The sequence below is a fragment of the Aythya marila genome, assembly GCF_965140915.1.
Source record: "Aythya marila genome assembly, chromosome: 2".
Classification (NCBI taxonomy): Eukaryota; Metazoa; Chordata; class Aves; order Anseriformes; family Anatidae; genus Aythya; species Aythya marila.
This window is the reverse complement of record NC_139043.1, coordinates 78,804,653-79,093,010: the sequence shown is the minus strand read 5'-3', so window position 1 is coordinate 79,093,010 and position 288,358 is coordinate 78,804,653. Positions and strand designations below refer to the sequence as shown.

General features: G+C 38.6%; 3 protein-coding genes across 3 annotated transcripts; 1 reads left to right on the top strand and 2 right to left on the bottom strand.

Annotated features, from left to right (window-relative positions):
* Positions 1-77,439: 77,439 nt before the first annotated feature.
* MC4R (melanocortin 4 receptor) lies at positions 77,440-78,435 on the bottom strand (the record flags this gene model as incomplete). The annotated part of the gene is made up of 1 exon (XM_082754857.1): positions 77,440-78,435. The coding sequence occupies one exon, from the start codon at positions 78,433-78,435 to the stop codon at positions 77,440-77,442; it is 996 nt and encodes a 331-aa protein (XP_082610983.1).
* Positions 78,436-181,046: 102,611 nt separating this feature from the next.
* Positions 181,047-197,366, bottom strand: LOC309874254 (UPF0489 protein C5orf22 homolog). Its single transcript, XM_082752273.1, has 9 exons — positions 197,245-197,366; positions 195,347-195,492; positions 192,616-192,765; positions 190,679-191,129; positions 188,622-188,684; positions 186,605-186,726; positions 184,590-184,656; positions 183,779-183,918; positions 181,047-182,433 (listed from the first exon to the last, which is right to left on the bottom strand). The coding sequence occupies exons 1-9, from the start codon at positions 197,335-197,337 to the stop codon at positions 182,304-182,306; spliced, it is 1,362 nt and encodes a 453-aa protein (XP_082608399.1). The 5' UTR covers positions 197,338-197,366; the 3' UTR covers positions 181,047-182,303.
* A 93-nt stretch (positions 197,367-197,459) lies between these two features.
* Positions 197,460-268,257, top strand: DROSHA (drosha ribonuclease III). The gene is made up of 32 exons (XM_082752322.1): positions 197,460-197,495; positions 199,292-200,149; positions 202,527-202,619; positions 203,416-203,647; positions 204,496-204,637; positions 207,555-207,709; positions 210,344-210,424; positions 212,444-212,530; positions 212,636-212,722; positions 215,231-215,302; positions 216,815-216,896; positions 218,028-218,102; positions 221,552-221,721; positions 225,629-225,753; positions 227,786-227,885; positions 230,733-230,840; positions 234,719-234,826; positions 237,282-237,420; positions 238,071-238,131; positions 240,096-240,155; positions 242,143-242,242; positions 244,956-245,058; positions 247,432-247,502; positions 248,587-248,631; positions 252,066-252,223; positions 254,690-254,795; positions 258,157-258,298; positions 259,279-259,361; positions 259,473-259,576; positions 261,485-261,577; positions 262,362-262,408; positions 265,382-268,257. Exons 2-32 carry the CDS (start codon positions 199,299-199,301, stop codon positions 265,510-265,512), a joined length of 4,011 nt encoding a protein of 1,336 aa, XP_082608448.1. The 5' UTR covers positions 197,460-197,495; positions 199,292-199,298; the 3' UTR covers positions 265,513-268,257.
* The last annotated feature ends 20,101 nt before the right edge of the window (positions 268,258-288,358 follow it).

The following is a 288,358-nucleotide window of genomic DNA, read 5'->3' as shown; positions in this document are numbered from 1 at the left end:
CCTCAGGATATAGGACAGAGGAATGACTGCAAGTTAGCTAGTCCAGTGGACATTAAAGGAAGAGTTGAAGCACTAACAAGGAGTAATTCCCGACGGACATCGCATTAGCAGTTCATTCTTCATGGACCCAACAAAAGCCTGGACCAGCACCACGCTCTCACAGCCTAGCTCATGGGAACATGTCTTCTTGCTTCCCTGCATGGACGCAAGGTCCTTGAGAGCACAGAACCAGTGCTGCTCTTTGTGCTGGGCAGTGTCAGAACTGCTGTTCATTAATGTGGTAAAAAATCTCATTTATTGATTTTCTTCCCAAGCAATGCAACACAGAAGTGAGTTACAACTCTTTTCATATTCGTGAACAGCGAGTAAACTGGGAGCTGTGCTGAGGGCAGTCTGCTTTGTTGTTCAGATCAAAATTGTCTCTAGCCAGCTTTACTGTATGGCAGTGTCATGAGGCCAGGATGGCTTACATTTGATACCAGGATCCCCTACCAGCCCACGCTTTATCCCTGGCTCAAGTTCTCATCCCTTTCTTGCAGGCTTACTGCCTGTGGCCCTCTACCTTCACACCCCCTGCACAGCCGACAGAACAAGCAGGTATTCTTTTGACAATGAATTGCTGGACAGACTTGTCCAGTAGTAATGTAAACCTCTATTTCCTAGAACCATTAATAATGCAAAGCACCCCCACATATAGGGTGTCAAAGTCAATATGTTTTAAAACACCTTCCTTCTCCAAACGTGCTGAGAATCAAGTCTCTCAGGGTAAGCTTCAAAGACCTACAAAATGAGAAGTATCCAGAGCTATCACTTACTTTGAAATCTGAATGAGATCTAGTTTTATGACCACTTCTGGTATTGAAAAACAGAGGTGTCTCTGTTCATCTGAAGTCATAGCATGTATCCTGCCAATAGCTCAATTTCAACTTTTTTTTTTTTTTTAAACTTGAAATGCCTATTAAGTGAGATGTTCCTAGTTTTACTGTTGAAGTAATTTAACTGAGCAGCAAATCACTGTGTAAACTTAAGGTACTACTGACAATGCAGGCTTTTGAAAAAAATTATATTTGATGCACTGAATTATAGGAGAGCTGAATTAGTCTGCTTACGAGAAACACTAACATTTCATATAAACGGCCCAGAAGAAGAATTATGTTAAGACTCTCAGTGGGTACACAAAACAGGTTTTTAACAGCATGAAACATTCCTCTGAACAGACAATTTCTTAGTCCTACCCTGCTGAAATTAATGAGCCTACTTAGAGGCAAAGAGGAAAAGGAATCTACTTTTTGTTTTCCATTTGGCATTTAGGAACAAATGAAATCTACTTGTATGATAATTCAAGGAATAAAGCAATGATTTGCCAGCTTGTCTCACATCTTAATAATGTACAGTAATTAAATCCGCTATGGTGATGACAGCATTCATTGGGTAGTTTTTTGAATAGTTAATTTTATCTTGCATATTTTGGAGTGCCAAACAATGATAACTAAAATTGTTTATAATAATCTGAGTATGGGGAGGATATAAAAAACATTTTAAAACTTTTTAACAACAGAATACAAATGAGGACAGTAAAATAAATAACCTTTAATATGGCAATCTCCCTCCAGACTATGAGGGTGCCTGAAGGGAGATCGTCTTTTCAAAGCAGTAAGAGACTTTCTGCACTCAGACATGTTACAGGGCAGTCTAGGTCTGCCTCCACTGAGGAGATGGAAAGGGGCACTGGGGTTTAACTGAAACATAAAACAAAGTGATGAGCAAGAGCACTAGGTGGAGCAGGTGTAAAGGATAAAAACAGGAGGCAGAGAGGGATGGAAATAGTGGTGCTGAGGGGCAGATGCAAACTGTTGAAAGAAAAGGAAAAATTAAAACATCCTGACAGAGGTGAAGCTAGGTCAGGATGAGTAACATTTAAAGCCCACACAATTCTCTGTACAAGTCGCATTTAAAATTGCCATAGGGCTATAAAGTGTCTCCTCTTCTCCTTTTACTATTCACTACTGCAGTTTGAACAACTTCAGCGTGAGGGAGAGGCACAGCCTGGCAGGTTTCAGAACAGGACCAGAACTGTCTGCATCAACATCCTGAAAGAGACAGACGGACATTCATACTAAAAGCAAGAAATAAGATTTTTTCACTGCTGCCTAAGAATGACAGATGAAAGCATACTAGAAGACTTTGCTTAATATTACCCTTTGATACAGTTTTCACAAATCATTACGCATTTTTACAAGAGAGTAAGCAGTTCTAAAAGAACCTACATGGTCTTTCATCAGAGTCTTTAACCCACATCATACAAATTGTATTTGCCTTTGTATTCTGAATGTACACATTAACCAGTAAGTGGTCCTGTAGAAATTGAAATGACCCCTGAAACACCCCTTTGCTTCAAAGTACATTTTACTGGGAAATCTATCCAAGTTAAGAGAATCATGGACTTAAATAGCACAGATTAAAAAAGAATAACTTTTATTGGAAACTAGTTTAGAAATGATTTACCGTTTGCACACCTGCAAGAGATGTGATAAGTTTTTTTCCAGACCCTACGTGATCTGTACCCTTGATCTTTTAGGCATCTCCTATTAAGGAATCTAAATTAAATTAGCTTTTAAAACACAGGGTTTGTTTTCTATGTTTATTTCAGTAAATCAAATTTGCTCTCTTGCTGTTAGAGCACAAATAGGTCAATAAAAATAAGGCAGGGGTAGTACTGGGAGTTATACCCATCGCAGGATAAGGGAAAGAGAGCACCTAGTGGATGAGGTCCGTATCATGCTGGTGTCATATCCCAAAGGACATAGTTAAAATTGTATTGACAGAATAAATTAAAGTGAGCTTAGAAAACCTCTTTGAAGTAAATAGTCACAATAGCATTCAGGGGATGGAGTAGGTTATTCCAGGTCACAATTCTGTTGCCATTAGTTTCTATCATTCAGTTCTCCCGTTTGTTTGCAATACAAATTTTGTTATTTAAACGTCTGCATGCTACCTATCTTACACATACCACTGCTTAAGAGAAGGGTAACAACTTTCAAAGAGAAACAACTGGAGCTTTAATAACTTTAATATTAGGAGACTCAACGAAGCAATCCAACAGTTGCATCATTTTACAGTAGAGAGGACTGTACTCTGACACCCATCTGCCAAATGCCAAGGGAAATTGTGATATTTTCCAACTCTTTAATGAAGCAACACGAAATACATGGACTGTCCTACAGGACAGCTGTTATGTTCTCTTCATATGGGCATACAGCAGTAAAATATATGAGTTTGAGGAGAAATATTAGGGTATATATGGCAGAAGGATTTTTTTTTTTTTTCTCTTGCCTTCACTGAATTGCCTCCAGGTGGCGCAGATCTTTCTCAAAAGGTAATGCACAAGAGCTGACATGAAACCATCTGAATCGTTTCTAATACTATGTAAACATAATGGTAATGTTTCTAATACCTGTGCAATTAGTTCCAACCCCCTTAGTAGCTTTAAGTTGGTCTACCTTTGCTTTGGAAAATAAACAATAATTTGAATAACTGTGAAGGGAATCCTTCTTACACTGGAACACAGACATGCAAGACAGCCTACAAGACTCAGCCAGTGCTGCAGACATAAATTGCAGATGAGAGCATGTGAACACATCAGAAAACGTAGCAGAACTGAAGTATTCAAACTAAAGGGATGCAATGATATTTGCTACAAAGACATGACACAGCACAACAGAAAACAGCCAAGAACATAGACAATCAGACTGCCAAGCACACCTTCAAAGCTCCAGTTTGATGGTAAAGAAGAAAGCTGCAAATCAAGGCCTTTTAAGCTCTAACTCTCTATTCTACCTACTTTACTGATGAGAACATGAATGCTCTTTTTATAGTACTCAGTTCCAGCTACTGGACTCAAAACAAGAAACTAGATCTTAGCTGCAAAGGAAAGGTAGTCTTTACATCAATTTACAAGAATTAAAGTTTAAGACACCACCACAAAAATGAGAAACTCAGCTGAAGATGCAGCATACAGTGAATCTGGGGCTTTGCAAAGTAGTAAAAAATCTCACAGGTAAGGCAAGTGCTGAAAAAAACTGTGCTTTTTCTAGCACATACTAAAGACTACAGTGTATTTCTAATCTTAGAAGGAGTGATAACATATTTGGCTAATACAAAGTAGGAAATATCTGTTGTATTTAGGTACCTCAAAGTCAAAAGATTAATTATAACAAATCCTTGCCAAGTCTTTCAGTTTCTTCAAGGAAGAAGCCAACATCTGGTTTCCTGGTTACTGGTTTGGAGAAAACCATTCTGAAAGAGTTAGCTTTGTCACCTTGTGGCCGGTAGCTAACCACTGCCATTCCTTCTTGTATCATCAGTGGTTTGATCTTGGGAGCAATCATAATACAAGGTGGGAATGGATTGTGGTCATTTTACCTTTTCCCAAAAAAAGAAGAAAATTTTCTCCCTCCCCACTACATCGACTTTGCAGTATAATCTAGGATACAGTTCAACCCAGATCAAAACATTTCACAGGGAAGTGTCCAATGTAAGAAAGGATTTGCTGGGAGAAGAATAATGCATTATTTTAACTGCTTAATTACATGTGTCCTATGGTCTTTACTGATGCCAGAAAGATTTCTGTCTGAAGAAGGGGGTGGATGGGTTGGAAGTGAATAATCAAGACAAAGAAATAAAGTCAGCCCCTGCATTTGAAATCATCTGATAAAGGATTAATGCCAATGTTTCATTCTGAGGATTATCTGATGAGTATTTGATGTGACTAATGCTTTCAGTAGTAATATTTCAGTATTACAGCTCTGTGACTACTCAGATTACTGTTTCTTTATTAGTTCCAAACCCCAGTAAGTTTTAGTATTGGTAAAACAAACAAGGGAGGTACCACAGACATGGGCATGCTGTACCCCAATGCAGTAAGAGATCACTTACTCCAACACATCCTTCCTACCTCTCCTTCCTTGCCTCGTCTTACATACTCCTGCTGATCCCATAAATGCAGAGGCTATGCACTTCTTTCCACACTTTCTTGACTCTTCCAAAGCACCACAGACGATGGTCATAAATCATCTTTAGTCCCTCAGTTGCAGACCACTGCAGAGGTGGAGAGCTGGTTCAGGCACCATGATGACTTTGCTGGCTAGGTTATTCAGGCAGCAACACAGGACAAATTACAGCGGACCGGTTGTATCAACAATTTTTTTGTAATGTTAATCTAACACACTCAGACTTGTGCTACTTCTGGGGTATTAAAGCAAACCTTTCTACCATCACAACCACTTTCAGAACAGTTTCGTCATTTTATCTGGAAAATTAACGTATAAGGTTTCATTTCTCTTTGGATTTGTCCAGTTCTACTTCTGACACTGTTGCATACAACCCAAACACACACTGCTCAGTTTTCTCTTAAATTCAGTTCCTTGTAAAGGTACCCAGCAAGTTCAACAAATCTGTTAACAGTCTCTTGAATATCAACACATTTAGAGAAGTAGCTATTCCAATGACAGACATTCACTATATATTACATAAAGGACAGAAAATTACAGGTTACACTGGCCTGAGAACTTTGTGTTACACAGAACATGCCAGTCTAGAGTATGTCAGAAATAGCTTTATGAAAGTAAAAAGCTGTTATGATTTTTTTAATTAAAACAGCACACAATCAATAAGGAGTCTAGCCAGCTAAGATTGCCAGCGATGTGTGTCCACTTCGGTTTTGCCTTTTAACTAATATATTAATCACTAAATGGGAAATTATACTAAATCAGTCCTTTAGCTAATACAGTATTGGTTTAGATTCCAGGGTTTTAGGACTTGGCCTTACACCCTGCCTTAAGTACTCCTTGATTTATTTTTTTTTTTTTAATATATCCAACTTGTTTTCATGGGTTACAAATCAAGAAAATTGGAATATTGAAGTGCATAGATTTTACTATTGATAACAATATAACACAATTACGTCTCTGTTATGTAAAACAAAAGATTAGACTAGAAATGGCTTTTTATTTTTTAAATAAGATGTACTTTTTTCACAACAGTTGTCATTGTGATTAAATTATAAAAAAGCAAGCATGCACATTTTATTCCTCATGTTTAATATGTCAGCTGCTTTATGCAGTGTACGCTACTATGTATGGGAAATGGGCTTATCTAACTCAAATGAGAAGTTACTGTATTCTAGATAAAACTCAAGTTCCACACATACACAGAATTATTTGGAAAATGAAGACTGGCAACATCCTCTCAAGGAAGGGGACAAGATGTTTTAAGCTTTAAAGGCTGGAGAAGTTTGGGAAGCAAAGCTACACAAATAGAAGCATGTACTATTGCTATAATGAAGCTGAGAAAATATAGAAGATTATCATGGAGCTTTACAGCTGCTGATGGGTTCCATACAAACAGTAGGATTTCACTACTGACTTATGGTTTCAAACTGAGTTCACTTACATTTAGTCACAAGTTCCACTCGTCTTCAAAATTACTTTAGGATCTCTGAACAGTTAAAGGAAAGATATTTGCAGAATGTTTAGCTTCACCATTTGGGAAACAGAAAACCTACATTTTTAAATTTAAACAGGACAATTAATTCAATTAACTCTGGAGAGAGAAGATGAAGTTCCTAGCCATATAATTCTAACATGAATGAGACTCAAAATATTTCCTGCAACACCAAAAATTTACTTCTATTTTTAGTTCTAAATATTTAGTATCAGTGATTAAAAAAATAAATCTAGAATAAATCTGTGTTTTCAGAGTCCTTTCCTACCTTTGCTTTCCACAGTAGCCAAAGCTTTAAGACATCAATATGTCAGCCACACTGAATTGTCTCGTCCCATGTCAAAAGCTGTATCACACTATTCATCCTTCCACGCACATCTGGTTACAGGTTTGTAGAAAACCTAATAAACCAATATGATAGTCATTTTTGAAATAATATATGTACAAATAACTAGGAATATTCATTTTTTTCTTTACAGTTTAAAAGAAAAAAAAAAAAGAAAAAAAAAAACATGATTAAGATCTTTCCTTGCTCAAAGTCATACCTTCATAAACTGAAGAGAAATAAACCTTAATGAAGCAGTGAGAGGATCTGGCTTAAAACTATGAAGATTAACATACAAACACATAAGAAGGAATCACATGATGTTAAAAATGATAATTTTCTCATATCTGTGTTTCAGGCATTTGATTTTACCATTAAGGTAATAGGTTTCCCATTGTTCCTGTTGCTAAGAATGACAGCACATATCTTAGTAAACTGAACCACTAAATAAGCAAACCTCTTCTCGTAACAGCTTCTCATAGGCACACTGAATGCATTTGCCATATAATGCCAAGGTTAAAAATATAGAGCTCCAAACCCCCACTGGTAATTAATCAAAACCAACAGAAGCCACATGCCCTGTGTGGGCTTCAAGCATCTCCATGAGAGGTTGGTTGCTGCATTTTGAAAGCTGCCTCATGCTGAGTATTGCAAGAACTATTTGCATAAAGAAATAGTGAAAAGTAACTAACATGCTCTGAATTTACACCTTTCTTTGCTGCCTGTTGACTTCTCCTGTAAATAAAACACACACACATACTCAACTCTGCATACTGTAGTAAAGCACCTAGCAGCACGAGGAATGATTTAATTTTTACTGAGGTATATTCTGCTTGCCAGGCATTCATGTGGCAAGCAAGCTTTGCTGTCAGAAGAACAGCAGCTTCCATAGATATTTTAATGAAGAGACGGGTGCAGTGAATAGTCTATTATTTTAATTTATACAAAGAAAGAATACTTAGAATAACAAGTAGCCCCTGGGATGTGATAGATCCCCTTTAAAATCTCTCCATTCAGTCTACTTCCAAATATTTGCAACAGCTCAGAAAAAGAAGCCTGAGCTTGTTGGAAAAATCCCAAATTCAAATCCTATACCACACAAACTCAGCAATTCTGTCTTTCAGTTCTAAATCTTTAAACTTATAAACGCATATTTAAATCTAAGCTTGGCTAATAGTACTTTGTGGAACTATTTGCTCTTCTTAGGGGGAGAGTTTTCGAAAATACAGAACCAGTCTCAGAAGACATCACCTTATTTTTGGGTGTTTCCTAACAAAATAACAACTTATGTGCCTAAATCATTGAAAGACATGCATCTGTTTTATGCTCTTTTTGAATATTCTCTGTCTTTTTGAAACTGTTGAGATCTGATCAATGTCTTCACACATTTCTCCTCTCTGGAGCACACCCACATGTAAGGATGTCAGGGAGGCTCCCAGGAATGTGGCTCTCTACTCATTTGACCCCAACTGAATATGAAAGCTTCTCCTCTTGACTACATGATGGCTCTGGAGCAGGAAAGAAACCAGAAGATGCATAGAGCTGGCAGCAAGGCCAGCTACACAAGTTATCAGAAAGCTGAAAAAACAAAAAACAAAAAACAAGTAGTTGAACTGGTTTTGCTATGCCCTGATGCTTGTCTGAGCTGCAATCCAGCTTTCATGCTTGTAGCATTTATGGATCTCAAGGCTGCTCACAGGAGCCACCCAAAGCATGGTGTGAGAGAAGGGGTGGCCTGCTTACGTTACCTTTTCACAGACAAAGAAGGCTGAGCATTGAATCAGTGCCCCCATCAGCCTGGGCAGCTTCTAAGTAACAGACTGGGCCCTAAAGATCAAATATAATGCAAAACAGTAACCAGATGTACCCCAAAGACTGAGTACCCCAAATTGTTCCTGTGTAGATAAAAGCTTACTAAGCAGTTATGCCTAACCACCAGTTTGCACAGCATTTAATCTGTGCTATTCATTATGACTATGCTATTTACCACAGTGCAGTATAGATTTCCCAGACACTATTAGGAACCTACCTTCAGCAGCACCCTGGGTTAATTTGCCCTGATTCTGTGATTTAAGCTAGTTGCGTATACCCATATGGCACTGAAGTCCTTAGTGTAATTAGAATTGCAAGCTTTTTCAGAGTGTAAATTGGAGACACAGGATAACAAGTGAGAGTACAGAAATGGGGATGTATCACTCTTATGAGGAAAACACTTCCAGAAATTTGAAGAAAAAAAAAAAGGCCAATGGTCATTAAGGAAATACATTATTGTGAAATATTTTAAGCAGAAGCATCATCTTGATAAGCTATAATGCAGCAGGAAAAGGACATACATGAAAGGTATTCAAGAAAATTAATGCAACTTCGGGCAAAGAAATCAAAGAGACTAGATTTATTCATTTATTCTGAAGGAGAGGCCAGAATAGAACATCACCCCACCTCCACCCCGCCATCCCCCTCCCTCTCTGTCATGGTATAGAGACAGGAAAAAGAGAGATTCAAAGCAGCAGCAACATGGTGAGAATGACAAGAAGAAAACAAAACAAACAAAACAAAACAAAACAACAAAAAAAAAATCAAACATGAACTACTCTGAATGAAAAAGATAAACAGTGCACTTGTGCTCACCTTTCAATGCTGTTGAGTTTAAGAGTGTTTCTTAGACATCTGCAGGCCACCACCCCATGCCGCCTGCATAAAATGATCGACTTATGCTCGTAATAGAAGGGAGAAAGATTTGCAACCATCATTACACTTTTAATTTATTTTTAATAATTTTAGCTTATAATATATAAATAACTAGTTCACTAATAATAAATAATAATAAAATAATTTTAATAATAATAAAATAATTTTAATAATAAAAATAAAATTATATATTATGAATAAATAGATAAATAATAGTTTATTACTTACTAATAAACTTTTAATTTTAGGAATGTAATCTGTTCAATGAATCATTCACATATTACACAGATAGAAACTAAAAAAGGAAGAGGAACTCACAGCTTACCCTCCCTCCAGAACAATGAGTGGGAGGAGGAAAATATATTAAAAGAGAAAATAGATTGATGACATATAGCAAGTATTATAAAAGACTGCACCATGACAATGTTTTCTATACTATTCTAATATTTAACATAGCAGATAATAAAACAGTTGCATTTGACTTGGTTTTAAGTTATATAGAGTGTCCCACTGGCACCAATATGGTTTAATATATCACTAAAATGAGCATTGTGGTACCATCAAAAGAACTGAAAAAGTTTATACTGGTCACCTTCGTGCCAATCCACAGTCCACTGTTTTCAATAGAACTGCAAATTTAATCTGAAATTAAGTTAGGTCTTTAGCTACAACTAGTTGGGTTATGTGGGTACGGGAAAAGAATTTGCCCCTGTATCCATTCTACATTCTTTATTTGCTGTAATCTTCCTTTTCAAATACCCTGACCTTGGAAGTGCTAAATAGCGGCTAACAGAACAAGGCTCCTTTACACCAAAGTTTGGTAATTTTTCTCACATTAGACTGAAATCCTCTTTATAGTTAGTATAAATTCGAGTATATTTACTGGACAGAGCCATTTCAGTTAAGCTTATTATAGTTCTGTTGTAAAAGTAATTGTACTATGGAAGAAGTTAGTGCTACACACATCAGATACAACTGCTTACATGTAACATACATTTCCCTAAAATGACTTCCTAATACTAAACATGCAAGCCTAATTACAAAATCTAGAAGTTTTCAGTAGAGGCTGATAGTCTAAAACTCCTGTAAGCTTCAAAATGTGAAAAAGCTGAGATATTCAGTAACCACAATATGAGAGCTGGCTAAAGATGCAAGCCATAACTATTCATACCACTTCATAACAATAGCAACCCCCTAACAAGAAAGCTAGCTACTTCCCACCACCACCACATTCAAGAATTTGGTTTAGGAAGTATACTCAATCTTATTTTGTTCCAAGCCCTTTGTTTGATGTCAAAGATGCTGAAATACAAGGACAAACTGAATGACAGCTCCAAAGATGACAGACAGTACCTCAGGAGCTCAAGGTACATGCTGTACAGGTGGTGTGCTTAATATTTGGAGCCGGCTGTGCTGATGCAAGAACTGCCTTAGAAATGGTGTGCATTGTATTACTTACTGCACAAGTGCAACTTCCCTTTTTGTAAACAATCACAACCCATACCAAAGGATGACGTTCTCCTGTTTAATTTGCCAACACACACCAACAGCATCCATTCAGGCAAATAAGGCCATTTGTTTCATAATCTCAGGAAAGTGGTTCCTACAGGACTAATTTCAGTCTTTAAGCCTACAAGAATGCCAGGCACTGTTTCCAGAAAGCCTGACATCCACATTCATCCAGAGCTTTGCTTCTCATGTCAGCAACGCCAGAGAGGGGGGTCCAAAGGCTCCATAAATGGCACTGACAAAGTGGGGAAGTGACCCTGAAAGCAATATGGGACTGTACAAGTCCACATCAGCTCAAAACATCTCAGAAACAGTCTGCTCTCCTCACATCTCAAGCAGAACTTACCTCTATAATTAACAGTGAAGTATATTTTTCTTTGCTATGCAATCTCTTCTTATTTCTAGGATTCCTATTTCACTTCAGAGTGAACTGGAAAAAAAGGCTATCTTCCAAAAAAAGATACAAAACAAACATATATTGCATTTTATGTGCAATACTACTTCTACTGCTTGTGAAACAAGCCCACAGTAGCATCCACCATAGGACACAACCCAAGTATTATCATCCATCAGAAAACTTCCATTATTTTTAAAATAGAAGCTATCCAAAGAAACCACAAGTTCAAGTGTTTCTGCAAATGTAGACCCTGCTCCTGCTGTGGTAGTAATGTATCTGAAGAGCATATTCTGAGCTTTCTTGGCTCTCCTCCCAAACACATATGCAGGTTTTTCAGTAATGGAGAAAGAAACTGAACAACAAAAGCCCTCATTTCAAATCTACCTGAAATGATATATTTAAGCAGCAAGTACCATAATAATCTTTAAGTTACTTTTTGAAATAACCTAGCTGTGAGCCAACAGAGTCAACATATTTAGTTTAAAATATTATCAAAGGGAAGTATTTCAGATTTTCCTCCATTTGGAGGAAACTGGCTGAAACAGCAAGCCAGAATTTGACACAAATTAGCAGATAGTTCTCAGTGTCTTCAAAAATAAACTTTCAGCTATTTTATTTCCTGAGGGAATACATATATATCCTGCTCTGTCTTTTATAATCAGCATCAATGACAATTTTATATGAGTTAATGCTGCCAGATTTCATATAGTGTTGTCAGATTCAACTGAATATTAACATTAAAAATAAGTGAAAACAACAACCTGTCTTTTGATTTTCAGTATTTCTGTGTCCAAATCAGATGGAATCATTTTCCCCCTCTATCAAATATTGAGAGAAAAATGTGAACAAAGAGTAATGTTGACATTTATTCGTCTGATTACTCTAAAGATACAGGCGATCGGCTGTCATCGCATCCTGCTTCCAAGTATTTATAGTAACGTGTAACTATGTTCCCTATTATTTACCAGGCCACTAAATTCATATCATATGCAAATTCTATCAGATAATTTCACAGCAAAGCTATTAAGGAAAAAAAACACCACCAGAGGAAGAACCAATTGCCAAGATCATTTTCCTCGGCCCTCTCACCCTAGAACTACCTGAACTATTGTAGAAAGTGATTGCATGCTGCTTCTGGTCAGATAGCCTTGTAACCTTTCTGCAGCCATTTTGTGGCTCGCCTGATGCCCTCGGTCATGCACAGCTTTGGGGGGACCTGAGTATGCCCAGAGCCCAGCCCTCCCTCCCTGGGGCAGAGCAGTGCCTGCAGCAGCTGTCCTCACCTCAGCACCAACCTGAGGTGTGCCAGCAGTACTGAGCAAGCACTGGCTTGCTCATCAATACTGCCTCAGGCTCAAGCCAATTTTTTCTTAATATTTACCTTACAAGCAATTGTGTTTGCTAATAAACCACTCTTAAAACCCACCTACAAGCTAAAGGCATGCTTCCCCCAGTCACGGGGGAGAGAGAAGGCTGAGAAAGCAGTTTTACCATATTTTATGGTATTTTTCAATTGTCACAAATTAAGACCTGTGGGGCTAGGGCATTTACCAACTCACTGATGCCTCTTGCAGAGGGAGTTAAACATTCTGTAACCAAAATTGACTGGTAGGACAGTCAGAAAACCAGTACTGCCCAGTAAGGTCCATTTAGTTCATGGACAATATCATACAGTACAAGCACAGTTCACCATACAGTTCCAAATAAGCTTGAAGACAGACAACTAACAAGTAGTATGGGTATTTATGTGACTGAGAAAGGCTTACAAGCAGTTTTTTGTCCCCTGTAAAGCAGTGGAGAATGCACTGCATTTGGCAAAAGTGAATTACCTAACATGCAAAAACACTGCACCATTTGATGGCTTGCATGTAATTTTCATCATCTTTAAATAGCTCATGCTGCTCTGTCAGATCAGAAAGTGATCCAGATTCTTACCTGAAAAGAGATATGAGGAAGGTTCATTAAGGCATAGCTATGCAGTATTGCTTAGTACTGGAGTCCAAGGGAATATTTTCTGCCTTTTCTTTAACTGACTTTTCCTAGAAGCTTTCTACCTTTCAATTATTTAAAAGTATATGGCTACAACTAGCCCAATATAACAAGTTTAATTAATTCAGACTTACATGACACTGAAGCACTCATCTTTTCTAGTTAAACAAGCAAATCTTTAACACAACATTCCTATATAATAGACTTTGAGCTAAATTTAATCTCACCAGCCTGGATTAATATACTGCACCACCAACTGAGCTGAAAACCAGACCAGAATAGCCTCAACCTTTAGGTAACAAGCAGCAATATGAATTTGCTTTGGAGGACAGAAATCAGAAACTGAGCTTTAATGCATGCAAGAACAAACTTTGAAGCTTCTGGAAGAACTCTGGGTGATAGCATTTACCCCCCATATGGCCAAGTTTGAATAGAGTACAGAAATTTAGGCTAATAAGCAATAAACTATGTTTGCATGCCAGATTGTCCAAATGATGCTCAAATTAATTATAAAGAATGCCTTTGCCATTTTTTGATGAAGCCAAATACATGATTAATTTAATCAAACATCAAAAGTGAAAAATGGTGGCTCACACACTGTATGACACTACTCACATTTTTTCCCCCTGGAAATTATAGCATAGCCTATCAAAGGGGACTAATAGACATTCAGTCCTTTGCAAAATAAAACAAAACATGGTCCTTATACCCAAATTTAAATTATATATTTTGGATACTAGAAAATTATAGGAGACAAGGTAACATGGCTAGATAAAAAATGACCACATCATCATCTTAATAAAAGATGTTATTGCATGTATACTGCACACTTCTTTTTCCACATACCCTTCCTAAATGGAATCAGATATATTGAAGTTGTCCAAACCTCTCTGCTCGGATGTGTTCCATTTTTGTACACATACTAAAAAGCTAAAGGATGTTCTGATTGGGGAACAAGAGTACGAACATTGCTTACTGAAACCTAAAAGCTACCAGCTACTTTCACAAAGATATAACTTAATTCCAGCATCTCAAGAAGTTTTTAAGAACCCTCTCCTCACAAGTAAAAATACACTGCCTTCCCTTCAATACATTACAAACCACTCTTGAGATACATGTCCGAGAACACAGGATATAATTATAGATGGGTCAGAACATCCTGTTGGTACATCAGCTAAGACTAAAGCCATCAAATCTTTCCTCTGTTTCCCATAGCAGCTGTGGAAGCACTTCTCATTAACCCTGTGATTTCTTTAAAATTTGCATCTCATGCTCCTTTTTATTTACACTATTTATTATCACTGTTCCTTTTCTGCAAGTAGAACATTTTTGCTAGTGATCCCAAAGGCCACTCTTGCTACATTCTAGCCCTTTCCCCACTTCTCAAAAGCTGTGTTTTCAGTCCTGGATCCTTTGAAAATATGTTTGACAAAAGTTTTCCTTTTTTTTTTCATAGAAGTGAAAAAAAGGAAGGGAATTTAGTGCAAGCATCTATCAAGTCTCATATTGCAAAAATTCTATTTTTTTTTCTGATAAGCCAGAAGCTAGTATCACAAAGACAAAATATTTTGAGAGACAAAAATGTATTTTTACATATATACTTTCTCTAGCCATGTATATCTGGGGCTTTTACGTGGAATTCATATAAAAATATTTTTTTGGTACACAGAATCATATCAGAATCAGTCAGAAAGCCTGCAGTTCAGATTTCTTAGTAGTCACTGATGCCCTGAGCAGACGTCCTGCAGGAAATGAATGGGGTGCACTTTCGGAAGCTGCTGCTCTTGGCTAAGACTGGCTGCCCTGCATTGGCAAAGGTAAGGACTTGTCTGTACCACTTGCCCATGCCCCTTGCTGAGCAGGGGAGAAGCTGGAATATAGCTGAGAAGGGAATGCTTTAATGATGTTGGACAGCATCTGTTTGAGAAAGAGATGTGTGACCACACCTTGGATTTATATGCACTAACAACATCAAGAAATAGAAGTAATTGATATGATTTCACTTGCTGAAAAAAAAATAAAAAAATAAAAAAATATATCAATTTACAATACATACATGTTAGCATTCATTGTAGCTGTCAGCCATTCCCCAGCTAGACCAGTAACATGAAGGCCAGTACCAAGCTGACTGAAGTAGCCACTGAAAGTAGCCACACTAGTATCGGAAATGATGTGCAAGTGAACCAAACTATGTCATAAATAGTTTTTGTGAAGTGATTAGTTAAAAGGCAAGAAAACCAATATGGGACACAAGGCTACCATTAGGAAAGACAGACATCCCTGTGAGAGAAATATAACAGAGGCTATAAAGCACTAGGCACCATTAAAAATTAAATTAAACAGTTAAGTTTACTATTCATGCCAGGATAACACATAAGTATTTGCTAAGCATTCATCTTGGCAGATGTTCAAAAAAATTGTATTAACTTTAGAGCTAGAACTTCATATGGTCTTGAATATCTTGACAAAAACCATTGGTTTTGTTCTGATGCATTTTGCTACTTCCTGGACAGTGCTCAATTCCACTGAATTCCTCTGTAAGTACAGCAAAGATCAGCTGAAGATAGAGACAAAAAATGGACGTGGGAATTCAGATATGTTCTCAAATGTATCTTATTGAAGGAGGGGTGTGGAAAATGAAATGGAAAAAAATAAAACCAGTCTTGCAACAGCAGTATTATTTTAACAACATTGTCATTAATACAGGAGTAAAAGGGGCGTTTTCTTCCCTCACTTATATGTACATATCAAACTTATCTATATAGGGAAGTAATATTTAAATTATTACTCAAAAAATAGGCTCCCTAAATTGGGAGCCTATTTTTTCCACTGACTAGGCGAAGACCCCCAAACAGGACTGAGGTACTAATTTTTTCCCCACCAATTTTCTTCTATAGCAAAGCCATGAAAGATGAATTGGAAGAAAGATTTATCCCTGGAAGTCTTCAAAAGACGTTTAGATGTAGAGCTTAGGGATATGGTTTAGTGGGGACTGCTAGCGTTAGGTCAGAGGTTGGACTCAGTGATCTTGAGGTCTCTTCCAACCTAGAAATTCTGTGATTCTGTGATTCTGTGAATATTACTGAAAACACAGAATTGCTACAAAATATATATCTCACCTCTTAAAATCCTTCATTCTTCATACAAATCCAGCCCAATCCATGAACTGAGCAGAGTTTCATTTATCTGTGAAACAACTCAATCTTGAAACACATTCTTGCCACTTTACCCATTTTTACTCTGTATTTTAAAGTCTTCCTACCGTCAACAAGTATTTGTTCTGTGGGCTCTGCCTAGAGCTGTTTAAGCCTTCCAGAAGCTGATGGTGGAAGTACAGAGCTTTATTTCCACCATCACATGTTCTCTTTATGTAGCTAAATCTCTGCCTGCTCAAGCAAGAAGCGCTCCATGAAGCCTTTGGCATTCTTAGCAGGTTAGAAGTCCAGGCAGAAGTGAGGAGAAAGTGTTCAGATTTATCATTGCTCAGACAGACTAATTAGAAACTGTTGCAGCAACTGAATATCCTGCTGAGTTTCTCCCTGTATATCCATTTCACAGACAAACAGAAATGGGGTTATAACAAAACAGCAAGGAAAGGCAAAGATAGTTAAGATAGATATTTGAAAAATAATTCACAAAGGTCTCAGTGCAAGTCTCCTTCTCCTCACATTTTTGCCAGAGACTGCAAACATGTTTTCTTTGCGATTCTAGGTTTAGAATGAATTTCTTCATCTGCAGAAATACCATCAGGAGAAGGAAGGAAATCAGAAAAAAATGTTACTAAGAACATAAGAAATTCTGCACCTGTGAGATTAGCTCTCCATGAAGATAGGATCTGTTATTTGGCTATGGAGGTAACTTTTTGGTTTTATACAACAAATGCTGAAAAAAAAGCCTCAGCTAGATTTGAAGATTGATTTTGAAAAAGAAACCAAATGACCCACACCAACAAGGTGAGACTGCTGCACTTGGCAAGGTAGGGTGGCTTGATCCAGAGGATTGTAGTGCTGTGTCTGAGCACCTGCTTTATCTGAAGTCCCTGATCTGATTCTTAGCTGAGAGGGAGAGGAGGGAAGAGTAAGACAGCCTGTGGTTTGAGAAGTCACCGAGCCCCAGGATTCTGGTAGTGTGTGCTGGGGGTGAGGGAGGTGGGAAAGATCGCTGCAGGGTTTTCCTGCATTATATTTATTACTGGGGTAGCCTGTAGAGAAAGGGCAGTCACAAGATAATGGGACAGAGAAACGTAGGTCAGTGAATCATTCTCCTGTTCTTATTAGTACTAAAACTTGTTTTATTAAGAAATTAAGAACAGAAGCTAAGCCATAGCTTCGCTTAAATTTCAGGCTGAACTAAGTCTTAAAATTTACAAAGGAGTAAGCAGGCAGCTATTCTGAAAGCCAATAAAAAAAGAGTGCTTATATTCATTAACATCTCTTATATTCATTAATATCTCTGCTTCCGTAAGGGAAAAGCTACACCGTCATGGGGTTTACAGACAGGACTGAGTTACACAAGCTTTTATTAAATAATTATACTCAGTGGAACCATAGATTCCATTCACTGTGAAGGTAAAGAATACAACTCATGTCCACTTGGCTTTTAAGCTAACGACTGAATCAAGTGTTACTTTTTCCTCCTCTGTCACAATGATACCTCAGTCCTTACCATATAGTTTTATGTCCATTGCTCCTAGAGTTTTGGATGTAAAAACAATGTTATAGTAAGCAACCTTCAAGCACTTCACCAGAATTGGCAGAGTGCTGGCCTACAAAGACCCTGGTAGACCTGAAAGTCCTTGGAAAACCAGACATGCAGTATCAAAAGCAGCTTCTGTAGCAGCTGCTAGAATTTTCTCACCCCTAAATGCAGTAAATTTGCATCCTGTCATTTGGAAATTTCAAGTGGAATTTTAATTTCAGTTTATTTGAATATGTAAATCAGATTATTCAAATTTCTATACAATCTATATTTTAGAGTAGCAGAATATTTTTTCTTAAGACATGTAAGCATCATAAACATCTTGCTTTGGAACTAGGGCTTCAGATTTTGTAGTACTGTTTTCAGGCATGAAACATTGCAACAGCCACAAGTCTAACAACATAACTGTGCCCACAAATCAGTCGTGGATGGAGATAAAAATGAAGTATCAAGTTATTTACACTTATTTCATATACTTTGGAAGAGGGTAGTCTTTATGGATAAAGTTGGAACTGTGCAAGTACTGTTTACCTCAATTATATAGAACTGTGATATTTTGCAATCTGTCCTCCAGCTTTTTGAATAAATCAGTTCTAATTTGTCTCTAGTTCTAATTTTTACTTTGCAAAACAAGGCTTAGAACTAGATTTCTGTAGATATAGGAAAAAGTCTTTTGCATGAACTTACATTTTGGCACACCATTCCTTGCAAGCTGCAAAAATAGTCTTTAATAAATACTTATCTAATTCCTCTGACTACCTAAACAGAAGGGCTTCATTTTCTGTTTCCTTAGGATGATCTTCTGTTTAATCTACTCTCCTTCTCACTCTGACTCCTTGCACAATGCAGCTATCCCGTGTTTTTAGCCTTTGCTTTCTAATTAACTGTGTATTTGCTAACCATGAAAATTTAGCAGCACTACTTTGAAAACTCAACCTTTAGAGAATTAAACCCAGAGAAGATGTTTCAGCATCATGACACAGAACATAGTGGTATCAAAAATCTCTCTCCTAGCAGAGTCCACACTGCTGGGTTTGAAACACAACTGCTCACACTAAGGTTCAAAGAACTAAAAAGTCCCCAAAAGGTCCTGGATGACTCATGCACAGAACTGTTCAGAGTAATCAGGAAAAATGGTCCCACTTAAATCTTACCCCGGCTCAGCTCCATAGATTTGGTAACACTTTCCCTTATGAAAAAATACTCAACCCTGAACTCCATTTTAGAGGAAGGTGCCTATACTTTCTCCCTGAAAAAAAAAAAAAAAAAAAAAAAAAAAAAAAAAAGTGTCAGGCTTGGAGAGCAGAGAGCAATTTGGTATCTTTCCTTTATTTGGTATTTCAGAAAGCAGATGGTAGAAGACCTGTTTTAAAGCTTATCTCTGCCTTGTCACCAAGCAAGGGATGAATAATTTGGGAATGGAAGTAAGAAAAGAATGATCATGCTCTCGCAAGGACTGGTCTTCAAAGGACAGGGAACCAGGGCACTACTCTTACACCATTAACTGTCTGGGCATTTATTATTGAAGCTTAACTTAGCTATGTGCTTTCCCATGTTCATTTTCCATATTTGAAAATATCTTACATGTTTTCTCACTTAAAAATACCTATTTAAGCTGTCAGTAAGAATATCTGTAACATTATATTGACTGTCTTACACAGATAATTGGCAGCAGGCCTATTCCAAAGATAACCTCTGTAGTAGTAGACACCCTAAACTTTCTATTTTAATTTAGGATGGAAATACGCCAATTGTCCTTGTCATATTAATGAAAGGCGGATTTATCAGGCTGGGCTAAAAGAGCTGTAGGCTCCCCATTGCTGACAGACTTGTTTTCTGGGTTCATGTGCCAAGAAGGCAGCTGTACCACTTCATAGCAGCATCCGTGGTCCGCAGAGTGCCTTGCATCCAGCACTGCCATATCTATGCTGTCAGCTTTTCCTGCTTCATCCAGCTATGTGCTGTCCCATGGAGAGGTGTGGTCAGGCATATGAGCGCTGACAGAAGCAGGAAACAGCTAGTTTGGTGGCAGTTCCATCTGGTCCTAAATCTTCTCCTCATATCACAACAGAAATATGCATCGATGATGACCCACACCTGTTTCCCCCACAGGATGGGGAACGGACAGCTTCTGGAGACTGAAATACACCTTGGCAGTGCATCTTGGCATGTGCATGGTTCCATGCTGACAGCAGAGAGCCAAGCCTATCGCTTGCAGGCAGACAAAGGATGCAGGAAGATTTCCATAGTGGGAAAGGTTGGACTACCCTGTTAGACAATGTTGGTAATTAGCTAAGTAAGCAAACTCAGGTTAGAAAACTGCAAATTCTTGCAGCCCATCATGGAAAATATTCTGGTAGGACTGAGGCAGGCTACCACCAAAGAGGCACTTCTGCCCTCCCTTTCCTCAAACCTTGAATGAACATTTCCTGTGAAAATTTCTGTCAGCATTAGATACCACATAGCCTTGCAGCAAGTCACCTCTGATCACTGATGTAGCTAAAAATCTGATTCTTTAGGAGAGTAAAGAAAAAACAAAACAAACAAACAAACAAAAAACAAACAAACAAACAAAGAAACAAACAAAAAAAAACACAAAACAGCCAGGGCTCAGCAGCTGACTCTGCTCCCTCCACTACAAAGCTGCTGAAATACAGGTTGAAGAGAGGGTGAAGGCATGCCAGCCCTTTCAGCAGCACAGGCTTGGATCTGTTTTTGCCAAATACTAAATTGCACTAGCACTGCACCAGGGAGAAACACAGATATGGCTCACAAGATTAAAGATATCAATACATTTCACCTCAATTCCATATTATTTCCGACAGTTATTTTTGTTTCTATTGAACTGTCTGCTTAATAACTTAAGTAAAATAATGTCTATAATACTCACTCCAGACTAATTGGGAATAATAAGAGGCTATCAGTACAACTTTAACAGGATTAAACTATTTTCCTACTGTGAATCAGAAATTGTTAAATGGAATTCCTTTTGCTGTAAATTACTCAATGGAAGTCACACAAAACCACTCTAGGCAGGTTGCTGCATGTGCCAGCTTTCAGCAGGTTTTCTCTTCATAGCTTACCCTGGTGGCAAAGCCCAAAGGGTCTGGTTTTCTCTCTTTGTACATCAGTCAGGGGGCTTGGTCCACAAGCAGGATCCCTAGGATGCATGTCACACCAGAGTTTATGTGTAAACTTGGCTTTTGTACAAAACACTAGTGCTTTGATCGTGAAGTATTTACCTCTCACCTGCACTCCTAGAAAATCCAGAAAGGGGAAAAGGGTACCATTTTACACAATCTAAACCTAATTCAGTTTATTTCAGTGGCTGTATAAGTGAAGTGCCTAGAAGCAGTGGAATCCTCACAAGGCAACTCAAACCACCCAAGACACTTATAATTAGGCGGCATCTGTACACTCCAAAGCAAGGTAGAGTCGTGCTCCATATATTATTTATCAGTATGCCAATTATACGAATGCCTTCTGTTCCAAATTACTTCAGTGCAACTGCAATGACCTTGTGGGAGTTATTACTGAATTTGCTGGGGAGCCACCAGTTGGGCCACTGTCCCTTCAATGATTCAGCAGTTCTGTCCAGGCATATGGCATATTTCTTATATTGATGTCCATTGGAATGACATCATGGTGTTTAATAAAGTTAATAAAGGGTCCCTTTTTTTTTTTTTCTTTCTGAGAATTTCACCAATAAAGATACATTTAATGGCCTTAAAAACTGAAGGGCAAGTCTTGAGTACAATAAAGATGCAGAGTTTTAGGAAGAGACTGGGTGCATAACTGAACTTGTCCACAATAAGCATTCAAGTTTATCATCCAAACAGAAGTACAACTCAGTGAACACAGGGTATTATTTAGCTTTCCAGAGTTTAGCTTCAAACAGTAACTGAGCAGGACTTTCAGAAATGCATTCTACTTAAGTGATTTATGACTTTCTGCAATAAACAGAATTATATTTGTTATCATTTGGCTGTTTTTTGTTTGTTTGTTTTTTTTGACGAGAGTAAGCAATATGTCAAAGAAAACAACCACCTGACCACCTACTTGCTTTTGCTGTTTTCTTCATCTATATTGTTTCACTGTTTCAGAATGCAAAGAAAAGAGTTGTTAGAATCTGTTTAAGAAATTGAGGGAATGAAATAAACCTCTGCTTTTACTCACATAAACAGATGATGCAAAAATAACCCATATTATCTGTACACAATTTAAGTCATTTTAAGAAATAATAATATGCCTCATTACTTTCCTACTTGACTCTAAGTGCTACAGATGACAGTGATTATTTAAGAGTGTTAAATACTAAATAGATTGTAGAAAGATATAGAAAGATTATTTAATGACATTTTAAAACTTGCTTTTATTTGTAGCTAGCTGCCTTGTGATCCATGCCTGTGCTTCTCTGGATAACAGTGAAGAGCAGGGAATGGTAGGAGCCCTGTGCACACAGTTTTGGAGAAGGGACAAGGAGGCAATGTTAGCTTCAGACTTGTCTGCATCTGCACAGCTATCTCATTTAAAATTTATATTCTCCTGATCTAATGGAAGCTCTGAGTCATGGATGATAGCTAAATGGATAGCTGGATCTCTTATTTTTACTGTGGCCAGACTCAGTCAGTCTTCAGAGTGAGCTCTCACCCGTAGAAAATCTTCCTTAGGACAGCTCTTTCCCTCAGTGCCTCTACCTTGTTGTGTTTAGGCAAACATGAGATGGTACTTCTCAGGCCTGATGTTAAACAAATACGTGAAAAAGTAAGTGCTCATCTGTGGCTGAAACTTAATAAACATTGAGTGCTTTCTACTCTCCATGTGTTCAATGGGAGCTGATAATATTCAAGAATTTATGTGAACTAGCCCTGAAAAGAACATTCCATGTTTATGAAACTACCAATAGTCTCCTTTCCCAACAGCACAGCTCCCACAGTCTCTTTTGTGATTGGACTAAGGCACTTCACATGGCATTGCCTCACTTTTGGTCTGACTCCCCAAAACAATCCTGGGTCCTGACTTAGCTGCCAAATATTAAATAAGCAAGAGAGAAGCTTTATGCTTCAGACAGCATTCACAAAGGCTCAAACGAGATGTGGACAACCAAATAAAGTAGCTGGAGGGGGGGTGAGGTATCTGAAATATCTCGCTTCACAAACAGACCTGTCTAGGTAATGGATGGTACTTTTTAAACTTTTTTTTTTTTTTTTTTTTTTTTTTTTTTTTTTTTTTTTTTGTGTTGTGAGGATAAAGACTGAATGAATAGATGAGACTGAGCTTTATATAAGCAGAAAAGATAAAACGTTCTGGAATCCTTAAAATTCTTTCTGTCCTTAGGGCTTTGATCAATGATCTAATGCCTAAGAAATTCTCTTTGGCTAGTTCTGTATGCAAGAGCAGTGCCTTTCTCAAGGTGCTAGATTTTCAATATACATATGGAATTAATAGATCCATTATCAGGTAGGTATTAATAGAGCCAGATGATTTACTCCTGAATCATAGAAAAAGGATGCCAAGTACAAGGCACATCAATTCAGTAAAATCGCCTTTTACAGCCATTACTTTTAATTTTGAGAAAGGACATCTTATGCTCTGACATCAATGAGGCATAGAATCAAATACAGTCCTATCAAAAGCAACATATTGCACTTTGAGGGGTACAATTAGTATTTCACAAATTCAAAATAACACTATTTTGGCTCCCTTAGTTCTGTTTCATTCATGAAAAATAAGAATAGAGGAGACTCTGAAAAGGGCTTTACTTGCTTTCCTTTTTTTTTAGTCTTTCAGTGAGAAATATTTCCCCACTGAAAAAATGGAAAACACTTGTCATTTACATCTCACTGGTTTCTAGATATTTTATAGATGTTCTGTTTACTTTCCTCACCAATTTGTCAAATATTATCAACTTGTACAGTGTTTTTTTTGTTCTTCCCTCTTTCTGGCATGAGTGTTTTTCCTCACTGCAGGGAATAAGGCAGAAAAAAGTTTGCAGACTTCTACTTCAGCTGTGCAATTTCCAACATATGCACAGACATGACTGTAGCTATTAGATAGTAACTGTTCCTACCTTGTGGAGATGTCTGTGTGTCAGGATCATAATACTTCTAACGTATGCTTGGGCTTTTCAGTGGAATATAAATTCTCACATACAGGTTTTCTTGCTCTCTTCTCCATTATAAGCAAGGAAGACAGAAGCCACCCCTACCCCTCCTCAGTTACTGAAAGTTTCAAAGAAAATATGTTATTTTAAAATCAATCAACCCAAAACATTTCTGTCTTTTGCTGAAGTACATCACTGGAGAGTTTGCTTAAGCTCCCACTCTTTCATGAGCATGCTGTTAGACTAAGCCACAGCCCTCAGAAGATAATTCTTTCTTGCCACATCTTTCCCTACTTGCATTAAGAGTAGTGTATTTATGACACTGTCCTATCAAAGGATTTAAGGTAGATGAGAAAGGCAAGGGTTTCAGAAACAACTCTGAACCTTACGTATAGCTTTCAATCTTCCTGTTTTAGAATTTGACAGAACTTCAAGAGGGCAGGCCACAACCTCCTAAACGAGTTAATTTTCCTTTTTAAAATTTCCACTGCATTTGTGTTCGTTCTGCCAGCCAGTATATTTGCCAGCCTAGAGATGTGACAGCACAATCAGGAGCCCACATAGTCCTACAATGTTGTGTTGTGTGCTGCACACCCCTTTTATCACACATCTGAGTCAAACCTAAGCAAATAGGTGCTTTGAATTCTCCTAAACACAGGAAGTTTGCCAAATTAGCACTGCTGGTCACAGAAAAAGAACAAGAAAGGCAAACATAAAAAAATATGTACCGGCTTTTTTTTTTTTTTTTTTAAGTAGGATGAAGCATCTTTTATCCAGCCCCACCCCAACATAAGATCCTTTCTTCATGGTTTAGTAGATCCTGCTAACTTTTGCAACTGGAGTAATGTATCAGTAGTGCACCTGCAAGCATGAAAGATAGATGCGGAATGAGAAGCTTGCTTTCCTTCTGAATTCATTTGTACAGAAAGGTTAGAGAGGCAACAGAGAAAAGCAGTTGAAATCTCATCATTCTTGAGGCACGGGCTAGAACCCCATTTAGCATGTTGAAGGGAGGCTGAGAGGGCTGAAGAAGTTTTTAAAGCATCTCCTCAGTTTCAATTTCCTCAGAAAAAGGAAAGACAAGAACCACAGTAAAGCCTGTTACAACTGTTTTGGAAGCTAAAAAAACTACATTTGCCTTTTAAACAACTCCTTTGAGCACACCATGTTTTCAACAAGGGTAATTGAAAGAAAGCTTTCACAGCTTCTGAAATGCTTGTTCCTGTTCCCTCTTTACACAGATCAAGAGTGTAAGAGGGCAATTACTGACTCCCTGAAAATATACAGCCCAACAAAAGCTTGAAAATGAGTATGAAAGAGTAAAAGACACACAAAGGTGCCCTTTTCCTATCCTTACCCTGTTCCTTAATTTGCTAAAATAAATCGGCTGAATAGCGCTTACGAAGACATCGGCTCTTCACCTTTGTCAATCATTTATTTTGCAAGAGTTAATTTTCCCCCTTAATCCTCCTCTGCTACTTACATTGCCTTGTAGTGACTTAAACTTGGCCTACTTGACCACAGGAGGATCCTCCTCACTTGGATACCTCTTCTGTTTCTACAGAAGGTGTTGTGATTGCATCCACATTATCTTTTCTCTGGGCACCAAGGAGCAGACTCCTCTAGCCCTCACATCTACACTGCTTCAGGCTTCTGCCTCACCAGATCTTCAGTTCTCCATCTGACAAGGACAAATGGTGCCCACACTTTAAATGGGTGGATTTGACCCCATCCACAAGCACAGGGTTACCTACCCTGCAATGTCCACAGCATCTAATTTCTTCTTTACACCACTACCCCAGTATTCTCTGTAGAAGGCTATATGAGATGCTGGACCTAAATTACTGCCAAAATCCTGCCCATTCCTCTCACTCTCCCTTTGGCCAACAGGGAGGTTATAACACCATGAATGTGTTCCTTTTAGGGAAAATATATAGGACAGAGACAAGACTGCTTCATCAGCTCCAGCAACAATTTCTGTTGGTTTAAAATGACCATGCGACAATGACCCAAGGTTATTAAAGGTTTGTGTATAAGACGAGTGTCCCATTCATGCACACACACACAAGTACCTAGAGTGCACATGGTTATAAGCAATACGAGCTGGTGCAGGTCTCCCTATGTGGTGATGCCTTCGCTGTTTATGACAGCAACCCACAGGTTAATAGGAACAATGGAAAACCCAGGCCTAACTTCCCCCCTTCAACATCTCATTTCTTTGGCATGCGCTAAGGTTGGTGAGCACAGTTTCTTCATCAGCAGGGCACAGTGAGCTGAAGAGGCTTTGGCAAGCTCTTTCACTATGTGTTGCATTACCCAGTTCTTATCCTCAGACTAGGAATTATCTGCAGAACAGGGCTCCGTCTTCCAGCTGGTTAGTTAGCTTCATTTGTTAAACTGCCTCATTTTGAAGGTGTGATGACATTTGCAAAGCCATCGCTTGTTGCATTTGTCATTGTGTATGCAATGCCCACATAAATAGATACAATCAAGCATTGTGTACCATACTGCTTTCTTTGCCCTCTCAACTGATGGTCTCTTATATTTGTGTGCATATTTATAAATATAATATATATTAATATATATATATATATATACATATATTTCCTCTTGTATATAATCTGTGGCTAGGACTACTGATAGATAACTCAAAGCTAAAGGCCTGGTTTGCAAAAACAGTTCCTGATTTCCTGTAAATTCCAGAAGTGGAAATCTTTAGAAGGTTTTTGAAGGGCACACATATAGGCTTCATCTGTACATGTTAATTATAACTGAACCTGTATGGGATATCTTGCTATATTGCCTTTTATGCTAATATCCAGAAAACAGTGCCATTAACAGGAAAGTGCAAAAAAAAAAAAAAAAAAAAAAATACAGATGATAGAGAGGTTCCTTTCATTACTTAAATATGGCCCTCAAGCTTTGATGAAATAATCAAACCTCTTCACACAATTATGTCCTTGATTAAAAGCATGCATGAGTCATTTCTGAACACTTTACCCTGATATTGGGAATGCTATTTCTATAAATCACAAAAGGGGAGCTCTCATTTCTGCATTACAACAAGCTACTTCAAAAACAACCCAAACCAAACAATAAGCATTCAGTGAAAGGCTGAAATATGGAAAACAAAAAGGAAGCTACAATTAGTGATGTCCCTAGCATATGACTTGTAGGCAATGTCTCAAAGCCACAGAAAAATATCTCTGGAGAATGTCGAACTGTCAAACTTAATGCCTTTCTGTTGAGGGCAAGCATTTGTCTCATCTGTGTGATAGATCAGTCCCATGTAGGCTGATAACTATTTGCTTCAGCAAGAAATAAAATAGCTTTTGTTATAAAATTTGGGAAATGTTCCAGAAATAACATATCTTCAGTTGGAAGAAGAGGAAAATCTGAGAGAAATCCAGACAAAACTATACACCCAAATAATCAAAGAGTAAAGTAGAGATTTGGCTGGCTAAGTGAATGTGAAGAGGCAAGACAAAACAGTGTGCATAGACTGGAAAAATGGAAGAGTAGTGTGTACAACTGATAAAGAAAACCCAACTTTTATAAATGCAGAAGGGTCACATCTCGAGTTAAATGCATGCCAACCATTTCAAAACACCCGTGGGTTGTTAATAACAAGACAGCTATGAAAGAATTCTGAAGGACAATAATTATAGGTTGTGGACTAGGAACCAAATGAAGCTCTGGCTTCAGCAGTCAAGGCTTATACCTCAGGGACTTACACCCACAGATTTCATTTTGTGCCTACTTCTCCAACAGGAAAGCAGCTGTCCCTGACTCCATGCTGGTGCAGCAGGGGCAGAGAGACAGGCATGGGGATTGTATCTCTGGGCAAGGACATCTTCCCCCCTTTATCCCCAGGGGAGTGTCCTGGGGCACAGCCTGGCTCCCCCACAGCCAGTTGCCCAGCTGATGCAATGGATCATACAGAGAAGTGAAACACTACAGAGCTGCTCTCACTGATGCACTAAGCTATTTATTCACACACTTCTGAAGCTTTAAATGATGCAAATCAGTAGTTTACCTATAATTGAGTTAGGTGTGACAGAGGCAGTATGTTTTCTGAAAGTCCAATGGAGAGTGATGCTACTAATCTGGCGAAACAGTGCTGCTTAGAAAAACAGCACACACACTAGATTACACTGCACAGCATTTTTCTCTTTGGTGTATGAATTCATCCCATTTCAATCAGCACACATGTAAAAGCAGCTGGAAACAGCAAATCAAAACCGCTAATCATGCATTAACAGAAGCTAAACAAAAATATTGTGTGCGTGATGGTAATACAAACTTAGCAGTGACCTCAGCCAGAGAGAAATTAAACAGATAACAAATAAAGCATTTCTCCAAGAGAAAACTGCACGTTTCCTTGTAGGGCTCAGTTCTCAAACATTTAGGAAAACTTATACTATTATTTTTTTTTAAGTCACTTATGCCCCCCAAAGTCTTATAATTGCAATATTTTATATAATTTTAATCACTGGGTTAAAAAAAATAATAAAAACTAATAATCTTTTGAAGCCTAAGTAATTTTTCTCCTTTTTTTTTGGGAAGATGTGGGTTCCTGGACTTGAAACTTGCTGGGAAAGTTTCTCAGAGCTAGGCTTGCATTTCTCATCAGAACAAGGGACCAAAGCATGGCAGCCCACAGGTGAGTACATTCTTCAGCAGTGACTGTGAACTATGCTAGGGAACCTGTTAGAAATAAAGAACTTAACCTAACGTGTCCCATGGACACTTTTGTGCCTATTGCTCCCTTGTTGGACAGGTTGTTTTTCCTAAGAGTTAGGCATGACTGTTGGAGAGCACAGATGCTGTCATCAGCACAACATGCTGAGCACAAGTTGCTGAACAATCTGGCATAAAATGACATAATGCTGTCTTCCACGCACATCCCCAATCTCCATAAGCCACTGCACGTAGTAATGTAAAAGATGCCACCCAAGCCTAGGTACCACACAGCTGTAAAGATGATCCTTCAGAAAGCAAAAATAGACCTTGATTAATGATCCTGATCTTGAAATAAACCACAGAACTTACTTGTGAAAAGCCTCAAGTATATTCACAACTTTTTATAAGCATTCCCTCCTACATGTAAATAAGGATCCACTCTGATCTGAGTCAATATCAACACAGAACTGCATACATAGATGGAAGAGGTTTTGTTGTTCTTATGAAAAATGCAGAAAAAAATCACAAGTTGTTTTTCCCTTTTGTTTTCTTGGGAAGTTCACACTTTCTGCACAGAAAGAGTTCCAGAGGAAGCTATAATTTAAAACAAAGCATTCAGTTAAAGCTAAATTAAAATTAAGGCCACACCTCACAAGGAACATGCTGCACAGCATCTCCAGGCTGGAAGGGCTTTTTTCAGTCACTGCTGCTTTAGTAATCACGGAGTACTCAACATTTATTTACATTCTTAAATAGGAATGAACCTAGAGGCTTTTCTGTGCTCATTTTCCTCCTTTTCTGAAGAGTTTGCAAAGCACAATTTTCCTCTATCATACGGCTTGGCTACTGTAACTATAACCTCATAACATCAAAATGCAAGATATAAGATGCAGTAGAACTATATCTACATTAATACAATACTAATGATAGATGTATTTTAGTCTTCCATACCTGAAAGCATGAACAGCCTCTTCACTTTTTTGATGAGCAAGAGATGTCCCTAACTCCCTGACTCTCATAATACTTAAATTACCCATTTCAAAGCAGCTGTTAGCACATAAATCAGCTGAGCTAGAGGACACGGGGGTAGTGGTGAGAAAATGTTGAAAGAAGTTAAGTATACTGAAATTAATTGGGAAGAAACCCATGGAGAGAAACACTTTAAAGTTACCTAAGGAGAAAAATGAAAGTTCTCAAAATATGAATGTGTTGCAAGGAATTAAATACTGTCTTTGCTTTGCCTGTGACACAGGTGTTCAGATCTTCCAGATTCTGTGCTTCCTCACTTCAAAATGTATTAGACTGATCCCAGTGTTTTCTTCAGTTTTAACCTAAGTCTGTCCACATCTCCCCCCCCCCCCCCCCCCCCCCAGTCCCTCTCCCTAAAATTTCAATCCTAAAGCCATCTAAGTGTACATAGTAATTTGTTTGGCTAGACTGTAGCTTTCTGTTGTGCAGTTATTAAAAACAGTTTTTTCCCTTCTTCTGAGCAATTCTAAGAAGCACCTACTAAACAAATATTTAGGAAAATGCCTAGAGAGGAAAAGTCAAAGTAGCTTTCTGAGTGCATCCCAGGCACAACCTGATTTAGTCTCTTATACGCCAGCACTAAAGAGGTCATCAAAAAGAATTACCACATTTCCTCAGAGCTGTACTAACAGTCAATTCCCAGAGGTTTCTGCTCCAAGAAAAAAAAAAATAAATCTAACAAGCACTGAAAAAGCAGATAGGCAGAAAACAGCTTCGGGGGCATAAACTGTTCTACTAAAGTTTAGGACATTGTGGAGTAGTTTTCCCAATTCGGACATGGAAGACTATACAGCACCACCTTGTGAGCTTCCTCGAAAAGTACTCTTGAAGAGACTAGAGATACCATCAGAAGCACACTAATCAGATTTAGAGCTTGGCTAACAAAACAGGCAAAGGCTCTGAAGATTGGCTTCAACACACATGGCTGACGTATCAAGTCAGCTAAAAAATCAGATGTCATGCAAAAAGAATATAATTCAAAGGAACAGAAAAAGACCAGAAAAATTACCCCCGTGTGTATTAAATAGGCTATTATTGGGAATGTTACTGATGTCCTTTACAACAGGGTCTGTCAGCGCTTCTCAATAGTGGCCAGATCTTCATAACTGCTATCTTCCTGACCTCACTGTGAATGGATGAAGCTTGCGCCATTGGTGGCACCAACATCCAGCTTGGAATGAAGTGACAGAAACCTTTGATGTCTTCTGCTACTTTAGTCCTAGCACAAATACTCTCTTTTGGAAACTGGCAAGCAAAAAGTGCAGCCACTGCATTCCTCACACAGTGCACCATCAGGAAAATGCAGTCTGTACAGTGACTTCTTTGTATGTTGAAATAATTGGGAGAAACCCTGATGTGACTACAAACATATATGCGTAAGAGTGCCTTGGAATGATACAGCTTACTCTTCTCTTGAATAAAAGTAAGCCAACACAAGCTCAGTGAAATCGTATCAAGGCTAGAGCTACAGAACTTTAACTTAGCACCTCATTTGTGACTACTAAGATGAAAATAGAGGCAGCTGATTCTTGCAGAGTTGGGTCACTTAGAATATGGCTGGTCCCAGAATACTGCTTTACAGAAGAGGAAGCCCTGCTACGTGTCCTTCAGTGAAAAATTTTGCTTATCACAAAGATATCCAAGAAGAAATGCTAGCAATAGCTTTAGCTGATGTTTGAAGGGTGGTTCTCCTATCTATAAGACAAATCAGTGGGTAAAAAAATTGTTGACAACATTCATGCCTTCTGTCCTTTCTATAGCTCTGAGGTTTTGTCCTTCAGTCTCCACATCAAAAACAGAGTGAGAGAAGCACTACTAAAGCAGAATAATGGTGATGTTTATTTCTCCAAGTTAACTTAATAGTTAGCTTTGAAGGTTTTTTATTCAGAGTAAAGTCAAGAGAAAGTGTCTTCTGATTTATATATACATACACACTTAATAAATTCTCAAGTAGCTCATATTAAGTTAAATATGAAGACCCACATTTTACAGTCTAATAAAAACAGTCTAGCAAGTCTTTGTTTCCTTCAGAAAACAAATTTTCTTTTCCCACTAATCCCTTTTTCTCACATTGTTCCAGTCTAATTTTACTTATTTTAAAAAAGATAAGTGGCCGTAATTAGATTGCATGCCAGACAGTGTTTTAACAGTGTCATGCACTGAGCATAATACAAAGGGAAAGTAATATTCCCTATTTCTGCTGAAATAATGTGTCCAATATAGCCTAGAAGTACATTTGCCATTTTTTCCCCTGGTGCCTCCTGTGTCTTGTGAATGAGTACTATACTCAGGTAATTTTCCAAGCAACTTTCCTCCAGCACCCTATTAGCATTTCAATAAAACATACCTCTGTTGTGTCCCCTTTGACTCTTCTTCCTAGTGCCTGTACTAATTCCTATCTTCTGTAAGTTGCTGATAACTTTTCACAAGACATCATACCAAATCTTCTACTGAACTTAACATGAATTTTACTCTTTCACTTCCTTTGCCTGGACTGTTTGTTTGTTTGTTTGTTTTTGTTACAGAGGAAAGAAGAAGAAGCTTGCCTTCACCACCTGTTATTCTTGTTCTCCATGATTTTAATTACTCTTGCTTGATATTTGCTTTTAACATCTATGTGCCATTGAGGTCACACAAAAAGCTGCCCAGAAAATACATCATAAATAGCATTACCACCTGACCCAGCTCACCTCAGAGAGAGGGATGTATTCAGATGTGCTTAAATTCATAGGATGTAGAGGGTGCTATTGCACCAAGCATCTAACATTCATTTTAGTATAACTCTGGGAAGATCAGGGCTTGTATGCTTTTACTAGCTCTTATATAGCTGAAACTCAGGAAATTTACTGTCATTTGCTGAAAGCAAATACTATTAAAAATCATAACTTAATTTTAGTATTGTAAAAATAAAGATGAGCTGATGGCAGTGTCATTGTTTTAACAGCAATCCAATTTCTATTTTATAAGTCCAATGGTGAAACATTGATTTCACTGCCTGATATCAACTGTAAATTTTAAGCATCATGGGAATTATAAGATCAACTCATGTTACAGAGAGCCTAGCATGGAAACTTTGTTCAGTCTCGTTTTTTAAACCACAAATCAAATGAAGTTTGGCCTTTTCCATTTATCTTCCAGGTGTCAATAGCACCCTTAAAGTGGCAGAAGAAAGTAATAAGGCTGCTAGATGGATAGCTGAAAATGAATAAGCACTTCTGAAATATTTTCTACTACATATATCATCTCATTTTTCTAGAGAGACTAGTTTTAGTTTGTCTTGTAATAAGCAAGTTAAAACTTTCACCCTGTCTTCCTCATGTTTCCAGTACATGTATATTTCTTCCACATCAGTATATATCACTGCAGAGGTACAAATGAAGCCAGATTACTTCCAATGGATTCACATTTTTGTTTAAGAAAAATCCCATCTTTTCCTAATATGTTCATAACACCTTCTATTGAATGAGAACAGTTATTTAAGACTTTAGTTTAGGTAATCTAAATAGCAGACCTTGGCTTATTTTACTAAAATAGAATTAAGCCAAGTAGCATATTAGTAGTAGTAGTAAGTCTTTATTCATCTCACCTAAATATTAGTAAGCCAAGTTTGTAAGCCATTGAAATGGCAAAAGAAAGCTGGCAGAAATTGCCTCAAGAGAGCTGGGAGCATCTCTCTACATAAAATGGAGTCTATAACTTTTTAATCATTTCTTGCATGCAAATCTCATGGTAAGGCCAAGTTTTTTGTCCATGTGGTTCTTACCAAGAAGAGGACCAAACCACTCTGGGAGTCAGACTGGAGAGCTGACTTATCATAGACAAGCTTTCTTCACTTGCAGGACAAAAGGAAAAAGAAAAAAAAAAAAAGAAAAAAAAATCAATACTTGTAACACTATGCTGTTTTAAGAGGTCAGAAAATCCAGGACCCTGTGACCAAATCCTTTCATCAGCTGTGATTAAATCAGTTTTCCCTCAGAGAGGATTCCTGAGAGAAATAACCATATCACTGGTGACAAGCTTCTATTGCTGCACTCATCAATACCTTTTAACTAAATGCCATGACAAAAAAAAAAAAAAAAACAGGGGGAAAGATTGTTTCTTATACATGCCTAGAAGTGTATCTACACATTTACGTAGTTAATATGAACATATGAGGGGGGAGAAAAAAAACAGTACTGAGAGATACTATTGAATACTAGAACAGCAGAATTGTTATTTGTGTGTCAATGCATATAACATACCCAGTCGAAATAACAATAAATACCCAATTTTGTTTTGCAGGCATTTGAAGAGAAGCTAAGATGACTCACCCATGCCTACCACTTTTTTTCAGTGCCTGAATTTTAAGATGTGTTGGATGGACAACGAACTACTCTAAGTTGATTTGGCAGAGAGAAAAAAAATCTTGCATATATACACAATATGCATATTTCTTCAATACAGCATGTGTGAAACATGAGGGAAAGCATGTGAAGACATAGAAAGACATTCATTCAAATATGTAAAAATCATTGTTTGTGTACCGGAAGATGCAGATTTAAAGACTCCACAGGTTTATGTCCCAACTGAAAATATCAGAGAATGCTTCCTCAGGGTAGTTTCTTTACTAGATGTACTGCCAATTCCTGTTTCTCTGATCAGCTAAGGTAGCAACTTGTCCTGTTGGCTTGGTGCAGCAGGTCAGCACCTCCTGGGCTCCCGTGGCAAGCAGCAGCTTCCGCTTCCTTCTCCTACCCCCCAAATATCCAAACGTACATATACACTCACACCCCTCACCTCCAGGAAGATGCACACCATTGCCTACATGCACTTCTGTAAGCTTTTTCTTTCTTCAGTATCTCAGAGTCCCTCAGTGCCTCATGAGAGGGTCTGCAAAAAGCCAAAAATTTTCCCACTGTAGGAAGCTAAAGACACTTAAGGAAGCAGACATAGATGAATGCTTTCAACTGCGCATTAATACCTGTTCTCAGATCTTCCTGCTGGGAAAACTGAATCCTGAATGCTTCAGCCATGAGCCATCTATTCACAATTTTGGTGTTTAAGTAGCGCTTACGTTTACCCAGGAAATCTGTGCAGCAGTCTGATATTCCTTCACCTCCCACTGTCTTTGTCAGTAGTTGCAGCTGAGGTTGTTGTTGGTGCCTAAAACTGCACTGAAGGTAGAGGGCCAAAAGCTGAAGATGGACAAGAAAATAGCAAAATTCAGAGAATAAGTGTAAAGGAATGGTGTTCCCGTTCTCTAAGATAATATGGCTTACGCTGACTTTACATGACGTTTTACAAGTTTAATCTTTCCTGGTTTTCAATATTTTCAGCACACAAGAATTCAGAAAAGAAAGGTGAAGACTGTGCTATAGTGCTTACAACTCTTCTTTTAGGAACTGATAGCAGTGAGAGCACAGAGAAAATCTTGGCTGGATAAACAGTCATACAAGTGTGCCGTGTTGAATTGTTTCCAGGGTAATACTTTTTGTCCTCAAGACATGTTAGCTTTTATTATTACTTTTAAAGTAGGAGACAAATACTAGATTAAAAACAGGAAAAAACAAAACAAAACATTTTTTAGTGGCAGTTTCATACTCTTTTCTGTACTGGCATAGATATAAAGGAGCAGCAAAGAGCCCTGACTGACGATAAGAAGGCTGAAATACATGAATCTGCTACAGCAGTCACTAAGAGACTTTAGTAACCATTATCTCCACATTTTTCTGAAAGAAAACTGGAAGAGGTTTGCCTGCTAGCTGCCTAGCATGACCCGAGAAGAACAGAAAATTATGCTTTTTACACACTTCTCAGTAGTGTCATACATCAAAGACAGAGCATTTTACGCTTGTTTATTTGCACTCTCTGTCAAATCTAGTTATTAAGATCATAAGCTTTCTGGGACATGAACTTCACCGGTTTTTGTGTCTAGCCCCCCACAACACATACCTCAGTGATGACGGAAATCCTTTGACAAACCATGCTGCAAAAATAAATACAAAAGATTCAGTTCAATGGTTTCAGGGTCAGCATAATCATAGCATGAATGCAATGCCTAAATTTTAAATCAAATATTTAATAAAGCAAAAAGGATGAAAAACGTCATTATTTTATTGTCTCCAACAACATGCTCTGCTCATTAAAAGAAAAAGCAAAGGACGTGTTGGCAACTCCGTTCAGCACTACAATGCAGCCACTTCCATTATGACTTTTTGAAGTATACATTTTGATGTCTGTTTGCTAGGAATAAGGGAAGGTGAAAGATGACTCAACTCTAGAAAACGAGATGCTTATTAGTTCTTATGGGGATAGGTGGAGGGATGAGCCATGAGATCAGAAAACTGCTATTTGTCCATCAGGGCAAGGGACCAATTTTCAGTGTAACAGAAGAACACAAATGACTGTGCAGATGATAACTCACCAACAGTTTGTTACTGAGGAACAGCAGTTCAATACACTGATACTAACACTTACGGGCTTGCAAATACTATAATTGCAATAAGCAGATTCACTGGCACCTACAAATTATCATCTAAAACAAATGAGAAAACAAAGGTCAGGCTGACATAAGGTGCTCTGAAGTTCAGCCAATTCATGATTTTGATTCATGGCAGAGCTATGTCTCCATGCAGTCCTTCCTTTGAGGGTGCTGTCGGTTCCAGGATGCCTCCATTTATAGCCACCTCTTTTTGCTGATGCACAGCTTAACTACAGGCAGGTCTGAGTGCAAGTCAACCCAACCAGTACACGCTTCTGGAGCTCCACCTGACCTGCACCAGAGAGCTGAACCAGCACAGCAGCTTGTCTTGCAGAGAAGCACTCAGCCCTCTAACATCAGAGCAGCTCATGGGAGAGATGGATTTGCAGCCCCCTTGCTCAGTCTCTCCAGGTACATCCTGAGAGAAATGCAACTTGAAACTTTCTCCTACGCATACATGTGAATGTTATAGTTTCATTCACACTTGTGACAAGTCTGGGTTTTCCTGACCTTTCTTGTGGCAGGAGGCACAGGTGGAGGGCCTCTTTGGAAACTGAGGATGCAGAACTTTAATTGGAAGTGCAGCATCATACACTCATTTCACTTGGAGATGCAGAGCATTCAGTGCCAAGTTCTGAACGTGGGTGGTCTCTCTCTCCGTGGTGAGCATAGCTTTGCTTTACTCATCTGAGCCCTAACAGCAGCCAGACTTGCTTGCAGTTCTCTCCCCCTTTGAAGAGGTCCTGCCATAATGTCAGCCTCTCCCTAATCTTTCAGCTGATTGTCTTTTGATCTTCACTTTGGCTAATAACCAGGTTTGTGCTGGTGTGTCTGAAGTCCTATTTTGTTTGAAGCAACGGACCTTGACAACACTTTAGCTTTCTACTGAGTTTCTGTAACACCTTCTGACTGGCCTCAGTGTGTCTCACATAGTCTATAGCCACATCCCAGCTTCCTGGAGCTTCTCTTTGATATAAGCAATTTCCACTCACAGTTTTAACCCTTTCTACCTGACACGTACAGTAGGTTCGTGCATACTTTTAGCCAGCTATACTTGTACAAAGAAATACAAACATGCATATAGCTATGACCTGGGATAAAGTGTTTTAAGCTACTAAGCACAGAGACCTATGTGGAAGAAACATCAAAAGATAACATAGAAATGTAAGTTTCCCTTCTCCCTAAGCCTCACACTCCAGGATTTGACAAGAGGAAACAGCAGTCCATGAGACACCATACAGGTCGGATAGCTGGAACAACACCTCTGCTGTGTTCTGCTGTGGTAGTGCACTGTTGTAGCAACCTGAAACAAGAACAGACTGAACAGGAGGCACAGCTTTTATCTGGGAGAACTTTCCTGTCTTCTACTTTTCTCTCGAGTGCCCTGAAATTCAGTATACAGTGCATCTGACCAAACAGCTCCAAAAACTTAAAGAAACCTCTACAAGGTAGCGTATGAGATTGAAACAGGGAGTTAATATTTAGTCTTCAAGACTGAGGCACAAAGTAAAACAATGACTTCAGTACAGAAGGTACAGACACAGCACTAGAGCGGGCTTCTGACAGCACACAACGCAATTGCCACAATGTTGAAGATAGAAGATTTGCTACTGTAAAAGACAAGTATTTCCAACAACTGACGTAGATAAACACAATTATGGCAAGAACTTTACTGCTACTTGAAATCTTTTTATTGAAACGGGATTGTAAGACATATATTGTGACACAGTGACAGCGTAGTGAGCTCAGACTCAGAAGAAATTTGTTGCTGGCTCTGCTGAGGTAGGAGAATAAGGTTTACTAGCTTTCTCATGTTATGAAACATTTCATATTTTGCCACCTGTAACAGGTAAGTATTTGCCACATCTGTACAGCCTACTTCTTTTCCCACCACAGAAACAGAAGGAAAATTTGATGTCAAAGTCCTACCTAAATGGAAGTTAGCACATTTTCCTCTTCTATCCTTTCCTGAGGGAGAAAAAAAAAAGCTGTACCTCCTCTACCTCCTTGCTTACAGTAGGGAAACTGAACAGAGACAGGCTGCTTTTCTGAAATAGCATCACTCTGAGTTTGTGCTGCAAAAGCACATCAGACCCCACCTGAATAGCTTGCTTCCCAATACGATGCCTACATATGCTGCTGCTTCTCCTAACAGTCACAGCTCATTTGCCAGAGCATACAGATTTCATAAACCAGTAACCCCAGGAGCATTCCTAGCCTGTGGATGGTGTGAATTTTCACAGCTGTAAAATGAGATATTTTTGTTTCCCCTCACTTAAAGACAGCTCAGCAAAGGCACCTGGAAATAATCCTTTGTGTTAAGCACCTTCCAGTGGCTCTAAGCATTATTTAGCTGCATATAACTTATCTGAACAGGCAAGCAAAGGAAATACAATTCCCCGGATTAAACCCTCCAGTAATTTTTATTTTGAGTACAGAAGTTGGTTTGGATAAAAAGAAGGGAGGAAAGATATCAAGGGGAAAAAAATAGAACAGGAAGGCAGGGATAAGAGAAGAGCAGAAACTATGCAGAAAAAAAAAAAAAACAACAAAACAGACTGTCCATACTTCAAAACAAGTATTAATGTTGTTATATCACTAGCTACAGACACCAGTTCATGCAAGGATGGCTCTGCCACTCCAAACTCCTCATCTTTCTTTCTAGCAATCCTATGCTAGGAAGAGGCAGCTTGCTGGGGGCAGTGATGTGATACATACAGCCTTCTTGAACAGCTCATGAGCCACAGTTTCTACACAATTAACAGAAGTAACCCAGGCAGGGGCCCAGCGATAGTCCAGGTCCCTACCTAGGGGGAAAAGCAAGTCAGCAGAAGCTGCTGTGGCCACATCACCCCAGGACCACATACTTGTCCCAGCCTAGTCTCCTCCAGCAGTGGGAGGAAGGGTGGTGGAAGCTGCTTCCTCAATGAAAGCTTCTCTGAAAGACCCTCTCCTCAGGATACTTGAGATATATAACAGTGTTGGTCAGGGATGGCAGCTTATGGAGAGCTAATTCAAGCACAGGCAGAAGTAAGAGATGATTTGACATTTATAAGAAAATAATTGGACAAGCAAAGCAGACTCACTCCCTCTCCCAATGTGTACATGCCAATCTGCCCACTTTATATAACATCTTTCTGCTGCTTAGAGCTGCATTCATGGCTTTCACATTTTTTTCTGGGTGTCAGCAAAACTTCAAGATTTAGAAGTTTGAAGAAGGGGTCCTGTTACCTATGGACTTCTACAAGACAACCAAAAAATAATAGCTTTCTGAGAAAAAAAATGTTACTGGTATTTCCTAAAAATCCACATAAGCTTACTTACCTCCTGCTGATTCTTCTCAGAATTATGGCTCCAAAGAAGGATAAAAGCCACATTAACTCATTGAAGCTCCCTCTTCATAACTTTGTGTCAGCTAGTCTTGGCATGTATAAGCAGCACTACGCTATCTATCTTTGATGACCCAGGAGATACAGCCTTCAGCTTGGTAAGAGCAGATCTGCTGAGAAGGAAGAAGAAAGCACAAGAAGTACAATAAGCCTCACGGTGCAGTCAGAGAGCTTCTCTCCCCACACGTGTCAGAGTAGCTTTTACCACCATTTTTCAATCCAGTACTAAAGTAGGGTTAAAAGTTATTAAATTTATAAGCAGGCTAAATCTGTAAATTTGTTGTCATTGCCACACAACTACAGAGCATCCTGCAATCACCTGAACAGCTGGGCATTCAGGAGGCACCCACCTCCATTCTCAGGTTGCACCTGCTTTTCTGATTAAGATTGAAAGCAAACATCAAAATGATGAGGAAATACACCTTTGCTGAATTATACATTCTTTGGGGCTATCTTCTTATCACAAACAGGTCATTTTGAGAAAATTCAGCCTCCCGTTCCCCAAGAGTAGTGCCTAAGGAAACCCATTGATAGCAAATGGCAACCTGCAGTTTTTCTGCTGTAAAAAGTTTATTTTCCCATTTACATTACTGCACCATGTGCTAGCATAAACACACAACTAGAAGTCTTCTCACAAAATCGCTCTTTGCATCATCTTGACTCTAGTCCTGCCCCTTTCTTAAAAATAATGTTGATAAATTTGATCTAATTCAATCCAGTTATGTTTTCTGTGTTTCCGCACTCAAAAGCACTTCTCTCTCTCTCTCTCTCTCTCTCTCTCTTTCCCTTTCCCTTTCTCTCTTCCTCTTTTTTTTTTTTTTTCTTTTGTTTCTTTTGTTTCTGCTGTATCAAGTGATACACTAAAGAAGTTACTTCCCCCCCTACAAATTTTATTTTCTGGCTGCAAGAAAACCCCTGCTGCATTTATATGCACAAACAAGCGGAAAGTGAGTTTTGCCATATACATGGCTGTTTATTTCACTGGTGGAGATCACAGAAGACAGTGAAGGCACCTCAGTCGGTCACTCTCATTATAGTCATCAGACACACAGGTACTGTGTGTGCTCAGCAGGAAAAACACAGCAGTGTGAAGATAGTTACGGAAATGAAACACTCTGCCAAAAGCTTCAACCTGCTGTCAGCTCTGGTAAGATAAAGCACAAGCATAATTAGATTTTCAGTGGCACAGGCTAGTTAGCTCTCAAGCTACCGTACACCTTCTCAAGTAGAAAGGGCATCTGATTGTAACTGTGTCAGGGCCCAGCAGGGTGTGAAGTGCAGAACTGCATTTTAAGGATCATTCAGAGTTGGGAATGGATGTGCCTTTCATGTGTGGTATCAAATGCTCACGTAACTTTCCAATGTGATGATAAGTTATTTACAACAGAATTAATTCCTATGGTTTATGAAGTGAAATCGGCCATTAAACAAGGAAAAATATTCATCCTCCTCCAAATTAAACAACTGTGGTAAGGTCAAAGACACTGGGGGCACATGCTTTCCTCAGCTGCAGATTCCCAGGATTGCTCCATCATTCCCTGCAGACTTTATGTCCCTGCTATGTTCCCCTCCGGGCACTGCCAGGGTGCAGGCTGCTTTGCTTAGGTGCACATCACACCTAGATGCGTCTGGCTCATCCTTAAGCTCATAGCAGGAGATGCAGACTGTGAAGCCAACTATAGCTCCAGATATAGTTCACCTATGTCTGAAATGCTCTTTGCTCATCAGCACAGAGGCTTTGCCCCTGCCCCAGGCCTCCCTTCCTACAGCCAAGCTTTGTTCAACTTTCAGAGGAGAGCATATGATGCCTCTCTTTTTGGTTTTCAGTTTTCAGCTCCATAAAGCTATGCTGTCCAGTATATTTCATTAGAGTACTCGTTTGACAAGCGAAACTTTTATTTTTGTACCTGACATGAAGCAGACACTACAGTCTTCATATGAATGGAACAGGATGCCAATTTCCTTTCTTTGGAAATACTACAAAAACTTCTATTACTTTCCCATCATGAATAGATCATTATTGAATTTTAAGCCATTTTCAGAGGATTCTGCATCATTAAAACCAAGACATTGAAAAAACATTTTGTTCCAAAGTATTTGAACAGCTAGTTTTGATTCAGATAAGGAAATGGAACACAATAGTGCATTCTTGCCATTTACATCTGAGCACACTTAAATAAGAAGCAAGACTAATTGTATTTCCTGAAAATGTAGAAGTGCATGGAAAAAGAATGACTTTGTCGTCTGAGATTTACTTACTTTGCATTATACTATTTGGGTCTCAACATGTTTTAAAGCAAGCATACTTTTAGTGCTTTAACTGTTTCTCTTCAAAAGCTTTTTAAAATTTTGTGTAAATGCAATACCCTTATTACATGCTTTCTTATTGCTATTTTTAACTATCTAGGCAACTGAAAAAGGTGCAAAAAATGCTGAGCGTTGGTAAAGAAGTCTTACAGAGGAAGCTGAATAGATTGCAATCCTTAGGTTTTGCACAGAGAACTCAAGGACTAATTTTAAGTACTAGGTGTCTAATTCTACAGTAAGAAAATGCTAAAGAATTTAGAATACTAAAAATATTAAAGAATTATTCAGTCTAGTGTTAAAGACATACAACCAATAAATGGATTTCAGTAGCACCTATTGAAGTGAAATTTCAGTGAAACTGACTGAATAATTTCCTTACATGACTAACCATGCAGTATAGTAAGGGCAGCAGCAAATCTGGCATCTCTAGCTATTTTAACATCAGATGAGATGCTTTTTTCTTGGAAACTATTTAGTTAAGCAAGTTGTGCTGAACCCAAGAGTAGCCAAGTTATAGTTTTAGTTGTTCAGAAGCTAAGTACCCATTGTCTCTTTCTGGGGAAAAATAATAATTAAAAAATCAGGTAAGCAGGTGATCAAATAAGTATTATAATACTAGCATACCATCCATTCATGCAAAACAAATAGGGCAGATGGTCATTAGTTTCCCCAGACTTCAAACTCTTAGATTCTACACTAGAATCTACACTAGAAACTAATTTTGAGCTAGTAAATTCTTATAAGTATAAACACGGAAAACAAATACTCAGAAAAAGATGGATCTGGCAACAGTACTTATTCTCTTGTTTGTAAGAAACCAATTGTGTTCTCCAACAGATGAAGGAAGGCTTATTGCCTGCCCTCCTCTGAGTTTTCTCCAATGGAGATATTATTAAGGTTGGTCTGGGACAGAAGTACACTTTAAAATACATCAGAAAAATACCACAGATTTAAACTCCTCTTACACAGTATTAGAAGGTTTGTTTCTTAATTAAATAAAATAAAAATATATATATTTTGAAATAATTTACCTCAAAATCAGACCAGGCTGCTCATCAGCTATGGTTATACAAAACTGTATGGTTATATGAAGCTATGGTTCATATGAGAAAAACTATTTTTTTACATTCATGGTTACACTGATTTCAGCAAGACGATGAAAACTCAGAAAATCTTCTTTAAATTATTATACACACAGCTTTTTTATTTGCTATTTAACACTGATTAGCATAGGTACCTGAAAACTTTTCTGACAAAGAGAGGAAAACCACATGTCCCACTGAAGCTAAGGCTCAGCCAGGAGGGATGATCCCATCCCCTGTCCCAATCTCAGGCCCTTCAACCTTGGTTCCCCCATAGATCTGCCAAGTGGATCATTTTACTTAATGTTTTGGGTCAGCTCAGTTGTATTTCCTGTTTCTTCTGAGTCTAATAGCTGAGCAGTGAAGGCTCCCTATCCAGCAGGATGTGCTTGTTATCGCTGGTCCTGCCTATGGTGAGGCAAGGGCAGAGCTCTTTACTGCTTGATATTAAACTCCAACATATCTGGAAATATTTAATATGTTACTATGTTACTAAGGCTCACCAAGAATTTTTATTCAGTGCAAATGAAGTAATCTGGCTGGTAGACACAATTTGGAAATGTGCAAGTGGCCTAAAGTACAGGAATTATGGCTCTTAGGTAGGCATCCAGGACAGGTTTTGGACAGTTAGGGCACATCCTGCCAAACCCAGGAAGAAGGATGAACCTTCTGTTACTTCAGTAAACCCAGGTGAGACATTTTGGTGCCAGCTTTGGCACCAAACGTATGGCACATTTTGAGTCATACGTCTCCCAGAAGTTGTCAGGTACCCCATTGTTCTCATTTCTCCTACCTCAGTTTGGAGAAAAATAACCATCTCTGAAAACACTTTGGGGATGGAAGTTCTAGATATTCAAATTACTCCCACAGATGCAATTATTTTTCTCAGTGCTGCGTGGTACAATTTCATGGTTGAAAGGGTATTTATTCTGAGTGCCACTCAAGCGCCACCCAAATGAAAGAAAAAAGCAGAACACAGAATCGAACACAATCATAGCTTGAAAAAAACAGGAATATTTAACCTACAGAAAAGACAGGCACAGTATTAGTACACAAATAAATAATAAGGAGGTTAGCCACAGATTATGGCCACTGCAATCAGTCGCTGCAGGCAGAACAAGGCTGGGAAGTGAAGTTATTGCAGGGAGTACTGAAGCTAAATGGTAGGGAGGGAACTTGACTCACTGTAAACAAATGGAGCTGCCAGGTAAAATGGTAGACCCACCATAATTGAAGATATTTTGGGCTGAGCCAGACATCCAAAGGTGAATGAGAAATGATTAAATTAACATCCTCCCCTCCTGCAACTAGAAAGAAAGAATAGATCAGCTAATTGTAAATTCAGAAAGGCAGTTAAAAACAAAACAAAACAAAACAAATAAACAAACAAACAAAAAAACACAAGTCCACTCAAAACCACTTATATAAGTAAATAACTTTCCCAGAGCAGCAAGGATAACAGAGAAAACATGAAAAAAGCATCACTTGCACTGTTCGTTTACTTAACACCTTGGTAGTGAAAGATGCTTAGATAATTCCCCGATGAAATAGAAGTCTGACTTCTGGCATGTGAAGGAAGTTTTCTCAGTTATGGTTTACTTTAAACTAAAACATCACACAGCAAGTGATTTATGCCACTTTTAAAGTGGACACGTATATCTCTAATTCTAATATGGCAAAACGTGATATGCACATATTTAAGATTCATGTAAAAAAAGAAAAAGAAAACAAAGAAGAAAGGAAGGAAGGAAGGAAGGAAGGAAGGAAGGAAGGAAGGAAGGAAGGAAGGAAGGAAGGAAGGAAGGAAGGGAGGGAGGGAGGAAGAGAAAAGAGAGAGAGAGAGAGAAAGAGAAAGAAAGAAAGAAAGAAGGAAAGAAAGAAAGAAAGAAAGAAAGAAAGAAAGAAAGAAAGAAAGAAAGAAAGAAAGAAAGAAAGAAAGAAAGAAAGAAAGAAAGAAAGAAAGAAAGAAAGAAAGAAAGAAAGGGAGAAAGAGAGAAAAAAGAGCCCCAAAGCACATTCTCTCCAGAACAGTCTTTCTAGCTATCAAAATATTATGGATCTTGCAGAATTTAAGAAATAGTAGTTCCTATGAAATATTACGATTTCATCAATTTAGTATTTCTTGACTGAAACTTTCCACTGAAAATTGTAGCTTCATTCTAGTAGCACCAGAATCCACAGATACAGAATCATAGAATCATAGAATATCCCGAGCTGGAAGGGACCCATAAGGATCATCAAGTCTAACTCCTGGCACTGCACAGGTCTGCCCAAAATTTTAGACCATGTGACTAAGTGCACAGTCCAATCACTTTTTAAATTCAGACAGGCTTGGTGCAGTGACTACTTCACTGGGGAGCCTGTTCCAGTGTGCAACCACCCTCTCAGTGAAGAACCTCTTCCTGATGTCCAGCCTAAACTTCCCCTGCCTCAGCTTAACACCATTCCCACGAGTCCTATCACTGGTGTTTACAGAGAATAGGTCACCTGCCTCTCCAGTCCCCCTCATGAGGAAGTTGTAGACCGCAATGAGGTCCCCCCTCAGCCTCCTCTTCTCCAGGCTGAACAGGCCCAGTGCCCTCAGCCGCTCCTCATATGTCTTCCCCTCTAGGCCCTTCACCATCTTTGTCGCCCTCCTCTGGGCACTCTCCAACAATTTAATGTCCTTCTTGTACTGTGGTGCCCAGAACTGCACACAGTATTCAAGGTGAGGCTGCACCAGCGCAGAGTAAAGCGGGACAATAGAGCGTCTCATTGCCCAGTCTGTACGTATAGCCAGGGTTGCCCCATCCCTGGTGCAGGACCCGGCACTTGCTCTTGTTAAACTTGTGGTTGGTGATCGCACAGCTCTCCAATCTGTCCAGATCTCTCTGCAAGGTCTTTCCACCCTCAGCCAAGTCCACAACTCCTCCAAGTTTGGTGTCATTGGCAAATTTGCTCAAAACATCTTCTAGTCCTATATCCAAATCATTTATAGACACTGAAGAGGACTGGCCCTAAAATGGAGCCTTGAGGGACCCCACTAGTGACCATCTGCCAGTCAAATGTGGCCTCATTAATCACAACCCTTTGAGCCATGCCTGTCAGCCAATTGCTCACCCATCGTATGGTATGTCCAGCATAAGTTGTATGCTGGACATTTTGTCCAGTAGGATCCTATGGGAAACATGTAAAAAGCCTTGCTGAAGTCCAAAAAGATCACATCAGCTAGTTTCCCTTGGTCAGCGAGATGGGTGATCTTATCATAAAAGGAAATCAAATTTGTTAGGCAGCACCTACCCCTCATGGCTGGGACCAAAGACTGCATTGTTCCCCAGGTGCACTTCAGTAACTTCAAGAATCATCTTCTCCATAACTTTACCAGACACTGACCTGAGACTGACAGGCCTGTAATTGCTGGGGTCTTCTTTCTTACCCTTCTTGAAAATTGGCACAACATTTGCCACCTTCCAGTCTACTGGGACCTCTCCAGATTCCCAAGATCATTGAAGAATAATTGAGGGAGGTCCCGCAATGATGTCAACCATCTCTTTAAGCACCCTGGGATGGATCCCATCCGGACCCATGGACTTGTATGGGTCCAGGTGGAGCAGCAAATCCTGCACACATTCAGGGTCAGTTGGGAGATTGTAATTCCCACCGTCATGGTCCTCACACTCAGGGCACCCAGGGTCCCGAAGGGTTCAAGAACAGCTCAGAACTGCCAGCATTAGTGACTGTCAGAGTGTGAGGTGGGCAGTGGCAGAAAAGAAATGATTTCAAAGGGATGATAGAAGCTAAATTTTAGGTTGACTGCTCTGATGCAACATTGGATATATTGCTTATAGCAAGAGGTTCTATAGTGTGGGGAACATCCCAAATTAAAAAGATCAATGTGAGGAATGACTTGCAGACCTTGATAAAGAAAGGAAACGGGAGCTGAAGGTGGCCTAGCCACATACTGAAGTACTACCAGTGTTCAAACTTTCAATAGAAGCAGTGTTAATTTACTTGCAAGTATTTTTGCTTTGTATTTTGAGACAGATATCATTTCAGTGACAGCAATAGAGCTTTATTATTTACATCAACACAACTCTTGAACCTTTAGTTTAATAAATGAGAGAATTATATGTAAGCATAGCAGTTATGCATATATAAAATAAGGAATGTATGCACAGGATGGTTACAGTATTGTTCCATAGAATTTCAATGCTTACAGTGTGCATCAAATTCTTTTTTTTTTTTTTTTTTTTTTTTCCTGTACACTTTTTGTAATGATAATACATGGTTAAATTTTTGTTTTATTTAATATGTAGCAGTAAGCCCTGGTATTGTACTGACAGTTCTCTGATAGTTCTTTTGTGAACTTTCAAAGTCAATATAATAATTTGTAGATTTTAGGGGGGGGGAGGTTAAATAAGTAAATAAATATGTATTCAACTAAAGTACACTGAATATGTTTGATACAGTGAACTTTTGGGGAATTATTTTTCTTCTGAGTCACAGTAGCTGTAAAAGATTCAAGCATAGGTGTAGGGTTCTTCAGGGTTCTAGATCATGATAGATTTTTACATGCTGATGGCCTGAAAATGGAGGTGGAATTTTCTTGTGGGGATTTCACCTAGCAAAAAGCAATTCTGAAATTCTAAAAATTCTATATGTTGAAATAAAAACACAGTTAAAAAATAATACAACAACAACAAAACAGATGTGAGCAATGAATGTTTTCATGTACATTGTCACTACTTCATAATCTGTTCTCCTGACCACTCTACCAGCTTTGCAGCAGGAACTTGATCTTCATAATTTATCTTAGAATTAAGTGGAAACTAATGTAATCATTCTAAATTCAAACCTGCATTCTCAGGATACATTGCTCCAAGTCTCCCTTTTTGTTGCTTAACAAGATGTTTAAAAATATTCATTAGTAAAACCAGCAATGCTCTCTTAAATCTGAACTACTGTTTGCCAAAAATATTTGCAAGTACCAGACAGATAATATATTTCAAGTGTGCAGGGTGCTGGAAATCTGAGATCCTGACATTTATCTTTCACAGACTTAGATAAGACTTTTAATTTTTTACAAGTCTTGCAGTTAACTTAATACACATGGCTGACCATCCATCAAGAGTATATTTCAATTAATAAATTGGATTCAAGGTAAAAGTAAAATTAAGTGCAGATTAACATGCTATGATTAAAGACAGCATAAGAAGGAAAGGCGACACATTCACAGCCTGTAGACAAACCTTACTGCTCTTTATTTTATAAACAGCATGACGGTTTTGAAATAATCCATGGGAACTGCTCTTTGGTATTGCTTGACTCTCCACAATTCAGTCAGCCTCAGGTGCTTTACCTAATTTTGCTTAGGACCACAGACAGGATTTCTTAGAAAATATCAGTTATGTCAAGTGAAAGAAAGCTTACGATTACATAAACTGGTCTCCACAATAAAGGTAAATGTTTCCAGGAAATGTTAATGTGCATTTTTACCTGCAGCAGCAGACCATGACTGTAGTCCTTGGAACATGAGTTCTGCACAGAAAGTCGTTCCTGAACAGCAGCATGATACACTGAAGGATGAGCACACATCTGTAGGGCAGATGGGCAGTTCCTGGAACTTGAGAGACAAGAAGCAGTCAATAAAAGACTGGGCAAATCAAAGAAAAAGAGTCAGGCAACACATTATGTTGAGGACTGCTGCATTGCATGACACAGCCAAAAGAACAGAAAGTTGTGGTCTGAAGAGGACCTCCCCAGCACGGGTACTGTGCTGTCCCAGCCAGGTGAACGGGCTGGAGGACGCACGGCCAGGGCAGGGCTGCAGGCAGCCTGGAGAGCTGAGGGGCACACGGCACAGCATCTGTGCCTCTGCCCTAAACTCTGTGGCTGTGGCAAGGTCCCATCTGCTAGGGCTCGCTGTGAGTCAGAGAGTTCCCATCAGCTGTAAGAGCTTCCTGGAACTGCTGGGTCAATCTCAGCTTAGACCCAGACCTACACAGCCTGCTTTTAGCCTCTCTGTGTTTTGTTCAGGCTGCTGAGAGCAACATCTCATCCTCAGGACTTGATAGCAATGTGCGTTAGGTCTAGTGTCCATTAGCACCAGGTAAAATGTCTTTCATTATGTTTAGGAGCACAGGAACTGAAGGACATCTGAGTCACTGAACGATAGATATCCTGTAACATCTTTGCACTGCTTTATGTCCTCCTTTTTCATCAACTAATCTTGTTGAATGCTTAACAGTTTTGTTTCTTATGATTTTTATTTTTTTTTAATCAAGGAGGTTAACATTTTTTTTTCCTTTTCTCTCTCAAACAGACTGTTTAAATCATGATGCTTCTGATTTCTGGTCTAAATCTATAGATGGCCTGTTCATAGCCATTTGTTCCTGGGGTGACAGTGTTCTTTACTTCAGTTAAAGCCTGATGTTTAATCCATATACAGACAACAGTTATTTCCTTTCACAGAGCTGTTTATGATGAGGTCAGTAACTCCTCTTCTATCAGAAACACTTCTTTCCACACATTTCAGGCCTCTAATAGCATTTTTCATGTCCGTACTTGTCAGCCAATGTGTCATTAAGGCCATACACCTGGGTCTTTTCCACCTCAGGTGTTTCCTGCTGAGATTCTCACATCTTATAAAGAGTTTTAGCTCACAAACATAAAATCTTCTGTTTGTATACTGCTGATCTGAGTTCTGCTGTCATAAGCCAATCCTCAGCCCAGGCTACTGCTTCCTCTTCAATGCCTCAGTGCTCTCACATATTGACCAGCGCATGCCAAGTTCACCACTTCTGACCAAAGCAACACTTAACCATTTGTGTCCTATGTTTGACAGACTGATAATACTGATACACTTTCTCTCTACAAAACTGAATAAAGTGCTTTACCCCAGTAGTCCAGATTCCTCCATTTTTTTGTCTATTCTCCTGACATCTGTACAGTTCATTCTTGCTGACCACACCTATGTTCTAACCTGGTGAGGAACTGTCACTAGTACTGTAAGTTCAAAAAAATAAAGTCTAGTAAAACCACACTTGCATCTTCATTTGCACAGCTTTAATCCTTCTGTATACTAAAACCAAATGCAGAAGTTGCATTCTCTCTACTTCTTTAAAACTTATTTTACTGCTCATCATAGCTTCAGCCAGAGCATTTCCCCTGTAACTCACCCCTTCAGCAGACTCTTTCTTCACTCTGCAGCTGGGCATTTTAGCTCTATCCCCTAATCTTTAACCTTTCTATAGATCTTAATCAGCATCCTCTTCCTCCACCTCTGGGCACTGGAAAAAGTGTGCCAAAGCCTACCTCTTTCAATGTGTGCCTACCTCATAGGACTACATGACTCACTTGAGTGGAAATCTTTCACCTTCCCATGAGAAAAGGTCACTGGATTCTTCTTTCAGCTCTTTCAGGTTCCTTTCCAACCACACTTCATGCCCTTGTCACTGTTAGAAAACAGCTACTTTGTTTCCAGATCTGTTTTGGTCACAAATTTTTAGCATGCTATTCTTGCTCCTATATACTGTAACTGACCTCTGGACCTCCTGTGGTCTTGCTGTCAAATTAAATTCAGGATGATTAGAGAGGGTTTCTTTTCAAATACTGCAAGCTGAATGTTAATTTACCCTCAACCACAAACAGCAGATCTATACATGCAGACAGACATTTTCACCAGATTTCAGGGCTGGTCGGTCCTTGACATAATAACTCTCTTGACAGCAACTTTGCCAGAGAGAGATTTTGTGAGAAGAGCTATAGCAAGGACAGGGAAGGAGGAACTCACCTTTGCAGAGAGAGCATGAAATGAGAGCAAATACACCAAGTCCAGAGAAAAGAGTGGTGGGAGTGAACTTCAGGAAGTCATGTCAAATGTATTCTAAACACATAAAACATACCTGGCAGAGCAACATTCACCCATCAGCCACAGTTTAGCGTGCAGGAGTCACAGTGCAGTGAATTTAGATATCTCATATCTGGTACCCTGATAAAAACGAGGTGGTGGAAATGTCAAAGTCAGTATTGCATTAAACCATTCCATGTCACCACACATACAAGAAAATGAAGGTCTGTGATTAGAACTACTACATTACAGAACAGAACCAATGAAGTACAGTTGTCATTGTCTGGTATTTATTGAATCAAAAGCCAAAAATCAAAATGCTTCCAGGGCTAACAAATGATGAAGGAGTTGGGAACTAGTGGATCTATTAAAAAGCAATATAATCAAAAAATTAGCAAACAAAACAAAACCTCCTTTGGCATCTCAGGATCCATAAGGAATCTGCCCTACTTTTCTAGGGGTGTGGGGAGGGTGTTGAAACAAGAAAAACTAGACACTTGGATTTGTTACTCAGCAGACAAACAGATAAATGAATCCAGGCAAGGTGACCCATGTCCTCCCCATCCTTTTTTTTTTTTTTTTTAATCTGCTTAGCCTTACCTGGAACTTGTGTAGTTAAAAATGGGGGATAGGGATACACTTTTTAATTTTTTAACACTCTGTATTTAAAAGCTACTTTATGAAGGTGTGCTGATTCATAGATAGCTACCTGTCTGAGCCATTCCTAATAGAGACAATATTTGGAGGCAAGACATTGTGTAGATTACTGATCGGCACCCATTCAATTCACTTTCCCAGTCACACTGACACCGGAAGAAAATTAAATTCAGGTAGGTGGGTAATGACTCAAGATTACCCTTTCTGAATTTCTGAGTTCTCCAAGTGCCAGCTCACTACAATGTAATCACACTTGATTTGATTCTGGGTGTGTTCAACTGGGCTGTGCAATAACCTTTGGGTTCATTTATAAAATGATATTTCTATTGCAGTTTATTACAGTACTGAGACAAACTCTTGGGTAGAAAACAATCAAAGTCTGCCAAGAAGTTCCTCGAATCTGACAGGGATGAAATACACCTTCTTCTTCAGTAGAGATAATTCAATCAGACCAAAGAATCATGATGAACAGTTATTTCCATGGAGACATTCAAGGTATAAGATGGTTTTGATGGGAGATGGTAGTGAAAACAACCACAGCTTCAATCAAAACATGCTCCTATCCTTGGGGAACTCTTATCCAAATAAACTGATACAACATAAGGTGGACTCTGTAAGTTCTCTAGCTGTGATCATGCCACGTGGTAAAACTGTTGAGCTGGTGTGGAGCTAGGGCCTCTTGCCCTGTAAGCTGACTACAGAATTCCTGCAAAGCTTAAATATGAAACACGATGCTGAAAACTCATAGAGTTGCATCAGCCAGTGTTTCACAAAGGATCCAAATAGCAGAGAACAAAAAAGGCTAATTTTCTTGGAAATATGTTCTGTAATAAAATTAATGTCTGAGATCATGGGAGATACAGAAAACAAATTCAGAGCAAATGGAAATGACAAAGTACTGTTTGGAGAAGAAACACGGGATGACAGTTGTTTGAAAATGAGAACAAATCCTAGAGTCAATAGGGCTGGATTTGTGTACCCTCTCACAGGGACCAACGGCAAAGAGAAACATGCTTTACTTTCATATGCTGTATCTGGTACTTAAAGACTCACTACAGAAATATACAATATCTGAAACTTCAGTGCCTGTTCAAATTGAGAAGCCAGACATTATTGGTAGCCGTTAGACCTTTTTTTAAAAAGCCTGGAGTTCAGTTCTCCTGAAAACCTACCCTTCAGTGTATGACATGCTCTAGCAATTCTTAGAATATAGACCTGTCTGCTAAGACCTGGCTATCTCACTCCAAAATCTTATCTGAGAGATGCAGAGCGAGGAGTCTTTGGCAGGAGATCAGTTGTACTGATATCAGCTAAATGACATTAAAGTTTTCTCAATACAAATAGCTGAACATAGTTTGACTTTTATGACATCTGTGTTGAATGTCCTGCAGAAAGCACAGTCTGTTCTTTTGCTCTGTTCTTAGCACGGTCACCTAAACACAAAGGAAAAAAAATAAATCTACTAGGAAGTGATACTTGAACAGGCATCTAGGATGCAGGTAGAAACCCTGCTAGAAGAGTGGCAAGTCTATGTGAACTTTCAGTTAACCTGAAACAAAGCAGAGTTTGTTCAGGCAGGCAGAAGTAAAAACCAATCAAGTTACAATCAGCACCAAACATGTGCGGTGTCAGAAGGTCACAAAGTGAATCACAAGTTCTTGGTAGACATTAAGCCAACACAGCAAGATACATGACTGGATGAAGGAAATGAGGGGACTGAAGGTGATGGGACCACTCCTGACTTTACATGAAAACCATCTCTAAAACAAACATACATCGAGGCACTGAGGATGACATAAAACTGTTATGCCAAGCTTTATCAAGTGCCAGAAACTGTCCTGGCAGTTCCAACAGCACAGATGAGGGCTGAAAGAATATCAGGGCTCAGTTTGACTGTTTAATCACAGAGCTCCACTATGACAAAAAGATCATTAAGAACTGTGATTTAATTTATCCAAAAAAGTTGTCCATTGTAAAACTTTTTTTTGGGAATATTCATTGGGAACAAATAAACTAAAATGTCAAGAGCTGAAATCTGAAATACAGAAACAATCAAAGCAGAAGGTGATCTGAGTATTTTCTAAACAGCAACCTTATCGTGTCCATGTGAGGTGGGAAGGGGGTGAGTCCTGGACTGAGCAATCTAAAACACACTAAATAAAGAAAAAATGACTACATAAAAATCAAACTAAATTGGGCCAAAATACACATCAAATCAATTTTTTTGTGTACTACAGGAAACATTTTTAAAGCTGGGCAGATAGGTATTACAGAAGAACAAGACATCGCCTTCTCCAAGTTCAAGAAGAGGTGAAAGCAATAAGGAGTGAGTCAGCCATTTTGCCTATCAAAGTTTGAGACAGAAATTGCAGCCAGAACATGCTGGAAAAGGGAAGCCCCTGGGCATGAGATGATCTCCTGGATATCACTCTGGTTTTATACATCTTGAGAAATTCTGTGTTGTACTGACTATTAGCCATTCCTGCAAGAAATCTGGAGGGCACCACACCTTTACTACCCATTTCTATGTTGCGCAGAGGTTCACTCTTCACCACTGCGGTCAGGTACAGCCGAGGCAGGGGGCACCGTGTGGCTCTCCAGCCCCACGCAGTGCCTACTGCAGCCGCAGCAGTAATAGCAGACATGAAGAACAATTTTGTGGGTGCCATTTGGTTTGTGACATTAATTTATTGCTAGTCTGATCTTTCAATTACCTGCTTTAAAATACAAATTCAGGTTGTAACTGGCAGGCTTCTGAAATGATTCCTTCTTGTTTCTCCCTTAATTTCATGATCCCACAATTGCCTTTCCCTCTTAAGACAATGACAGTGTGGTTTTGCAGTGACAAATTTCTCCAAAATATTTTCAAAACCTCCACAAGATTGCCTGACATATAGATTAATTCCTTCATTCCTGTCCCAAATTAAATAAACCACAGTGGCTTAACCACAAAGAAGGAAATCCTTGCATTTTCTTCTCCAGAGTATCCCCATTATTTCTCCAGGTTTGCTCCGTTCATTGCACCTGCCTTCCCTAACAGCACCTCCTCCTACTCTCAGTGAGATACCCCTTAAGTGGTAGGGATCACTGAAGCAACAGAAGACTGGGAGAAGTTTGCATGGCAGCAGGCTGAATGGGCATCATGCTATCTAGGTCCTAGGTTTCTTCTCCCCCTGTCTGTGTTTGAAATCCCACTTCATAAAGTCTCCTAGGAAGAAGTTATAAAAGGACTACCCACAATATAAAGCATTTGTTTGTCTTCTGTGTGTGCTAAACACAGGAAAAGGCCGTACCATAACTTCAGGTATTAAGCAGCTATACTCATCCTATTGGCTGATGACAGGACAAGATGTTGCAGGCCTACAAAATGGGCATGATGAAGAATAAAAGATGTTGTTAAAAGGTTTTGCTATATATATTTAATATCTAGGTAGGCTTGTGAATGTAGAGGGAGAAAACAACTATTTACTGCTGTTTATTTGAAAGTAAATTGCAGGAGACAATGATAGTTTTTTTCTCAACATCAAATCTAATCAGGTTTGTATCATAGGAAACAAAAGCCTGTGGAAGCAACATAAGTGCATAGAAGGACCTCAGATGAGATGGCAGTAAACTCTTCATTGGGGTAAGCAGAAAGAGACACAAACAGTGCTCTTTGAGTCACAGCCACAAACATTTCCCAGAAATAGCAATTAGATTCTGACCTTCCACTAGGACAAGCCAGCACGTGATCCTGAGCTCAGAGGACCATAAGGCAATCAGACGAAACAGCAGAGGAAGGTCAGGCTTTTCAAAAAAGCCACACTGGTACCTAATAACCCACCCACGTCCAGAAGCCAGGCCAGGCTGCCTGCAGAGTACCTGGTGGTGTGTGTGTGCAGCCAGCATGGCCCAAGGGCTGCAACCAGCGCTCTGCGAGCAAGTGGCAAGGAAAACCAAGCCCTCGGTGACTCGTCTGCCCTTGTCTGATGATCCCTGGGAATAGACAGGTTTCTAAGCTGGTTCAAACTTGGCTTTATTTTCCTTTTAAATTAAAAAAGAAAGCCTCCAAAAATAATTTCAAATACCTTTCATTTTGAATTCTCATTATGGTGAGAGAAATCTTTTTTTTGTGTGTGTTAAACTAAAATGAAAAACATTTCTGTATTGGTGTTCAGTTTGGCAGGCTTTGAGCTTCATCTGAGAAAATGCAGAAGCAGACTGACCAAAACACATAAAAGAGATATAAATTCAAATCACTGAAGCCTATGCTAAATTCACAGGCAGTCCTATACTTTTAGAAATACTTCAGTTTAAACATGCTTTTAACTGTCTAATTTCTCATATAACCTGTTTAATTTTCAAATTTTAACTTTAAAAAAATGTTATATTTTTACTTCTAAAATGTTATTTTTTTATTCAAATATATATATGTATATATACATTACTATTTTGAAGACATTATTTTATCAAAACCTATCATTCTTTTACACCAGAACACTTACAGAATTTATTGTAGGTTGGAGTTATTCTTTGCATCTGTCTGGAGCTCTTATATCTGATCAACTTTAATGAACTTCCAACACACGCTTCCCAACTTCAGATGTATTTGATGTAATTCAGGGATCTAAGCATACCTTTAAATGGAAAAAGAGCTGTTTAAACATGCAAATGAAAAATTGCTGTGTTTTTAACTGACATGGCAAGAGAAATGATGCCAGGATTATTTTTTTTTAATTTACTTTTCTTTTTTTGCAAGCAGTCTTATGAAATGTAATATTATACAACTATTTCGCCACATTAATTGAAATGAGGTAATATCAAGATAAATTAACATTAAATTAGGCCCGTAGGGTTGCAGTGAACTTAACAATCAAAGTAGCATGTCTCATTTTCTGATGGCTTTTGCAATCTCTCAGACTACACTGAGTTTATTAGGGAAGAAAGTCTGATTGCTATATCAAGTGTATCTGGATGAAGATGCAGTGTCTTATTTATATTTAAGTAGCTATGTAATGTCTCTATATCCATCATTTTCATTCTTTAAATTACCTACTATGTTCCTGGCAAGGAATTCTTTCACTCCTATTTTAAAAAAGAAATACAATAGATATCTAAAAGAGAGCCTAATAAAAAGGCAAGGCTGGCCTTAAGAGATCTGCACAAGTCTGACTGAGGTTTAGCTACCAGCCAAAAATGAAGGTGACAGGTTGGAGTTTACCTTCTTGCTGAAGATAAGCTGTGTGCATCAGCAAAAGTGCCACTCCAAACACCCGTATTCCACGCAGGCAATTAGATGCTGGAGAGGGAAACTTGCTTTTTGTGATTGAGCAGCTCAGCCAGCTGGGAGGCACAAGTGAGATGCTGGTTATAGAGAGTCAAGAGCCTTAACGTAACACCACGCAACCCACAAGAGCCCATTTAACACATTCACAGATGGCCAGAGCTCATAGTCACTGGACCAGCTGCTGCACCGCTGGCCCCACTTTGTCCTTCACAGTCACCTGTGCCCATTATCACACTTCACATGTGCCATGGGGCCCAAAGAAAGGAAATGAACTGTCTTGTCTCACGGTGAGGCGAACTCTGCAGGCAGGCAAGCCCGCGGCAGGAGAGCGGTGCTGGGCAGGGTGGGAGCACTGATCTGCGGTCTGAAATTACTCCACAATTTCCTCTACAAGAAAAAATGAGTTGGAAGGACACAATGTACTCAGAATGGTAATAACTGCAATACGGGGGAAATGGAAGCTCTAGAGAGGGAAAGGATTTTTTTTCTTCTTTTTTTTTATTGTGTCCAGAACCAGCCAGACAACAAGCCTCTTCCAGAGAATGGCAACACAACATGTTTTCATCACAATTTCTCTGAGTTCCTTTTACTAACTATCTCTGCTTGTTGTTCACTTTGAAAAACATCAGCCTATCATTGTACCAGGCAATCCAGGCCAGTTGCCATAGCCTGTCACATCTACTTGCAGTGAGGATCAATGGCTCTTCCACAACCAGCAGATTATAGCACGATATTTCTTTGACCCCTTGTCCCTTGTATTTAGCTAGGACATGATGCAAGTTCATAATTCCAACACATATTCCTAAGAGAATAAGTAAAGCAAATTAACCTCTTTTCAATCACGTGAAAGCATCTATTCAGAAGTCCCATGTGTTTTATTTTACATATTTTATTTTATCTAAATGAGAGGTGATGAGAACAAAAACTTATCTAATTACTCAGTAAAATCCCCATTTTTCACAAAATCATCTCTGAAGGTCTTACTTCATTCTAGAGAATTAATACGCTAATATTTGAAAGCTGATAAAAAAGTACTAAACTATCATCTTTCAACTTGTCTTTCATGAGAGTTCTGAGATCATGTCATCAGTATCTGAAGCTGTAACATGGCCTTTTAAAGTACAATTTATTTTCAAATTCTGTTGCACATATTCCAAAAGTAGCCTTTCCTCCCTTCCTCCCTTCCTTCCTTCCTTCTTCTTTCTTTCTTTCTTTCTTTCTTTCTTTCTTTCTTTCTTTCTTTCTTTCTTTCTTTCTTTCTTTCTTTCTTTCTTTCTTTCTTTCTTTCTTTCTTTCTTTCTTTCTTTCTTTCTTTCTTTCTTTCTTTCTTTCTTTCTTTCTTTCTTTCTTTCTTTCTTTCTTTCTTTCTTTCTTTCTTTCTTTCTTTCTTTCTTTCTTTCTTTCTTTCTTTCTTTCTTTCTTTCTTTCTTTCTTTCTTTCTTTCTTCCTCCTGGCTTTTGTGTGTAATTCTCTGAAGATTCCAAGTAAAATTGGGAGGAATCCAGCTCTATAGTGTTTCCTTCTCGTAGTTCTCTTTTGTGTGAGGGGAGGTCTACTGGAGCTGCTGTCACTCAGGAAAATGATTAAAAAATTAAGATTTTTGTTTAAAGATTTTCTACAGTGAATGGAGCCATTTATTAGTATTTAAAAAATACATATTTACTAAAAACTGTAGCTCATTAATCCCATGGAAAGACTATATTCCAGCCCTTGTTCTACCAGATACAAAAAGATTTGCAATATGGAGGTGGAGGAGGTATATGGTGTATTGAAAAAACATCAGTGTAAAGTCTATCATTTCTCTCACTTTTTATTTACATTCCTTAAAAAAAAAAAATAGGTTCCTTTAAATAAATGCTGTATCCAATTAAAACATTTGTGCATTTTCATTAAGCAGAACGTACCAAAGCAGATAAACAGCAGGATAAACATAACTGGCCTACAGAGAATTAGCAGAGAGATAATTCCTGCTATCACCTCAGAAGCATTAGAAAGTTAGGGAGAGTCAGTGATGTAAAGTATTAATGTTATGATAAGGATTCATTCCTAAAGGTATAATTCATCATGTATGATTTCCAAAATTATCTTGACTGTGAAATGTCATCACCCTACCTAGATTTTTTCTGTTTTTAGTTTTCACTCTTTCCATTCTAGATCAATTCTATTGCTGATGCTGAAAAAGGGGGAGAGAGAAACGACTATTTTTGCTCAGAATGATTGGATAGAAAAGATACTTTAGAGATTCAGCATGAAGTGAGATGATCTAGGGAAAAACTATGGCTCCCTGATATTTTTGTCTGTGCAGATTCCTGGTGGCTCTATCCAGCAGAAGCTCTACCTACTGATAAACCTTAGTGGTCCAAACGAACCCTGAGCATTCTGATCACATCTCTGCTTCTGTGCAGTGCTAGTAGGTGTGTGGCAAATCTGCCTGTAAAAACTCTTTATCCACCTTTTAGGGACAGTACTGTCTTTTGGAAACAGTCAGGGAAGCAGTGTGGGTTAATTATTATCCCCTCTAATTACTAGCAGAAAAAAAATAAAAAGGGAACACAGGACAGAATCAGAGCCTTCATCTATGGATAAATTAGAGACAAGAATTATCCCCAAATTAATTTCTAAATCTACAGCTACAAAATTGTTTTACTGCAATGCAGAGGATATTAGCCATTAACCATAATGACTTTATATATCAGGCTGAGTCTCATCCCTGTTCCCCCTCTAGATGAGAGAGGAGCTCTAGACTCTGCCAAGTTGTTTCACCCGCCCACAGCAATTTTGCATCTCAGGCCTCAGGTGGAAGCTGGCACATGTGGCAACAGAATATCCAAAGTACTCTTGTGAACCACCATGATGTATCTCTTCTTGGCTTTTTTTTTTTTTTTAATCCTTACACTTTTTTTTTTTTTTTTCTCCACACATTCATGCAAGAGAGCAAGTTTTATTGGAATAAAATAAAACATTAAAAATAATAATTAAAAAAAAACAAAAACAAACAAAACAACAACAACAACAAAAAACAGAAACAACAAGTGTTATATTAGTATAAAGTCTTTTTATACAGCATGCCATCAATACAAAGTAAGGAACAGTAAACTTGTTGACCTGGTGCAGAAAAGGGAATATCAGTCCATGGGCAAAAAGCTGGAGCACTAGGGACAGAAAAATCCCTAGCAGGGGACACAGGAAAGGCCTTGCAAGAACAGGCAAAATTCAAACCCACAGTCCCTCCTACCAGAATATCTCCCAAAAAGTAAGTGTATGGCTAAGATATGATGAGACAGTGATTGCAAGTACATGTAAGAGGGAAGCCATCTGAAGGTTTTAACATAATAGTCACTTCATACCAAAGTTGAAGAGAGACATGCACCTCACTGCCAGAAGTACCATCAGCAAGCCTAAAATAAACAGCTGCAGCACTCCAGTAAAGCAGGAAGCACAAGCGTACAAAAGTATCAGTATAGAAACTGAAGGCAAACTTCCAATTAATTTCTTTTCTGGCTCCACTCTCAGCTTTGCTATTTTGGAAGCTCACGGCCTACACAAATAATTCAATGTAATGCTTTCAAGTAAAAGAGGAAAAAACAAAACAAAACAAAAATGTTATTTTTTAAGGGTGCTCATGATCTTCTTTTTCCCATTTGTCTCCATAAAGTATTATCAAGCTTTATCTTCAGAGTCCCTCCACAGCCATTTGCCCATCTGCTTGTTTCTCTCCTATGGTCTGTACCCCTAGCATTTCAGATCTCCTCATGTTCATAAAAAAAACAAACTGTGCTTTCAACAGCTGCTGGATGTGTTTCTTGCTTTCTAGCCAGCAGGAAGTGCAGCTTGATTAGTTTAGAGATCTCTTTTCAGGAAAGTAGAAGCCAGCAGGAAAATTAAGTTACCTTCATTTTAATTTTAGGTCTGTAAGTACTTAGCTCAATGATTATTCTTAATCTTTCACTGGAAGATGTTCTGGAGTCTAGGTAAACTTTGTCTGCCATTGCAGTCTACCGCACTGAGTGTATCCTTACCTCAGCTTATTGCAATAAGTTGGTGCCTCCAGAAGTCCTGGTCCTTTTTGCCCATGCTCTTTGGGCACATTAGCACGTTCACTGGAACACAGACTACAGTTTTCAGTGATACAAACATTTGTTTATCTGGCAATGATGTTCAGAAGACATTAAGATCTGCTCTTGGTTTCCTGTGACATAATATGTCTCAATTCAAAAGCTGTTGAAAAAAAAAAAAAAAAAAAAAGAGAGAGAAAAAAAGAGAGATAATAATTCTAGCATCTTTTCCCTACTAGTAATCACATTTAGAGGCTTTGCTGTGTACAGAGTATCCAGTCTGATTCTTCTGCTCCTTTACTGCAGAGGGAACATTTTCAATTAAATTTCACTCATTTGAAAGCTCAGATGAAGCTCAGTCTGTGCTCTGCAGATAATTAAATTCTTTGACTTCCAGACTGCAGCAGGGTCTTAGAGGACTGACACAGTAGAGGACTGTAGCACCTTACTTTAAGGTACCCAGTCACTAATGCAAAATCCTAAACCCCAAAGCCAAATTTTTTGGCTCTGTACATAGCTTGCGAGGACATGTGGGCCATGTAAAAAGCAGCCCCGGTATCCCTCTGGTTGAGCAGAGCAACATGTAGACTCCAGCTAGACAAAACAGTAAGTATACCTAAATTCCTGCTCCTTTCCTAGACCCTCTGACAGAATTTATCATTTTTTGTTTCATAATACAGCCAGAGACCCTAGCTTTAGTAACCCATTTTTTAGAGCTTTCCTGCATTTCAGATAACTTTCAGATAAATACTTCTAAATGGAGAAAAACAGTGGGCATTGAACATGTGAATTGTGCCCTCTTGCTGTAATACCCGTGCAGCTGACTGGAGCTAAGCCAGCCAGGATCTTCTCAGCTTTCAGGCAGATTGACTATAGAGGGAGCCTGACACTAGGTAATGAAGTGAGACTGGATTTTCTAGACAACACCTGCAGAAATCTCTGAAAATGATATCAGTTCACCTTCAGAGGCACCTGTATCTTTCTTCTGCCTTACGATGGAATCTTGGATGAATAATTTAGTCCACAGAGCTAGGACAGCTGAATCTCCACTATTAGTCATTAGCTTGCACACCATGAAACTGTTTTCTGGTTTATATTTTCTTGTTCCTATGTTATAAAGAGTGGAGCAGACACCCAAGAAGTCAGCAGATTGATATGCTTCTTTTAATGCCAAATATAATTTGAACACATGAAGACAGATCATTATTAAGATAGTGAAGGACAAATATTTATTTGTCCTGATCTGGGTCCTTTCCCTAGGAATTTAATATTTATTAATTGTCTATGGTCTTTTGCTCTCTAAAATGCTTCCCATTATATTCAGCAGATGATTCATTTTCTTCTTCAAACATCTTTTCCTCTCCAAGCCCCTCCAGCCAGATCTCTGCTTAACACCCTAGTCACCAGACTGCCAGCCCCTTTCCTACATCCCATTCCACTTTTCTGAAGTACTAGGTCTCCTCAGAGTACAAAAAAGTGCAATTTCTTATGCAGAAAGGCTTCAGAGAGCATGCTTGAAACTTAGAGCAGCTGTCCTCTCAGTCTGGAAATTCAAGAACCAGGAGCGAGAGCCACTTGAAAGATAACATGCAAAGACAGTTGGAAGGCACAGCCAGGAAAAACTTTGGTGAAAGAGGGAAATCAGGAAAATAACATGTAGGATCAGTTTGTATAGAAGGGTCTTACTAGATTGCAAGGCAAAATGGCAAAATGGCAAAAAAAAAAAAAAAAAAAAAAAACAACTAAGAAAGCTTCGATGAAATTCATAGGCTGGATGAGGAAGACTGAAACAAACTTGAGGTCACCCAGAAGCACTTACAAAGTCATTACTTCGTCCCAATTCTTTCTTTGTGCAATACGAACAATACCCAATTCCTACATCTGTGAATTTTGTTCTGAATACACAATTACTAAATCTCTACAGTACATTAGAAAACCTGTAGCAAGCTAGAAGATGAATTTGCTCCCAAAGCAAACGGATCTCCAACATCCCACTTACACAGAGACAGACTTCACTATCCAGCCTTCATGTCTAGTAACACGGGTCAGGTTTCCTACTGAGACTGATGAAGTTAAAGAATTGTTGGCATAGGGAAAATCAAATCATCCTTGGTGCTGTATTTCACAGCCCTAGACCTATAGGCATTTTTAGGGTAATATAGTATTATATGTAAAAAAAGGAAAGCTTTTTTTTTTTTTTTTTTTTTTCATTATGGAGATACAAAGTGAAATCTCTAGTAAAATCAGCATATTCAAATCAACTGGAATTTAGCCCATTCATGAAAAATCCAGATATTTTCAGAAGAAGTGGTTCTAAATTATACAGTAAGGTAATGTATATGTAATTTAAGACTTAATCTCCAGACAGTGCCTAAGATTATTACAAATTATTATTAAGTATCATAAATGCAAACCCTGCTTGGCCAGCTGGGAGGTCCTTTCAAACAGTTTAAATAATATTATTTCAAACATGCAAATTATTAAAATTTGAACACATTTTATATTAAGCAAATCCTGTGTTACATTGCCTTAATGTATAATTTAGAACCACTTCTTCTAAAAGTATCTGTAATTCTCATGAATGGACTAAATTATTGTGATACCTAATAATTGTGATACTTAATAATAGCATGTAATAATCATTGGCACTGTCTAAGATTAAGTTTTAAATTCCAAACCATTGCTTAATGTGTTTTTTGTTTGTTTGTTTGTTTGTTTTTTCCTAATCTCAAAAGAAACTCTGCTTTGAAATATATATATATATATATATTTTTTTTTTTTTTTTTTTTTTTTTTTTAATTTGCCAAGTATGGGAAAACCTTTCTTCCAGAAAACTCAGGGTTGCCTCTTCCAGGAAAACCTCAGATCATAAGAGACTGTGAAATTAAAACAATGTAAATGTACTTACAGAAGTTGACAGAGAAAAAAAAAATAACTGAAAAACAAGAATTCGTTAAAAAAAAAAAATAATACCTAAAACTGTGCAAATTTCTTCCCACACTTGAGCTCATGCAGCTTGGTGGGCAGCTTTGCTTGGAGAGTTAGCCAGAGCTTTGACGTGATCCTACCCACACCTTGCTTTATGGGAAAGACATGGAAACACTAAAGAAGCTTTCAGTGTCTGAGGGTGGTGTCCCCTTCATTGCACTTTCAAACAATGAACTTTTGGCATAGAAAAGATAGAGCTCTTGCAAGACAAGAGGCATTGAACTGAAAGAAGTTGCAAGGAAGTACTACCTATTTTTTTACATGCTTGCTTTCATTTCCAGAACTTCTCAGTACCTTCCCATGCAAACACAGTTTGCAATTTTTTCAATTAGAAAAACAAACAAATGAACACAAATGCAAGCTGAACTTCTTTCTCTGTCACATCTGACCTGTAACAAGTTCCTCTTCCTGTGACACTCCAAAGCCTTAGGTCCCCCTGGCCACAATGTTTCCCTCCTGCCCATTCCACCATGCTAAACATGCTCATCTCCTCCCAGGTGAGGAAGCCTCTGAGGGAATGCACAGGAAAATGGGAGGAAATTTTAGAGGAAGGATTTTTGAGGAAAGAGCAATCGACAGCCTAACTTATTGAGGAGGGATTAAATCATGTGAAGAGATAAAAGACTAAAGCAAGCCTCTCTGATGAGCATCTGGAATCTGACTTTTATGAACATGTAGAAACTTGTGCAAATAGCACCTGAACCTTTGGGGTCTTTCAAGTGGTCACTCTGATATTAAAAAATAATAATAGTAAAAATAAAAATTGTGATAGAATCAGATAGTATTGCAAGTGGGATAAAAAACCTTCGTCCAAAGTTTATTTTCATTTCATTGTATGCCTTCTGTAATCCCAGTAACTTTATATTTGAACAACAATGGCATTTAAATGTCAGAGGTGAAATCCAAAGTTTACTGAAGTCAGCTCAGGTTTGCTATCCTTTTCAGAGAGACCAGAACTCGACCAGAGAGTTTCACAAGGAGGGTTATAACCTCTAAATATATATTGACATTCCTACCACTGCTCCGCTATTAACGTTACATAAATGTCCCTCAAAAAATAAGCAGAGATCAGTATTTCTTCTAGTCAGTTTCCACAATGCTTTGGAATGAAAAGATAAGGCTTTTAACATTTAAAACAAAAAAAAAGTCTTCTTATGCTTTCTTTCCTTACCAACACTTCAAAGAACCACTCCCACCCCCAAAGCCCCAGAGACTTCTGATTCTGAAACAGGGAGAGGAAGGGCTGAGAGGGAGATATTCACCTACAAAAGAAATTACTTTCATTTCCTGGAAAATGATTGCAATAACATATCACATACAAAAGAAACTCAACTTTCACTGTTCCAGCAACTGTAATAATAACTGCTTTGCATTTATATAGAATCTTTCACCAAATGATCTAGGTATTATTTAGTCTAGAAACTCTTTGAGGTAGTGTCTGTCAGTCACACATTTGTAAAGCACTTAATACAGTGGGATCCAATACAGTTGCAGGATTTAGGGGCTAATGTAACATAAATGTTTCCTCTTTAAATGAAATCAAATAACATGAAATTCTCACCACACATTCGCAGCAGTTAATCTTTTTTAATTTTGTTTTCCAGACAAGGACACAAGGAGTGCCAAGTTGCTTGACAAAGATCATCATGATTCAGTGAGAGCATTTAAGGAATTTGCTGTATTACTAGGAAAGTTTTTGCAGAGCTCTCACTCCTCTGGGGCTGGGCAGAGAAGGAAAAGTTTGTGTTAAACCAAAATGAACACAAATGTGCTTGAAAATTGTCAAAGACTTTAGCATCCCAAAATGGCTGACAACAGATTTAAATTGCTGAAGCTCTGGAAAAATTCAGGCTTCATGCAATACACTCAGAATAATCTATTGCAGAATTGTTCCAGTTAACAATGCAGTTCTATAGAGATATTGTAGCAAAAGGCTCAAATTGCACTGTTTTTCTGGCCCCAAATCCAAAAAATAAAGCACCTGTCTAAGAGAAGAAATGTATTTCCTACTTTTGCACTTTTTGCTCTATTGCTATTTTTATGGTTAGCACCTGGGAGTATGTTGGGAAGACTTTACATTAAAATGGATATGCAAGGTCCCTACGCTGAAATACTGCAGATCTAGTAATAAAGAAAATATGGACGCTAGTGACAGCCAAATTGATTAATCAGTAGAAGCAGTGCAAATGACATCCTAAAAAATGTGGATACTGCTTCCTGATTCAAATGACTTTAAAATATTTCTCTTAAAATTCCTTTCAAGGGCAGACCTCAGTGAAGAATATTTTTTATTGTAACTAGAAGCCAGGTTCTGATTAGAAGCAATTATTAAAGTGTCTATTGGTAGAAATGTTGCTGCTTTTCTGCTTATTGCTAGTGTTCTATTATTCTGTACCTATCAAAGCTAGCACCTGTTAAATATCAGTACTTCTTTTAACAAGAAACTCTAAGCAAATTCCTTTAAATTGAATCTGTGGAGTTAGCACCAGAGATTAAATTCTCCCTGTGCATACTCTCTTAATTGTTCAATGTAATTCATCTTCTATCATCCTTTTCAGAAGTTGAAATTCTTACTAACTTCAGGGCATTTATTCTCAGAATCCACTTGGGAAGTAAAATTTCTCTGCATTTCCTATTATAAAGCAACAATAAATGGAAGCTCAGAAGCTCGTATTAAGCTATTCAGATGGGTAATACCAAAGCATTATGTGACCTCTGAAGCATAGCAATTGCCTAGATGAACCACTGAAAGGTCCCTCAAGAGCTGATAAACCTACCCAATTTCAGAGACAAATGCTCTGTGTATTATACTTCAAGGGACGGGAAGCTGTGAAAATAGTTCGTCGCCCAGACCGCCATTCCATTCTGTCACATAGAGCTGCCTGTTGAGACTGCCAAAAGGAGCACATTTTCAAGAGGAATTGCACAGTCTCTTCTGGAAGGATTGCTCTAAGGACAGCCTGCTCCTTTGGCTACTGGGATATGCAAGAGGAAGCATCCTCACATATTTTCTTAACTGGTCTTAAAAATCAGCTGCTTTGATATAAAATGCTGCCAGTTCTCATCATTTCTTTTGAACTGCAGAATTATAATCGAAGGAGGAATTAACCCACGACCTAAGCTGCAAACTCAATAAACTACTGCTATGTGTGTGGCATATAAAACAGTATCTACAGCTGTGTCAAGTTGCATCAAGGGTCATGCTTGAGTATTTTTCCGCTGTGAGTCAGGAAACACAGCAGAAACACTCACTCTTTGCAGTGCTACCTACTGAGGAAGAAGATGCTGTTCCTTCCCTGAAAGATGTAGAGTTGGAGAGGGGAACACAAGCTCAATAATGGAAGAGTCTGGAGATGTCACTCAAGAAATTAAGCATATGAACCAAAGGACACACTGTCTTTGCAATGAGACCTTTTGGAAATGCAGCTGTTTGGTATAACCAGAATTAAATTATTTACCTAGTACAAAATGTAGGAACTGCTTTCCTTACGCTGGCATCAGCACCCCTTATTTCAAACACCGAACCTGCATGGTAAAAAATTGTCATGGAAATGCATGTGTTACAGATAAGATTTGTTTTGTTTCTTATGTCTTAGTAGATGTTATGTGTCAGTCTGTTAGATGGCAGGGATTTATAAGTTATAGAGCTTTATAATTGTATTGTCAAAGAACTGCTCCACTCCTGTTTGTCAGGTACTGAGCTGAAGACCCTCGACACTTCAGTAACCACAACACTTCACATTCAGCTACCTCAAAGGTGCAGAGCATGTTGCAGTTAACATCCAACATAACGATTTAGATCTAGGAAATGATTTAGAAATGCCAACATACGGCATTTTTAAATCATTTCCTTCCCTGAGATTGAAGGAAAAAGAGAGGGAAAACCAAAAACAAACAAAAAACCACAAGCATAGCAGTGCAGAATATGCATTCTGCAGTCTCAGTGTCTAATATGGGAAAAAAAAGTTTCTCTGCTTTGAAAGGTATACCAGATATACCTTGCCTCCTTCAAGCTTTCCTTTATCAAACTACCACAGAATGCCCTCTCCTCAAAACACTCACAGGTAGGGGTGGGAGCCCTCTGGACACTACCCACTATGCAGTTAGCACTTCACTTTAAGCCTAAGTAGCTGTCAAATATAAAAGGACAATGTTATGTTGAGTTGGGCTTTAGTTCATTTTTCCCTAAATTGCATCCAACCTTCTTGAGGGTAGCCTTTAGTTAAAAAAGAGGCTCTAAAACCTAGATGACAAGAAGATGCATGATGTCTATAAACTAGAAAATGAATGAAAAAGCATATACAAATGAGTCTTTTCTTGTCCCTGTTGTCATCATTAGGAAATAAATGTTTACAATTGAGATTTCCCTGCCATCAATAAAGGCACTGCAACAGAACAAAGGGATGCCAAAGACATATCATACTTTCTGTCTGCACTTTTAATTCCTGCCTTAGATTGCAGATACAGCAAATCAGGAAGTTAACTGATACTCTTTAGGGGAATGGGAATAAGTAAGAAAGAATCATGAGTACAATATTCAAGTTAAGAAAGCTAAATCTCAGAAGAAAAGAAATACAGCCCAAAGAGGAGCTCAAAGCTACTCTGCCTTAAATATGGTCTTAATGATTTTGTAGTTAATTATGTTTTTCCATAGGAAAATTAATTCCTTATTTGTTAGGACCACAGAGAAAGACAAGAAAGGATGTGAATGTGTTTCACCTCTTTTTTTCTGTGGCCTGCAGAAAAGCTGAGACCCTCTGAAGCCATGATCTCACAGTGTTTCGCAAAACACTCACTGGCAACACTGCTGTAGCTGCAACATTGTGAGGGAGGGGAAGGCTGTAACTCAGGAGACAAACTCAAAACGTTGCTTTTCTTTGTATACTCAGATGCACAGAAAAGCACTCATCTCCCTGAGTGTTTCTGTTTGGGATTTCCTGAGCTCAGACCATCCTTCTAAATGACAGCTAAAAAACAAGCTGAGTTCGGAATAAGCTAAACTTCTTCACTCCAGCATTTAAATGTTTCTCCAGCATTTAAATAGCAATTTCAAGGTTAAAGCAAAAGATGCATGGAGATGGGAGATGAGCTGATGTTTCCACTTTTAAGATCAAGCTTCATGATGATTGATGAAACATCAAAATTATTCATCAAATGTAAGTCATTCAGTGATGGCCGGCTATCCTGGCAGTGTTCAAATATAAAAATTTAGATGGGTAACTCTTCTCAGTGTATCCCTGTTGGCTGCAAACTCCAGTGGCAATACAGATAAAAGAAAGTGCTACAAACTGCTCTAAGTATTTCCAGCATGTAAAACAGGACCACCACAGTTCTGCACGATTGCTTGAGAAATGACAGCTCATTTGGATCAGATGTCAACCTAAGAAAGAAGAGACATGCATACACCCTGGTCAGGAATAAGATAAGCCTGGCATTTGGGAGGCCTAACAGGAAGACAGAAGGCAGTTAGGCAGCCCAGGAGACATGAGCTCGCTCTTGCTGGAGCAGAGATGTCCAGGGAGAAGGGCAGAAGCACCAGTGAGTCTGAATGCTCCTGGGGTGAAGGCAGCAATGGCAGAAACCAACAGCAATGCTTTGGACATCTGCTTACTTCCAGGCAGCATCGTGTCCTCCAGAAGCTGGTGATGGTGGGGAGATTAACAAAAACAACAAACAAAACCCAAACCAAAACAAAACAAAAAGAGAGAGAGAGAGAGAGAGAGAGAGAGAGAGAAGGACAGAAGGAAAAAGAGTTTGTTCTTTATCTGTTCTTTCCCTGACATACGCTTTCACCTTAAATTAATTCACTAGTCATGTTATCAGAAAAGAGGAAAAAACAGAACTCTTGTCCAGGACTGAAGTAAAAGATTCAGTAGGTACTTATATCTTTTAATTTATAGTAAGACAGTACAAGCATATAATTTCTCTGTGGCCTACTTTTGTATTTTTCTGTCTGAGAAATTGGATATTCTTCAGAAATCAATATTTGGCTTATTATAGATAAAACAACAATCCCACACCTTGTCTAAAAAAAGACTCTTTCTAACAAAATTTCATTTAATAAGACAGCTTCTTATTCACCTCATTGACTTTACTCCCACAGACAAATCAAAACAAAAAATGCAATTATTTGAGGGACAAAAAATGAAATCTTCATCCTCTTGATGTCCATGGTCTATTTTTTCAGTATCTACATACAGCAAATTCATATGATCTAAAGCATCATGACCATTTCTGTTTGATGCAGTCAATCACAACATTTCTTTCAGAGCTGAAATAGCTGAGATCAAGGGAATCTTCAAAGCAGGAAATGTATCGGGTGATGCACCATTTATAATCCTGGATTTAACAATTAAGGCACTACATATGACAGAAGTGACTGAGATTTCATAAAGTGACCACAACATTTGGAAACCCATATTGGATATTTGAATATTCAGGATCTTTGGATATGCAAAGGATCCTAACTTTGCAGTATCCAAAACCTGAATACTTCTGGCTGGTATTCAGAAGTAGTTAACACCTTCTGAAAACTTAGCTGAAATTTGGTTAAAAATATGTGTTACATGGTGTATAAAATTCCATACTCATGCATATTTTAGTGCAGATATTTTACTCTTGACCAAACTCTTGAAGGGACAACAGCCCTGCCAGTATCAGTATAAAGATGTATAAAGATTTGAAACCTGGCCCATAATAATGCCTGTGAGAGAATTAAGTCATCTCTGGCATATAACTTGAATTAATTAATGTCATACTAGGTTATTCACATTACCTCTTTATTTTTTTATCAGTGTCCCATTCTCTTGAGCCAGCCAAGTGTTATCTGATGCTTTCAAGGAAGGGAACAGCCTGGGTCACCTGCAGCTTCTCCACAGAGGTAGTGAGAAATAAAGGGTTTCTTGCAGGAATGATGGAAGCACCACAAATATGGCCTCCTCCATCCATGCAGCCAGAACCAAACTGGCTTAGACAGTTGGTACGAACAGGTGATAAACAGTCCCAGACTGAAAGATGATGATGTGACCAGTTCACAAACAAGGATACCTTTAAAATTGCATGTGCAATTTTAAATACCAATTAAAATACAATTAAAATACCATCCTTTTTGGCCTGGAGGCAATCTGTACTGGGAACCAGCATCCTTGTCTTAGAGGGGAAAATTAGGCTACCTATGTTGCTTACGAGACTTACATTTCCATGAGTGAAGCAGAAGGTAATAATCATAAGAAAGCAAATAAATAACCATTATTTTCTACCAACCATCTTTTATTTTTGTTTGTCTTCATGCAGAGCCAGGCTTTTTTTTTTTTTTTTTTTTTTTTTCTTCCCAGTTTTGCTGCCTGTGTATCCAGATAATGAGAAGCATCAGTGACAATGTACATGTTATACACTGTAGGATGACTTTCAATGCCTTAATGCAAAAAGCCACTCATCAGCCAGAACTTGGCAGGCTTATGCACAGGCAGTTAAATCTATGGACACATAACTGCACAATTTCTGCTTTCCAGAAAGCTTTCAGGCTTCCTTGGCCCAGCCAAAGAAAGCAATTACCTCAATAATAGCAATTTAGTTTTGCTTGCTTTCTTGCTTTGTTTCATTTTTTATTATTATTCTTAATTCAGACCCCTTTATTTTAGTTCCCATTTCAAGGGAAAAGCAAGGGGGCTTGTTTGTTTGTTTTTCAATATATCAGCCTTCAGGAGGTACTGAATATAAGAACTTTAGAAGGCCTGCTGTATTTGTTTGTTTGTTTGTTTGTTTGTTTATGATGCTTTGAGGGGTGTATGTTGAACTCTGCATGACCTGTGTAGCAAGAGAAGAAATCTGAGGAGAACTGCACGGAGATGTTATCTCAAGAGAAGGCACTGTTATAGAAGATGTCGTCTTTATAACGCATTTTAATTTCTCTACACTTCAAAAAGCTTGTTGCAGATTGTTGCATAAATAAAGTGTTTTGTTTATGCTCCACTGATAACCGCTTCCAAATGTATTTGGCTTCTGTTTCTTTGCTCACCCACTGCCTTTTACAAAGAAAAAAGCTCTAATGAGCTATAATGTGTTTGTTTCAAAAACAGTTAAGTATGGCATATTACACACATGTACAAATTTCAGTTTTATTTACAACACCTGCAAACCTAGATAAATTACATTTTATTGACACTTGGCACAACATATGCAAGGTTTACAATGAGTCCCTGTTTATTAGAGCCCAGAGCCTGTCCTGAGGGTCCCACAGGGCTGTGTCAAGAGGGTTGTGGTAGGGTCACAGCTTGGTGGTAAAAAGCTGGCTGCAATTTCCACAGAAAGGCCTCTCTGAAAATCAGTTAGGGAAAGTGGATTGTTCAGAGGATTGAAATAATAGAAATAGGATGGGATTCAGCTGTACGATGTTCAAAGTCATTAATTCAGAGGCTAATAACAGGATCTGAAGATCTACAGTGAGAGCTCTTCAGCAGGAAAGAGCCTAACAGGGGGACGTTTCATTATTTCATCACAAGGAAAAAAAAAAAAAAAAAAGAGCCACAGAACCTGTGGTCATGAAAGAGGTAAATAATGTAGGCAAAGGCTTCTCTGTGGAAATGAAGCAACATCTCAGTGTACAGAGCAATTGGACTTGAAGTGGGGGTGACCGTGGGTGCCGTGACGGTAGTTGGTTAGTGATCTCCCTGTTTTCACCTCCACCACAAGATCTTCCTGCTTCCAGCCCTCAGCCCACTGAGCTGGGAGAGAGTGAGCAGCTGGGTGGCAGCTTGGGGAGTTTTGCTGCTGGCCAAGGCCAGCTCAACATGCAGGCAGAGGATGGCTGGGAGAGCTTACAATGGTGGCATTCCAGCTACATACAAACACAGAAGGACACCACGCAGGAAGGAGAACAACTGAAGCAAATGAACAATGTTTGCAAGAGAACAAATAGGTGAAAGCAGAATTAATGAGTATTACTGGCTTAAAGGGGATGACTATTAATCCTCAGATCTGAAAATCTCTTCTAGAAATACAGTGGGCAACAACATGAAAAAGAAGCTAAGACAAAACCATTCAAAACAGATAAAACAAACCTGGTCAATTCATACCCTGGTTTATACGACAATAAGTATCTGTGGTAGTAGCAGAGTCCTGTGACATTATGCAGTTTTTATTTTATTTATTTATTTATTTATTTATTTAATAAGCAAGAGAAGCTCTTAACCTAAAGAGAAAGACATAGAATATTTGAAAAGTGATTGGAATCATAGAATCATAGAATATCCTGAGTTGGAAGGGACCCTTAAGGATCATCAAGTCCAACTCTTGACACCGCACAGGTCTACCCAAAAGTTCAGACCATGTGACTAAGTGCACAGTCCAATCTCTTCTTAAATTCAGACAGGCTCGGTGCAGTGACCACTTCCCTGGGGAGCCTGTTCCAGTGTGCAACCACCCTCTCTGTGAAGAACCCCCTCCTGACGTCAAGCCTAAATTTCCCCTGCCTCAGCTTAACCCCGTTCCCGCGGGTCCTGTCACTAGTGTTAATAGAGAAAAGGTCTCCTGCCTCTCGAGCAGGTATTGGAATATTAATTTAAAATCTGAGGTAATTTCTGAACCAGCAATGAAAAGTTCACCCCTAAAGGTACACTTTCTGAGAGTTCCTTCAGGTGGGATTGAGATTGCAGTTCTTGTTCAAGACATAAAAGCAATGCAGTGTACTAGAAATGAAATCGGGACCAAAATTCTTATTCACCAGAATTTCATCCTGAGAATGAAGGATCTCCAAATGAACATATTATGAAATAGGATCAGTGTTAACAACAACAAAGTCATTTTATAATTACATTAAAAAAAAAAAAAAAAGTATGCTGCACATCTGCTAAGGCCATAACTGAGGATATTGTTGTTGCACATTTGGCAACACGTGAGTCCAACAGTGCACTTCTCCTTGCTTCCAGCTGATAGTATGGTTCACTTGTAAAGGGGACTTTGGAGCACCATTCAAAATCCACAATACTGAGACCAACTACAGCCTCCTAAGTGCTTTTTGGAGTTCTTTGCTTTGTTCAAAAGATACTTCAAAACTAAAGACATGTCCCTCTTAAAGAAAGATATTTGCTTCAATACTCAAAGTTTTGTGTGTTATATTACAGCCATTTATTGGGAAAGGACAAAGAACACAACCATCTATCCCCAGCTCAGCCAAAGGCTGAGTTCTAGGAGGCTGAGCAAATCCATTAGTCCCTTTTCTCCAGGAGAAGTGAAAATGTAAGTCTTTACACTTGTGAAGAGGAGACAAAACCATTACTTGGCCACAGAGGAATATGCCGTGGTTACATAACATGGCTAAAATACGAGCTGCTAAAGTGATTAAGGTCCCAGATATTTAAAGAAAGAAAGCTCATTTTCTTAAAACATTTTGAAAGAGCTCCAGCAAATTGAGTGTGGAAGATAATCCTCCGCAGTCCTCACTCTCCAGCAAGCTAGATGACTTTATCTTTTGCAGCACTAATTTCTGTGACTCCCTGCTGGAAAGCTGCCATGCTATAGGCAAACAGAAACTGATGCAGTTATTTAGAAGGAATGAAGTGTCTGGGAATAGGAAAATTGTCTATATGGGAAGTTTGACATCAGTTTCAATAAATTGCACTCTAGCAATAATACCATGAAATGAAAATGTCTTCTTTAATTAAAAAGTCCATTAAAAAAAGTATCTACATACATTTGTCTTTATAAAATAAAGACAGAAGAACTGCTAAGCAATATGAAAGTTGATAAAACTCTGGAATAAGTTAGTTTTAAAATATATATTTCTAAATGAGATTTAGAGATTAATGGGGTCAAAACTCTTTTGACTAAACTTAGTCCAAATAAGTGTAAAAGAAATGCACACCATTTTTGAAAACTACAAGGAAACTGTTGATGAAAACCTCCAACCAGCATGATGAAAATTAATTGTTATTTCTCTTCCCCTTGGGTTGAAAAAAAAAGAAGTAAAAGTGTTAGTTTTAATAATCGACTGGGAGTTCAGGAAGTAAATTACAGAAGCATAGCCTCTTCAGCATTCACATCTGTTTAGATTAGGTTTCTGTTCCTTGTATAGTCAGAGTAGAGAAAGAAGGACTTTTGAGGTAATATTCTGAGCAGAAGAGATAGTGTCTTCCTCTTGTATCACTTTTTACTGAATCCTCTCTGCATCCAAGCAAAACTCTGGAGCCCAATATCATAACTTAGAGCCCTAAAATAGCTAAAGAAAATGAGGCAGAGGAAAGATCAAATGAGATATTTCAAACTGGCAACAGCAATTTCTTCCATTATTGCCAGAGTATTTCTGCATTGCTATTATCATGTCTTGTGGGAGAAGGAAAGGCTTTTAATAAGTCCAGAAGAATTCCAGCAGATTTTTGGATAGACTATTACTTTTTATACATTCATATGCTCCCTCCACCCCCCAAGCTTTAATCCTGCTTCTTTGCCATCTTTTATTGCCTACCCAATGGAACCAGGTAGGGATAGATTATTGAAAAGTTTATAGTTCCTCCAGAAGAAAGTACATAGTGTTAGTGTGATAGATTATATTTAAACATTTTTCATACTGCAACCATTATGATGCATCAGTATCATTTACTGAAATGAAGAGAAGGCAACAGGGGTGTGTTACAATAAGTATGGTGGATAGAGTGGCAGGAGAACAAGAGCAGAGTGTGGGAGACCTGATTTCTCTGCTGCTGGTCTAGCAAAGAACTCTGATGTACAAACAACTTGCTTACTCTCCCTGTAAGTAAATTGAAGTAAAAGATAATGAGACCCACCTTAAGTCCTCTAGGCTCTTAGGCAGAGGACCAAATGTTATTGCAGATTTATGAGATGCTGACAAGTTACCCACAACTAAAAGATCAGATTCTGTCTGGAGAAGGCAGCAAGCATTGGGCTTTCATGAACTGCATTTCATTGCATCTGTCTTACGTAACATCTTGTCTGAGGTAGCAAGCAGTTTCCGATAAAATTGATAGAACTGCTCATCCCACTAATTTACAATTTATCTTTGTAAAATCAGACATCCAGGATTAAAATCTAAATCCTTCTTTACATTCATTTTTGACTTTTTATATCAAAAATTTCCAAGTGTTTTCCCAGTTGACACTATATTTTTTATACTTACCAAGAATAAATAAGTTATTTTTTAATGCCCTTACATAGAAGCTGATGTTGTCAAGATGTTATGGAATGCCTTCAATGTGTACTCACATTTGTACTTTAAACATTTTCAAGGTGCTAAAATCAGGGACCTGAGGTCCTCATTAAACATCTAAATTAGACATCTGAGAAGGTGAACTGTCCTCAAGCAGCACTAACACAGAGGGCTGCCAGATACAGAGCATGGGTTTACAGACTTGTCAGCCTGCAGACCTTCCATGTGTTAGCATTGCCCCCACAAGCTTATATGGTCCACAGTACTGTCTGAGGTGGTCATGACAATCTGATCCAGACTTTCACTCCTCTGTGAGGACCCAGGCAGTGGATCTCATCTGCTAACACAACAACACTTCAGAACAGAGGGCAGATTTTTTTATTTTTTTTTTAGCAAAGCTGTATTTTCTTCTGACGCACAGAGTCCATGTTCCCCACATATCAGCATAAGGAATGACTGTTCAAACTGAAGTCCCCTCTTCATCTTCATCAGATGAATCTCTCAGCAAAGCTTTAAGCAAGTGCTGGCACTGTCAATGTTAGTACTGTACCTGCTTCATGAGTGAATGGAGGGTGCTAGTGTACCTGGATGCCAGTCTAGTAAACACATCAAGGGCTAACTGATGCTCCAGGGAACAATTTCAGTTTTGCAAAAAGGTACTGTCAGACACACAGCAATCATCATATTGGAAAACAAAACAAAACAAGCTTTCAATTGACTGGCTAGCAAGTGTTTGAAAAATCTTATTGTTGTAGGCAGTGACTGTTACACAGATCTGGATTGCTGCTTTTGGAGTAGGAGGAAAAGTGTATACAATGAATGAACACAGCTCTTTGGTTCCAGTTACCTTTATGAAAAATCTTACTAATTCCAGGGAACCTTTAATCCACTAACAGAGAAGCATATGTTCTATTTTAAGTTGTACATAATGTAATGGATAGTTGTAATTACTTCAACAGAATAAGGAACATCATCAGCCAATATATACTGTAACTCAGGCAAGATTTTTATTTTGTCAGCAGTTGGAACATATAGCTGCTCATATTTCTTAGTATTTCACATTCATCATTACATTTATCTGCTCACTTACAAACTGGTATGAAACACTACTTCTCTTCCCAGCCAAATAAATTACAAAGAGTAGATATCACAAACACTACACAGAAGTATGAATTACACATGAATGGGAAACAAAGATCAGAGGAAAGGGAGAGAGAAAGAGGTGTTTGCTCTTAAAGATGTAACCCACGTTCTGCTGAAAAAGGGGATCTGAAGGCTCGGAAGTCTGCTGCATGTTGAGTACACAGTAACACATCCACCTCAGTCTAGTATTTGCCAGGCAAATCACAAAGCCCTCTCAGACTACAGCAGCATATAATCTCCTTGAATGTTTTCCTGAGCTCCTGACTCCGGAATGCATAGATAAGTGGATCAATGATGGAATTACACATGATGAGGATGAGGTAGAAGTTAAAATGGGACATGAAGCACACACAGTAAGGGTTATAGGGGCAGGAGATGTAGAAGATGAGGTGCAGAAAAAATGGGGCCCAGCACACAACAAAAACTCCAATCAGGATAGTGAGAGTGATGGCCCCTTTCATGTTAGCCCCTTGGCGAATAGGGCCAGTCCCCGGAAGAACTGCAATCTTTTTGATATGCATCCGAGCCATCATGAACATATGGACATAGAGGGATGCCATGAGAATAAGCATGGTGAAGAACATGCTAATAAGGCAGATGATGACAACACTGCTGTCAGAGTAAATGATGAACAAAATGCCTGAGATTGTGCAAGCAGCCCAGATGCATGTGATGATGACCCCTACACGCTTCACCGTCATGATGTTATGGTACTGGAGGGCGTAAAAGATAGTAAAATACCTGTCCACTGCTATTGAGAGGAGACTGCAAATTGATGCAAGCAGGGAACTGCAAATCACTGAGTCAATGACATTGTCAATGTTTATGGTAAAGCTCTGTGCGTCTGTGTCTGTGTTGTTTAGCAGCGTGATGACAATAGTTTCTGATCCATTAGATACACTCACTAGCATGTCAGCCACTGCCAAGCTACAGATGAAGAAGTACATGGGCGAATGGAGGTTCTTGTTCTTGGCTATTGCCACAATGACCAAGACGTTCTCCAGCAAGCTGATGATACCCAGAGTCACAAACACTTCAGGGGATACGAAGAGTTGCTCGTAGCAGCCTCCCGAGGAGTGGCCCTTTGCATTGGGCTCGCTGGCACCCCCATGCAGTCCATTGCTGTGATTCCAGAAATGCAGAGGCTGGAGTGTCCCACGGTGCTGGGTGAAATTCATCTTATGGAGACCCCCTTTCAGCTTCCTGCTTTTAAAACTCCTGTTCTTTTTGCATTCCTCTGAAATCTTCCTTTGTCTTTTCAGTTTGGGAAGAGAAGAAAAATAAGCCAGCACCAAGGCAGGCAGCAGTTCAGAACACTTTGACTGCTGTCACAAAATAAGGTTTCAAACTCACAAATGCTGGTTAATGCTCTCACAGATGCAGTTTCTGATCATCATCACATTCACCTCGGTGATCTGTGTCACAGAGTCCCAACAGTCTGTAAGTTTGTATGAGATTTTCCCCTACGTTCAGTTCTTGTTTAGTTCACTGTTACGATGCAGGGTTGTTTTTTTTTTTGCCCTTCAATTAAAAGAAGTAAACGTAAAATGCTCAAGTGACTCTTGCCGAGCCGAAACTAATTTCAAACTGCAAGCACCAGTCTTGCTGTCAGACAGTGTGTACCGACTGCCTGCTTTATGGTGTGTGGAGGAGAAAAATATTCAGGGCACTCTCCGCCTCTGCTTTGCCTTCCAGCCAATGGGGCTCGGGAGCTGCAGAAAGTCAAGGGGCTGCTGCTTCTGAGCCTCTCTGAAACATCACACAGCACAGCAGATGTGGATGCTGCACGAGCTTCCAGTAGCTACAGAAAAGCAGATGGGCTACCAGAGATCTGGTTCCCTTCTTTAACTTTTCAGCATAGTATTTCAGGACTGATTTTGTTTTAGCAAGCTTATGGCACTGTGGTATCAATCTCTGCAGAATTCCTTGAACTGGACTGATGGCTTTTAGTTTTCCAGGCTGCAATTTACTGTAATTTACTCTTGCCCCTTCCGTGACATAAGGTTGCTCTGTTTTGTATATGTGACAAAATAAGATGGGGACTAGGAAGCAAGAAATACTTATCTCCTCCTGGTTTTCTCTCCCAGTCCCTCTATGCATCGTTAACTTTTCTATGCCTCAGTTGTCCACTTGAAAGATGTGGTATTGCAAGGCTGCATTATAATATCTACTATTGTTGTAATTTTTAAGAAATGGAGACCATCTAAGGATCAGAAATAGGACAAGGTGGCTAAAGTCACAAATGACTCAAAAAAATTGTCCTAAAGAAAATAGTTTTTCCTAGGTAATATCCTTCTTCATCGTCTTATTTCCAGGAAGAAAAATATGATAGTGTTGATTGCAGAAGCCCTGTCACCATCAGGAATTAGGATGCAGGGCAGGAAAAAAACAAAAAAAAACAAAAAAAAAAAACAAAACAAACAAACAAAAAAACCCAGACATTATTTAGCACACATGAAGGAAAGCAATAGGAGACAAAGTTGCAACCTCTAGGAAATATGGCAGAGACAAAGGTAATGACTTCAAGCCATCAATAAATCTTGTAAAAGTCTATCCAAAGGTCTGTCCCTATGCATCCCTGACATGAGCTGAAAGTCAGCTCGTGTGCAGTCTGCCACGGAAAGCCCTTGAGAAGGAGGAGGAAAAGAATGTCAAATGAATACAAAGAGACAGACACAAAAGTTGTTGTACTGTTTCCTCTTCAAGTACTGCAATTAAGGATTGAAAACCAAATAAAACAGACAAAGCCCAAAATGTAGGTGGATTTTAAAAGCTGTGGAAGCTATAGGAGAGCCAGTTGTTACACTGAAGTGTAATGTTTGCAATTAAGTGGTTTGAATGAGCATTTCCAGTCACCTAACAGGAGGGCTGTGGAGGCAGCTAAATTGGGTGCAGGAGTCTATTTTCTTCTCAGACATTTTTCATCTTTCATGCATTAGCTGTTTTTTAAATGAATAGCTTTGAAGAGATATAGGATAAGAGCATGCCTGTGGAAGCACAGCTATCTGTACTCAACATCCCAGCACCAGGGTGAAGCATGATTTTATTTTCACATTTGGATTTGCTATAGATGTATGGTTATAAAGAAAAAGGCTTGGCCAATTATTTCTGTGCCTTCCCCCAGATAGGTTACTTCACAAAAATGAAACAAACACCCAAGACAGACAAAATATCTTGAGGCATAGGAAATCCCACATTTCTCAGTTTGGAAACATCATTCACTAGCAGCATTCTTGCAATGAAAGAATAGCTTGCTGCTGAGAGGGCAAGATTTTCTTTCCTATCAAGACATAATGCAAACCAGGATACAAAAAGATTTATTGTCTATTTGCTGATTCCTGGGACAGTACATACTAACTACTGCTGCAGACAGGACTTGCTTACTTAACCCATAAGGACATAAATACAATGGGAGAGCAGGGAGAAAAAAAAAATATAGAAAGACTGGTATAACAGAGCAGCATCCCTCCAGACAAGGTATTTTTCTACACCTGCAGACAGAAATGTACCATCTGCAAATGACCCTGGGGAAGTGGCTACTCAGCATCCCTTCCTTTACCACTGTACTCCATGCCAACAGGGCCCACAGCACAGGGATTTCTCCTCTCCACTTACTTTGGTGGACCCAGAGCAGCAGAGGCTGGAAAGAGCAGAGAGAAGCTGCCTCCAGAGGATATTGCCCTGTTTGCTCCAGCTGCCTATCTGTGCATCCCTCTTCTGGCTCCTCCCTTTCTCTGCCCATTATCTCTGTTTTCATCCCTGTTCATCTTTCCATTTAATATCTCTTTTCACCCAGAAGCTCTCCAGACAATGCTCCATGCTTGATTTTCCTAAGGACATGGTCATAAAAATACAACATTGGTAATTACAAAATGAAAAAAAGGACACTTCTTTCCTACGCACAACTGTCACTCACCTCAACATTTCTGCTTATGCCCTGCATTCCTGGGGAAGGTTGTTTTGATTTGTTAGCCATTCATATTTGTAGGATGAGGGTAGGTGACTGAAAGCAATAGACTTATGTGGTTTAGCAACTGTAAGAGGTGATGTATCATTAGCTTTCTCTGACTAGTAGATAAAACATTGTAAGAACACTTCTTTAAAGAAGATGTATGTGAATCGAAATACTTCTACAGCAGAAGATGGATACATGCCTCTGGCTCCCACTCTGCAAAACCAATACCATACAATTCTAAAATAGCTCAAAGGCAACCTGCTCTCTCATGCCTTAAAGTATGTTAATATTTTATATTTTCTAGTAATGGATAACAGGAGTAATGTAATAAAACAGTTTCTTAATTTTTAAAAACCAAAGCTGAGATAATATTTCTTGAAAATATTGTATGATTAAGACAATCAGTCCTTCAGATTTGTGTACATGTGCCAGTACTGTGCCAAGGGTGCTGCATTTACACAGATAAAGGTAACTTAATTTTTTGGTACTTGTACTCTGATCCAAATTTTCAGTGCATTCAAAAATTTAAGTCCATAGTATAAGTGAAAACACCAGTGTATTTTAGCATGCTGATTTTGAAACATAAAAGGAGACAGGTAAACTTTGGAAGCTTCTATGGGTTTCTATCATGCAGCATCTGTCTATATTAAAGCAAAGGCAAATTCCACCCAACATTTAAAATACTTGCCAAAAAATGGCTCAAATAATGCAGTGTACCTTTCAGTCTTTTCCACAGATGACACTGGAAGAAGCATTTCTCTGAATCTTTCTAAGTCCAGTAAATTAAAATATGAGTGATATGGAGATATTTGTTTGTTTGCATATTTGGACTGGTAGGTGTTTTAAGTTGGTCCCTAAGCATATTTTATTTTCTGGCAAGTCTGATGCAAGCATGAAGAGACGCATCAATACAGGACTGACTATCACAAACTCTGTATGTTACTGTAGGGCACACAGAGGAGAACCATAGGACATACAGAGGAGAACCAGTACTAGTTTTGGATGAAGTAAAATTGATGCTTGTTGCATACAGCAAAGAAAATCCACATGGTAAGTCACTAGCTGTGTGGCGCAGAACTTGAGAAGTCTATGTGTAATGTTACCTCACAGAAAAAAATAAATAAATGTTGTAGACCAAGTCAAATTATTGTTCTTTGTGTTTGTACAAACAATTTCCAACAACTTAGCCAATTTGGCCACAGAAAGGCACAAAAATGTCTATTCTGCTGGCAAATAAAATACCTACACCCACTTGAATATGTTGTGAATGTGCATAACTCTAATGTTTTCCATTAAAATGCCATGAGAAGTGCTAGGGCTTTGATAACTTAGCTACAAGTCTGATCTTATTTCTATTTTAGGCAATTATTGTTGTGAACACAGAGATCATTTACTTGTAGTCAATACAGTAAACACCATTCTTGTCCTAATCTTTTCTCCCTCACCCCATCTCTCCCAGATAATCAATTTCCTTTTACTTGCTTTTAGACTTAGGTGCTTGTCTGTTCAGATTCATCTGAAGCACTTTGTTCAAATAACTCAAAAATGTCCTTAGTCTTGTTATCCCTCTCCAAATAACTCTCCAAAAGACACAGACCAGCATGCAGGATTAAGTACAAATTAAATACTGCCTTTCATTCGGCTCAACAAACCAAAAAGTAATAATCCTGAATTTGTTATTTCCTCAGTTTGTTTTATCCCCCCCCCCCCAAAAAAAAAAAATGAGCTATTAATTCAGCCTTTTCTTTTGTTTATCCCCTTTGTATAAAAATACAATAGAGGAAACATTTCTAACAGTTATTTACTTTTCTCATTCCCTATACAGTCCTAAACAGACCAACTTTCAACACTGCATTTGCTTCTCTCACTTTAGATCATAACATCATTTTATATTATGAACTTCAGAATGATTTTTGATTTTATAGTTTATCACATTCAGCTTTCTGCGTTAATGATGTTCAGTGTTTTTCAGTGTGAGAGATGCAGTAGCACTTCATGTTAGCAGAAAAATGATTTAGTGAGTCCAGCTGTCTAAGCATCAAAGCTTGACAAACAGTATGTCTCAGAGTTGAATGAGAGGCAGAGAACCAAGCCAGAATAAAATAAATAAATAAATAAATAAAGACAAATTTAGTGATATCACCATTTGGCGATAACCCAAGGTTGCATTGTGGCAAAAAAGCTGTTTTTTTTTTTTTTTTTTTTTTTTCCAGAAAATTCCTCAGAATAGGGGTATGACCTGCAGTTAATGTGAGATGTTACTTACTACTTTCAGTTTTCTATTCCGTTAACTTCAGAGAGTGACAGTACAATATTCCATTCAAAAAGCCATACAGCTACTTCTTAGATTCATATTATAAAGTGGCTGATGAGACATGCAAAAGAGATTAACAGGTTTTAAATCCAGTAATTAAAGCCTCTGTACAAGAGGATTATTTAATGTCTGAATTAAGGAAGATACCAGCAGCTGTGGTTAGGGCCATCCTGTACTGCTGGATAGCTCATGCCCAAAAGGGCATGCTTGCAGAGTTTTGGGGACTAGAACCCTTTGGTGTTGCGAGTGGGGGCAATGACATGCAGTTAGGTCTGGAAATGTCTGATAAAATAGAAGAGAACATTAATTCTGCACAAATGGTTGTTCGTGAGCAACTTGATGCAGAAGAACAATCCATTGTTCATTAATTCAGCATTGTAAATTCACATTCCCATTGGTTTGGAGTTATGGGATGTATGTTTGCATCCAACCGGTTTGCATTTAATCTCTATGGTTATAAGAATGCCAGTCTTTACTTCTGTACCAAATTCCTTGTATTGTTTCCACTTATACCATTCTGATATGCATCTTGTGTATATGACAAGGTCACAAATTACTAGGCTACGGCTGTTACCATGACATCATTTCTTTTGTACTTTTGCAAAGAGAGCTGTGTGCTAGTAGCCACTGCTCAACACACAATTTATGGGCAGGAGGTGGGATGGGGAGAGGGCTATTACACACAGACAGTTACTCAAAAGCAGATTATTTTAACCCTTTCCTTCATGTTCTGCATATGTATGTGTAAAATGCATACTCCTTTCTCAGTTCCATGTTATGCAGTCATATCCTGTATTCCCTTGTGCTGTTCCATGTAATTCCATGGAATTACATACAGGAGGTAGGAGCTACTCCTCAAGAATACTGAAAGTAGCTTGAGCTGTTTTAGCAGAGGTAGGCTCCAATTGTGTAGCTGTATGGTGGACTTCCATGGCTTCCAACCATTCTGGTAGCTCTTCAAATCACTCTGGTTTTTAGCAGAGATACTGGACAAATACTGGACAGTCTGACAGTACAGAAGGGAATTCTTAACCTTCTTGTGGATTGCCTTCCTCCATAGGAATTAAATTGTTTGAAAACAATTAGAAGTATTGGAGTCAATCTGTTATAAGGCACAAAGTAGATGCACCAAGCCATATGACAAACAAGCAAATTAGCCAGCATTAGTGACAGGATAAGACTGCAGATTCAAGAGCAAACCTGTGACCACTGTCCTGATGTAAACACATCTTTACTGACACATAATCCAAATTAGACACAGTCTTATCCAAGAACTGGGAAAAAGAGGGAAAATATTTCAGAACACCTAACAAAATGTCTAGATTCCCTAAGAGCTATAGAGCATCTGCAGTGATGAGATTTCTTGAAAATCTCTTTGCATCAGTCATCAAAATATGGTGACAAGAATACTCTATTTCTTCTTGTGACAACTGCTGCAATTGCTGGTACTCTTTCAAAGATCTCTGGTACTCCAAAGTCTGAATTAGAAGACTATTGATAGTGAACCTGACCCACAGTAAAGCAGAATTTTTTCATTTGTGAAGAACTTGTAGAAAAAAATCTTCTTCAAAATTAAGGGCATGAACTAATTTTTTACACAAATAGTAGAAATGATCTGACCTAGGTCATTACTCTGAAATAGTCCTCACTAAGGTTCAGTTTTATTAAACTCTGGAGGAGTCTCCTTTCTTTTCTTTTCAGGATGAGAAAGCATGCACTATAAATCCTTTTCTTCTCTGCTGCTGAGGTAAAGATTTTATGGCTGCCTGTGACAGAGGATGATAATTTTCTGTCATAGCAGAATTTCATGAAAAGGGTGAATAGGTATATGAGAACAGTGCAGTAAATTATATGGTGTAGCTCTTGCCTTTATAGGGTTCAAAACTCTAAGGCTACTATAAAAAGAACAGGAGGAAGGAGGTAGCAGTGGTAGAACATGTGATTTACCTTATTATGGTATGGTGCAGAGAATGGTATGGTGCTAGAAAATATATTTTGTACACAGAATAGGTAGAACTATTGGTGGTCTAAGTCCTGAAGTTAAATTAACAATTTATAAGGACTCAGAAGCAGAGTCTTTTGTCTAGAAAAACAGCATCTTCTTCAAGAAAAGATCAATAAAATTCCCAAAGGCCTCAAGTTTGAGTTCAAGACCTGAAATACTTTAACATATTAATAATATTTCATCTGCCTTTGTAGTGAAAGGAAAGAAATTTTCTTGAAACTAAATATTTAATTGACAGCTTAGAAGGTTGACTGAGAGCTTTGAGTGTTAAACAGGAATGACCAGAGCAGTGGATACTGTGTCAAAACAAATGCTGCACTGTTTTTTTCCTTGATTTTGCTCTTGGACTCAGAAATCATAGAAAGAGGCCTTGGAGTTTACAGATAGAGAGGACACGAATGAATTTAGGTAATCCAAATGCTTATAGTTTGAATAGATGAGGAAGATCCCTACTTATATAAGCAAAAATATATATATATCAAAGGAAAGGAAAACCAGGGATATCATCTCTTGTCTATGAGATCCAATTTGCATAGCCTTTTCACAGACAGCTATTGTTTGCATGGAAGAAGAGACTAGAAGAGTGGGAAGATTTCTACACTCCTTGCTGGAGCCAGAAGTTTTAATTTTACATGCCATGGGAGAACAAGGGAAAAGAAAGTACCAAAGGATCATGACATCCTGCTTAACAGTCTCCTCAATGAGAAAGGGGGTCTTTGCATCTGTGTAAGGATGTCAAATGACTCGTGAGCAGGCTCATTCAGATAGCCCCATATTCCAGAGTGAATTTTACTCTGATACATACCACTATGTGAGCAGCACAGAAGTGGTTTCTTCCTCGCATAATGATCTGCAAGAACAAGATAGAGAATTGTAAATATGGTAAACAAGGGGGGAAAAAAAAAAAAAATTAAATATATGCTACATTTCCTTTCCAGTGAAACAAAACAGAAAACAACCCCAAATCACTCCAGGAACTGTTAGCCTGAACAAACACATAATGATAAGCTACACCTTAAGATATTGCGAATTGCTGCAGATAACTAAAAAAGTATCAGAAGAAAAAAAAAAAAAATGAAAAGCCTTGGTTTGGTAAAGAACATTGGAGAAAAATGAAAGACTTGTAAAAAAAAAAAAAAAAAAAAAAAAATTTCATCACCATGGTAAACTTTTAAAAGCTTATTCAAAAATTGACATGGTAGATAACTACATCCTGGGGAGAACTGTCTAATCTAGATTTCTTTTTTGAGAAAGGCAACAATTTCCAACAATTATCACTGCTAACACTGAATATAACTTCCTTGGCATCCAATCTATTGCTCATTTGAAGAGCTCTATGAGTGTTTATTTTTTTCTGGCTGTCTTCAAACTCAGTCAACTATACTACATAAGCACACTCCTATCACATATTTGGTGTTTTCCTGACAAAAATGCAGTTTCATCTTTCTTCCTTTTGTAAATGAAATTCAGTACTCGTTTGAAAGAAATCAAACAAGCAAACTAATTTCTCTGCCTACAAGGAGTTTTCTTTGCAATTAAAAAAAAAAAAAAAAATTATCCAAACCAGAGGACAATAGCAAAATACTGTTGCAGGATCAAAGTAGATATTTATGGTATTAAATCTACATGCATTATCACATGCTTAGTGGCAGACTAATTGACAGACTAATTCATTTACTACACATCATGGTAGAAAATACTGACAAAGTTGCAACACCAACCTAAAACACGGTCATAATTTCCTCAAGACAATTTTTCAGCAAAATGGAGTACCACTGCACACTTCAAATTACAAAGAGACTTAGTTGGTAGAGCAGGCAAGATCCACTGCCAAACCCACAGAGAAGCAAGGAGACCCCCACAGGGAAGGAAAGCAACCCAATCTTCAGCTAAGAAGCTACTGCTGGGAAGGGCACAACTTTCCCCCTCAAGTTTTCCAAGTGTAGTTATCTGTGTGTGGCTCCCATGTATTGGGAGAAGCAAGCTCTGAAAAGTCCTGGAAGTATTTTATTTAAAAAATAGCTCTCATAAGTATCCTGTATGTGGATAACTAACTGTGTGAAAAAGAATTCTCTTAAGTGAAGCATAGCAAGCTTTTTATGAGGGCTGTCAGCTTCTTTTCCACCTCACCTAGTACAAAGTCCACACAAAAATGACATTTAGTAAGGTCATTAAAATTCAAGTAAGTGATTTTCTGAAAAAAAAAAAAAAAAAAAAAAAAAAGTTATCTGAACCACTCCAAGCCAGAAGAGGGTATTTTTCTGTGCCAGGGTCATGGAAAACATGTAATTACATTCCAGTTGTTTTAAAGAACAGAAAAGAGAAACAAGGATGAAGTATTATAGATTTATTTTAGCTATCAAATATGTGGACGTGCTCCCACTGTCACATAACATTCATTAATGTCATATAATACTCATTAGTATGTCATCTAATATTCTGTGTTAAGCAAGCAAACAATTTAAACAATTTAAATTAAACAATTTAAATGCCAGATGTTTTAGTTCAGTTCAATAGTAGAAATCCTTTTCTCATTTGAGAAAAGATGTTATTTTCTGTACATTTTCCCTACCTCCCCAATGACTATTTTCCATACATAATGGCACAGCAACAATAAAAGTAGCAAGACAAAGCCTTTCCAATGCTTTTAGAAAGTCAGTGATATGAAAGGCAATTTTGTTTAAAGGTATGTGATTTCCAAACAGTGTATTGTTATCTGCAGAGCAAGTGTCCACAGAACTAGTAGTCCGTCACTTTTAATCACTGAAATTAATATCAGGTGTTTGATAGTAATGTGAAGGGACTAAATGAGCATGGAACCCCATTGTCCTAAACACTGTGCAAAATACAATCTATCCCTTCCTCAGAGAATAACTGGCACTTCAGAGGGGACTGATTTTCCTCAGGAGAATAATCCTTGTCCGGCCTTTGCAGTCTCCACTAAGCCACAAATTTATACTGGGCCAAGCCTCAGAAAATACTCAATACAGTGTAGTTCTCATTATTTCTGTTAAATCAGAGCATTCACCAGGATCAAAGACCAACTTGAGTCAACTTGATACAAGACAAGCCATTTAGAGAAAAGTTGGTTGCACAGGAAGGTTAACTGTACTTTCTCATATTAGCTCTATCATATGGCATTTTCTATCCAAAAGAGGGTTTCTAACAGGGGTAAATAGCATTTTTTAAATTTCTAAACTAACAGGAGTAAATAGCAGATACAATTAATAAACTGCACTTCGGAACAGCAAGTTTCTTAATAAAAACGACATATGTGTTTAGAAAGCTAGCAATGTCTCATAAATATCCTAGTCTGACTCAGGGCTTTTTAGTGATTTCTTTTAATGTTTTCTCACCCAATGGGATATTCCCTTCTGTGGAGTTGCATGGCAAATTTCATGTCTTCAGTGGGGATTATTGTGCAGATTGGTTCTCTTTAGACAGAAAATATACCTTAACTTTTTCATGTCAAATTTTAATAATTATGGTGAACAGACTTAGTACCTTATGGCTAGATATAGACATCAGCATTTCTCACTCTCCCTTTGCTACATTCATGCAAGAGTTGTACATTCCCCTCTTAAGTTATTTCATGCACAGTAGGGTTCATAATTTTGTCTGACACTACCTATATTTCCCATTCAGGCAGAGATGCTTTCTGGAACCATTTGTAAGTTTTACTTTTAAACCTTCATTTAAATCAGTTCATTTTCTGAAATATCAATTGAGTTCCACAAATTCCTCTCAAGCACTTGGCAAGCTTTTTTTAAAAAGGTGTAAATAAAAAAAGACTATAAATGTTTCTTCATATATACTTACCAATAGTAACACTCTGAAAGTCTTTAACAACCTCATATTTAGGAATACAGAGCCTTCTGTTGAGCATATTGCTAAAGCTCACCTCGTATACTGCAAATATATTGTAAACGTATAAACATTCCACCACTCCTCAGCTGTGCAAACTCTCTTGAAATCCATTGCAAAATTCTTATTAATTCATTAAAAGCCTGCCTGCAGAAGTCTGTCTTAGTTACAAATCAATCACCAAGGTCTGCCTTTGACTGCTGCCTTTCATTTAAGCTAGGACATATCAAACAAAAAAAGAGAAAGAGAGAAAAAGTAAGCTCTGATGTACACATTTCTATTCAATTTTCCAAATAGCTGAGAAACCAATAATTCTTGCTAAGTGAAAAAGACAATCATTTTTCCTTTTATTGTAAAATCATTAAGTTACGGTGAACACAACAGATTTTTTACCATATGAAGCACTGCAGTCTTCAGAGCAACACAGAACAAATGTACCGAAATTTCGTGTCCCAAGAAACTGTTCAAGCCTGAGAAAGCCTAGCTTCATATAAATACTCTGTGATTGATGGTTTAACATGAACAGACAAAATTCAACTGATGTGCAAATATTCCCTTCAAACAAGAGATTAAGAGTAGCATGCTTTTACAACACTAAATATCTAGGCGTAAAACTGGAATTATGCACATTAAATTAATTATGCACATTATGGAGCTTGTGTTGGGTTTAGCTTCTGTCTCTCAAGGTAACATTTTTTTTTTGTTTGTTTTTACTAATTCTTAAGCTAATTTAACATCACTCATTATAAACCCTTCCACTGCAAATTCAGATTATAAGGAAAAGTAAATGAAATTATGCAGGACGGGATGAATATTATTTAGTAAAATATTTTATTCACTGAAAAATGATATCTCAAATTGGCCAAAATTAACCACAAAACTAATGAAGTTTAATTAACGTTTCCAGTAAGAAATATTTTGTAGCAAACAAATGCATTTAAATATATTTTCTCATTTTCTATTTCAAAATTTTAATGTTAAAATTTACCAAATTTTATTCTAAAAGACAAATTGAAGAGAAAAGGAAGGGGAGAGGAAGGGGAGGGAAAGATCTAACTTATTTTCCCTGAGCAAACTTAATCGTGTGACTTGGCATTACCATCCCCAAACAACAGTCAATGACTGAATTCCCTCTCTCTTCCCATTCATCTACCCTCCTGTCTTAGCACTTGAAGCTGGTGTGTATAAACACCACTTGCAGGCTTCCCTGCAGAAGAGTTGGACAGCTTATCCATCTAGGAGCACTCAGCAGAAGTTTCTGAAGTAGGCTGTATCATCTAACCCAGATGTCATCTCTGAAAAAAAGAAGGAAACTAAGCTGCTGTGGTTGCTCTTCACCAGTGACAGGAGAACCATCAACCAGGAATTGGCATCTGTAACAGCAACTGAAGCAATAAAACGAACATACAGTGACAGAAAGTTCCCAGGCTTTTCACTTGGTGTACACTTACACACTGAATGCACTGACTGCTCTCTTTTTCTCTTTTAAAGTACATGAATTTCAAAGACAGACAGTACAGCTGCTTATAGCAGTGAAAGAAGGTGAGAAAATGATCTGTTCAGTCTCAAAAATAATTCCTTGCATGAAAGTGAACAAAATCAACAGTATTTTTTTTCCCAGTTTTAAGGTGTTTCTCAGATAAGTGCCACCACAGGCAAATGCATATGCCCATCGCCAGGCTGCATACAGAGTATAGGGGGAAAAAAAGAAAAAAAAAAATAATTAAGAACTAGCCCCACAATAGAAAGATTTTCAAATAAGCAAGCATAGACATTACTGTCAGACTCTGTCTTATACTATAAAGAAGGTGCTGATAATAGGAGAGCACAATGGACCTTTCCTCCTGGGCATAGCCATCTTCCCCGGTAAGATGCCTATCAACTCTGTGGCCCAGATCTTCAGTGTGTTGCCCGTGAATCACAGGACCTAGTACCCTGACAACAGTGATAAAGACCTGAAGAAGAATTTGGTCATCACCTTACTCTCACAATCAGTTTACTTCTCCATCTGGTTCCTATGGCTTCCCTGTTTGCACACACCTATCATGACCTTTTACGATGTGGAAGGAATACCTCTACTGCCTTTTTGCCTGAGGCAGTGCATAAGAACAAGAAGTAGACTTCAGGTATTCTTTTTGTTTACTCTAGGCTGAGTTGCTTTAAAAAGCAGGCTGTACAATTATGTCCCACTGGAAGAGTCTCCTTAAACATCAACAAAGATGTTCAATTTAAACCAAAAAAAAAACCAAAAAACTGCTAGCACAATGTCTCTGAAGAAAAGTATGTTGCATAAAACAGTGACCTAGGCTGGATTTTACAAAAGCTTTCAGTAGAAGCTGATTCTTTAGTGATAATTAACAATAGTCTTATGAAGGATGACTCACCAAGTCCATGTGCAGTTCTCACACAGAAAACACTCCTTTGCGTTCAGTCGTCACTGTGAAGGTGCAGTCATGCAAATTGTCCCAGCTCATCTTGGACTGAGGTAAGTAATTGCAATCAGAACCAAAACAGTTGTTAACATTTTTAACTGCTCAAGGGAAAATTAATCCATGACCAGAAAATTCAAGGTTTCTTGGCCCTTTCTCTGAATATTAAATACAGACTACCATCAATACAGAACAATTGCACTGAACAGCTTTATACAGAGAGATATTCCAATGTTCTTCTGCAGTCACTCTCCTCCCCTGCCAAGATGCTCTCCTGATCTCTCTCAGCTGTATGCAATCTAAAATCCTGGCTATCATTCTTCCTGCATGATTTACTAATTGAGATTTAAGAAGTAAGGTTTCTTCCCATATCATCCTCCCCTGTACCAATAACATTAAACCAAGTATTTAATACCATTGCTTAGATCCTAACTAGCCATTGCATAACCATGCCCTTTTGTCTGCTCAGCAGTCTGTGCTGCAGAAGATTTTGAATGTCAGTCTACAAGACTTTCTTATCAGTAGCCCACATGAGTGAAACAGGTTATAATGGAACATTCCAAACTGAAAGAAAGCTCCTTTCATTCAAAATGTTCCTGAAAAAAAAAAAAAGAAAAAAAAAAAAAAAAGAAGAAGATCTCATTTTCTTCAACTGCCAGCAGAGGACTAAAAACAAGCAGCAACAAACAACTATTCTTGACTGATCATCAGCAAAGAAGTACATACTCCTTTTGACCACTTCCTAATCAGCAGATTTCTCCAGTCATCTATTTTTTCCTCTGCTGCATCCACCTGAAAAAAGTTGTGTCTTAAAAACAATAGTGGATATGAAAATAGCAATTGTAGATCATTTCCTGGAAGTCAATCCACATACAGGAGAATCTTGAGAAAATTTATTCTGATTTTTCCAGAAAGACTTGCAAGTTAAGGTTCAGAAAAGCTTCTAAAATTAAGCTATAAACATTACAAAGTTTGCTGATGATTATAGTCTTGATTTTAGTAAGCTGAAGAGAGGTTACTGATTTTGTAAATGCTGTAGATAATCCTACTGTTCAGGGCAATGTAGTCTGTATGTGGCAGAGAGAAATAGATTGGAGCTAAGATAAACTACAAAATACTGAATGATATCTAGATTAATAATTTATTGAAATGTGATAAAAAAATAAATATCTGTTTTCTTGTTTCCACAGAGATGACCAGAAGTGATATAGATATCAGTGATCAAGCATAAGCAGTGGTATAAATCTGGGTGAAACACATGCCTTGGAACATTCTTCAACTAAGTAACTTCAAAACTATTCTGGTGTGCACAGTCTCTTACACAGTGGAAGTGTGTCGTGCATGAAAAGAACAGCATGATTCTGATGTTTATCTCAACACAATAAATGTACGGCTTTTCATTAGTTTAGCCAGTTAGCAACTTTATAAGTGACTCATACATAGAGAGAAATGTGTATTTTTTTTGTGATGACCCATATCAGTGGTGTTCATCGCAGCACTTGTCAATTTTGTATAGTCCATTGATGGGCACATTTTCAAATCTGGGAAAGATTTTATAGAAATGTGCAAGTGGTACAGGAAGTATGAAACTGACTTCAAAAACTTCAAACTTGTGATTAAACAAAAAAAAAAAAAAAAGCAATGTAGCAAAAGAAAAGGGAGAGAGAGGGAAGGAGAAGCATCAAGAAGTTAAATTTTCTGATCTTCAGTCTCTCAGCATTTTTTTTTTTTAATACAGGCATTAACAAGCATATCAGTCACTTCCTTAAGGTTTTGCATATATTTTGATACTTTAGTGTAGGAGATACTGATACCTTCACGTTTTTTTTGTTGTTGTTGTTGTTGTTTTGTTTTGTTTTTTTTTCCTTTTTTTCTTCTTCTACTTTGGACTTGAAAAACAAGTATTTTTATCTCTCGTAACTGTGCAATATGTATTATGTTTATCTACTGAATTTATATCCCCTATTAACTTTTAATCTTTAGTTAATTCATGCAATCTTTCTTTGTGGGTCCTGTTTTCTAGACCTCTGGTCATTCTCATTGCTGTCCTCTGGACTTTCTCCAACTGGTCTGCATCTTTTCTGAAGTACAAGTCGGTAAGGTTAATGGAATTTGGATTTATGCTATTGCATAAATTGCTCAGTTCTCTGAGCTTATTTCACTAATGCTATTACACTATATTACACTATCCATAATAATATGAAATGTTTGCCTAAGAAGTTTACCTTTCTTTTTTGTTTGTATGGTGAATCCTCTGCACTGTGTTTAGAAATTATCTATAACTATCATAAGCAATGGCCATTCATTAAAAAATAATCGGGAAGCATTTGGATAGCTCTTTCTGCAGCTGCAAAATTCAGTAGTTTGCAAAAGTGGTTAATTACTCACTTTCCTATGCGCTTTTGTTTCAGACAGCCAGGAAACCAGAAACATCATCCTGACTTTTGTACATTTCATCTATGTATGATACATTCCTGCATCCCAACAGAAACAAAATAATTCTCAATATCATATATCTCAATATCATATATCTCATTCTCAATTCTCATATTTTCCCAGGTCTTTCCTTCCAATTCCCACAGAGACAGAAACTGAAAATATTTTTCTGCAAAACCAGCCCCTGGTAGCACTAATTCACATACTATTGAGTTCTATAACTTTAGTAGGTCAGAAACTCTTACATCAGAAAAAAGTGACATTTTTCACAATGGCAACTTTATCTTGTACTGTAGGACTCACATACGCTACAGATGTGTCTGAGTCTCAGTGAAAATGTACAGCTATTTGTTTACATTTGCTAACTCTGTTGGGTTCCAAAGATTTTATATGTAGCAGTAAGTTCTCCTCTGCTACAAGAAAAAATCCTTTTTTTTTTCTTTCTGATAAGACGTTGGACTAATGAAATAAGTTCTTGTATAATATATCAATTCAATAGAGCAGACACTTTTTTCAAGTGTGAAAACAGCAGGAGAGAACCCTTTCCTGGGTCTTTATGTTATTTAAAGAAATCAGATGAATTGTTAACACATTAAACTCTCCATCAGACTAAAATAATGTTTTGTTTTGTTGTTTTTGTTTTTTTTTTTTTTGGTCCAGGCTTTCTCAAAGCTCCTCCATCCCAGTTTTAAACTAGCATGTGCTTGATTTCCCCTAGATTCTTTATAATTTGAAATCTTTTAAAGTCTATCTGCTTGATGGAAGCCAATCTAAAAAGAGGATTAACCCCATCTAGAGGGTCATTAAACCCAAGAATAATTGAAGACAGTTGATTTCTTGTAAACTTTACTAGTATTTTCTTTGGGGAGCTACTTCCAAGTATCCATTAATTGCTGTTAATTGGTCAGGAAGCAGTGCTAGACAGAACTGTTCAAATGATGTTGCACAGTGAGAAGAGGGTACTGCTAGGTCTCCATTGGATGATGGACCCTATGCTATATCTTTTCTTCCTCTTCTGCTCATACTATGGGTAAGCATTGCTTCAAAGTCAAATGCCAGCTGGCTGCATCCCACTGTCATTATGTCTTTAAAGCTGTACTTCCCCAGAGCACGCTGCAGTAAAAGCAAAGGAGAAAAAGTGATAGAATGTGCTGGGGACAGCACAGTGCTACATTATGAGGAAAAAAATGTTATGCTTCTTGCCAGGCTGTTCTTCCAAATCACAGCAACATCATCTCTCACTGCTCTGCTCTGTCTCCAAAAGAAAGGATGTTTCCTATCACTCTGGATATCATGTTCAACCTTCCCAACATACCCTGGCAGCCCACAAACCATTATAGATGTTATCACACAAGCAGACATCTACATTTCCCAAATACAGGCTCTGAGAGGGAAGGCTTTTACGTAAGTAAGAGGAGTGTGAAGTTGTGACCTTCTTATTTGTTTTGCTGATATTTTTTTCTGCTGTTAAGTAACTTCGCCACAATAGATTTCCCATGGTGATTAGCACAGATGAGTCTCCTCTTTCCTCTCTCCCACCACTCTCACAAGGCTGGGTGACGAACTTGCAGCCTTCTTTCTCTTGTATATCCTGGTCTAGTTTTTGAAGTTGGCAGCTTTGAACATCTGAGTAAACAAAGAACAGTGCAACTTTTGTATTCCCACTGACTGGCATGCTACAGAGAGGAACAGACATCCCCATCCTCCTTCAGATCCATATTTACTGCAGAGAGAGTTACTAAGGACAGCAGAGATAGACTATTCAAACGTAAAACAATTTGGGTCTGGATTCTCTTCCTCACAAAATAGACGGTAGTTTTGCCACCAAACTCAGGGAAAGCAATTCTTCTACTCCAAATATACTCTCCTTTTCATTCTTAATTAATGTTGTCCTAAGGAAAAAGCAGAAAGAAAGTCACATTTCCTTCACAAAAGAAACAGATACGGAGAACATAACAAGAACATTTTACAATCTTCAACACTCATGAAGATTTTAAGATTGAGCTATATCTTAATTCCCTTCAAGAGAAAAAATAATAATAATAATAAAAACAAATGATATTCGTGTAATCTTCCAAATTGATTTTTAGCATACTCAAAAAGTGATGCCAGGCTACTTTGTTCCATTGGTTCACACAGAGCATTTTCGGAGCGCTTATTAGATGTGAACCAGAAGCCTTTGGACACATACATAGTTTCAGAAATACTGTGCTTACTCCCTTAATAGTAGCAATTTATGTCCTCTCTGCTCTGTGGAGAATAGTATTACAGAACCAATTCCTTCTTACTTTCACTGTAGTTAATGAAATATTTGTCAAAGTTTATGTTCTCTGAAGTCACTTTAAAAAAATTCAGAACATTTCTGAGGTAAGGTCTAAGGAAGCAAGGTAAGCTGCTGGCCTTACTCACATTCACCTTCTTTGTGCACATGCAGGCACAAATAAACATACAGGCAGATTGGCAAATGGATTCAAGATTTCATATGGAACACTATACTGCAATGCAAAGCACTTTTATTACATAAAAAGACAGAAAAAGCCACTGATACTTGCAATCTATAGCAGCTCGCATAAACTTGAAGCAACTTTTAGTTTACAGACATTGGTGCCCTAAAGGAGAAAGTCAACCACTTAGAAAACTCAAATTCACTTTATACTGCCCATGGCAAAGGTAAAACTATACTAAAACACAGAGTGAATAAGACAGCTCATTCAAACATTTGTTAGGAGTGAGCAAAAAAATCACAGGTGGGCATCAGTAATATCTTACATTTACCAGGCTCAGCACCTGGTAACAGCTGAGATGAACTGTCCACATTCCAATTTCCATCAAAAGCATATTGGTTTGACATCACGAGAGTCACTGGATCACAAACTGCTCTCAGTTGTTCAGTTGTTCCACTACATACTGACAGAAATTGAAGCAACAGCTGAGAATATGCAAAACCATTCCCTGAACAGAACTGGGGCACTAATAAAGGTTATTTTCATTCTGACTGCATCTCAGGTCTATGATAACTTTAGTTTATGATGGATTTTTGTCAGTCAGTGAGAGACAGCCTTTATCAGAGAAAGAGAAGAAAGTAGGAGAGAAAACACCCACTAAAAAAAAAAAAAAAAAAAAGAAAAAGAGCAATATTTGTCCCCTACTGGTTAGCAGCTCAATGGACTGGGCACAAATTTCTCTGTATTTCATATCATTCAGGACAGAATTCTGTTCCAGACTTCTCATCTAAACACTAGCTCAGCTCTATTTATATAAGATGAACCCCACAGCACTATATGCAACACAGAGAACACCATCAGATACCCAGCCTGGTTTGCTTTCCTCTTGAACTTGTGTGCATGCAAAGAAACACACACAACACAATTTTTTAGGAATCTAAACCAGATATAAAAATACATTCTAGCAGTGTTTCAGAGTTGTGTCATGTTTCCATATTATTAATGCATAAACTAAACTCGTTTGATCAACATTTGTCTTGGATTTGTGATTATTGTTCCCATAAAGATCTCCTATCTATTGTTTTGCATACCTATAGCATGAAAATTTACAACGCAGCTATGACCGTCACTTCATGATGTACAAGAAGCACAAATCTTACTCCCAATATCTTATCCAATAATACATAATATCACCATCACAAAAGCTGTCAAGAAAAGAGCGTATTTTCTGATTTGGGGTGGGTAGTCAGAGATAAAAACTTAGTGTTATGGAGTTGTTCAGAGTTAGAAAATTGCAACCAGGATAATTTCCATGGAGATCTAAGAGCTGGCTTCTTGGTACTCCTTACTTCTAAGACCTTAAACCTCTGTAATATGCCAAGCCAAAGAATATGATCTTGCTGAGATTTTCCTTTACTTGAGATGAGTAGGTGCAAACACAAAAGAGTACGCATTCACTTTTACTATAATAGATTAGAACCACTGCAGATCTATTCAAATTGTATATGCATTTTTCATAACTTACAGAATAGCAAACCTCCAAACTCTAGGTACAGAAAAGGTTTCATGAAGAGAGCTCAAATTCTGCTTGTGTTCCTGTGTCTAATATTACCTATCAGCTGGTTGCCAAAAAAAAAAGCCTTCCAGCCAACAGGCAACACAAGACGTGAAGGATGCATGCAGAATTCAAGAAAGTCACTAAAATATAACCATAACTATGCAGGGCCTTGAGAGAGGGCACGCATATTAGAGAAGAGAAAAGCAAATAAAAATGATTTAAATAAACAGCTGGATCCTACTGCTGCATGTTCTGCTTCAGAGTTTGAAGCTAGGAATAGAACGCAGTAGATCAACGGAGGTAACATTTGAGAAGCCTTGCAGAACTGCAGCTTCTGCAGAAGTTCAACAACTGTTTCCTCCAATAACTCAGTAAAGTCTTTTTGTTTTTGCACCTAATTAAAGCACAGAAAAAAAAAAAAGTTCAAAGGGGAGGATTTTCATTCAGTGTAAACGACATTAATTTATAAGAACTTTACAGAGGAAAGATTAATATTATGCATCACCACTGTGCACACAGAGAAATTCATAAAGATAATCACTGGCAGGTATTAACACACACATATTCAAGAACGTGCACTCTTGCTACAAAATTCATGCATCTTCTCCCACTGGGTCCAAATCTTCCTTCTAGAGTCAGAATTCAGAGAGCTAAACAGAAACATAATCTTAATACTCTATGACGTTCAAGCTCCTAAAGAGCAGGTTTATTTTGATCTCAGGAAGCAGCTGCAGATGGAGTTATTAAGATGCAAGTTCAAGGTGTGAAAGAAATTTACTCCTTTATATTAACTCAATTCCCTTGTTTATTATAGGGGAAAAGAAAAAGAAAAAGAAAAAGAAAAAAGAAAGGAAAGGAAAGGAAAGGAAAGGAAAGGAAAGGAAAGGAAAGGAAAGGAAAGGAAAGGAAAGGAAAGGAAAGGAAAGGAAAGGAAAGGAAAGGAAAGGAAAGGAAAGGAAAGGAAAGGAAAGGAAAGGAAAGGAAAGCTATAATGAAGCCTGAATGCTGGGATAAATGTTTTAAGCGCTGTTTATATGAGTATCTCAGTTGGGTATTAAGCAGACCATTAGGTAAATATAAGATGTTGTCTCTCCAGGCTGCAGACTGTGAGGCCCAGCAGTTGTGTATTCTCTGGTCTCTCTATAAAACACCCACCGATCCTTACACAACAAAATCTCTAATTGCAGCTTTTGCCATTTCAACATGGTTGCCTATTTGACAAGCTGTAACAGACTACCAGCTTTTGTAAATCAGACAAGCTCCACAAACTTCACTGGAATTACTCTGGTATCAAAGGTATATGCTTGGCTTTAAGGTCCTAATGAAAAGAAGAAGAATTGAAAAAAAGAGTTGAGCTTGTCAATATCGTTCCCAGGGACAGCATTCACAGGTCTGAGCTGCTTGTGGTGTTTTTTAGGCTAAGAACTGAAGCACCTTCAATTTTAAATGGCAGCTCTGCCAGGAGTTTGAGGAGGGCAGTTTTGCAGGCAGAACTAATACCCTACTGTGAGTGTGGCTAGCTAGTAATGCTCATCCATTTGCCTAAAATTAATAAGTAATGTATTATTCATTAAATGCCTTCATACTTCTTTTTATCAAGCTCCAGTACTGCTTTTAAGCAGTCTTTTTGTTGTTTTCTAATCTTTGCCTAATTTAAGTATACTGAGAAGAAATCCAGTATGTGTATCCTCATAGCATCTATCAGCACTGCAGCTTTAGGGAGAAAAAGATATTGAAGCTCTGCATCTCCGGTACTTTTTAACATGCCATAACTTTCATCAGCCTAAAACTGAGTTTGTTCTTTAGGGACATTACATTAGCCTTCCAGAAACACTAATTAAAATGATCAGAAATCTTCTGTGTACTTTCCAGAGACATCCCATTGGCATCGCTGCAGGTTTTCTTCTCATTCCTCACTCTCTGTAGCAGAGCTCACAGCCTCTCGCTGAGCTGCTTAGGCCTGAGTGCTGCCTCCGCGCTGCCTGATAATAAGCCAGCTACCTGAATATGGCATCCATCTACGCCAGGTGGGGCCTGGGAGCACTGAAGAAATAGAGACAGATCAGTAAACTGGTACAAGAAATATGCCCACTCTGTAAAGAAAAAATTTTGTTTTGTTGAGACACTGAAAGCATTCACAATGTCATGTCTGTAAGTAAGGAAAGCTAAGAGTTTACAGAATTACAGCACATAACTACTGTTATGTGTGAGACATTTACATAACTGTGCAGAAAGCATGTAAATCACACAACTGAACTTGGACGTTATCTTACAAGGTATAACAAGTGGCTGTAACCAGCTGCTCAAATGTTGATGCTGAGAAAGCCCAGATTTAAGCTGTAAAATATTATTGATAATAACACATCCCAACAAAATGATATGGGAAACTATCCACCACTGAGGCATAGCACCAATTCTGAGTATCTTTAGAACAGAGAGAATTTTTTTCTGGAATTAAAGTATTTTCCTCACAAAAGGATTTTTCATATGAGCCATCTGCCACAAAAACAGGAACATCAACATCAGATTTGTCTGGCCATAAGAACTATATCTGAGAGTCTATGAATTAACTTTGGTGTACCCATGACATTCAATTTGATGGGCATATGCCAGCAACACCTACTGAACAGCTTTGAAAACACTAACCTGTTTACTCATGCAAAATTTGATCAGTATACATATAACAAGTACGCACAAATTCAGAAACATACCAAATAATACGTCAGCATAGTGTCCATACCAACCAATGAGACTGCTTCCATTTTTATTATTTTTTAATTAATGCTGAGAAATACCTCCCTCCACATGAGTGAATGTGGACAGCACTCAGCCAATCAATTGCAGAGTACCAGAATATCCCCAGTGAGTTCAGTAGTTATTCCCCAAAGTTATTTCTAGCACAAAAGGACTAACAGAAGGATCCACAAAGACATATGGGCACATTTGAAATAACTGGACCTTTGAAACTGAAGCAGTCATCTAACTCATGATCTATTCCATCACCCTTGGTATCTTCAGCCTCTTACATGTGGATCCTGTCATTAGTCCAATTTTCATGAGCAATTCACTTCAGGATGTGCTTCACAAGGGGGAAATCTATCTCATGGAACTGAGACAATTTACTCTTTCTGATGTCTTTTAGTAACTTCAAGGAATATACATTCATCATTTAGGAATTAGCTTGCTTCATATTTGATCGTGCTTTACATAATTCCCTTTGGATATACATTTTTTTTTTTTTTTCAGAAATTTCAGTGCATAAATAATGTGAAAATAAACCAACCCCATATTGTGGGGCAACATCCCCTAAACTATCTTAGTGTTAACTATAGCTTTAAATAAGCTGAATAGAAATTATAAGATCCAGGTACTATAAACAAAACATATCATACTTCAAATGTCTAGAATACAAAAACAGCATACAGGAATGACCTTGATATGCTAAACACAAAACACATAAATCAGACTTAAAGTTATTCAAGAATATTGTTTGGGATTAGTCAAACAATAAGTGCATTACTTGATTACTAAATTCTGTATTGTTGTTTTTTGTTGTTGTTGTGTGTTTTTTGTCTTTTTTTTTTCCTGAATAAGTCAGAATGTTATAAATATAAAATGTAATTAAAATGGAAACTGACTAAGTAATTTATCATCACTACAGTTTCATCTCTATCTTTAGATGTCATCTAGAAGGACAAGCTTTCAATTTATCACTGATGAAAAATACCTTGTTCTGCTCAATAAAGGTGAAGCGTAAAAGGCCATAGGCTAGCAGCTTGAAATCAAGACAAACATTCTTCCCTATTCAATCAATATTACAAAAGTCTTAAAATTCACAAATGCTTTTATCACAGAACTTTTCTCTGATTATTTGTTAATTCTTGATTTAGTAGGCTTTCTAACTATAGTGCGTAAAATTACATGGCAGTTGCGTAGGTTTCACTATGGGAGGAAAAAAACTAATCCTAAAAGAAAACCTAAAATATTGAGAGACTCTTGTGGGAAGTATATTCTTTCAATCATTTCAGTGTCTGCATCCTTTGTTTTCTGTTCAACAATGCTTAGACAATAATTTTCATGGTTAGTTGAGCATATTTTGGGTGTCTCGTACATTAGCAGAAGAGCCTCTGCTAAAAGCACGCTTAAAATTAAGGTACAAATACATTGTTCCTCATTTGGCTTCCTATGAGTTCCTAAAATAAGGCACCTGTAGAATGAGCACCCATATGATTTAGTTTTTTTAAGTGATAGCACTTCACTCCTGTGAAATATACATTCCAAGAGTGCTTAGTTTTAGAATAATATTATAAAATATCCTTTCCCAAAACAGCCAGTGAATTGAAACACATTGTTTCACCTAGAAAAATTCCTTTGTACAGGACTCCATATACTGTTACTAAACATTCAGCTTACTGTGTTTCCTTTATTACTGCAATGTGCTTGAAAAGAGAGGCCATTTACCTCTTGGTCAATAATGATTATTAGACTTAGATCTCTCTCAGTTTTTCATTCCTCCTCTTCAAATGCTCAAACCAGATATGATATCTTTGAACATCTGATATATTCTCAATCATAAAAAAATGACTTCATAAATGACATGGAGTAAACCTGGTAAAAAAAAGGAAAAAGAAAAAAAAAAAAAAGTGTTATTTCAGTGAGACTACTAAATTCCTAAATAGTAACTTACAAAAAAGAGAATCACAGAAAACATGAATTTTCTTTCATGAATTGCAAAATCACAGAATGGTTGAGGTTTAAAGGGACCTCTGGAGGCCATCTGATCCAACACTCCTGCTCAAGCAGGGACACCCAGAGCTGGCTGCCTGGGGACATCATCTAGATGAAGTTCTGAACAGCTCCAAGAAGGGAGATGCCACAGCCTCTCTGTGCATCCTCTCACAGTGCACTGTCACCCTCAGAGTCAAAAAAAAACAAACAAACAAGCAACAACAACAATAACAAGTGTTTCTTCATGTCCAGGTGGAAAAGAATGTCAGTGGCTTACATTTTCTGATTGACTGTAAAATTACTTTAAAAATGTAATCAATTTTGAGGAAAAATAAGGAAGCATTAGTTACCAGGGTGATTTTTGCTGGCCTTCCTCTTTTCTCTTTCTCCTCCATTTCTCTGTAAGAAGGAAAAAAAATATGCCTTCATTTTGGAAGAAAAAGTATATTTGGATTTATTTTGGTAACATCTCTCCCTAATCACAAGATGGGCATGGCATTTACAGAAATCATAAGTTCATTGGGTCCATCTTGATGCTGTTGAAGTGTTTCAGAGAGATTCATGATCATCTCAAAACTTGTGCTTTGTTTTCTTTACTTCTGATCTTTCTCTGACAAGTTTGGTCATTACTACCTTAGAAATTAGCCAAATGAGGTGTATGAAAAATGTTTTATTTCTTTTTTTCCTGATTAAGGATAGAGTGGTTTGTTATTCTACATCTGACTCAATTTAACCAGATGGTTCACTGTTTGCCTGCCTTACATGAAGTTTGTGTTTATAAACAAGTTAGATGATGCAAGCAAAGTAAATAGCATTAAATTCTCAACCACAAAAATAATCAGGCTACTGATAAATATCATACATTTCAAAAAGATGTAAGCGGTATTGGTTTGCAATTTTTCTGGGCATTAGACTGAACTATTATCATGTTTTTTCCTAGAAGTATTTCTGAACAAATTTTTTGATTCCACTTCATAAATTAATGCAGTCAACACAGAATGTAGGACTGAGAAGGAACATCATTTACTACAAGTTACCATGAAAAAATGTACTTCTTATAAAATTATCAGAATCTATTTTTTTTCACTTCAATTAGTACTGTTCTTCTTCATCCACATCCCTGATTTGTTCCTATTGTACTTGTTGTACAAATCTTCTAGTTCTCATTTGTCACTTAACCCAGTAATCACTTTCCTGAAAAATTCTCATCCTTTCTCACAACTCTAAACTACAGAAAGGAGTTAAAATGTATATCACTTAAAGTTTAAGCAGCTCCGCTATTTTGTTTTTGCTAAAATACAGAAAGAAATAAACTTGTTGTATAACACAAATCAACTTTCCATAGCTTTGTGTGAATGAGATTGACTGGAGAACACATAAGAACTCCCAATGCTATGCAACGTCGTGACATTTTAACAGGCAAAACAAACTGAAAATATAAAACGGAAGTATATTCTGAGAGTACTCACATCAGGCAGAAGGCAACTCAGTTTGCCTCTTTATTAAGCCATTTCACAGATGCTCCAAACACTTCTTATAATGAAGACAGTGCAGTGTAAGGTTTTGTTTTGTTTTGTTTTGCTTTCACCTGAATTGCTTGGAATATGCTAAATCTTCCAGGGAAATCAGTCAGAAAGAACACTCAGTGCGCGACATGCTGCCATAATTCCTTTGGGTCATGCTCATTTCCAGTTCTCATTATGACTAAATAGCTGGTTAAAAAGATACAGACCATTGTGTTTAATAAACTTCTATTTATAAAAGCCAATGTAAAAAAGGAAAACAAAACAAAACAGAAGGAAAACTTAGGAAATTGAAATTCCTAATGCAAACCAAAACTGAAATATTAAAAGCAACAGTATAATGAAGATGGCGTTGTTCAGTTTGTGCATGTTCCCACAATTCTCTTATTTCCTTTTTTCCTTGACTACACTACATTTCATTTTTATCAGAGAATCAAGCTAAATTAGGCATTATCAAAAAGTAACAAAAGAAATGAAACTCCTTGCCTAAAGATCACAGATTAATTCATTTTAAATAAATATGAATTTTAAAAACCATCTGTTCTTTTTATAAAGTTTACATTGTGATAGATGAAACAAAGGAGGAATAATTTGATGATATAAGAATGCAGAATTTCCTGATAGTAATTCAGTGCTTTAGTATTTTTTATGTGTGGCTTTGCTTCATTCTTTTTCTTCTTAAAATATAAAAATGCCTTTTTCCTCTTCTAGAGATTAGTGTTTTCTCTTTATTTAAAATGCAAAATAATTTACGCTCTTCTTGATCTTCAGGATACACACGAGAAAATAATCCAATGCAAATCTCAAGCTTCAGAATAAATAACTACAAATGTAAAGTAGCAAATGTTTACAAAGTGAATATTTCAAAATTCTAAATGACTGTTAGATTTGCCTACAGTTCATATACAAAATGAGTCCAAGGCCCTTCATTACACCAAACAGCAAGAGTAGAGCTTTAATTTTCTTGCATTGCAAGGGCAAGGCTGGAGCTTTTGAGAGATGAACTCTATTCAGAGTTCCTCCCTAGATCAATTTCTTAAGAAAATTATTCAATTTTCACTTCCCTCTGAAATTTACCAGTCCTCCCTGTTTTGACTACACGGGCTTTATGAAGTGAATATCATCACTTAGGTTACACGCATGGCCTAAACCAACTGTTTATTGAACAAGCTCAAGAATATTTATATTATTTGTAATTGAATATTGTATTTGAATATTTGTATTATTATATTATACCGATATTTCTTATTCTGTGCACTGAGCTAATGAAGCTGTCACTCTTTTGTTTGTTCACCTCCCTTCTATGTGCATGTCAGTGTTTGAACTGGACATATCAAGGGTACAGGAACATAAGAGAAGAAAGGCTTTGCCTATAGCATTGCTTTGTACCTACTACAAAAATTAGATTGAAAGGTGCCTTTGCAGTCTGCAACTCTCCCTAAACCTCAGAGCTAATAAAACTACAGTTTTTGCCATCATAGCCATTTTGGGGATTGTCACAAAAGATTTTAACAGTGATGTTACAGTCTGATGTTGTGGGGTGCTCAGACAGTCAGTTATCTTATAAAACATGAGATATTATTGCTCACGCATGGCACCACCATGTTCTCCATAGCCATACAAGTTCAGACCCTTAAAACCTTGCATACAAGATAAAGGATGTGGCAATTCCTGGAGGAGAAACAAGTGCCTCCTGCGCTATTTAGAAAGAGGAGTTGCTTGCCTATCACTGTCTCTGAGGACATAAATGTGAGGTCTGGAAGTCCAGCTGTCCCAGACAAAGGAAGGGCATCCAGCTTGCCTCTTTAAAACAATCCATTCTACCTAAAGGCTGAACCTAATATAATAATTACTAGGGGGAGGGGGATTATCCTAGTCAGATGTACTTTCAGCATCAGGAAATGAGGATGATGCTTTCTGAGTCATTCTCCCAGCTGGATCATGTCTGTATCATGTTGTCAAGAGCAATTTTAAAGTACTACCCACACACACACCCCTGCCACCAACAAAGTGTGTGAGTGTTCAAGCAAAATGCAAATACACAGCTAGCTGATCTGGCTTTGTACATTCTTCTGCCTTCACTTCCAAATCACACAAGAACTAGGACTGCTTGGTGGCTCACTATTTTTTTTTTTACTTTTTTTACAAGGCAAGAAAATAATTTGAAAGAAAGCACTTGAAAGCAAGCAAGAAATCCAAGATGACAGTTGTTCATTGTATTTAAGAAAAGCAACAACAACAACAAAATAAAGAACAACCAAAAAAAAGCCCTTCATACAAATAATGAAAAATAAATAATGCCCACGATAAGACTGTCCTCTTTGGATAGCTTCATAGTGTGCTCTAGCGTTGAGGCTTGGCACAAATTCAGGGCTGTTGCTGTTAAACAGTTGTGTTGGTTCATAGAACCTCTTTTTAGACCTGGGGCAGGAAGCTCAATCACATTTACAACATCCCTGCTGCCATAAGGGAGCACGGTTGTGCTTTTGAGGCTAGTTTGGAGGCACAGAGTCTGTGCAAAAGCAACACACTGTGAATTTATCATCACAGATGCATCACATAAGTTGGTTAACCAACACATCGGATGCTGTTTGCAATTGTAGTTTTACTGCATTCGAATGTTGAACAAGGGCAAGTATTGATGAGAGTTGTAATGGGCCCACATACCTCACATTGAAGTCTCTGTTCCTCAGATGTGCTAATTTGAGGCCTGTGGTGCCAGCAGCAAGTTTAACTACATCACTACCACAACCACATTTGTCTTCCCATCCTCCTTAATGAAGCTGGGAGAGGGAAAAGAACAGAGAGTGTCAATGACCCCCCAAAAAGACCATTTAAACCTTGTGCCTGGCTGTGTAATCCTCTGTTTACTATGACTTTGGGCCTGTGTGACATTAATTTGAGAGGAGCATGGCACAACAAGAGAGGACTCCTTGGCTGACACCACGTTCCCCTTCCTGCCTGGGTGTCCTGAACCTCTTGCCTTGATTCCTCCACTCACAGGGACATAAAACAAATGGCTCAGCTCCCTGAAGTCTTATCTCAGTAGCCCCCTTAAAGCAAACAGAGCCAATCACCCACCATATGGGGTGGTGGTACCTGTGGGTGCAGGTGCCCATGTCTGCGTTGATGCTGTAGTGCGGGGCGATGCTGGGGCTGCCCCATGCCAGGCATGGCTGGGCCCAGCAGCCAAGATGGTGGCGCCTTGCCTCAGGGACAGCAGCCTGGCTGCACTCACATACATGTTCCTATGAACAAGTACTAATGGTGATATCCAAGGAATACATACAAATATATACACAAAAATATATGCATGAATTCTTTGGAGGTAATTGTTCCTTCTTAATAATGATATAAGCGATACATTAAAGAAAAACAGACCAAAAAAAAAAAAAAAAAGCCAACAAAAAAAAACACTAATTATGATTTTAATAAATAAGTGTTTTATATCTCACAAAGCAACTTAGATCCTGATATTGTAAAACATGGATGAGTGACAGAAAATCCATTATTTTCAATGGCAGGTTTTTTTACACTTGAAGCTACATGTTGATTTCCCTGTATTGGTTGAAATGCCAAGTACTGCTGATTGCAGCGGCATTCCTTGACAAACATGGAGTGTAATAATATGAACTATTACATTCTGTGTAATTAAATGACAGGATGGCGTGTCTTTAAAAATAGTTGTGCGTGAGTGCCTGTACTGTAGGGATCTCACAATCTGTGGTGTAGTTTCTTTTAAAGACTTTGTTGTGATTCAGGTCTTTATTACAAAGATACCACAGTGCAGATGATTTAGCAGTATTTTGTGAGCTGGAATTCTAACAGAGGAGTGACTCTGAGAGCATGAAAGGAGCCTGGAAATGAAGCATCAGGGGCTGAAGGAATGCCTTCAGCAAATGCTTGTTCCTTTAATGTCAATTTAACAGAAAGAACAAAAAGACAACAAGTGATTTTGTTTTTTTCTTCATTCTTTCAAGAAAGAACAAGAAATGATGCTCTGTACTTCTAGTCAGAAATCAGCTTGAAGTGCCAATACACTGTGCCATTTTCAGAGCATTAAAGTCTGGTTTTAGTATAATCAGTTTCTCTTACTGAAGTCCTTTCAAAATGTAACATTAGGCAAATTCAGAATATTAGAGTTGTTTGAATATTGAGATTAAAGACAGATCAAAGTTAGTTTATTTTAAACAAGCACTTTTTCATGCATTAGGAACAAGCAGTTCTGCAACCAGAAAATGTAGCTGTGTTTGGGTCTAGTTCGTATTCTTCTGTAGTCAGTTTGGTGGCGTTTGACTTAGAGTCTCTTGGTACATCCCGAAAGCTTTCTGCAGTAACCTCCAACTGTTTTAGCAGCCACTGTCATTAAATTTGACAAAATCAGGAAAGACAGTCACTGGGTAAAACAGTCATATTGCAGTGCTCAGGGCAGCTCATTCATACTCGGCTTGAGAATACCTGCACAGGATTTGCACATTTATGAGCCCTGGAGGACCTAGGAGAAAGTTCTTCCATCTGCAGTATTCAGAATAACCCACTGTAATGGTACACATAGCTCCTGGCACACATCTCCTGTGCAGAGGAGCCTCACGCACCATTTAGAGCTCCTGTAAAACTGCCCTCTATATTGGCAAGCTTTTGCTTCATTTTTTAAGGTGCAATCAGGGCATGAACATCATGGAAGTTAAAGTGAAAACTTCTTAGTCTTTTCAAGGCTAATTCCTGAAGTTTTTAACTGAACTACTCCCACTTGAAAGAAAGATCACTAGAGGATGAAAACACTAAGTACTCAGAGCATTTGATGGAGACTGTATTTTAAGCAGAATTTTATTTTATTTTTTTTCCAATAAAAAATATATTATACCTTATATGTATTCTAGATCTGGACAGACAATTCTGAGCTGTAGCAGTAATGAATCTTTTTCATTAGATATGAACTCATCTTTTCTGCATATAAATGCATTGACTGAAAGATAAGTTTTGTGTAAAACTATGTGATTCTACTGTGATTTGTCCAAGGGCATTACAAGAATTTTTCATATATGGGCCTGGAAAACATTTTTCTCTGAATTGCACTGGTGGATAAACTGTTTCAAATGTTTTCCCCAGCTAAACATACTCACCGGCATGCTAAATTTTAAACATTCAACTTTAAGTCCATTGAGACAGAAGAGTTGTTCCCTACTGAGTTCAGCAGGAAACAGATGGCAAGAATCTATACAAGAATCACTTCATTGTAGATAAATGTAAGGACGTGTGTCTAGGGAGTAATCATTCAGAATAAAGAATTCACAACTTGCAGTTGCATCTGAGCAAGAAGAGCTTTGCATTATTCTTGACAGTTGTCTGAAACCATTGGCTCATTGTGTGTCAGTCACCCAAAAAGCCAGCAAAATATTTGGCATCAATAGGCCCTGAAAGCTAGACACTGGGCACCATTTTGCTGTGGTGTCACAGCATTTTATACCTGTAGTCTGGATGCTCTGCACAGTTCTGGTCTCTGCATTTCAGAAAGGATAAAATGGAGCTACAGAAAGCACTGAGAAGTGTGATAAAAATGATCACAGGGATGGAGCAGCTATCTTGCAAGGATGGATGCTTTGAAGTTTGAAGAGGAGAAAGTGGAGGGTGAATATGATTGACTGGGGTTTACAACAATCATGAAGGTAGTGTGTAAACTGAATGCAAAATAACAAATCCCACAGTGCTGGAACTAGGGGTCACACAGAGAAACTAGCAGGAAATTGGTTCTGAAAACTTTGAGGAAAGTACTGGTTTACACAGTAGATAGATAGTGAGACTCTGGATCTTTCTGCCCTGTGGGGCTGTGGAGGCAGTACTGGTGAATTCAAAAATGAACTAACTAAATCTATGGATATAAGAATAAGGGGAGAGCTGGCATTTCATAAAGGGGATTAATGTATATATTCCCACAGAACTGTCTCTTGTCCTTATAAGATTTCCTTAAATATGTTTTTACAAAACAACACCAGCTTGAATGTTACTAGCTTTTCACTAGCACAGGCTTACATTAGATTTCCAGCATAGACAGCTGCTATGTGTCACATCAGCTATCATAATCTGGAAACAGAATACAAAATAGCTAATATGTTTTTAAATACGACTTTCTGTACTGAGTGTTAAATACCATTTCACTGGTGAGGAACATACAACCCAATTTTTCTGTGTAGGTATGTTCTAAAATTATGGATCTAAAACTGGAATAAAACAAATGATTTAGGACAATTTTCCATTGTTTCTGTTCTGCAGAGATGTTGGGATTACTCCAAGTAATCCGTCTTTCAGAGAAAAAGACATGTTTTCAGAGCAGATTTTCTCATTACAATGAGAAATTTACAAATTCTTTCTAAGACAAAAGCATATTCTGTGTGTTGAGGCAATTGCTATTTTAGACAAAAACCATCCCATTCAAATTGATAGTAAAGAAAAAAATCAGACCTGATATTAATAAAAACACATAATCCATCTTCTACAATGTTCATCTTTCACAAGAGGCCTGCAGATATTACATAAGTGAAGGACAACCAGGTTATGACTTTGCTCAAAGGAAATTTGGAAAGGAAACCATAGATAAGACAGACTATCACAGCATGAGATGCTGTTACTGCAAGTAACTAGCTATGAATACTGAAACAAACTGTCATGACTATAAAATGCTGTGAAAGACCAATTTGCTCTGTAATATACTGCAGCTTTCTGTCTTTTGCAATACATTTTAACTGCTATTCTCTTAGTGGAATTTAATTAAGCAAAGATTTTTTTGAAAACCTCATTGCATGGGTTTGTGAATAAATTAAATATTCCTTTGTATAGTACTGTATTAAAATGAAAATAATTAATTAAACTTTTTCAACAATCAGATACAACATAAAACTTGGTGGTGTGTTCCACAGTGTGAATCATTAACAGTTTGTATCAAGCATAGATTTGAAACTTATCCTTTGGGATTTTTCTTATGTAACCTACAGATTTGATTACATCGGATATAATTAATTGCACAAGAAAACAGAACCATTTAACAAGGTGAGAATATGGATATACACAGCACAAACAGCTCCTCTGAATCCTTAATGACATGGACTTGCAGCTCAGGATTTGAGCCAGAAGTCTTTCCATCAACTTCAGTGGCCAGAACAGATCCAGAAGCTGCAACTTCATTAAGACAAAGAGCAGCGTGGGTGAGTTTTACCAGCTTTCCAGTGATGCAGCAGAACACAGATCCCACTGAATACAGGAGCCTTGCTTATCTCCTGGTCCCAGGACTGCTGGAAGCTGTAGCAATGTTGTCTGCTCATTTTCCTTTAAGGAATGCTACTGGCATGCTCTTTAAGATTAAACAAAATGGCTGTGCCAGTCCTACTGACATGATAACTCCAGACACCATCAGAGAACAGCAGCCCCAAGTACTTAAGTTACTAGGAAAGGCTTCAGAAATACCAGCTAACTAGGTTTTGATGAGCATTCATAGCACAGAACACGGCTCATCTGTATTGTTTAACTTGGCTACTAAGGGCTTGATGTTTTTTAGTGCATCTTCCACAATGGCCAGGCTATTTAATTTTTCTTGATTTTCTTCCTCCTGATGTTCTTGCTTATTCTTTTCCTGGCACTGTGCATGTTCTCAAATGCACTTCTGCCTCTGTCCTGTACACACTACTTCTTAAGTATTAGGACTGTTTCATCTGTTTTATCAAGTTTGGAAAGGTGTTGCTGCTTATTCCCACTTATCATCTTGTACACAAGCAAACTCTAGGGAAACACATTGTTTCTCTTTTAGAGGATTTTTGTTATGGGCTTCCATAGCTGAAAACTGATGAAAAGGTAATTCAGCTGGAACACATGGAAAGATGCCCATGATGTGCAGTCACAGATAGAATTTCAAGTATCGGGCTGCAAAATGCATTCGGTGAAATCATCCAGCATGTGACAACACCTGAAGTCAAGTATTTCTGAAAAGAAAGCAGATAAATAGTCCCATAAGAAGAAAAGATTTGGAGGGATATTCCTCTGAAGACACTTGCTCTCGGTTCATTAGTTTAAAGACCAGTAATCAAGGACCTTTCTGCCTGACCTTGTTGAGTTAAGACAAATGGCTTATGCAGAGCTTATTCCATCTGTGCTTCTGAAAGCCTGAACTACATCTGTGCTGGAAACTGCACGAACAGCTAGGTGAGCCTTATGCTGCTGTGCTCAAGCTAAAAATCCCAGTTTTGAAGCTGAGCTCAGGCAGAGCATGTTGTCGGCACAACTGTGTAATTTCAGCTTGTACCAAACCACTTCGTAGTGTTGGTGGGGAGGGTCAGAGGTGACCACGTATCGTTGTATAGAAATAACTCTCCTCTCCCTTTACCTTCTTTCCCCATGCATTCTGTATGGACAATGTTACAACACACAATAGAACAATACATACTTCTTGTGAAAATTTGTAGTAGTGTTTCCCATCAAGCACTGCTCCTTTTAATCATCTTTGAAGACATATTCCTATATATTATTTAAAAGAGTAGGAAAGTTAGGAGGGCATAGTGCTTTTTTTTTTTTTCAGTTTATTCATTCTCTCTCTGCTTAGCCATATTGATTTAGGTTGCCCTCTTATTTTGCTGGAAGGCATCTTGAACTGTAGCCTCATGAAAAAAAGACATTTTAATTACCTCACATTTTTTTCCATTGTGAGTCCTTCGATAATTATTGACCCCAAGTTGATTTTTATTTGTTCTACACTCCTTCAAATGTTGCTTTTTCAGAAATCAATATTTGATGCCACACCCCTACTTAAACTGTATTGGGTGGGTTCATGGACATTCAAAGTTATGTACTATGAAGGAAGTGTTAACATGAATGCCAGAGCTGATCTCTTTTCATTAAATGAGCACTGGACAAACTTTAAGATGAAGCTTAGGATTTTGACAGGATTACATAAAGATGAAAGGAAATATGCGGTGGACTCAAAACTACATACTAAAGCTACTTTACTTTAATTTGTTGAAACATTGTTAATGCTATAATCCTCTACATTTCTTAATTCATGAATTTTCAGTCCCAGTTTGGACTACTACTACTAATAATAATAATAATAAATTAACCTGAATTCAGTCTAATTGCTGGCCATGTTGAGAGCTTTTTCCTTTACTGCATCGATCTGAAATGGTCTGCATTTTTCCACAACAGATAAACACTCTGCAATTGCTATAACAGATATCTGTTGTTCTTACTTGGCCTGCACAACAAAGCTTTGAGTGCAGAAAGTAACACTACTACTGAGCAGGAAAACACAAAGAAGAAATAAACCTATCCAGTTTTCACTGATGCTTTTAAAGCTTTCTCTACTGCTGCATTTCACCTGCAGTTTGAGCTCTGCAATTAAACATTGTTCTTGAATTATTTTTTGTCTGTGAAAAAGACCATTTTATATTCACATTGTGGCAGTGTCATTTGATAATAGATACATAGGGTAGAGTAAGTCCTCACTGACTATTAAGCATGGATTTGGAGCACAGCAAGTTTGTGAATGACTTGCTGCTGTTGTGCCCAGTGCCAGGCAGGGCTTTTGGTGCCACCAGAGATGTCTGTTCACCAAGTCCTCTTCGTCCTTCCCCCTTTGGACCTCTGGGATCAGTGCTATTGCCTGACTCACAGTCCTGCAGGCAAATGTACCACAGAGAAATAAGAGAAAAAAGAAGAGTCCTCTATCTTCTTGGGTTCCTCTCTGCATCCCAAAGGGACCCAATGACACATGAATGGGGTTATTAGAATAAGTTTTCTTATTAGTGTTCACTTAAATAGTCTGAGACAGAAAAAAAGTCAGACCAATCTTAGCTATCCATGCTAAGGATTTGGTCTCACCTTAACGTAACATGAAACAAACTCTAGAGCTGTTGCCTGAGAACATCTGAGCTGCAATTTTCAGAAAGCAGAAATTTGGACTGCATAAAATTTTGAACATCTACTCTGAAACAAAGCAAAATAAATAATTTCCAGTAAATGCCTCAAAAAGCACAATCTGAAACCAGGCTCCTTTGGAAAATTCTACAAAATTAAAGTACAATTTGAGAATGTAAGCAAGATAATGATTCATTTAATATTTCACCCACCCTGACTTTAACAGTTGTAGCTAAAAATAAACCTTTTGTCTAGACAGACAGAACAAATTCTCAGGAAAAGTGTTTTACTGAATTGCGTACAAATACTATATGAGAAAATGAATAACACACATTTCCGTTGTAATCCTGAATCTTAACAGAAAGGAATTATTGACTACTTTCATGGAGAGTAGCAACAGCATATTTAAGCATCATTTTAAATCCATTTCCAATGTGATAATATATTCCCTTGTTTGTTCACCTCTAAAATGTGTTGATACAGTCAATTCTATGTGTTTTATTTTTTGATGTTTATATAATGTCTTTTTTCATTCCTCTTTCTGCAAAAACGTTTAGTCCTAAAGCTATAAGGATCGGGTCTTTACATGTTAGCACCAGTTTGTTTTCAAAAAGAAATTAGTTATTTTTGTTTGTTTGTTTCTGAAGATGAGAGTTTAAAAAACACTACATCACAAAAGTCAGTGTTTTAAATTAAAAACAGAACAGACATTATTCCCTGTGGGAGCTCCATAAGGCAGAGCTGCTAGACAGGAATCCCATAGCAATGACTGCTAAGCTGCTTTTGGAAACCCCTTGCAATTCCTTGCGGTCAGAAGTATTTAAAGTAAATTGGAACAAACTGTTGGATGTTTCCCAGCAATAAAGAAATATATTGACTACTTCATGTGGAAGAGAAAAGCCCATTACATAAAAACACTTTTTTATAAAAAGTTTCCCACTCTCTTTTCAGTTTCATCACACAATTTGTATTGTAACATTGTCAGCCACTTTTCATTTTGCTAAACAAATTGATATACATGCCTTTCATATTACTCTATTTGTATAAGATCATTCTCTTTTTCTTGCTTCCTCCAAATATTACATATGATTGAGTGAAAAGTTCACTGGAACCATACTTCAGACATTAGGAGCATTTTCTAGAAAAGGCAATCTAAATTTGCAGTGATATGCTTCTTCCTGGTGTGCAAGACAGTCCTGACCACTATTTTCAAGACTGTACTTCTGAAAGAGAAGCCCATAAAGTTCCTTGCACTAAAAAATCTGCTATTTTTCAAGTGAAAAACATTAATAGAATCATTAAGGTTGGTAAAGACCTAAAGACCTCCAAGATCCTCTGGTCCAACCACTCCTCTACCACCATTATCACCCACTAAACCATGTCCCTAAGCACCACGTCCAACCTTTCCTTAAACACCCCCAGGGATGGTGACTCCATCACCTCCCTAGGCAACCTGTTCTCTCCTTTGAATAAAACTGTAATTGAAGGTAAAGCTCAAGGAATATTAACTTTAATTTCTTTTCCTTGGAAAAATTAAGGTTCTTTGAATGTAGCACTTTGATTTTGTTGTACTGGTGGAGAGAGAGCTGTATTCCCTGAAATATTTGCAGAAATGTCATTAGTTGTTGAAGTGCTTGAGCTGAGCTAAATGATCAATGAATAGAAATCTCAAGAAGACCACAGATATAAGGAACCAGTCAAATGATTTGAATCAAATCAATTTGATTTTCCTAGGGAGGTTGTATAAGTGTTCTTGGAAGTTAAATCACTACTTTCAATCCCACAATACTTTGGTATGACATTGTAAAGTAAGAGACTGTTTTTTAGATGTCTTCTCACATTTGTGGGGTTATTTAAGGCATTTTCTTGTATATGGTGTTGTGAGGATGAGCTACTACATGCATGCAAATAGCATTTAACATACTGTAATTCCAAACATGTTATAATTACAGACACTCTCAGCATTCAATAAGATGGGAATTCCTGTAAAATACTTCTAATAGGCTTCAGGACCTTAGAATGACAGAATCAGAATATTTCAGGTTGGAAGGGATGCACAAGGATTGAGTCCAACTCATGGGTACACACATGACTACGTAAAAATTAAACTACATGTCTAAGAGCATTGCCCAAATGCTTCTTGAACTTGGCAGTCCACTCAGCAGTTATCTCAATCAGTTTTAGAAAACCCTTCTAAATATGCTATGCATATAACTATGCTATTTAGCTCTGTCATACTCTTTTAAAAAGATAATATTTATCCTTGAAGTTACTGGAAATTTTGCCATCTATCTCCATAAAAGTAAAACCAAGTCCACATCGTCTATATATGCAATTTGATACAACTCAAGGTGTAGATTTTGATATATAACCAGCTGCAACTGGTGAATGAGTAATATGTATGTTACAATATTTGTGTCTATAATGACACAGTATCTGTGAACACTATTTAAGATATATTAGTTTGTGCAGAGCAGCGTATAAAATGCTTGATTTCTCTGGTGTTTTACAGAACATCATTATGCATTCCTACATAAATGTACTTTCTGTTGTCCACTATTAAGTGTTTTGCAGCAGTGCTTCTATGTGAACTTGTCTGGGAAATAAATTTCTTATTTGATTATATGTTATTATGGTTGTGTTTATTTGTTGTTGTTGTTGTTGTTTTTTCGTAATCTAGTGAGTCTAAGAGCTTACTGAGACTCTTAACAGTTCCCCATCTCCTCAGTCATCTGTTCATTTTAATTATCAGGCATTTTTACTGTACTTGAAACAAGAAAAAACATCTGAATTCATGCAAATGGCCTGCAGTTTGGAAGAAAGTATTGAGCTTATCTTTCTGATACACAGAAAATCCCTTTTAAAGCTGACTTTGGTTTCCTTAGTACTTTGCTTTTAAAAGTCACTCTAAAAAGAATGCTTTGGAAGTCCACATGTATGTTTGTTGCAGTTTTTGAAAGAAAATATTTACATATTACAATGAGAATGAAAACTACATTAAATTGTAGTTTTCCTGTGTCTTTCTCTGTATTAAATAAAGTTCTCATAATATGAGCAAGGTTGCATCAAACTTATATGAAAAACAAATGATCGTACATTATCATCTTACATCTGAAACAACACAGTAGGAATAGTACTTAACACTTGTCCAATAGACCTCATTAGAGATAACTCTTTCCAGAACTGGAAATTTGGAAGTTTTCAAATGCTTTTTTCTAAACGTTTTTCTTCAAGTTGTCAGTTTTAACTTTTCTACTAAATACATAAAACAGGTAGTACTGCAGTGTGCTGGGTAAATAAAACTGCTAAAAGTCACAGACTACAACACTGAAAAGTAGTTCTGCTACACAATTCAGAGATATTCATTTATAGTTTTAGAAGCAAGTATACATTTCCACAAGGGATACTAAGCTCTGCCAAATACCCATGCAATACCTCCTGACTCTCATTTCTACTCTTCTTTACTGTTTTGTTACCTTCTTCACTGGAAGCGTCTACACAATTATTTGTCAGCCTAGATCCAAACATACATTATTTGAGACCCAATCTTGTGACCTTGATCCTGCCTTACTGGAAAAAAATTGTTGTTGAGCTATGGCTATGCCTGTTAGTTTGTAAGTGAGAGAGGCCGGAGGGTACTACTACATCAGGCAAGATGAGAAAGAAGGAAAGAACACAGAGTACAGGAGTGAGTGTGCTGAATTAATAACAAGTTAGGAACTCAAGGATTCAGAAGCGAAACACCCACATGAAAAGATGTAAAACCTAACAAGAAAGCGGAGGGTCAGAGGATGGCAACCCAGGAAGATCAAGGATCAGCTTGTTGCCAGGAAGAAAGGCTGACGCATCTTCTTCTGCTTGGTGACAACTTGGATAGCAGACACTGGGGGAAGTGAGCAAACAAGTGCCTGGGCTTCAGGCATGCTACTCCCAGCTCACTACTATGAACATTAGCCATGAATAATTGTTGGGTACTAATAGGCTGCATTTATAATTCTGTTTTTAAGTCTCGATGCACAGCAAACAGATGCACAAGAAAAAGTGACTCAGAAATATGTATATTACAGTATTATTCATAAACAGTGATTCTTTGTCCCTAGGCTACAAAGAAAATCCCAAGACAGGAGTGATGCTCAACAGTCAGAATAGAAATTCATACCATGGAAACGAGAACAAAAACCTAGAGCCAAAATAGTCAACCTTGTTAATATTTTAAGAACCAATTTAGAGTGTAATCAGATCAACAGAAGGGTTCACAATGGATTCATTGGCTTCATAAGGCCCTATTTTTTTTTCAGGACCTGTTTACATATGGAGCAACACATTGTTCAGGCAATGCTACATGTGATACACTGTGCTAATGTGAATTTAGGCTACAATAGCTATGAATGGTCAGAACAACCTTCTAGCTAACAGAAAACTTGAGTACTAGTAGTATAAATACAGTCACACAGATGAATAGATATTCCTATCAAAATATTAATAAAGTGATGTTATAGCTCTTCAGAGGGGAAACCCTAAGCAAAATAATAATAATCATCATCATCATCATCATCATCATCATCATCATCATCATCATCATCATCATCATGTGGCATATTTTTAACAGTGCTATACAGGAAACTTTTCTCAATAGACATAAGGTACACTAGGACAGCTTTTTGCAGATTTATCAGGTTGTCATTTACTGTATGTTTTTAAACCGCATTTTCTTTATAATTTTAAATGTAATGAAGTAGAACATAGATTTTTAGGGCTTAAGAATAAATTGAAGCTCAAGAAGTCATAAGACAGCTCAAACAGTGTTGAATGCATCTTGTTAAATTCATTTGTTTCAAGTGTTTCTCAATGTTCTTGTAGATACTAACACAGGTGTGTAGCAGAAAGAGAATGAAATACAGGCATGCATAAAAGCATCATGCTAATCAAAAAACAGGTTGTAGGTCACTAAGAAGTTCAAAAGAACAGCTCCCCAGGTATTAAGGAAGCTCAGCCTACTTAGGTTAAGTGCATCAATCTCCTCTAAACCATCACAATGTGTATTGGTGAGGGATATTTTTATTTTTTAAAGAAAACAAACATGATGTTAGCAGTCAAATTAAATGCTCACTGAGACGGGAGGACTCTGTTCTTACAGAAGAATCAGGACTCACATCAGGCCAGCATTGGATTTTGTGAAAAACAGCATACGTGTTGCATTTGATCTCAAGAAAGAAATAGGTCCCTTGCAATTTCTGTTTAGGATGTTGAAGTGATATTTTCATGTGCTGTGCTGCTATACTTTCATTAAGAAGGAACTTTCATTCCAGAAGCTTTCAACTGCCAGAACCAGCCTTGTGAATAAGAAATACAGCTGCTTGAGAAATACTTGCCGAATACAGCTGCTGTGAACAGTGGCAGAAAACACTGTCTCCTTCACATAGACAGAGGTGAGTTTGGAAAGCCCTGCTGGCGAGCAAAGGGGCAATAGGACAGCTGTTAACATGGAAGGCATTACACAACTCAGGCAGATGTAATTTGCATCCTTAAGTAGGACAGGAAATGATACTACTCAACAGAAGGATGATGTGTTGTGTTTTTTTTTTGTTGTTGTTGTTGTTTCTGTTTAAACATTATCTTAAACATTAATTAACATTAATTAAACATTAAACTTGTGCACTTTGCTGCAGATAAGATTTAGAAATGAGCAGGACTGAATACCATGAACAACAAAGATGGGAAAAGGACATAGTTATCCACAAACACATTTGCTCTCCAAAGTAGGTATCTTGGGAGGAAATAGCTTGTCAATTCAGTTTTAATCCACATGGTTAAATTCCCCAATTCTAGTCACAGACACCACTCACATCTGTCATTCTGTTGCAAATTAAAGGGCATCTTTTGAAGGGAATCCTTGCTGATATCTTAAGTCAATATCCCTCTTTCTGGCTCTTAACACTTTTATCTGAGCTGTGGAGTGCCATGGGGATTTAGTGGGATGGCATTTCAGAAGCAAAGTGAGGGTGAGACAAGTCCTCATAGACATTTCAAAACTGTGAGGGAAATACTAAAAATGGAAGAAAGAGATGGAAGTTACAGTGATTGAGGCTTGATGGGGACAATTTACGTGGAGTGAGGGAATTACTAGGCTAGAGCATTCCCCCATCACTCAAATCCAAAAGGCAGACCTTTTGCAAAGTAATGGGAAGGGACTTAATAACAGTAGTTAAGATAGGAAGTAATAAAGCTGTGAATAAGGGAGAAGCATAATTCACTTGAGAACAGATTCCTGCATGCACTGCTACAACACTGGTAGGCAGAGGTATGGAAAAGACATAGGGGAAGAAGCTCATAGGTGGATCCTAATACTATGGACATATAAATCATCAGCACAGGGAGAAAGAACAAATGTTTAAAAAAAAAAGTTTTTTTTTACTGCCCTTAACAGAATACCGATTGTACTTATGCCATTACCTTAAGAGGCAAGCAAGCCTCACAGAAATTGTTCCTCTCTGGTTTTTCAGCACTGAGACTTAATGCAACTCCTGTTAGCATTAATACATTTGGGAAGTCAAGTACCAAGATCAGAATATGTACCATGATGTTTGAAATGTGACAAGAAAAGTGAAAGAGAGTAAAATAAACACTCTTAGAGGTTAGCTAAGAACCTTTGGGGTAGGTCAAAATTAACTGAATAAGATTGATATATGGACAATCTGTCACATTTTCACTGAGAATATGTTTAAAATATAATCTTTTTCCATTTATATGGTATCGGAGCAATCACAGTCCATATATAAAAATACATATGAGAATAAAAATTAATACACTTCTTCCCTATTTGCCTGCTGATGGATGCTATTGGCAATGAAAATGAGCGTCAATTGGCAAATGATCAATTGGTATCTGATCCTTCAAGTTATTTTTTTCTTTTAAAACTGCACAAAGAAACCTTTCACCTTCATTTGTGTTCAGAATGATGCGAGGCAATTCTTTGCCATTTGGCAGGCATCTATGCACTCAGACAGTAGACAGAGTAAAAGCAATTGTGCTTATTATTATTAAGTACCTGGACTAACACTGGGAGATTCAAGTCACTGGTTCTGTGCTCCCAGATCCATGTATCCATGTTCTCCAAGCAGACCCGGGGGGGGGTGGGGGGGGGAAGGGGGGGAAGATATATACATTGATGCCTTAAAAACAGCTTCAGAATGTCCTTTTCTGCTTTGCTACAAAAAGTACAAAATGGAAACTCCACCAGAAAAAGCTTACCATTTTAAAACCAAACACAACACTAAGGATGAAAATTGAAACTTGCATCTGTTTTAAGCTCCTGCTGAATTTTCCATGTAAATATATGGCTTTGTACTGTTACAAACCTAACAATTAATCTCTGTGTGTCACTTGAAGAGCTAATCTGCATGATTGTTTTTTAATTTGAATGTAGCTGTGACCAGATTATGAATGATTATTCTTTTATTTACCTCTTCTGTTTAGTGCACTGCTTCTAATTTACAGATACAAGCCAGCAAGAAATTGATTAATTATAAAGTAGAGAGTGAACTGAGGAGAAGAGCACAAGAAATAGCTGGTGTTTTTATTAGTCTTGATAGAGGTAGATTGCTCCTAGTTGGTTTACTGGAGACTCAGGTCATGTTCTTGCATTCATTTTACTAAATACAGTAAGTAGTTAATCAGAAGCAATTATGCCACTGTTGTAATTTTCCACTACAGGGGCATCCTTCATATGGTAGCCTGATGAAAGACGTAGTATGCAGTAATTTGAGAAGGAAAAGAGTATTCATGCTGAACTCACACAAATCTGAGGAAATTGTTTAATCTTAAAGTCTGATTTCTTTTTAAATGCAGACCTTTGTTTTATTTGCCTTCTGTTCCTACCTGGAACTAGTATACTACTTTCTTTTGAACTTGAATGTTCAATGGTATGCTGACTCTGATGAATGCAGAATGGAATGGGCAGAGGTGATTTTGTTGCAGGAGGGTTTGGTTTGGAAAACTGTTCAGCTTGAGAATAAAGACTCAGTGACCTAGCCCACAGCTACAGCTCTTGAAAAGTGTTAAGTCAGTATACAAGCTGAGCTGAAGGAGGTTGTTGACTTACAGGTGCCTCTACTGTTTGCTAGGCAGGTTGCTGGGGAGTCAGGTAAGCATGTTGGCTTGCATTGTAGTCTGATAGACTGGGATGTGTTGCTCCTTTCCATCCTTTCTCTTCAGCCTCTGTAAGATTTTGCAGTTCCTGCAAAATGTTTTGTTAAATGTTTTGTTTTATCAAATGATGATTTCTGATGAAGTAATGACATTAGAGGGGTATTGATTGCTGGTTATATATATGTGGCTGATTAACCGGGGTCTGCTTTGTATTTTGTGTACTGGAAAGAGCACACTTTTTATTCTGAAATGCTCCATTTCACATGCTGAAATGTGGCTTAAAGTCGACCAAGTAACCCAGTGTGATCTCCATGTGGTCCATGAGCATCTAAACAGTCCCAGATCCATTTGTCCATAAGCCATGTCAGATCCATAAGCCATGTGCTTAATGCGATTGAAAAGGGAAAGGAGGGGATCTGCCTGGAGAAAAAGATTTGAAGTGTCTGTAGGACTATGTTTTCACTAAGGATCCTATACACAAACTAAGACACTTAAACAGGTGGGTGTACATTTCCTGTATATGCGTGTAAGTATTTTCAGTTATATTCCTCTCCTCAAGTGACTTAAATGAGGGCTCTAGACAATTATATTTAAATAAGGGGGCTGAGGCTTGGGGTACCAGCATCCATAGTAAATATTGGTGTGTTGGTGACATCTTTTGCAAGGGCAAATAATAGCTCTGTGAGTGAGGGGAAATAAATTCCTTATCAGAAGGAACCAGCTTTTAATAAGTCATTGCTCAAACATGCCCACAGCACAACAGAGCTGATGGGAAGCTCTCCACAGCTTCTAACCCTGCCCCACCACTAAGTCTAACAGTGTTTTCAGCCTTTTCTGTTCTTCGTGGGAAGCTGTGCTTAGAAAATGATCTTTCCCTATCTTTTCCTTTCTCCTAATTTCTCTTCTTCCTAGTGAGATAGTTTTATATTACTTTTTTCTTTTAGATAGAAGGTATTCTTTAGAAATCAAGTACATCCTACCGATTTACTGATCTTAATGCAAGACTGCAAAATTCTGCAGCCTCAAGAAAACAACTGCTTTCTTTTGTCTCAGGTGAAACACCACAGTAATGTAAGGTAAATGGTAAGGAATCCTTGATTGGTCCTTGCCAAATTATGATTTACTTAGCTACATTTTGCCCCTAATCAGACACTCATCCACGTGTCTTCATGCTATACATTCAATGCCACTTGTTTGGGATTCATATTAATGCTTGACTCAATGGTATCTATGACTTAGAAGATTGACATGGTACCCCTCAGATTGGACTGTTCGAACTGCAAGAGTTGCAGTTTCAATGCTTCATACTGAAGATTAAAACAAACAATCAATCAATCAATCAAACAAACAAAACTGTTAAATCCAATTTATCACAGAATCACAGAATTTTCTAGGTTGGAAGAGACCTCAAGGTCATCGAGTCCAACCTCCAACCTAACGCTAACAGCCCTCCACTAAACCATATCCCTAAGCTCTACATCTAAACGTCTTTTGAAGACTTCCAGGGATGGTGACTCCACCACTTCCCTGGGCAGCCTGTTCCAATGCCTCACAACCCTTTCAGTGAAGAAGTTCTTCCTAACATCTAACCTAAAACTCCCCTGGCTCAACTTAAGCCCATTCCCCCTCGTCCTGTCACCAGGCACGTGGGAGAACAGGCCAACCCCCACCTCACTACAGGCTACTACTACTAGCCTCCTTTAAGGTATCTGTAGAGAGCCATAAGGTCACCCCTGAGCCTCCTCTTCTCCAGGCTGAACAAGCCCAGCTCCCTCAGCCGCTCCTCGTAGGACTTGTTCTCCAGGCCCCTCACCAGCTTCGTTGCCCTTCTCTGCACCCGCTCAAGCACCTCGATGTCCTTCTTGTAGCGAGGGGCCCAAAACTGAACACAGTACTCGAGGTGCGGCCTCACCAGAGCTGAGTACAGGGGGACGATCACCTCCCTAGCCCTGCTGGTCACGCTGTTCCTGATACAAGCCAGGATGCCGTTGGCCTTCTTGGCCACCTGAGCACACTGCTGGCTCATATTCAGCCGACTATCCACCATCACTCCCAGGTCCTTCTCTGCCTGGCAGCTTTCCAACCATTCCTCTCCCAGCCTGTAGCTCTGCTTGGGGTTATTGCGCCCCAGGTGCAGGACCCGGCACTTGGCCTTGTTAAACTTCATGCAGTTGACCTCAGCCCATCGGTGCAGCCTATCCAGATCCTGCTGCAGAGCTTTCCTACCCTCAAGCAGATCGACACACGCACCTAACTTGGTGTCATCTGCGAATTTACTGAGGGTGCACTCGATGCCCTCGTCCAGATCATCGATGAAGATATTAAAGAGGATCGGCCCCAGCACCGAGCCCTGGGGGACACCAGTAGTGACTGGCCTCCAACTGGACTTGGCTCCATTCACCACGACTCTTTGGGCCCGGCTATCCAGCCAGTTTCTAACCCAACGAAGCGTGCGCCAGTCCAAGCCAAGAGCAGCCAGTTTCTTGAGGAGAATGCTGTGGGAGACGGTGTCAAAAGCCTTGCTGAAGTCAAGGTAGACCACATCCACAGCCTTTCCCTCATCCACCCAGCGCGTCACTCTGTCATAGAAGGAGATCAGGTTCGTCAGGCATGACCTGCCTTTCATAAAGCCATGCTGACTGGGCCTGATCGCCTGCTTCCCCTGCAAGTGCTGCATGATGACTCTCAGGAGGATCTGCTCCATGAGCTTTCCTGGCACTGAGGTCAAACTGACAGGCCTGTAGTTTCCCGGGTCTGCCCTCCGGCCCTTCTTGTAGATGGGCGTCATTTATTTAAAAACAAAATAAACAACAACAAAAACACCTTTCCAACAAGATCATGAAAGGCAAGATGTTGAGTATTCTAGCTCAGTGATTTCATTGTATTAGTTTAGTGATTCTCTGGCTCAGTGATTTCAGTGGCTCATGATTCAGCCATATTGAGTTGCTGGTACTGCTGCAAATTATCTAAAGAAAACTCTCAGGTTCATGCTCTGCCAAAACATATGGCCTTTAACTATAGTATGGGGGATACTAGTGAGAAAGGCTAGTGAGCAGAAAATAAACTCAAGGGCGAGTTGTCAAAGGAGGATTACCTTAAGATTGTCTCTTGCATGATAGAAAATCTCTTGAATTTACAACCCAAACCTATATTGTAGAATCAGGATGGTAGTTTACCTTCCGATTCTAGGCAAGTAGTGACAACTTTCTTTCCTTGACAAAGAAATCTGATCTATATTGAAAGAAAAACAATTGAACCCAGCCTTAAAGACTTCTTATCGCTTTGTGCATTATGTCAGTGCTGTTACTACCATGACAAATTATAAGGAAGTGCCTTTTCATTGCAATTTTTTCTCCATTTGATGTAAAGGTATAATCATGCAATACATAATGAATACCAAAAGCATCAATTTTCCTCCCTTCCTTCTGCTTTATATTTTAGATTTTGCTTTATAAAAAACATCATTAAATACTGTCTGGTATAAACTACCAATTGCAAAATACAGTTGACTGTCTTATGTTTCATTGGCTTCTAGCTTATCTTGCTATCAGATTCTTCTCAATCTTGCCATCAAAGCAAGTGGGGAGAATAAATCTTTTAGTAAAGTACAAAGGATATATAAATCCCCTCCAGACTCTGTGTTGTTAGTCACAGAGCCTAGTGGGAGAACCTCTACTGGAAGAAACTCTGTGAAGACTAGGGGGGAAGAAGCATAAAAGTGGGAAGCAGAGAGGGCATACTCAGCAGTCACACTTCAGTGGCTCTATGTTAGTGTGTTAATTATTAGAAAGGTTAATTCAAAGGGGCAGTTCTAAGCTGGCAAGTAACTACACTCAGTGAAACCTGTGCTCATGACTTTGATTTTTCATCCCTGTGACTTTCTGGAGTTTTTAAACTAAGTCCTTCTTGGTTAGGGGTCTACAGAATCCATTATAACAGACAGCAAGTAAAACACCTGGGTTCCTGACAGGTCTAGGACATGTATCAGATTTGTTATTTTTTCTCCATAAAATCAATTTTGCACATTTTAATAGTTATTCTCAGCTTTTTGTTTAAATTGATTGCATTTGTTTTTCTGTGACATGTGCAGCTTTTCATTAGGTTTCAGCCCAGATCTTTAATTCATATCACCCCAGACCCTTCAGAGGTGGCAAAGAGTAATTACTTTCTTATCAATACAGAGCTAGTCTGGATTATGATCACTGACCTGAAGTTAAAAGGCCTAGCAACTCATTTTCAACTTCTTGAGTTCCTCCTTTTGCCACCCTTCAGTTGTTTTGTACTCTTTTTCCACTAACATTTTTTTCATTTCCCAGAGTAGTGAATCTGTCTGTCAGAAATGATAGTTGGCTCCTATGTTCAAATGCTCTGTAAAATTGCATGCCTTTCCTTCTCCTCCTCGGCATATTTTTCTGAAGAAAGGATTTAAAGGATGCTCTGAGCATAAAAGTTGCATTTTAAAAGGTTAAATAATGGCACTAAGTCTCCAAGGCACACAAGTCATCGTCATCTCCCCCCCCCCCCAAAAAAAAAAAAAAAAAGAAAACCAAGCAAAACAAATGAACAAAAATTACTAACACTGTTGACAGTTTGACCGTTAACATTGACTTGGAGGTCTTCAGGGTCTGTCCACAACTATAGTATTTATTTGTATCTCTGGAAAAGTTTGGTATTTAAGAGTCTAACATTTGTAGTAGGCTTCTATAATCATTATCAAGCTCTATAGACTTCAAAAATAAATAAATAATCAATTAATACAACAATTCTCTCTTCCAACAGCAGTTTGGCTATTACCACATAAGGGTTAAAAGTGGCTGCAAAGATTATTCAGGCAGCAGGGCAGTATTTCAGTAATTAGCCCTACCAGGTGCAACACATCTACTATTTACACATTAGCAAGCAGACCCAGTATAACTCAGTACTTAGTTCCCTGGATAGTCCTGTGATTCTTTAGATGAGATACTGGACTGATTTGTGGCAATAGATTGATGCTCAACTAGGTCACTGACTGAGCCTTCATGATCAAATATTTGACCAATTGTTGCAAGAGCTCCCAGCTGGAGATTTCAGATAGGACTAAAAGCTCCATCAAGCAGTCTGCTGTGCCTAGTCCAATTTGTACGCTTAAATATGATGATTAACAGCCTAGGCAGAGCATCCCAAAGACTCACCTACACAGTTTCTGTGCAGTATTCATCAAATTGTACACAAATAAGACATTTTGCAACTGCCAATGGACACTGTCTCTGCAGAAATGATTGCTGAGAACAGTTTTTTTGTATGTAGATGTTATATTTTAAGTATTTTGCATGTAGCAGTTAGAGTACGCCAACAGCAAGGAGTTATACATGTGCTAGGGTGGTTGTGCAGTGCTACTGCTGGCTGCATTATTAAAACAAAGCAGAACAGTAGTTCAGAGAGTTTCTTCTGATCTAGAATGGGATGATGACCTACTTTGATCGTTCAAATGTACCTCAAGTGTAATCCTTTTTTATTATTATTTCTTTGTTTTGTTTTATTTTAATATTGATAAAGCACCTGACGTTTGTAGTGTCATGATGGAAGGAAAATTGCCGAGGACCAACTGTACGTATAGTAGTTTTGTTATTACATTTCTTTTTTCCTAATTCTTTAATTTTCTAATACACCCCTGGGTTCTTCTGTTTACTTTGAATAGTATCTCTCCCGTGGTGGGCTGAGGAAGGTGTTACAAAAAAAGTAGATAGAATGTATACAAAGACATTCTATAGTCAAACTCTAATCTTTGAACTCTAATCTTTGAACTTTGGAAGTGAGTTGAACATGCTGAGATAGAATTTGATAGAATTCATTAATTTCAAGGAAAGCATTCACAAGACAATCCACTGGCAGGATTCCTTGATGTTGAAATGAGTTAAAGGAACAGCAAAAGCATTATCAGCAACCTAAAAAATTCAAACACTTAGGTTTAAAACAGTAGCTAGAAAGATAATTCAAGTAAGTTTGGATGAAAATGCTATTTTTCTATAGCAAAAACATAATATGTGAACAGTAATCTAGCTAAAAGACAAAGAAACTGAGGCCAGCTGACAAGACACTTACATATTGTAAAGTGCAAGAGTAATCTGCAGCAACAGTAGTCACCATTATTTGTATTAATGATGTGCAAAGCTAATTAATAGGATGCTAGAGAAGCAGAATTTTTCTATGCCTGGAGAAGCTGTGCTTCTACCTGTGACAGACAAAATGCCGACAGGATAGATTAGGACAGTCAGAAGCACTTACAAAACTGTGTAAAATGCCAGTTAACTTTATTTATGGAAAGCGTATTTGTAGATGAAGTCAAAAAATAGAAGCAATGTTCAAAAACAAATCAGGCTTACATTGGTGATGCAACGCATCGTCATAATTGACCAAGAGATACAAAAATGAAGCCCAGTGTCCTTAAGCTGAAGGGCTGTCTTTCTAGATGGCTCTGTCAAGAGTGAATAGGTCTCCAAATTTAATTCTTGGCTGCTTGTTCTCAAGGAGTTACTGGCAAACTGAAAAGAATACAGAGGAGGAAAATAAAATAAAATAAAGTCAGTATATATATTTATGAGAACAGAGGTGAAAAATATCAGGGCAGGTCATGGCTTGCCCTCCAAAGCTGTGAGTGGTCAAATGATGAGTTGGTATACTGAGGGTGTTAGTATTCCTGATAACAGGAGAGCAACATGCTGCCCTTTCTGTGAGTTACCTGGCTGTGTAGGAGCGTGATGCTGACCCACATGAATAGAGAACATCTGGGAGAAATTCTCCAAAATGTTCTTCAAGGCCTCCCTTTTCAGCCAGATTTTGTGTATTTCCAGAGTAGGGTTGGGCCAAAGCAGCATCTCTCAGCTAGAAATTTAATTTTGCACTGAAAAGGCGGGCTGTGATATTGGTCTGCTAATACGCAAAAGCGGCAGGCAGAATGGAAATAGATACCGATGAAAGATTATACTAAAAACGAGGCTTTCCCAAATAGACAAGTATCAATAAGTATATCAAATTACAGTATTTTGCATATTGTTCTGGTGATGATGGGATCACTTATACCAAAAAGCTCCTCCTTATCCGCTTAACTCTTCTATGCTAGAAAAAGATAAAGAGTAGTAGACAACTCAGTATTTTTAAGAGCCTTCAACGGTTGCATCAGATAACTCAAGCAGGTACAGTCAGAAGATGGCAGCTCAGAGTCAATTTATAACCTATTGTTCCCCATTGTTTGTGTTTTGTTTGTTTTTTATTTTTGAGACTAAAGTAAAGATTGTTGCAGTACTGTGATACAAGAGCATGAGAAGAGTTTTAGTGTTTGAGTCACACACTGTTCATTCAAACAAAGTGTATCAAGATTTCCGTTGTCTTATATAAAGGGTTCAAAACCAACAAAAACTTCCCAAGAAGAGTCTTTCCTCTAAATCTTTCTTACTTTGAAAAAACAAAACAAAACACTTTGCATTCATTTAGAGGCAAAGAATTACAGAGAGAAAAACTCTGGCAAAACCAGAGAAAGCAACAATTGTTGCAATGCATTCCCCAGTCGGTGGAAACAAGATGATGACCAAGATCAGCCACGCAGCAAAGATACAAAGATACAATAGTTTTATAAACTTGTGTGGGTTCTTTGTTTGTTTTTGGTAGCTCTGGTAGTCTATCTCAGACTCAACATGAACCATTAAAGTAGAGCCAGTTCCTAATTTATGCATCACCTTTTGTCTTTAAAAAGCAAATGCATTTAAGCAAAATCAGTCTCTTAGCTTAAGACAGAAAGGAGTGTGAAGGTAGGTCAGCTGGGTTAATCATAGTTTGAACATAATATGGAGACGTGGGCATCTTGTTTTCTGCAACCAAACATTTCCCAAAGATCTTCTGTAACCTGGTGAGACTTCTTCACAAATCACAAGCCTGCAAAAGCTGTAAAAACACTATCTGCAATTGTTGCGTGGAACTCAGCAGTTAGAAAAAAATCTGATGAAGATGCACGGGCACATTATTGCACACTCTGTGCCCATCCCCATCCAGAGAGTATCTTCACTGCAACTAAAAGGTGGTGTTGAGAGCAAAAATAGACGTACCCACAACCACTCTGTTTGGGTGATTAGTTTATGCAGAAAATTGATGTGTTACACCCTAGTAGCACAGATGTCTGCACAAGGTTGCTGGCAGAGTTGCGTACGAGGTGCTGTTAACTCATCTTAACAAGGTTAAAGCTTGCTTGAAAACGTTTACACATGCTACAGTTACACTACTGAAAAATCAGTGTGTCCTTACTTTAAAGCCCTTACAAATGCTAGAGAAGTCCTCTATATAAACAGCACTATACCATTTTTTCTTCCTTAAGCTCTACAGCACAGAAAACAAACAGTCACACTGACAATATATGTATTATCTTGACCTATGTGATAACCTAATAAAACTTGCTCTATGGAAGCTGTCAAGTGAAAACATGACTCCCTGCCTCATATGGTGATTGCCAAGGGTAAAAGAAAAGCTTATACCATTTATGTTATAGAGAGTCAAACAAATAGAAAACTAAACTCCAGCTTTTATTTCTCCACCAGGGTGTAATAACAGTTCTTCTGAATCTAGAATGAAACTTTCCAGTATTCCAGGGGAGCAAGGAAGAATTACGTAAATACTAAGCAAACAGCATGAGTCAGGGACATTAGAGAGTGCTGCGGACATGCCCTTATCAGTCAGTCATTCCAGAAGCTGAGCTGTTTGGCCTACACATTCATCTCAGAACTGCTTCTGTCATGGATTAAGGGCTGAGCAAGCAAGGCAGCTCTTCAAGGGTGTGTTTGCTGCTGAGGACAATAGGAAGCATCCTTCTTTCCACTCCACTCATATTCACAACACCAACGTACATCAGCAACTGAAGTAAAAAAAAAAAAAAAGCCACTAATTCAACAAAATCCTGAGGAAATGTTTCTACCTTTGCTTTACACTTACATTGCCCGGAGTTTCAGTGAAGGGAAGAAGTACCTATTATTAAATCCACTTCCTATCTGGTGAAAAGTGGGAAGGAAAGCAACTCTAGATGCTTTCACCCTCATGGTGTGAAAGAGGGGAGGAGCTTTCTGCATGGCAAACAATCTATTTTCTATTTGTTTTGACTTTGTTTTCATGGATATGCTTATTAGGTTTATTTGGCAATGAACAGAACAGGAAGCAGTCTGGCTGTGGTGACACCGGAAATACAGAGCCCCATATCTTGAAATAAAAACCTCGCTCCCTGCTGCTACAGCTTCATAACTCAACTGCAGGTGCTACACATGCCTGCAGCATTTTGTTTAACTCTTAGCAACCTCATTCTTAATTACCTGCTACTTTCCAATCTGCTTAGACAAGGGTTGATTTCTGCTTGCCTGCTGCTGCTGTGCATTCAGAGTCTAATTCTACACTAAACTGGAAGAATATATTTCTTCTGAAAGCTGTCATCCAGGTTTGAACACAATTATTCTGGTGCTGTAAAAATGTGTTTGTGTTTAAAAAATAAAATAAAATTTAAAAATGAGGATGAGATCACTTACAAAAATTCTGGTCTAGCTATTACTTCTGTTGATTCCAAATTTGCCTTGAAGTCATGGATAGTGAAAGAAGGTAATGACTTCAACTAGTGAAGGCATCTGAAAGTAAAGACTCCTTCAAGAGCCTAGTATCTTGTACACAATATGAGTCAGTCAGAAGTACTGAACTTTAATATTAATTCTGAGCTGAGAGGCCTCAATACTTTCTAGATTAACAGATTTGAGCCCCTCTCTCCCCTTTACATATTAGGTGCCTTCATTCTCAAAATTTTCTTGCTGATGGGCATTTTAAATAGAAGTGAGGAAAAAGACATGACTGAGTAATCAGCAGGTTTTTTTTCTTAAAAAAAAAAAAAAAATTCCTCTCATGCCAATGGAGATTTTCAAACATCACACTAAGGGAAAAAGCTAGACTAAGAAATCTGTATTCAGGAGTACGGTCAAAGCAGTCCCAAACCACCTTAAATATTTAATTTTTTCCAGGAGGCCAAGCAGATGAGCTCTAGGTAAGGTGCTCCCTCGAGAGCAGTGGTCAACTCCTCATAGCACGGCACTTCTGCATGAAGGCACCTGGGGCATCCTCAGAAGCAGGAGGGGCAGCACTGCAGGGCAGGGGGGACGAAGTGGATTTGCATCACTGCTGTTGCATAAATAGCTGCTGTGACCCAGAGCTCTCCCACCACCCTGGGTAGTGTCTGTGGGGAACATACAGACTGTTTTTGCAGGGCTGCAACCCTTTTTCTATCTGGGCATTTAGAAAATGCAGGCTTTACGAGGTTTCTTTGGGACTTGGTCAGGAGTCACAGGGCTCTTGACATCCTTTGCAGGTGTCTGAGTTTGGTAGCACTTACATGCCTGAGCCCATCTTGGAGAGTATCAAAGGGGCTAATTTTTTAGAATTTTTTTTGAGCCTGCCACTGAACAAGAACAACCAAATCCATCTCCTTCCCCTCCAAAACACAGAGTAATTTAAGAGATGCCAGTGGGAGGAACTAGTGAATTCTTCATTTTGGGTTGTTGCTATAGCAATGCACTGAACATTTACACCACTGAGCTGAAGGAGAGCTCTGTGAGGTTGTTTATCCCCTTGTACATTGGCCAGCCATCACAAAACAATATCTCATCTGCTCACATGCAAAGAAAATAATCATGTTTCCTACCTGAAGAGTTAAGGATGTTTTAGAAAAAAGCTGAAGAAGACCGATATGTTTGTTAGTGTTCTGCTTGCAGCAGCTGAGAACAGCCCATGGTGAATATTAACAAAAATAATTTATATGTACTTTATTTTCATACACTGTATGCCAAAAAATGATGGACAGTAAGAATTAATAATGTGGAAATTTCCAGCTGTGTCTGCACCGAGTTTCCATAAACCCTACTGACTACAGCTGAGTTTAACTTGTGTTTTTTCCCCACTGAGGGAGCTCCATTGACAGTTTGTGTTAATGATGTGATACTTCCAAAACTACGTGCACTTCTATAGACAGTCTGAAGCAATTAGTAATGGAAATTGTTTTACTTCCTTTAGGCGTTTCATCTTGCTGAAGACTTCTATACATAGGCATTACACATATGATGAAGTGCTGTAGTGCACTAAATATGCACTACTTGTTTTGCACTCCTGATATTTATTCAGAGAAGTATTTCACTCTGGCTTGTATTTTATTATAAAACTTGGTTGTAAAGTCAGTGGTGGAATAAGAAACAATGCAAAATATTTGAGAGAGAGTAAAAATGAATTAAAGTAGGAGGAGACTACTATCAGATATTCAAAATAAGCACAGGAATCTCACTCCTGAAACAAAAACAAAAACAAACAAACAAACAAACAAACAAAAACCTCAGCATGTTTCTTTCAGAATATACACTGGAACATTGTTACATCTCTATTGTGAAAATAAACTTAAATAAAAGTAGTTGTTTCTGGGCAACAGTAAAAAATATACATCGCAAACTCCACTGTAGGCTGTTTATAGAGAAGCCCCCGGGCACGGGCTAGCTGGCACACTGGTTGCCCACAGACCAGCAGGATTCTGCCCTCCTCTCCCTTCCCATGGGGTATGATTTCCCCTGTGCCCCAGTGAGCCAAGCCAAGGAGGGCTGGAGCCAGTGCTGGGCCCAGGAATGGTCATGGACCAACAATCACCAGAAAGCTGCAGCAGTGAGGCAGTTCCCAAAACAGGCCAGGAAATTTAGGAGGCAAGACAAAATCTGGATGAGCAACGCAAAGGCAAGGCACAGACATACCTGCAAGAAACATGGGGAAGGGATGTTGACAGGCAAATGGGAGAACTCTTTCTTTTAGCACAGCAAGAGCTGGCCACGGTCACGTCTCATGTCTTGAACTAACTCAACACATCCCTCCCAAGCAGAAACAACCCGATGGAGACAAACCTTCTTGTTAGAGCACTCTGATAATGACTGGCTATGTAGAGGAGCATTGTTATGTATGGGAAATTGTCATCCAAGTGAAAAGGGTTTCAAAGATTAATAGCTGATTTTTGCTGATTGACGGTTCCATTTGGCAGTCTCCCTGCCTCCAGCTATTGCTTGATCACAAAGTCCTTCTTGCCACACTCTGAAATCTCAACAGCTCACAGAAGCAATATGTTCCTCATCAAGTCTCCTCATTTTGATTATTTTTATTGGCTTTCATTCTTTCCCCCAACCTAATCCCCATTGCCTCCTCAGGAAGCTGTATCAAGGTAAAAAGGGGTTTCCCTTTCAAATTAATTCAGCTAGTACAAACTCATGAAAACTGGAAGTACCAAAATCAATTTGGTATTAGATACAGTGTGTGATTTGTCAACAACACTCAGACATGTATTTCCATCCCACTGCATGCTGACCATAATCCTTGTGAAAGTACAGATGTTCCAGTTCCTGTCCTGGAACAGAAACAACATTAATAATAATAATAAATAAATAAATAAAAAGCATCCATATCACTCTCTGGAAAATAAGAGAATAAGAAACTCTAAAGGATTGAGTGCTGTTTGGTTCAGAAAGCCTCTGCTGAATTATAGCTTATTGCAACATATCCTCAGCCTGTACTATTTAGATGAAAACCCACTTGCTACTGCCTTTCTTCCATATATTCATTTTAGTAATGATACATTACTATCCATTTATGTGTTCTTCTGTTGAAAGAGAACTAATGGATTTCATAAGATATGACTCAGATAAACACTTGTTGGAGAGTAAAAATTTAAAATCACCTGGTCTTCTGTTGCACCAGGAAGTTGTCATCAAGATTGCTTTATTTCCAATCTTTGGGCTCTCTGTTTTCCCCATGGACAGGCAGAAGCTCGCTCTCTAAACCTCTAATCCCACTTCTTTCACCTCGTTCAGATTCTGCCTCTTAATTCCACTCAGAAGCAATGGCCCTTCAGTACACAGAAGGTGATGAAGCTGTTGCTTGTCTCCTATTGTCTCTCTTTTCCTGAGTAACCCTCTTTGATATGTTTATTTGTTATCTTGTCTTAGTCTCTCCACATCAGTTTCCAGCTGGCTTTTGTTTACTTGGACAGCATTTTGCATACAGAGGTCTTGTTTATAATGAAGGTTTAGGCAGTGTGAAAAGAAAAATATCTCAGTAAGAGGAAGCAAAATCAAGCATCTCTACCTGAGTGTCTCCAGCTGTTGTCAGTATAAGAGTCCTAACTCCTTACCTCCAAAGTACCAGATTTGGTAGAAACACTTAGGTTTCTTGTTCACATTTTTTAATCATGAAATAACATTTTCATTGCCATATTCACTATTAACTACAGCTCTTGGCTGAATGTAAATGGAGACGGATAATGCTCTGCAAACCCAGCTCAAACAGATCAACACACCGAGTTACCAAGCACAGGCACCTCATTCATATTTGGGAGGCTTCAGATGTGTGAAGAGACTAGCACTACTGCAATAACAACAACAAAGCGAAAATGGGAACACTTTGGTGCCAGCACCTCCCTTGCTAATTCCAGCATTCACTGGAAGCGAGGCTTCTTGTCAAGGACTGCTTATTCAAATATTTTTCTCCTATGAGATAATTAGTTCTGTAAATGAAGATCTGCCAAAGGCCCATGTTGAGAGGGTATAGGTGCTTGGGGAAGAATAATCTGAAGAGCATTTTCTGCACTTGATTGTTAAAGGGACTCTTAACACTTCATACAGTATAGGAAAACAAATGTACACCACCACCAAGTGTGTCTCCTGTGGAAGTGCTATACATACATGCTGATATTGAACCAGAGCTTGGGTTTTGTTTCAAAGCTGCTGCTGATGTGATTTCCCACCTAAGATAAAGGCCGTTTATTTATTTATTTCCAAAAACAGCACATGGTACCGTACCATTCTCATTTCCGTTTTAAAGAGGCCCTCTTCAATATGTAATCGTATCAGCTTTCATAGTAAAAATTAGTAATTTGGTCATTAATAAATACAGTGAAAAATAAATAAATAACCTCCTGCCTGTGAGATATCAGTGATTTAACACTGTGTCCACATCAAGGCAAACTACACCTGGCTTTGGAGATGCCACAGACCTGACATGAAACTAGGCATAACGCTGAAAAGGAACTATAAATAAGAAATTATCCCCCAGCCAAATCTCATATTTTCAAATGTCTCCCCCTGCCATTTTTCCTGACTGTTATTAGTCATACATGTATGTTGCTCATTTCATCTTTGGTTAGGTAACAAATGCAAAAGGGAAAAGGAGAGAAGGAAGGATTTTTTTAATATATATTGTTATTTTATATAAAGCTACACATTTTGCTTCATTCTTGCTTTGCAGTCCTCAGCTTGCAAGAAAGATTTTCTTCAGAAGGGTCTTTCCTCATCTGCGATTACCAATGAGGACTGAATCTCAATGCCAAATGAAAACAAAACAAACAAACAAACAAACAAACAAAACAAACAAAGATTTCAGATGCAGATGTGTGACCTTACATCACAAGTGTTTCTTCACAAATGCCAAATGTCTCTGGTACAAGAAACACATGGAGAGACGTCACCAGTTGGCACCCTTACACTGCAGAAGGACCACAACCATGATATCCCAAGCTACTGCACCTTTCTGCCTTTAATGTACTCCTCTTACTGCAGATTTACATTACTCTGTTAAAATTTGTTTTACCTCTGTTTCCAGAAACATCTTCCAGAAGAATGCAGAAACAGAAGACATCTCTACTGAAAATCAGCTTATTACACAGTTTGTGGGCTTACAGAATGACATAATATTAAATGTATTCATTCTAGTGATTTGTCTTCAGGTTAAAAGGCTGAACCTCTTGCACTGTTTTGTCAATGTAAGAATGCTTTTGCTAATCTTTTTTGCTTGCATTTTCGTAACACGAACAGAATTCTCTGAAGTTAAACAGGAACCTTGTGCAGGTTGTGACCGAAGGTGCACTAACAACTGATCATAGTGAATTCCTCAGTTTCCTCACTTCTGTTTCATACCTTCCCTGTTCCCTTAACCTTCTGACCACGGAAGCCATTCTTCCTCCATCTGGTTGAAACCCCTGCCAAACACATCACCAGTTCCCAAACTGACATCTCACTTACTGTTCATTCAGCCTCCTTGCAAATCTTTTCTTGTTATCTATACCAAATTTATTCAGAATTTGTTTAATCTAGTATTTTCTAAATTAAGCTCTCACTGCAAATAAGGCAAACTAAACACTTGGCTGCATTAGGAGGAGGATGGCCAACAGACAGGAAAATTCTCACCCCTTTCTGCTCAGCACTAGTGAGGCTGCCCTGGAATACTGCATCCATTCCTACACATTGCAGTTGGAAAGGGATGTGGAGAAACTAGAAAAGGTCCAGAGACCCACTGTGATGGGCTGGGGTCATGGGTATGTGCTCTGTTGAGAATGGGCTAAGGATCACATAGATGTACTTAAAGAGCAGCACAAGGGTTATGGTGTCAAACTCTGCCTGATAGGTCTAGATACAGCAGGAAGCAGCTGTCACAAATTATTGCTTGAGAGGTTCAAATTCAGAAAACCTTTTTCGGTAGTAAAGTAGAGCAGCACAAGAAAAGGTTGCACAGAAAGACATGACTTTGTTGGAAGTTTTGAAGACCCGGTTAGATGTAGCCGCAGCTTACTCAGTGTCAACAGTAATCTTGGCTTTAAGTGGAAGGTTGCTCCAGATGACCTCCAGTATATCTATTTACGACCTGGGTTTGATTAAGATTTGTTGGCCTCAGCCAGCAGTCAGTTAGAAAGTTCATTTTCAGTTCCTAGAAATCGATAATGCTGTGAGCCACAAGGACCCTTGACACAGCTTCAGTGAAAGACTCTGCTTCAGCAGAATGAAACAGCAGAACAGAGAGAAGCAAGGTAGAAAGAAATTCATGGAGTCACAAAACATCTCAATATTTTATGTCATCTATTTGTTCTTATGTTTGTTGTAGATAGGGAGATATGTTTATATTTTTATTATTTTCTTAGTTCCTTTTTCCAGTTCTCTTCAGTTTTTCTTTGTGACTTGTTTGTCTTTGGAAACAGATTGCCTAGCTCAGTTCCTGTTGAAGATATTAAGGTGATTAAAAACTTTTTGTAGTGATTTAAGCTTTATTTTGTTTTGAGATCAGGCAAGCAAACACATTATAGTATAATTTATAAACAAGAGAAAAATAAAATCTTTTATAGCATGCATGCCTGGGTTTACTGATGACTGTAGTTCTCTATTTCCATTAGCACAGGCAGATGCAACATATACTCTGGATTATGTGATGGAAACCAAGTATTACACTTCAGTCCTTCCTCTTAAATTTGCCAGTTTTTAATTGGATTTCAGCCCTGACATACAACTTTAATCTTGATCTCCCTGAAGTCAGAGGGAATTCAGTCACCAGACAGAAACTGCAGAAAAAATGAAGAGAATACAAGATGACAGATCAACACTGAAAGAGTAAATAGAGCTCAAACATGTTCAATACATTCTGTAGGTTACTATACATAGTAAGTCACAGGCTGCCTCTGCACTATTCCAACAGGACTGTATTGGAGAACACTGTACAAGAGTAAACTGCTTCCCGTAAGTAAGGGTTGTTTTGAAGCCCCATGACTAAGTGTTCAGAGAATGGAATTACAGGCTTGGAGACAACCCGAGCTGTAGTGTACCAGCTAAACCAGAAATGCTAAAGGACGTATACTCAACACCTTCCAAAGATAAGTGAATGTGAGTGCATTTTCTGAATGACACACAAGAAATATGATATATCAGCACCACTCAAAACTGCCTTTTCTGGTAACATTTTTATGGAACAGTATTTTTGGTGTGTCTTAACATTTTAGAGACCTAGGTTGTCCAGTTTTGAAATTCTCTCAGACTGGTTGCAGAGCTATCTCAAAGCACCTACAAGCCTATCTCTTACTCTGTTTTTGAAGAAAATATGCCAAATGTATTTCTGCACAATTACATATATGAAACTACGGTCATTTTCATTTTAAACTGAATTTAACTTAAGTATTAGGGCTCCATAATTTTAAGACTCTACAGAAGTATATGCCTCTGAGATCAAAGCTAACTGCTTTATGATGAAATCATGGAGGGACAAAATCAAATGACAAAAATACTTTGTTGTCCTCTTCTGTACATAAGCTGATCACTAAGTTTGCCAATTATATTAGCATATCATGTTGTTTTTTCTATGCTATATGATATCAGAGTTTTCTACTAGAGTAGAAACCTTTCTGGTCTAAATGCCTTTGCCTGGGATTTGTTTTATACAATAAGTTCAATTCAGCAGACAGCTGGTGGATTATTTCCACTTCATCCTGTGATTGGGGCTAAGCATGAAATGCTGCTCTGGATCGGTCTGGATTTACAGTTTTAAAGAGTTTTCTGAAAGAGGAAGGTTACCACTGTAAAAGTTAACTCGCACAATATAGCCGGAGATAATTCCCTCTCTGCAGCTGAGTCTTCCCTCTCAAGTATGCTTCCATGGTAACATACTCACATACTGCAATGCTGAAGTTAATCTTAGAAGTTAAGCTTTCCAGTTGATAACGTTCTGCACTGAACCATAGCTCTAGCCAACAAAGTCACAATCAATAACGCTACTTGGTCCTCCACTCAACCTGACCATGGCAAGAGATTTAAGTCAATATGTTCTTCTGCTTTACAGGCTGGGAAAAGAAAGTGAACTCGAGATTGCAGTTAATAAACAAAAATTACTAGAAGAAAATTAGAAAAACTGCAGTGTTAAGGGTAATTTTAATGTTAAAAAAATAAAATATGTATGTTTAATGAATACAGAGGTTAAGACAGATAAACAAACTTTCCCTGACCCATTTATCACACAAAAAAGTTGAGTCTTCAAATTGTGGTTGTGTCTGATTTTCATAGAGCTGATTATATGCTCTGAATTGACATGTGTGTTCAATTTTCACTTTAAACAGAATTCTACTATGACTTTGGTTAGGATATTGTGAAAGAAGCCTGGGCCATCAGTAGAAATTCTTGAGATGTAGCTGCTTTGAGACACAGGGTAACTTCCTCTCTGACTCGGTCATTCCAGAGTTGTGGCTGACACAAAGAGCACAAAATCTTCTTGACCATGGTCTGTGTTGGCAGAATGAGGAAATCCCTGATCCTAGAGGTCTCCCCTCCTGACACTGCTCTGGAGTAACCTGGAGCCACAGGGCCAAAAGCATCCTGAAGCCATGGCCCAGTCCCTGCTCCTGCTGCTGCAGGACTACCTATACTGGGGTCATTCCTAACCTGTGAGGCCCTCTTGCACCCTGGGGTTTCCACATGGGAAATGCCAAAATCTCTCCAGCTAGTTATTTTAGTGTTTCTGTATACTACCATTATAAAAGTTTCCCATATGTTTAATCCAGGTTTCCCTAGACACAGCTTAGATCCATTTCTCCCGCCCTAGCTGCTGTGGATATACAGAACAGATTTTTCCAGTATGACCTGATTATTAGTTAAGTCACACCTCAGTCTTCTCTTCTTAATGCCAACAGCCCCAGCCTTCTATTATACAGAGGTACATAAAATCATGTGTAACACAAGATCTCTGTTCTACATGTTTTCTTTTTTCTTTCTTTTTTTTTTTTTTTTTTCCTGCAAATAACCAAAAATGTGTCAGTCGGCCCAGCTGCATAACGTAAGTTATATAATACAACACATCCAGCATACAATAGATCTACAGTTACATTTTCTTGAAAATAACAGCCAAGCAAAATAAATAAATAAATAAATAAATAATAATAATAATAATAATAATAATAATAATAATAATAATAATAAACAAGGTTGCTCAGTGGGAAAGGTTTCCCTCTGAAGAAAAAATAAAGACTAACGGACTTAATTAGCATGATATTTTAACATACCGTCCTTGAAAATTCAATGGGAGTGAAAGGTTCTTATCCTTGGTATATTTTTTCACAACTTAATTTTTTATTTAGCAGACTTCACACCTGAATTCAAGGGGGGATGTGGGGGAGGAAGAGGAAATACTTTCCTGTATTATTAAAAAATGTGGGTTTTAAGATGTTGAGATCCTAGTAGTACATAATAGAAATTATATTTAGTAGTTATTGTGTTACTTTTACTTTCTGATTTATTTTCCAATTATCTCCTGTTTCATGTAGTACCTTTGTAAAAGACTATTGTACAAAAGAGACTAGTATTAAGAAAAAATATTTTTAATTAATATAAACTTAAAGCTAAATATTATAAGGGAAATTAGAATAAATCATACTTTACAACTAATGCACTACTACAAGGTAGGAGGGACAGCAGTTCAAAAACTAAATTTACAGTAGGTGGATAATATCTTGAAATTATTTAATTATTCAGGAAACTCTTAGTATCCTCAATGCTGTGCATAATGAGATGTTAAAGCACCTTCTGATATCAGCATCTGGGGAAAATTCAGCTTGCATCTTGTCATTCACATCAGAGTCATTCCTGTATATTGGAAGCACATCCTGAATTTCTGTTGAATAGCACTGATAATAAATGAGCTACATGATTTTACTATCTATAACAAAATATTCCATGAGATCCTTCTTGAACATCTGTCAGTATTGATGAAGAACATCTGAAAATAACTGGATAGAATAATAGTTATCAAAAGCATTGGAGGTGTTTTATAACTGTCAATGAAAAATTTTATTTCGTAGACTATTTTCACATTTAATGTATGTAATGGGCCAATTATGTAATGGGCCTACAACCTTATTGCAACTGACTTCCAGCTAAGGAACTGTACTCCCAGTACTCTTATGAACACTTGTAGTGTGCAAAATGTTTTTGGTTTGCTCAAAAGCTCTGTAATTCTGGAGAGTCTCAGGTTAGTGTTAAACTTAGATCAGCCTAGGTATGTAGAATATTAGGAATGTGCTATTAGTGAACACTCCCAAAAACCTTGTTCTCAAGGAATTTCTCAACACCTTACCAATTCCAAGCTGCTTCTTTCTTGCCTTTCTGTAGATGGATTCTGAAATAAGCAGTAAATGAAGAAAAGGAACTGCGAGAAGTTTTTTCACTGCAACTCCCTTTTTCCTATTCCGGATGGGTGCACAATGAGCTTGTGGTCCTGCTGTTCCTGCTGGAATTAGGACACATCCAGGTTGTTTTAAGAACTAAATAAGGAAGAATTGGATTTGAGTGCACAATCTTATTTCCATTGCTCTTAACTTATAAGTGCCTGATGTTATAAAAATACAGTCACAATGTATGAAAGAGAAAACCACTTGTTTATTTTGGTTGCAAAGACTGCCTTCTAAATGTGAACAGCTGCTATTTTATCTTAGCCTGAAAAAATCAGCTTTGGGCTACACGAACATTTCCCATTAACATCAGCATGGCATTAACCTGCAAGTAAAGTCATAGCTAAGGGTCACATTTGCAAACAGATCAGACATACACTTAAATGGACATTTCCATTTGCAGGCAGTCTGAGCGTGACTCAGACAGTTGCATGTGTAGCAAGCCAAATGAGCAAACAGTAGAAATTGTTCAGCATATTTTCCCTCCCCAAAAAGATATTTTAAATGAAACACTAAGCACACTAACAGATAAAAATATGCTAATGATTTATCCTATCCAGCTTCCCATTGGCAGTGAGTGGAATCAGCTGTGAATTAAGTTATTGCCATTCATGCTGCTGTTCATGCCCTTCATTCTCTGCAGGTACCTAAAGGGGCTTAGGGGAGTTAAGTGCTCTGGTACTATGGCTGGGAACTTTAGCTTTAGATGGTAAAAGGATTTTATCTGCTCGAGGGTAGGAAGGCTCTGCAGGAGGATCTGGATAGGCTGCACCGATGGGCTGAGGTCAACTGCATGAAGTTTAACAAGGCCAAGTGCCGGGTCCTGCACCTGGGGCGCAATAACCCCAAGCAGAGCTACAGGCTGGGAGATGAGTGGTTGGAGAGCTGCCAGGCAGAGAAGGACCTGGGAGTGATGGTTGATAGTCGGCTGAATATGAGCCAGCAGTGTGCTCAGGTGGCCAAGAAGGCCAACAGCATCCTGGCTTGCATAAGAAACAGTGTGGCCAGCAGGGCTAGGGAGGTGATCGTCCCATTGTACTCGGCTCTGGTGAGGCCGCACCTCGAGTACTGTGTTCAGTTTTGGGCCCCTCGCTACAAGAAGGACATCGAGGTGCTTGAGTGCGTCCAGAGAAGGGCGACGAAGCTGGTGAGGGGCCTGGAGAACAAGTCCTACGAGGAGCGGCTGAGGGAGCTGGGCTTGTTCAGCCTGGAGAAAAGGAGGCTCAGGGGTGACCTTATTGCTCTCTACAGGTACCTTAAAGGAGGCTGTAGTGAGGTGGGGGTTGGTCTGTTCTCCCACGTGCCTGGTGACAGGACGAGGGGGAATGGGCTTAAGTTGCACCAGGGGAGTTTTAGGTTGGATCTTAGGAAGAACTTCTTTACTGAAAGGGTTGTTAGACATTGGAACAGGCTGACCAGGGAAGTGGTGGAGTCACCATCCCTGGAAGTCTTTAAAAGACGTTTAGATGTGGAGCTTAGGGATATGGTTTAGTGGGGACTGTTATTGTTAGGTCAGAGGTTGGACTCGATGATCTTGAGGTCTCTTCCAACCTAGAAATTCTGTGATTCTGTGATTCTGTGATTGCATATAAAATAAACTTTAATGTCTGACGTAGTATATAAGAAAAAGTAAAGGTTGTTGCTGAGGTAAATACAGTTAAAAACCATTAGAAATTTGTGTTCTTGCTCCAGCAGGGGGGATTGGACTAGATGATCTTTCAAGGTCCCTTCCAATCTCTAGTATTCTGTGATTCTGTGAAATTGGTATTTACAATCTCTTCAAATTGATACAATATCTTTTTTCCCCATCTTCTTTTAAAATGTAACTAAAAGAAGATAGAAAATTAAAGAAGGACATTACAAAAGACTCCAGACTAGTCAAGATAAGCAACTGTACCTTTAAAAAATCTCTTATATGTAATCCAGTAAATATCTAATGATATTGATATGGATGAAGGCTATTTATTTAAAGAATCAGTCTTCTCTCATCCTTTTACTTCAATTCACCTTATCCAAGAAGATGGTCTTCTTGGATAACCTGAGGGCATGCATTAGGATTACAAAGGTAACTAATTTCAACCAAATTTATCAGCCAAGCAGAAAAGCAATTTTTTAGGCTCTTTATACATTTTACTACTAATGGATTTTCATGATCTTAGGTAGAAGTAATTGAATTTCCCAGTACAATTTAGAATTATAATAACCATATCAAAGAATAACTACCTAAAAATGAATGAAAATGCATTACACACACACACTTCATATTTACAGCTTTGATTAAACCTTCTCCCTGCCTCTGCATTTACTCGGTCACTTAAAATTTTATGCTTATGTAAAAAAAAGGATGTATCCATTTACTGTAGTTAAATCTGTGCCAACTGTACAAAAGTGTTTGATTAAAGAAAGTGAGATAATCTTTGTGAATGTATTATGAATTCCAGGAAGGAAAAAATATATTTAATTTCTCCCCTTTTGCTTTCTTCTTTCCTCCTTCCCAGCCTCTCCTCCACAACACATTTCAGGCCCCAGAGAGGACATGGTAGTTTCCAGAAAAATTTGATGTAATAGGCAAAGGTGGGTGGAATAAGAAGAGAAGCAGGCAATTTAATTCAGCTCTGTGTCACCACAGAAGAATGAAGTCTCAGTAATGTGAGATGGAAGTTGTAGGGCTGTCTCTCAGACAATGTCATTGTGGTATTAAGATGATCCTAACTGTCTCTACAGTTTTAAAAGCTGAAGAATTGTATCAACAAGTAAAAGTAAGATTAGTGCAGTACTTTTGATTGTTTTGCAGAGGTTCATTTTGCTCCACCAGACTGAAGTATTACAGGCATCCATAATGATATCAGTGAAGTCAAATTTCAGTATGCAATTCTTCTCTTAGGAACTGCTCCAGCATATCTGTCTTTTCAAGTGTTTCTTTTACTAAATTTTTGGAGACTTGGGAAAAAAAAAAAAAAAAGATTTTAAAAAGAAAACACTTACTTGAACACCAGATGAACACTATCCATCAGTTTTCCATTTATTTGCTATGCCAAATGGTGCTTGACTTTCTGATCACTACACTTGAAAAAAAAATCAGTCTTTTAAGTGAGCCTCAAAATTTGAACCAGGAAAGCAACAAGAAAATTAGTCAATCAGGGCATCTTCTTAACATAGTGGAACATAAAATGGCAAAAATCTAATCTCAGAGCATTTCTTCACATTGTCCACAAAATAATAGCTATATAATAGCTATCCTCTGTTTGTTTGTTTGTTTGTTTCTCATTTTACCACGTGTTGATATCAGTTATTAGCAGCAAATAGGTTTTATTGGAAAATTTTTGTTCCCAACCAGTTCAGGCACTACTGGTAGGTAGCCCAAAAGCAGACCAGCTACTTCCTAGCAGGTCAAGCATTCTGAAATGCCAGCTCATAGTGCCAAAGAGGAAACCACAGCTGGAAATTAGAGTCTGAAGCTTTAGAAAGAGCTGTAAAGGTGTAAAAAAGGCTAATAGCCTTTTTTTTTTTTTTTAAGAAATGTTATTACTGATCTTTCTCTTCCACAACAGGGAAGCTTTCTGTTTGTTTGTTTGTTTGTTTGTTTGTTTTTCCTGTTTGTTTTTTTTTTGTTGTTGTTGTTGTTTGTTTTTTTGTTTGTTTGGTTGTTGTTGTTGTTGTTGTTGTTGTGTTGTTGTTTTGTTTTCCAGCTTATGTTGTCCACAGTAATTTCATGCTCTTTCAGCTTGTAGTTGAAAAAAGACTCCTTTTTTCTTTTGTTGACATTTTAATTATTTACTTATAAATGCCCAGTGGCCTCAATTCATTTTATAAGGCAACTCACATGTAAAGGCAATGCTCACACATTTAAGTTATCATTAAGGAAACACAACAGGAATTAATCCTCCCATCGCAATTTTAAATCACAGCCATCAACTCACATTTATGTTCCCCCATGGCAGGGGACAAAGAGGAGGCCGGGTCTCTGCGTAGTGCCTGTGGGGCCCTTCCCTGCCTTGGGAGGCCCAACCCAACACCAGGGTCATCTCTGTCCTGCCACTGGTCCCTCCTGGATGAACTCCTGTCCTCCTGCCCAGTGACAAACTGGGCCAGAGAAGAGGGACACGAAGGCACCAAAGAGCTCATACTGCTGTGCCCTGCCTCCACCTAGAGACCAAGCATTAAGTGACACTGATCAGAGGGACTGAGACGAAGGAGGAACAGTCTTACATTTAACTGAGAACATAAAGAAAACAGGCTTGGAAAAGCTATTTAGCAAGTGCTGTTGGGCAATGCAGCTTATGGTGTTTTTGCTAGACCAGGAACAGGAGCAAGGCAGGGTGTGCACCCAAAACAAAGCAAGGTGGGAACAAGTGAGCCCTGTTCTGCTACAGATGTTCTGCCACCCCATGGGATAGGTGGTAGGTCGGCAACACTGGTGTGAAACAGCAGCCAGAAAGGGAAATATCAGCTTGCATCATTCAAGCAGTTACCAAACAAACAAGAAAACAAGCCCCAAGCACCACCAAAACCCTAAGCTATAAATAAATAAAATACTCTTTTTTTTGCTCAGTTTTTAAGAGAAGCCTCGATTTCTGTGTGCTGCCTGCAACTGCACATCCATAGCATGCATAAGCAGATAGACAGATTTTCAGCTAGCCAGTTTAGGAGTTGCAGACACTTCAGCTGCAAACTTTGCACCTACCATTCCTACCTGTATCAGACAGTTACGAGCTATGTTTATTTATATGTACATAAGTTTTAGCACTACAAAAGAGAAACAGATAGTAGGCTGAGATTAAAGATCTGGATCAACAGTCATCACACTTTGTCAAATGCTGAGGTATACAACAGGCATGGATGTATAGGCAAGCCAGTGCAAGTGTACAGATTTTAGAAGTTACAAAAGAGCCCAAGTATTACACTTTCAGCTATGACTGTGATTTAGAGTGCCTAAAGAATATGATTTGGAGACTTCAAGTGATTTCAGCTCAAGTTGGTTTCAGCTATCAAACTCTGTTTCCCACAGGGTTGTTTTTTTTTTCTAATCCCCATGTCTGCGCCTTTGGAGTGTGACGAGGCAGACAGCTGGAAGCTGATAATGACAAGGAACACCATAAACTCCTGATATATTAAGATCTGTGGGTTTATGATACAGAAGACCTGGATTAATCTGAGAGAGATATATCCAGTGGAATAACTCAGAGAAAGCATTTATGCAGTGGTGTTGACACATGCACAGCCTGTAACAGAGCCCTGAAAGTCTGCCTCCTGTGTTACCCTGTGACTGAGTGCCTCCATCCTTGAGAAATAATATTTAATGAAAACCATAAATCTTCAATATAATTTAATCTAGTTTGCTCTATATGCCATTGCTCATCTTCTTTTGCCAACTCTTCTTTCCTGTGTTATTCCCACCACTTGAACATTTAACTAAAGTGGTATTTAATATTAAACTAGAGGGTTCATCACTTTCCTCATTATTCTACCCTTCAGCACTCAAAATATATTTTCATTAGAATTAACACTAACAGTTCCTTTAATCGATGCTCAGGATGCTAGGTCACTACTGTAATTGTCTTTGCATTGTATTCTCAGTATGGATTAGCTTCATGTATTAACACAAACTCTTTCTGAACTGAAGATACGAGGGTTCATAGTTACAGGACACTAACTGCAACATTTACTGATTTGTTAGGATCATTATGCATTCATCTTTTTTCAGTGAAGTAATTTTGAAAGAGCTTTTTAAAATCTAGCCATCACGGATATAAAAGCAAATCTGTGTGCAAAAAAATCTAACATGATAGCCTGATTTATTTGTACTAAAAACAAACAAACAAAAACCACAAGAAAATAGATTCTTACAGCTTTATGAAAAGCACCTTTTCACATGTATCAGCACTCGGATTAATCTCATTTTGAACCCATTGTATTAATTTGTGGTTAAGAAATATCGTAGTCTATAGCTGAGATGAGTCTTAACAGTGAAGATAAATCTTAACAGAAGCTATTTCTAGTAGTAAATTGGCAGATCTGTATTCAGCTCCATTGGGCTGCTACCCTCCTGTTACAGAGGTATGGCATTTAAACACTGCTTAAGAGCTTGTTACCTCTCACCAAGGTACCCTCGACTGTCAAGAAAGACCTGCAAAGATATTTAGATTAGCAGATTAGACATGCCAAAAAACTTCAGGCAGGTAGAATTTGCAATAGCAGGTTTCACCATGAAGCACAATCACTTGATTCTTAAGTGGCTGTTATTTGCTAAGTAGACAGTCTGTTCATTAGTGGAACTGATGAAGAGTGAGATGTTAACTGAGTATTTTATTGCCAGCTTTCAGACCTCAAAGGGGAATATACAGAGAGAAAGTGAGCCTTCAGAATCTTCTTTCTTCATCATTACAGATGCATCCTTAGAAATGCAAAGAAAACAGAGGAACAGCTTTGATGACTTGCCAAAGGCTGCCTTTTACAGCCATTCATGCCTTAGGTAGTTTAATCATATCGTGATGCTTTTCTTCAGATACCAGTTTGAGAGAAGTCTCAAACTAGGCTCTTATGCACCTTGATATCCTTGATTTAGCCTAAGTTTGTGATTCCTTCTCACATGGGAAAAATCCTAATCTTTTCAAAAGTGAAGAGCCATGGACACATGCAGAACTGCTGTCCTCTAGTTGTGAAAGCTACATCTTTCTTTCAGAGCCCCACACAAAACTGGAGTTGATACAGCCTGTGAATAATTGTCAGGGCGTATGAGAAGCTGCTGTCTTCTCCATTCAGCCCATCAGAGGTTACCCCACCTGATGTCCCTTCTCTCTACCCCTACCTTACCCTGTCTTTAAGCACTGGGAGTTCCTCAGCAGAACTGAGGATCCTCAGGAAGTGTAATATTTAACTCTCAAGTTCTCTACTCTGCAGTTCACACAGTATTTTCTTTGCCTTTTAAGTGGCAGGACTATTTATAACTCCCTGTAGTACAGAGATATAAACTCCTTCCCCAGTGCAAAACTCCATTGCAATCAGGTTTCAACCCTGAACCTTTAGAGTATGCTGTGGACACCTACAGTTATTACTGAATGTGGTAACAGTAAGATCTATTTACTTTTAAAATGTCAAAAGCCAGTCTTACAGACTTCATTTTTTAAGCTATCGGTGACAGAGAAGAAAAATAGACAAGTATATCTTCATTTCTATCACCTCAGCTCAGAAACTGGTGAGTACAAAGGACAGGATCATGGACCTTTCCATGTTTACTAGGTGTTAGCATGAATGTTTAGACATACTCTTGTTCTTCAACCTTGGAGGTGAGTTTCAGCTCAGGCACAAAGATCACTGGACCTAAGTGTTTGGCAAGGTAGTATCAACAGTGGATTTTATTTTGCTCTGTGAGGCTCCAGAAATTCCCGTTGCTTTTGGATGTTACAGTAACAACATGAGCCAAACTTTAATACTTGTTTTCATCATTTGACAGTCTGCCACATATTTCTTGAGTTCAAGCAGGGAGTTAGAAGCTGCAGTTAAGAGCCCCCTATCTCAGTAAAGCTGAGATACATGGGGAATTGATCTTCTGGAGTGAGCCTTTGTCCCCTGCTGTCCAGGGCCTGCCATGCGAGTACATTTAAAAAAGGCCAGAACAATATTTTAATTTTAAAAATATTAGGTAACTGTTAGTTAAGCAACTAACATTCATTTTCAAACCAGATGTACCTCCACTTACAGCTGATAACCTTTAAACCCCATAAGGACATCCTGATAACCAGGGTCACATCTTCTGGTTACACCTTCCTGTTAACATGCCATGGGATTTGCAGAATCCACACCACACACAAGTAGTACACTTGTTTTCATTAATACTTCAGTTTCTGAAAGACCATTGACAGATACTATTTGCTCCAAGTACCTTATAAGTTTGAAAAAGCTCTAAATACTTAAACATTATATCTCACTATCAGCATAGGTTAGATATGGTTTTGAATTTGTTCATATTTTTGGCTTGTATCTGTTCCATGCTTCAATTATTTATTATGGAATCTCAACAAGATACTTTTTTTTTTTTTTTTTCCCATTCAACAACATATCACAAGCCTTCCCCCTGCTCTTGGAACAGAGAGCCTGAAATGTGAGAATTTGCTTAGAACTGAACACTTTCTTCCGTTTTCTCTTAATGACACTTTTCAGTGTCTACCCGGAGATAGTTGTAAAAATACATTGCAAGTCAAAGCAACAATGTTCAGAAAAATTTGTTCTGTCTGAAATTGGACGTGTTCAATGCATTGTAATAACACAATTTCCCTGTTGATGTAGATTGTATACAATAATGAAATATATATTGCATCTGATGATCCCTAAGCAGTTAAGCAATTGTCACAGCACTGACAAATCACTATGTAACAGAACATTTAAGGCAGCTGCTGGGAGCCCACATTTTCCTGCAGAAATAATAAATAGGCTGCAGATTCATCAGCTCAACAAGCATCAGGTTTTCATTCCTAAGTTGTTTCTTTCAGGAAGAAGTCAGCTCATTCATTGCCCAAATATATTGACCTACAGTTATTACTTCTCTATTAAAAAAAAAATAAAATAAATAGCATGACCTGTCTCAGTCTCTTCACATTGGCGTACCATAAAGTAGAGCCTTACTTCTGAATGAATCTATTGTACTGATGTAGATGAGAAACTCTTGCTTCAGGCTTACGACTTCTGACCCCAGTAAAGATAACAGAACACTCTGTCAGGGATTATGGATGAAAAATTAGATTCCATTATGCTTGAGTAGCCAAATCAATTTATTTTTTTCCTAAGAACAGGCTCTTGAAAACAAAACAGAACAAAAGCAATAACAACAACAACCAACTCACCAAATTACTACTCAGCTGCCTTCCAGGATTACTGCTAGCTTTATTTCTGATGGGTGTATGTGGTTCTACTTCTAGAAATCCAGTGATGCTACAATGTGACTGTTGGAGGATGACCTGCAGATTTCAAAGGAACATGCTGGCTACTTATACCAGGAAGGGGGCACCGCCAATTCGTACCCACCACTCTTTGTCTGAGCACACGCACCACCTGTGAGCAACAGAGTCCTTGCAAAAAACAGGCTCACTTCTGCTTGGAGGATGGGAGTTAAATCAGACATAGGCAGACTTGGAGGCTGTACTCGCACTCCTTCCAAAGCACAGTGCCAACTAAACAACTAAAGCAAAGCATTACTCAGTACAGTAATTTTAAAGGGAATGCCTATCTTGCAAGACAGGCTCTGTAATATTGGAACCTTGTTTACTGAAAATAGGTGGCTGTTCTGCATTTAAGTGTGTGCTGTAGATCTTACTCCAGCACACTGAAAATCACATCAAGGTTGGCTATTCAAACAGCTCCATGGTGAGGCAGATAAATGCAGTCACAGGAAAGGGGTTACGCAATCTCTTCACTGCACAACTAGGTTAGAAGTTTTATAATTTTTATAATGCTGGATATTTATTATCTATGGATGGGTACACAGCATTACTGTGCTGTTGACAGAAGCAGCAAGTACATGGATCATCCTTTAAGTCAGCATGTTGCTACAACTTTCCCTGGTGAAGGAAGTGCTCCTGTTGTAGCAGGACTGCAGTCTACAGCCTTCTGTTTTGAAGCTGCTTTTTGAAGATAATGGCTTGCCCCTACCTCCTTCAGGTCATTGCAGTATTCCTCCAAACCTCACAGATGGTTGGCTGTCTAGCTCACATCACCTCTGTGCTGTGCTTTGCACGTTTCTACTGACAGACTTTCTTTAAAACATGAAAGAATATTTCACCCCAGTAATTCTTTCTCCAGCTTCATAATAACATCCTTGCTCCTCAGTACCCCCACTTTATTTACCTTGAGACCTCCCTCTCATCCTGGCTGGCTGTCAGCCCTGACCTCAGCCTCTCTCCCGAAGACCTCTAGAAAGTGAATTTACAAGTTTCATATGCTTTGCCCCTTACTATCAAATTGCTAATACTATTGTCCTGTCCCCAGATGTGTTTTCCTCTGGCCAGTCCTGGAATTCCCTTATATTTCCAGTGTGGCACGCAGTACTTTCTCGATAGTCACAGTCTCTCTGCTACACTGAAAATAAGTAAGCAGTATCACCTTCTTGTCCTTGAAGCTTCAAGTTGTTCTGGCAGTAGCCTAACCCCTGCTTTCCTCTTTCTGTGCACAGAAGGCTATTTTTCTTCCTTGGTTATGAATTTTGGAACTAACAACAATCCCTGATCTAGAAGATCTCAGTCGCACTTGGATTAAAACTTGTATAGAAATCCTAGAGCTACTTGGCTGGGGAGTGCTACTCCAGAGACTAGCACTGTCACTCCTCCTTAATCTACACTATGACTACACTCTTTCCCTTAAAAGCATATGCAGGCATAAAACAAGTTGAACTACAACATTAATATTTAGATAAAGCCATGTATTTTTTACGCTCTTTGTGATCAAGTAAATCCCTTGATGTTATTGAGAAATTCTGCTCTGTAATTTCTAGATATGAAGAAGAATTCATAATACACTACCTTTAAATCAAGATGAGCAAGAGTTTTGACAACTTTGATCATTTCTCTAGTTACACCGCTACTTTTTACAGAGAGCCAAAACTGTGAAATACCATTCAATCATAGGTGTCTGTTCTAGCTAAGGGAACTTTTCAGATGTGCTTGCATCATTTGCTGATGCAAGGAAGGAACTGAAAATTAAGTGGTAACAACCAATTCCTCCCACCACTGTTTCACAGATATTTTTGCTAACCTCAGATTTAAACCCTGATTGAACATTTGCTAAGTTAAAATAATGAAAACAAAACAAAACAAAACAAAACAAAACAAAAAACAACAACAACAACAAACAAACAAACAAAAACCCCATAACTTTGCAAACATTTTGATTTTTCCAGAGCAACAGAAGCCAGGTCACATGTAGAACTATATCCAAAACATACAAATTTTTTTTCACCTAGTAAAAACTGTAACACCCCAAATGTAGGTTCTCTTTTGCAAAAAGATTGCTATTCAGATGGCTTCCGTAGAGTGTAAACACCATTTCCAAACCATGGTATTTGTCTCTGACATGAGGTCTGTCACCCACCATAAACAACAGCTCTCTCTTAATGTCTGCTTCACAGCTTTGTCAGGGCTTGCAGCATAGATTCAGCCAGAAGGATCTTCTGTACAAGGTGATCAATTTTTCCTCCAGGTTCATGTGTTACCACTTAAAATACATTGTTGTGAACTCTAAATAAGAACATAACAAATTAAACTAGAGGAGTCTTTTATGATAAGATCACCCGTATGGTGGACCAAGGGAAACCAGCTGATGTGATTTTTTTGGACTTCAGCAAGGCTTTTGACACGGTTTCCCATAGGATCCTACTGGACAAAATGTCCACCATACAGCTAAATAAAAACATCATACGATGGGTGAGCAATTGGCTAACGGGCAGGGCCCAAAGGGTTATGGTAAATGGAGCTGCATCAGGCTGGCGGGCGGTCACCAGTGGGGTCCCTCAAGGCTCCATTTTAGGGCCGGTACTTTTCAATATTTTTATAAACGATCTGGATGTAGGAATAGAGGGTATTTTGAGCAAGTTTGCTGATGACACCAAACTTGGAGGAGTTGTGGACTCAAATGAGGGCGTAAAGGCCTTGCAGAGGGATCTGGACAGGTTGGAGAGCTGGGCGATCACCAACCGCATGAAGTTCAATAAGAGCAAGTGCCGGGTCCTGCACCTGGGACGGGGAAACCCTGGCTGCATGTACAGACTGGGCGATGAGACGCTGGAGAGCAGCCTAGAAGAGAGGGATCTGGGGGTCGTGGTAGACAGCAAGTTGAATATGAGCCAGCAGTGTGCCCTGGCAGCCAGGAGGGCCAACCGTGTCCTGGGGTGCATCAAGCACGGCATCGCTAGTAGGTCAAGGGAGGTGATTGTCCCGCTCTACTCTGCGCTGGTGCGGCCTCACCTCGAGTACTGTGTGCAGTTCTGGGCACCACAGTATAAAAAGGACATGAAACTGTTGGAAAGTGTCCAGAGGAGGGCTACGAAGATGGTGAAAGGCCTTGAGGGGAAGACGTACGAGGAACGGCTGAGGTCACTGGGCCTGTTCAGCCTGGAGAAGAGGAGGCTGAGGGGGGACCTCATCACAGTCTACAACTTCCTCGTAAGGGGTTGTCAAGAGGCAGGAGACCTTTTCTCCATTAACACTAGTGACAGGACCCGCGGGAACGGGGTTAAGCTGAGGCAGGAGAAATTTAGGCTGGACGTCAGGAGGGGGTTCTTCACAGAGAGGGTGGTTGCACACTGGAACAGGCTCCCCAGGGAAGTGGTCACTGCACCGAGCCTGTCTGAATTTAAGAAGAGATTGGACTGTGAACTTAGGCACATGGTCTGAACTTTTGGGTAGACCTGTGCGGTGTCAAGAGTTGGACTTGATGATCCTTAAGGGTCCCTTCCAACTCAGGATATTCTATGATTCTATGATTCTATGAGTCCCAGGGCATTTAAAATGTTAACAGCTGGAGCACTACAGCAAACATTTTTCCAATTTAAAAAGCTCTACCTCATTAAGTGTGAAGGAAAGTTCATTTCAGATCTTCAAATGCAACAGGCTACTAAACAGTCAATTAACTTTTGAGTCCTGTCTTGTTCTCCAAGCTGAATATTAATAGAACTCTATTAATTGAACATCGTATCTAAGTGAGAAGAAACAATCCATTTCATACCTAGTAATTGTTTAAATGAGCCCAATTATAGACAGTCCTTAATGCAGCATGTGTCCCATGTACTGTCTGCATTGCTCACTTTGAGATTTAACTGCTATGCAGTAGCTAAACCAATGATTATGCTGCAATAGTGTAAATGATAGTTGCAATCACCTCTACATTCCCTTTCACTCGCATATACACCATTTTATCTGTTTCTTTTGTTCACTGCTTCCTGTTTTCAATCCCACATAATGCAGTGGGTATATATGGAGCTGTTTGTCTCTATTGGTATGTTCTTAATGACATCCTAACATGCACATCATAAAAAAATGCACCTGGGGAAAAGAACCACAGGCAGATCTGCAGCTTGATGTACAGAATGTTTTTCACTCTGCTGAACCATACACTGCACTGCAAGGAGGAGAAGTTTAGATGGCAGGGAAATTTAAAGTACAGTTTCTACAAATTACTCAAAAAAAAAAAAAATGATAATAATCCTACAGGTAGGAGTATGGAGATGATTATTTGGAAACAAGCTTCTAAAAAGAAAGGTACTGTGGGTGGAATTTCAGCTCAGATAAACCACTGCAAAGCAGGGAGTTCAGACTCTCTGCTGACACAGGATAAAATGCAGTGATGTGACATGAAACTCTAACTATACCAGAGAGCTACACAACCAAACTCAGGGGGTGAGTTTGTAGGATCTCAGTGTTTTCTGCACTCCTTCATTTCTCCTGATTTAGGAAAAAAAAAAAAAAAAGGAATATTAACTTTCATTAAAAAGACAAAGCCAAAGGGAAAAACTCTCTAAATCTGAGGAGAGTATTTGCACTGAAATGTTCAGATTCCATATATAAATATCATGTTATCTTCAAGAACAACACCTAGTGCTTAGTTTTTAAACCATGCTAGTGTTTATCACAAGTGTTTCATGCATATCCATCAGGGATATATTTTGATGAAAAACTTATTGAGCAGAAAGTAGTGAAGAAAGCCCTGTTCACCAAAGATAACTATGGCTGATATTCATTACCCTCCTGAGTGGCAGGAGACTGCCAAATCTGAGTCCAAACATAGATTTTGTTGAACAACATTCCTCAGGCAAAGCAACAGCAAGCCAACTTCAAAAGATCTTCTTTTCATCCTCCTTAGTTTCATTTTTTCTGTTCTTAGAGAAGCTTTACCTGTGGGGACTGAGCTTGTTACACCAACTACCATCCACACAGTAGTTAATTCTGATATAGAATTCCCCAATAATTACTTGTCTGGCCCCAAATCTCAGAAGGAATATCACATTTTGAGGCAGCACACACAACCATGTAGAGAGAGAACAGAATCCATGAGGCTATTATGTCCATAGTGAGGGCCATGCTAATTTATGCCTTGAAGAAATAAAAGTTCATTGTTTTATCTAATGCCAAATAGCTAGAAAATTTACATACACCACTGGTTTTAAATAAAGAGAGAGAGAGGAGGAAAAAATGGTAAGAGCTTATTTTTCAGTCCTCTCTGCAGTATACTCCCCCTGTCCTGTGGAATTTCTATACAGTATAAGCGCATCTTCAAAATGGTACTCTCTTCAGCATCTCTTTCTGAAAAATCTCTATTCTAATATTTAATTGCTACAGCCTGTTGCTGGATGGTGAGCCCCTTCGGGTAAGTAATACAGGCCTGTGCTTCTGTTTCCCTTGTGGAAGCTCAGTCCTATAGTATACGCTTTATGGTCTACACCCACATTTCCATAGCATTTCTGTTTCAGAAAAATCAGATGTAAGACAGCCTTAAATTCATTTTACTTGAAACTGAATAAGGATCAGCAAGCATTAAAGGCAGATTCATCTTCATCTTGACGAATGATTTATCTTAGAGAAAAGAATAAAGTGGTACAATAACTGCAGTATTAAGAAATGCCAGTTTTACTCAGCCTGTCTCCACAGGAGAGACTCTGTACAGATGGATTACAAAACAACAATGAAAAAGAAATGAATGCTAAAGAGCAATTCCATTTTTGTGTCTAATCTGAAGCTACTACACTTTTCACATTCTTATTTGAATGCAATTTGCTGCTATTATTCTAGCATAATTCAATTGTTTTAAAAACTATGATCACAATCTCTTGAGCAGTGAATGAAGTTAACAAGAGCTGTTTAACCTTGAATGCTAAAACTAAATCTGAAGCCATTACCTTCTGAGGAAAGAACTCCCTTAATGAGTAGGTACCATAAGAAAAGTTTCTTAGCAAAATGTTTTTAGATCACAACCACTCTTTCCCAATTCTTGAACTATTTTGACTGGAAAGTCTGAACAAGTGCATGCACATATCTAAAAAAATAAGAAGGCCATCAACTTACCTGATGACTGTTCTTGTCTGTTTTGGCGGATATGAAGCTCTGAGTGTCATCATTTTATACAAGATTGACTAGGACGGGTACAAGGTAAAATTTCTTTAAGGCAATGAAGCACCTTCTGGGATCTCTTAAAGATCTCTAGTCTACAAGAGGAAATGTTTTCCAAAACCAAAGTAGTAGATGGTCCTGTGTGCACAGGGGTGTTGAACAGGATAATCTCCAACGGCCCCTTCCAACCTCAACAACTCCATGACTCTGTTTTTACTTGATTTGTTCCAGGAATGCACATGGAGAGAACCTGGCTTGCATTCCCACATCTTTAAGATTTAAGTACCCACGGAGCCTGTAATTTTCCAGGCAAGGCACTTCCATACCCCATGACTGAGGGCACACAAATAAAAATAATTTTCATGTAAAAGACTATCTCAAATCCTAAATGTTTTGTAAACAGCAAAAGATAAATTTTTAACTCACCACTGATTTCTGAATGATCTGGCTGCAGTCAAATTCTGTTGAGCTCTTCTCATGGAAGATGACAAATTCCCAAGTCTGAACTTTCACAAAGATGGCTTGCAAATGTGTTCCTGCAGAAGCCTGAATGCATCAGTACTTCATAAGGCTTAGGACTTGATTGCTTTGAAGCTGTTGAAGTCTGCAGGCTGAATACTCAAGCAGCTGGATCTTCTGCCACAGAAATTAAATACCCCAGGTGGAAAATAAAAGATTATATAATTTTTGTGATTATTTCCCAAATCCTGTGTCTCACTGTAGAGTTAAAGTCTCATAGGAATGAAATCTGCTGTACATATATATTACAGATTACTTAATTTTTATAAGAGGTAACGTCCAGCCCTTTTAAAAATCTTGAGGTCCCAGAGTTCACTTTGCAAGATAAGGTGATGAGACAACCTTTAGCAGCTGTGTTATTTAAAATAAATAAATAAATAAATTCTAAGGTATCAAAAGGGCTCAGCATTTAAAATGGTCAATTTTTTACATAACCTTCCTTTAACACACAGATAAAGGAATAACTATATTGTCTGCTGTAAAAGGCTGGTTCAGACATTTTTGTCTTTGATGTTGCTGTTGCCCAAAGTGCATATTCTCCTGGTTCTTCTCAGGCTTTTGGACAGTTTCTACTCCATCTCCATCCACATGAAGCTCAACAGTTTCAGATTAGTTAGAAAATACTGTTTCCACATTTCCTTCTCTCATACCCCTACCCCATTGTTAGAAAACCCTCAAGATGAGTAAAAGTATATTCACAGATGAATCTTGTCAAAGTCAAAGCAAGCCTTTCTTCCATGCTCAGTGTTTTGCAGGACTTTCTTCTCCTGGGCAAACTGTGATGCAGCAAACAGCTGCTTCCGTTGCACTCCCAAGTTGTTGATCTCAATTTTAACTGTATTTTCCTACTGCAAGTATTCTGGAGCTGGCTTGGGTCCCGACAAACCTCTGTTTTGCTAATCTGTGAGTTTCTTACGGTTGTGTTCATACTTGTGCTTGAACCTAGACACACAAGATGTGACCCCTGGGATAAACAGCTTTAGGCCAAACCTTTGCAAACTTTGTGAAGATCATGGAGACTCGGATCAACCAGAATCAGCACTATCTGGGGAAATGGAAACGTGGAGGAAACAGTCACACTTGCTCCCAGACCGTTGTGATATATGGCTCATTTCTTTAGGAGGCCACATGTTACCAGGAATTTCTACAGCTCTCCTCCAGTCCAAATTCTTTATTTGTCCTCCATCTGCAGAATGAAAAGGGTTTAAAATGTTAATTCAGTTCCTTTTGTTTATTTTGTTCCTTACAGAGTTCAGGTAAGTAGGCCTATCACTATCCCTTCAGAACTGCAGAATTGTCTCCAGCAGCCCTTGTCCTGAAATCTTTCTTAGCTTATGAAACAATTAAAGCTTCTAAACCACAACTAGGGATATTTTTCTGTGTTATCAAATACCCATGTTACTTGCATATGTAAATATGTATGAGTTCTGTGAAGAGAAGAATTGTATTGTCTATAGATTTCTTCTCAGGTTTATTTTCTGCAATTGGAAGATTATTTTTCAGAATGTGGCAAATACTAACAATATATTATTTTCCTGTTATGTTACATTTTTATTTTTAAAGAAAAAAGTTTTTCCCTTTTCCTCCCTATCAGTATTTAAAAATAATATATACAACTTGATGTTTGCTGGCAGATAGCTCATATCTGATGCTATTCTATCCTTATGGCATGCCTAATTCTGAAAATCAAAACTGTATCCTCAAAACATAGCCACACTATTAATCCTACTGATCACAGGGAGAACACTCAGAGAACAACCATATTTAGGGTTGTGTCAGAGATACTTGATAGTTACCCTTTCCATAGTGACTTACTAGTTTTCATATTTGCATTGATCAGCCAGAAGTACATTCCGGGAAACAAAAATTATGCAATAACAAACATGAAAAATAATGAAAGTATTTCCTTCTTCCCTTTTTCCTTTACTCAGTGGAATGCTTCCTGTGATTGAGCAGCTTGGGTAAAGCACAAGGTGATTGAGATTGATGCATGTCTAAAATAAGTTTTAATAAAAGATGAACTGTTACGCACAGACTGTCTGTACAGTTAGAGGCATGCACTTATGAACATATAAGGGTCTTCATTGTATAGATTTCAGCTACAGAATCTAACCAAAGATTATTCTAAGACCATAGACCAACAAGCTGTTTATAACTATATATGTTTTCTGCAAGTAAATTTCTTAAGCCATTGTTGACATACATGTATATTATGCGTAGCTGCCGATTGTGCTACATTAACTCATTATTCTTAACATGTCATGTTACAAAGTGTGGTCAATACAATGAAGACCTTCTTTTAATAACTAAAGGACTCTGGGTATTAATCTAAAATTACTGGAATGCTGAGCATAGGATAGTCATATTCGTGTGACAAAATAACTTTTTGTGTTGGGGACAAAAGAGTACTACTGGTCTGATTTGAAAATCATCAAAGTTACGAATTCAGAACAGACAGTGGGAGAAAGTTTGCAGAAAGAAACAACAACAACAACAACAACAACAACAAATAAATATTATCAGGAGTGAAAACTCTCTGGTGCAAAACCAAACATTCTAGAAAGCTGTCTTTCATTCAAACACACACACAAAAAAAACAAACTACTTCACAGAACAACCCAATTTGCAAAATCCAGAAGTAGGACCTAAGAAGAAAAACTAAATGTGGTAAATAAACTATTTAACAAAAGTAACTTAGCTGCTAAAGCCCTTTCATTAGTTGTATTGATTACCCTGGTGGGACTGTGGACATGACTAGAAGAGAGGTCTTGGAATTGAAATGTGGCTAAAGTAAAGATGCTGTGATTTGCAGGATACTGTTTTGCTGTATTTTGTTTTTTAATAAAATTATATTTTTTCTTGCATGTTAGATAATGTGACATAAAATATGACAAGTACTGCTTCTAGAAGAAAAATACAGAAGAAATTAAGTATGATAAATCCCAACCCACAATTGTTAAGTTTTAGACAATATTTCAGCATCCTAGTTGACAATATTTTTCTTGCTATTAGCCACTATTTGACAAGTTTATATACATTTTTTTCGTTTTTTAATCAAGAAATGTGGTTTTCTTCTGAAGAATGTAAGTTGGAATGTTTTGATATTTTTTCAGTGAAAACTGTTTTTCAGATGGAATTATTTTTATTTCTACTTTTCCTTAATCTTACTTAAAAATATTTTAAAATCTTTAGGTTGAAGTAAATGCATTAAAAAAAAAAAAAAAAAAAAAAAAAAAAGCAGATTTCACCAATTCAGCATGAAAAAGGCTTTACAAACTAGTAAAACTACAAATAAAAATGGTGAAGATTTGTTTTTGTTGATTTATTATTACCAGTGAATCAAAAGGGAGGTGGATTTTTTTCTTCAAATGACTTAATCAGTGTTTATCAGCTATGAGTTATAAAATTAGACATAAAAAATGAAACATTGGAATAAAAAAGGGTGAAATAGAAACTGAAGGAGCATTGTTGGCAGGTAGGGAAGGACAGAAGAGACAAAATAGGGGATAATAACCTCATTTATATTTGGAACTTTCTTCCAAAAGTACCTTTAAATGAGCAGATAATTTTAGTATTACTCACTTTGTATCATGCACTAGGTTGTGACTTAAAATAGGGTATTTAATGCTATGGCATTAGAGTGGCTAACATTTAGGGCTTAAAGGTGTTTTGTGCATAATGCGTCCTGTGGCTGAATGTAGGACGTGGCTCGCAGCTCTGTCATCCTGCGTCTCCTGCTGAAACACAGACCACAGGAAGGGCAAAAGAAACAGTCTGGAAGTCTGAGGCAGTAGGAGTAGTTTTTCTTTCTCCTCTTGACTAAATGGAACAAAAGAAGCTGTGTAATTGATTAATACAAAGGCAGATTAATAAGAATGGTGTTTTTCAGAGCATGTGAAGTGCAGATGACTGTTGTCCAGAGACAGACATTATCAATTGAATTATTAGAATTATTGAATTATTTGCTTCTGTATTAGAAGCAAAGGGAAGAAACCAGGGGAAGGAAATAGATTTTAAAAAGAATGAGTGGGTGTGAGGGGAAGGAGCAGAGATTTTGGTGAGATTATTTTTTTGGTGAGGAGCACAGATTTTTTTCTGGTGTTGCTCATTTCTATGAAATATAAGGAAGAAAGGACCAAATGTGAACAACTATTCTTCTGCAGTGTAATGATATGTGAAGTGACTTGTTAGAAAAAAAGGAGCAGTGTTCGCAACTCATCAAAGACAAAAATGTTAATGCACTCATTTTATTGCATCAAACTTGTAAGAACAAAATTGCTTCACTAGGGACTGGAAGACTGAGGAATTGCTTTGGATTTTTTTGCTGTCAAGCACCCTACAAAAACTACAGTGTATCACTTACATTTTCTGAAGTTATTTCTACTCTCCGTGAAATTTATAAATGAGGAAACAAAAAATCTTGCGAGTAAAGTATTTCTAACTGACAAAAATTGTAGCCTGCATTGAGACTTCTGGCCTATCTGAGAAATGGAAGTCACTACTGCATCAGCTTTTGATTTGCACTTCTCAACAACTTTAATGAGTGAGCCATGAACCAGTCCCACATATACTCAAAATAAAATGGCTCCTAGAGGCATGGAAATAGAATCCACCCAAGATTTAGTTACAGGAATGCCAATCCCAGATAGAAAGAGCTGTCTTTCTTTTTATGTGTTCAAGATGTGAGGAAGGACTGAGGTTTATCACATCAGTGCTGATTTTTGAGAAGAATTAGCTTTATATACCAAATGAGGATGATCATTCACCTCCCAGTTTAATGACCAGCCTAGAATCAAGACAGAAAGGGACTCAGAGAAGCAGTGGGCTGTCTGAAACATGGGGACATTTGGTATCATGCAGTTGAAAATGCACAGACAATAGTAGTAAGTCATTAGACAGCCTTGTACTAATGGGAATTGTGTAGCTGGTGACCTGTACTTCCTTCAGGTGAAAAAATAAATACAGCTGAGTTAAAGAGAAGAAAGCCCTGAGGAGGGCTTTGATGCATTGAAGTCAGGTATTTGAGTTAGCTTGGGCATTAGTGTTCAGAGCTGAGTGACATCAAGAGCAGGGTGGGAACACCTTGTGTGGGGTGGAGCATTTGAGACTGTTTTCATACAGCTTATTAAATAAACTTGTGTTTGCAAAGCATGTTTCCAAAGCAGTAACAAGAGTGGCTGAAAGAGATTCTGGACAGGAAACAGAGCACAAAGGGCATAAATATTAGAATACACAGTACAGTGTATTCACCATATTATCTCAACTTCATGTTAATAACACTGCCATGAGATGTTTTCTGACTAATTGACACTGTACATTGCATAAAGATTTAAAATCATTTAGAGCAGTTGAGGGAAGGACATGCATTAGACCTGCTTTAGGAGGTCTAGCCCTAAGTTTTCACATAACTGACTTCAATCTGTAATGTAGTGAAAAACAAACACAAATGTAAGGTTATTTTTCTGTTGTGCCAATGGCTTTGAGTAAAATTATATGCTAATGACCCTGCTAAGGTTAACTGATCTCATAAGAAAGCTCCCTAGCAGGCAATAGAGTCCCCTGTGTTGGACATGCAAAACTATTAGCATATTTATGCAAACTGCTGGCCATATGTAACTAGCTTTCAGCCAGGGAGGGCTGGAATGATTTGCCTTTCTCCTCTGAGGTTGCTCCTTCCCTGGAAGGGCTAAATATCCTTATCTGAAATGATAGAATCCCTGACATAAATTGCAATTAAATGGTAAAAAAATCAGAACCTGATGAAAATCCAGATCCGAACCACTCCTTGAATGCTTGGGGATATGGTGAGGAACAGCTTTTTCTTGCAGAAGAGTTGCCTGAGCTGAGAGGAGGAAGATGGGAGCCCCTGTGAGGCTGCAGGGTGGTCAACACCAGCAACAGGATCCAGCACATTTGTGACCTTTGCTTGTGGCAGAGAAATGGGGCAGCCAGAGGGCCAGAAATTAAATAAAGGTAAGGAACTAACCTGTCTTTGAGGGGTGTTATGGTGTTCCCCCGTGGATTTGCAGACTTAGCCAGACTTCCCCAAGCTGAGGCTGATAAGGCTGAGGAAGGACGTTTGTGCCAAGGCACAAGCTGGGACTGGGCTTGCCAGGTCCCTGAGCTCCTGCCTGCCTCAGGGTGTGAGAGCTGCACCTCCGCTGCAGCAAGAGAGGAGATCCTTGTGCAAGAAACACTGAAAGCTGAAGGCAGAAAAGCAATGTCTTTCCTCTCCTTGTCCCTCCTGACAGCAGATGTGATGTGCAAGGAGTTTGTGGCACTGATGGGGCTATGTGTCCCTGTCCTGGCAGGGGCTATCAGACAGGACCCTCATCCTGGGTCTCATTGAAATGGGTCCCTTCCCCTGAGACTGATTCTGCTGGAAAGCGACATTCTTGCTTTCTTGTCTAACCTCCTCCACAGCAGCAGCAGCAGTAGAAGAGAAATTCTTACGCAATTGACTCTTTGACCCCATAATCCAGCTCTGTCCCCAGCCAGGGAGACAAATTCACAGTCCAGTCATCAGCTGGGGAAGGAAAGGACAGAGCTGCCAGAGGCACAGACAGAAAGCCTGCAATGAGGGGAAGGAACAGTAACAGAGGGCATGGTAACCTTAGCCATCTGACTCATCCCCTGTCCATTTTTCCCTGGAAGAGCTCATCTAGTTCCAGCGACAGGCAGGGAAACCAGAGCATGCTGCTGATGCACAAGGAAGACTCAGTGTACCTAGATTAAAACCCAGTTCTGTAGCACACGCAGATGTGTGATCGTTTTACTGTCGTAACAAAAAGACAGGGAACTGTTGGAGAGAGTCCAGAGGAGGGCCATGGGGATGCTCAGGGGCTGGAGCACCTCTCCTACAAAGACAGGCTGAGGGAGTTGGGGTTATTAAGTCTGGAGAAAAGAAGGCTCCTGGGAGACCATGTAGCGGCCTTCCTGTACCTAAAGGGGGCCTACAGGGGAGCTGGGGAGGGACTCTTGGTCAGGGGGTGTGGCAATGGGACAAGGGGGAATGGCTTTAAACTAAAAGAGGGTAGGTTTAGGTGAGATATTTGAAAGAAGTTCTTCACTCAGAGGGTGGTGATGCCCTGGCACAGGCTGCCCAGAGAAGCTGTGGATGCCTCATCCCTGGAGGTGCTCAAGGCCAGGCTGGATGGGGCTTTGGCCAAGCTGGGCTGGTGGGAAGTGTCCCTGCCCATGGCAGGAGGGGTGGAACCAGATGGTCTTTAAGGTCCCTTCCAACTTGAGTCATTCTGTGATTTTATGATTATATGATTCTATGGTCTGTCTTGAAAGCTGAGATGTAATTAACAGAATTATCTCTGCAAGCCTCTGCTGTTGAAGAATATCTGTAACTACCTTCTGAAGTGTGTGGCCTCACTCCTCACTGGTGGCAAAGGCAGTAGCAGGGATGACAGGGACATCAAGCTACAAGTCAGTGTGGGGCACTGCTGTCTAAAGAGACATCACTATGCTGATAACCCCAAAGTTAGTTTTGCAGGGCACTAATGTCCCATCCTTACAGCATGGATTACAGTTCTTATGCATTACAATTTCCTTGCCTTGCTCTGCACAGAAGATCTGAAAATAAGCTGAAAGAAAACTGAAGCAGACACAGGTAACAGAGGGTCCGTACACGTGGTCAATAAAGCAGCCACATACAGCAGACTGGAGCAACAGAGACACCTGCTTCTGGGTTTGTTTGATGATTACTTTTAGCCAAAGTAGAAAGTAGCCTTGCAAATTTCCTCTTAAAATAGAAACTAATTTCATTGTAATTATGTAAGACTGGCATTTTCTGGAACATGATGCACAGTCTGAGTTAGTCATAGATTTCAGAGGATACTAGTTTGACATTAGTGAACAAAAACTGTGCATGAAAGGAAAATTTCTTAAATAACTTAGCTAACACATAGAAAATTCATGACGATACTTAAAGTCTGCAGAACCATAGTGAAAGTATGATCCAGCTGAGATATGCTTACTGGTGATTTTTACAAAAAAAAACTCCAAACATAACTGAAGAGAGAGAAATGACTATGCTAGTAACTGAAATTTTACTGAAGACTTCCATGTATGCTACCAGTAGTCATATTGTAGTCCCAAGTCCCCATATACAGTGTTAAGACTTTTATCAACCATATTACAGGAGGCCCTGTCCCTTTGCAGGGAAAACATCTATGCTGGGCTTGGGTCAAAACTGTAAGTAAAAATATACACCTGTAGGAGATTAGTTGTTTTTGTTGTTGTTGCTGTTGTTGTTGTCATCGTCATTTTTCCCCTTCAAAATTAGATACCTTAGCATACTTTCTCGGAGTGTATGTGCATTCTTTGTGCTTTCTTTATTTACTTGGGACTCTCCTATTTCATTGCAAGTTTTTCAGGAGATGCATCAGCTATTAAAATGGTAAACAGTAGTGCTGAGCTTTCATTACAGCAGAAATCCTTGAATACGCAAGAGGGGATTATCCCATTTCTTTTTCATGACCACAATTCAGTCAGGAGATGAACTTGCAAAGCCTCCAGGTTTCTTCCACCTTTTTTCCAGCCTTCCAGGCAGCTTTCAGATGATGCACCTGTTGCTCCACCTAGTGATGGCACCAGGTATGTCCACGGACTGGAAGGATTCCTCAGCCCCCGAGGCAACTGCGGCTGATGAGGCTCCAGGACTGTGAGGGTCACAAGAGGATGATGGTTAGCTGTTTAGCTGCTCTGAGTGGCACAGAAGCACAAAGCAAGGACATTTGTTTTTCCAAATATCACATCTGGGTAGCAGTGAAAGGGTCTGCACAAAGGATAGTGATGTGATGAAGCATTCTGCTAAGCCTCATGAAGTTGAAAAGCCTTCCTTTCATCCCAGTGTGGGATGCAAGTGATTTTTGAGTTTTCAAGAGACAGAGAACTGTTTCCTGTGCAGTAGGACTTGATTAGACTTGACTTGCTGTCTGAGCTTCTTCTGGAGTTTCTGGGCATCTTTCTCCAACCCTAGACAACATTCCTCTGACACATAGTTAATTCAAAGCCTATCACTGTGCAACTTTCAATAGAATTACTGCCTATTACAGCATGGTTAAACTAGCAGAGTGCTAAAGGCCTCTTCAGCCTTCAGGTGACTTCTGACTCCTCCTAGGACCCTAGCTTTCCTCAAACAATGGGTGATTGCTAAAGAAATGTGATTGGCTCATACACTGACCAGGATTCCAGCTTCTCCTTGGTATTAATTGACCTCTTTTACTTCAGACGGAAATCTGATGGTTGTGTCTAGCCCATGATGTAGCTGAATGTCTTAATATGCTAGTTTTTTTTTGTTGTTTTGTTTTTCTTATTGTTTGAAAACACCAGAAAGTTGTAAAATTCTGTTTCACCGTGGTGATTCCAGGGGCACATGTGCATCCATGAAAATAACACATAGCCTCAAGAAATGTATATATATTTTAGAATGTGTCATATTGCACATAAGACAGTAGTATGGATGAGCAAGGTGACAATTTTACTCAAGAGATACTACTTGATTCCTTACAACTGCTGCACACCAAGAAATTTAAATTCATATTATTTGTCATGGTTCAGTAATAATACCTGGCTGCTGGTGCTCAAACCAGCTGTCCTTGGGTGTTCTCTTTAAAAAATCTTCTGTACTTCTTCTGATATTTTTAAGCATTTGTAATATTTGTGTCAGAAGGAAACAGCCAATCCTCCTAGAGCATTCTTGCTTTTGGTACCAACATAGAGAGAAAGTGCAGGAGTTACCTTCTACTTATAAACCGGAATTCTCCATTCTGTTCAGGTTTAATTTTCTGTCAAAGAGGAAGCCAAAGCTTTATCTTTTCAAGACCTTTTTATAAAGTTTGTATGTCTAAGAAATTATTGACTGTTTCTGGATGGCTCTGTGGCTTTCCATCTGTGCTATCTAACCCACCATCTGTGCATAAATGGAAATATAAATCACTGTCTAGCTTTGATCCATAAGGCTGCACCAAATACAGTGTTTCAAAACATAAAGTTCATATTCAAACCAGGCTAGTTATTCTGTGTTTCAAAGCAGTAGTGGGTAAGTGCAATTTTAAAAGGCTTTCCTTCTTACAACTTGAAGAAAAGAAAGGCTTGTATGGCAAACAAGCTCATCTGAAGTGACTCCTGTGTTAGTGCCTCAGAAAAGAGAACAAAGCATCCATTGCTGCAGTGCTGAAAAATGCCAACATCGTTCCATTTCTTGACATAGAAGAAAATCCTATGCTGGTGGATTTAAGAATAAAAATGGAAATGAACTGTAATTTTAAGATGTAATTTAAATTCTAATTGTAAGAGAACCCCCACAACATATTCAAACTTGCACTTCATTGTAATACACTGCTGTTGTTCCAGGCTAATTAATGCAAATCAGTTACCTAACACAGTGAATGAAGAATATCATTAAGTGTTCAAAAGATCATGTATAACTGGTACAAAAGTCTCAGAGCAAATACTATGTCTAAGATTAATGTTTCCAGGGAGACAACCAACTTGATGTGCAGACATCTTGAGAACTACTTAATATAAAAAGTTTCTGGAAATTTTCAGCTCTGTTCCTAGAACTATCTTGACAATGTCTTGCTTCCAGTCAAGTAAGTGAAAAGGATTAATGATAAAATTTGAAAAACCAAAAGCAGATGAAGATGCAGGCATCTCTTTTAATAGTAATAACCAAACTGGGGGTGGGCTATTCCATTCAGTTTGCAAAGACAGCTAGTGCCCTAAAATTATAATCAATCCTTTCACTATTCCTGCTTCTTCTGCAGTAAAGACTAGAGATTTCTGGAGTTGCTCTGTATGCAGCAGATCTCTCTTTATGCTCTCAAGTCTCACAAGTGGGTGGAATAACGAATACCTATATAACTCACTCTGCTGTTACGGGTCCTTTTTAAAATCAAATCCTCAAACTCTCTTCAAATGGGAAGCTGCTTATTCCCTGCAAGCAATAAGCCTGTACTTTTTACTTAACTGAGTTAACTATAATCCTAGTGCCTAATTATAATCCTAGTGCCTAAACCAGATTTGCTGTTTTAGGCTTAAGCTTGTTTCTAATAGTCTTATTTTTCCAAGCACTGAAGGACGCAACACACATTTTCACTTAAGTGTACTGCTTAATTAATACATACTTAAGTTTCATTCAATTATAATTTTTTTCAGTTTTTCTGATGTTCTTGACAATGTAATTTTATTTATTTATTTATTTCATTTCTGGATGCAATATGTTAAAATTTAAAGTGAAAGTGTCTAATGATGGTGGGATAAGTAAAATATTATATTGCACTCACTTTCTGCTGCATGAAACAGAGAAAATAGGTCTGGGTCTAGTTCACTGAAATCTTTCCCCATAAAGACAACAGTTATTCTGAGGACTCATTGCATTCATTTTAGCAAAGGCTCTGACTAGCAAAGAGTTTGTATGACTATGTTCACAGTAAAGTTGTTCAGAAGAATTTTTTGCCTGTGTTTCAAGTGTCAGTCTGTGGCAAAGGAAGCTGCAGAAATTAAGCAAAAACATTAATTGGTGGCCATCTAGAGGGACTTGCAGAGAAAGGGAGAGTAGGATTTTTTTTTTAATATAATCTGAAATATAGGTATAATCTTACACAAGTATCGAAAGAGTGAAATCAGGATGAAAATCTTGCATTGTGCTAGGCAAAAACACCCAAGAAAATAGAGTTGTTGTTTTTTGACAGGATAATGTTTTGGTAGGAATGCTTTTGGGTAAAAACTTTCTCTTGACAAGTAAATTATATGTTGTAAAACCTGTTTGCTATGTAGTTGTCTCATGGCAAACAGGCTGCACCAGGCTCAACAAAAGGTTCTTTAAAAGTCATCAAAACGTTATAATAAAAATTGAGTCCCTCAGACTCAAATTCAATTATACCCACCATAATGTGAAATCAGTATCTGATGAATTACATAGTTTTACATCAGTGCTATGGACAGACAGGCTCTCAGGAAGGATTTTACTTGTGTTGCAGTCTTCCACTGCGACCTGGATATTGTTTAATTTTAAAAGCAACAACCAACCCCATGCAAGGGTAGTTGGTTGAAGTTCACTACAATACAAATAACCACATGGGAAATGAAGGAAACATTAAGTTATGTCTTATCTGTGGGAAACTGGTATAAACTGATCAGGTGTAACCCACAAACACAAAGAACTAGGAACCTCTACTGAAGCTTGAGCTAGAATTGAATTTGGCATAAAGCATCCATCACAGGAGTGTATGCTGGTTTATAAACTCAGCCTTTCCTGATTTATTACATTAAGCCTTTTCAGCCAGAAAAGCAGGCAGCAAGGTCTAGCCAAGTCAGCAGCATCTGCTTCTCACCAATTCTCTCCTCGTTCTGGATGACCGCTTTCCTGGGTGGGCCTGCTTCCAGACTGGGTAAGAGCTCTGAGTTTCCCTTCCCTCTGTCCTGCTTTTTTTTGTTTGTTTGTTTGTTTGTTTTTAGTTTTGGTTTTTGGTTGTTTTGTTTTGCTTTGTTTTGCTTCGTTCTGTTTTGTGTTTTTTTTTTTTTTTTGTTTTGTTTTGTTTTGTTTTGTTTTGTTTTGTTTGTTTGTTTTTAAATAATCTTTTATCTCTAGACCACTGGCCCATCACAATTTATCACAGCATCTCCAAAATGAAATTTTTGTACACCATTTCCTAATATAAATTTCAGGGTAATCAGTGATTTCGCAGTCATGCTTTATTACAAAAGCACGATTTTCATGGGTGTAAGAATTATCTTATCCTACTGACAGGTGCTTCTGAGAAAGGAAATTACTACAGTGCTGATTGCAGAGATAAATAAATATACTGCATTTAAGCAGGAAGCTCTTCCCACAGCAAGTAAAATATTTGATCCCTGACAAAGCAAGTCTAGCTGTAAAATTGTTTACAACATTAGCAATTAACTTACATCTTTCAAGTGGCTGTGCAGAAGGAAGGATGAAAATGGCAGAAATTTCATCTTCATAAGAGTCTTTTGGTACAAACCGTATTCTCTTAGTATCCAATCTCAGGCAAGAAAGGCATGTGGATTTTGCCGTGTTAGCCTTCCATAATGCTTCTGACATGAAGGAAGCAGAAGAGAAGCTTACAGACCACACAGTGGGCTTAGAAATGTGTACTCTGGTTGCACTGCCTGGACTCTTAACACCATCACTGAAGTTATCAGCTGTTGCAAAACCTTTCTTGACCTGAGAGAAGGTCTGATCTGAGAAAGAGCCAGACTGATCCAGTGACTCTGAGTAGGCTGGAGACCAGATAAAGACCCTTCTTTTCCAGGTAAATGTATGGCAAGGTTGAAATTAAAGGTCTTTTTCATTAAGTCAGAAAATTAATTATCTAATTGCTTCATTTTGGAAGGTTTTTACTCATGCGGTTACTTTAAGCGTCTCAAGTTGCAACATCTTTATAAATTTTGAAACAGCATTACTCAAAGACCCTTGTTTTGTCCATTTTCTTCAGCACCATATTCTTGAGTTTGTTCCAGAGACTAGCTTTAGATTTGCTCCACTTCTAAGCATTTTTGTTAATGTGTGTGCCTGGCAATGAAAGAAAAACATAGATGGTCCCAGGATCTATTGACCCTTTATTTTCTGCTGGAGAAGCCTCATCTGCTTTGGCAAGTTTCTGTATCCTGCTGTGATGAAAAAAAACAGCGTGACAGTGATGCAAATGATCTGTGGTTTCAGTTTGGCATCCAAGATGCTGTGAACTCTGAGTGAAGTGGGAAACCTATGAAGTTGTCTTTGTGCTGTTGCCTTCTGTCTCCCTGAGGATCTAGGACAGGATTAAAGGCGGAGGAAAGGCCCTTTAACTGGCTTCAAATCCATCTGCTCCTAATGCCCATAAATTACCTGGGAATGTGTTTTTTCCTTCAGTGCTTCTATAAAGGGAAGATAATGATGCAGAACAGGGGATTTTGCTCTGTAATAAGGCCTGTGTACGCCTCTATTCAAAAGAACAGCACCCTTACCCACCTGGTTACCAGCCCTCTATCTAATGGCATGTGTAACACTACCTTTCCAGACAGAGCCAGCTGCAGGAGAAAGTGAAAGAAAAGAGAAGACAAAACTTGGATAAGATGATATGTGGATATGATCAAATCAGTGACTTATTCTGCATAGAGAAGAGAGAGAAACAGCACTTTCAGGAAGCCGCAGTAAAGTTCCTGTGCTTTATAAGAAAATTTTAAGTGAAATAAAAAGTAACCTTGGAAAATGTCTCTGACAGAAAACTGACTTTTATGACTTAGCACACATTAAGTTGTTCCATGTGCTGAAGATTTGGAAACTTTACACACATGTTGAGGAGTTGACTTTCATTAGCAAAAGCAGTGCTGGCTTCAGCTTGTCTTTGAAGAAATACAGAGTAAGGGGAGAAACAAACTAAAAAATGAGAGTAAAGATTCAAGATTCTGCTCATTTTCTCTGAAGCTATGCAAGGTTTTAGGACATTACTGTCAGTGTTTGAACCTTGAAACACATGGACATGACTTTTAAAAACAACATCAATACATGAAACATCAGTGGGAATTCTGCTGAAGGCTATCAAAATAGAGTAAAGTCAGTTATATTCAATTTTCCCCAAAGTGGTTAGGCACAAGGTACTTCCCTGGTGTAGTGTTACAGTGTCCATAACATGTTCTGATAAGAATGTCTATGAAAATTGATATATAGAATTCAATTATACATTTATTTTTATTTTTATTTTTTTTTTAATTTAGCTGCATTTAACCACCTATGCCTGTATTTTTATCACTTCTCTTTTCTCTGTTTGTTTCCCTGTAGCTGGTATACTCTCAAGCCACCAAGCCCAATTAAAATTGAGGCTGTCTCCATGTTTACATCAAAGTTTAACCCAAACACTACCTAGCACAGGAAGACCTCAAAAACAAGCAAACAAACCCTTTTCCCTTACCATTTTTTAAGATAAATTTTGCATATGCAGGAAAAAATAGATATTATTTCCCTATGGTTCTTCAGGAACTCTTACAAGTACTTCCTCAGAGCAGAATTCAACAGTAATGTCATGTTTAGCTGTGGCATCATGCCTTTTTCTTCACGACTTTTCTCAAGATGCACACATTTAAATTTGCTATTATGTGCTACTAGCAGGTCGTGGACTGTCATTCAAATTCAGCTATTTCACACAGAATACTTTACGATTTCATTACAATATTTTATGTTTACAGAAATTATTAAAGAAAGGAAACCTAAAAAATCCTTGCTTCAGCACTCTCAGATCCCAGCAGGTTAGGGACCTTGAGAAAGATTTTACTGCTATGTGTTTTAGCAGTTGTGATTGATAGATTAAAAAGATTATTAGAGAGAAAGCACGGAGGACAAATTCATCTGAACTTACGGTATTTACACATTCCCTACCCATGTGCTGCACAACTTATGTATTCTAAGGAAAATAAAAATAAATAAATAAAATCCCTTTTTCTGTTTTTCAGGTCTGTTATCTCAAAATTTCGTCAGATGCTCTCTAGTGCTTATGTTGTAGAGAAACAAAAAATTATCTTCCCTTTCCACTTTCTCCATGTCAACTGTAATTCCTTTAATTCTAGTTCTTTACCAGAGTGAAGATTCTGCTTCACCTCTTCTTGTACGAAAAGACCCATACCTGATAGCCCTTTTCCTTTCTATGGCACTACAACATTCTTCTGGTACTGCCACATTGATAGCAAGATTACAACTATCAACAGTGATTAAGATGTAAGTGCATGTTGCTTTCTTCTGTCTTTGAGAAGACGGTTTCTGTATTTGATCAACACTGAACTTTGAGCTTATCTTTTAATCCTGTAATGATTCCAAATTCTTCAGTTTCTCCATGTCCAACCCTGGTGGGAATAATAATTGATTTAGGAACCACCACTGCATATGTCTAAATAAGATGGTTGCTTGAGAAAAGATGACTTCTATATTGGTACAATCATATGCTGGAGAATAGTTTTTGGAATCCTTCACTGATTAAAAACACAACTCTCAAGGGGAAACTGAATCCAACAAAGTCCATCTGGGTTTATTCAGAGGTTGCTCCCATCAAGACCTGTCTTTCTAGAACCTTTGCAGGGGACTATTCCTTTCTCTTTCCTCTTCCAACACAGACTGGGAATAGCAGCTAGTCCAAGATGGTATAACAAAGTTCTCTACACACTTCATTTCATGCTGTCTTCTTTCTTCACCTGATGGTTGGAAAGCAAATTTGTCTACTTTGGCAGCAATCCCAGATGCATATATATGTGTTTAAGAAGTAATACATCACTGCTTATCTTGAAGTTAAAATTCATGTTCTTACTGGAATACTGTATCTACCAGAACCTCAGTTACCTCTCACCCAGAGAACACCATGGCAAGCAGTGTTTCACCCCACAGACCTGGATGTCTTAGTTGCTGGTGAACAAAAATCTATAGGTAGCACCCAAAGTAGTACTGCTGTTTGGACCCAACCCTCACGAAGATGCAATCAACTCTACATCAGCCATCTAATGAGTTGAAAGCATATTTTAAACTTTGTCTTCTTTTCCGTCACCTTTTATTTTTAGCATTTTCATCTCATTCATGTCAGAGGCAGTAGCATGTGATACTTCCCAGTTGTCTTTTACCATTCAGCAAGTTTTTTTCTGAGCTTTGGTTAGTGTGTCCAACAACTGCTTTCCCCACCCTTTTGCCCTTTCAGATGCATTGCCCAGCTTTGCATGCACGTGAATATGTAAAAGAAGTTTATTGCCTACCTTCCTTTCTAACAACTAGGATGTATGACTATTTAGCTCTGCTGTCTTCACACACTGAGGCATAAAATCAATTTTTATAAGCCTCTGCTACCTATGGGAAGAAAACAATCTTTATTAAAACATAGCTACTCTCCCTGCCAGTAACTCACACAAGGGAACAAAACATGATGCACTAGAGTAGTACTGAGAAATGCTAGTTTTATATAGTTACTTGCCAGAACAGGCAATTGGTGAAGACAGATTTGGGAACAATAATGAAAATGAAGTGCAATTTTAAGGCACAGTAGAAGTTTTAAGTTCTAATGAAACCCCATAGCTCTATCCCTCAACACTCATTGCAATAAGATATGCTGATAAGCTGTTCTAATTAATGAAAATTAAACAGAACTAAGAGTGTTGTTAAGTATTCAAAAGACCACATAAAAAATGACTCTGTGAAAGTCAACACAAAAATACTGTGCCTCCCAAAGATGCACCTCCCTTAGCGCACAGATGGCTCAGTGCATATCTGCAACATCACAGTGCAAAAGCCTTTGTCTAATCGTGGCACTTGTTTTCCCAGCTCTCAGATTACGTTGGCCTTTTTGCTGCAGGATTTATTCTTACTCATCCTTCAGAGCATGAAGAATCAGATGATAAGACATATATATGGCCAATTAAACAGGAAGCGTGCAGAGGTAAAGATCTAAAGCAGAGGCTGCTGCAAAAAATACCTACTAATGGTGATGCTGGCTCAGGGCATGAGATGGCCTCATCTGGCTGTTGGGGTGCAGCAAGGGCAGTGGCTCCATCTGGGCAGGGAGCAGGGTACTGGAGGGGTTCCAGCATGGGCTGGGTTTGCTGCACCTACAGGGCATAGCTGGGTGGTGACAGCAGAAGGTTGTGTTGGCAGTCCTGTGATGGCTGGGTGAAAGCACAGAAACAAGCCACGTCTGTGGTCAAACTGGTCGATCTATAGAGAAATGAGGGCACAGTTCTGGGCTCAGGCCCTGCTGCAGCATCTCTGGGGCAGAGTGGGGGGAGCCCTGGGGCAGGGCGGCAGGAGCAGTGAGGGCTGGTGGTGTCCCCGGGACCTCAACACACAGTGGAGGAGGAGGAAGGTTATAGATGAATAAAACCACCTTCACCTAGTACCATAGATAGCCCTGTACCTGAGGAACCATTAAAGGGACTACTGGGCTACTGAACAACGGCGCAGTGTAATGTCAGGTCATTCTGTATTAAATCAGGCAGAGTATCCATTCCCTCTCCCCAAAAAGCCCTGACCCAGTGCCTCTGCCAGCTCCAAAGCTTGGCCCCATCTTTACTCCGTTTTGGCAGGTCTGATCGTTTCATTTCTGATTTTAAGTCTCTTATAAAAATAATGATTTTAATGCTGTGCCTTTGTTCAGTAATAAGTTCAACATAGTTAAGTATGTTAGGGAGGCTTCCAGTTGTCCTGACACTGTCTTACGAGAAAATAAAGCAGATAGCATGTTTATTTAATGAGTTATTGTCTTTTTCTTGTTCCGCTGAAGGGTTCTTCTCAGCAAATGAAATGTATTCCTAGCCTATAGTGTGGTAATATGCAGGGTTTAACAGCACAGAAATGGACATTTATTCTTTGGTGAACTCTTTAAGGTATAAAACAGCTGAATCTGGACAATAAGACATTTCCCTAAGAAAGGGCAGTAATCTTCCTGGCTTTGCGGTTCAGACCCTTGTTTTCTCTGAGTGCTGATCTGTGGTGATGGTAACTGCTCAGCTCATCAAGCCAGAAGTTGTCTTGACTGATGCTTTATTTTGAAAGGACAGTTTGGGGAAGGGAAAAGGAGGGAAGACAGAAGCCGGGTTTTATGTTTGTTCTGAAACATAGATAAAATATTGTAGAAATACTGCAATGAAAAAATTGCATGTTTTTGTGCCAGACAGAGGTCGAGCTATCCTTCTTCATTCAGAAAAGCACAGAAGAGGGAGACTGATTTGACAGCAAATTTTTCAAGGCATGTGATTTTTCTGTAAGGATAGTTCCTTGGGACAAGTAAATTACACACTGTAAAAAGTAATGGGCCCACACTCTTGTCAAATCTCACAACATAATTAGGGCTAATTTCTTTAACACTGTCTCCACAACTTTTAAGGGAAGTGCCTCAAACAGCTCAGGTAAACAGGAATTCCCTTGATCTGTATGCAGGTTTACCTCCTCAGTCTGTTTGGAGGGGCTAGGCAGTCTTCTAGCTTTCCTATCAGGAGGTAGATTCTTGAGGAAGGGATTACTTCTGCAAGAATTGCCCTGGGGGACAGCAGTCAAGCAACAGGGCTGCTCATCAGAGCCAAGAAACTAATCTGAATCACTGCTATACAGTCCATATATATATATATACATATATATATATGTATATAGATCTAAATCTAGATCAGGTGGTAGGATTAATCCCCCACATTCATAAACAGGAGCTCACGAAGAGGTATCTTCCTCTTGTGGTCAGAAACACAGGCAGAACAACTGGCTCAGCAGCACCAGCCTTTCCCCTCTGCTCCTTCCCTCCAGCTATCTTGTGAGGGTTGTCTGCCTTGCTGCACTGCTTTAGTTGGCCAGGAACCTTCCCATTTCCACTTACTCATTGCTTTGGCAGCAACCTTTTCTGTCCTGTCAGTAGCTGTCACAGACTTCCCAGTGGTTTATTAAAATTATGACACAGAATCCAAAGCATAACACACAAGTTAGAGAAACAGAAAAGAGAGATGGTTGTTGGAAATGCATGAGGAAAGAAAGATCTTAAAATATCATAGCCTGGCAAGTAAACAATTTGCCTTGCTTTCTGCAGATTTTCAGAGAATTTGCTGAAGTGTGATCATAGTGGACTTCATTTTTAAGAGTAACTTCACTTGGGAACTTAGTGTTCAGAACTGTTTATATACGAAAAACTGGTTGTTCTCAGAAATCAGATCTCTAACAATTTTAACTGAAATTCTGCAATTGGCCTTCCAAGGTCGTAGTGCTGAAGTATCATTTACCTATGCAAATTCACATTCATAAAACTCTGTCCTGGTTTCAACTGAGAGTTAATTTTCTTCATAGTGTTTGATATGTTGCTCTGTTTTGGATTTAGGAGAAAAATAATGTTGATAACACAGGGATAGTGCAGAGTAGTGCTTGCCCAGAGCCAAGGACTTTTCTGCTTCTCTTATTGCCCTGACAGCAAGGAGGCTCAGGGTGCACCAGGAGCTGGGAGGGGACAGAGCCAGGACAGCCATCCCAGGCTGGCCAGACGGATGTCCCATACCTTGCGGTGTCATGATGAAGAATAAAAATGGGAGGGTTGGCTGGGGGAGCAGCTGCTGCTCAGGGACTGGCTAGGCATCAGTCAGCAGGCGGTGAGCAATTGTGCTGTGCATCACTTGCTTATTTTTATTACTATTGTTTTCCCTTCCTTCTTATCCTAATAAACTGTCTTTATCTCAACCCACAAGTTTATCTTTTTTTCCTGATTCTATCCCCCATCCCACTGGGAGGGAGGGAGCAGAGTGCTGTGTGGTTCTTGGCTGCCTGCCAGGTTAAACCACAACAAACTCAATAAAAGTTTTCTTTAAAATTCAGTTGTGTTTGGCCCCTAGCTCAGGCTGTAATTTTTCATTTGTATTTTCTTAACTTGGGCAAATTTCACCTCTTGTTTATCTGCATGACAGATCTTAGGGGCAAACACTGATGCAGAGTTCTTTGTGACTGGAAATTTTCTACTGCATTAAAGAGGCTGGTTATTCTGTTCTCCCTTTATTATTTCCAAAGGATAAATAGAGTTTAATCACAACGTGAACCTGGAAATGCATTTGCAGCCTTTCAGATAATTAGGACAGTGGAGACAGTAACACGCACTTCTCTCTCCACCTAGTGGGAAATACGCAAGATGCTTTTAACTGTGTTAGTGAAGCCTTGGGCTCCATCAGCACAGGTATTTGTGGCAGGAAGACAGGCATTTAAAGGACTCCCTCCAAGTGGAGAAGTCTCTCTTCTTCAGCTGCATGGAGATACGCTGTTCACTACAGGTTAGTTTCTTTTTGAGGCTAAACATAACCCATTCAGGTCTGCTGTCACAGAAATGCTGTACCAAATTCTTCTCTTACTTCTCCAAAGTATCTTCAGGTTAATATTGGAATTGATGCCCATGCCCACAGGCTGGTGTGGATGCATCCCATCAAGACTGTATGGAGCTACATTTTACCATAGGTAACAACATAAGCTAAATTGGTGCTAAATTGGGATTCCTACCAAAAAAAGGTTTACATGGCACACTTGCATCACAGAAAGGACATCTATAGGCATGGGTCAGCGTGACTGAATCACAGATCACTAGTAAGAAGTTAAGCAAGGAGAAAACTAGGAGGCCCAAGGTTAAATATTGAGCAGGAAAAAAGCTTTCACATTTTGTTTACATTTCTTTTTCAGAAGAGGAACACACTGTGGGAATAGAGGCGTTTCTTACCAGTACCACTTTCAGGAAATACTGGTTACTTACATGAAAAACCACTGTGGGAAACAACCTGTGTTGTGGAGTTTATCAGACTGCATGATAAAAATGCTGCACTCTGCCTTAACACCTAAAATAATAATAATAAAAAAATGTTCTTGCAATTAAGTGTAACTAGCTTACTCTTTTGCTATAATCAGTGTAGCAACAGCTCATTAATTCTTGCCTAAAAAAATAAAATAAAAAATAAGCTGAAACAATACAAATTCAAATGACTGTTTCTTACTGCAAAGAGATCCTCTACATGACTTCAAATAACACCTACTTGAATTCTAAGTTACTGTAACATTTAAGAAATAGGCACGATCCACCCATTCTATTCTGTATCAAAAAGCATTCTACTGCAAATATTCATTTTTGTAAAGAAATATTTGAAAATGGAAATCAAGTCAATATTGACTGCATGTCTTCTTGAAACCATGCTTATCCTTCCCCCACTTCATTACGGAAGCTTATTTCTGGGACTACATTGACATTTCTCAGCACACTGAGAAGTAAAAAAGTGACCAAATAAAATTATACACTGCAAACATTGCACAGGATGCTGATCTTTTCATTTGACTTAATGCAGTATAACCTCCATAATTTGTCTTAACCTGCTGTAAAATTCTCACTGATGCACCCGGACTACATATTGTGAAGTCAACCTTTCTGAACAGGCAAATGGAAAGACTACATAACTTTATTTTCTGGAAATTAAAGAAAAACTGATTTGCTTTTTTAATAAGTATTTTTCTGCATGGAGTAAAGGTAGCTGGCTATTGACAGATATGATACCTTTGGCACCATTTATTTCTAGGCAGTATCAGTGCACAAAACCTCCAACAGACATCTAATCAGGCTTGGCAATACTTATGTTCTTAATTTTGTTCATTTTAATCATTTCAGGGAAAAGGCTTCTAAGTGTCACTTGTAACTTGGTTATGTTTACCACGCTGAACACCAGTTTTGTGGAGTTTATATTCTTCCCCCAGGTTATGACTACCAACAACCTGGGCTACAGCTTGTACCCATCTTAACCGTTTCAGAACTTGAGTCGACTCCCATAGGTCACACCCAATCCTGCAATACAGGACTGCTCAAAAGCTCAGAGACAGCCTACAGCAAGCCTGAGCATTGTGGTGGGCTAGCTGGGATGGCTGGCAGGTGCCCATCCAGCCCCTCCTCTACAGGATGGAGGGGAGAAAATGAGGCAGAAAAAGCTCTTTGGAGGCCAAAATAAATACAAAATACATGTGCCCTCCTTTCTTCCCCAGGCTGTCCCCAAGGCAAGGCACTGGCATCTTGGCTGCTGGGCCCAGCTATACCCTGCTGGAGCCGGCACAAGGCAGCCCCAGGCTGATAGTTGGCAGGGCCTAGCCCAGGCCAATGTGCTGCTGCTTCTGTTGGGGGACCCTGTGGAAGAATCGTGTCAGGCACCCAGGCAGAACTGTGCTACAGCACCTCTCTGGGGCTCATAGTATGCTGTAGCAGGGATGTACCCCAGCACCTACATTTCAATGCTTTTTTAGTTCTTTACAACCTTACCCAAAGCCCAGCAAAGAGCATCTCTTACACACACACACAATCCTCTCTGCACAAGCAGTACATGAAATTACTCCACTTTATTTCTGTACACAATATATATGCTCTGTAATTCATGAAGTACTAAGAAGCTTGGATCCAAGATTAGAGGCGTCTTTGTGACAGAACTCATAAAGAAGAAAAAAGGTGCTGTAGTCATGGAACTTATTGTTTTAAAATATTTCTTCTATTAAGTATTCACAATCTAGTCATTTGTGTCAACAACAGAAATAGTACAAAAAACCTGTAAAAGTAGATGAAGTCACTGTAGAGCAAAACTATTAGTGCTTATGAATTAACTATTTCAGAAAAGTTACAAGCAGAATTTATTCACAAAAAAAAGCACAATAATCTAGGTGGTATTTTCTTTCCCATTTCAGCTTCATTTCCAAAACAATCCTCTTCTTTTGTTATTGTTGTTGTTGTTCCTGAAGTATCAGTTTTCTCTAGAATTAGATTGCTTTGCATATTAAATAGTTCTAAAACTTACTTTCCAAGTGGGAAATGAAATGAGTGAAAGCCTGGTACAGAAGGCTCTGTACTTCAGTGAAGTTAAATTTTTGTTTCCTGAAGAAAACATCAATTCAGTTCCTTGCAGGATTCAGTAAATAAAAGCATGCACACACATATGTTATTTTTATGTATTAAAAAGTATCTTTAAAAATAAAAATTCAATGTCTGCATTTCAGGAACATTATCCGAGTCACCAAAGAAATACTCTAAGGTAAAGAGACAATATTAATGCAGATTATAAATACAAATAATATTCTGTGGATGGGCAGAAGCCATAAACTGCTCTTGAAAATGTGAGGGGAGTGCTGAAGTACAGCACTTAGGAAAGATCACTATGCAAATGCAAGGTCTTATTGGCACTACTGAGGTAACTCTTAAAAGAATAGAATGCAACTCAGGAACACATCTGTTACTCACTGAACTCCAAAAAGTTTAAGTTTATAAAAGCAATCTATTTATTTTTAGATTTTTTTTTTTTTTTTTTACACACACTTCAAGAAATCAGGTGGAGAAAGTACATTCTGTGGACAAACAGTTTCTTTTGAACCAATTTTTAAAATAAGCAAGACAGTAAAAATAACAATCAAAAGAAATGGGTAACAGTTCAGATACAGCTGACTGAAAGCAGTGCAACTTAAACCTAGCTCTTGGTCAGCTTGGGTTCTAGTGCCATCTGCTGAAATAAGTGTGTTTTTTCCCCTGCAACCACAGCAAATATGCAATTTAAATTAATCTACTGCATTGGAAAGCAATATATGAAGAAATGTCACAAAGAGGAGTTGGTTGAGTAATCTAAGCGCACATCCAGAGTGCCATACACCAAACCTAGTAAATTGAGAACCTTCTCTTGAATGATGTCAACCTGCTCAGAAGGGCAATAGTCGTCCAAACTTGATCTGTAACAAAGATTTGAATAAAACAATGAGGGAGTATAAATTAATTTGTATTCTTGTAATGCTTTGTATCCAGGGTGTTGAAGCTACTTTCAAAGCATGAAAAGTTCTGCCTCCCAGTATCTCTTCAAAGTATACTACTGTGCTTTTCCTCTCTGCTTTCAACAACTGCAATTTGCCTGAAGTTGAACAGAAAGCCCACAGATGATCAGAAACACGACTTCCAACTCTAACACAACATGTTGCCAATCAGAATTCAAGCAAATAATCCAATTATTTGGATTAGTACTGTTGGAAAGTACTGGTGGAAAGGTAGATTGAAAAATTCAATTGCTACTAGTTAAAATGGGTAGGAAAATTAAAAAAATAATAATCTGTGTAATTCCTGGGATAACAATATTTACCACAAACAGATGCTGGTAAAAAAAAAAAAAAAGAGCTACGCTTCTAGTATTTTAGATCTGTCAGATTCTCTATTTCCTCTGCAAAAGTGCATAACAATTCTGTGGCTGGCACAGAAAATACAGCTTTCTTTTGTTGTAGGTATTTGTTGTTGACACAAACTATTTCATGTCAGATCCTAGTGTTGCTGCCTGTACTTATAGGGCACACATGGTACTCTTCAAGTGAGTAAGTTGCAATAATTAGTTAAGAGTTACACTGTGGTCTTCAAATTAAGTTCTCCCAGGATAGGGTAGTACATTGACCCCAACTCCATTCTGTTCTCCCAAATAATTCCTTTACAGTCCCGGAAGAGTAATTTTAACCCTACGCAAAACGTCATTAGAGCTTTCTAGAATATAAATACCCTTCAGATTATTAGATGAAAACCTGTCCCACCTAATCAAAATTTTTTCCATTAAAAATTTCACTGAAAACAGATCTTACCAATAGTGTAATGAATCCTAGCACAAGAGTAGAGAAGGCATAATTTCAGCCCATGCAAGGTTGATCAAGATAGGTTTACTCTAAATTGCTTAACAGAAGTAGCAAAGGTAATATGAACCTCAGTGACAGCCATCCACTGTAACACACGCAAGGCCTCATCATAGGCTTTATATAGCCTGCACTGAAACTCATTAAGTCATCATGTTTTCACTGCTTGTTGAAATCTGTGCTGGCCACTCTGAAGCCTAGTAAAACTGGCCATCAGCATAGAACCTTCCCTTAAGCAGTATACTGTCACTGCCATATGATTAATGCTTTCAAATGTCAATTTTCAGTACACTAAGTTTTCCAATGGAAGATGGATTTTTTTTAAAAAAGATACATTAACCAATGTTATATTCATAGAATCATTTAGCTTTGTAAAGCTGTCTGAATGTTTTAAAGAATCTACACATCTTACCGAGCAATTGTCACAAGTGTGGGCTTAGGCATGTTTTTCAGTAGAACTTTAGTGGATTGTATGAGGCCTTCAATCTCCTCTTCCGTGCTAACATGGTGGGGAAGCTCCATATAATCACAGGTCAAACCAGCCTGATGGACCTACATGTAAATTAAACATATTTTCATTTTGTAATTAACAGATTTTCACTTGTCATACAAACAAAGTATTGATATGGCTTGTCTATATAAGAAATCCCTAAATTGCTATCCCTAGCCCAAGAGGTAACTTACACACCTTCAGACAGTAAGTTTTTTATTCCCAGCTAGTACTCAAACAAAAAAAAATAAAATCCTGAGTTTACATGGATTGTTTCATTATCTCCAGTGCAATGTACCTCTCCTATGAATTCAGAGCATGCTGCAGTCCTTGAAGATGGCAGGCCTGATCTTTTACAAGCAGGTACCTTAAGTTCTATAAAGTATATTGACAGACCCTGGTGAAGTGAAAACTAATTTCAAAAGAAGCAGCTTGAGACATGAGTGTCCTAAATATCATATTAATGTTGCATAAATATATAGACAATATAAAATATAGACAAGCAGAATAAAAATTCATATAAAATTTCAATAAAATTCATATAAAAATTCAATAAAAATTCAGAAGCTTTTAAAAAAAGCTGCTCTAAGCAGTAACATTAAAAAAACTATTAAAATCCCAAGAAGTACTGAATCAAGGAGTCAAGTCTAAAATTAAACATAACTTTTTCCCTCCCTGTTGAACATATGTTTTGGAAATTACCAATTTTCTGCTCCTTTATACAGTGACCTACCATTTCATAGTCTGGGCTCTCCATCCTGCTTTTCAAACTGTGAACTAGCTGAACAAGGGGCTTCATTCTGCAGTAAAAAAAAAAAAAACAAAAAAAAAAGTGTTATGTAAAAACTTAGAAACTGATACATCATTTAACCTAAGTTTAAAAAAAAAAAAAAAAAAAAAAAAAGAAAAAAGTAGAAGTTATGTTGCCCATGTCATCTTGTACCTAAGAAAAATGGAGAGTATCAGTATTATTTTGCTGTTTCCCTAGGTCTCAGGAAACCCTACTATTCATACCTATTCTGCAAGGCCTCTTCCCCTTTCTTTCAGGGCAGACCTAGAGAGAAGCTGTTGTCACTCAAAAGTTTTATTAACTTGATATACTTGCATTGATTGTTACAGAAGTCTGGCAGTAACTGCTGTATTTGACAGCAAAAATGAATAATCTTCCTATTAAGGGAAAACTTGGTCTTTTGCTCAGTTTCTTTTCAGATTAAAACATTTATTTAGAAGCACAGCAGATGCCACTGACATGTTTTGTGGACACTCACTCATGTGCGCAGCCTTTCACTCATTCTTCCACAGAAAGCAAGGACTTCTGTAGCACCAAAGCAGCCCTTCTGTATAACCCCAATATTTTGTTGCTTTTTATGAGAGTTCTGCCTCACATCGATCACAAAATTTCACCAAACTTGCTTCCCTCCAGAGAGGACAAAATTTGCATGAAGGTTCTTTTGCTTGAAGGTAACTTCTTTACCGAAAGGGTTGTTAGGCATTGGAACAGGCTGCCCAGGGAAGTGGTGGAGTCACCATCCCTGGAAGTCTTTAAAAGACGTTTAGACGTAGAGCTTACGGATATGGTTTAGTGGGGATTGTTAGTGTTAGGTAGAGGTTGGACTCGATGATCTTGAGGTCTCTTCCAACCTAGAAATTCTGTGATTCTGTTCATGCAGAAATCAGCCTCTATAAGGCTGATCTTATAAAATGTTCGCCATGTGGCACTGCAGACAGACTTAACTTTTGCATTGTCTGACTTGCTCTTCTAAAAGCAAAGAAAATCTGGTAGCCTTGCATAGATCCCATCCAGATTCCCGCATTTTCTGTTAGCAAAGTGCTGGGCTAATCAGTTCCTAAACAACTGCATTACAGAAATTAAGGACAACTGAACTTAAGAAGACTCAACACTTAAGTTCTTAGGTGTAAATCTAAGACATGTCTTACACAGACTAAATTATAGTTATTATTCCTGGCCTTAAGAAAAAGTTTAGGAAAAACAGTATGTTAAGCATTCTTCCGTTTAAAACTGAAATATACAGATAGCTATCACATATTTTTCAGGAAACTCATTTGAAATCACATCCTTTTGACTCTGCTTACTAGCCTTATAGTACATACTGTTTTTCCCTCTTCAGAGTTATTCTAATAGAAGACTTCTTCCAGAGCTATGACCTTGTCTGCAGTTCTGACACTTTTCAAGACTATCCACCAGGGTAAATCTGGAGGTCTCCTGCAGCACTGCTTCTGCAATAGATCAGGAACGAGAGCCTTGTCTACTGTGCTCCAGAAAGGCTCCCAAGAAAGGAGCAGTTGCAGGAAAGAAACCTTACTGGCACTGGTAAATTGCTAAATTGCCTTTTTTTTTTTTGGGAGGGGGGGGGGAGGGGTGGTGGTGATAGACAGCTGAATCTTAGATAAGGGAAAGGAAGGTGCTAATGTAATGAGATCCAAGAAAAATCAAAACCTACCCATACTAGTATGGGAAAGGTAAAGGTCTTTCAGAAGAGGAGATTATTCTAGTAGTATTAGCAGGAAAGAGCTTGATCTAAAGGAATCAAAAACAGGCTTATCTGAAATTGTGTCATCTCAACTTACTTAAGCTTAATAAGCTGACTGGGAAGAGTTCCAATATGATGGGAATAAGGAAGAACACTTTACTGTTAACTGTGTCACCAGTTCATGAAGATTCTTCTCCAAAGGCTACGGGAATAAACCAATGGCAGGAGGGTTTTAAGCCATTTAGAGATCTCCTACCCAGGATATGAAGCCCACTTCTGTAAGGTTTCTTCATCGTCATTGTCACACAAATCTGCAAATGCTGCTTCCAGATCTTCTAGCTGATGAACACGGTTTTCAACACAATCCAGCAAGCCTTCCTTTAAATATACACATATAAAAACATGTTAGGAAAAAGAGGCAAGAATGATTTTCCTAGCTAAATCATGGCTTAATTGATCTAGTGTATGTGGGGAAACAAACAACAAGTTTATTGCTACAGAACACCTTTACAAGATGATGAGAATGAATGCCTGCAGAAACTGGTACCTTCAGAAAAACACACCTCTTTGCTCTGTCTTTCCTATACCATATAAAAAGCTGCATCTACATTCTGGTAGAATTTACAAAGAACAAACATAAGAGCAAATAAATTGTATTTATTTTTTATTATAAAGTTTATGCACTTTCTTAAAATGTTCATAATACATGAAGAGGCAATCTTCTTGGAATAAGCAAGGCTACAAATGCACATGCATACAAGTTGTGCATGTAAATATTTGCAGAGGGAGGCCCTATATAGCATATCAAATGAAAAGCAACGTTTAGCACATTTATTGTAAAAGAGACTCAGTGCAGCGCTGCGTGAAGAAAAATTACAAAGCACATTGGTATAAATGGCTATGAATTAAGAACAGTTGTTCCTCTTAGGATGCTGCTGACTACCATGTAACAGATGCTGCTTCTTTTGGCTAGTGTTGTCAGCTTCAGGCTAAATTACGAACAGCTGAGGGTATCAGCTATTCATGAAATACACCTTCAGGTTTCTGAGGGATGAATAAGACATCTTTCTGTGCAGCACCAGTAACTAACCTTAAAGATATATCCAATCTCTATCTGTATTGGAAAAAAAAAAAAAAAAAAAAAGAGGAAAACAGAAGCCCCATTAACTTACCTTGCACTATGATAGAAATACATATCTAGTTGTACTTTGGAATAACTAACAGATTTTCAGAGACAAGACATCTAGAATACTTTTGAGTCCTGGAAAAACTCTGATTTCTCTAGTTTTCTGCATTTGGACCCTTTAAGTTAGTTGTCTCACTACAAACCAATCCATAGATCTGGTCTTATATTAAGTTCTGTACCTACTACTCACTTTCTGCTAACTACTTCAATTGCCTCCAATAAATCTGTGCTCTTAAATACATGTGTCATGCCCTGAAATCACATTGTGAACTTAATCACAATCCTTTTCCCCTACCACATTTCCATACCTTTTAAGTAGGTACCTGTTTTCACCACAGTCTTGCAGATTGACTAAGAAACATGAAAACCAATTTGACATCTCCATTTCTTTATACATACAAATTAAGATTTATTAATCTCGGATTATTATATGTATTGACTCTCTCTGTAAAGTTTCTCTTTTATAATCATCTGTAAAAGCCTTCAGATGATTACAAAAGCAAAGCTATGCTCTTGTTTAGAAATTATGTGGTATAATGACCACTAATATGACTCTTTACATTGTTTAGGCTCAGGGCTAAATAAACGTTTGGCAGCTGCAGCAGGTGTATGTTTCCATGATTCAGAAACACCCAACACATACAAAGAGAAGTACACTGCAGTGGCACAATACTAGCCCTTCCATGTCTAAATAAATACATAAAATATCAATTAGGCATTTAGCACTACTTTCACTATCAAGGAAGAACAACTAGGGCAAGGAGAAGGAGACCCTAAAGGGAGAAAAAAAACATTGCACCTTGAGAGACTGCAGATGACTTACTGTATTTTCATTTCTATCTTGTCAATTACCATTTGTTTACAGAAATTAGTGTTTACTCTCATGCTAAATATTTACATGGTTACATATTTAACATAAAAAAATTCCTAAGACACTTCTGATTAGTATTCAGCATGCTGCATAGCTTAATTGGAAACCACTTCATTAAGCACCTTTCATAGGTTCTTTCCTTCTCATAATTCATTTTTACTGCATAAATCAAAAGAATCATTCCCACATAATGTATCCCACAAGGAAATGCCTTACCTCTGTTGCATCTTTATGAGGCTTCTTGAAGTTGTACAACTCTTGTAAGAGCTCATACTCTGTCTTCAAAAAAGAAAAAGGGGAGAATATTAGTCTCATCAAATGACAACCAGGAACTTCAAAGCCATCTGTATTAAAAAAAAAACAAAACAAAAAACAAACACACACAACACCCACACTTCAAGGTAGCTTCTCTACACCAGTAACACAGACAACTCCCTGTAAATGCAGGTGAGGAAGATGCTGTGAGAGCACTACTTCACAGCCTCAGCCAAGAATTTTTGAAACAGCTGAGCTTTAAACCTGACTTCAGTAACACAGCTGTATAAATTACATATTTACAAGTTCTGTTAATTAACCAGTCTCTGAAGCTGTGTATCTATTTTGCTGAACTGATGTCCCAATAAATTGATGAATAAGACTGATAAATAAGTAGGATTTTAAAGGAAAAACACACAGGTAAAGGTTTTAGGCTGGTTGAACAAGTAGTTCACTAGTAACAGGGGCTTGTCAGCCCTACTCCTTGATAATATTCAAGTTTCTTTAAACAATAAACATCTCATTTACTTAACAGCATTGAAAAGGTGAACACAGGAATTTTTCAGGAGAAAGAAAGGGTAGACTAAGAGACCATAAATTTTACAAAAATGTAAAGCATCTTTAGTGCACTGTTTTGGATTTTAGTGTTTTGGTGTTTTTTTTTTTTTTTTTTTTTTTGGTGGAAGGAGAATACTCTTCTGAATTGGTGAGACATACTTGCTTTTTAGCTTTTCCTTGGATTTTTATATTCCAATAGTTAACTTGAGCAACATTTTCTGATAGAATTACTGTATTTTACAGAAGAGGGAACGTAGTTAAGAAATATTAACCACATATGAAATTCTTATCAAAAAAGGTAATACTGGGTGCTCTGTGCAACTCCACTTCCAAAAGTGGTTCCTAGAGCTGAGAACTTACCTCAGCACAAGAAAAAAAAATCCGCCCCCACCCCCAAATAAACAAAACCAAGTAAGACTCCTCTATGGCTTTATGAAAAATGTATTGTAAGCCCTAAGAGGGTATTCTTACATGACAAGACCCCTGTGGTGCTTCCACTTTGTCTTACATTTCTGTGATTCAGAATGATTGGGATTGCTTATTTTCTGAAGGTACCAGGATTGTAAATACTGGATGTCAGAAACTAACAAAGGTCAGGGACACTGCATTCACTTCTATACACTGAACAAGGAAGCAGTACTCTAGCTGAAACTCAAAGATGTCAGTGTTCTCCAGAACAGACTGAAGTTAAAGTAGCGTTAAGAAGAGTTTTAATCACTAGAAACAATCATAACATTGCAGTAAATTTTTAAGCCCAAATGCTGCACTCAGTTTTCAGGGCAGATGAGTTAGTTCCTAAAAAGCCTGTTCACATAAAGAAAAACTCCTAACTCCTTGACACAGCTGAAGGTCTACATATTTACAACATCACACAAGTGAGGTAAGTTCTGTGCCCACAAGCTATACATTGAATATGGTGCAGAGTCTTAAGCTCAGAGCCACAACATCAGAAACAGCTGCTTGCTCATCGTTACACTCAGCAGTCCAGACAAAGGAAATCAATCACAGCCTCTCATCACTCTGAATAATCAATGCCACCAGATCTTTTGGAAAGGCAGTCTCGGGGTACCATTGTGGCATACTACTGCAAGGGGTGAGAAATACAGTCTGACACCACTCCCTGATTAATCAATCCTGCTTTGGGTACTTGGGACATGAACTTTGGAAATCCAAGCAGCTTTTATTGCCCACACAACAAGCAGGAGCATGCCACATTAACTCTAAGCCTGAATGTTTTCTCTACACCTATTTCAAATGTAAGGTCCTAGCTCTATTAGGTTATTGTACTTCTTTGGAATATGCACTCCCTTAAACTGTCTCTCTTCAAGTATTAGTGTGATTCATTAATCATGATTCTGCTGATCTGCTAATTTAAATTAGATGACAGTTTCTCCATAGACACTAAGCACTAGGAGGACTAGTACTTTTCTATGAAGAGGACTCTCCATTGTCATGCTTACCTGTGTGTACATTTCTTTGAATGGATTCTTAACTGAAAAAAAATCTAAGTCAATGTCTAAAACAAATGCATCTCCTTTCTGAAGAACTTGGCAGATATTTTTAGCAACCTCCCTTATTGGGCATTCGTCATCTCTGGGAGAGCTTGAAGATGAACATTCTGCCCTGTTCAGGGCACTTGCATTTTGTATTTCCTTGTTCTTCACATTTGAGGAGCTGTGATCAAGGTTACCAAAAGTCACTGATGAAGAGGCAGCAACAGTGTGTGCTGTGTCATCTGTATTTAGCTTCAGTCTCTTAGTGGATATTACTTCGCCATTTTCTTCCTGGTTGTTTGATGTTTCCGTAGGATTAATGAGAACGACATGTAAATTTAAAGACTTCTGGTTTTCTAGCTGATCAGCAGGGACATAAAGACCATCACTTAAAAAGTAATCATCTGTACCTGTAACCCTACAATTGACAGCAACTCGAAGTTAATACAGAACTTTGCAAAGAACTTAGCAAAAAAACATGCATTTAAGGCATCTTGAGAAAAATGAATAGATGTTTGATGGGTAACAAAGCCAATAAAACTGCATATACAAAGTTATTTATTTTAATTCCCATTTAAACACCTGGAAATTATATTTACCTCTTCAATGCTGAATCACTACATTAGAATTCTGGAATTTTTTTGATAGCCCTACAAGGCTTCTAATAGGTAGAGAAAGATATATTCTATATTATGTGCTACTAAGATTAGTTTGACATTCAATTATATCTTACATCAAGAATTTAACAAGATACTGTCAATGTTACGGCATATAAGGCTGCAAAGCACTGGATGTTTTGCCTTAGGTTGCCTTTTTTCTTTAGAAAATCTATTTTAGTTACGTTTGAGAACTGCTGTGAAATCCATGGATATAATTTACTTTATTATAAGTAAAATATTATGCATTAATTAATGTTTAACTTTTCTCTACCTCTGACATATGATTCCTTATTCTAGGTGTAAGGAGAGCAGGTAACAAGGATTAATAGCTACATATCCACTTAATTTAAAAACAACAACAAATAATCAAAATAAAAACTCCACCTAGATTGGAAGTGTATAGAATATTATTTTCAAGCTATATTTCAGCACATTAAGCCTTACGTAACAAATTCAGACTGAAAAAACCTTGAAAGAAGTGAATTTCTGTTCACTTGTATTAAGACCTTGCCAATTACAGGGTACCACCATCCATCAACCACAGACAGATAATTTTATGAACAGCAGAAGTTTAGTTCCCCATTGTTGGCCTCCTGAGGGATGTAGACAGCCTACAGGAACAACCTACAAACATCTCATTAATTTCAAGAGAAATGAAAGGTCCCACATCTGAGACAGAAAAACGCCATGTGGCAGTAGCAGGTTGGCACAGACCAGCAAGGTGCTACAGAGGAGGACTGGGCAGTCACAGTAGGAAGAAAATTACGCATGACCAAGCTGTACACCCCTACAGTGAAGACTACTCATTAATTTATCTGTACTAGACAAGATTTCTCTGTACTAGCCAAAATGCCAAGAGAAGAGACTTCTTTCTCTTTGTGTTCAGCACTGGTGAGGTCACACTGTACATAGTCTGCCAAGGTTTGGGCCCACAGGACATGAGAGATGTCAACAAACAGAAGAGGATCTAACAGAGGACTGCTACGGAAATTAGTTAGGTTGAAGCATGCGATGGACAAGGGGAATAGCTTGAATTACATATTAGTAAAGAGACTACAAGGCACATCTTAAACTGTACCCATTAAAACATATAGTCACATTAGGTCCTAAAGAACTCACAAATACAGATTGTATTTTTCATTGCGAAAAACAGATGTATCACTACTTTTATCCAAGAAATATAAAAAAGGTCAATTAAAACTACATGTCTTTTATATTACCAACATATGATAGCAGACAACTTACCTGATTGTAGTTGTTGATATGTCTTTCCCAACTAAAAAATTGTGTTTTCCCTCTGAGATCTGCTGAGCCCATGGTGGGTGAAGCCACAGAACTTGAGAAATATGGCCAGCATAAACAGCAGGCATAATCCAGTTCTCAATACTTAATTCACTGTAATGAAGAAGGAAAGACCAGGGATAATACTTACTTTTCTTGCAAGGAAAACATGGTCAAGAACAGCGCAAGTACATTCCACATCTTGAAAGCCCCCATGCAAATCATCAGAAATTAAAACAAGAAAAGAAAAACAACAAATATTGATTTATAAGAAGAATCAAAAATGTCTGTAGTAAAACTAAAAAAAATTATTAGGAAGTATAGTCAGCTTCACTTTTAGCATGGTACTTTGATTATCAACCATGTGGACTTGTCCTTCTCTCTATTGATACATCTGACAGAGAGAAAGTGCATCATCAATGCTATTCTGAACAGAGCTCAAGGGAGCGTTTTATTGTAAATTGCTCTAAGTAGACCAGCTCAGGAAAGCTCATGGAGCAGATCCTCCTGAGAGTCATCATGCAGCACTTGAAGGGGAAGCAGGCGATCAGGCCCAGTCAGCATGGCTTTATGAAAGGCAGGTCATGCCTGACGAACCTGATCTCCTTCTATGACAGAGTGACGCGCTGGGTGGATGAGGGAAAGGCTGTGGATGTGGTCTACCTTGACTTCAGCAAGGCTTTTGACACCGTCTCCCACAGCATTCTCCTCAAGAAACTGGCTGCTCTTGGCTTGGACTGGCGCACGCTTCGTTGGGTTAGAAACTGGCTGGATAGCCGGGCCCAAAGAGTCGTGGTGAATGGAGCCAAGTCCAGTTGGAGGCCAGTCACTAGTGGCGTCCCCCAGGGCTCGGTGCTGGGGCCGGTCCTCTTTAATATCTTCATCGATGATCTGGACGAGGGCATCGAGTGCACCCTCAGTAAGTTCGCAGATGACACCAAGTTAGGTGCGTGTGTCGATCTGCTTGAGGGTAGGAAAGCTCTGCAGGAGGATCTGGATAGGCTGCACCGATGGGCTGAGGTCAACTGCATGAAGTTTAACAAGGCCAAGTGCCGGGTCCTGCACCTGGGGCGCAATAACCCCAAGCAGAGCTACAGGCTGGGAGAGGAATGGTTGGAAAGCTGCCAGGCAGAGAAGGACCTGGGAGTGATGGTGGACAGTCGGCTGAATATGAGCCAGCAGTGTGCTCAGGTGGCCAAGAAGGCCAACGGCATCCTGGCTTGTATTAGGAACAGCGTGACCAGCAGGGCTAGGGAGGTGATCGTCCCCCTGTACTCAGCTCTGGTGAGGCCGCACCTCGAGTACTGTGTTCAGTTTTGGGCCCCTCGCTACAAGAAGGACATCGAGGTGCTTGAGCGGGTGCAGAGAAGGGCGACGAAGCTGGTGAGGGGCCTGGAGAACAAGTCCTACGAGGAGCGGCTGAGGGAGCTGGGCTTGTTCAGCCTGGAGAAGAGGAGGCTCAGGGGCGACCTTATCGCTCTTTTTAGGTACCTCAAGGGAGGCTGTAGCGAGGTGGGGGTTGGCCTGTTCTCCCACGTGCCTGGTGACAGGACGAGGGGGAATGGGTTTAAGTTGAGCCAGGGGAGTTTTAGGCTAGATGTTAGGAAGAACTTCTTCACTGAAAGGGTTGTGAGGCATTGGAACAGGCTGCCCAGGGAAGTGGTGGAGTCACCATCCTTGGAAGTCTTCAAAAGACGTTTAGATGTAGAGCTTAGGGATATGGTTTAGTGGAGGGCTGTTAGCGTTAGGTTGGAGGTTGGACTCGATGACCTTGAGGTCTCTTCCAACCTAGAAAAAATTCTGTGATTCTGTGATTCACTTTTAGCATGGTACTTTGATTATCAACCATGTGGACTTGTCCTTCTCTCTATTGATACATCTGACAGAGAGAAAGTGCATCATCAATGCTATTCTGAACAGAGCTCAAGGGAGCGTTTTATTGTAAATTGCTCTAAGTAGACTTCAAATATAACCTCAGTAGTGAAAGTGAGTCAACCAAAACCTACAAAATGTTTGGGTGTATGATGCAGCCCACAAGGCTTCTTATTCATCCAACAACAACAACGACAAATACAGACTATAGGCAGAGTGATACAATTGCTAATATACTATTTATGTCATTCTTGTCACTGTTGTGTATCACCATAATACTGGAACAATCAATATTTATTTTAAAACAGGAAGAAAAAGACAAGAACACAGATCATTGTGTGTTTTTTTGCCTACACAAGAAATTGGGGAAAAACACTGGTCTTAATTAACTTTTTCAACTTCACATTTGTATCTTGTCAGTGCAGATGTTATTTTACTCTCAGTCAATTTTTCAGCATGAAGAGAGAAAAGCTGTTCTAATACCACAGCTCTCCAGGTGAAAAGCATCCACTCAAAATGCTGTCCTGTTAGCCAGGGGAGCCATCTGGTTTAATAACATGATATATTACTAAACAACTAAACAAAGTCAATTCATACATCTTACACCTCCTGGACACGTAACATAAATGTTTGACCACATTCATAAAACAAACATAACTTCTTCCACGCAAAATCATTTAGTTCTGAATAAAAGTGAAAAGACAAAAGAATACAGCTCAAGGATTATTTATACATTTTTTGTTCATACTTCACATACAGGTCTGCAAACCAAATGCAGCAAGAAGTGGAGTTAAAGTGTTCTGATGCAGTACGTAGGACTTACCTAAAGAGCACTTCTTTGTCAAATACAGTGTCTGCAGGCATATTCACAGGGATAAGGAGGTCTGGATGGGAGTCAAGATGAACAAAGCTAATGTTACTGGCAGGAAGATGCTTTGAACCAATGGCACGATAGATGAAAGGCAGCACCTAAAAGAACAGGAACAAAAATAATTCTACTGCAACCCCTGAAATGATAAACACAACAGCTTTATCAGCAAAAACATTTGTCTCACTCTTACTCTCTTAGAATTTGGGTTATGTATTGGAAGGAGGAGAAAACAGAAAACAATACAAAGGGGAAACAATTCCAGCAACAAGGCTGCTCGTGAACTGCAAATACTGAGCCTAAGAGCTCTATAGATGAGAAGCTGCTAGAAAATCACAGCTCTATCCTCTCCTTATTCATAGAAATTCTTCTTTGCAGTGGCTCGTCTCACTAATCATTCAACTGAATGACCAGGCTTTTCTTTTATTCCATTTCTAACTTATCTTCCCCTTTCTGCAGAACATGGCACCTGTGCTGCCTTTTCCATACCATAGAACTTACTCATTACGTATGGGTGCTGCAGAGATGAAAACACTTCATTACTCAGATATTAGAAGTTAACTGATACAGAGCGAAAACTAATGCCACCATTGTTTACACTTTAGCTGATGTTTAGGTCCACATGCTTATAAAGAATTTAATTCCTAATACATATATAACTTAATAACTGCAATATACTACCTTTCCCAGGTACCTAGCCTCACCCCCTACCAAAGGTCTTCACTCAAAGGTACATGCTAATAAGGAAATAGGAACCACCTCAGCTCCTCAATTTATAGCATAACAAGTAACTGCTGTGCAACAGCGTCAGGTGGTGAATGGAAAACACTGATTGCTGGTTCCCAGTGCATCTCACTGAACTGCAAGAGGTAAAGCTTTGCCCAGTTACAGTTACATTGCCCCAGCTACCAGAACAAATCCAGCCAGAGCTGCAAATCCCAGCCCTACTACCCAGGGAAGGTGAAGGCTATAAAGGGACTGGACAACAAAATTACTCTATGCTAAAGCAGAAGCAGAGCTACCTTTTAGGAATACAACCGATTAAGATCACAAATCCTGAACACTGCATGGATATAACTGGACAATTTGTCCAACACCAGAAATTTGGACTCTATTTCACCTCTCTAGATATAAATTACTCAGTTTACCCACTCCTTATGCAGTAAATAAAACAAGGTCAAAAATAACAAGGGTACCCTTTTGTTCCATGACTGTAACATCTTTGGGAAAAGGCAATAATCTGGCCTACCTTTACAACCTACAACTTTTGTGATTTAAATCCAAGTTTCATCTCATTGTTTGCATAAACCGTGAGATTAGGAAGGGATGGGGGAAGGGAGAAGAGCCTAAAACCTCTAACTTTCTCCTGCTTTGGGCTGAGAACAAAACTGCCTTCGCACCAGCTGCGACTATTAATCATAGCGCGATGCATCTAGCAACACCTTCCCACCGATCAGCACCAGAAATGGGCTATATAAAGCTTTGGGTGCTTCGTGATGAAAGGTCTCGTATGCTTCACATGGCAGATCATGCACGTATATGCATATAGCGAGAACACAGAGCATGTATTTAGCGTGAATAGCCCTTGCTAAGCTAACTCAAACCAGAAGCGTAATGAAAGTTATGCTTATACCACTATAAGCAAACGCTGCAAGTTGTTTACAGAGGTGCCGAAATGGCTGCATGGGGAAGGAAACTGAAGCCACCTGGGTGCCAAACTTCATTTAGGGGCAGCGAGGTGACGCTGTTATTAAGGGGGCGCCTGGGGCTGGCTGCACCGTCCTGCTGGGACTCCCCTTCCCCGGGCTCCCCCACCTCCGGAGGGGCTCCCCCACACCCCCAGCCCCACTCACGTCCTGGTGCTCCTCCACCACCCGCACCGGCAGGGCCGTGTACGCCCGCAGCCGCCGCCCGGCGGGGCCAGCAGCCGCCCCGGCCCCGCTCATGGCGGCTCAGCGAGCCCGGCCCCTTAGGGCGGTGCTCCATGGCTCCGTCCCTCCCGCCTGCCTGCTTCCCTTCCCTTCCCTGCCCGCCCATTGCTTTCCTCTTCCGGAGCCGGGGCGCTGCGGGCCGGGCCGGGCTGTGCTCGGCGGAGGGGCGGCAGGTGGGCTGGGGGCTCGGCTCGCTGCCGGGGGGCGAGGGGGTCCCGGGGCGAGCTCCGGGAAGGGAGCGGGGAAGGAGCGCGGCCGGGCTGGGGGCTTCATGCACGGAGCCCGGGGAGGGGGTGGATGTGGCGTGGGTGCAAGGGGAAGGGGTTTTAACGAAGGGACGGCTGTCACCAGCCGGATGGATTTGTTCTCCCGAGTGGTGGGACGCGGGTGGCTTGTCCTCGGCGCCTTCCAGTGTACTTCAATGAAAACAGCGCGACCAAAAATTGCAGCGGAGGGAGCTTTAATAAATAAATAACATGGGGGCTTAACAGCATTTCACACGGTTTTCTCTAGTGTTTTCGCCCAGGGTTTTTATCATTCTGAAGCCGCTAAGCTGCGGCAGTGGGGTCAGTGTGGCTCTCTGATGGTGAGGTCTTGTAGCCATGTCTGAGAGCAAGACCTTTTGTTTGAGTGCCCTGATGTTTTAAAAAGAAATATGCTGCAAGCTAAGGCACACTGCAGCAGCGGCTTCTTCTTTATTTTAAGGTTACGAAAGCTTAGTTCAGCCTGTTTAAATAAAAGATGTATGTAAACACTAGCAAAGCATATAAAATAGTATACTGGCACAGGGCTGGGCTATGTAAGATCATGACCTGAGAACTTAAGCAAAGCTACTTCAGTTCCTAGTGGACTAGAATTAACAGTGGCAAAAGGAAAAAATGTATTATTGCCAGGCAAAATAATGAAAATATAGACTTCTTTATCATGTTTCTTCTTGAGAGCCTTTAGAAGGTTGCCTCCTGTAAACGCAGGACTCTGACTTACTCTGGCCTTTGTGCAGGGTGCTCTGAAGGGGGGGGGGGGAATGAACACCACACCAGTGGTGTGTACCGAGAGATGCTTTGTGTCCTCTTGGTTCCTCCTCCCTGAGGTGTGTTCTCCTCCCCTTATTTCTTTTCTCTTCTCCCGCTTGTACACCAGAAGCTGCCCGGTGTACAATGTGTTAAATACACGTGTAGTTCTGAACAAGACTTCAGCCTACTTGAAGCATTGGCAATTGCTGGTAAAGTAACTGGGTCTCACAGAAAGCTGAGGAGTTTTGGAAACCATTTATTTCAAAGAAGTTGGACTACCAGCATGGCCTACCTCATGAGTCTTCTGTGACCTGTAACATTCTCATCCCACAAACGTTTATCTGGCTCCCTTAAAATATGGTGAAACTTCTATTGAACTTGGTTCTGTACTAAACATGGGACACAAATTTTCAATGTAAGTTGCTACATAACTCATTTAAAACATACATGGTTTGTTGGATCAGGTAGCTTGTGACTAGGTATCAGAAAAGGCATTCTGCCTGGTTTAGAACAATGTGCTGTGCTAGAAAGGAGTCTGCACTGGGGGATCTGGGTTGTTAAAGTGACTGGTTTCTTTGATGCAGTGCACCTGAAGGCTTTGTATCAAAGTATCCAGTGCATGTTAGTAGAGATGTTTGCACCTATGGCCAGTCATATCAATCAAGCATTAGAATAAACATTACCCTAAGCCAGAGCATGGTCCAGTTTGGGTTCTGGACTACTACTAGCAGACTAACGTCATGGATTAAAGGTTTAGAGGAATCAAGGGCCACAATGACCTGTACTAGCACTTTGAAGAATGCACAGTTCCCACTGAAAGGTGGTGGTCATCATCCACTTCTGTTAAAGGAAATTGCAGAAAACAATTTCAGTGTTTCAGGACCAGTTCTTTCAAATGTGCTAAGGGCCTCCCACAAAACTCGTGTGACAGTGGACTTTTATTTTCCTTGTTAAAGGTGAGCCATGTCTTTCCATTCCGGACGAGGATGTCCCCGTGGTCAGGGGGGACCAGGAGCAAGAACTTCCACACAGACTTACCGCCCTCAGAACCTGCGGCAGATTCACCCGCAGCAGCCCTCTGTACAATACCAGTATGACCAGCAGACTGCACCTCCAACCTCCTATTCAAACCCTCCAGCCACTGGTTACATGCCACCCAGGCCAGACTTTGTGCCGTATCCTCCTCCAGTGCCCCCTTCCACGCAAAATCCCATCAGCCAGTGTCCCATGAGGCCACCGTTTCCAAGCCATCAGATGAGGCAGAGCTTCCCGGTGCCTCCATGCTTCCCTCCTGCTCCTCCACCAGTGCCAACCCCTAGCAATGCCCCCGTGCCAGCAACTCCTACTGGGCAAAGCACGTTTCCATACATGATGCCCCCTCCGGCGGTACCACATCCTCCCCCGCCGCCAGTCATACCACAGCAGGTCAGCTACCAGCCTGTGTATTCCACAGGGTATTCGCAGCAGTCATTCCCACCACCCAACTTCAACAGCTACCAGCACAACTCTGGCTCTTTTCAGAGCAGCACAACCAACAGCAGTGGTGGCAGCACCCATTTTCGGCACACGGGCCAATACCAGGGAGAGAAGTCGCAAAGCGATCGACGGTCTCCAGAGAGGAACAAGCACTACGATGAGCACCGGCATCGTGAGCACAGTCACATCCATGGGGACAGGCATCGGTCCAATAACCACGGGGATCGGCGGGATCGAGGCCGGAGCCCTGACAGGAGGAGGCAGGAAAGCAGTCGGCACCGGACAGATTATGACAGAGGAAGGATATCACCTCATCATAGAAGTTACGAGCGTAGCAGGTAACTTGGAATAGCTTCTGCCTGCAAAGGGAGAGGTTGCTGCTCTACAGTATTTGATTGAATTCATGTATTTCCTCATGCTTGTTTTTCCTCCTGATGTGGGAGGTAGCCAGTGCTCATCTCTGGTGGAAAGAGCTGCTGTTCTGCCATCTTTCAGATACACTGCTCCAGCCTCAACTTTGCAAGCTCATAGACTTGTTCCCCTTGTCTGTGGCAATGGCTGCGAGCACAGGAGCTTGTTTGAAAACTGAGTGGTGCTCTAGTCTACCACAGGATTTTATACATATCTGGCAGGAGAGTAGAGTTGGCACAATTTTGTGTGGAAGACCTTGTTCAGAGTTGAGCCTTAAAAACAGTAAGTCCCAGTACTTAAAAAAAAAATAATAATAAAAAAATAGAGATTTAGGTGTGAGACTTATGGTCCCAGATGTTACCTGAATTTGCCCTTTGAGAAAGCCCTGCATTTGTAGGCAGCAAGCAAACAGGCTGGGGGTCTATAGCCTGATAGCACACGTGTAATCCCCGGAAAGCAACAGTAAGTTATTTTTTTACTAAAAACCTTTTTCACACTGTTTTTCATCCTGCTCCATCCTCATCCTTGTGGGAGACCGGTGTAGGCATGTTCAGTTCAGTTCAGGATGAAGACCTTAGCAAACCAGTCAGCGATGTCCAGGGAGAACTGAGGTGAAAACTCATGCACCAGTCCAAAGGAACAAAGAAGTTTTGTAGGCTACATTAGTATCTTATGATTCAGGTAGATGAGTGTGGACTGCTAGTTTTGGGATGTATCATGAAGTTTCTGTCCCTCTGCTTCATAGATAAAAGCAGCTTGTGAGCTATGAATTGGCCTAATACAGTTTGCTGCATGGTGTTTTAGAGCACACCATCAGTTGTTTAGTCTTAAATTTGCTCTCTTGCTCGCTCTTTTTGTCTAATGATCTACATGTAGGTCAGAGTTTTCAGAGATACTTTAAAGTTGAGTTTATCAGAGTAGCTGGATCACATGCTTCTAATTCTAAAGATCTGATTTTTTCCATGTGTCCCATGTGAAACATGAATTTATATTTAGTGCCTGTGGAAATGAAACTACTTTGATTTAAAAAAGCAGAGATATAATTTCAGAATAGCTGTATTCAAAAGCAAACAAAACACATTTAGCAAGTTTAGTTTGGTTTGGTTCTGCTCACTTCAGTTTCCAGAATAAGATTTTCCTAAAACTGAATGTGGCTGGCTTTAAGTCACGAGCCTTTACTGTATGATGAGTCTGTGGAAGTCTCTGTGTTGTGTAGGTGACTCAGTTATTTGCCACATAATTTCACAATTTGTTCTTAAAAGTTCAGGTTTAAGTTTTGAAAGTATTTCCAGCAGCTTCCTTCTCAAATATTTCTGTGTTACTAGCTGAGGTCAACAGTTTCCAGGTCTAGTTCACAGTGTATCTCAACATCTTCTCACAGTGCCTTGGTATGGTTTTTTGCACAGCATCCTCATCTCTCAAGCAAATCAGAGGGCAACAGAGCATGCTCTCTGAAGGCTGATCCATGCTTGAACAAGGCACAGGTGAAGGATGAATGGGTGTAGGGAAGCCCAGTAGATAATTCATATGAACTTTGTGCTTTATAAAATTGTGTGCTACGTCATATATATGTGTATGGAAGCATAGATATGTACTCCTAAATCTTGGTTCATCATCCTGCTCACCCACAAAACCACCCGAGGCATGTATTTGTGCTTCCTTGTGTATCAGCATACTCATTTACTAGGAGATGTGACAGTTACACAAATGAGTGTGGACAAACAAGTTGTCAGCTGTTAGTCTGATAACCTGCCTGTGTGTGATCTGTGCTACCTAAAGTAACACAATAATTCCTGTTAACTGGGGCTGTTTTGCCACAGACATATGTTTGAGTGGTTGAGTTCCTTATGAGTATCTGCATGTTGAGTCTTGTAGGTAAGATTCATGGTGTCAGTGTGGCTGATTTTCTCTCTATCAGCTTTTTTTGCACGTGCCTGAGGTGGCTGTCAGGAGAAGAGTACTTGCTTGAAACATTTGAGTTAATGCTGTGCTTCCAAAGCTACTGTGCATGGAAAAGGTTTTCATTCTGTTCCTTGAGGCATTAAGAATGGTTAAAGGTGCAGTAATCTTACTCTTCACTATTTGTAACAGAAGAACAGGACGAATGGCAAGAAGTCCTGTGGTGAATTTATAGAAGTTCTTTATACAGTATGAATTAGGTATGGCATTGAGATAGATGGTTTCATTGAATGTCGTGTCATCTTGAATAATGTGATCTCAGCCTGATTCTGCATCTCTTCCAGGGGTGTGGAATGTAAGAAATGCCAGATTTCTTATTTAACTTCTGTTTTTGAACTCTTTAAGGGAGCGGGAGAGGGAGAGGCATAGGCACCGTGACAGCAGAAGATCACCATCACCAGACAGATCATACAAAAAAGATTACAAGAGAACAGGAAGGTAAGGAGGACAGGTTTGGTCTCTCATATTTATGAGGCTCTGCGCATCATGTGTATGTGCGTACATGCCTAGTTTGAAACTCAGAGATGAATCTTATAACCATCTTCATAGACATGCAAATGTCACAGCTCTCTCAAGGCCTTGTAGAGTTGAAGCAGGATTAATCTCTGGAGACTCGACTGCATCTCAGACTCCCCTGTGCATCTGCTCCCGGTCTGTGAAGTACCAAGATAGCATAACGTTCATTCTATGTTTAGATCATGTTTTTAAGAACTTTTTATTGTTTTGATGCTCCTTTCCTTTTAAATCCTGGGTAGTTAAATTCAGAGACATTACTGGCTTTAAAGACAAGTATTGTGTTGTTTTTTTTTTAAATAGTTTTCCTAAATTTGGAGCTTGTGTTGTTCAATGAACTGCTAGAGTTAGACTAACACAAACAATGGTTTTAATCCTTCAGTATTTTTTCGGTATGCCAAACAGGTTTCTGTATAATCCTTCCAGTAAGATCCTGTTCCTCTCATACAAATAGCTTGCGGGATATATATTAAAACTTAATACGGTAACTTAGTTGATGGGCTTCAAACTTTGGGACAAAATTAAGAAACTGATCTAGAATACAAGTAAGAATTTCAGTCTAAGCTGGTGTGTTTTTTTATTCTAATTATTGAATAAGGTTTAAAATACAAAAGCACTTTCAATTTAACTTTTCTGTAGTAGATCTAAACTATAGAGTACTTCTAACTGTTGCAAGTTAAAAAAAAAAAAAATTAATTGCTTTTGTTTTTCTTCCATTAAGCTGCTCTCCAAGCAGAGAAAGGAAGAGACCCCGATGGGAGGAGGACAGAGAAAGGTGGTCTGAAAGCCAGAGTGCCAGTAAAGAAAAAAGTTACACTAGTATCAAAGACAAAGAGTCAGAGGAGAATACATCTGAAAAGAATGAAGATGAAGATGATGAATTGCTTAAGCCAGTCTGGGTTCGCTGTACCCATTCTGAAAGCTACTATTCAAATGACCCTATGGATCAAGTGGTATGTTCGTGAGAACTCAGAAATCACTGTACACAGTCCTTTATTGGTTATCTGATTACCTGATTAATGACAGTACTTCAGCAGGATCATGTTTTATGTCATTCAGTGTTGAATCCTTCTCTCTTCCCAGCCATCTCAGTCTTGAAACCTTTTTTGGTGTTCTCTATTTTCATGTTTCTTCAGTCTATTTTCATTCAGATTAGTGATACGTGAAAGAGGAATATTTTTGTCTCCAGGAGAGAAGGTTTTATCCATAAACACCTGTATTTGAACAAAACTGCGTAAATTACTCTATCATCCCATAATCCTGGAGAAATTTCATACAGAAGGAGGAAGTCAGTTCTTTTTATTTGACAATAACAGTTGCTGGGGGAGTAAAGAAGTAGTAATTGAGTGAGGAGGTTTCTTCTTTCTCTTGTAGAATGACACAGTAAAATCAATGTTTCAAAGGGGGCAACAACATCAGTTAAGTTCTGTGTGTCTAGGGTGTGATATGATTCTTCTGAATAACAAAATACTTGCACAGAAGGTCTGTTTTTTCTAAATCTGAGCTGTTAGAAAACAGTACTGAGCTGTATTAAATATGCTTAGCCATAGCTCTGCTTGGCTAGGCCAAAGGTTTGATAATTCCCCAGCAGATTAAGTTCTCTGCTCATTTACCTAGAGGAGCAATAACTGTGTTTAGTTTAAAGCCCGATCAAGTACTTCCATGTTTCATTTGAGCTATGGAATGGAGATCTTTTCTTTTCGACATTGCTTTTCCTTATGAAACACTGATACACTTTGTTCTCTTGTCCTCTGTAATGTCAACACTGCCTTTGCTTTTTTACCTGTTTTTTAATTAACAGGGAGACTCAACTGTAGTAGGAACAAGCAAGCTCCGAGATCTGTATGAAAAGTTTGAAGAGGAATTAGGAAAGCGACAGGCAAAGGCCAAAGCAGCCAGACCACCATGGGAGCCACCAAAGACCAAACTGGATGAAGATTTGGGTATGCAGAAATGATGGCAAAGCTTTGAAATGGAGCAAACTGTAGTTAACCTTTTCTTTTTAGTACTTGTGCATGTTTAATGATGTCAGTAGGCTAATACATGTTTTTAAATCCATCCTTTCTATTGCAGTTCCACAGAGTTTTACTGTTGCTTTTGACTGAAGTAGAGCTAGATGCTTTATCTAGAAGGCTTAAGGGAAAACAGAATCCAGCACTGCCTAATGCTGAAGTCTCTTCCATGGCATGGAAGTACCCTGAGCACTATCAGATAGGCCAAAGTATGGTGCATAAGGGGCTGCAAGGACCTCCTGCTCTTCATCTTTATTAGGAAAAAAAGAGAAGCAAGAGCAGTGATGCTAAGCTGTTTTGAAAACTGATATTTCTGCATAAGATCACAATAAGCAAAGTTGCACAACTAAAATACAGTGTAGAAGGAAAATGAATTCAGTGCCATAACAAGCAGCCGTATGAGTTGATCTACACTATCACAGTTCACATATGGGTCTTTTCACAGAGAAATATATCTGCTAGCTGTATCAGTTATTGGGGAAATATTGGTTGAAACAGCAGGGCATAGCTTTTGCTAGCAATTTATTCACTCATCACTCGTTGAAAGCTGTTTTTTCTGATTTGCTTTACTTACAACTGTTAGCTGTTCTTATTGTACTTCCAGCATCTGAGTATTACATAATGTATCGTTTCCACCATGAAAGTAGTGTTCAAGAAATTCTTAGGCATATCACGTTAATTTAGATGCTCCTGGGCTTGCTTTGTAAGTGATGCTTCATGGTCTCATGTTGAGATGCTTAGATTCTCAGATCTGAGCCTAGTAACTTTCATAATCAAATACCAAAAACTGTAAAGTTGAAATACAAGTGTATATAACGACAGGGTCAGTTAGTTATGTGCTGCTAGCTTAAAATAACATAAAGATGAAAGGAAAGAAAAAAATGTTCCTATTTTATTTGAGCTGTGTAAAGCAAACACCTTTTTGAACATCAGATTTGCATGTTTAAATTCACTCAAGAATCACTAGCAAAGACTTCTGCACAGTTATTCAGAAGGTATTTTCACGCACATGAGGGAAGGACAAAACTTCTACATTCAGCCTACCTGTCTAAAGTTTCACTTCCTTGGATCTCCACAAGATGTTCCTTGTCTGCTCTAGGATAAGATATGATGGGGCCAAGAGCAACTTCAGCTGTGTTTCCTGTTCCACTGTTACTGGGGGAGCCAAAGGCTCTGCATTTGCACTGTACCTGGGCTGACGTGGTGCCTGTACCAGCTTCTCCTACAACAATATTTCTGTTGGGTCTAATAGTTGGTTGTCTTCTGTACCTAGCCAAAGGCCTCTGTTGTGCCTTTCATTAGAAGTAGATGTTTATTCTAGTGAGACATCAGTGTGCTCCAAGACCATTTTTAAATTATGAAAGGCTTTCTTCAGTACATGAAATTCAGATATTTTATACTGATCTTTCAGAGCCCTGGTTTATTCTCACAAGCTCCGCGCTCTTTTTGCATTTAAAATTAGGCTTGCACATTAATTAATATAATTAATATTTACTGAAAACTTGAAATTTCAAAAAACATGTTTACTTATTTTTCTGTGAATATGCATATATTCGTATATATGCAGACATCCGTATATACTTTCAACTGAACATATGACCTATGTAAATCGTATGTCCCAAGGACAAACATCTTGTACTGAATTAAGGGCTGTATCAAAATACATCTTGATTTTTCTCTCCCTTAAAAAAAATAGCTTATTACTTTTGTTCTTATGTTCTTTCACTTCATTTTTCTTTCTTGTAGCTAAGGGGAAACATTTAATAAATGTACATTTACATTTTTTCCCCAGAGTATTTGAAAGCACCAGCAGTATAGTAATATACTTTCTTTTAAGTAAAAATGAAAAAAAATGGAAGGAGTGTTACATCCCACCTTCCAAGAATAATAAACCTTACTTGTATCATGTTATATGTCTTGGCTATGAAAGTATTTATTTAAATTGGAGCTGAGGAGATCGGTGGAATGAATGGCATTACATATAGAAGAGTTGCTTCTAAGTACCACAGGAGTTTAGGGATATATGACATCATGCTCAGTTGAGGAGACATTAACAGGCATGAGACCTGTGGGTTTTTTGTTTTGGTTTGGTTTAGAGTTTTTCTTTCCTTTGATGTATCAGAAAAATTGCTTTAGTAAGTACAGGAAAAAGTCAAAAAAAAAAAAAAAAAGCTGTAAAACTTGAGCATGGATTCACTCAGTTATCATCAGCTTTTTTCAATCATGGAAAAAAGCTTTCTTCTCATCTGTGATTTTTAATGTGATAACTGATTTATTAGAGATACTTGTTTTGAAAAAAGAGTAACTACACATCCTGTAAAAATTATATCCACGCGTGCTTTCTTGAACCTTTTGAATAGGTCAAGCCCTACTACAGATAGGGAGCATTTTTTAGGTAAAATGGAACTAAATATAAGCACTTTACTCATAGCAATCAGAATTAGCCTTTTAAACAGCAGGAGGTCATGTATTTCTTTGTGTTTTTTGTTTGTTTGTTTGTTTAATTTTAGAGTAATATTTGTGTTGGCTATAGCTTAATAGTCTTGTTCCATGAAGTATTTCATTGTCAAGTAACTGAACTTGCTTTTCTATAACTGATCAGTGGTGCTGCCTGACAGCCAAACAGCAAGCACTCCATTGGTGTAGGTCTTTAATATCTATAGCATTTGCTGTCGCTTTTAATTAAAAAAATGCAGTTGCTGTCATTTTCATTAGTGTGAATGTCATGCACTTCTTTAATAACTTTCAGTACGCTGCTGAGCTATGACATGTTAGAGAACGTATTGATTCTGGGGAAGAGAATGTGTGGAAATGTTTCATCTAACTTTATTTTCCCTCCATGGATCAGAGAGCTCCAGTGACTCAGACTGTGACTCTGAGGATGACAGCAGCTGCTCTAGCAGTTCGGATTCGGAAGTTTTTGATGTCATTGCCGAAATTAAGCGTAAAAAAGCACACCCTGATCGTCTCCATGAAGAACTGTGGTACAATGATCCAGGACAGGTATAGTGAGAGGAAAATGTCATGTTTCTGAAAGTCTCTCCCCTGTAGACCTAAAATTCTGAAGTGTTGTCAAATATGCTGGGCAGCCTCTATTTCAATATAAGTTCCTCCTCCTTTCTCTTCTCTCTCTCTTTTTTTTTTTTTTTTTTTTAAACCACCCCACTTTTGATTTCAAGTGTGTGAATCCTGGGGAGTATTCAGCTGCAGTCATGTCTGGCAGCGGTAATAAAACCTGAATTGCAAACAGTGCTCTTATGCTGTCCTATTAATCCCAAGATAAAGGTACACGGATGAATTTTGAGATGGAGGGAAGGCAGCATGTTTATCTGTTTTACATATTATTCACCTAAAAGCTCTCAGGTCATAATAAATAATGTTTTAAATATGCTGTTCATGCTCCTAATTTCTTGTCTAATGGTTCTTTTGTAATTGCATGGAGATTATAGTTCTCATTAAATGTAATTGCTGAGCTTGTGAAATGTTGTTTTGAATGTATACATTGCACAGAAGACTAGCTTTTGTTTGCAAATTTGCCATTTTCATCTTTCTTACTTAAATATTTTACAGTCTATTCTAACTCCTTGTCAAATGGCACCTCAGTAAACTAATTTAACTGGTGTTTTGTGTGATTCATAAGGCTAGCACGCAGCAAATCGTAATGCCAAGAGATACTGCAATGCTTATTGCCACTATGGTAATTCAAAGGTCTGTTGCATATCCTATTGCCAACTCATATTTATGCTTCTAGTTATATAAAAAAGAAGACTGAGCATAGCTAGATGGTTTTATTTATATGAAAAACAAAATTAGCAAACTGTTTAGGCATTTAACTGAAAAAAATGTGTGTTGCTCTTGGGCACATTTCAAAGTAATGTTCTAGCCTATAATATTGGCTAAATAAAAAGTGGAATAACTTGGATGAATAGTTTCAGGAATAAATGGCTTATGAATTTCCTGCTGAAAAGCTTTTTCCCAGGCTTCCTTGAGATTTTCTCCCCCTTCCCTTTCTAGAAGGGGCTGAAATCAAATCATGGTGAGCTTGCCAGTACTGTATTTCTTCTGAGTAATTTTATTTGAAGGTTTTCTATTTTTCCTCGGTATTTATCTGGTATGCCAAAATGCTTTCTAACCACTGTTGCATAAGATGGGAAGGATTTCTGTGCACACTGGTGCATACAAGTTACCAGTTGGATAGTGTTATCCAACAAGTAACCAGACTTTTATGATGGATCTTCACAACCCTTTAATCTGAGTGGTGTTTGTTACTTCAGTTAATGTCCAGAAGTGCTTGCGGTGGTCAAAAAATAAATTGTTATAGCTGATGCTACCATTATACCCTTTTTTTTTTGCAAGTGTTATCTGCTTGTTTCCTTGTTTGGTCAGAGGAGGTTAGAAGCCATTGCCTTAGTTTATGTAAGATAACGGTATTTCAGTGTTTTGTTACACCTTGTGATGGCTCTTTCTGCATTTCCTTCTGTTAGTTGTGTTGTTGAGGAAGGGGGTAGATACGTATCTGTCTTGCTTCTCAAGTCCTGGGCCTTACAGGTACTTCACATCTCTGTCAGTCTTGGTCTGTCCGTTTAAAGTAGCAGAGGCAGTATGACTGCTGAACAGCTTTAAAGGACTAGGGACAAGATTTTCTTTTTCAAGTAAGTGGTGATTATTTCAATAGCCTCAAGTAGGTCTTATTTCTGGGGGAGTGCTGAGCGGTTGGATACTGACTGCGTTATTTAACTTGTCTGCTCTGTAACCTTATAAAGCAGTGAGGAAGTATATTTCTACCTATAGACATCAACCAGTTTCATTAAATCTGTGCTTTCCTCGGGGTCTCAGTGTGGGATTAAAAAAAAGTGAAGAGAACCCATCGTGTCACTCTGTCTCTGGTTTGGTTCTGATTGGATTTCAGCAATGGACACAATGTTAAGAGCAGGAAGCTTTAGGATGTTGATGCAATTGATAGCCTGCATCAAATGTGGCTGTAGAGTTGAAAAGAGACTAGCTTTAGAGTGTGCTGTGGCCCTTTTAAATACAGCTACTTGATGTCCCTACATGTAAAATTGGTGTAAGTATCTTTTTCCCCATTCCTTATCTTTACTGATCTGTTCACAGGATGCATTTGATTTTTTTCCATTACTTGAAGGTATTAAGTAAAACTTTCAAATTGTCTGCTCTCTGTGCTCTATGGTGTTAGCAGTGCCGTGCTGCAGATGGGTTAATCAGGGACAAGTTGTCACTCATGAACTGGGTGGAACTGTTCAAATGTGGAGGTTTGGGCACGTAAATAATTGCATGTGCGTGTTTAGGGCCTGAAATTTGTTGTAGGTGGATGACATGCTGCTTGTGTGTATATAAAGTGGGAAAGAGGCATATGATAGCGGGAAGGCACAGTTCTGCTGACACCATTTATCCATTTTGTGCTTCTGAATCAGTGATGAAGTTCTAATGCTGTTTTGCCGTTTTCTTATGTTAGTCTATACTGTTTTAATTTTTACTGGCTTAAGAACATCCACTTAATCTAAGAATTACGTGTTTTTAGAAGCATTTGTGCTTCTGGCATTGAAACCAACGTGATTGTCCAGTCACAATCACTTTTGATTTTTCAATAAAAGAAGAATTTTGTTTTGTTTTTGACAGATGAATGATGGACCACTGTGCAAATGTAGTGCTAAAGCCCGAAGAACAGGGATAAGGCATGGCATTTATCCTGGTGAAGAGGTAAATAGTTGTTTGCAAAAATTGCAATTTTGAATACAAACTTGCTGTAGTGGGCTTGTACCTGGGTTGATCTGTCTTGCTTGCTTTTTTTTTCATGGCTTACAGGCTTAGTAAAAACTCCTGTATGACATTAAATCCTTTATTCATGTAACCTCACATTTAAAATGCGGTACCAGTAATGAAATCCACTAGAGAGCTATGGAAAACTTTTGTCTGTTTATGTTTGGTTGTAGGTTTTATAAGTTTCTGAAACACAATTGCCTTAAAAAAAAAAAGTAGTCAAATGTCTCCTGTCTTCAAGTGGATGAGTATGTTATGAGGGTCCTTTTCTTGTGAAGGGATTACTTTAAAAGGAAAAGTAAATAAGTCACTAAATGTACTGCTCGGGGAGCAGCAAGCTGTCCAAGAGGAGGTGTTGTCTCAGCACTTACAGCATGCCTGCACCTCACACTGTCAAACAGTTTGCTAAGTTCTTAATGAGTACCTGGAAGAGTCCATCAGCTTCCTGGAACAGTTATTATGGTAGTTGCTTTTATTTTGAAAAATGTTCTCAAAATGCTGTTTGGTTATTTTCTGTAGAGATGTTCGTTTGTACAGAGCATGCTTTGTGATCAGTATTTGTGGAAATAGTAGTGCTTGGACTACCTAAAGTTTTATGTTTTAAAAAGCTTTGTTCTAAATGTTTAGGAATGTTAAAATGTAGTTTTACAATTTACCTTTGTAACTTCTCTTTAAGAATATAATTTTTCACTATACCTTTTTACACACATTAACTGAAACATCCTTTTATTTCTCTGCGGTTGAGGATTTGTGAATGTTGCAAAGCATAAATTATTCCATTTCAGAAAAATGGCTTTGGTCTGAAGCTGTCTGTAAATCACTCCAGGATCAATTCTTTTCCACTTTGTCTGAAGTATTTTTCTTGCAGAGAAGGGGAGAGAAAATGTTAGTGGGAGAAAACTGATGAATAAAACCTGCTGCACAAAGACAGCTACTCACTGGAGCAAGGCCAGCTTGGAATTCGAGCCTTCAGAAAATTTTGGGTGTATGAATTTTTAGTGTCCTGCAGATAATCACACTTAGCTTTTAAACTAGCTGGTTCTTACCTGCCTTGTCATAGCAACGAGAAACTTAATTTGCAGCTGAACAAAATAATTACCCTATTTCTTGGATGGATTCTGCAGGCTGCACAGAGCTGTGCAGTGGTGCAGCTGCCTCGCCAACTTTTGTAATGTTCTGTGGAGTACTCCACTTGCCACAGGGGTTTTTCCTGCAGACAGACACCTGAACAGGTTGGTGGAAGCCTCTGAACTGCAGCATATTGTATGCAGGAGGAACTCTGTTTTTGTCTGACTGCTGAGGATTTTTAGGTCTTTCAACAGGACTGCTTCAGAACAAGCTGGAGCAAATTGCAAATCACCATGGTTTGGCCTTGCATCGGCATGCAGGGAGAGGCTGCCTGCTGGTCTACTGTTATCAACAGAGAGCATCATGACCTGCGAGAGCAGGGCTGCCTGTGCCTTGCTCTGCGGTAATGGTCCAGTCCCTTCTCTTTGGAACTTCAGACTTGCCCCCAGCAGATGAATGGATATTTGTCTCTCTTGATAACATTCTGAGATCTTCTTAGGCAATGTCCAATTTTATTTTTTATGGAGTTCTAAAATCAGTTAATCAGTTCCCTGAAACAAATTAATACCCCCCAAAAATAAAGGAGATCAGTCTGGTATGTAGACAGCTAACTGCTGTGCATAGGAAAGATAGGGAGTCAAATGGAAAATGAATAAACTACAGCAGCATTTTTCACTTTTTTTTTTTTTTTTCTTTGAATAGCTTTAGAAATAGTTCCAGAAGCGGCTACAGATAAGGCCCACTTTCTTCCTGTAAGAGCTAATTATGACTACCTGCTTTATTTAATTTTTCCTAGTGCATATTTCATGGCTATTAGAAATGCTTTATTCTCTCTTTTAATCTAAATTTGCCTTAACTTTACACATAATTCTACTTATCTCTTTCTTTAAGCCTATTAAACCATGTCGCCCCATGACCAACAATGCCGGAAGGCTATACCACTACCGAATTACAGTGTCGCCTCCCACAAACTTCTTAGTAAGTATCTTTATAAATAATTCTAACTAGTTCTAATTTTGCTTTCAGTGGGGGAAGTAGTACTGCTTCTTGTTTACTCCATGGTGGTTTTGTTTGCTTTTTTAGACAGACAGACCTACTGTTATTGAGTATGATGACCATGAATATATCTTTGAAGGGTTCTCCATGTTTTCACATGCCCCACTAACAAATGTAAGTATGTTCATTACTGCATACCTGGGATTTGTCTGGAAGGCAAGCTGTTTCTGCCCCAAAGTCGAGCTTCTCTCGCATGTGCATGTTACAAGTATCTTGCCAGCATTTGGAACTGGAGGAAGACATTTGTGCTAATGAGTCTCAGATTTTGTCTTGAGTACTTGTGGTAGGCAGTGCCTTCAAACTGTGACTGAGACTGTGATGTGCATCAAAGTAATGTTCTTTATGTTTCACAGTTTGAAAGTGAAATAAACCATGGAATAACTTGTTAAAACTGTTAATTGGATTTCAACTGGATGAGGTTTTATTAAGTTGAATTTAAAAAAAGAAAAAGAAAAAAATAGATTTCATTTTCTGAAAGCAAATATAACAAAAATTATTGCTGCCAGATGACCCTGCTTTTGCAATATAAGATGAGTTAGCAATATCAGAATTAAAAATATGCAAATACTTAAAATATCTGTACCTCAGATTTTGATATCTTTATATTTTAAGAACTTTTCAGTTGCTCTGGGGCATTGTTTCCTTGTTTTTATACCTGTTACTTGCTTTGCCACAAGTCCCAAAACCCAGTATTAAAATGCTCATTGGTGCAAGACTGGAATCTAATACCTGGGACTGAGAGACACTGAGGGGAGGAAAGCATTTTTAGCTGATGGTTTGTTTCCATAATGTGTATGACAGCACTTAAGTTCTGGTAAGCAGGGGAAGAGGCTCTTGTTGACAAGCCAGTGAGTGAGTGGTGCTCACTTAGCTGGTGGGGTGGCACTGCGAAGCACTCCTGCCCTCCAGCATTAACTCAGCCTTGAGGTTCAAGGCAGTTTTATCCCAGGGCTTTACAGTTTCACTTTACAAATGAGCAAAAAAGGAACAGTTTTGTTTTTTTCTCCTATTTAAAGGATAAAGAGACCACCTTTATCATTTTAATGTCTGCTGTATGACCAGAAAGCAGAGTGTTACGGAAATACTTGTTTTATGTGGAGAACAAGGAAAATTCTTCTTGTTTGACATGAGCAGTTAGTGCAGACAATGAACATTACTGTAGAGTAGGTGCATTTAGGCCAAAATCAAATTGGAATTTCTCAACCTAACTAGGGGAAATGATTAGCAGCAAATTATTTCTTTTTTACAGACTTGAATACAAAGCAACACTGCTTGTTCGTATTGCCAACAGGCATAAAGCTGTCTGGAAATAGAGTGCCTTGCTATCCTGAGATGATCTGGGATAACATCATAACTGCTGTTTGAGACAGACATTTTGGAATGTATTTGATAATAGGAATGTGACAAAGGGTAGCAGAAATACAGGCTTAAGCACCAACATCTTTGAACCAGATTTGTATGATATGAAGTCTTAGCTTGCAAACTGTTGAAAGTCTTACTTCTGTTATTACAGTTGTTCAGTAACAATTCAGCTGCTCAGATACTAGGGAAAATGGTTTGTACAGAGAAATTACAAATTCTTTAAACAGCTGCCACAGAAATTTTATAGTACCAGCCAAATACTCCTTTATTATGCATTTGTTTTTGTATGTGGAACTCTTAATTTATGGAGATTTTGGTAATCGTTACCTCTCCAAAGCTGTTTTTCTTGTTATCAGGAAAAGTAATCCAGTTTATTGAGTCTCTGAACATATCTAGTCCTGGTTCAACTCGAATGCTAGAAAATAAGAAAACACACTGTACTTTTTTAAAAAGAATCACCAATTTAAGTGTGACAGGTTTTCCTCTCACATTTTAAATGGGACATCTTACCTTAGAAGTTTTTTATTTTTGTATTCACAACATTTAATACTGAAAGACTTGTGTCATTTCCTAGAAAATCAGTTTTTGTATTTGGTTGTTTGGTGTAGCTCCTTATTTATCATGCCATCAGCAGACATGTAAACAAACAGTCAATTTTTTAGCAGTGGGCTGCAAGAAGATACAAGCAAAATACTGTGCCTCAAAGCCCACTGATTTCAGTGCAACCTCTGAAGAGTTAACTTCTAGAAATTTTTATTGGATGAGATTTATATAATCCTCTACATTTATTCTGAAAATTCCTACATTGTGTTTTCACCACAACAACATTTTTTATGGAAGGTATAGCTGAAAGAATTGGCAGTGTAAAAAAAAAAAAAAAAAAAACACCTTGTCTTCAGGTTAGCGTATTGATCTGACATGTATCCTCAACAATAAATTCCCTTCCAGATATACAAGGGAGAGCAGATGTGGGTTTACTGAACTTTGCTTTTTCTCCTAAACAAAACTTCATCTCCAGTAGATGGCATTATTTAATCTTATATTACCATCCCTCCTGTCAGCCCTGTGTTATCAGAGGTGGAGGTTAGAATTGTTGCTTCTCTTGCATGCGCTTGAGTTCCTGTCTTTGCATGATCTCACTAAGCAGCTGTTCAAGTAAGTGCCGTTTTCAGCAGACAGTAATACCTTTGCATTCAAAATTGTATTAACTGTACATTTGACACTGTATAGTTCTTCATACCGAATCTCTTTTCCTTCCAGATTCCTCTATGTAAAGTAATCAGATTTAACATTGACTATACCATTCATTTCATTGAGGAGATGATGCCTGAGGTAAGAAGGATAATTAGTTAAAAAGTCAGAGTGGGTTAAGAGTTGATATGCTTAATGGATTAAACTCTTCAGAATCCCATCTTGTGAAGAGATGGTACGAGACAGGCTGTGTTCAGAGTGAATGGCTGAAAAGGAATTTGCACTTAAAGGTACTAGCATAAATCCATCTACGTAGGCTATCATACATTAAAATCAAATAGTAAGAAGTGCTTATACCCGTAGCATCTTTTCATTTTAAGTTATGTGTCAGATACTCTTATCTGTGAGCTGACATCGCCATTATCCTTCTTTTACAGTTGATGAAAGGCATGTGGAGGTGCTGGCTTGCCAGGACCACATAAACCAATGCCAGGGCTGAAACTTAATTTTGAATTTGAAGCTCTGAAGATCACTTATCAATACTTAATATAAGCTGTTGCCAAAACAAATTTCCTGTGGATACAAACAAAGCATATTCAGTTCATAATCTGTTTATGACAAATTAATCACTGGTGTAGCCAGTTTGCGAAGTAAATTACCTACACCTGCTATTCCACTGCAGCACAGAAGTACCCCTGCATGTTATCTACAAAGATAGGGTCAGTATTGTAGTCATAATTACATCTTTCTTTCTAGTTATCTATTTTTCTTGCTCAACAGCAACTAAATATATGCAAGAGCCCTGAGATTCCTCAGTAAGATTAACGTGATCAGTGCAGTTCCCTTTTTGTTACTAAACTTGCTGTGTTGTCTCAATCTTTTTCTAAAACAATTAATGGCCACAGAGCAAGTTAGGGAATTTTATGTTTTTGTGGACTCCTGGTCAGTTGCCTGTGGCTAAAGTGCAGTACTTTTAAACAATCTTTACCTAATTCAGCCCTGTGAAAGATTGTGTTGTTGGCTTTGTAATTTATAGCCGTCTTTATGTATGTACAACTTACATTATCCTGTCCCGAATTTATTTAGAAAGGCTTTTGAAAGCAATGGTTCTTTCACTTCTGACTGAAAGCTCTTTGCTTTTGGAGGAGCTGCTTTCCTGCTTGATGAGCAAGAACTTTTTTCCCCTTTCCTGCTGGGTGTTAAGGTCATAATCTCTATTTGCATTGTACTGATTTGTTGCTATGGAAGAAGTGATCATGATACCACAGATGGTGATTTGTAAGCTTTTAATATGAACTTGTAGGAAAGAGGGAATTATGAAAGATCCTTCTCAGAAATATTATCTGCTTAGCCTACTCAAGTGAAAGGGTTTTGGTGCAAGGTGAATTATGAGATTCATAACTTCTGCCTATAGAGTGGATTTGGACATTGCACAAAAAATTACAATGCTTTCTTGACAGTTTTTTTTTTTCCTGAAGAGACCACTGTGTTACAGTAAATGATCAGAGATGCATTAATACTTTCCAAAGGACAATGTCTAGAAGTTGACAAATATGAAGTCTCTATCTGTTAGTGGCATTATCTATATTACAGTACTATGTAATTATAAGCTTGTTTTGTGTTTGTTTATGTTTTTGTTTTTTTTTCCCCTAGAATTTTTGTGTGAAAGGTCTTGAGCTGTTCTCTTCGTATCTATTCAAAGATATTTTGGAGCTCTATGACTGGAATCTTAAAGGTAACTTATACTTACTGGAAAAAATACAAAAATAATTAGTGGCAGCTTCAGTAAATAGGTCTGTTTTGCCATATTCTTTTTTAAAGAAAGAAAAAAGTGGGGAGTGGTCTCAATAATAGTCAAATGCTGTACTAATTGAGAGTAACAAACTTCTGCTTTCTTCTTTGAGAAGTTGAAACTTATTAAGATTCATTATTGTGGGTTATATAAAAAATGCAAAAGTCACACCAAAGGTATCAGGTAAACTATCCTCTATTTTTATAAGCTACCAAATAATTACTCGTGCAGTATTTCTCTGCAGTCATCTTACAAAGCAGTGTCATACAGACAGCCACAGAAGGGTAAGTTATTATAGCTGATTGTTTTGAACTTGAAAAGATGAAAATGTGTTCCTATGAAGACTGACAAAGGAGAATTTCAGGAATAATCCCTCCCTTGGTCTAAAAGAAAACCAAGACAATTTCAAAGGAACTTCATTTCAGAATCTGTAGGTGTGTTTTGTTGTCTTCTCTTTGTCTACAGAGATGCACTCTGCACTTGTATGACACTTGTACACTCCTTTGTTTAACTATATTCTGTGTAGCCTTCTTTGGCTAAATATATTCAAATAGTAATGTTTCATATCCCTGGTTTTGATTTTATTTTTTTTGTTTTAATGCCAGATACTTACTGTTCTTGTTTTCATGTAAAGCTTTGGATAATGAAATAGGAAAGGAAAAACACAAAACAGCATAATGGAAATTTCTGTGTTATATTTGTTGTAACAAGGAAAAAAAAAACAAACAAAAATTGCTAATCAAAAACTAGTGTTTCAGTCTATAAGACTGAAGTAGATTAGCTATATAAAACATTTTTTTTTCCCCTGTATCACTGTTTGAAATAGAGTGGTATGTGTTTTTGATTATTTTTTTTAAGATATTTCAATTTCATTTGATTTTGTCCACTAGGATGAATTTATCAGAAGTTGATACTTTGTTCCTCTGAGCATTTTGATACTTTTCTGTCAAACTTAAGCCCTATCAAATGTAATAATTGTTCATTGATTTCATCTGAGGCAAGCATTCCTTTTTATTTTCTTTTGTAAATATGTTGCTGCTCATTAATTTTCTATGTGTTTTTTTCATCTTTAAGGACCTTCACTTGAAGATGATGCTATTTCCTGCCCCAGATTTCATTTCATGCCGCGATTTGTGAGGTTCCTTCCAGGTAATGGAGTAAGATCTTAAATGCATTGCACGTTGATCTGGTGCTTCCATCTGAAGTCTTTCATACTCACTGATGCTGTGCATGGTTTACTCAGCACCAGTATTGTGATAGACAGGCCAGGTCTTGCATCCAGCTTTTGTCTGCCATGTGGTGACTGTAGGCAGTGCTGGGTCCTTCTTGACTTGTCCTGTGATGGAGCTGTGGGATTTGGGTAGTGCTATTATTTATTCTCACATATGAAACTGAATTTCATGTCCCTTCTGCTCCTCAGGATGCATGTCATGCAATTACATGGAAATTATTGGTGTGCAATTTTGAGGATCAGCAAGCTTGGCACTCCTGAGCATAGGTTTCTCTGTGTCTTTCTTTCTCTTACCTTAATGTAAGCTGAGACCTTGCAGCAAGTACTGAAAGGCAGAAAAACACCATTCCAGTGCAATTCAACCCCAGCCTGCCAGCCAAGGACAAGCTCATGTGGAGAGTTGTGCTCAGTTTGAGTGAACAGCTTTTACAAGCATTTAACACATCCGAAGATAGTAGGACAGACTTTCAGTTGACATAAATGTCATGGCTCCGCTGAAAATGCGTCCTGCTGAGATTCTGTCAGTGCCTGTTCCAGGAGGGTTGTGTGGAAAGGAGGATGTGCTCAGCTGCTAAACTGAGGGTGCAGATGAGATGTGGCACAGCCTACGTCAAGAGGGCTGTGGCCTGGAGGTGCTCTCTGCTTTGGGCTTTGGAACTTCGTTGTGATATTAATTAGAGCTGCAGCTAAATGAGGTTTGGCTTGCTACTGTGGAGAGTACTGATGGCTAGATTACTATGTTTCTAATTGTTGTTCCTTCCTGGATACACAACACTATTCAATCAGAAGCAGAGCTCTGAGGCTTGCTAGCAAACATTGATTTGGTTCTGCTGAAGCAATTTACAAAATAAGCCATCAAGCCACATGTGGCTGATTAACTTGACCTCATCACAAAATGAGAACAAGTTTGACCTGCCTGGATTGTGTAGCTCAAGGGTGTTTTCCAGTTACTTTGGGGTTTTTATACTCTGATTTGTTTTAGTTTTGAAGTCAGCTCTTTCTGCACTGTTGGATTGTTTATTGACAGGGAGAGATAAGTCTCTCTAACATGTATTCCTGTGTGACTTCTTTGCAAGGTTCCCAGGCCTCTAACTCTTCAAAAAAATGTATTTTTCCTGATGCTTCTACATATATAGTTACCTTCTAGAATCTTTATGCTAAATGTATTTTTCATTAAGTATACATTTAATGTATGTCCTTGAGATTTTTAATTTTCAGAAAATGGGAATCCATTTTCCTTCAGGTGTTTGTGGTACATTATTTGTGTCTATTCAAAGATAATGATACATTGGTGCAGCAGATCTCCCCATGCATCCATCAACTGCCTCCTTAAAGATAGAAATGAATTGGTGACTTCCCATTTCCCCCTACTTTTCTTTCTTATCTTTCTAACATGGTCTAAAAATGTGAAGTTTAGGATGTCAGATTTTCTATGTGGGATACTTAGAGACAGGCCTTGAGGTAGCTCTGAGCTTTGAGATAATCATGTCAGGTGTGCTGAGTGCCAGTGGTGTATAGCATGCAGAATAGCTGCTGTATTGGATTTTGTCATAGATTTTTGATGAAGAATATATTGAAGATTAAAATGATAGAAAACTGTTTTCAATTCCCAGCTACTGCATGTTTTGACCCAAGAAAAGTCAGGTCTCTGAACTACTGCTGTTTGGCACAGCTGTCTCTAGCAACCTGTTCTTCCTGTAAAGTCGTCAGTGTGTAAGGCTACACACTGTCAACTAGTTCATATTGTAAGATGCAGCCCATGTCCAGCAATCACTGAAACAAAGATAAAAGTCACATGAATTGAATCTCTCTTTAATGTGAAGCAAAATTTTACATTAAAAAATGTCTCTGTAGCTCTTCAGAAATATTTTCTGTTTCCATTGGCGTTTGGGGTATGTTTTACCTGTTTTTAGGTTCTAAGAGCTTGAATGAGGTCAATTATTCTAACAGGTCAAGTTATATTATTCCTTTTCATCTTTCCTGTTAAAGGAAAAGTGCTGCAATCCTAGCTAGAGTAGGAGGAGTTCTTGTTCCCCTGCGTGTCTTGTGAAAGATGTCTTGCACAGTGCTGCTGTACGTTGTGGTTTTGCAAAGCTCTTCGTGTGTGCCTGGAATCACATTCCTTATGCTGTGGCATTATTCCTGTATCACTTGAAAGCTTTACTTTTTCTATTCCTTATTGTGTGTATAGTAATAAAGTACTCTGTAGCAGGACTGTAATGATCTTGCATCCCTTGGGAAGGGAAATGAATGTTTATATTTCTGAAGGGTTAAAACTTGAAGATGCCTTCATGACTGGAGTTTAACCCCTGGTTTTGGTACAAATCTCTGTGACCTCCTTCTTTCAAATTCAGTATGTCTGCTCATATGAGTAAGAAGGAAGACGCGTGACTAAAGTGTTTTAATTTTGAGTTTGAATTAGGGTGGTTCAGGCTGGATATCAGGAAAAGATTCTGGACCCAGAGGGTGGTTGGGCACTGGGACAGGCCCCCAGGGCAGTGGTCACAGCACCCAGCCTGCTGGAGTTCAAGAAGCATTTAAACAATGCTCTCAGACACGTGGTCTCATTTTTTTGTGTGATCTTTTTGGGACCCAGGAGTTGGACCCAATGATCTTTGCGGGTCCTTTCCAAGTTGAATTGGATTGTGTGAACAGACAGTGTCTTCTGAGTGGTGGTCTGTCAGGACTATCATTCATCTTTTGCTGTTAACATCTGTATCTGACTGCCTGGATCTGGTCAGATGTATATTATACTGTGTTAATTCCTTGCAAGCGGTCTTTGCTGTGCATGTTTCCAGGGGTCTCAGAAGAATTTAGCAGTTTTCACATGCGCTCGATCCATTTAGTGACAGAAGACAGCATGAGGCTCTTTACCCTTCATTACTGCAGGTGCAGCACATAAGCACTATAGATAAATTCAATATACAAGGATAACTTACTACATTCATCCAGAAGTATCCTGTAAAATTTTGAGTGTTCATTAAAAAACCTGCATAAATGCCTAAAGGCTTTTTAACTTGTGTTGTAAAAGGGATGATAAGTGTGAAAAGGAAGACGTCAATGGACAATGTAGCTGATTTGTTCTGCCTCCTCATTTAGAAGTTTTTCAGGCAAGTTAGAAACTTCAGCATTCAGTGAGATGAAACTGTTATTCTTGCTACTGTTAACATTATTGCTTCCAGTTTAGCAAAGAAGTGTTTATGCATGTGTACTATTCATCACTAAAACATTTGCCTTCTTATTTGTCAAGTTGCTTAAACATTTTGCATTTTATTTTTCTCATCTGAATATTTTATGTGCTGCATATTTTCTTTCCTTTATGCTTTAGGACTGAATAACTGAAATGCATTTTATTTATGTTTTTAAGATGGAGGGAAAGAAGTACTATCAATGCATCAGATTCTCCTCTACTTGTTACGGTGCAATAAAGCTCTGGTGCCTGAAGAAGAGATTGCTAACATGCTTCAGTGGGAAGAGCTGGAATGGCAGAAATATGCAGAAGAATGCAAAGGGATGATCGTCACCAGCCCTGGCATGGTAGAATAAATAATTCTGATTCATTAACAAGCCAATGACATGTGCATTTATTGTTCTGAAGAGTCTGCTGCAGTCTGAATTGTAAAGGGCAAAGTTGACCAGTGACAGCTGCAGATTGGTATAGGAACAGTTCGCTAACTTGTTCCAACCCTGGGGAGATTTGTACCCTATGCTGTGCTACCAGTGGGCTGGTTTCCAGAGAAGCGCCGTTTCAATGTGCACATTAGAAGGAGTAGCTATGTTTTAAGTATAGGGAACAGTAACTTGCTCCTCTGCTTTCATATTTTCTCTAACAGTCTTGGTGCATGATCTTGTTCTGTTTTCACAGAACCAGAGAATTAGTAATTATTTGCTATTTTCTTTCATGTTCCTCTTTTGATTCCCTAGCTCTGTTTAATACTCTCTCTATAGATGCTGCCCTGAGTATTGAAAAGTTTTTGCCTCTGTGCTTTCTCCACCCCCCATCATTTTTTATGCTGCTTTCACAAGGAGAAATTTTGTGTATTTAATTGAACACAACTATTAATTTCCAGTGACAAACTTGAAACCTAAATGGCCTTAATTTCTGGAACAGTTAGCATTTAAAGCATAAGTTCTCAGCTTCTTTCAAATCCCGTATATATGCAGATTTAGTCTATTTTTCTAAATTTTGTACTTAAGGGATGCGGGACACAAGAATTACATGATGTCTACTAAAAACTGCGGACTTCCGTTTGCATGGATTGGCCAGCATCACAATGATGGTATCTCAATAACAGGCATGTTTTAGACCTCACATTTTAAACTGACATGCAACTTTATATGTTGTAAGACCTTCCTTTCTGTAGCTTCATTTTCCACTTTTATTGCACAACATATGAGAGGATAAAAATGAATTGGAATGATGCTTAAAGGGAAATTTTGTGTGCTGACTGAAGAACCTGTTCCCAGACTGAAGCCATGACACCCTTCTAGATATACATACATCAAGCCTCTATTTTTAAGTACGGCAGCATTACATTTAGTAAATTACCTTAAGGTAATAATAATTTATCAGATTATTTTCCCCTTCGTTTCACTGAGTATTTTTTTCTGGCTAAAACTTCCTACACTGAAAGGAAAATAAGACCATTGTGGGAGTGTGAAATACAGAACACGTGAACTCTCAGTATGGAAAGCCCTACTGGAGGTGGTTAAAATGAAGGTAGAACCTTGTAATATAAATTGTTAGCCTTAATTGCTTAATTTAACATTGCCTGTGGTTTCTGTGATACAAAGTACTTGGTAGTATGCAAGTTTTCAACATCTTAATGGCATATCTTCAGTGGTTTGGCTGATGATATGCTGACTTCAGCTAGCTGAAAGCTTGCTCTTTTTTTCTTTAGCGTGAGGGTATGTCTGTATGCTCCTTTTGTGCATCACTCAAAAAACTAAATGCCTTCATGCACAAGGCAACACAGTTTGAGTGGTAGTGTTAACTTTGATTTCCCGTGATTTTTATTGACAAACTTTGTGTTCTACAAGATGTTTTTAAAGATGTGTGTGGACATCAAAATATGTAAGCATAAAAGAAATCTGCAGTACTTTGAAACGTTGTCATGTTATAATGTCACCCTTGGAACATGTTTTTCTCTCAAGATTGCAAAGATTTTTTTCTTAGTTTGTGGATTTTTTTCAGTTCGTTGCAGCATATTCTATTGACAATGAAAGTGAAAAATGGTGTGAAAGTGTTTTCTGTGCATTTTACAATGTTAGAAGATGAAACAGTTCTAATAGAGACAATGTGAAACTGTTTTAGTAAAAGACAACTTCTAAATTTAATTTTATGCATTTGACACGACAGAGTAAAACCACTAAATTTTATTTTGCTGCTTTCCTCTGCTGTGTCACTTCAGAAATAATTTCTCTTGTGAACAGACTTTCGAAGTATTTTCTTTTTTAAAATGCGGTGTATATATGTATGATGGGGGAATTGATTGGCATATGTCCCATTTAACAACTACCAATAAATAGTTCACCGTTATTTAAAAGTAATTTATTCATAGTGCTTCATTAGTTCAGTAAAAATTTGTATTGGAAGAGATTTAAAGGTTCAGATTTTAATCCTTTTTAATACTTCACTCTTTTAAAATGCTGCTGCTTTTTCTGCCAGTACAAATCCATATATTCTTAACATATTTCGGTACTATATCTGGATATATCTTCACATGTCTAGCATGTGGAACATATAGAAAAATATTGCCTGTAGCCTCAATATATTGATTTTTAATCCGTTTATTCAATATACTTCTTGTTATGTATTCTGTTAACCATATTCTGCCTTCCAGATTCTCAGAGAAATTGTTGTGAAGCAAGGCTGCTTTCTTAAAGAAAAAAGGGTGGGGGGAGATTCCTCATTTCCTCATTCCTAATGTCAAGGGGGCAAGGGGAGAATGGGACAGCAAGTAACTTGTGTCAAGTTCAAAAAAAAAAAAAAAAAGAAAAAAAAAAAAAGAAAAGTTTTTCAATTTATCTTTCTGCAAAACTCACAAAACCTCAGGAATTTCAGCTCTGGATTAGAGATCTAATTTATACGTGCTAGAAATCCTTCCTGTTTTTCATTAGACTTTGCTGTCCTATTCCTCTTTTATTGGAAGTGCTGTGAGGAAACCCTTTTTCATCTCTTTTAAACTTGCCAGCATGAGCAACTTTTTTTTTAGTGGGAAGATGTAGCTATGTTCTGCCATCATGCCTAAAGGGAAGCTGATAAGTATTTTTCCCTTGGAAAATGTTTCTCTATCTGAAAGTCCAAGTTTTAGGTAATCTTTTTTAGAATAGATTGGAAGTTTTGCCACCTGAGGAGGTTTGCCTTCATTTCTAGAATAGGCTTTGCTTATCCATGCAGAAAATGATTCCTGTGAACAGTTCTTCAAAGGTGGTTTGAAGGGTGAAAGCTTTGTTCTTGACACAATTTTTATTGTTTTGTGAAGAGAATGATGGGAGCTGTTTTTGTAACTCTGAAACTTGTCTTTGAGAAATTCACAGTGCTGAATTAGAAGTTTTGAGGTGCAGGTAACTAGAAGTAATGCCCTTTTTCTGAAACCTCAGACAAGCAGAAGGTATCGGCCTCATACATCTGATTGCAAAGTGGGGAGTTAGCAGGCACATAACAAAGCAGCTTGGGAGGTAATGGAGAAAATATTTACTTGAAGACAAGCTGCAACTTCAGCCGAATTCTTTTTTTAATGTTAGATGAGTGATCAAGAGCTCTGTAAGCAGCATGTCATCTACAGTGACGCGTAATAACTCATTTTCTGCATTTTTAAAGGTGAAGTGAAAGTCACCTTCTCTTATGCTGTCCTTTTTAACCAAAAAAAAAAAACCTTCTGTTTTGAAATGTAAAAAGGACAAAAGTCTCCTTAATATACAAAACTGGATTCCTCATTATATGCATCAGCCTGGGAGCCTTTTCTAAGAGTAGCATGATGTTTTTTAAATTTTTTATATCACTTAGTCTGTGTGATTTGATCTAATAATTTCTGCACTTACACTGGGAAATAAGGACTAAATCAGAGAGGTAACCTGACCTTAGAGAAGTGCTCGGGCTTGGGGGAGCCTGAATGCCAGAATGCTAATCCTGACTTTATTTCCAGCGTGATGCTCAACCGAAGAAAGCTGCTTTAGGTTCTCAGAAATAATAAAACTGTAGATTTCCTAACTTGCAAAATGAAAATAGTCTTCCCTTTTTTCGCTGGGAGAGCTAAGTTAATTAACTTTGTTTCAGTCGTTGCCATTGCCAAATATTGATTATAATATAAATGATTAGTTTTACGTGCATTTTAATAAGCTTGGAATATTGCTGCTTCGTGGTTCTTGGACAGTGTGGGCTAGAGGCAATAAATTTTTCATGGAACTGTTGTCAATTAGGTATATTTTGTTTTTCTCCTAGAAACCCAGCTCAGTTCGTATTGATCAACTGGACCGCGAACAATTCAATCCTGATGTAATTACTTTCCCTATTATTGTCCACTTTGGGATACGACCTGCTCAACTCAGTTATGCTGGAGATCCTCAGTAAGATGCTTTTCCTTCCATCTTCCATTCAGAAACTCATTACTGTTGTCATTTGTGACTTAAACAGGGCTTGTTTATGTGCTTACCAAGTCCGATACAAAGCTTAGTGCTTATGGGATTGGACACTAGCTTTTGCAAATTAGAGAATGAGGTGTAATTTCTTCTAGATTATTTCAGGATCTTCTCAAGTAAACGTGCATGCACATGCAAGAACAGTTGTGGGTTGTTATTTTTTTCCAGAGAACAGTTTTAACGGGAAAGAAGGAAAACACATCCTTCCTCAGGCTCTGCAGTATGTGGACTTGTGAGCTAGAGGACATGTTTAGACCATTTTGTTTAGCAGGCCTGAGTGAACCTACCTTTTGTAAATTTCTCAAATCACTGCTTGAACCTTCTTAGTGTACTGACAGGAAGAAGATTCCAGGTAATCACTTTCTGAGTGCTGTTGTACATTATATTAAAAAAAAAAAGACTGAATTTCTTTTTTCTTCCAAGCATCTACATGACTTGATTAGATGCTCTTCAGGTCTTACGTCTATTAATGTATAATGTAGCCATTTCCTGTTTGCTTTCTTCATGGCACTTACATTTCTCTGCACCCTGTCTTCCTTCTTTGTCTTTTTTTTTTATGGCCTGAAGGGTTGAGTCTGTCTGCTGCTTTTAGCTTGGAAGATTTTGCATTCACTACTTTTGCATGTACCTTTGTTCCTGTGTCTATAAGGATAGAAGAGTGAAAAGGGAAGCAGAACTTCATGAACAGCAGGGAATACTGTTTCATTATGGATTTGTGTAGTGGCATAAAAGTTGTTGCTGGGTTTTATTCTAGAAGTCTAGAAGTTTTTTGTAACTAATGACATTTTCAGGGAATTCTTCCATTGACTCACAGGTCTGTTTTCTGAATGATGACAGAAAATAAACCCCAGCTCTTCTGCATGTATAGTTAAGGTTAAGTTAAGGTTGTCTCTTTCCTCTTACTGATCAGTGCTATTTGACAACATTGAATTTCACCTGCAGTTTTGAGGCCCGGTTACTCCAGTGTGCATGTATGACACACATTCGTCTACAACTCTTTGGGGATTTTAGATTTAATATTCTGAGTACTTCTGTATCATCAGCAATTTTTTTTTTTTACCTTAGTGTTTTCACTCCTTTGGTTGTCAAGGATGTGTATAGGAGTGCTCTTTTACATTTATTTTCAGCAAATTATACTTTTTTAGTCTGAAAGGCTTGTGACTTAGTATTACAGATTTTGTGAAATTCTGCACAATATTGACCTCTTTTTATTAACTTTGATAACCTGAGAATGGGGAAAAAGCTGATATGTGAACTTAAACTTGCATGATAAGTCTTGCAGATAAGTCTCGGGGGTGAAAAGAGTGGGTGCTTATCCAGACAGTAACAAACTCTGTTGCCTAAATTTCCATCTGACTAGACCATCCCAAAATGCAAGTAGGCAAGATGGCTGGGTAAAAACCAGGAACCTTATGTATGCACTAGCCACAGAGAACTTGGCACTGTAGGGCATGAACTGAAGCTTAATTTCACTATTCACAGAATGCTTGTGTTGCTTGTGACTCATAGGCCTTCTCTTCATGTGCTTCATTAAAATGTTTCAGCCAGTGTAAGGACAGACGCTTCCTGGAAAATATTAATACTTCTTGGTGAGCAACAGGGGAATCTCATGCAGATGAGGGAGTCTTCTGCCTGAATTGAGATGTTGCACTATGGGGAAGTCTTTTCAGCAGGCACGGGTGGCCTTTTGGTGAGGATAGGTGGGGATCTGGGAGACCTGGGTTCTCCCCTGAGCTTTGCTGTTCACCTCACATTGCACCCAGATGCCTCCTCTATGTTGCGGTGTCTGCGTCAGTAACAACTGTAGGGATGCTGTCACCTTTCTTGGAAGATGCTTTGAGATCTTTTGAGCAAAAAGATGCTTGTAGATTATCCATGTCTGTGTGAATTCAGAAGGCCAAGCTCCAAGACGCTTCTGTTATATCAACTAAAATACTTGTTTTCTGGTTTTGTCCTTCAGATACCAAAAGCTGTGGAAGAGTTACGTGAAGCTGCGTCACCTGCTGGCTAACAGTCCCAAAGTCAAACAGGCTGATAAACAGAAATTATCACAGAGAGAGGTATGCTGGGCCTTCCCATATCTGATAATTGGGCACAGTAATTCAGGATGGAGTGAAGCTGTATAAGTGCCCTTTTTATGGAAACAATAGAAATCCTTCGCAAAAGGTTTTCTTCTGAGGCTGTTAATACAGATTTTATTTTTATCTTTTCTTGTTAGTGAATGGATTTTTTTCATTTTTTCCTTTTATGCAACTCTCATACTACTTCAAGTTTTTTTTATCCAATTACAGAAATGATCTTTGTGGAGCCATAACTTCTTTACAGCCCTTGCCTTTAATGGCTTCAGGAATTAGCATAAAGAAGGACTTTTCATTTCAGAATGCTCTTTTAAGCGTCTCATCATTTTAAATATTCCTCTTTTGAGATTAAAAACTGTCATGCTTGTGCATAGTTTTAAACTAATTTATTAGACTATCTTAGTGAATTCCTTAAGATCTTTGAGTGGTAACAGAACATCTTAAACAGTTGGGATAATCCGGTTGTTCTTAGTAATATTTAATGATAGGTGTGTGTATGAATACTTTTTCCCCCAGAGTGATGAGCAAAAAGCAATTCCAAAGTGTAAATGCTCAACCAAAATTAGAAAAATAGTCACCTACATGTAGACAAAAGTAGCCCACTCTAAGGTATCCATCATCTAAGGTTTTACACTGAAGCTTTGCATTTGTCTGGTGACTTGTCTGTCAGACACTCTACATTGGACAACTTATATAAATAATTCAGAGAGGAGAAATGAACTTCTTTGGCACAGGATGGATGGTGGTGTGGTTTTATTTATAAAAAAGCCAGGCCGTTATTTTAATTGCCTCTAATTTGCTAATTCTGTGTCCGTGGTTATGGTAGCTGTAGCTGTTTGACACCCTGTTTGGTTTTGTTACTACTGCAAAGCATATTATGCTGTTGCATGACAAAGAGTCTTAGTTGATGTTTTATTTATGCTGGTGTTAAACAAGCCCTTAGCTTCCCTCCCTGTAAACGTGTGGAAAAAAAAAACAGGGTTACAATTCACCAGTGCCACAATTTTTAAGGAAAAAAAAAAAAAAAGGACCCTATAGGAGATGATTTTCTTTGCTAGAGCTTTCCATGCTCAGAGGAGAGCAAGTGGAAGGGAGGACCGTTGTGTTTTGGACATGTTTTTATCAGTGGCTAATGGATGGCTTGTGTAAAATGGTGGTGGATTTGTTGTAGGGGAGTGATTGTTTAGCTTCAGAAGATAAAAATGTGGTGGTATTTACAGTGTGGTGTTCTGGTCTTTGTTTCTAGACTGTTTAGGATGATGGGTTTCTCAAGTTGTTGTCTGCAGTCAGAGAGAGGTGTGGGGCTGAAGAAGAAGCTTTACATGAGGATAACCTCTGCATTCTGCTAATGGAGGTGTCAATAACACAGTAGGAGCTGTAGGGCTGCACCTAACTGGTGCATGTGCTTTTAAGGATTGAGTCATGAGTAATGCTGGAGTGCTCCTGAGCCCGTCAGCCTGAAAGTACAGCGAGGTCTCATGAGCACTCTAGTGCTAGTGTTGGAAAACACCCGATGGCACGGCCTTGAAATGCAAGTTTTAGGCAGTGCCCAAGGGGTGCGGTGCTGTAAGCACCTCTGCCCTCGGTCATTCACCACTTGCGATTGCATGATGTTATTTGTGACAAGGTCATGCGTAGGGGCTCTAACCTGACTTTGACTTCTTAGAGCAGATGCATAAGTTGGGACCCTAAGGCTCACTTTGAAGGCAGTTAAGAGAGAAACGTGTTTTCTGAAGCAGCTTATCCCCCTTCACTGCATATGAACGGAGCCTGGGCTGACTAGCATCCTATGCTAGACATCATAGTACTGTCTAGAAACAGGTTTGACTAAACTGTTTGGGTAGATGTGCCTCTTGGAACCATTCTGTGAGTTTCTCTGGAGCAGAAAGCACAGCCTGTTCCTGCCCAGAGATGCTCGCTGGCTTCAGACCGGGAACTGGGAAGGGATGGCTTTGAGCGTGTGCCCTGTAGGGAGAAGGAGAGGAAGGATGAGTTGCAGCTTTGAAAAGTTTTCTTGACTGAAGAGGGAAGAGCTCTGGGGGGTGTCTTTACTTTAGTGCATGCTGCATACTGCAGGGGCTCTGTAGTATTGGAACCAAAAGATCCTGGTCTGGAGGGGATTTATTTTAGTGGTTTTTCTTTTTCATTCCATTTTTACAGAGAATACTTTTTTAAAATGGCTCTGTCAGAGAACCTAAGTACCCATTTCATAGCTTATACAGCCAAAAGAACTGTTGTGCAACATCAAACAGTCTGTGTTGTTTTTTTTAAACGTTTAAAGTACCTTTAATTTAATTGTAATAATATTGGTAGATTTCATCATAATAGGCTCCAGGACCAGTGAATGCTGACCCCTTTCCCAGACTGGTGGTACTGACAATAGTGTTATGATGTAGCTGGGGTCATGTAACAGGATTTCTGTTATTTAATCTGTTGAATACCTTATTCCTACTGAATTCTTCAGACTGGGAATACTCACGGACATAGACTTGAAGAGGTTGTTATGCACAATGGTAAAGAAGGTTCTTTCGTTATAAAGATGTTAGCTTGCTTGTGTATGCACAACTTTGGAAGGTACAGGTAGAGCTAGTTTGTTTTGTCATCTACAACAAAAAATAGTCATATTTATCTTCTTGGTCTGACAAACTCTTTTGTCTGCATTGTATTCCATATCCACCATGGTCTGTGGCTGGCAGTTACAAGAGTTACAGTAGTTTTAGAAACCATTTGCCAAAAGTGAACCTTAAATATTGCGAATGCACGTGCTTTCTTTGATGCTGCTTTGCTGTAGAAAGTTCTTCACAGGAGCTGTGTTTTCTGCCTGTCTAGGAAGCACTGCAGAAAATCCGGCAGAAGAACACGATGAGGCGTGAAGTGACTGTTGAATTGAGTAGCCAGGGATTCTGGAAAACAGGAATACGCTCCGATGTCTGCCAGGTGACTAAACTGCAGAGATGCATGATGTATTGTTTTTCTCCATTGCTGCCACTTACCTCCTGTAAGAATTTGCTATGGTTCTGTGCTGAAGAACCAACCACTGGAAATTAATACCTTTGCCTCAACATGATCTGTTGCTGTAGGGAGCTGTTCTAGCCCCATTCACGCACACACACACACCTTCCCCAAGAAGCTATTTTATAGGTGTAATTTTCCAGCTTGCTACTCTTGACGAGCACAAAGTGGGGCAGGCATGGGAATGATAGGACTCAAGAATGGCGGATTTGAGACCTGGAGGTCTGAAATGCAGTAGCCTTGACTTCTATCAACCGTATGTTGAGTCAAGTGCTGAACATCAATGCTTCTTCATCAATTGGGTTGGTATTAGATATTTTTAGCTTAAGATATCTTTATATTTAGAGATTTTTTTTTTCTTATTGTAGTATAAAGTGTTTTTTTTACTTGAAAGAAAAAGAATCAAACATGGATTAAAAAAGGGTGACACTCAGTAGGAAGATCTTTCAGATAAGTTAATGTTCTAAACGCATGAAACTTTCAAGGCGCAAATCTCTGCTGGATCCTAATCCCAAGCAGGTGGCAGCCACCTACTTTGATTACAAACAAAAGGTTTAAATATAATAAAATGCATTTGTCTAACATTGTATTAGCAAAATTCAAGTAAGTGTATCAGCCAAATAAATATACTAGTAGTATAATTGGGTTATTTTTGCTGTTTCAGAGATGTTGATTAAGAATTACAGGCTAAAAAAAATATCAATATTAATGGTATGAAATAAAAACTTAGGGGTGACTTGGGAAAGGTTTAGTTAGAAATCCTGTTGATGTATTGGAACCTTGGTAAGGCCAGAGGGGGCATTTGAATGGGAGAAAAATGCTAATAACTAAAATTGCTTTTTTTTTCCTGTGTGAAGTACTTACTTTGATTCTACAGTTGATTCTGAAGTCAAAGAACAGTTGAACAGTATCCTCTCACGTAGCAGAGGAAATTTATATCCCCTTTCTATTTTTTGTTGTAAATTGGATCTGTTACAAGTTAAGGAAACAGTATAAACTTCTAATTTAGGAGATTTGAAAGTTTTTTTCTTATTCATAATAACTTTTAAGATTCAACTTTTAATGTATCATTGGATATTTTTTGTTCTCATTTGCTGTTGAAGGATAGCAAATCACCTAAGAGCTATGGGAATAAAACTGCACATCTGCAGCCAGAACATCTAAATCAGGCAGTTCTACAATGAAAGTCCTTTGATTTTTTTTTTCTTTGAGAGGTCAAGAGTAGGCAGACTGTAAATCTGTAAAAATGAAAGACTGCTATTGTTGCTGCATGTTTTTTTCTAAATCAGACTAAACCTAAATACATGTAAATTAACTCTGTAGGTAGACCTAAAGTGCAGTAATTTAAAAATACTGGCTTTCCTTAGTGTTTAAAAGGATTATAGATTAGAAGATTGAAACTTAAGTCATTCTAACAGTTTAAAGTTGCTCCAAGTTCAATGCAGCTGTTGTAACACTCGTCTTTGTGACTTCAAGAATGAACTTCTTGGAGGGAGGAATAAAGGCGAGTGAAATGTTTTGAAAATGTGCAATGGCTGTTTTCTGCCAGGCTTACTTAACATTATTCAGTAGGTGAAATGCACTTCTTGGTCACTGAGGACTGAGATGGGCAGCACTTACTCTTCAGACTGGGTCCCACCATGAAGATACCCATCCATCATTGCCTGTCCTGCTCCTCAACAGCTGCATTAGGTGTTCAGGGAGAGAAATGATGCATTTCAAAATACATCAGTTTTTCTGACTCTTCTTGGTAGCTTCAGGTCAGAGTTGCACTGGCAGCTTGGCTCTTGCCAAGCTAGGGGACAGCCCTGGGGACATCTGGGAGAGTCCTCTGCCTTGCAATGCCAGCTGCAGCAAGAAAAGAATAGGCAACAAAGTCTAGAATCATATACATAAAAGTTACTAGTATATTTATAACCAGATTCAAGTACCAAGGTTATGGGGTAACTCCTGTAGCCGTACAATTTAAAGAGAACTTTTTAATCACTAGCCATTCTTGAGCCTAATACAATTTTAAAGCCTACATTTCAGTTTCTTATAGAGATAAATAAAACATCAGAAACATCAAATAGCTGTAATCCATCATGACACACATTAATTGAATCAATCAAGTATTTAGTGCTATGAAAGCAGCAGTTTGTCAATATAACTACAAGAGTCAAATTAAAGACCTTCTACGTGCCTCCCAGGGAGATGCCAATTCCTCATTCACTGCAGAACAGCTGATACAATCTGAAGCTTCTTATTCCAGTCTCAGACTTCGGGCCATATGTATTGGTTGCTCAGTGAAAACAATATCAAACCTTGCTTTGCTGTCTGGCAGCCTGCGGAGGGGAACATAGAGGCAGGGAAGCAGAGTTGTCCTGTGAAGCAACATTTTTACTTACTGTAACTAATTTCTTCCATGAAACACAAATGTGAGTTTATGTGGAGATAAGAGGTGTGTTCCCCCAGCTTTTACATTACCCAAAAACTCTAAATGAGTGACATGAACAAAATAAAGTTTCATTTGGACATGCTTGTTTTGCTTCCTGTGGTTTTGCATTTTCCTGCTATTCGGAGATCCAGAGAGCCTCTTTCTTGCTGTTAACTAGTTGTTTCCTTTGTTACCTTTGTTACGTGTTCAGTTCTAAAGAACTGAACCAGCAATATCTTACTTGAATAGAAACCTTTGCCATTGGTTATTCTTAACTTCTCATTATTGTAACTTTCCCAAGTTTCCTTCTGCTGTTCTTTCTTTAATGCCATGCAGAAATCCATAACGTCACTTACCATGAATTATACATCATCCGATTTGTATGCTTGCTTTTTTGCATCTCTCCACACTATACATTAATCATCTGTAATCATAATATATTCGTCTTTATGAAATTAATATGGATAGCCGTCATATTTTAATTCCCTTAAAGCATGTTACCCTTTTGAATATATTCATGAAATGTCACTCATAGGAAAGAGCTGAAATTTGACATCAGTGTCACAAAGGCAGTTACATGCATAAATCCTTGTAGTGCTCTCACTTTTCAGTGCAATGCAAGGTTTTTGATATTGATAATCATCATACTGGTACTGGTAAATGGTGTCATTTCAATCCAGATCATCCACAATCAGTAACACTAAGTGGAATTAGTTTTAAAACTCTGAAAGAGGGAAACTCTTGTTGTTGTAACATAAGTTTACTTCTTATTTATATTTCCCCAAACAGAAAAGTTTCTGTACTAGATGGTAAAATGGCAACCTTTCCAATATTTTTAGCACATAATCCCAGAAATTGCTTCAAAAAACTTCAAAAAACCCTTAACTTCAGTTCCTTTGAAGAAGAATTAATGTAGTAATAACAGTGCTTGAAAATTACTTTTCTTTGTAAAAAGCAGGTTAAAGTGGTTTACATGTTCTCTAATGTTATATGGGGCCAGGGGAGGTGGTCGGTCCTCCACTGGTACTAACCTGAAGCTGCAGGGTATTAAAGCATCTAGCATTGTATTCAGTCACAGGTTCTTGAAAATTTGACCCTGCTGGTGACTAGATGTTTTTCCTTATTCAAAATACTTCAGTAAAACTTATTATGCATTTATTATTCTGTTTATGTTGGCAGGGGAATGTTCTCACTGTGATTATGCAGGTGGACAAATCCAACTTCACTATGTTCTGGTGATGGGGATTGGGAAACCATGATTTTCTTATTTTTCTCACTTAAACCAAGACAATGGATGTTGTGACAAATGGGATGTTTGTATTTATAGCTTAGTCAATGGTGTATTCTGTGCAGTGAAGATGAATGCTTTTCCTTATTGTTTTTTTAGCACGCAATGATGCTTCCTGTTCTCACCCACCATATTCGCTACCATCAGTGTCTGATGCATTTGGACAAATTGATAGGCTACACTTTTCGAGATAGGTGCTTGCTGCAGGTAGGTTATGCAAAAATAAATTACTTGCCATTTTGTCTTCCTAAAATTTAGTTTATTTATAATCCTGTCTTCTACATAAAATCATGAAAATGAGCTGCTTTGAGATATTTTGATTGTTTGCACCAAAAATCTTTCAAATGTTTTAGTTATTCCGACAGGTTTTTAAATTAACACATCTATTCTACATCTATGCATGTAGACATCCACCTGCCTTTGCTCAGTGGTAAACCTGGATTTGCTTGTAATGTGTAGAAGAGAAAGAATAGTCTGTCTGAAAAGACTGGACGGTACAGTACTTGTTATTTTACCTATTTGTGATGGATAGTGGTTTTCTGCAGATGAGTCAGTGCCTTGCTTTTTCCTTTTATAGCCTGTTATTCCAAAGACGAGTAACTTAAATGCAAAATGAAAAGGCAACATTTATAGCTAGTGCAAGGAGTTTTCAAACTTCTCTTCAGCTCTTGATTTCTACAAGTACGTAATGAAAAGTTGCATTTACAAACAAGGGCAGGAACTGGAGAGGAGGGGGGGCTTATTTTTTTTAAATACATCCTTGTTGCGTGACCAGCCATTTATGTAAGTGTGTGTGTGGAACTGGTCAGCTCCAGAAGATCCAGAAGACTGACTTTTGGCATGCTGGTCCCTTTCCCCATATGTTTCTTCTGAAGTTGCTGAAGGAAAATGGGCTTCTGTTCAAGATCTCTCCCTAAAATACCCAGTCTCCCTCCACTGACTGTGGTAGGGGCTGAAAAAATTTAATTTAATTTTCCCAAAGTTCAAAAAATGCAGTTTCTATATGTGGATGTAGACCTTAAACCTCCTGAAGAATTCTAAGTCAAGGCTTGCTGTGATTTTTTTTCATAGTTTCTTTGTTTTCTAAAAGGTGCTTTTAGAGAAAAAAGTCCTACTTCAATCCTACTGAAAGTTGCATTAAACACTGGGGATCTTGTAGGTTTTGTTTGCAGGCTGCCTTGGTTTTAACATGAAAGATAAAAATGCAGTGACAAATCTTAAATGTTGAGACGAAAGACACAAACTAAAAAACTGATCACATTTGAAAAGGGGAGAACGCATGAAATGAAGTATGTTGACATCAGTCAAATTAATGTTTAGTTATAATAAATGTTACAACTCTTTAATGCTGATCCCTGTGCATATTTATTTAAAGCACAGTAAGTTGTTCCAGGAAAGACTTGTTAAAAAATTTATATAGCACCTTTAACATTTGTGCATAGAAAATAACAGATGTATAGTTTTGCATTGATTTTCACATGTTCTGTCATATTGTGTTGTTTTTAAAGCACAGACTGGGTAAGAAAGAATATGCTAGCTTAACAGTTCAGACAAGGTAGTGTTTCATCCAGTACAGATGGAGCAGAAGTTGAAAATATGCAGTTATGACAATCTTACTAACATTAGTGAGGAACTGAAAAGGACTTTGAGAAAATTCTTACTGTTGAATGACTATTCTTTTTATTCCCAGCAACTGAAATTTCTCTAAGTCCTGTCTTTGGAAAGCTGTAGCCACTGTTTGAATGAAGTGTGCATAGGGCTACTGGAATGTCTTTGCTTATAGCCTGCAGCAACATTCCTGCAAGTGTTTCAGAAACAACTTTCTGCAACTTGAATTTGCTAGTGTCTCTCTTATATAAGCGGTATATGAATGTATACATCTATGCATGCATAATATACATTTTCTTTGCATATACACACCCAACAATGAGTTTGCAGAGAGTCATAAAAGCAAGTTAGAGTACCTTTACCTGCTGCCATTTTTGCAATCTTGGTATCAGCAGCAGAGGAAGTTAGCGGGTGCTAAATGGTAGAAACTTAAAACAGAAGACCAATTCTGCCACTGATGTTAACTTTCCGTTGAAGAGTGGCTCTCTATGGTCCTGAGAGTCCTGCTTTGTATAACTGTGCCAGAGATAATGCACTTGTTTGTTTGTTTGTTTGTTTTTACTTGAAAGTAGGAAAGCTTTACTAATATTTAAATGCCCTTAATCAAATATGTGAATAGTGGAGATACTCTTTACTGTTCCTGTTTTTAATATGAACATTTGTCCTGCAACGTTACAATGAGTATATTTTTGAATAAGCAAATGTAGTTGTATTTAAAACAAGTCAGCATAGCTGGTAAGCAAAACTGTTAGGGCAAATTGACAGTTCATGCTTTTACCTTCAAAGGTAATTTTTCTTAAAAAGAAAAAAAACTGAAAATTAATTTGGTAAAGTGATGATTGGGCATAAGTGTTGCTTCTTCTCTGACATCTGAAATCATACACCCTATGTTTAAATTGCTGGAACCAAGCTACTAATTGACAACATCACTTTGTAGCTTTTCTTCAAACTAAAAAAAAAAAAATAATAATTATTAGCTACCAATCCAGTATTTTTTATTGTATTTGCAAAAATAAACCTAAGACTTCATTTTCTTGCATGTGCTACAATACAGCTTGCCATGACTCATCCAAGCCATCACTTAAACTTTGGAATGAATCCGGACCATGCCAGAAATTCCTTATCCAACTGTGGAATTCGACAGCCCAAGTATGGAGACAGAAAGGTTCATCATATGCATATGAGAAAAAAAGGTACGTAGTTACACCACTACCATTTTCTCTCACCTCACTCTTAATCAGTAAGAAAAAATTTTGTCTGTTACTATTTTGTTGTCCATTGCTCTTCTGAGATCACTTTAGTGGAGGATTTCAATGGTTATACATACAACCAGTGGGATCTTTCTAAACAACTGGATTTTAGAAATTAGTCGAGTTGCTGAGAAAAAGCAAGATAAATTATAAATACTTTTGTAAAGTATTGTTTTCTTAACTTGCTATTCAACATTGTAAGCATACTGGAGGATATTTTGTAAAGGTATCTTGTAAAACGAAAATGTGGTCTGTCTGCTCTAAACTAGTCCTTACCCCTTAAATATATTCAGATGTAGAGAAGATTTTTTTTATTTTTGTGTAATGTTCAGAATGTCTTTCTGGCAGAGGTAGTATGTCTCTGGCTTTCTGAACACAAACATAAAAAAGCTGCTTGTAATGGGATGGTGGTCAGTTAGAAAACATCTGTCAGGATTATACTTGCTGTAAATGAGCTCTATAAATAACAGCAAGATTTTGTGTATAGCAATCACAAAGTACCATTTTGAGTAATTATTTTGTCTATGTAAATTGAATTAGCAATTGTTTAATAATACTTACTATATAATATATAATATTGTTTATATTTCTAGGGATAAACACCTTGATAAATATTATGTCCCGTTTGGGACAGGATGATCCAGCTCCTTCCAGGTAACAAATATAATTGCTTTTAGATTTGTACAGCATGTTAGTTATGAACTAGTTGCAAGGAGATAAACTGTTGCAGGAGTTACTTCAACCAACTTATTGGCGGCAGCAGTTTTGGCAAATAGTTGAAATGGAGTAATGTGGAATTGACTTATCTTCTGGGGATGTGCTGAACTTTGTTTATCAGTGACATAGTAAATGTTTGCCTGCAGAGAAATCCTAAGGAAGGTTTTAAAAGCTAATTCTGTAATTTCTGCTTATCCTTGAAATGAGGGCTAAAATGCTACCTTTTGCTTTCTGCACGATGAAAAGTAAGTTCTTTTACTGTTATCATTGCTGTAAATTGGATTCTCCATCACCTTTCCTTGTAGCAGTACTTTTCCTGGCATGGCACCTTGTTAACACAAGTATGATGTCAAATATGGGCTTTGCTGGTCTACTGGTCCAGTTTAAAGAGAGACGCATAAACAGCTGAGGACAAAAAGCTGAATTATTACAGTTGTATAGTTTAAATAACCACTAGTTTAACCAGTAGTTTAAATAACCACTAAGAGTTCTGTGCAAAAAAATGTTTGAGCTTAATAGCTACAAACACCAGATGTAGCCAAACTGAGTAAACAAAGCTGATAGGGATAATGCAAGAAACAGTTACATGTGAAGTCTCCTTACTGCCTGAACTAGAGGATGGGGTATATTGGTTAACCCGTGGTTATGACTGGGCCTTTTGAGAGCCATCACTCTGGAGGAAGCTCGGGAGCAGAGGTAGTTGAATTCTGAATAAATGATTGTTGTAGTGTTCCCCGAATGCTGTTTCAGCTAGACTGTGCCCTTTTTTCTTTGAGAGTCAATCTCAAGATTATTTCAGCCTTTGTAAAACAATGTGAGATAAGGTTAAATTGCATTCGCATTAAATAATCCACAAAATAAAATCCTGCTTTTGAAAGACCTGTATTTTCTGCTATGTCACTACACAGCAGAGTTTCTGTATTCATCACTTCATTGTTCTACACAGCATTGGTACTTGAATTCTTTCAGCCCATAACAAAGGTCTGCATGAACAAAAGTCATATAATCATTGAGGGAATGCAAATTATCATAAAAGCTGTCAAACACTCAAAAGATCTTTTGGATACAAAACCATCCTGTGGCTATGGCCTTAATTCTGTTACATCCACATGTGAAATCAAAATGGTGCTAATTACATGCTTAGAGGTGTAGAGCAGAAATTTGTATATATTTAAAGACAAACTCACATTCCTTTGCAATCCCTGTGTCCTGTTAGTCCTTTGTTTTATAAACAGGCAGAGAGTTCAGGGGGAAATGAAACTTTATACAAAACAAAGGGAAACTGGGAGCAATCACAAGAAATCACTGAATATAAAGTGTGTAAAACTTTACGGTATCTTCGAATGTATCTTCCTCAGCAATTCTTTGTTTTGAGCTCAAATGAAATTACAGAAAACAGTCTGCGTGCCTGTCTGGTATTTAAAGGTGCCATGAAAAATGAAGGTACTTGCTCCATTGTAGCTCTGCCATACCAACAAGTCTTGCAGAATCACGGTACCCTGCAGGTGTTGATGTTAATTACGTACACTGCCCTAGTTACCCACTAAAGGCAGAAGATGGTCATTTGTTTCAACCACCTGATGTCCTGTTATGGACAAAGAAACCCAGTCTCAGTAGGGCTTTACACAGTGCCAGTCAACAACAGTTTTCTCTCTGCATTTATTGTGCTCTGACAGTAGCTCAGAATGGAACATACGGAAATTTCAAAGACTGTCACTCATGAGTTTTAAGATTTGTGTAGTTACTCTGTTTTTGTACCCTCATACTCCAGAGAGGGTGGGGAAGGCTGCAGGAATGGCTATTCATGTCTGATCAGCAAGCAACTCATAAATGTTCCAAATGTACTGTGTAAGTTACAGGCACGTGCTATTTAATAGTAAACCTTAAATTGTCTTTTTCAGGATTAACCACAACGAGCGTTTAGAATTTCTGGGAGATGCTGTGGTAGAATTCTTAACAAGGTAAACAGGGAATTCTTCAATAGCCCTCATTGTTGTTTGTTATTCTCATACCATTTGGTTTATGAAGCTTTGCAGTGTATGTTCACCACCTGTGTTTGCAGTCCTGCCCCTGATATTTCAAGCTGCACATCTGCACATGCCTCTTGAAAATTCTTCTCATGCTGCTGCTGAGAAACTAGAGTTTGTTTTACTGAGTGTGATTTAAAATTGATTGGAGTTTTTAGAAATTAATATTTCAGCAACTGTCAAATTGAAGTTTGTATCCATTTTTTACAGGAAAGATTTTTATTAGCATGCCATTTTGTTTCCATAGGTTCCTTTTCTCTAGCTGCCAGTGAAAAACACTAATTGGTAATATTGAATGTGTTGCAGCTCTTAATTTCCAGCAATGAGGGCTATATCTTGCATAGTGTCTGTATATAAATAAAATTGTTGAGGACAAATCTAAATTATTTAGAACTAAAAGCAAGAAATCGTGCTTCATCAGAACAGCTCCAGTTTTGGTCCATTTCAAGTACTCTGAAATTAGTGAACAACACAAAAATATTGTAAAAGCTACCTTCACTGGGTTCTCTTAGTGGGCACTGGTGGCAACCAATTTCCATGAAATAAGGATTATCCATTTTCACTGCTTTGTTTTACCACTGTTAATGGGAGAATAGTCTTGTATAAAGAAAAACTTTACAGTAAGTTTGATACATATAACAAAATTGCCCCTATCTCCATTCACTGCTAGCCTCTACTACCCATTAGCTACTCAGTATTAAAAGCTATTAGTCTGTAAAGGTCTCCACTGCCCTTAAAGCCCATGGCCTTTTCTCCTATAGAACAATACTTGCTGATAAGATGGAAGACTTGCTGAATAAATTGTCTTGCATTTTTCATTGTCATTGTTCATCAACCATCACTTGACTTTCTGAGCTAACTTTTGTCTCAATTAAGAAAAAAACTCTGCTATGTTTCTGTTCAATAAAGCATGTAAACACCTATTTAAATCTGAAGCTTTTTTCCCAACTCAACTTCAGGCTTCTGCTTTTGTGAATTATAATCCTTGATTAGATTGCCTCTAAGTTGTATAGCAACTCTTGTTCTTAAATCCTGTTTCCACCTGCAGATTTTTCCCCTTTGTAGTGGATTAATAAGTATTTTAATAATTAGCGCTCTCTTACCAGTGCAATCCAGTTGTGGGGTTCTGAAAACCCTCTTCAACTTTTCTTGATGTGGGTTCAATAGCCATATAGAGCTAGTCAGTGTCATTTATCCTTTACTCAAGTTTTGGTTGTCTCATTGAATTCTTGTTTACTAATAAAGTATATTACTTTCACAATGATAAATATCATTAACAGCAGTTGAAAGCCTGTGACTTTAACTCATTTTCTCTCTGTTTGTGGTATTAATGACTTCACGCATTTGATAAATACAGACTGTTGATTCCTGTTCTTTGGCTCTGTTAGCATCTGTTTGGTAATGTTGTTTTTAAACAGACTATTTTTATTGGCATTTAAGAGCAATTATTTTCTAAAGTACTGTAAAAATAAATAAGTTAGTTAATTAAAAAACTAAATAAATCCCAAGTGGTGGTCCAGGCTGAATAATATCATCGTAAAGCACTGTGGTGTACCTGTGGCACAGAGTTCAAGCCAGATGGTTCTCCCCTGCTTTTATTGCTCAGCATCCTCCAGGTAACACCTTTGCTGTTGGTAGATGCCTTCAGATGAGGGAACTGCCTGTCACTGCAGGGGTTTAGAAATTATGTGCTGCCCAGTAAAGAAGCAGCACTCATTCTCCCCTGCTTCCCGTGCTACCCAGACAATATTATTGAGAACTGTTTTAATCTTTGATTGTTTCTTTACCTTCAAGCTGATCTTCTACCTTGGGAAGGGACCCATTACCAGCTAGGATCTGATGGGAAGGAGGTGTTCCATAGAGACGTACGTCAGTTCATCTTTAACCAAATGCTGACAGCATCTTCATTTTGTTTTGCCAGTGTCCACTTGTACTACCTGTTTCCCACTCTGGAGGAAGGAGGACTAGCTACATACCGCACCGCCATCGTTCAGAACCAACATCTGGCCATGCTGGCTAAGGTACACCCCTATGCTTTATGTGTCTGTAGCTGAAACCCATGTGTGAGACTATTAGTGCATGAGTAGCTTCTTGAGGGATCTGTCTGCTTCAAACATCAGCCTTTATCATGTTTTGTGCACAGAATTTAGGGTACAGGAGCTTTTTTTAATTTGTAAGTTATTTTAGAGATGAAGTAGGGCTTGGTGTTACCTCCAGAGTAGGTTTTTAAGAAGAATAGTTGGGTCATTTTTGCCAGCAGAAGATTAGGTTTTTAGGATGCTTATGGTGAAGGTGCCTCTATATTTAACTTTAAATAACATAGATGTTGAGATTGATAGTAGAAGGGAAGTAAAATTGGTTTACTTTAAAGGGACTGTGGGATGGAGCATTAAGGTAGAAGATGGCAGCAGGCTGTAGAGACAGTGGAGGGGTGGTGGTAGGGGAGTTTGTTTCATCCACTCCCTAACCTAAGCAGTTACCTTCAGACTTTCTGTGAACTGTGAAAGAGCGAAATGTTAAAAAGTCTTTTGGTGAAAAGTAGCGTTACATCATGGGAAAAATTGAGATGCCTCTGATTTTTATTTTATTTAATTCTGTGAATGACAGGAGCTTTTTGTATTCCTGCGTGATACTGGAGGTGGGAATATGATATACAAAGCTCATTAAGTCTATGTTCATAGATAATTTGGTATTCCCTTATTCAGATTTGATTGTTAACATATTTTTTTAAAAAACGGTCTGAGGCTTGCCAGTATAATGTATTAGGCCATGCACGTGCGCGTGCATCTCCCACGACCACCCCACTGTGTATTGCTGATGATTTTCAAGTCTCTCTTAATCTTGTCTGTTCATACTCATGCGATAATTTAAACAAGCATATACAGTCTTGAGATTTTGGCAAAAACTGCATGATTTCTAGCATGCCTTTTTGCCGAATCCTCTGGAGAAGTGTAAGGTAGGGAATGAACAAAATCATTTTCCTCCAAAGCTTTCTTTAATGATTTAGATAGGCATGAATTGATTGAAAAACATTTCAACTGGGGCTTTGTTTTTAAATACGATATTGAACTGTCTGACGCTGAATTTACTTTATTTTTTAAAGTCTGAATCAGGTAAGTTTATATATTCTTCCAGCTCTTTCCACTATACTTACTATTCTAAATGGACTATCTTTGAAAATGTATTGCAACATTTTTTAAACTCTATTAGATAGAAAGTAAGTACTAGATATCTATACATTCCTGATTTCCTAACTTACCCTTTTTTTCCTCTTGTATATCTTATATGACCATCCTGGTTTCATGCCCCTTAATTAACCCCATGCAGTGCCATGTTGCACGCAGTTTACTTTCTCAAAAAATTTCTCAACTCCTTAAGTTCTCTTGGGCATGTGGAATGCTGTTTTAATTGAGGATCAAAGGATAAATTTCTGTGGCTTCTAAGAGATAATGTGGCAGCAATTTTAAAAACAGTCTGAGCCATGTCTTGATCAGAAATGAGATGTAAAGCATGTGCAAAATATACTGAATGCAAGCAATGGAAATGAAGCTAAGACATTGGAGAAAAGAGTTAATGCAAACAAATGAAAAAAATCTAAAGTTTAAATTTGTAGTAAAACAATATTCCACTTCGATGTTAACTAACGAGTGTTCCCTGCACTGGATAAAGTGGTAAGTGGTATTGTCCTTTGTTCTGGAGCTGTGAATATGTTCTCACACATTGAAAATGGAAGACTCCTTTTTTCAAATTGAGATGTCTAAGCCTCACATCTCAAATACCTTAGTTTCTCTACTTTTACCTCTTAAATATACTCTGGGAAGATGAAGTTGAAAGTTAATGAGAAATTGGTCAGTAGCAACTTACGCCCATTTGGGAAGAACCTATTCTCATACAAATTTTGCAAGATGTGCAAATTTCTTCCTTAAAAATCTCAATAATGGTTTTGTGTCAAAAAGATGAATACAAAAAGAGAACCTAGTAGCTCTTGCCTGCATTTCTATAGCAGAATTATCATACATTATATGATGCATCTGACTCACTACCTTAGGTTCTGACTGGCAAGCAGAAATATGGCTTAAAAATGAATGTTAATGATTCACAGTTGAAAGGGAAAAGAAAGCTAGGTGGCACTGCAGATTAAAATATCAGTTCTGCTTTCAGTGAGCAGAGGCTTTTGGTATTACCACCTGTTGAAACTCATAAAGGATAAAGTCAGATGTTTACTGGATTGTGTCTGTCAGAGTTCCTGTAACTCACTGTCTTGCTTTGTTCTCTTCTCGTAGGAGTAATCTTTTTCCTCAGCGTTAACTCCCCTCCCTTTGATTGCTGCTTCAGCATTTCTGAAGGCAAAGCACATGAGGGCAAACTACCAGCAAGAGACAGGGCACACTTACATCCATCTGATAGCAGGCTGTTTTTCTGTCACACCCTCAGCCCTCCTCTTGAATTCCTTCCTAAATTTAACTAGTAACTTGTTTTGATCTGTCTTCCCTTGAATCTTTGGTTTGATAATTCCTAGCTTTCCCACAGTATTACACTGTAGCTGCTTGCCTCTAGAAAACAATTAAAGTGTTCTAATTTTAAACTTAAAGCCAATGTCTGAACTGAAACTGTGGAGAACAGCTTTAACGTTCCCTCAAATCCAGTTGCTGCATCGCAGTGGTGTAATTGAGTTCTAGTGACTAGAACTTGTACTTCTATAACCATGGCTTTAACTCTTTTCACATTCTGCAGAAGCTGGAACTAGATCGATTCATGCTTTATGCCCATGGTCCAGACCTTTGCAGGGAATCGGATCTCCGCCATGCCATGGCCAACTGCTTTGAAGCCCTGATAGGTAAACCACGTGTGTTTGTGTATGCACAAACAGCTGTGTTTTAATGTCCGCATAACACATAGGTCTGTGCTGAGTAGTGCTACTAAGAGTAGGTGATAAAGCTTATTCATTTTCCGCTGTTTCTTCCCATTTCCTGTACATGCTCCATGTGTATGACATGATGAATATGCAGCCTTACAATGAAAAATCTTGCACCTGTTTCATGTTGTGGTATGGCACTTCCACCCATCACTGGAGGATTTCACTCCTCATGCATGCTGTGGCCTGCCACATGCAGTCCTCTGGGCAGGAGCAGCTTGTTCACCGTGGCCTGGCAAGAAAATTGGAGGCTCACTGCTTCCACTAGTAATGGGGGGGTCCCATGTCAGCCCTGAATTTTCATCCGTGACTTGCTTTCAGAGTGCACCAGCCCACTTCCTCTCTGCCCAGGTGACATTCTCCTGTGGGTTAAATGTGACATTTGCCAAGTAAATCTTTTTGGTCTTTTTATTTTCCTTCCAAGTAATAATAAAAAAAAAAAAGGCATGGCAATATGCCATGACTTATGTCATAAAGCTCCCAAAACTCACTGGCTGAGGATAAAGGGAAGCTGTGTCAATTTTGCTGCTGGGCACTAGCATGCTGATCAGTGACTGGTTCTGCTAGTGAATAAGTTTATGTGGGAGAGGTCAGGAAGACCTGACAAGTTACCAAAATCAGCAAGCATAAAGGAGGAAGTCTGATCCATTACATCCATATGAACTCCATTTTAAATAGCATCATTTTCTAAATCTTTGTTTGAATACATGAAACAATTTAAACTTCACTGATTTGTCTTCGTATTCATACAAGTGTGCTGTATGTGATATGAACTATAGAAATGGCTTAGCCGTGTTCCAGGTCTTTATATTCCATACAGGATCCTAAAGCTCTTTGTTCTGCTTTGAAAAAACAGATCACAGCTGGCTTAGATGGCAAGTTCTGTGTGTTCTGCCTTGGGCCAAATTGCATTTCATCTTATCAAGAAACAGGAGTTGTGTTTCTAACTCTATTTTGCTTTCTTTGAGTGTTTTGATCTTAAAAAATAAATAATAAAAAATTAATTTAAAAAAGGAGAGGAATACTAGATATGTATCTGTGGCTTCATTCGTATACTTCAGCCTGCCTGGGATACGGTGATGAGGACTATTTGGCAGGCATTGAGATTTTCTGAGAGCAGGATTGCTGTTTAAATCCAATATCAAGTTGTTCATGAAGTTAATTGAGCAGTAAGGCATTGTCAGGGCCATAGCTAAAATCTGGGAACTTGTAAAGGGACTGTAAAAATGTATGTGGGCTCTGGAGCTCCTATTTGAGAACCCTTCCAGAAGTCTGGTGTTTTTTCCCTGTGATGAAAATAATAAGCAAAACTGTAAGCAGACTGCCTAGGACCTGCTTAAAATTCAGTGCTGTCAACATGCCTCTGGCAAGATGCTCTTATAAACCCCAAAACCATTCTCCAAAGAGTCCAAAGACGGTAGTTGACCTGAGAGCATTAAAAAGGGGGGGTGGGGGTGGAAGCAGAGCAATGCAGAGTGTTCTTCATTTATGTGGGAACATTGACTTCCTTGCTCTGTACTCTTCATGTAGCTGTGTATTCCCTTTGCTTTTATACAGATGTGTGTACAAGGACTAACTTGAGGTTTTCAGAAGCTTTTCTATAAAGATAATCAAGGAACAAAGTGCTGATATTGAATTTTAAAAGTGCCTGTGCAGACAGAGTGCATATGGTATACCAAAAGCCTAATCTTCTAACACAGATTTTGCAATTTGTTACTAATGGGCAGGTGGAGGGCTAGTGAGGGCTGCATATGCAGTTAAAATATATATATTTGTACAACTAATCTCTAGAAGTAGAGAGAGTTGCAGTTAAGGGAGATAATGTTATGATCCTAAGGAGGCACTGAGGTTTGAAATAGTTCTGACATTTATATGCAGAATATAATGTTGAAAGTGCAGAATAAATATAAACTATTTGCTGGCTATTAAAATGTAGACAGTGACAGTTATTGAATATATATACGGTATAGATTGCTGGAAAACTGGAAACTACTTTTAGAAATAGATTGCTTCTAGCCTAATTTGCTTAAACTTTGCTTGTTGGGTGTGTCATTTTCTGTCACTGAATTAAGTGTCAGCTTTTTCTGTGCATTTTACAACTGTTGATTTATGCTCATGTTTAATGTGCTTTAGATTTCTCAAAAACTGATATTCTATTTTGATTATTAACACAGCGTGCTTTTAAATAAATTTATTGGAAGTAAAGGCAGTGGAGATCTTTGAGTAACTTGTACTTAATAAACTTCTAAGAACTAATGTATTGTTGCACTTGAACATACTGTTTTACTCATGTAGGAGCTGTTTATCTAGAAGGGAGCCTAGAAGAGGCCAAACAATTATTTGGACGTTTGCTCTTCAATGACAAGGTATTTATGTATTTTTGATTTGCCTTACATTTTAGAAAATAACTGAGGACATCTCAGAACATGTCTCCTTGCCCATTGTTTTACCTGAGAATCACACATGAACAGGAAGACACCTGTGGTACTTAATTCCTGGAAACTGAATGTAACATAGCGTGTTTAGGAAAGCAAGCTGCATTGGTTCAGGCAAAAAAAAATTATGGTGTTCACTCAGGTGTGCTGTTTGTTTGTTGGATTAGGTAGGGAAGGGAGTGTGGTGTGGGAAACCTGCAGGCTTCCATGCAGAGTGTTATTCTGACAAGAGGTAGGTGCTGTGGGTCCAGATGGCGTGCTTTGGCGAAAGTATGCACATTTCAAGTGACTGTTGCTGTATCATAAGTTGTAGTATCATAGAACGCCCAGAAGTTTTAGAAACCTTAACAAATTACAGGGGATTTCATCCAACATTTACCAAATTGCTTAATTAGTCTGATCCATTCCTACATATTTTATCCTAGATCGCAGTTAATTAGCATTTATCCCGTATAATGGCTAAGAAAAGTAACCAGTAAGTTCTGTTGGAATAATACATGTAGCAGTAGTTATGGGATGAATCAGTCTTCTCCATCCTGAAAGTCTGAGTCTGTGAAATGACAAAGTTTATTAGAAATAGAAGTATTTTGAAGCCTATTGTCACTCATGCTTACAGGCACCAGGCAGCAAATAATGAAGGAAACCTGTGTGAAAAGCAAGAGTACAAGGTTTTTCTTCATTTTAGTTCTCACTTTTGGTTAAATCAAACTTGCTACTGAGGAGTGCAAATAAAGTTAGACCTGAGGCCTAAAAAAATCTTTTTCCCTTTAACCACTTTCTATATGGTTCAAGGATTTTTCCACCTCTTTGACACAAGCTAATTGGGAGAAGTACAGGCAGTTTGAACAGCAAATACACGATTTTAAAAATTAGTTTGCCAGCACTATTGAATTTGCAATAAGCAGAGTCAGCATCTGAAATAGTTCAGTATTTCAAGTAATGACATTTTATTTAGTACTGTGGAATTTGTTAAATGACTCCCTTGAGCATTAAAGGCATCTCTCAATGTTTGCAGGACCTGCGGGATGTATGGCTTAATTATCCACTGCACCCACTCCAAGTAAGTGTATCCCTTTCTGTAATAAATTTCATAGCTGTTTTATTTCTAAGGATGCTTTTCCATAGGTTTCCACTGTAGTGACATCTCAGAAAATTTTCTAAAAAGTAGCCAGAGGAGTGTATGTATTTGCCTTTGATTTTTTGATAAATAATGAATCTATGCCTCTCTCAGGATTAATCATTCACCTTTCTTTGGTTCATGTTTGATATATAACTGTGCTTTTCATATGATAAATCTAGTGAGAGGTAATGTTCTGGCATCTTCCTGTTATCTTCTGGAAGCTAGGGGCAGGGAAAGGTTACAAAAACAGTCTTTGTACCTGTTTTCTTAACCTGAAATTAAGACTGGAACTTTAATAGTTGAAAGTCACATTAGTTAAATGGCCTAAGAGTGTGATGCTGATTTTTGTTGTTCAGTGACAGCATGGTTCCTTCAGTGGTTGTTGTAGCTTTAATAGCTGACCACTGAAAGTATGAAGGTGTCTGAAAACTATTTTTTCTTTTATGTATTTGTGAGGTCCACCAGTGGTTAGTTTACAAGTTTGGAAGCTGAGAGAACTGCATTGTAGCTTCCTATGTTCACGTCTTCCAAGGGTGCAGGAGTGCTGCAAGGATAGCCGTATCCAAGTTGTGATGCAGTCAGTAAAGTTTTCAGGATCATACAAACATCTAAGAGTGTTTCTTTTGTCCAACCAAATCTCTGATGTTTTGTGCAGTCGGTTTGACTCCTTTGAAACTTGTGAGCACACCCTTCAGCAGGTCACTCTGAGGCTTCCATCTGAAATGTTGCAGACAGATTTACAGATTTTTGCAATGGTTACTTAGGCAAAATCTTCAGCAACAAATCAGTGCACCTGAAGCATTTTAAAACCAACTCTTTGTGGGTGTAAGACAGAACTAAACAGAAAAGAATGTTGGTGGGAAGATCTTCCACAATTCAGCACCAATTATCCTCAGTGGTGGCACAAGTTCCCAAGAAAAGTTTTATTCTGAATTTCTTTATTTTTGATTTTAGTTTTTATCCTTTGTCTCTGTTTTCATAGAGAAGGCTTGGACTCTGCTTATAGAGCTGGTGACTATATATCCTGCTAGATAATCTCCAATCTGTCTATCTATGTATGATATTGGAGACTATATATGCTTGTCATTTGTTACCCCTATCCTGACTGCTCTGATGAAAGTGTTCTTTCTTCCATGTCTCAGAAGCTGTCCTAACTCTCTGCTTGCCAGGAAGGGGAGGCACAGGCCTCCTAAGTTGCACCTTGGGTACAGCTAGCCTGACAAGTGGCAATTTAATTTTTTATTAAGTGTCTCTAACAATATGGCAAATTAGGTTCTGATTTAAAATAAACAATAATAGCTCTGGGTGAGATGTAGAGAACTGGAAGGTCTGTAACCCTGTCATTTGATTTAGTCAAATCAGTGGAAAATGTGATTAAGAAAAATAGACATTAAGTAAAATGGAACAAAAAACAAAACAACAAAAAAGTGAATATTGTCAGTCCGACAAAGATTTAAAGAAATAGCTGAAACATAAGAAACAGAAGGAGTAGAAATCTCCATATCTTACAGGGATTGGAAATCATCAGTGGATTTCCCTAGGTATCTTTGCTGAAATACAGGCTGTTCACATCTCCACCTTAGGGAGGAGGTGGAGCAGTGAGGTGGCAGTTTGACAACACCAAATTATTCAGGGTTGCAGGGACAACAGGAGGCTGAAGAATTGCAGTCTGACAGTGAGAATTCAAGAGTGAATAGCTATGAAGTGAAAAAGAACAAAATACCATGTAGGTAAATATAAAGGGCTTCACATAAGGAAGCAAAAAAAAACCAGTCCCAGCTCCACATGCAACTGAACTCCAATCTGACCATAATCATCAAAAAGGGGATTTCAGTGCTGGGATATGTAGCCTTGTGAAGACATAGGGTGAAAGCTCAGTGTTTCAAAAAAGACCAACTGAAGGTTATCAATTAATAGAAAAAGGACAGAATAAACAAAAAAATATTATAATGCCACTTCAAAAAACATGTGGCTTGTGTGTACACCTTGAATATTATGTGCTGTTCTGCCTCGCATTTTGACAATGATACACTAGAAATATAAGAGGTGGTGGGAAGAAAGAAGTAGAGGCAACAAAGATATCCTAGAAAGGATCAAAGCTTCTCTTGGAAGGAAAGCAAGTAAGTTAGTGATGGAAGGAAAGCAAGTAAGTTAGTGATCTTCAGGCTGGAAAAGAGATGATCACAGAATGGTTTGGGTTGGAAGGAACCTTAAAAGATCACCCGGTTCCAGCCCCCTGCCATGGGCAGGGACACCTCCCACCAGACCAGGTTGTTCAAAGCCCAGTCCAGCCTGGCCTTGAGCACCTCCAGGGATGGGGCCTGATGGGAAGGCAAGGCCTGGAACAGACATGTCCAAAACATAAGTAGACAAACAGTTAACCAATTGCCTGTTCCAGTATAAGCCATAGGAATAATCAAAAAGAAAACTTGATACCCAAGTTTGAACCAACCTGGTTCTTTAGGAAAAAAAAATAAAATCAGCAGATTTGTGGAACTTGTTGATGAACATCTCTGGGGATACTGAAAGCTTGTATGTGACAATGAGTCAAGCTTGTGGAAGAGGACTTGCACAACCCATTGTGGGTTACTAAGTATACCTAAACAGCATAGAACTTGGGCAGTCCATTGATAGTTGGAGGATTAAATAGTTATCAGGAAAGTCCTTAATATACTTGCATTATTATTGCTTTTCCTTTAGGCATCATTTGGATGCCTTCTCTTAGACGTTGTTATACAAGACAAATGCCCAGAGTGACTGGAGAAATTGCCTAAGTCATTTTCCAACTCCAGAAAGTCATTTTAGTGTTCCTACGTCAAAGATGTTAGACAAGAAACTGATAAGGACAGATACTGACCTAAGTGATCGTTTTAATTTTCTGATGTTATTGTGTCCTTATGAATTTTGTATATGAAGTGTTCTTCATTTTTGATACTTGAGCGAGAGAAATAGATTAGTATTTTCTCATCTTGATGCGTGGTGTGACAGCCATATTCTATTAATTTTTGAATTTGTTGTTCAATTGCAATTTCTTAACATCAGAGATCTGACACAATTTTATACATTTTATGAAGATAAGTAGCACATGCTATTGACATGAGACAAGACCATATAAGCAATGTGTTATAAACACCTTAAGTGTTTTTAAAAGAAAAAGAAGCCAAAACACATTCATCTGACCTCACGTTTTCTTTGCATAGTAAATATCCAAGTAAAAAAGCCAGAGGAAACTGGATTTTCTCAGTTCTGCTGTTCACAAAATGATTTGTTCACTGTGTTCTTTGCCCTTGGTTTACAGAATGTTTTCTTTTTTTTTCTGAAAAGTTCTGAAATAGTACCAGTTTGTCTTTACTCGCTCTTCATTTTATTTACAGCTGCAGGAGTCTAATACTGACAGGCAACTCATTGAGACATCTCCAGTTCTTCAAAAGCTTACGGAGTTTGAGGAGGCAATTGGAGTCATCTTTACTCATGTTCGGCTTCTAGCACGTGCGTTCACTCTGAGGACAGTAGGCTTTAACCACCTGACTCTGTGAGTATGTGGCAAGAATCCTTGTATAGCTCTGTTGGCCCTGCTGTTAATATCCCAAATTGCTTTGTTTGCAAACAAACTCTAGATGTTCTATCTCTTCTTCAGAAGAGAGAATAGCTATGTTTGTCAGCCTGCGTGTCTTGGTGTCCTGTCTCTGACAGTAGTCAATAGTGGATAACTTGGGAGTTACGTGTGTTAAAGAACCATCCTGGTGTATCTTCTGAGCTTCCTGCATCATTGACTTTGGGACAACATTCTTGACACTGTAGCAAAACACTCCTGAAGGTACATCTGGGCAGAGGAAAAAAGTCATGTTTTTTTGGTGCAGCTACAGCCCTTGTGTTATATTGTGTGTACAGCACCTAAACACACAGTAGGCTTGGGTCTCTGACTAGAGCTGCCAGACCATGTAATAAAGAAAATAGTGTTGTACCAGTGCATATCCAGTCCAGGATCGAACATGGGTGTAAACCCTGATCCTTTTATTTCTTGTGAATGGACAGATCTTTCTCTATTGAAATCACTGCAAGTATAGCCCATTGTAGGAGAAGATCAGGTTCAAGACCATCTAAGGAACCTGAAGGTGCACAAGTCCATGGGACCAGATGAGGCTCATCCGCTGGTCCTGAGGGAACTGGCAGATGAAGCTGCTAAGCCACTGTCTGTTGTATTTGAGAAGTCATGGCAATCTGAAGTTCCTACTGACTGGAAGAGGGGAAACACATTTTTAAAAAGGAAAAAAAAAAAAAAAAAAAAAAATAAAAGGAAGACCTGGGGAGTTACAGGCCAGTCAGTCTCCCTCCGGCAAGATCATGGAGCAGATCCTCCTGGAAACTATGCTAAGGATGGAGAATAAGGAGGTGACTGGTGACAACCAGCGTGGCTTCACTAAGGGCAAATCGTGCCTGACACGTGGCCTTCTATGATGGGGTTACAGCATTGGTGGGTAAGGGAAGAGCAATTGATGTCATCTACCTGGACTTGTGCAAAGCATTTGACAGTCCCACACAACATCCTTGTCTCTGAATTGGAGAGAAATGGATTTGGTGAACAGACCACTCGGTGGATAAGGAATAGTTTGGATGGTCACACTCAGTGTTGCAGTCAGCAGTTCAATGTCCAGGTGGAGACCAGTGAGTGGCATTCCTCAAGGGTCAATACTGGGACTGGTACCGTTTAATATCTTTGTTAGCTACGTGCACAGTGGGATTGAGTGCACCCTCAGCAAGTTTGCTGATGACACCAAGCTGTGTGGTACAGTCAGCATGTTGGAGGGAAGGGATGCCATCCAGAGGGACCTAGCAGGCTTGAGAAGTGGGCCTGTGTGAACCTCATAGAGTTCAAGAAGGCCAAGTGCAAGGTCCTGCATCTGGGTTGAGGCAATCCAAAGCACAAATACAGGCTGGGCAGAGAATGGATTGAGAACAGCCCTGAGAAGGACCTGGGGGTGATGGTTGGTCAGAAGATCAACATGAGCCAGCAATGTGCACTTAAGCCTAGAAAGCCAACCATATCCATGTACATTGTATACATCAAAAAAAAGTGTGGTCAGCAGGGTGAGGGAGGGGATTTTTCTGCTCTGCCCTTGTGAGACCCTACCTTGAATCCTGCGTTCAGCTCTGGGCTCCCCTAACATAAAATTACATAAGATGGATGTGGACCTGTTGGAGTGAGCCCAGAGGAGGGCCATGGGGATGACCAAAGGGCTGGATCACCTCTCCTATGAAAAACAGGCTCAGAGAGTTGGGGTTGTTCAGCCTGGAGAAGAGAGGGCTCTGGGAAGACCTTATTGTGGCCTTCCAGTACCTAAAGGAGGCCTACGGAAAGCTGGAGAGAGAATGTAGAGGGAAAGCTATCACAGAGTGTAGTGATGGGACAAAGGACTTTAAACTAAAAGAGGGTAGATTTAGATTAGATATTAGGAAGGAATTCTTCACGCAAGAGTGGTGATGCCCTGGCACAGGTTGCCCAGAGAAGCTGTGGATGCCCCATCCCTGGAGGTGTTCTAGGCCAGGTCGGATGAGGCTTTGGGCAACCTGGTCTGGTGGGAGGTGTCCCTGCCCGTGACAAGGGGGTTGGAACTGGATGATCCTTAAGGATCCCTTCCAACCCAAAGCATTCTATGATTCAATAGTTTGCTTGTTTTTAAGAAGCTACAGGTAGAGACCTTAACCCATCACAAACCTGATTTCAACTGGTCTTCAATTAGTCCTAGATCTGTGATCTAAAAACCATGTTTATCTGTAGCTACTTTGATTTGCTTTCCTGCTCAAAGTCAGTATTACAACAGTTTGTTGTGTTTTCATCTCACCTAGTTAACTCTGGAAATTTGTCTTAAGTGTATTCAAAAATGAGTGAAGCTCACTTTCAGATCACTCTTTATTTTAATTTGTGTGTGCATGCTGGTTTTGTTTTTTCCTTCCTGAGTGCTTATTGATTTTGCTGCATTGATGTCTCATTTTTCAGAGGCCACAATCAGAGGATGGAATTCCTGGGTGACTCCATAATGCAGCTGGTAGCCACAGAGTATTTATTCATACATTTCCCTGATCATCATGAAGGGCACTTAACGGTGAGACTGCCATCAATCATGCTCTGAGAGAGCAAGTGTGGGATGCAGACTGAAATTACGGGAGCCGCTAGTGAATTGTTCTGGATTTGATTAATAAAAGAGGCCTGAGCAACCACTGCTCTTAATAAGACTGTTAATTTTAAGTCACGAGCTCTGCAATGAATAGGAAAAGGTGATTTGTGAGCCCAGTGCAATAATTTTTGTTGCCTGTGAAATGGATCAATAATTTTAAGGACGTCAGTTACAAACTTGGGAGATAAGACTAGTTCATGTTTAATGACAGGTGTTTCAAACCATTTATTTAAACAGGCACATCACATGGGTTTTATTCATGACTTCTAACCCTTTGAACCCAAAACCAGGCAGGGTTATCTTTCAAGACAGGAAATTTTTACAATCTATTTTACGATGTTTTCTTATTGCTTTTAATTTGAAGCCCCTATAATAACTTCTGAATTTAGTTTTAATATTGTTAGTCAGCTATTGCTGATTATGGTAACTTTTCAGCATTTCTTGTTCATGCTCTGAACAACCTAGTCTGGGGATTTTTCAGTTACTTATATTACTTTAGATGTAGGGTTGTAATATATGTAATGGTTTCCTGATTGACTGATTTCTTTAGTACTGCAGCTAGGCAGTATGAGAGGAAGATGTTTTTCTTAGGCTTGCTAAATTTTTCTTAGTTTTCAAGTCTTGATGATTGAAATAAAAAAGTGATACATGTATTAAGAATATATGTCAAGTTCTCTAGTTCAGATTAGAAAGTAACACTATAGATTTCTTAGCTACTGAGAGTGGATTTTGCAAATCAGTGAAGGGATGGTGCTGATAAGTATCTGACAGGCAGTGCGTTTTGAAGAAAATACCACTTAGGTGTTTACAAAAAAGATGAAGTATGTGCTCTAATTAAGTCATTTTCATTTTCCCTCACCATTTCTCAAGTGTCATTTACGTTTGTGTGAATTCTTCTGCACCATTCAGGAGAAGCAGTTGATGAAGCCTGAACTTCTGATGTAAAAATTAAAAGGGACCTTGTCATATTAATTCTTTACAGAAGAAACAAAAGCATAAGGCAGAAATCCAAGACTGGCGTTGTTTTCCTTTGTAGGTGACTTTTAAGAACATATGCATCAGTGTTGTTATAGTAAGATAAGTCTTCCAAAAATATTTGGCAGGAAGGACATAAAGTGTTGCTATTAATGGGTATAAATACTCAAAACAACGATCAGAACATCACTGTGTTGCTTAATTTAATGATAAGTGAGTTGGCAAGTAGAACAAGCTGCACATTGTCCAAGATTTAGGGGAAACTACAAAGAGTGGAATGGATGCTGAAAATACATTAGGACACAGAGGTAGGCAATGCCTAGAATAAAATTTAAATTCTGGGGATGTGCATGCAGTGGAAAAGAAAATAGTCTTTGAATGTCTCTTAAATACGAGGGCAAATGAAATGAGACTTGTGAGGTGGAGGGAGACTGATGTAGGACCTGAAGAGAAACAGCAAACTCTGGGTTCTTTCTCCTCTTGACTTGAGATGTTTGGAAATAATAATGGAGCATTAGGTGGGTGGTGTCTGTTGAAGACAACATTGGTAAAGGATGGAAAGATACCACTTGACTGGCAATGCAGTGGCTTCCCAGTGTGATTACTTGTGAAGAGAGGTCTGTAAATTAAGTATGTGTAAGAACAAGGAAAGGAGAACGTAATCTTGTATGCATGTTTTGAGATAGCAAAATAATCTGCCAAAAAATAGAATGAAATTTTGTTGGCTACTGGAAGATGCTTCCCCAGTGCTAACTTATGCTACAGTCATGGGTAGCAGTATGCTGCGTGAAAGTGGAAGAAAACCAACTCAGTTTTGATTAGAATTGAGATCCTCACTATATTGCAAAGAGGAATTGAGCTTCTTGCTAGATTCCACTTATAAAAGAAGCAAGGTTTACTATGGCATAAGTTGAGAACCACAGTGGTGAATGGGTAAGTGGTTCTTGCCATCTCTAATTTGCTATGTAGTTTGTATGTGGCTCACTTATGATAGTGCTAATAGTGGATGTGGGTCCTGTCAAAATAAAGACTCTGCAAATACAGCAAAAGAAATCCTACTTCTCCCATTGCAATAAATGGATTTTCCTTACATGATACTGCATCATCACATGATACATGCATAGCTTGCATGTTGGAGTTAGGATTTGGTTGGGAAGAGTATCTTATGGGAAAAAAAAAAAAAGGCTTTTGGAAAGGAACAAGTAGAAGATGAGTTTAAGCACAGGTTAGGAAGGCTGGTAGTAATCCTTTCTGCAGTCTGCCTAGTTTATGAAGATCAAGTTGCAAGTATCTGCTTCATACATCATTGCCAGACAAATTATGAACATATTGTTCTTTATTTATCTGTTGTCAGAGATGAAGTATCAAGTGCAGTGAATAAATCTTGATTTTCATAAGCTCAGTTGACGTTCTGGAGCCAGGTAGCACATAACTTGGATCTAATAAGCTGTGCAAATGTGATATGGAAGACAAAAGAGGTAAAAACATTGTATCCAGCTTCTCAGCTCTCGTTTATATATAAGCTGTGGAAGAGAGGCATTTTTCTCAGAATATCCCCCAATTTATTAAAATATTAATTTAAAGAAGAAAATTAAAATCCACAAACACAAAGCTCACCTTAACCATGGGTTCAGAAAATATAACAAAAATCTGAAATACCAAAATACTCCTTTAGGCTGTGCCAGATTGTTGTATCTTTGACAGAGTTCTGATCAGATTGCTAATTTAGCAATCTGCCTACAGTCAGTAAGCTCTTAGGGAGCTCTGCTGGGAAACCAGGTGTCCTGGACATTGTCATGTCTTGAAAATGTTATAGCCAGATTTTCATCAGGGATACATCAGTTCAGCTATAGTGCCTTCAGTAGAGCAAAGTTACATTACACTGATGTAATGTAGTGGACAATGGGGACTGTTCTATAGGCTTCAAAATATACATTTATACTTTATGTAGAATAAATGTGTACAACTTTGTGTGTTACCTGGACTAGAAGAATGTAGGTTAGTTGAAGAAGTATAGGACTGATGAAGAGATGGCATATGAATGCAAAGAATCTCACAAGAAAAAGCATTGTAAATGCAAGACTTATCTATAGAAGGAATATATCTAGAGAATAAATTGGTGAGAAGGGAAGAATCAGTGGTAGAAAATGCATGTGTACATAAATCATTTGAGGTGTGCTAAAACATTCTCAAACTGAGAAGTGAGAGGCAGCAAGGATTAAAAAATAAAACAAACTTCCCCCCAGCTCGTCCTACCTTTTATAGTTTGGCATCGCTAATTGTTACCATTGAGTGGAACTTCTTTCTCTTGCAGCTGTTGAGAAGTTCTTTGGTGAACAACAGGACACAGGCCAAAGTGGCAGAAGAGCTGGGAATGCAAGAGTTTGCCATCACTAATGACAAGACGAAAAGACCTGTAGCTCTTCGAACTAAGACTTTGGCTGATCTCTTGGAATGTGAGTTAGCGTGGTTATAACAGCTTAGTGATTATGCAACTTTCTTATCCTCAGGGCTTATTTATGAAAGTCATCAGAAATTGCTCAGATCATTATTAAAAATGTATATTTGTTTTTTCAAGTAAATTATGACTATACCTCTGCGCACCAAATTTTTGAACACTAGCCTATATTTTTGAAGTCTGTATGCAAGCACGAGGAAGGTGTAATTGCAGATACAAAACTGTAGGGTTACAAATGATGGCCGTGATGGTCATGGTGACTGGGTCAAAAGAATGTCTTGGAAGTTCAAACTTGTCACTGAGTCAAGCTGTTTAACAGCAGTTGCAATGTTTCAATAGTATGTTCTTGGTACTATGAGAACTATGGGAAGAACATTGTACCATCAGGAGGTGAGTATTTTTGTGGTTCATTTAACTACACTTTAGGAGGTTTCAAAATGGCCATTCCACAAGAGGGAAAGTTACACAGAAATTAAATGATTTGTTTGTCTGTTTATGAAAGCGTGTGCTACTTTTTTTTTTCCCCCAAAGGAAGTGGAAACAATGATCAATATTATGCAAAGAAAGTTAATCTGTATCTTGTATATTTTGATATATTTTGTGAGCCATCCAGACTTCCTTGGCTTTTGCCAAGATCTCTTAGCAAATGGAAATTGCACACAAACAGTAGTGATTTAGATATAAAATGTTTTCTTAGTACCCGGCAGCAATTTATTACTAAGTAGCCATGGCTTGCTGGTTAAAATGTGAAAGTCTTTAAATGACTGAGTGGATTTGGGTAAGTCATTTAGCCTCTTGGTCAACTTTATTTTTTTCTTTGTGTGCAAGACAGTAATACCCTCCTCAGATCGTTGCTGTGAAACATAATTCAGTATGTCTTTACTGTACTCAGGAATATTTGTTTCTAAAAGTGTAAGCCATTAACATTCTCCGTGGATATAAATGACAGAAACTTTTTTTTTTTCTCCTTCTCCCCAGCCTTTATTGCTGCCCTATACATTGATAAAGATTTGGAATATGTTCACACTTTCATGAATGTATGCTTTTTTCCACGGCTAAAGGTAAGGCCAGTCAGTTTCCTACATTCCTACCACTACTGAATTTTAACACGCAGCGTTTTGGACTCATATCACAATCTCTCAACTGTAATCTTCTTTGTGAATTTCTTGTAGGAGTTCATTTTAAATCAAGATTGGAATGACCCTAAATCTCAGCTTCAGCAATGCTGCTTGACTCTCAGGACTGAAGGAAAAGAACCAGACATTCCTCTTTACAAGTAAGAACCAGCATCTGACAGCTACCAGTTAATTATTAATCTTTATTTTATATGGAGGAAGATGTATTTGTTCACCTTGTTTTTCCCATAGCCTTCAAGTCACTGTCTGAAAATGGAAAATGTTGAACTATTGTTTTACAAGTTTCAGATGTTTTAAACCATTACAGAATTATAAAGCATTTTTATCTTTTACAGTTTGAGAGGAAAACATTACGTTTGATGTATGTTTGATGGAATATTTCATTGGCATCATTCTATATTTGTTTCTCCTTTAATGTAAGGAATGAGTATTTTATATGGAATGAATCGAACAGTAGGTGTTTGGATATGAAGTCAAAATACCTCCATTCTATTTTTCAGTAGTATGAAATTTCTCTACATCCCTGTGGAAACATAGATGCCTTGATACATGCCCTGATCGTAGGTTGTTGGTAATCCACAGCTGGATGCATTTGAAGGGTAACAGTTGTTGGACGCTCACTGTACAATTCACCCTGTATCTGTCTTCCTGTATACCTGAAGCTGGATGGGATGGGCCTTACTTCTCTTTTGTGAAGAGCTGTAAAATAGCATACTAGCTGCTTTGGAGGCAATAATGAAATTTAAGATTGTATACTGCATCCATATCCACCCAATTATGCAGGGATGAGTGCAAAGTTAACCCCCAAAAGAAGAGAGAGAGGCTAAGAAAGTTCAAGGCTAGTGTTGTTGGGATTATTATATAAAAAAAGACATGAAGAGTGAGTCTTCATTTGTTGCATGTATGGAAGTGAAGTTTTCAATGAAATGTAGTGATTCAGTGAGAAACAGTGCTCTTCAGAAATAGGATTGTTTCAACACTGTAACTGATACACTGGAAACCTGACTCCGTAGGGCCTCTGTGAGGGCTCACCTTTATCTCGTGTGAGGGAGATAGATACAAAATAAATGATGTCTGATTCTTGTAAAAACCCACTAGGTATCAGATAACAAATGTTTATTTTGTTTTGCTATGATGATAAATTGATTTCTGTAGCACAGCTTAGTTATCTCACTATTATCTGGTTGAATACCTTTTCCTGGGGTTCTGTTTCAGTGCAGTCAGAAGTATTGCTTTTAAATTTGGGGTTGCTTATATTTGCTCATGCTAGTTACACAGCACACAGAGATACTTTAAATGTTGATGTGAAATTGGTACTACTTCCAAAAAGAAACAAGGTAGTGGACAGCACTCAAGCTGACAGCAGGCAGAGATTTGGGACAGGAAGAAGAGACAGCAAAAGAAACACTCATTGTATGTCTAGGGAATTATCTTTTTCCACAGTAGGTGATTGTTGATGCATGTCCTAGACTTTAGCTCAAATGGAAAGGTGTTTTTTTTGTGACAAACTGTAACTTTTCAAAGCTGATGGAAAATTACTGTGATAATTCACAATGTGGAGAGGTGTACTATGCTCAATATAAAGTCCTTGCTAACTGTGCAACTCTCAAGGACTAAAATTTTAGTGCATGCAATCATATTGGTGTGATTATTTGCAATTGCACAGCCACATGCAATTTAACTGATTTTATTCCAAGTGTATTCAGTGTTTCAGCACTTTGCTGAAACAAATGCATAGTGTGCATTTTTGCCTATAGGTTAAGGTTTTAATTTTCCTAGTGCTCCTTGACTGAACCCGGAAGAATTAAGTATACTCGATATAAGTGGGATGCATTTGATGTAAATTGCTCCTTTTTATTGCATGTGCACCATCCTGGCAATCTCTGGGTTAATGTAACTTGTACAGCCATCGTTCAACTCTTGCTCCTTGCTATGCGCTAGTTCCACTAAGTGTATTTACCAGGCTGAGAGCTTGGTGATGTATGTGCCACTGACAGGTTCTGCTTTTTAATACTTCCTGCCTGAATAAATCATGTCTCTCATTTCAGGACTCTACAGACAGTGGGACCATCTCATGCCAGGACATACACAGTAGCTGTTTATTTCAAAGGGGAAAGAATAGGATGTGGTAAAGGCCCAAGGTATAGTAAAAAAAAAATAAAATAAATAAATTAATCACATATTGTTGAAGTTTGACTGTGGCGGTGTCCAAAATGGCCAACCACAAAGATAGCTAAGAGTCTGGTTGGCCTTAGAAGATGAAAACTGTGGAGCCTTACTCAAGTCATTATGAGTTTCTGCTTTGGGAATACCTGAAGGGTTTGAAGTTGGTGTACTTTGGGGTCTTTAGTGTTGAAGAACAAGGTGGCTCGCTATAATACTCTACTTGTGGCTCTCAGAATGGAAACTGCAGAACAGCTTGCAGGAAATAGCAACTTCATCTGTGGCTTTACTGCAAGACTATAGTTCAGCTTAAGCTGGCAAAGTAGGGGTGTGAGGCTCTTAACTTTTTTCTGATATTACCATTTCTAGTTGTTTTTTGATTGGCTTCTAGAATTGCAAAGACTTCAACTGTAAGCCCATTTTGCGCTACCAAATTTTGTTCCTATTTTCTCTCAGGTCAAAACAAATGTTTCAGTAAAGAATGTAGTAGAATATTCTGTTAGTGTTATTGGTCAGAGTTTAAAAATATTCCACTGGAGCTGTGGTACTGTTGCTCACATGTTTATGGAAAGGCTGATATATACTCTGGGAATTACTGGCTAGTGGTTATCCAAAGAGTTTTACTACCGAACACTAACTTTGTTATATACTTTAGTTTATTCTTTACAAGTTAAATCATATACTTGATGATCTTAGAGGTCTTATCCAACCTAAATGATACTATGATTCTATATTTAACATGTTTTTGTTTGGCTTTCACAGTATTCAGCAAGCAGAAATGGGAGCTGCAATGGATGCACTTGAAAAATGTAAGATATTTGGGCAACAAAGAAAATTATTTTTAGATTACATCCTTGGACTTTACTAAAGTGAGGTGCAGGTTATGTGGAGAAGCAAAACTGAACACAGCAGATGAATGCTGGGTTGAATGCTGTCAGCTTCTGAGCAACAGGTTTGCTAATCAGTACTTTCAAGGCAATGTTGTAAAAACAGGTGTTAATGGTACTAATAGGTGTTTTTTTTAAAGGGAGTTGGTATGTTACAGTAAATGTGACATAGAGGGAAGCACGAACAATGAAATTTCATAGCATATTCAAGCATGGAAAAAATCTCGATGGGATAAGTTCAATGTCAGACCAAACAGACTTATCTCATACTCTAATTTGGGGAGGAGGAAATTAATTTTCAGTTGCTAATTTGGAAAATAAATTTTGATTGCAAATTTTATAGTAGGTGAGGTTAAAATCTAACAGGTAGATCTCCACCTAATGTAAGTTGATGCTAAGCTGTTAACAACAGCTCCTATCAGCTGAGGATCCAGTGATCTTTGCACCTTTCAAAATTACACACAGGAAAGCCAGCATTGGAGCAGTCCCGCATTGCAATGGAATCTGAGATGAAAGGAGTGAACGTATGCAGGCATCTTATATGAAAACTTCAGCTGAGTTAAAATGCCAGATGTGCAAATACCATAAGCAAATAAATGGCATGCATTTTGTGCAGCAGAAGCTCTCTAAACAGAAAGACTAAAGTACATTTTACGTTTGATTGAAAGGCCTGCAGTTCTTCAATTGCCCAAGGGTTTTAATCTGTTCCCTGCATGTAGAAATCCCAGGACCTAAAACTTTCAGAAGACAATGAATCCCTGTAATTCCAGGGGTACCAGAATTTTTTGTATCCATTTGCTAGGTGTAGACTCCTCACCAGTAAATTTGGCAAGTATAAGGCACAACTTCTCTAGTGAATAATTCATGAATTATTAGTAGAATTAGTAGAATCTTCATGAAGTTTGCCTTGTATCTCCTTGTGAGAGTACCACTTCTCAAAGAGCTGTGAACTTCATCTCCTATCCGTGTAAGGACTTTTCACCTCTTTTTTTCTGATATGTTTTTGATTGGATACTGTAGAATAATGTAGGTAGGGAGAGATCTCTAGAGGTCTCTGCTCCAGCTACCCCTCAAAGCAAACCCAACTTTGCAGTTAGATAATGTTCTCAGGTTCTTGTGCAGTCCATTTTTGACCCTGCTGAGAGATGGAGGCTCCATAGTCCTTATGGGCACCTGTTCTGGTATGTGTATTTGTGGAGTGGTTTGGGTGCTTTTTTTAATGAATGCATAACTAGTTAACTTCACGTAAAAGTCATTTTCCCATACCTGTTTATATATATGATAGTTGTGATAAGTTTATATAATAAACTTCTTTCTCCACATCATAAATGGGCTATAAACAGGTTGCTACCAAGCTGAGTTTTGCAGAGTTCTTAAAGAATCATGTTACAGGCACAACGCCAAAAATACAATTTTCATTTTATGGTGCACATGAGCAACAAAATTTCCCAGAACTCCATTAAACAAAGCACTGGAGTTTTAAATACAACAACAATTTAAAAACAATTTGCTTTTGTTTAGATCGTTTTGTTTTAAATAAGAATACATTCCTATACCGAAGTTGTGAATAACTGATGAGGAAACTTTTTATTCCTGTAGTGTTATAAAAAGACACAAATTTCGCCAGCCAATAAAGCATAGCAATAAAGTCATTCTGCTCTGCCAGAAACTCCTGCAAATTAGGTGCCTTCCACACTGTGTTCTACAGCTGAAAAACATCTTTGTTGCCTGGGACCTGGAAAGAACAGGAAAGCTCTCCTGGGGGAAAAACCACCCAGAGCCTCTATCTCTCTTGGTGCCAAAGGGCCTCTCCCTGAGGAACCTCAGCTGAATTCTCTTGCGGTAGCTAACTAGAGCAATCCTTTGCTAAGACGTATTCCAGACTTGCTTATGGCTTTAAAGGTCAATGTAGCAACCTTTTGCATTCATCTCAGATACAGACAAGCAGCTAATGCTGATCCCAGAGCTCTGTTGCTGTAGGATCTCAGCAGGACTTGATGCCAGATGCAGACTGGCTGGAGATGCAGGTCCAGGCAGTTGTCTACAGTGTAGGTAGATGAATGTCAGTGTCCTGATCATGCAGAAAATGCTGTATTCTGCCAGATGTGCACTAAATAGAGAGCAATTGCATAAGCTGATTTAAAGCCTCATGGTACAGCTTACTGTACCTGTGTACCAGCCAAGCAGCAAATGTCTGAAATCACAAGTATCCACCCCCTAGCTATTTCTCCATCACCTCAGCTGCGTCTAGTCTATTTTATCCAGTCTTCACTCATCCATGCTCACAAACTATGCTAAGCCTGTGTACTGGCACATAACTAAGCGCTAACTTTTTCAAGAATGGATTTTACTGCAATCTATTCTGCCATGCTATTACTTTTCCATTAGGAACCCTGCCATAACGTGGGGGCATCTAGTGGATTCTGCATGATTTAAAATAATAATGGAAACACCTGTACAATGCTTGGAACCAGTGACTTATGCTTCCTGGAGTGAGAACAAGGCAAAAAAACCTTGACAGCACTGACAGTAGACTCATTCACTTTTCAGTACTGACCACTTGTTGCTAAGGGAACTGAATGTAAAAATCTAAGTAATACCTGGCCATGTTGCTATACCAGATTTTTTTATTTTTTTTTTGTGAGTGTATTAGATTTGGCAGTAGTTTGTTGCAGGAGAAACAGGTGTGGAAATCATAAAGAAACCAAAGTCTTATGACAGAGAGCACTTGTTTCTATGGATTATTAGAAATGAGTAAAAATGGTAATAACATTATTCCCCTCCAACCCTTCATCTCATGAAAGCTTTTCTTTTTTCTTTTTATTTTTTTTAAAAAAAAAACCTTTCTGTGTTGCCAGTTTGTTTATTAATATAAAATATTTTTCCTTGTGTCAGATAACTTTCCCCAGATGGCCCATCAGAAACGGTTCATTGAACGGAAATACAGACAAGAGTTGAAAGAAATGAGGTGGGAAAGAGAGCATCAAGAGAGAGAGCCAGATGAGACCGAAGAAGCAAGGAAATAAAAGGAGGGCACGGAAGCAGTGGCATATTTACTTACCTAATAACTCTGACTGTGGCCTATGGAGACCTAACCTAGTTTCTTGCAGATGATGAATGAGGAGTGCCTGTTGATATCCAACAGGAAAACATAACCTCTGCTTCAAAGTGTGTATATAGTGTTTTGTTAGTTTGGTTTTAACTGTCAAGTTTGTTTGTTTGTTTTCCAATAAGGTTTGTTTTTAAGTTTTAATTTTTAAGAAAATTTGTGGGATTGTTTTTATTGTTTTTACTATCTTGTATGAAATAATAAAGTATTAATTTCAAAAGTCTGTAGGAGAAAAAGCAGTGTAACAAGTGACTACTATGTCCCAGTGCTGTTGCGTCAGTTATTAAGTGTAGAGGGGGAAAGTGTTATGACATACTAATTCAGAGAACTGAAGTATGTATCTTACTCCAGCTTTGCTGCTGAATGTGCTTCCTGACTCCTAAACCACAGACATAAACTTCTGGTCCTTTTACATAGATTGGTACAGTAACTTAAGCAAAGGAGATACTCACTTTTGTTTTAAACAGTGGGACATATACTTTGAAAGTGATGGATGTGTGAAAGGTGTTTTTTAAGTCAACACTGTGAAACTTCAAGGGTGGTGGGGAACATAGTACTTTTGAAGCAAGAGAATGCCAATGTATATTTTTTGTAGAGAATTTATGAATGTAGAGAATGTATATAATGTTTCATTCTCATCTTACTGCTTTATCAAGCTGGTGTGTACCTTCACTAACATCTATGAAGTGTATTTCATAGATTGTGTACAAGTTTAAGTCCAGGACAACCAGGTCTGCTGACCTCCTGGACAACTAATGTATGTAATCCAGTTTCTTCACTTCTGGAGTCTCTGGCCTGTGTAAAACACTTCTACAAAAGCTGTGAATGTTCCCAAAGAATGAAATATCCTCCAAGTCTATTGATGCTTTGTCCAGCTGACTGTTGGCTTCATTGTAAGTGTGTGTTTTTATTTTTAATTTGCCTGCTTCAAACCATTCATTTCTGTTGTGCTGACTTGTGAGATGGATCAGTCCCTTAGTACCTGTTGTGTAGTTGAGTCATCTTTGCATCTTCCTTTTCTGATGAGCAAAAAAAAGTTGAATCTGAACTCTGAATTTTCTGCGTGCTTCAGCTCCTGTTTGGTGAGTCATTTATGCATCTTTGCTAGTACGAATAACAGATATATTTGAAAAGGTAGCCAGGCACATTGATGAGCAAGGATGCATGAATCTGGCCCACAGGATTTAAGCAGTGTTCTGGGGGGGGGGAACCAAAAAAAAAAAAAAAAAAAAAAAAAAAAAACAAAAAAAAAACTTTGCCCAATGGCCATGCTACTCTGAGCATGTTTACCAGCACTAGTTTCCAGTACTAATTATTTAGTTGTCTGGAGCACCCTTCTGTAGGTGTGTGATGGAGATCACTAAAAGCACTTTATTGCAGGTGCCAAAGTAGACTCAAGCGTAGCTGAAAAGATCAGACTACACCTGTCTTCCCAAAGTTTCACTTCTGAGCTAATCAGTGTGTATTTGCATAAGCACAATTTTTGTATACATGCAATATGAAGCGTGCTTAAATGTGTTTTTTAAAACTTGACCCCACAGCACTACCTCACTTCTTCCAGTTTGTATGATTACCTTTTCTTAATGGATTGATGTTTTGAATCCATTTCAGAGTATCAGAGGAAAACGTTCAGTAATTTAGAGAGTGATAATAAACCATTAAAACATAAAGAAAGGATAAAAACAATGAGATAAAGGCAAGAAGCTACTCTCTGCTGGATGCTGCTCTTCTTTGACTTTTGAGAAGTGATTGCAGCTCCTTACAGCTTCCCTCTGTAAATAAAAAGCTGAAACATCTCTGAACAGCAGAAGACTTAAAAAGCAAGAAGCATCAACTCCCCTGACCCTAAGTCTTTTGTATTTCAACTTCTTTTGCAGCATTGCCCCTCTGCTTCTACTAATAAGTTGAAGTGGTGCAGTGGTAGAGGGTCACAGGTAGTTGCTTACATCATTATTTTTCTCTTAAAGGTGACCAGATTCTGTGTTTAACAAATAGAAGGTGCACTAACTGCATATTCATGGGTGTGAATTTGCTTTGTAAAAACCTCTCCTCATGTCTTTTGTCTCCAGTGTACCCCACGGAAGTGTTGGCTCATACTTACACATCACTTTTATTTTTCCTATACATCATACCACTTTTCACGTGTAAGAAGACTGAGCTTATTCATAAATGTTTGCGTAAAAATAGGTTGTTGATTTCATCAGCTATGCTGTTTGGGAGGTGGAACCTGGAACTGTTCTCTTTTTGTCTTTGACACTGAAACTGCTTGAAAACAAACATAACCAATTTCTGCATTCTGTTACTATAGTCAATGAATTCTAGGTCTCCTATAGTAAAATGTAGAAGGTGATCATTTTTCACGAGTGAGCTGCCCTCCTATCTATATTAACACATATTTTTAGGTGCTAATGCAAGATCCAATGACTTGTTTTGTATATCAGAAGAATGGGACTGAGTTTTGCATGGATCCAGCAGGTACTGTTAAAGCATTTTCCTTTTTTTAACATGTGTAATGTACAGAGGATTGAATAATAATGCAAAATACAGCTCATTTGAATGGGGATATTAATTGAACTTACCTGAAATTCATCACTATTTGTGGAGCTTAAGCTCGCTTTGTGAGGCTTCAGGAAGATTATTCAACGGTGATAATAAAAGAGCCTTGGTTTCTAAGACTGGTGTAAACATTATTGCTAATAAAATTTTCCAGAAGAGACTTCAGGCATGGTTGTTATTTGCTAAAGCAATTTAGAAAGATCAAAAGGCAAATCCTGATCATGTCTTCCTACTTCAAAGACTATTTGATTTTACAGGCTGCGTATTTAAATGAAGCGATTCACGTGTGAAAAGTTTGTTTGGAAGTTTATAAAGCCTGTAAGAGCTTCAGAAGTTGATCATCCACAGTGTACGTTATATTTGGTGGAGCTGATATTGCGATAAAAATTTGAGACTCATATGCCCCACCCTGCATTTTACTCACTCCTTCCCTTAGAGGTTATACATTCGTCATCCAGCATTTTAAATAGCTTTGTGTAAATGGGGAATACTAAACCAGAAGGTGGGTCGTGTTTTGTTTCATTGAAGCATTGTCTAGGCTGTAGCAAAAGCTTGCTATTGAAGAACACAGTGCTGTCTGCTCTTCCCTGCAAGGCTCAATATTTAGCTCTTGGAATGACTGAAATCTTATCACAAATAGGGTCAGAAAGAAAGGTGACACGACCTGTCAGTGGTTTCTGGTGATTATTCTTTCCCAGTAAGCCCAGGCTAGCCTGCTGTCAGGGGACAGACGTTCTGGATTCTGCTGTCTGTGTTCTTTTGTTCACCTTTGGGAAATACAGTGAATAACCTGAAAAGCAGCTGCATAATAAGCTTTTGTTGATTTTTTTTTCTGTGCTAAAAAAGAAAAATTGCCATACCGATACAGTAGGTGGGGCAGGAATCAATTCCCTCATCTGTCACTCTCACATCTCAATACAATTTAATCTTTCTGCAGAGCTGCCCATTAGACCATCTTCCACTAATCCCAAGTGGGTCTGCTTGAAAAATAGGTTAACTCCTTGTGTTTTGAAGCCATAATCTCTCTTTGATATATGAATGCTCACTAAAATGGACTGCAAATCTAGGGATGTGTTGGTCACTTCGAATTATAGACAAGATAGAAAGTTTAGTTTAGTGAGAAGAGCCTTTCAAAAATATTTCATGATTTTCTTCCCTTGTATTCTGATGTATTTTGTGTTCCCAGCTTGAGTTACAGATGGTGTGTTTCGTAGCAAATTTTTCATGTTTATGAACATGCTACGTCTGCCTAGCAATGAAATGCTAGGTGAGATCATCCATCACAACAACTAGTTAGTGTTTCACTGGATTCCTCTTCTAAAACAGTTCTCTGTAGGAGGAAATAAGGGTAAATGCACTTGTCTTATTTTCCTTATTTTCTTCTGTTTGTGGTAGCCTACCTCATTGCTGTTGCGGTGAGTTGTTCAATCCAGAGGAACTCTCTGAAGCTTGCAGAAGAAAAGACTTAGGTTCTTTTGTCTGTTTTGTCTGCTTGTAGGCACATTCCTGGCCTGGAAGGTAATGAGCTGAGAGAAAGGCACATTGCTGGGAGCATTGCTGACCGGAGTGCATTGGCGGGTATCAGCATGCTGGAAGATCTGCCAGGTGCCACGACAGCAGGGCAGTCAGAGAGGCTGGCCCTGCAGCTGCAGCTGAGTGTTTTGGCCAGAACAGGTAGGCTGAGCCTGTGAAGAGAAATTAAAGGAAAGATCTCCCCTATTTAAAAAATAATAATAATAATAATAATAACATTAAAAGACAAGGACAGCTCTGCCCTTACCTTCTCTAGCTCACCTGGATATTTCGTTTCTATGCCTGGTTTTTCAGGTACCCTCAAATTTCACAGATATTTTTCTATGGGCCTTAAAATGAAGCAGGTTATGTAATCTGGCCATTCAGATTTCCCCATACACCAGGTAGCAAGTGCATTTCAGAGGCACTTTCCTTCACCTGCTTGCAAAGAAAGCACCAAAGATGTGCACTTGAAACCTTGCTAATTAGGTTCATTCCCTTTATCTAAATCATCTTGGCATTCCTGAACAGGTTTCTAAAATCTTTCATGAATAAGCATATAAATGATATACGTGTTACTTCCATTACAATCCTATCTGATTGTCTCAAAAATATGATTTTGTTGCTCTTCTTCTCAGTACCTGAGTGGAGGGAATAAAGCACTGTTTATCCTATTGCTGAGAGATGAAAGCAAGGACAAAATTGTCACTGGGGTCTAGGTCTGCGGAGGTCTATGGTAGAGCAATGATGCTTCATCCAGGGGATGCTCCAGTCTATGGATTAGGTATCTTTGTTTCAAAGCATGCTACCTTTCTCTTCCTGTGCCTGAAAGCCCCTGAGGGAGAAAAAGAGAGCTTGGCTGTGCAATCTGGACACTGTCACCCTCATCCCTTTTCCAAGGGTGAGTCTTAGGAGACAATGACCAAGGAGGTCTCTAAAATTGGGGACCCTGCTATGAGAAGCTAGAGCCCAAGCAACGTGCTTTTTGTACTCTATTTAGAAATAAATACATAAATAAGTTTAAAAGTCCCCTTTCAGCAGACACTTCAAAAGTAATCCATTAGCAAAAGACAGACTTTTGAGCTGACAAATTGTGAACTTTTACCAGTGGCAGAAGCAGCTCCTGTGTCGGCGGTCCAGAAGTGATGCGGCAGTGATGGGTGAGTGTTTGTCATTGGAGGTAGCTTCTTTCTTTAAATAAAGATGGGCATGCTGGTCATGGGGACCCATGTGACCCCACTGAAGCCAGCTGAGCCAACATTTCTAACAAAATTTCGTTCCCTGCGGGCTTCCTCCTGTCATTACTTCAGCCACTTACTGTGTCAGAACAGTCCTGACATGCTGACCAGCTAAGAAACGTTTTTGCTGCCAACTAGAATTACAATTCAAATGTTGTGGCTCTGTTTCCAGAGGAGTACTTGAACTGGCAAACAAAAAGCAACCATCTCCCAGTCCAGCAGCATTTGAAAATGCAAATATTTTTCACTATCCAATTATACAGTGGTGTTTTTTGTTTGTTTGTTTTTAAAGAAAATAAATAAAAAAAAAAATCCAATTAAAATTCTCTAAGATAAGAATTTTTAATGGCCTCATTGGACAAGTCATCTAAAATTGCTGTTCTTACCTTATGTTCTTGGGCTGATGAACATTATCAAATACATGAGCATCTTTTAGCCTTGTAATCACTTAAAAAAAAAATAAAAAAATTTCCTGGCATCTAAAGGAAAAAAATAAGAAAACAGCTGTTTTAATTTTTCATGTTTAATATTTTTGGTATTCAATACTGCTGTCTCCTTCCAAAAATCAAGCCATATATTTTAAATACATTTTCCACTGGTCAGAATGTGTTGAATTTTGCTGTCAACATCATGGCTCCATGAGCATATGTACACGAACAGGTTAAAATGATCTGTGTATTATTGCTCCCAGCTTTTTGAATTCACATCCCAGTGTTTTAATTTTCTTCATTAGTTTAACCCAGTCTGTATTGTATTGTCTTTTATTCCAAAGAATATTTCAAGGTATCAGTTTCTTGCAATGACCTTGAACTCTTTGTCCTTGGAAATGATACTTCAGCATTTATATCAGAAATAAAGTACCAAAAGTAAGAACAAAAGCCTTAATGTACACCCACACAAATAAAAAACTGAATCTTTCTAATGTAGTTTTATTAGAGTCTGTATGACACCGTTAGAGATGGTGAAGTCTTTAGGCATGTAAAGATGTACTTTTTGCGGCTTATGGTGTGAATTTGTGAAATTAGAGTGGCATCTATTTCAGCCGGCAATTTATAATTGGACATTTGTATGTGTAAGCAAGGAGAAAGAGGCAAGAAAAGACAGAACTGTTACCTAAGACACTAGGAAAAGGCCTATTTCAACATTGACTGCTGAGAAAGAGATTGATTTGAATAGAAAAAAATACATTAACCACTTTCAAATATATAGTAAATATATGGGGTTTTGTTCTAACGTAAATACAGTTGCACCCTCTGCTTGAGATAATGATAGTTTAAAAAAATGCATTGGGAGTGGAGTTTTTTGTGAAGCCTTTAATATAAATCTAAAAGATAAGATATAGCAAATCAATACTTTTTATGAGAAGTAGAAGAGAGGCAATAAAACTTCAGTATCTTAAGTCACAGAGGTGGAAAATACTCTTAACAGTTCTGTAATAAGCATCTGGATTTTAATTAGGAACGTATTTGAATATGTGTTTGAGGTTAACAGAAACATAGATGTATTTATGAAACACATGAAGTTTTCACTCATTACAGCAAGAAACTTTTTTTAATGGGAAAGAAAAATGTCTCTTCTGTGCTTCTTGTTTAACAGGTATTAAAATATTGTTTGTATTGTAGTGGTATCCAGATATCTCTGCTAGTGCTAGGGCTTTTCATGCCAGCCACTATATGAACATAAAATGACAGGTAGTTCCTGACCCAGAAAGAAATAGGAAAAAAGCAACAACTTGCTCAAAGTCACAGAACAGGTCAAGGGTAGAAATGAGAACAAAACCTGAGTCTGTTGAGCCCCAGCTGAGCCTCGTTCTCTCTTCATACCATGTAGCTATTTATTTACAGCATTTAGCTTTAGAGGTGGGAGTTGCTTTATTTCTGCATTAATGTAGACATTTTGAATTTCATGCACAGCAGACTAGAATGTGGTTTTACATAATCTCTTTCAAACTGAAAGCTCATGGAAATAATTAAAAAAGCGATGCATGGAAAAGAAAACACAACCAGTTGGTACTGCGTGTTAAGCCTCCCTCCGCAGCCGCTGTGTTTGTCTTTGCTGCCTTTGATGTACACCTCCTGCTGCAGCAGCTCGGCCTCGTAGCTCTGGGGTCTACCCTTCAGTCTTTGTGACAGGCCATGGAACAAGTGACACTCGGCTAGAACAAAACCCATTTGAGCTTAGCGTGGCTCTGTGCAAGTGTTTCAAGCACAGTCACAAGAGAAAATAAGTGTGTAAAGAGCTGCACACTTATTTATGCATAGTACTTTACTGAAGAGTTGCAAAGCAATTTCTTTGTCTCCTCGAAAAGATGTTTCTGGGGATTGTTTGCCTTCCAGTGATGGCCACAGAGTGACAGAAGGTGCCATGGGTTAATGTCACTCAGTGTCCCCTCTTCCCAGCCTCATGCTGAATGCAGCATGTGCTCACTCTGGCTGGGCAGTTTGCGTCCTCCAGCCTCAGTGGCAGTAATGGGAGGTGGAGGTAGGGAAAAGACTGCTCGCCCACCCACTTGCACACACGTGCAGAAGTGTGGAGTTAATATATGCACTTAATTGGACAAGCGTGTGCGTGTGTGTGCACGTATGAAGAAGTCTGGGCCTGTGCAAGAGTGGGAGTGAAGGAGGCCCAGAGAGAGGGCTGCATGGCTCCTTCACCTCCTAGGCAGATCTGTCATTTCTGGCTATAGGATTGGTTTTGTTTATTTTATTTAACGATACTGACCTTTGTGTTGAATAGGTTGGACTGTTGCAAAGCTAGGATTTGTGGCCTTTTGGGACTTTCACTGTTTGGAAGACTGTGGGTATTTTTTACTGCATCAGGTCCAAAGAGAAAGACTTCTGATGACCCAGCTGACCTTATAACTCATTTGCCCTTTACCTTTTGACAGACAAAGTGACTTCAGATTTAGTCATATGTTAGAGACTGTCTAAATTTGAAGAATGTCCTGGAAATAAAAGTTATTTTATAACAAATGGAAATTGAAAGCATTTTTGAAAATTTCTACTTAATTGCATGCACTTAACAACAATCTTGGGGGGATACTAATTTTAAAATTTTAATGTGAGTTTTAGAAAGGGCTTATCTTGAAAAGTAGAAGAAATATTTTGACTATATTGGAGGGTGCATTGCCTCAAACTGTACCTTCTTCCACAAGAGAGGAGATATTATGCCAGTGTTACTTTGGCTCTGAAAGAGCACTCAATTTCTCTCTTACAATATAAGAAATTGTCCCCAAATCTTACTCGATTCTGGGACACTCAGTCCAATTGCACAGTCTGTTTTAACTAAATGGATGGGTACAGAAGGGTGTATACAGGAGATGTTTTGCAGGACATTTCCAAATAGCCCTATGTGGTTTTTAGTCCCCAGACTTGCAGTGGCCCTGATTCTGCAATGCTTACACCTATGATTAATTTTAAACATGCAATTGTCTGCGTTGAGCTGAGCAGGTCAGTTGGGAATTGGGACTCATGTTTCAAGTTGCATTCATCAGTGGCAAGATCCTCGCAAGCTTAATGTGTGCTTGCAGCCCTTTGTCGTCTGCAGTGGGAATGTGATGGTCATAATCTGGAGACACAGAGGTTTCACGGGTGGCCCTGTATCTGAGTTAATATTTGTGTAAATACACAAGCCCAAAATCCTCTCCTGTTTGCTTCCCCTTAACTCTATGGGTTCTGCTGGGTGGAAAGGATGGAGGGGAGCAGAGGAAAAAAAAATGGGGAGGGAAGGGGATTTTAGTACTTTTTATGGAAAGTTAAAAAACCCTCTTTCCGACTTCACACAGGAAAGGGACCTGCTGAGTAAGAAAGTGCTAATTTCACATAGTTGTTTTTGCAGTAGAGCTACGCTAAGTACCAAGCCCGAGAGCGTAGTCACATTAATGAAAAATAGGTTATGATAAATTATTCAGGTAGATGAAATTACTTTGGATTCAGAAGAAGTTGAAACTTTCAGGCCAGATCCTTTTCTGGTATAAAATGATTCAGTTTCTTCACTTTCAGGAAAACAATGAGAACTTACATCATTCAGCTGAGAGTCTGACTCCATAGTATTAACTATGATTGGCAGCATAAGCAATCATTTAAAACTCCGTGGCACATATTTCATCTACTGTGGGTGACAGCCATAAGGTGAATCTTTTAAATTCTGACATGGCATAGCCTTTCTTTCGAGATCTGTGGTGTGATTTTAAAGCAGGTGAGATAAAAGCCATGCCTCTCCAAAGGCACCTTCTCTCTGATGTTAAGGGAAACAATGTAAGAATATGCCCACTAAATAAATCATCAGGGACTTTCAGAATAGATCACATCCTTCTGTCTTAAAACTTGTAATACAACTCGAGGTGTTCACCTGAAGTCAGCTTCTTTTGTTCAGCAATTTTTCTGCACAAGGAGGCATGTGTAGAGAAGGCAAGTCTGGAGGAGACATCCCATCAGATGTTCTGTGGAGAGAGAGAGAGAAAAGCTCCTCTCTTGACTTCTGGCATGGCTCTTTCAGAAGTTAAATCCTCATTGATTCCTCTCACTTTTCCGAGGAGGAAGGGATAGTGGGGAAACGACTGGGGGCTGTTATTTTGCTGGAGGTGAATACCAGCAGCCTGTGAGTGTACCTGGCTCTGCAGAGCAGCCTTTGTATTTTAAGTACCTGAGCCATCATAGTTCTGTGGAGGAAATGTGCTAATCTGGCTTCTGTTGCTCGGGGATGCGTTTTTAGTGACCTTTGTCTTCAGTTTGTGTGCACTTGAAGGCACAGAACAGCGGAGGGGAGCACAGGCTGGCACAACAGGCTTTCAAGGACCGTGGCTGAAGTTAGAACTTGTGGCAAGCTGCAGCCATAGAAGAAGCAGGAGCCCCAAACCCGAGGACTCCTGGCAAGTTCATCTGCAGCGCTAAACTCCAAGGTTGAATACAACCTACCAAGTAGTAGACAATGAGTCCTACTGCTTGCTGTAATAAGTGGAGAGGGACGGCAACACCTCCAGAGAGAGGCTGGTTCATGGCTTAGGTGGGATGATTCCCTCACAAGATGCACTGTCCTCACTTGTCTGCAAACTGAAGGGCGACAGCTCATTTATCTCGGTGATTAGTCCAGTGCCCATGGTCAGAAGAGCTGAATCTGGGCTTTAAGCACGTGGCATATTGCTGTAGCTAAGACAAAAGTTTAGGCATCATGGCGCAGCCACCTTAACACTTTGCATAAGTCATTGCTGTGGGGAGGATGCTCCGTTATCCCCAGATGACTCCCTCGGCCATCTCTTTACCTGCAGGTATGAGGAGGAGTGACAGTTTCTCCTAAGTGAGAGCATTTTCAAATGTCAAGAAGCTTTATTTTTTAATGTGTTAAACCGTATAAGATCCCCAGATAATATACATCATAAATGGTATGTGACTAATTAGTGGGAAGTTAATGAGACAGCATTCACAGAGGTTACATCCCAAGGTCTGGCTGAGGCCATGGAAAACGTGGGAGAGGGGTAAAAACTGCAATTTGCATTGTTTCTCTAGCACTGGCATGGATGGATATTAATTAAGCCCAGCAAGGGCAAGTTTAGAATGGCAAAGTAAGGAGCAAAATGTTAAAGGACTATGAACTTTGCCCTCCCTTTCTCTCCCCTGTGCCTTCCATTGGTGTCCCTGGGCTGGCTCGAGCTCCTTGCTGCTCCACCAACATTTCTTTGCCTCCATGGCTGTGCTGTGGCTCCATCCAGCTTTCCCTACCTTATGGCCCCCTCTGTGCTGAGAAACTTGGGTTCAAGTGTTTTTTTCCAGGAAAATCTGAAGGACTGCTGGAACACCACAAAAGTCCTTTTGGAGTAGGTCACCAAGGTTATGTAGGCACCCGAGTCCTTTTTAACTGCATGTCAATTGCCCATCTGCAAAAGCAGAAAAGAACACTTCTTGGCCATACAATGTTGGAAGTGTAAGTCTGTTTTCGATTTCTGAGTGCTCGCATACAAAGGCATTGAGCACTGTGAGGACTGAAGACAGCCTGTTGAATTACAGTGCAGTTGGTGATGGCAGAAGTGGAAGCTATTGTACTGACTGTGTTAAAGGATCCAAATGGCAAATTTATGTTCTGGGTTACTTAAACTTGAATAGAAGTATAAGGCCTCATTCTAAACTCATCCGAGTTGATAGGATCCTTCCCTTGACTTTAATAAGTGTCTATACTCAGCTGAAAGTTGAACCTTGAAATGAAACCTTGGCATGTGAGTAACTGAGACTTTAAAAGCATGAATTTACAGTTTGTCAAAATATCAAGGAGACAGTGTTGATGAAACAACACCTATTCTGTGTACTAAATCATAATGTACTTATTGAAACACAGATGTCTCTTGAAAGAAAATACCTATTGAAAACCACCCCCGTGTTGAACAAAGGTCATCCATTTGCGCAGCTTTTAACAGTGGCCACTTACATCTGAACAGCTACGGGCTCTCTTTGCAACATGACGATTTGAAATGCTTGGGGCAAATGCAGCTGAAGGAACATACAGCCGAATTAGTGCTCACTGCAAAAGAGGCATCTGTCTATATGTCCATATAAACAGATTGAAGGAACCGGATGGAGAGAGGAGAAAATGATGAGCTGAGCTGAGGAGATGCTGTGACTGAGGTATAACTGATGAAAAGTCAAATAAGATCCAAAAAAAAAAAAAAACCAACAAAAAAAGGGACTGATGTCAGCTGTCACAAAAGAAAAAACTTACGAACAAGCAGGTGTAATGAAAAAACAGGTATGTTGCAAGTAACAGAAGTTGAGCACTGTGCCAATCTGAAGTCAATCAGATGATTGAGGAGAAAAGTCACAGAGTGCCAGGGAGGAAGACTTTCTTTTTTGCTTCCTCTCAAAGCTTAAATTTTACAGATCTGCTCTCTCCAATTTTTTTCTTCTTTGTCTAGTGTTCTTAAATCTGGGCATTAATTACATCTCAGCTATCTCTGAATTTATTTCACTAGCCTAATTACTCTTAGATTTTTGCTCATGTTTAGCCTAAACTTCTCCTTCCTTTGCTTGTGGCCATTACTTCTTTATCTGTTATCTTCTGAGACTTGGTGTTATTTCCTTCCTTCATTTACATTGTTACCTTGAAGATATTTACAGGCTATGTTCATTTTCCTCCCGAGGTTTCACTTCTCCCCCTGTACTGCTCTCTTCGGTTCCTTTATTTTTTCCTCTCTTTCCCTCATTTGTATGCTCACCGTCTTTTCTATCACCAGTACAGCTCAGTACCTTAACTAATTTTACATGTGATCTTCTTTCCCATGTTTGACTAATAGTAAGGAGCAGAACTCACCTTAAAATGGTTTGGGGGCAGGGAATGTCATAAAAATACTCCATAATATTGCCGGTTTTCTCACATTGTTTTGTGCTTTTAATATACATCAGCAGCAAACATTTTGTATTACTAAAGTAGCTGCTGCAGTGGTGCAAAAACCCATAGCAAAACCAAAACTAAAACCTTCATTTTTTCAAGGAGGACATTATATTCCCATTGCTTGGATTCATTACTGGTGCACAGTTATTTGCAAGCAGCCTGGACTTGCATGGAGCCTGTGTAACTTGTGGTCTGTGTCTGTCCCTGGTGTGTGCATTTGAACAAGCAGGTAGCGAACGTGTGCTCTACAACTAATGTACAAGAATGGCACTCAGGATGCGTTTTCTGCTTCGGATGCTTTTCCTTTCCTTTTTCCTGCCAAGGGTCAGGCCAGGTTTCCAGCTCTATTTAAGCACATTGACCTGCGTGTAGAGGTCTAGGGGGATTTTCAGGAGTGACTACTAGGCTGTCTGAGTTTCTAATGCTTACATTTTTGATCTTACCTTCCAACTTTGAATTCCTTTTGACATCTGCAACCTGGTTGTGGTAAGTTTTCTAGGCAGAAGCTGCCCTTTTCTCCATGCAGTACTGGGAACAGCAGAGCCCTGCTCTTCCCAGCTCCTCCTCTGCACCAGGCTGCAAACAGCAGCAAAACAAGACTGAAGCAACACCAGGGTGCCGTACAGGGTGAATTTAATGCAAAGTAAAAGGAGCCAAGCCAAACAGACACAATGCAATCAGCTCATCTGATGATGAGGGAGTGAAGAACTGACAAGCAGAAACACCTTGCTAATTGATCCAAGGTGAGGCATTGTGTTTCTGTTCCTTGCAAGCAGTCTGATAAAAAATATATCCTTAAATAGAATGGAGGAATAGAAAGTGCAAGAATATACTTTTTCTTGCAGCCTTTGGCCTCATATTTGTTACCACTTATAAAAATTGTCTAATAGAGGGGCAGCCACAATATGAGAGTGTGCCAGTGCTGGCAATACAGTGCTGCAGTGCCAGGGAAGGGGAAGCTCGAAGATGCCAGGAAAAGCAATGGGCATCACAACCGACAAACTGGAGGTGATGCCGCTCCTGAGCCCCCTGTTGTCCCTGGCTGCTGTCATCCAGAGGGTTTGGTTTCAATGTTGTGAGAAACCTTAGGCGATCTCACACGAAGCGAGTGAGAAAATGACAGCCCTGTGATGATGCAGCCGGTTTTCCTGATCAGCGTGATTGTAGAAGAGTGCTGTACTTAGTTATATTGATTTGTCTCTGAGAGCTCTTTCTGCCACATAAATCTCATCGAAAATCTTTAAAGATCTTGCCCCAGAAGGCCACTGTGTTTTCTTTCTCAGTAAAGAGAAGCAGAGCCAGGAATTCATTTCTCCAAGTTTCAACTAGAACAGCCCATTTTTGAGGCAGGTCTGAATGCATCCCTGCTTTACGTTCTGAAACATGTAAAAAGAGCACTGCACTTTATGATTAACTTTCGCATCTGAGCAATGCCACAAAGAGCTGTATCTATCTCCTCTCCCTTTCTTTCTCACTTCAAGGGACTCAAATAAAGAAAATCACCTTTCTTGTACACGGGGGAATTTGGAGGAGCATTGTGCTTTTTTGTAGCTCAAGCGTTAAGTACAATAGGCACCACATTATAAAGATACTATGTGTGCCAGTCTTGTTAAAAAGCCTGATAGTTTTTCCCTGATGAATTTTTTCAACTAGGGTAACTAAAATGATTTGAAAAATAAATATCTGAAATTAAAGCATCAGGTCTTTCAACTCAGCCAGAGATAAGGAAGCACAAAATACAAATTCATAGTTATTCTCCATACAACTCTCAACAAGTCTGAGTCATAAACTGTGTCTTTATGCCTGGCAGACTCATTTGTTCTAGTATATATAAAAGCAAGTAGGAGAAAACAGAGGGAGCCTGACCTTTTTTTTTTTTTTTCCCCAGGACAAAAATACCCTTTTGAAAAAATGAATTATTACATCAAGTCAACCTGTAGCATGGAAAGAAACTGTTTGTCTGAACACTTTCATGTGTGTGATTTTTGACTGTCTGTGGACAGAACAGCTTGTACTCTGGGGCTTTAAATATATCACTAACACTAAATGTTTAGTAACATTTTATCTTTTTCCCTTTTGATAGCCTTGTAAATTATTCCTTGGCTTGTTGTGCTTCTCTGCACTGATGCAGCTGTCTGTCCGCACACTGTAATAGAAGACTGGGGACTGCGTTTCCTTTTTTTTTTTCCTAAACAAACTAACTCCAATGCATGCCAAATTGTTATTTATTCGCTTAAATTGTGCAGCACAGGGTGATTTAAATATAGTTACTGCGTAGCAAAGAAAGCTACCTCCATAAAATCAGGACATGGCAAACATCTGATTAGACAAGCATCCTCAGACAGGTGCAGAACCATTGACAACAAAGGAGAGTATTGCATTAATCCAGAACGTAACAAGAAATTTAACAAACTCTTGTTTTGTCACTTATTGCAGGGGGGCACACTGGTACATTGGTACAGAGCCAATTCAAGGAAGTGAGCACTGTAGCAATCCTTCCAAATGCAGCGAGTTTGTGGATAGGGCATTAATTGTGTTAATGAACCCTGTCCTAGAGTACGTTCACACATTGATGAGTTTACTCTTCAAAGCTTCTTTGCACAAGTATGCTTATTCTGACTTTATTGTAAATGACTTGAAGTTGTTACAGTAAATAGAGGAGAAATCTAATGCAGTAAAGCAGCAGGGTTTTGAGGACTAGAACTGACAATGCCTAACACCACATGATAATTTTGTCATGAGTGTGAACCCTCATACCTGCAGCATATCAGCACTTATTCTGATATACCCAGCTCCAGCTATTTGCCCTGCACAACGTTATCATACCTTTTGGTGTGGAGTGAGTGAAGAATGACTCAAAGAGATGATGGAAAATACAGATAATGTTATTTAAAAGGATTGTTCTGGTCTTCACAAGTGCAGAATTGTGTTTTCAAATAACAGCTCAGTCTGGCTACAGTTTGGATCCTTGTCCTGCTGCTGAAGAAAATAAGGTACCCATTTTGCCCAGATTTATGCATATTTTTCATTTATGTACCTGGACTAGCATCTTTGGTTTCAAAGAACTGGCAGGTGGAAAAAACATCAAACTAAGTATATATATAAAGTCAGTTTCTGAGCCCCCATCAGGTTCTAGAAATTAATTCATGTTTTTTGGAGCAGTCTTTGGATTTTTGAGTTCCCCTTGCTCAGCTCTTGTGTGCTTGTGATATTAATGGTTCAGGGTTATGGATGTAAACGTGCCCAGTAACCCTGTATGACAGTCCAAGTTATAATTGCATCAGGAACAACATTTCTCCAGTCTACCACTCTGTTCTTCCTTTGCCATGGTACTACAGGTGGAGGGATGGGAAGATAATTTTAGCTGGCTGCTGATTTGATCATTAAAAAGGCTTCTTAAAGCTACTTTCTGCTCTATCCTTTCGGTGCTGTGCTTAACACCTGGTACCTGGCGGGTGCCCAGACCTAAGGGCAGCAGTGAAGCGTGAGCAGCCCATTTACACTGAGAGGGGTGACCCAGAGCATGGGCTTTGTGCCTGGCAGGGTTTCAAAACACAATATGGAGCAGGATAAGGCTGTGCCATCATTCACATTACAGCTCTATACGTACAGGGTTAGTATATAGCACACATGTTTATGAATGTATGCAGGCTGCGCAGAGGATAAAAGAAAGGAGATGCCAGAAGAAGAGCTGAATGAAATGTAAGTCTGCCGTTCAGCTTTGGTCCAGTTAGTCTAGAGGCTGGGCATGCAGGAGGAACAGCCAGAGCTGGCACAAGATAAGGACCACCAGACACACCAGGGATGTGACCTTTCTGTGGAGAGGGACTGGGAGAGAGCAGGGAAACAGCCGGCATACAGTGAGGTTGTTTATTTTATTTTATTTTATTTTATTTTATTTTATTTTATTTTATTTTATTTTATTTTATTTTATTTTATTTTTATTCTTGTGCAAGGTAACTGTTCCTGAGCAATGAGAAGAATTGCTGAAATCTCAACAGAATATTTTGTATGTTATGTTCCTTCTGCCGGAAATCTTTCTTCATGTGTGGTTCTTTTATTTCATGGCCCTCTGGAGCAATATCCACAGTCTGAGTCCCTTTGCCCTCTGCTGCAGCTCCTCCTGGCCATCACACAGTTAAGGCGTGTTGCCTTCCAGGAGTCCCGTCTCACTCCTGCCAGAATCAATGATAAAATTCTGACTGCAGAAGCGATCGAGCCCATGGGCCAGATGGGTATTTGTTATCAGAACATTCGAAAGGCTCTTACTGCAATAAAGAGCTATATGAAGTATCTGCTCTAAAGAAAAGTACCAATCTCTTGTCTCCAGGGCATTCGTAATCAATATTATATTACAGGTTGATTAAATACCAAGATATTAGAACGGTGAATCTCCAAGTTTAGTTTTGACTTTTCTCTGTTACTCAAAAACAACTGTAAAAATTGTTTAGAGAAATGTTGACAATACCGGAGAACAACAGAATCAAAACAGCATCGTAGCTGCTGTGTCTGAATGTGTAAGCTTGGCTAGGGGGAAATGCTCATCACTGGATCCGTGCCTGGCAGATGCTGTAGGTGTAGAGTATTACATCTTTGTGGGCTAAATATTTTGCCCATTTATCCTGTGATCTGTGCAAGTGGAACGATTTCTGTATATAGCTTCTTAGGCTGGAACCCAGCATGTGTATAAAAGGTGGGTGCCTCTCAAAAAGCTGGTGGCAGTCGTGGGAAGCCAAATAGGAAGGTGAAAATCTGCAGTTTTCACAAATCTGTAGCAAAGTGTGTGTCTGGTACTGGAAGCTGCAGCTTTGATGCATTGACACTGTGATGAAAAATGGGTAAGCAGGAGACCCAGGGCCATGTGAGGAGGCATGACTACACCAACCATCATCTGGAGCTGTAACACTTGGCTTCTCCCTCTTGCCACAGGACTCTCTTTATTTCTTTAGGCTTTCCGTGTTTGATAATAGGTATTAGGTTCATGTCCATCAAACAGGAGTGATAAAGGCTGGGAGTGGAGTGAGGAGGAGGTGGAGAGAGCCTGGCTCCAGCCTCAAACTGTACAGAGGCAGGGACAGCAAAATGCCCAGCGTTATCAAAGCAAAGTTGCATTTAGCTCAGCGTTTTGTTTCTAAGAGGAACCCTTTGGTATGTGGAGGGAAAAAGCATATGGAATGAGTGACGGTGAAGTGCTCGCCCTCTGTGAGTCACCAGCATGCAGACCTTTAAGAATGCTAAATAAGAAATTGAGCTGGACAATCAGACCCCACTTTCTCCTTCTGCTTCTCCAGCTTCCAAAGCACCCCACTCTTTCCCTTACCAGAGCTGTTTTATTCAGTCCCTTTCTCAGTGTCTTGTTACCAAAGTTAGCATTTGTTCTTTGGGGGTGTTTCTGGTTGTATTATATTTTATTAAAGGAGGTTTGAGAGTTTGTTTGTTCTAATAAGCTGGAGCTGTAATTGGGAAATGGGTTAAGCTTGCTTCCAATTAAGATAATTGACGTGAAAAACCCAATTGCGTCCTGAGAGAGAGAAAGAAATAAGTTCCCCAGCTGAGTTGTGGAAGAGAACAGCTTTGTCTAACAATGTAGGTAGAAGCAGATGTTTAGAAGAACGTGTAAAAGCAATCAGGAGGGGATTTATTCATTTGTTTATTAATTAAGATGCATGCATGAGCAGACAGCCAGCAAAGTTCTGAGTGAAGAAAGGCGAAGTTCTAGCAGGGGGTAGAGAGAAGCTCAATATGGGTGATTATTGGCTTTTTGTACAGGAAGAACCACCCCACTGGGGGGGAGGATTCAGGTTGATGTATCCCCTTGCATACAACTTTCCTATCTGTGTTCCCCTGGTCCTAGTAAATCTCTTCTCTTTTGCTCAAATGAAGTGAGATGCACGATGAGGTCCCATTAGGCCAAAAGTAGATCCACAGCTAGTGTACAGGGGTTTGTGCACTCAGTGCTTAGGCATGGCTTAAAAAATGCATGATGAGTACTAGGGCAATTCTGAGGTTGACAGGGAGTGGCTGTGGACTTCTGATGGTGCTGAATTTTGCTTTCTGATTTGGTGGGAATAAGCAGAGGCTGACTGGGCAGAGAGTGGCTGAGAATCTGTTAGTTGGTATGGTCAGTCTGGAGAAAAGGGAATGCAGAGGATAGGCGTTTGCTAGACAGCCATCTGTGCTTAAAATCGGACAATATTCCATTGTTGGTAAGAAAGAGGGAAGGTTTTAAAGGCTTTGGGTGGGAATATATATATCTTTCTTTTCTTTTTTGTTTTTCCTTTTTTTTTTCTTTTTTCTCCCCCATGCCCTATGGTCTGTATCTTATCCTACGAAGTTGGATTTTATTTACAGTGTCAAATGTAACATCATCTGGTATTAAAATTGGAGGGACCAACACTGATTTCACTTGGCTGCTCATGTAAATGATCATTACTGCAATTCCTATGTAAGGATTAAAGCCTTAGTGAAACATATTGCTCTCGTCTTGGGTTTCTTGTTTGAGCTGCCCTTGAAATTCAGCAATGACTGGTAAAACTTTTTTAAGACACTGTAGCCATTAATGGCTCATCTACGTAACTTGTCTCTGTGATGACTTTGATAGGATTAATGAATGATGAACTTTCAGCATGTTTGTGGTTTGTGTGTTGCTTGTTGCAGGGTGGAAAGAGGCATTTTACATAGATAAAACTGGTAAATGACTGTCTGAGAACCAGATATGCTTTCTAGCTGAAATACCAGCCTCTAGCTGACTTTCCTGTGATTGAGATGCTCTGTAATACAGTAAATAAAACAAATAATGGTTCCAATTCCTCTTTCCCATAAAGAAAAGTTGTAGGGTCCATCTGCTCTGATGCTGGCACTCAGCCCTCTGTGTATGTGGAGGTCTGCAGAGCCTGGACCACTGCTCAAGCAGTGGGCAACCAGGATTCCTCCTCCTCCTCTTCCTGCTGCTGCTGCTAACATCTTCATTTAAAAGATGGAGCACTCAGTCTGATATTTTCTGAAATCTTGTAGGGCTGCTCTAACACCAAAAGTAACATTGGTAGCCTCTCTGTGCTGGCTCCTGCAAGTGTGTGACCTTACTGCAAGGTCTGGGGGAAAGGAGATGGGTGCAGGGCTTAGTTTCTGTGATTTGGTGTTTGGATAATGAAACAAAAATAAGCAAAAACTTCTAGTTAATATGTAGACCTCTGTATTTATCACTTTATGGTCTATTATTGAGTGTCCAACAAAACTGTTTCTGGGCTAATCATACAGAAGACCTTCTTGAGGTCCACCAAGGATTGCAGGTGGATGTTTAGGTTAACTCCTTTAACCAGTTACAGAAGTTCCTCAGTTCATTCATAAACTACAGGTAGATCTCAGTGTTATACTACTTGCTCTTTTTGGTTAGTAATGCTTTTGGTGAAGTACTGCTTTGCTGTAACTTTTCCCAGTCTGTTCTTTGTCCTTCCATTTAGGAAGGATTTTAAATACGATCAAATTTCTGGAGATGTAGACAGATCTTTTATTTAGGAAATGTTAAAATGAATCATTTTCTCTGGAGGTTGTTCTGCTTATGTAAAAAGATATTGAAAATGACATTTGGACTCTTCTCAAGTGAACCAAGATTTAGTCTTTTTTTTTTTTTTTTTTTTTTTTTTGGTACTTCATGCAATGAAAGGCAAATAACCGAACAGTGCCACTGTAGATGCTATGATCTTTATATCCTTCAGGGATGGTATTCCACATGCTTTACTTAGGCAAAGCTCCTGCTGACTTCTAAGGAAGCCAGAGCTAGTCAAAATGTGGCTTGTTTTCATAGATTAATATCCTCTTGATAGTAAGCATAACTAATGAATGCTTTCTGAAATTATATCACTCTTTTGGGATGCCTCACTGACCACAGGCTACCGATCCTACTGCTTTTACAGCATGTTGCAAGCCAGGCACTTACAAATGGTGTTTTAAAGACTGAGCCAGTTTACCTCTGTACTTCAAAGTGATTGCAGAATCTTTTTGAAGGCTTAGTGTTACAATTGCTTTGTAAATACAAACCATATCTTGAGAGAATTAGGGAAAAAAAAAAAAGCAAGTTAGAAAAAAACAATTTATTAAGTAGCATCATATAAATAACTTGTTACAAAAATCAATTTGCAAAAAGGCAAATTCATTCTGTCTGTGAGAAATTGTTGTTCAAATTGGTTTCTCATTAAATCCTTAAGTTTCATTTCCCCCTGCTCCCCACCCCCAAAAAAGAAGCCAGTACAGTGAACAAGAAATATAAGGGAGAGAGTGCACACTTGCCATCTGACCATAACAAATTGCCCACCCATGCTGCAGAAGAGATGATCGTTCCAGCATGGATCCCTTTGTAATAGAGGGAAGCTTCTAGGTGTAAATCTTGAAAAATGTTGTCACCTGCAAATGTTCTTCAGTGGTGAGCAGATCCATCCGATGCTCAGGCTTCCCCTACTCAGGGGGACACATCATGAGAGACTGTGTAGCTGGAGCATACCAGCAAGTAAATCTTCCCAGGTGGTGGCACTAGTTTCAATTTATGCTTGGAAGTATTTTTAATTAAAAAAGATCAATACCGAAAAGCATTTATTTTAAGGGTTTAAAAATCACAAATCGCAATAGGAGTTTGCCAGATTGATTTAGCTCAGTAACACAGTTAAGATGCACATAGCATTTATTATAAGGCCTTTTTTTTTTTAAGTTTAATTTTCAAAGCAATGAAAGTAATCACAGAATGAAAACAGTACAGTGTTTCTGAAGAGTTTTTATATGTCAAAATCCAGAACAGCTTTGTGTTTGCAGTGTTGTTTCTTTGTTGTGTTCACCTGAATGCTTAATAATACTATACATTTGTTTCCTTAATAAACACTAAAGTAATAGATTGTAGAAAACTAAAAGCTTATAGAAAGTGTCTCCAAGTATATTTACATAAATAGTGCAGTCTCATAGGAAAGGTCAAAAGCCCATGGGAGTGGAAAGGATTTCTCTATGTGCTGGACTTGCATCTTCTTTGTCAAATTAAATTTGCAGAAGGAAAAATTTGGAGTTTGCAGCACCTTTTTTTCCTTTTTTTCCTTTTTTTTTTTTTTTTTTTTGAGAGAGAGAAGACATGCAGAAAACAAAATAAGAGCAGCTTCTGTAAAAGCTCCTTTGAAATCTAGTAACTCTATGTATAATATGACAGCTTTGTGGCTTTTAAGTGCCGTGGGCCTGCCTTGCACATGACTGATTACCTCCCCCTGTCTCCCACCCCCTGCAATTCATTTTCCATTCTTCTGCCTGAAAATCCTGGGTCTCTGACTCTTGAACTCCCTGCAACCCTAGACATGGCTTTTGGATACTGTTCAGGGAAGTGTTTAGTGTGTGACCAGTGCAGGTATGGGCTGAAAAGTATAATATTGCAAAATGATGGGCAGGATCAAGATTGTCTCAGCTGTGCCTAAATAAAAGTGCTGAGAGGACAGGCTGGTGTTAAATCATGGAGTCGGCTGCTGTGTTTTTTCCCTTCTTCTGGAGCATGAAGCTGTAGATATTAAATATACTTTTGTTCCTTTTTTTTTTTTTTTTTTTTTTCTTAAATAAAGAATCAACCTCTAAGAAAACAAGTCTTTCTGAAGGCTAAATTTAAAATAATAAATGTCGTGGCTCTGACATTTACTGGGGAAGGCTGCTGTTTCACAGGTCTAGAGGGGCTGGAAAAATACCCTGCCTTTCACAACTTACAAAATAGTTCATACTTGTCAGAAATAGCATAATGGCTGTTAATTTGTCAGCTCTCATTTGACAAGGGAGCTCAGACTGCAGTGTTAATTGAAACACAAATGGGCAGGGGATGGCAGCATCCAGTTGGGATGGTGGCCTTGTAAAACACTTCAGTACTGCTTATAGCCAAATGAAACATGGAGAGATTTGAAACAGATGGTGGCAGGAAGAGGTAACATGATGGTGTCTGCAGAGAGTTACCTGCTCAGAATCACTGTCCATAATTCACTGAAAACACTGCAGGAGGCCATCAAGATATATCTGATGCAGAAATTTAGCACATTTAATAATCAAGAGAAAAGGACTTTCTTCACTAGA

Bases quoted from the DNA above. Each gene is read 5' to 3' on its own strand.
- LOC309874254 (XM_082752273.1), bottom strand. From the start codon at position 197,337: ATGAGCGGGGCCGGGGCGGCTGCTGGCCCCGCCGGGCGGCGGCTGCGG. The intron at 195,493-197,244 runs GTGAGTGGGGCT...CTGTTCTTTTAG, and splicing joins TGGTGGAGGAGCACCAGGAC to GTGCTGCCTTTCATCTATCG. The intron at 188,685-190,678 runs GTAAGCATGACA...TCTTTTTTGAAG, and splicing joins TCAAAGAAATGTACACACAG to ACAGAGTATGAGCTCTTACA.
- DROSHA (XM_082752322.1), top strand. From the start codon at position 199,299: ATGTCTTTCCATTCCGGACGAGGATGTCCCCGTGGTCAGGGGGGACCA. The intron at 227,886-230,732 runs GTATGCTGGGCC...CTGCCTGTCTAG, and splicing joins AGAAATTATCACAGAGAGAG to GAAGCACTGCAGAAAATCCG. The intron at 245,059-247,431 runs GTAAACCACGTG...TTACTCATGTAG, and splicing joins CTGCTTTGAAGCCCTGATAG to GAGCTGTTTATCTAGAAGGG.